Source organism: Dipodomys merriami, unplaced genomic scaffold (genome assembly GCF_024711535.1).
Source record: "Dipodomys merriami isolate MVZ:Mamm:240054 unplaced genomic scaffold, mDipMer1.0.p SCAF_3, whole genome shotgun sequence".
Taxonomy (NCBI): domain Eukaryota; kingdom Metazoa; phylum Chordata; class Mammalia; order Rodentia; family Heteromyidae; genus Dipodomys; species Dipodomys merriami.
The window spans coordinates 92,811,385-93,099,742 of record NW_027204492.1 but is presented as its reverse complement, the minus strand read 5'-3'; the positions used below and the strand labels follow the sequence as shown (position 1 = coordinate 93,099,742).

The window sequence follows — 288,358 nt, the reverse complement described above, 5'->3', positions numbered from 1 at the left end:
CCACTGGCGTCCAGCGTGATTTTGTTTTTTGCCACAGATTTGGCATAGACAGATGTGAAAGCATTCGTTTACAACTACTATTTATTTATTTTTGCCTCTCCAAAGGAAAATGCATAGGAAATTTACTTCTCACCTGTTCAAAAGCTCTGCCACTGAGCATTGTTGGCTTAGGCTATAATCCTAACAAAAAATAAATTACATGCAGGTGGCCATTTTGTGAGAAACGGGAACATCGTGGTTCAAAGACAGCCCAGGTAGGAAAGTGTGTGAGACTCTTACCTTCAGTTAACCATCAGAAAACTAGAATTGTCACTGTGGCTCCAAGTGGTAGAGCACTAGCCTTGAGTAGAAAGAGCTCAGGTCCTGAGTTCAAGCTCCACAACTGACGAAAGAAAGAGAAAAAGAAAGAGAGAAAGAGAAAGGAAGGAAGGAAGGAAGGAAGGAAGGAAGGAAGGAAGGAAAGAAGGAAGGAAGGAAGGAAGGAAGGAAAGAAGGAAGGAAGGAAAGAAGGAAGGAAGGAAGGAAGGAAGGAAGGAAGGAAAGAAGAAAAGAAGGAAGGAAGAAAGGAAAGAAGGAAGGAAGGAAGGAAGGAAGGAAGGAAGGAAGGAAGGAAGGAAGGAAGGAAGGAAGGAAAAAGCAAACTCTCACCAGAGTCTCTCAGAGACTTGACCTTGGCCTTTCCAGGCCGCCTGTGCCTAGAAAGCATCCACTTGATGTCATTTGTGCTCAAGCTCACCAGATCCAGTTCAGAGCATACCCGCAGCCACAGCAACTGAGGCTCATCAGCCCTGAGTTAGTTGATTCTAAATAATTTCCTGTGATCAAAGTTGAAGGTTTATTTTTAACATGACAGTAATAGACTTTCCATTTATAAGCCACTTTATAACTTTTAGAGTGCTTTCACATACATTAACTAATGTGATTTTCACACTAATCCTACAAGCCGGAAACGAGTTATTATTTTCATTAACTGCAGAAGCTGACGCTCAGAGGGGTTAAATGACATACATTTGGTGATACCATTAACTTTGAGACAGGACCAAGGCTACAATTGAAGTACTTGTTTTCTGCGGCTACCACAAAATACCTGAGGCTGCTTAGGTTTACAAAGAAGTCTATTTAGCTCACAGTTCTGAAGGTTCAAAGGCATGGCTCTGGTATCATCTCAACTCTGGGGAGGATCTCAAGGCAGACAGCATCACAGTGATGGGAGCAGAGATAGCCATGAGAGGTCAAGGAAAAACAGGAAAGAGGCAGGGGCAGGGGCAGGGCAGGCTAGGGAGGTGTGCAGCAAGCTTACCCTATTGTGAGAATTGACTCAAGATAAATAGTCTCTTCTGAGGATACCCGCCTAAGTGATGAAACCACCTCTGACATGGCCCCCTCTCTTTTTGCTCAAGGCTAGCACTCTACCACTTGAGCCACAGCGCCACTTCCGGTCTTTTTTGTGTATGTGGTACTGAGGAATCGAACCTAGGGATTCATGCATGTTAGGCAAGCACGCTACCACTAAGCCACATTCCCAGCCCTCATGCCCCCCTCTCTTAACATCATCACATTGAGGATTCAACTTCCAATAATCAAACCCTTGGGGGGACACACTTAAACTATCTGCAAATTATAGTTACAAATTTAGCACCTTAAAAGCACAGCTACTCCTCTAGCTCTGTGTGTGTGTGTGTGTGTGTGTGTGTGTGTGTGTGTATGTGTGTGTGTGTGTGTGTGTGTGCGCGCATGCGCACGCGCACCAGTTCTGGGCTTGAACTCAGGGCCATGCCCACACCTGGACCCATAGTTCTGTCAGGGGGATGGTGAGGCAGGATGCTCCGTTTGGGTTGTCCCAAGGCTGAAATTGAGGTGACAGCAAGGGCCACCAGCTAACCTGGAGATCAGAGTCACTTTTTTTTGCTTTTTCTTTTTTCCTTCCTTCTCCATTTTTCTTTCCCTCCTTCTCTTCCTTCCTTCCTTTCCTTCCTTCTCTCCCTCTTTCTTTCTTTTCTTTTCTTTTCTTTTCTCTTCTCTTCCCTTCTTTTCTCTTTTCTTTCTTTTTCATGCCAGTACTCAGGACCTAGGTGCTGTCCTTTGGCTTTCTCCACTCAAGGCTGGAGCTCTACAATGTGAGCCACAGCTCCACTTCCAGTTTTTAGTATTTGATTGGAGATAAGACTTTGATGGACTTTCCTGCCTGGGCTGGCTTTTAACTGTGATCCTCAGATCTCAGCCTCCTTTGTAGCTAGGATTACAAGTATGAGCCACCGCCACCAGGCTAAAATCCCCTTCCAAACCCACTTAGATTATGAATGGACTTTTGTTCCTTGCAGTGGTGGAACTGGTTACTCATCTGCTGGCTGGCTGTCAGCTAGGATTACAGGCAGGAGTCAGGAGCACTTGGACTTCTTGGTTTTTTGCCAGTCCTGGGGCTTGAACTCATGGCCTAGGCACTGTCTCCCAGCTCCTTTTGCTCAAGGCTAGCACTCTACCACTTGAGCCATGGCACCACTTCTGGCTTTTGCTGTTTATGTGGTACTGAGGAATCAAACCCAGGGCTTCATGCATGCTAGGCAAGCAGTCTACCACTTAGCCACATCGCCAGCACATGCTTGGACTTTTTGCTAGCTAAGCAGTAAAGGTCTTCACAGCTGAAGCCACTCTTTGTTGGGGTTGTGGTTACATGAAAAGATGTTGGCTTTATTCAACATGGTTCTGCTAACTTTGGGCATAGGCTCTTGCCTTTGACTTCACAGAGAAAATGGCTTTTTCTGACCCACAATCCTACCCCCTCCCCCTCCCTGGCAATGTGCAAGGGCTTGTTATCTGAAGCTAATAGGTGCTGTGTGCTCTGGACACCGCCATGTCTCTCTGCTGTAGGGACCCAGCCAGCAACCAGATCTTCTCTCTCTAGAATCTTTCACCCCACACACTCCCAATGGAGTCTTGAATCAGCACCCAGTGTTGTGTATATAGGGGTATCACATCTTCATAGCCCAGTATCTTCCTCTAAAGGGTCTTTTGCAAGCACCCTGGACATGAGTCCCCATGAGAAGAAAGAAGCAATCGGTTTTAGGGGTGAGCTTTTCCCAGTGCCCCCACTCCTATCCAAGTAAGGGACATGAGTGCTTGTGGCCAATGCCTGCTTTCCACTGAAAAGGTTATTATCCTTCTGCTTTGACTATTTCTTTTTTATGGAGGGGCATATTTTCTTTATCTTAAAGGCTTTATAGCTTTGTATCTCGGCGTCGTTTTTAGTACATTCTCTTGTTATGATTTATGCTGCTTTTACTGGCTCTTTACCCTTGGCAATAAACATGTTTAAGTTTTCTACATCTTAAAAAAATAAACTCAAAACCCTTCCTTGACCCTGTGTGCTCTTGTCTCATTTCTACAGTCTTCCTCTCTCCCGGCTCTCTGAAGCCATCTGTTCTCAAAATATTCTCTCACCCCACTCATTCCTTAACTGTGCTGGCCGGCTGCTCTCTCCCAGATCAGAAACCCAGACTTGTGCTTAAGCACAATTGAGGTTTTATTGGCAGGAGCCTTGGAATCTCTCCACTGTGGGAAGAAAGGAAAGGAAGGGATGCAGCTGTTCCACCAGGACCACCCTCTCTTCTCTCAGCTTCTCTCTTTGGACTGAAGCCGCTCTTTCTTTCCTCCACATGACGTCCAGCTGCTCCAAAGCCTTCTTATCCAACAGCTCCAACCTCTGTGGAAGATGTGTCATGCTTACTTCCCTTCGTTTCAGTTTGAAAATTCCAGGGAAAGATTCTGATTGGTCCAGCATCCAAGTTGCCCAATTCTGATTGGTCTGTGTCTCAGGCATCTTCCCATGGCTCAGTCAGCAGTGGCCATGGAAGTCAAAGTCTTTGTATCAGTCAGATTTCTAGTACTGTGACAAAGCACCTGAAATAACCGACTTATAAAGAAGGAAGATTTATATGGGCTCACAGTTTCAGAGGTTTTGGCCTAGTTTGTGGGCCCGTGGTAAGGCAGTACGTTATGGCAGGAAGCACATGACGAAGCAGACCATTCACCTCATGAGCAGGACATGAAAAGAGAGGAACAGACTGAGATCGCTCAATCTACTTTGAGAACACATCTCCCAGTAACCTAAAACCTCCAATGAAGCTCCTCCACTTGAATGTTCCACCACCTTCCAGTAGAATCAAACTAGAGACTAAGCTTTGGTGGTGTTATAAGTTATGGGGCTTGAACTCAGGGCCTGAGCACTGTCTCTGAGCTTTTTCACTTAAGTGCTCTACCACTTGGAGCCACAGCTCCACTTCTGGTCTTCTGGTGGCTAATTGGAGATAAGAGTCTCACAGGACTTTCCTGACCAGGCTGGTTTTGAACTGTGATCCTCAGATCTCAGCATCCTGGAGACTAAGCTTTTAACACACAGCCCTTTGGAGAACATTTAGGATCCAACTATCCTAGTCACATAAGAGACAGTAAAACATAGAAGAGGGAAGGGGAAGGCAGCCTCTCCCTGGGCTTCTTCCTTTCCACTGTGCTAATATGATAGACACAGTGCCATGCCCCCAGATGCCCTTTCCAAAAAAGACTTGTTGCTCTAGCCCTTAGCAGCACTACCTTGCCCAAGGGCATTTCCTTACCAGGGTAGCCCATATCCAATGACTAGTTGGCTTATCCCCTTGAATGCTTATCCCCTGACAAGCCATGGGGACAATCTAGCAGTCCTCATTGTGGCTTTTTGGGTCTGGTTCAGCAATTCCACCTCTCTCTGTCAACCCAATTCTGCTTCCTCCTGTCCATCCATAGTCATTGTTCCTGATAACTACCTAGCTCCATTGAAGTTTCAGCCTCTCAAGAACTTCCTGTGATGGATACTCAGTGCTACATGCAGCCGCCACAGGGGACGCTAGCTTGTTGATGCTCCTCTACCCCACTCCCAAATCTACCATCTCAGAATCTCCTAAAATTTTCTTGCTCTTGGGTCCTTGAGATCTGCTTCCTGTATTAACACAGACATGAGGATTATAGTGATTCTCACGGATGTTAAATCTAGACTTTATCTGCAATGTATACCACTGTGGCAGGCGCTCTTTTCCAAACAGCCTTCCTCCATCTTCTTCCACGATTTCCTGCTACCTCCGGTCCCTGGCTGCTACTTCTGATCTTTCTTCCTCTACCCAGTCCCTGTCTTTACAGCATCTAGTGCAAGTCAGGAGACTGTAGTCACTCCCTGAAGTCAGACACTCTGACATTAGGATGACTAACAGAACGTGTCTTCTGCCTGGATGCCTTGCTCAAGCTTCGCACACACATGCAACCATTCCCTGGCATGTCTTAGCCATTCCATAAGACGCTTCAAACAAGCACAGCAAAGTTGGGCATCAGTGGCTCCTGCCTATAATCCTAACTGTTCAGGAGGCTGAAATCTGAGGCTCACAGTTCAAAGTCAGCCCAGGCAGGAAAGGTCATGAGACTCCTATCTCCAATCAACCAGCAGAAAGCGAGAAGTGGTGCTGTGGCTCAAGTGGTAGAGTACTTGTCTTGAGCTGAACAGTGCAGGGACAGTGTCCAGGCCTAGAGTTCAAGACCCACAACCAACAAAATAACTAGATAGATAGATAGATAGATAGATAGATAGATAGATAGATAGATAGATAGATAGATAGATAGATAGATAGATAGTGGAGGTTTGAGAAGCCTAGAAATATCTGATTATTAGTGTTTCAGTCTATTTTGTGCTGCTACAGCAGAATGCCACAGACTGAGGAACTCATAAAGAACAAAAATGTATTTCTTCCAGTTCTGGGATCAGGGAAGTCCAAGATCAAGAGGCTGATCCATTTGGTTTCTGGGTCTAACATTGTGCTATGCTGCTGTGTTCTCTGAAAAGGAGGAATGTGTCCTCACACAGCAGAAGGCAGAAGGGCAAAACTGTGAGCTCTCACATGACAGAAGAGAGAGAAACCACTTTTTCTTTAAGTGCTTTTTTTTTTTTTTTGCCAGTCCTGAGGCTCGAACTTTGGGCCTGGGTACTGTCCCTGAGCTCTACCACTTGAGCCACATTGCCACTTCCAGTTTTTTCTGTGATTAATTAGAGATTAAGAGTCTTACAAACTTTCCTGCCCGGGCTGGCTTCAAACCATGATCCTTAGATTTCAGCCTCCTGAGTACCTAGGATTACAGGCGTGAGCCACCAGTGCTCAGCTTCAAAGTGCTTTTTATAACATCAAGCTAGCCATTTACAGGACCTAAACACCTCCCACAAGGCTCTGCCTCCCAGCACTTCTGCACTGGGGAGGAAGTTTCCAATACCTGAACATAGCATCTAGCACCAGTTGATGGTGCGCTTCTTATTTTTGTTCTTGCTGTTGCTCAATTTGACCCTTCTTTTGACCCTTACCACTTCCCATGTTGTACTTTCAGGCCATCTTCAAGTACTCTACTGCTCTGCTCAATTCTTGAAGGCAGGAAGAACTTGTCCATCTATCTGTCCATCTACTCATGATCAATGTCTCCTTCCATCTCCACTTCCAGATGGCCACTACTTCTCTTCAGAGCAGCAGCATTGGAGTAGCTAGGGGAATGTTCTTTTTTTCCCCTTCTTATTTTTTCCTCTCTCTGTCTTTTTTCCTTCTTTAGAATTTTTTGATATCCAGCGAGGGAGAAGTTAAGACTATATTTAATTTGGCTCTAACAGGATATTTCGTGTCTACTTATAAGACGTCATTAGCTATTCTGATTTAGGAATCTTTAACAACCCACTGGGTTGATGGCACATGGAGATGCAAGCCCGGAAGTTCTGTCTCAGTATAAACATGCCTGACAGTGCCCAGAACCAAAAGCATTATGGGTAATGGAAGTACAAGATTTGAAAGACATGCAGTCAGAAGCTATTCTGTAAACAGGATAAACTGTACACAGTGGCTCACACCTGTACTCCCAGCTACCTAGGAGGCTAAGATCTGAGGATCACAGTTCAAAGCCAGCCCAGGCAAGGAAAGTCTGTGGGACTCTTATGTCTAATAAACTATCAGAGAGCCAGAAGTAGAGTTGTGGCTCAAGAACATTAGCATTCGCCTTCAGGCAAAAAGCTCAAGGACAGCACCCAGGCCCTGAATTCAAACCGTAGGACTAGCACATGCGGGTGCAAGCATGAGTATGCGTGCATGTGCGCACCCCCCACACACAAACTGTAAACAGTTTGCAGTTATTTCTATATTTTTGTTTCAGTTTTCTGTACCCTATGTCTTGTATATATGTTTATCTGATCCCTGGAAGAGAAAGGGAATCATAGAAACAACAGGACAAAGAATGAACTAATGCAACAATGATGCTCACCAGACACTATGTTGGAAATGAACTTTACAACTTAGGGAGGAGAAGAGGGGGGAGGAGAAAGCAGGAGTAAGGAGGGAGGGGGTAACAGTGTTCAAAAGGAAATGTACTCATTACCTTTCTTATGTAACTGTAACCCCCCTGTTCATCACCTTTACAATAAACATATTTTAAAAAACTATAAACAGAGGATTCAGTTCTAGAAACACAGAAAATCTCTCTTTTGGGAATATATTTGGTGACACAGTATACAGAATTACAAATGTACCATATGCTTCTTTTACTTTCCTGATGGAATATATGTTGGACAGGCTGAATCAGAACTCCTGGGGGCCAGCTTATAGCAGCAAAGCGAACAGTGAGTAGGTCTACATTTGTGAAGTGGCATACTTTATCCATACTTTATCCCAGTGTACTGGAACACATCGTGGAGTACTTGAGATCACTGTCCTAACAGAATCTGGCAGTTTCCAGTGAAATCATTGGCAAAATTGGCCCTGACACAGCAAAATACCCTAAAGGAACATATTTATCAATGAGTCAATTTTTATCCCATAAAGTAATTCAATCACATAATTATGTAGCTCAGTACAATAAACTGGCAATTTAAGAAGGCATTTGAACTGTTCCTGTATGCCCTGATTTCAGATGAGTACGCACACTTTCTGTCTCTGTCTCTCTGTCTCTGTTTCTCTCTCTCTCTTACTCTCTCTCTATATATACATATATGTATATGCATATGTGTATATATATATATATATATATATTCAAAATTATCGATCCAACCAAAAATCAATCAACCACTATTTGGCCCAAAATGATGAGATAAAATGTACTACAGAGAAGCATTAAGACAGTAATTAGGGGCTACAGATGTGACTTAGTAGTAGAGTGCTTGCCTAGCAATGCATGAAGCCTTGGGTTCGATTCCTCTGTACCACATCAACAGAAAAAGCTGAAAGTGGTGCTGTGGCTCAGGTGGTAGAGTGCTAGCTTTGAGCAAAGGGAGCTCACAGACAGTGCCCAGGCCCTGAGTTCAAGCCCCAGGACTGGCAAAAAAAAAAAAAAAAGTTAATTAGGAAAAAGACTATGTTATATCTTCTGGACTTTGTGAGAGAATGGTCATGTCTGTAAAATTCAGAACTTCTGATTTTTGTCATACTTAAATTTGTCCCTGGAATCGTGTATTCTTTAATTTAGGGACCCTAAAATTGCCAACAATCTTTTCTCCCCCAAGCCAGGGTCTTTCTCGGGTGTGATCCCGCAAACCTCCACACATATGTTGTAACACACCACACATCATCCCACATCACACACGTGTGCACAGACAAAGAGGCGGCTGTGATTCTCCTATGTAATAGAGCTGGTATGTCCAGAAGTGAAAAAGCAGGGCAAATTCAATCAGTTGGTTCCTACTTTGGGGACCTGAAGCACACAAAACATTTGGCAAATAGAAAAAGAGGGGGCAGTGAGGAAGACCCACCCAAGGAAGCTGCAGTTCTCTCTGTGGCCACAAGATGGAGGTAGAAGAGTAGTCTGGCTGTTCTGTCAAAAACTCATTAAGAGCTAATGAAGGCAAAGCGGGTGTTTTTTGTTTTTGTTTTTCATGTTCCCTTCCCGGCACCTTCTCCCCTTTGCCAAGCCTCAGTGAACTTAGTATTGTTCCATTCTTTTTGGCTAAATTTGTCATAAATCTGCATTTTTGTTTGTTAACTCAGCTGTAGCCTGCAGTTCATCTTCTAGACAACTTTCCCTGCTTCCTACAGTTAAGGATTATGTTCTTATTAACTATTATTAGAAGAATTTTCTGAATCAGAAGTTTCAGGACGTAAAGCTGTAGTCTTAGTTCAATAATTGCTTGTTATTTGCTACTCTGCTTGGAACTTTCATTACCCGGCTTCTAGTTCGTTTATCTCCCCATAGCCCTCAGTCAAGGCTCAGTACAAAGCTTTATCTGAAGACTAGCCTGGCCCCCGCCTGTCTGGGAAAGATACGGTTCCATCTAGCTTTGCAGGGGCTCTGGCAAGGCTGATTCAGTCACCTGCTAACCATACAAAATCGAGGAACTTGCCTGAGAAAGACAGGGATAGAAATGGAGAGAGGAGGCCTTTCTCTAGCCAACCTCCCTTTTTCCATCCATACCCCAACATCTGGGATGCCTTTAAGCCAACATCATTATAATACACAGCACAGGCCAGATGTCAGTGTCTCTCAGGAGGCTGAGATCTGACGATCATAGTTCAAAGCCATCCCAGGCAGGAAAGTTTGTGAGTCTTATCTCTCATTAACTACCAAAAAGTTGGAAGTGGAGGTGTGGCTCAAGTGGTAGAGTGCCAGCCTTGCGTGAAAAAGTTAAGGGACAGCACTTAGACCCTGAGTTTAAGCCCCAGTACTGGTAGACACACACACACACACACACACACACACACACACACACACACACACACACACACACACACGCATGCACGCATGTACACCACAAAGCATAGAAAGCATGAGGTATCCACAGAGATGAGATTTGAACTCACGGCCTTGTGCTTGCTAATTTGGTGCTCAACCACTCCACCATGCTAGCAACCCTTTTTTGCTCTAGTTATTTTTCAACTAGGATCTTATGTTACTACCTAGGGCAGGCCTTAGACTGTGATTCTCCTACCTATGCTTTGAGCCAGAATCACAGAAAAGTATATCATCATACCATGCTTGTTTGTTGATATAGTGTCTTGCTGATTTTTTGCTTAGCTGGATCTCTGTCTCCTGAGTAGTTGTAATTACACACATGATTCACCCAAGCTTTCAGAAGCCCAAGATCCCCCATTCTCAAAGATGTGTTCATACCGCAAGTGGCTGATCGCTGCAGCAGGCTAGCAAGCAATGCAAGGACACTGTAACTTTCAATTCCAAAGAGTGCTGCTGAAGTGGAGGTGGTGATGCACCTGTAATCCCAGCTACTCAGGAGGCTGAGGCAAGAGAATCACAACCTCTAGGCCAACCTGGGTTACATAATAAGACTCTGGTTAAAAAAAAAAAGATGTACAGTTAAGTATCAGTTAACAATGTGGACAAATACCACATGGTCCTAGGGTATACTTACACAAAGTAAGATGGCTACTACAATGTCACTAGGCAAAAGGAACTTTTCAGCTCCATTATAGTGTTAGGGAACCACCACTGCATATGTGGCCCAGGTTCATGAAGTTGCATTAGTGCAGGTTTTTAAGCTTGCTAGATCAACATTAAGGAACTCTTTCCCCCTCCTTCCTTCCCCCATAGAAAGCCTGTCCAATAGAAATGAACCTTAAGTCACATGTGGACAGTCTTAAGCTTTCTTCTAGCTACACACACACACAAACACACACACACACACACACACACACACACATACACACACACACACAGAAAGTGAAAACAGCCGGGCACTGATGGCTCACATCTATAATCCTAGCTACTCAGATCTAAGACTCTATAGAGAAAAAATGGGGAGGTGCAGCCTGGAGTGGTAGTGCTCTCCTGTAATCCTAGATTGGAAGGCTAAGGTAGAAACACTCTAACTTTGAAGCTACCCTGGACTACATAGCCAGATCCTGCTTCCTCCCCACCCCGCCACCCCCAAAAGAAGGGAAAAAAGATGAGCATTAGGATAAAGTAGCCTAATGGGCTACCTCCTAAACCTTCTTTCAGATGTTAGTGTTTCAAACATACCAGCTTTCTCCAAAAGAATGAACAAATGGGATATAAAGTACTCCATTTTTCCGCTGCCTGTCCATTGAAATTATGCTGTTTTGAATATATTATGTTAAGTAAAGGCTACCAACCATTTCAATCTCACCAGTTTCTTTTACGTGTGTGTGTGTGTGTGTGTGTGTGTGTGCGCGCGCGCGCGTGCATGCATGCCAGGAATGGGGTTTGAACTCAGGGCCTTGCACTCTCTCTTGGCTTTTTCACACATGGCTGGCACTCTAGCACTTGAACCAAGCCTCCAGTCCAGCATTTTGCCAGTTCATGGGACATAGAGTCTAACTGACTTTTCTCCCTAGATGGGCTTTGAGCCATGATCCTTAGATCTTAGCCAGGCACTAGTTAGTGGCTAAGGGATAATACAATCCCTGCTTCTATACTGCAAACATTCTTAAGTGTTATCAAGAGAATATCCCAAGCTACCAGCCAGTGGCTCACACCTGTAATCCTAGCCACTCAGGAGGCTGAGATCTGAGGATGCTGGTTCAAAGCCAGCCTGGGCAGGAGTGTCCTTGAGACTGTTACCTCCTATTAGCCACCAGAAAACCGGAAGTGGGGCTGTGGCTCAAGTGATAGAGCACTAGCCTCAAGCTGAAGAGCTCAGGGACAGCGCCCAGACCCAGAGTTCAAACCCCACGACTGACCAAAGAGAAGGCAGAGATATCCCTAAGTGACTAGAATGTGGTGCATTACCCCCTAAACAATGACTTTAAAACTTTTTTTGTAGCACTAAGGATTGAACACAGGGCTCCTCACTTGAGCCATAACCGTAGTCCTTTTTTCTGGTTTTTCAGATAGGGTCTCACACTAACTTTAGCAGGGCTCATCTCAAATTGTGACTGTCCTTCCTTCACCTCTGTAGTAGCTGGGATTACAGGCATTCATCACCACATTAGGCCTCCATCAATGACATTCTTCACTATCAACACCCCTAAGCTCAGACCAAGGGTAGTTAATGCACAAAAACAATACCAAAGACACCTTTATTTCGAGTGGCATCTGTAGGCTGCTTCCAAAAGCTCGACCAATTTTCTAATCTCCATCAGGAAAGGAAGCATTCAGAGTGAGGTAGAATGCTACGTGTTTCTCTAGAATGTAAAATGTTTAATTAGATGCCAAGGATTGAAAATCTTGATTCAGAGCCCGAAATGGCTAATAAGGTTTTATTGTTGCTATTACTTAGAATTTTTTTATAGAACTTTAGTCTTGCAAAGTGCTTTTCAATCACTTGAGAGAATCTAAGTTTGTGAACAGTGAGATGAAAAAATGTTCTATTCATCAGGAGAGACAATATCCATAATATTTTAAGTATTTAAGAATTACAACCCCACTTGAGAACTACTGAAATGACTTCTGCATGGATGCGAGAGATTTTTAGCTCTGGGCACAGGACATTAACGCTGATACCAGCGTTTATTACCCTGCTGAGTCTGTAAGGGAAGAGCTTCTGCAAGCCAGGAAATCAGGAAGTTTCTAAAACAAACATTAGCTAGCTCTAGTTACACATATGGAGCTTTTTGTCCATATGTGATTTCTGAAGATTTTTCTAAAGGGGCTTTTAAGGTTTTATGGATGATCATGTTATGAAATCATATATCGTTCCAATATGGCATAATTTGCGACTGCTCTAGATCATTGAAATCTACCAAGATTCTATGTGGCTGCGGCATTGGGAAACAAATCTGCACCAATGCTTCTATGGACATTACCAGTGGGGTAACACTGGCTGGGAAGTATGTGAAAAGCCAATCCCTTTCTTGTATGTACCCAAGGTGAACTTGGCCCTCTGGTCTTCTGGATGTATCCCTTAGCTTCTGCTATAATAATGCTGCCTAAGCAACATCTTAAAGTGGAGAAGCACGCAAGCATGCCTATACATCTGGAAAGTGGGCTAAGTGGGTGGCTCTTCTCATCTCAGGTGAACTCACATATTTGGGGGGGGGGTCACCTGGCTGATTTAGGGATGACACACAGCTAAGTCTCCCATGTCCCTCACCATCCCACAAGCCCGCCAACACATACTAAAACAGAGATGGTAGAAACCCAGAAGAGCAAGCTCCAATACAGCAGCTACTTGGTTTCTCTGTCACGCCCACTAACAGCTTATTGGTCAAAGCCAGCCATGTGACTGAGCCAGAGGCTAGTCCAGCAGGGACCAAAGGAAAAAGGCATGGGTGGAAAGAGGGCTGAGATTTGTGGTCATCTGTGACACTGTCATCCTAGCTACTCAGGATCTAAGGATTGAGATCTGAGGACTGCAGTTCGCAGGGAGCCTGGGCAGGAAAGTCAATGAGACTCTTATCTCCAATTAACCACCAGAAATGGGAAGTGGTGCTGTGGCTCAAAGTGGTAGAGTGCTAGCCTTGAGGGAAAAAGCTCAGGGACAGTGCCCAGGCCCTGCCCCATGACTGACCAATAAAAAGGAAAGAAAAAAAAAGTCCTCGGTATAGACAACCATTTTACCTGAGAAATGATTTTTTCCACTGGCAACACCAAACAATGCCAACCCATCTCTTGGTGTTCGCCTGTTAGAACATTTCATAGGTCAAAGGTGATGGGAATTTTTTCTAGCTTTATTGAGGTATGCATAACACATAAACATTGTATATATTTTCAGCATAGAGCATGTTCTGATCATATGTTTAAGTTGTGACGGATCACTATGATGGTTAACTGACCTAAGTAAGGTCTTCTCAAATGCTTTCCTGGTTTGTGTGTGTGTGAATACTTAGCTCTACTCTCTTAGCAAATTTTGGATATTATATAAAATGTGCTAAGCCAGCCCAGGTAGGAAAGTCCATGAGACTTTTATCTCCAATTAACCAACTAAATGCCAGAAGTGGAGGTATGGCTCAAGTGGTAGAGTGCCCACCTTGAGCAAAAGTGCTAAATGAGAGTGAGGGATTCCTGAGTTCAAGCCCAAGTACCAGCACTAAATATATATATAAGCCAAGTTCTGGTGGCTCACGTCTGTAATCCTAGCTACTCAGGAAGCTGAGATCTGAGGATCACGGTTTAAAGCCAGCCCAGGCAGAAAAGTCCATAAGACTCTTATCTCCAATAAACCACCAGAAAACCGGAACTGGTGCTGTGGCTCAAGTGGTAGAGCGCTTGCCTTGAGCTGAAAAGCTGAGGGACAGTGCCCAGGCCCAGAGTTCAAGCACCATGGCCGATAAAAGAAAATGATATAAATAAAAATAAAACAACCCCTACTACCACGAAAAATTTAACTAATTAATTAAAATGTATCATAGACATGCATACATAGGGGTGAAAAACCCTTCAGTCTACGTAGACTCCAGGACTACCAATTGTTTCAGGCCTCCTCACAACACCTGCATCGCCCATAGATAAGAAGGAGCTGTTGCTAGGCACCAATGGCTCATACCTGTAAGTCCTAGCTACTCAAGTGGCTATGATTTGAGAATTGTGGTTCAAAGCCGGTTTGGGCAGGAAAGTCCATGAGACCTTCTATCTCCACTTGGCCACCCAAAAAGCCAAAGTAGAGCTGTGGCTCAAGTAGTAGAGTACTAGCCTTGAGCAGATAAAACTCACGAACAGGGACTGGGAATGTGGCTCAAGTGGTAGAGTGCTAGCCTTGAGCAAATGAAGCTCAGGGAGAGTGCCCAGGCGCTGAGTTCAAACCCAAGGACTGGTACAAAAATAAAGAGGCTGTTGTACATTATTATGATGTACAAGGAAATGTCATGGGAAACTTTAGTAGCATTGGCTCTACTGGACCATTTTGAGACATTGCAAAGTGTATCCGTTCCTAAAGAACGCGTGCATAGGCTGCAGCGTCAAGCTTCTCACCTCCCCATAGTGACACACCTAAGGCCCTAGGCAACCTGTAGAATTCAGAAAGCAGAATAGCCATGCCTTGGCCAGGTTTGGGTGGTGGCTACACAAGCTGAGGAGAAACTGCTGCCTTTTGGCAAAACCCTAGCTGGTCTGGTGCCAGGCTAGCATGGGTACTCAACTGTCAGAGTGGTACCTGGCCCTCTTGCACAAGCAGACGGTTTCCATTGATCTTTCTTTGCCAATATCCTGCACTCACATTCCAAGTCCACCCCATTTCATCCAGGAATGTAATAGGATTCTCACATGCTCCTTTCCTGCATCTTTTCCCAAGTAGCTAAATGGCTTTTCTTCTTTTTCTTCTATTTTTTTGTTTTGCCTTTTTTTTTTTATTAAAAAAAGAGTTATAAATGGATTTGTATATAGAGAAGGAAAAAATTTAGGGCAAAATATGATCTTGCTTGGCTGTGGCTCACATCTGTAATTCTAGCTACTCAGGAGGCTGAGATCTGAGGATCATAATTTGAAGCCACAATGGGCAGGAAAGTCCATGAGACTCTTTTCTCAAAGTGAAGCTGTGGCTCAAATGGTAGAGCACTAACCTTGAGCATAAAGGGTCAAGGACAGTATCCAGGCTCTGAGTTCAAGCCCCCAAGACCACATACACAAGTACACATACACACATACACACACACACACACACACACACACACACACACACACACACACACACACACACACACACACACACAGTCATCTCACAATGAAGCACTACAATTGTAACTTGGGAGTTTGAGGCTAGCCTGGACTGAAATCTTTTGTTTTTCCATGAAATAGATCTCAACATGTGGCTCACTTAACATTCCAAGACCAAAACAGAACTGGCTTCCCTGGATGCCTACAAGACACCTGACTAACAAAATCTCTCAAAGTAGGTTAGAGGTATGGCTCAAATGGCAGAGCACCTGTCTGCCTCACCCTGAGTTCAATCCCCGGTGCTGCTGAAAATAAAATTAAAAGAATAAAAATGAAACCTTCTCAAGTTAAGCCAGAAAACATGAAGGTCCTAGCCAGGCACTGATGGCTCATACCTGTCATCCTAGCTACTCAGGAGGCTGAGATCTGAGGATAGTGGTTCAAAGCCAGCCCAAGCAATAAAGTCTGTGAGATTCTTTTTTTTTTTTTTGGGGGGGGGTCCAGTCGTGGGGCCTGAACTCTGGGCCTGGGCGCTGTCCCTCCGCTCTTCAGCTCAAGGCTAGCGCTCTACCACTTGAGCCACAGCGCCACTTCCGGCTTTTTTCTTTTTGTTTATGTGGTGCTGAGGAATCGAACCCAGGACCTCGAGCATGCAAGGCAAGCGCTCTACCACTGAGCCACCTTCCCAGCCCAAGTCTGTGAGATTCTTATCTCCAATTAACCATCAGAAAACCAGAAGACGCTTGTGGCTCAAAGTTATAGAGTTCTAGCTTTGAGAAAAAGAGCTCTGGGACAGTGCCCAGGCCCTGAGTTCAAACAAAATACATGTAAATATTTATAGAAGCATCTTTTAACCCAATATTATCATTTCAGTGTATAATATATATGAACTATTAATAATGAGATGATCTACACTGTTTTTTCTACTGTCTTTGAAATTCAGTATGTATTTTATAGCTCAAATCAGAATAGTAACATTTCAAGTGCTCAATAACTGTATATGGCTAAGTGGTTCCTGAAGAGGCAAACCCATGCTGGGAGAGGGGTGATTCTGGAAAGGGTCTTAAAAACCAGCTAACAGTGGTTGCCTTTCAAGAGAACTTACTTGTAAGTATCAATACTTTTTTTTGTGCCAGTGCTAGGACTTGGACACTGTCCCTGAGCTTCTTTTTGCTCAAGGTTAGCACTCTACCACTTGAGCTACAGCACCACTTCCAGCTTTTTTTTGGGGGGGGTCTGGTCGTGGGGCATGAACTCTGGGCCTGTCCCTCAGCTCTTCAGCTAAAGGCTAGTGCTCTACACTTGAGCCATAGCACCACTTCCAGCGTTTTTTTTTGGGGGGGGGTCTGGTCGTGGGGCATGAACTCTGGGCCTGTCCCTCAGCTCTTCAGCTAAAGGCTAGCACTCTACCACTTGAGCCATAGCACCACTTCCGGCTTTTTTCTTTTTGCTTAATGTGATGCTGAGGAATCGAACCCAGGGCCTCATGCATGCAAGGCAAGCGCCCTACCACTAAGCCACCTTCCTAGCCCCCAGCTTTTTCTGTGTATGTGGTACTGAGGAATCGAACCCAGGGCTTCATGCATTCTAGGCAAGCACTCTACCACTAAGCCACTTTCCCAGCTCAGTATCAACACTTTGTATTACTTGGGGTATGTGAGAATTATATGGATTGCATTTTTTTTACCAGCACACGGGTCTAAACTCAGGGTCTTGTACTTGATCAGCTTTGCTTGCTCAGTTGGCACTCTACCACTTGGGCCATGCTTCCAGTCCTGCTCTTTGCTAGTTATTTTGGGGATGGAGTCTTTTGGACTTTTCTGCCTGGGGTGGTTTCAAACCTCAAGCCTTTGGACTTCCAGAGAAGCTAGAATTACAGGCAAGTGACACTGGTACCCTGTTGGATTGCATTTTTTTCCTAAAATTCCATGATGTTTTTTCATGACAACACTCGGTTGTCAAGGAAAAGCAGTGCACACATACACACACACACACACACACACACACACACACACACACACACACACACACACACACACACACCACACACTCAGCTAACACGAGTGTAAGCTGGCAGCCTACTGGGGGGAGGGTCCACTCTGCTTCTGTAGAAATGACCTGACCAGACAGACAATTCTGAATTCTCAGTGACATACATAGATCCTACTAGAACACCGAAACTCTCCAAAGCACTGCAAACAGATGCATGGTCAAACTGCACCCTCTGGAGGGCGTGGCTTTTAAACACAAGCCACTAGAGGAAATGACCAATAAATAAAATTGCCTTCAAAAATGTGGGACTGAGGAGGTCACTCAGTGGTACAGCACGTGTTTAACATGTGAGAAGTGCTGGATTCAACCCTCAAGATAAGCAAAAAGAAAAGAAAAGAATGTAGGAAAAGAGCACAGAAAAGAATAGAACACCTACCTGGGTTAGTGGCTCATACCTGTAATCCTAGCTACTCAGGAGGCTCAGATCTAAGGATCATATTTCAAAGCTAGCTCAGGCAGGAAAGTCTATCTCCAATTAACCACCAGAAAACCAGAAGTGAAGCTGTGGCTCCCAGTGGTAGAGCGCTAGCCTTGAGCAAAAGAGCTCAAAGACAGCACCCAGACCCTGAGTTCAAGCCCCCAAACTACAAATAGAATAAAAATACAGGATAGCAACATCTCAGGGCTCAACCTAAATCTTCAATGGCCTGAATGCTAATTCTCAGGGCAAGCCTCTGATGGAGTGGTTGACTCACAAAGAGAGCTATTATATGTGGGAAAATATGAACGTGACAGGCTAGTGTCTTTTAAAAGATTGGAAAGTCCCAACTGAATTGAAGGGAACTGTGGCAAGAGAAGATTGGTGACTTCTATCTCAGCTTGTTCTCTGAGTAAACTCATGGGCAGAATCACCCCACCATTTAAATGTTTTTCTCACCATGCAAAATGTGTATAGTTGAATTGATAAATTTTAATGGGGCATATGATGTGACCTCACATATAAAGGAAGAATGGGAACTGGGTGCTGGTGGCTTACACCTATAATCCTAGCTACTCAGGAGGCTGAGATCTGAAAGACTGAGGTTTGATGCCAGCTTGAGCTGACAAGTTTGCGAGATTCTCATCTCCAGTTAACCACCAAAAAAGACAGAAGTGTGGCTGCAGCTCAAGAGTGCTAGCCTTTGGCTGAGAATGTAGCTTCCTGGTAGAGTGCTTGCCTAGCATGCATGAAGCTCTGGGTTCGATACCTCAGTACCACATAAATAGAAAAGGCTGGAAATGATGCTGTGGCTCAAGTGGTAGAGTTCTAGCCTTGAGCAAAAAGCAGCTCAGGGACAGTGCCCTGGCTCTGAGTTCAAGATCCACGACTAGCAAAAAAAAAAAAAAAAAAAAAAAAAGTACTAGCCTTGAGCAAAAAAGCTCAGGAACAATGCATGGGCCATGAACCTGGGCCACAGGACAGGCACAGGCACATGTAGAAGGAGGAGGAGGAGGAGGAGGAGGAGGAGGAGGAGGAGGAGGAGGAGGAGGAGGAGGAAGAGGAGGAAGAAGAGAAGAAGGAGAAGGAGAAGGAGAAGGAGAAGGAGAAGGAGAAGAAGAAGAAGAAGAAGAAGAAGAAGGTGCAACATTTAGAGTGATATTTAGAATCACTATTTTCTCTCTACAAGACATGATAACCACACAAATCCCTTTTGCTTTTCCCTTCATATGTGTGTGTGTGTGTGTGTGCGTGTGCGTGCACGCATGCACACGCATACACATACAGTAGGGGGACATTTGTACCTTTTCCTCAATGGACAGCCTGAAAGCAAACTTTTTTTTTTGTCAGTCATAGGGCTTGAACTCAGGGCCTGGGTGCTCTTTTTGTTTAAGGCTAGCACTCTATCATTTTGAACCATAACCCAACTTCAGTTTTCTGGTGGTTAATTGCAGATAAGAGTTTCACAGACTTTCTTGTCTGGGCTGGATGCAAACTATAATCCTCAGATCTCAGCCCCCTGAGTAGCTAGGATTACAGGTGTGTGCCACCAGCACCCAGCTTGAAAATCAATTCTGTATTTCTTCTGTCATACAGAAATAATGGTATAAGCCACTATGAGGATGACCCACCTATACCCTCCGGCTCTCCTAAAGGGGGAAATGGAGGCTTCTTCACCAGGTACATTCTATTTGTATCCCATGCAAAAGAATAAGGAAGGCAGTAGTGATGGAGCTAGCTCATCCTGAGACCCCCTAGTCCTGTGGGTCCCCCAGAGGACAGCAGTTCACCACCCACACACACTCAATGCCACTACTCACTGGGTCTCAAAAAGCTAGATATGTCTCCTGCAGAAATGGTTCCCCAGGCCTTTCCCTTTACCCTTCAGGACTGTAGTATGGCGTCCATCTCTAGCCTGCGGTAGGTTACCATGCCATGCGGGCAGCTGGCCCAGCTCAACCACCTTCCTTGGCCAGCAGGAGGGGCTCCTGAACACACATAAGTCTTTCACATAGCCTCCATGAGGTCAGGCTAAAACCATCCAACAATTAGGTGCTGGTGGATGTAACCCTGGCTACTCAGGAGGCTGAGATCTGAGGATCATGGTTTGATCCCAGGCAGGAAAGTCCGTGAGATTCTTATCTCCAATTAACCACCAGAAAATTGAAAGTGGAGTTATGGCTCAAAGTGATAGAATGCTAGCCTTGAGCAGAAAAGCTCAGGGACAGCAAGCGCCCAGGACCTGAGTTCAAGCCCCAAAACCGACTAAGAAAAACAAAACAAAAAGCATACAACAATCCCTTGTGGCAGCCTCTGAACACGTCAGTGTGTATCACCACCTCCCTCTTTCCCTCCTGTTCCACACACTTGGAGAGACAAATGAACTTGCTTAAGGATTATAGGTTGGGTTCCCCAGGGAAGAGACCCTGAGGCAGAGATCTGTGTGCTTGTCTTTGTCAGTTTTCTGTTATTCTAACTGCATAGCAAGGCTGGGTGATTTACAAAGATTCCCAGGTTAGGTAGCTCACAGTTCTAGAGGCTAGAAATCCAAGAACACAGTGCCAGCATCTGCTGACTTCTTCACAGCACTGTGCCAGCATCTGCTGGGTGTATCCAGTAAGGGCCTCATAAGTGCATCATAATTCGACAGAAGTATCATAGCATGGCAAAGCATCTGGAGCAATATGTCTTCCCCTAAGGGTGATCACCAAGCCTACTTTACTGAAGTCACTCAGCTATTGAGGGACATAGGTGCTACTGAGAGCAAGCAATCCATTATGTGTGACTTGTACCTTATTCCTCCTGTTCTCCCTGCAGCCCTGGCCCTCCACCTCGACTGTGTCCTCTCAGATCTTCTAGGAAAAAATAAATAAGCCTTTTGCAATCCACAGCTGTTCCAACTACAACTTGAATTAAGTCACAGGAGCCACTATCTACGTAAAAAAAAAAAAAAAAAAAAAAAAAGAATATGTGGAAACAGCCCAGATTCCCTACTTTAGCTAAGTGGATCCAAAAATTGTGGTACCTATACACAAAGGAATTACACACTGCCATAATTTCACACAGAATAATGTTACGTCATTTGCAGGGAAATGGATGGACCTAGAACAAATCATGTTAAGTGAAGTAAGGGAAGCTCAGAAAGACAAACAGCACATTTCTTCTTCCATATGCAGAAGCTACTTCTAAAATACTGGGACATGATAAATTATATAGGTCTCTAAGCATTCACACACAGTGAGACCAAAGGAAGATATTCTTAGGAGAGGAACACAAAGGCACAATGCCTATGTGCATCTGATCATACAAAATAATATTTATCAAAATGAATTCCAGGAAATGGAAGGAAAAGGCTTTTTCTTTGCTGCTGTTTTTGTTTTCTTGTCTTTTGTCCTGTTTGTTCATTCCTCTGTCTTTGGGAGGGTGGGGGAGCACAGTAAATGGAGGGTCAAAAGATGAACAAACGTAGCAATGGTACTCACTGGACTCTATGTTGAAAAGGAGCTACATAACTTGTGGGTGGGATAGGAGGGAAAAACTGAGAGAGAACAAGGGAAGGGGTGACATTGTTCAAAAAGAAATGTACTCTTAGCCAGCCACCAGTGGCTCACACCTGTAATCCTAGCGACTCAAGAGGCTGAGATCAGAGGATCATGCTTCAAAGCCAGCCCAGGCAGGAAACTCCACGAGACTCTTATTTCCAATTAACCACTAGAAAACTAGAAGTGGCACTGAGGCTCAAGTGGTAGAGCGCTTGCCTTGAGTTGAAGAGCTCAGGGACAGCACCCAGGCCCAGTGTTCAAGCCCCATGACCGACAAAAGAAAAAGACAGAAAAGAAAAGAAAAAGAAATGTACTCTTTATATGACTTATGTAACTGTAACCTCTCTGTACATCAACTTTATAATAACAATAAAAACTTAAAAAGAATGTGAACTGGGCTGGGAAGGTGGCTCAGTGGTAGAGTGCTTGCCTTGCATGCTTGAGGCCCTGGGTTGGATTCCTCAGCACCACATAAGCAAAAAGAAAAAAGCCGGAAGTGGCTCAAGTGGTAGAGTGCTAGCCTTGCACTGAAGAGCTGAGGGACAGCGTCCAGGCCCAGAGTTCAGGCCCACGACTGGACCAAAAAAAAAAAAAAGAATGTGAACTAATGGAAACACATTGAGTGGATCCAGCCTAGCATGGCACATATGACTAGATTCTTCTGGGTGTTTCTTTTTTTTGGGGGGGGGGGCAGTCGTGGGGCCTGAACTCTGGGCCTGGGTGCTGTCCCTCAGCTCTTCAGCTCAAGGCTAGCGCTCTACCACTTGAGCCACAGTGCCACTTCCAGCTTTTTTCTTTTTTCTTATGTGGTGCTGAGGAATCGAACCCAGGGCCTCATGCATGCAAGGCAAGCGCTCTACCACTGAGCCACCTTCCCAGCCCTCTTCTGGGTGTTTCTATGCAATAGCATTCTCTATTCTCATAGATACACAGGCCAGGAACCCTCTGGAATGAAGGTCCTAAAACTATTATCCAAGGCAGGTTATAGGGTTTCTTTATGGTAAGTTCTTATCCAAAAAAGCAAGAAGAAGGACAAAGTTGCATTTCTAGGATTTATGGTTGGTTTGGGGGGAAAGATGGCCTAGTTCCTATAACCTTCCTTGGAGAAAAGGGAATTTCTTGGGGGATAAAGGAAAGCAGGAGAAAGGAGGGCAAAAGAAAATCAGAAAGATCTTGCTTTCCAAGCCCTTTTCTTCAGTTCCAAGTACAAACTATGCCAAGTACCATACTCTGGGGTGTCATTTTCTGAGCCACAATAAAAGCTTGTATTTGTAAAGAGGATTCTCATTAGTATAATATTGTGTGTGTGTGTGTGTGTGTGTGTGTGTGTGTGTGTGTGTGTGTGTGTGTGTGTGTTTACTTCTTACTGAAAAACTTAAAAGGGTGCCTGGTGCTAGTGGCTCACACCTATAATCCTAGCTACTCAGGAGGCTGAGATCTGAGGATCGCAGTTCAAAGCCAGCCTGGACAGGAAAGGCCATGAGACTCTTACCTCCAATTAACCACCAAAAAACAGAAGTGGCACTGTGGCTCAAGTGGTAGAGTGCTCACTTTGAGCTGAAGAGCTGAGGGATAGAGCCCAGGCCCAGAGTTCAAGACCCACGACTGACCAAAACAAAACTAAAACTAAAAAAACCAAAGAAATACCACAATGAAATTCCCTTGTACAACTAATGTACTCTAATTTTTTTAAGTTTTAACTAAAACTTAAAATGGACCTGTGGATCTATAGATAGAATGCTAGAATTGAGCACATATACAAAACAAGATATTTTCAACCTTACATGAAAGGAGAGAGAGAAAGGGAAGTCTGATGAACTCTTAAATCATCTAGAATACCTATTGTCAACCTGGTATCATCTATCACCTGCTTTTTCCTCCTCTACCTCCTCACTCCTAGAAATTTTGTGTGTGTGCTAGGATTAGGGCTTAAACCCAGGACTTTCCTTGTAACATTTGCTTGGCTTTTTCAAACTTAAGGCTGGCACTCTACTACTGGAGCCACAACTACTTTCTACTTCTTGCTGGTTCATTGGAGATAAGAGTCTCATGGACTTTCCTGCCTGGGCTGCCTTCCAACCTCAATCCTCAGATCTTAGCCTCCTGAGTAGCTAGGCTCACAGGCTTGAGCCACCAACACCCAGCTCCTACTAGAAATTAGGAAGCGCTTCCCAGACATTCTATTACTATATCCACAAACATTGTACTATATATCATTTGGAGAGAAGGAATCATTGCACACATAATCATAACATTAATATCCCCCCCCAATGAATATTCCAGGTCAATATCTTAACAGCATTCAGTGTCTACATTCAAATTAGCTGCTTGAGGAGCCACCTGCCCAGGTTCGTTTTTTTAAAGTCTAGTTTCTTCCTTGGGGCCCCTTCTCTGGTGAATTATGCAAAATATCAATCTGATTCCATTTCTGTCCGGCTCCCAAACAGCTGGAGGAGAAAAAGAAAACAAAAATGAGAGAATCAGCAGTCCATCACCATGGGAGTGTAATCTGATGCTACTGTAGACAAGAATTTTCCTGATAAAAGTCCATGGCCTTTTCCCATCCAACCATGGAATCTTCTGCTACTCTCACTCAGCTCAGGGCTAGCCCCCAGCAAAAGCTTACCAAGAAAGGTCAAGCCCTCTCTCTGGGAACTCTGGGACAAAACACCAAGCGGGGATCCTAAGCAGATGGCTCTGCAGCTTTCCCTGGAATGCTCAGCTCGATTCCACTATCTCCCGACTGCCCTTGAGGTCTTGTAAACCCAGCCACACCCCATAAAAATCTGCCTTTCCCAGCAGCAATCTATGGTGGTTTTTCTCAAGTGCTCCCACATCCCCACTCAGGCAATTGACGGACCTTCCCCCAAGGCCTTCTCAACCTATCAGAAAAGAGTGCTAGCTTTGGGCAAAAGAAAGTGAAGGGCTGAGGCTCCACCCTCTTTCTCAGGAATTTACATGGGTTCCACATACTTGCAAACTGAGGGCTAGTAGATTTCTGAATTTAAACAGAGTCACCTAGACAGACTGTATTGTTTTACCTTCCTTTTGGTTGTCATTTAATTTTAATTTTATTCATTATGTGGGGAAACAAGTAACATATTCACATGGTTCAAAATTCAAGACAAAAGCTGGGCGCTGGTGGCTCATGCCTGTAATCCTAGCTACTCAGGAGGCTGAGATCTGAGGATCCAGGTTCAAAGCCAGACTGGGCAGGAAAGTCCGTAAGACTCTTTTATTTATTTATTTTTTTGGTCAGTTGTGGGGCCTGAACTTGGCCTGGGCGCTGTCCCTCAACTCTTCAGCTCAAGGCTAGTTAGCACTCTATCACTTGAGCCACAGCGCCACTTCTGGCTTTTTCTGCTTATGTGGTGCTGAAGAATCGAACCCAGGGCCTCATGCATGCAAGGCAAGCACTCTACCACTGAGCCACCTTCCCAGTCCCGCCCCCCCCCCCATGACTCTTATCTCCAATAAACCACTCAGAAAACCAGACAGCATTCAGGCCCCATGACCAACAAAAAATTTCAAGATAACAAATGTTGTTCGTTCAGCTGCTCATATCTATGGGTTCTGTATCTGTGGATTGTGTGTGTGTGTCTGTGTGTGTCTGTGTGTCTGTGTGTGTGTCTGTGTGTGTGTGTGTGTGTGTGTGTGTGTGTGCTGTGTCCTTAGGGCCTGGGTTTTTTGTTGTTGTTGTTGTTTTGCTCAAGGACAGCACTCTACTACTTGAGCCATACCTCTACTTCCAGCTTTTTTAGTGATTAATTAGAAGTAAGTGTCTCATGAACTTCCCTGAGTCGCTGGCTTCAAACTGCAATTCTCTTAGCCTCCTGAGTTGCTAGGATTGCAGAAATAAGGCACTGGTGCTCAGCAGAAAAATATTTTTTTAAACAGTGGCAGTACTGAACATATACAAACTTTCTTTTTGCTCCTATTAAGGCTTGAACTCAGGGCCTCTCACTCCCACTTTTTTACTCACAGCTAGTGCTCTACCACTTGAGCAATGCCTCAAGTCTAGTTTTTTTTTTGCTGTTTAGAGATGAGTCAAGATATTTTCTGCCTAGGCTGAACTCAAACCTCAATCTTCAGATCAGAGTCTCCTGAGTAGCTAGGATTACAGGCATGAACCACAGTGCTGGCCAGACTTTTTCCTTATCGTTTTTTTTTTAAACAACAGTATAATAACTATTGGCAAAGTATTTACCTTGTTTAGGTATTACAAGTAAAGATAATTTAAGAGTCCTAAACTGGGTGCCGGTGGCTCACACCTGTAATCCTAGCTACTCAGGAGGCTCAGATCTGAGGATCACAGTTCAAAGCCAGCCTAGGCAAGACCCTGAGACTCTTTATCTCCAATGAACCACCAGAAAACTGGAAGTGGTGCTGTAGCTTAAAGTGGTGGAGCACTAACCTTGAGCAAAAGAGCTGGGATGATGCCAAGGCCCTGAGTTCAAGCTCCACTGCTGAGGGGAGAAAAATCCTAGAGGATATGCATAGATTATATGCAAATAGTACACCATTGTATACTGGGTATCTGTAGGCGTTCTGGAACCTTCCCCCATGAATCCAGAGGGAGGACTGAATAATGTCTCCTACCCTTGCCTTCAAGCCACCCAGGCCTCCAAGAGCAAGCAATTTTATCAGTTTCTATTTTATGCTCATACAAGTAGCTCAATATATTTCACAGCATGCAATACATAATAACCTATTCCTTGATTGTTTTCACTTAGTGATATCCTTTTGTAATTAATTTCTAGAGCCTTCTGTTCTTATTAGAGCCAAAGAATATCTCAAATTGTGACTGTACGGATCCTCTGGATCCACAGATTCTAAATATAAAGATTCAATCAACCACAGATCTAAAATATTCAGGAAGAAAATTGGGTCTCTAGTGACTTTCTTTTCTTGGCATTGTCCCTACAAACAATATAGTACCAAAAGTATTCACATAGCATCTAGTCTGTATGCCAAACCAGAAGTCATCTCAAGATGACTTACAAGTACACAGGAGGATGCATATAGGTTCTGTGCAAGTACTAAGCCATTTTGTATGAAACTTGAGCAGCCAGGAGTCTTGATACTCAAAGAGGATCCTGAAACCAATCTTCCTGCCCCCCACCCTCAGTCCCCAGCCCCAGATACCAAGGATGCTACAACGATTATTTCACTAAAAGTTTTCTCTTGGTAGAATTTCAGGTGGTTTGCAATCTAGCTCCTAATTAATAATGCTGTACTGAATAAACTTAGAAGCTGGACCCAGACAACTTTTAAGGTGTTATCTCTTGTTTAAGTACAAATTAAATGAAGTAATCCTGTTTCCTAAGATAAAGGATAAAACTGTAGCTCACACCTATAATCCCAGCACTCCAGAAGCAGAGGCAAAGGATTTGAGAGTTCTAAGCAAGCTTGGGCTACATAGACACCCTGTCAAAAAGCAAGCAATATAATACAATACAATGATGAAATATTTTTGGTTTATTTTTGGCCAGTCCTAGGACCTGAACTCAGGGCCTGGACACTGTCCCTGAGCTTCTTTTGCTCAAGGATAGCACTCTACCACTTGAGCCACAATGCCACTTCAGCTTTTTCTGTTTACATGGTACTGAGGAATTGAACCCAGGACTTCATGCATGCTAGGCAAGCACTCTACTAGGAAGCCACATTCCCAGCCCACATGATGAAATATTTTGGAGGACCAGAAAAGAGAAAACTTACTTTTGGTCAGGCACCAGTGGCTAATGCCTGTAATCCTAGCTACTCAGGAGGTTGAGATCTGAGGATAGCAGTTCAAAGCCAGCCTGAGCAGGAAAGTCCATGAGATTCTTATCTCCAATAAACCACCAAAAAAAACAGAAGTGGCGCTGTGGCTCAAGTGGTAGAGTGCTAGCCTTGAGCTGAAGAGCTAAGAGACATCACCCAGGCCAAGAGTTCAAGGCCTATGGACCAGCCAAAAAAAAAAAAAGACTCCAATATTAAAATGACATTATATACACACTTGATTATTAATGTAAGTATCAAGCTTTCCAAAATAATTTAAACATACTGCAAAATCTGGCCTAGTTTTTAGTAACACAGATTATGAAACACTATAATGAAGGTACAAATCCACATCAAAATCTCTTATCTCAAAAGGTTAGATTTGCCAGATATTAGTGGCTCACACCTGAATTCCTAGCTGCTCAGGAGACTGAAATCTGAGGGTTGTGGTTTGAAGCCAGCCCAATCAGAAAAGGATATGAGACTCTTATCTCCGAGAAGCTACTCAGAAAAAGCCAGAAGTGAAGCTGTGGCTCAAGTGGTAGAGTGCTAGCATTGAGCAAAAGACGTTCAGGGACAGCAACCAAGCCCTGAGTTCAAGCCCCCAGGATTGGAAAAAAACAAACAAACTATATATATATATATATATATATATATATAATTTAAAGATGTTTTGTTGTATTCAGTGGCACTATTCCTGGTAAATTAGAATAATAATATTCCTGCCCAGTGTCATTAACCTCTATTTGCCATTTCCTGGCAGGTTTGCCAGGTCTGTTTTTTTGGTTGGTGGGAACAAGAATACAATACAGTGAATGTAATACAGGCAGCACAGACACTGTAGCCTTCCACAGTGTATATGATACTTTGAATTATTAGTCAGGACCTTAAATATATCGCTTAGTGTTAGGTTACATTGAATTCCATATACCAACACTCTGAGCCTTGTACCATACTAGGTTTGAAAAATATTTTATAACAACAGAATTTCATCTATATTCTTTTGGAAAACCATGCCTGTAACAACGATGGTCAATCATTGAAGCCAACCCAAAGAGGTAAAAGGTCAATTGAGGTCTGGATGAGAATCTCAAAGAGGAACTGGGAAAACAGCACCATCTATCATTAGTTTCTAGCACTTTCTCTTCAGGTTCAATGTTTCAGAGAACTCTGTTTAGAAATATTGGGAGAGACTTGGACTTTGGCTATTAATCAAACCTGGATTCAAAGGGCAAATGTGGCCAAAGTATAAGATACGAAAATATTTTGTGCCAGGAGCTGGCTCACACCTGTAATCCTAGCTACTTAGCTCTGAGGACCATTGTTTGAAGCCAGCTTGGGCAGAAAAGTCCATGAGACTCTTATCTCCAATAAACTACTCAGAAAAAGCTGAAGTGGTGCTGTGGCTCAAGTGGTAGAGTGCTAGCCTTGAGCTGAAGAGCTGAGGGACATCGTCCAGGCCCTGAGTTCAAGCTCCACAACTGACTCTCTCTCTCTCTCTCTCTCTCTCTCTCTCTCTCTCTCTCTCTCTATATATATATATATATATATATATATATATATATATATATATATATGCATATTTTGCAATGATTAAAAATGATCCATGCAGAAATGGATGGCACTGTAAAGGCAAAATACTGGAAGCATTTTCAATGTCTGTTGAATCAGGTCTGGGAAAAACAAGATCTTGATACATTATGTTATGAAATGACTTCAACTCTTTGGGCCAGAAACACACGAGGCATTCTTGGAGTTACCATCAGTTTCAGGTAGCTGGGCATCCTTACCTTGCTCACAGGTGACAAGGGAAGTGGGTCTCCAGCACAAATAAACCACAGATATGTTCACAAGCAGGCACAGCTACAGCCACACAAAACTCTTCAGTGGATTCTGAGGGACTCCAGCTCTTGGTTCTCACATGCAGGGTTGGTTTGAGGCAACAGGTCAAGTTTTCTGCAAAAAGGGTTCTGTTAGCTTTGTAGGTGACATCTGAGAATCAGACTGTCTAAATTCATGGCTAGAAGAAGAATCCAATAGAGATTTAGCCACGGGCGCTACTGAGCACAAACTAGGTCTGTCTCAATACAACTATATCCCTTGAGTACTTCCTGATGCAGCAATAAGAGTTTTTTTTTATTTGTTTTGTCTGTCTGTCCTCTTTTCTGTCCTGGGACTACAACCCTGCATTTTGGGTATGCTTGCCAAGCTTTCTGCCAGTGAACCAACCCCCCCCCCCAATAAGAACTGATTGTGTTTTTCTACTTCTATTTTTCTTTATCCCTCTTCCTCTTTTGTGGCCCTTCCCTTTCTCTTCTCCCTTTTCTTTCTTTCTTGATTTTTTTTCTATCTGTCTCTGCATGGAACTCATGATCTTCTTGCTGCAATCCTCCTACCTCACTCAGCCTTCCCAGTGCTAAAATTACTGGTGTGCACCATAACCCAGCTAGCAGCCTGTTTCTAATAAGTAATTCTTTTCAGTTTATGGTCGCTAGCAAAACTTGGGGTATGGAAAGGAGCTAAAAATAGTGTAGATTAAATATATGGAAGGTGACTTCTGACTAAAACTATTCTTAGAGTATTATTAACTTCCCAAGAGGGTACCGTAAACTAAATAGCACCCATGTTTACACCTAACACACAACCTGTATTTAAAGTACATTACCCTTGCTGGGTGCCATTGTAATCCTAGCTATTCAGGAGGCTGAGATCTCAGGATCAAGGTTTGAAATAAACCAGGGCAGGAAAGTCTGTGAGATATTTTTTGTCAGTCATGGGGCTTGAACTCAGGGCCTGGGCGCTGTCTCTGAGCTTTTTTGTTCAAGGCTAGCACTCGACCACTTTGAGCCACAGCTCTATTTCCAATTTTTCTGTTGGTTAACTGGAGATAAGCGTCTCACAAGTTTCTTGCCAGGGATGGCAATGAACTATGATCCCCAGATCTCAACCTTCTGAGTAGCTAGATTACAGGCATGAGCAACCAGTAACCAGCTCCTGAGAATTTTTTTGCCAGTTCTGGGATTGAACTCAGGGCCTGGACACTGTCTCTGAGCTTCTTTTGCTCAGAGCTAGCACTGTACCACCTGAGCCACAGCACCACTTCCAGCTCTTTCTGTTTATGTGGTACTGAGGAATTGAACCCAGAGTTTCATGCATGTTAGGCAAGTACTCTACCAAGAAGCCACATTCCCAGCCCAACTCCTGAGATTCTTGTCTCTAATTAACTACCCAAAAGCCAGAAGTGGAGCTGTGACTCAGATGGTAGAGTGCTAGCCTTTAGTGCCCAGGTCCTGAGTCAAGCCCCAGAACCAGAAAGAAAGAAAGAGAGAAAGAGAGAGAAAGGAGGAGGGGGAAGGGAGGGAGGAAAGAAAGAGAGGAAGAAAGAAAGAAAGAAACAAAGAAAAGAGAAAGGGCAAAGAAAGAAGGAAGAGAGGGTTATGGAGGAAAGAAAGAGGAAGAAATAAAGAAAAAGGAAAGAAGGAAGGAAGGAAGGAAAGGAGGGAGGGAGAGAGAAAGAAACGAAAAAGAGAGAAAATGACCCCTTTCCGGCTTCATGGTGCTCTGGTTGTGACGTTGCACGAAGGGTGGGGGTGGGAGCAGAAAGCCCCGGATGACAAAGCGTCGTGAGATGTTCCACAGAGCATTATGAGGTGCTTCCGCAGTGCATTCTGGGAGGGAGCTTGTGGCTAAGGCCATGTGAGGGCCGGGGCCTTTGCCCTTGCTGGACCGGATGGAGAAGCAAGATTTTAAGCTGTTCCCTGACTCCTGGGCCCTACGGGGCCAACATGGAGACGGGCCGTTTTCATTTCTAAAATCCAAACTTACTAATGACGACTTGCGAAGACTTCGAGGGATCTCCCCCTGTAAGTCTCATTACCCTGAGATTTCAGAAGAATGTGAAGAAGATAAAGAATTGGCTCCATTAAGATGGAAGAAAAGTTCCACCAGGTACTATTATCAGGGATTGGAGAGAGGTAAGGAGCCAGGCGAGAAGTATGGGGATTATGCCAAGGAATGGAGAGAGAGAATGCGAAGGAAATACGAGGAAAGCCAGCCGATCTGTACCACCGGGATCTACCGTCGAGCTATGAGTGCCACCCTGGGTGTCACCAAATTAAACACAGAGAAGCAAAAGCAATTCATCCAGGGGGGTGACCTGGAACACACCCATTTGGGGAAAGGGAAGGATGTTGCTTTGCTTCAAAGAATTCGATCAGAAACCACTAACAAAGAAAGGAGGCTGATGGAAAAGGCTCAGAGTACATCTGATAACAACGAGGAGCCTGAATTGCAAACACCCTTGGGTCGTACTATCTACCAAGCACTATTCCAGAAGAACAAGCCTGATGCCGAGCCGAATAAATTGTTCCTTCCAGGCCGCATGGCCTACCTGGTAAACCTGAATGATGATGCTGAATCGGATATCCCTCTCACCGTGATCCGAGACAAGGCCGATTGTCCCAGCGTGGAGCCTCAAACTTTTGTGAACACAAGTGACACCATCATCAGCAAGCTCACCCAGGTGTTTTCACACTTAGGGCAGGATACCTACAGTAAGAAATACAGGAAGAAGGATCAAGGCGAGAAGAGACCTTTTGAAGCCAGCAGCACTTTTTACAATATTGAGGACCGTATGACTCCTATTCCCAAGACATCATGGGACAAGATGATGGCGAGATCCAGGGAACACCTTGCAGAGAGAAACAAGGAACTGAACCGAGAGTGGCTTCGAGATCAAGCCTTCAAGACAGCGAAGAGAAGAAGGTTTCGGTCCCTTGAGAAATCCAGAATAGCTCTCCAAAAAGAACTGGAGTCGACCACGAAACTGATGAAGTCCATGAACATCCAGTCCTCTCACCTGGAAGGCACTGAATCCCTAAAGAAGCTTGACCTCAAGAAACACCTGGGAGACCATTATACTACAGCCAACTCATATATGGAATGCTACCCTACCACAGTCAGTGACACCCTGGAGAATAGCTACAAGGAAAAGATGGAGTTTCTGGAGAATAAGAGGAGTTACAGCAAAGATCTCTTACATCGCAGGGATTTTGAAACTCAAGCTGAATACAAGGAGTATCTGAGAAACAAAATTTGCTCCCGGAATGTTATTGCAATGCTTGAAGGGTGGAAAACCTGGCGGTTCAGGGAGGATTATGACAAAGCTAAGCGTCATCGCCAGCGAAAGAAGAAAGAAGGTAGTAACCCTGAAGTCAAAAGACTAAAATACCCATCACCAGTTGCAGCTGATGAATATTCCCACGGCTTGCTTTCTGAAATTCCCAACAAAGATACAAGATACCCTGTGTGAAGATATACAAAATGTCATTGTGTGATCATTTGATCCCATTAAAATTGATTAACCTGCAAATAATAAATCTTTCACCATCACCCAAACGATGTCATAGTATGTAACTTGAAAAAAAAATCTGATTTATCACTACTTCATGTCATGGGAAGGTAGCTGAGATATTCTCAAGTAAAATAATTTAACTTTGTTAAAAGTAAGTATGGTTTATGGGGCTGGGAAGTTGGCTCAGTGGTGGAGTGCTTGCCTCGTATGCATGAGGCCCTGGGTTCGATTCCTCAGCACCACATAAGCAGAAAAAAGCCAGAAGTGGCGCTGTAGCTCGTGGTAGGGCGCTAGCCTTGAGCTGAAGAGCTGAGGGACAGCGTCCAGGCCCAGAGATCAAGTCCCATGACCAACCAAAAAAAAAGTATACATGGTTTAATTGTATGAAATAGGATTTGATTTTATTAAAGGTAGAATCATATGATTGAACAGATATAAAAACCTAGGTACAAAACTCACTGTTACTTCTGGGGTGTATGATGAAAGAGAAGGGATAAAAACATTTTTTCTTTATTCATTTGTGTATTTTGAAATGTTTTCTAAGTGTCTATTACTTTGGTAACATAAGTTAAAACTTTTCTAGCATGTACCAAGCCCTGAGTTCCACATAAAGTACCACAAAAAAACCTTATGTCATAAAAGAATGTGATGAAATGTTTATAGATACAATTGTTGGGTAAAATAGAATGATGTTAAGTAGTATTAGCTAGGAGAACAACTATCCATCTATATGCAGATTCTGTTTTCAAAAAACAGCCATAATAACACATCTCAACTTTTATCTTTTTTTTTTTTTTTTTCGGTGCCCATCCTAGGGCTTGGACTCAGGGCCTGGGTGCTGTCCCTGAGCTTCTTTTGCTCAAGGCTAGCGCTCTACCACTTGAGTCACAGCTCTACTTCTGATTTTTTTGTTAGTTTAGTGGAGATGAGTCTCACAGACTTTCCTGCCCAGGCTGACTTTGAACAGCAATCCTCAGATCTCAGCCTCTTGAATAGCTAGGATTACAGGCATGAGTCACTAGTGCCCAGCACTGGGCTCTTACAGTGTGACTTTAGCAGATGATCAATACTGAAATATCCATATGGAGACACCACATAGAAATAGAGGCGCAAGCTGGGCATTGGTGGCTCATGTCTGTAATTCTAACTATTCAGGAGGCTGAGATCTGAGCATACTGGTTCAAAGCTAGTCCGGGCATGAAAGTCTGTGAGACTTATTTCCACTAAACTACCAAAAAAGCCAGAAGTGGAGCTGTGACTCAAGTAGTAGAATGATATTCTTGAGCAAAAATGTTCAAGAACAGTACCCGGGCCCTGAGTTCACCCAGCCCCATGACTGGCACAATAAAATTAATAAGTAATAGATGCCTAGTAGGTCCCAGCTATTTCATGCATTCCTCCTTAGCCCACTCAACCCAGGTGTCAGACATGTGAATGAAGAAGCCACCAAAATGATACGACTTCTGGCCATCACCTGACTTCAAGGGCATAAGAGATGAGATACCCAAGCCAAATTCCTGAGCCACAGAAACCCTGAGAGAGAATCAATAGTAATTGTGGGGGCTGGGGAACATACTGCATGGTAGAGCATGATTTTAGTATGTGCATTGCTCTGAGCTAAACAAGACTTGTTCATGTGCAGCTATAACAAATACATCCCCTTTTGAGAGAGCCTGTTGCTTCATTAGCTGGGGAAGGGGAACACTAAGAGTCTATTGACATGGGCTCAAGCATGGTTTAAGTGGTGGAACCTCTGTCTATCAAGTGTGAAGCTCAAGATCAAACCCCAGTGCTACCAAAATTTTTTTTTCTAAACTATTGACTCCTCACATATGCTCATACATACCAACAGCTGTCAGGCTCACTGGAAGTTTCCTGACTCTGGTGGTGCTACTTCATTTCTCTTTCCCAGAAACTTGGAATGGGAACAGTGACACAGATATTTCCAGTTGTGGTGTTTCACATCTATAATCCCAGGTACTGCATGGTCCAAGGTCACCAAGGGTAAAAGCACCAGACCCTATCTGAAAACAAAACAAACAGCAAAAGGACTGGGAACATGGCTTAACTGAAAGAGTGCTTGTGAGGCCCTGGATTCAATCCTCAAAACCACAAGGAAGGAAGGACGGAAGGAAGGAAGGAAGGAAGGAAGGAAGGAGGGAGGGAGGGAGGGAGGGAGGGAGGGAGGGAGGGAAGGAAACACAGGGAAGGAGTAAATACAGAAAAGGAAGGAAAAAAAGAGGTATGGGGGAGAGACGGAGGGAGAGAAATGAAAGAAAGGAAGGAAAGAAAGAAAGGAAGGAAAGAGGAAAGAAGGAAGGAAGGAATAGAAGGAATGAGAGGGGAGAAGGAAAGGTGAAATAGAAAGGAAGAAACAGGAGAAAGGAAAGAAAGGAAGGGAGAAAGAAAAAAAGGGAGGTAGGAGAGAGGGAAAGAGAAGGAAGGGAAGGAAAGAAAAACAAAAAGATAAAAATGAAAGAAAGAAAAAAGGAAAGAAAGGAAGGAGAAAAGGGAGAAAAGAGGTATGGGGAGGGAGGGAAAGGAAAGAGGAAGAAAGAAAAAAGTGGGGGAGAGAGGGAGAGATAGAAAGGAAGAAAGGGAAGGAAAAAAGGAAAGGAAGGGAGAAAGAGAAAAAGAGGGAGGTGGGAGAGAAGGAAAAGGAAAAAAACAGAGAGGGAAGGAAGAAAGAAAGGAAGGGGGAAAAGAAAGAAAAATGAAGCCAGGCACTGGTGTCTTACGCCTGCAATCCTAGGTACTCAGGAGGCTGAGATCTGAGAATCTCAGTTCAAAGCCAGCCTGGGCAGTAATGTCCATAAGACTCTTATCTCCAATTAACCATCAGAAAAACTGGAAGTGGTGCTATGGCTCAAGTGGTAGAGTGCTCATCTTGAGCTGAAGAGCTGATTGACAGCTTCTAGGCCCAGAGTTCAAGCCCCACAACCAGCAAAAAAGAAAAAAAAATGAAAGAGAAAGAGAAAAAAAGAGAAAAGGAAAGAAAGAGGAAGGAAGGAGAAAAGGAAGAAAAAGAAGAGGTATAGGGAGAGCAGGAGGAAAGAAAGTAAAGAGGAGGAAAGAGAAAAAAGAAAAAAGAGAAAGAAAAAAAGAAAAAGAAAGAAAGGAAGGAAGGAAGGAAGGAAGGAAGGAAGGAAGGAAAGAAAAAGAAAAAGGAAGAAAGGAAGAGAGAGGGAGGTGAAAGTGAGAGGGAGAGGGGGAAAGATAGATGGAAGGAAACAGGGAAGGAAGGAAGAACATCAAGTCTCCTAGTTAACGGGCATTGGCTACTTAAATATTCTGCCCTGAGATCCAGCTAGAAGAGAGGAAAGAAGTCTGAATAGAACAGCAGAGAGAAGCAAGCAAGAAAGAGACCCCTATCACCTTCAAAGAGGAGGAGAGTAACCCCATCCCTATTTTTCTGTGCTCCTCTTCTTTTTTTCAGTTGGGGACCTGAACTCTGGGCCTGGGCGCTGTCCCTTAGCTCTTCAGCTCAAGGCTAGCACTCTACCACTGAGCCATCTTCCAGCCCCTACTCTGGTTCTTAAGATATCCTTAATGATAATGATCGTGATCATTTTGTAGCCAAGAATGACTAAATGCTCACTGGCCAAGACCTACAAAGTAGGTGCCTTTATCTTCCCTAAGTTCCAGATGAGAAAACTGAGCACCAAGCAAAAAAATAACCTGTCCCAGGCTACTTGAGCAGTCTATGTCTTACAAGCTCTTGGCCCAATTTGACAGATAGCATTGGATCCTGCCAATGAAGGACCTTTCTTTTTTTTTTTTTTATTAATGTCTTCAGGTAAACAAAAAAGCCACTTGCAACTAAATTTTGTCAGATTAAGCCAAGTATGAATGGCTGTTCTAGTTTGGTAAGATTTGATACAATTTTTTTTTAGTCATTTTTCCCCATCAGTCATTGGGCTTGAACTCAGGGTCTAGGTAATGTCTCTGAGCTTTTTCGCTAAAGGCTAGTGCTCTACCACTTGAGCCATGGCACCACTTCCAGCTTTTTTCTGTGTATGTGGTACTGGGGAATCAAACCCAGGGCTTCATGCATGCTAGGCAAGCACTCTACCACTAAGCCACGTTCCTAGTCCTCACTGGGGCATCTAAACTTGAAGCTCATCTACTGTGCTGTATTTGCCTGTGGAGAGGAAGAAGTGGAGGAGGGGTTGTGACTGTCAGGTTGAGAGTATCCAGGACCAAGCCATGGCAAGTGCAGAAGAGGAGGGAGAGAATGACTCAAAAGTCCAGCTGTAATCCTAGCTACTCAGGAGGCTGAGATTTGAGGATCATGGTTCAAAGCCAGCCCAGACAGGAAAGTCCATGAGACTCTTTTTTTTGGGGGGGGGAGTCCAGTCGTGGGGCCTGAACTCTGGGCCTGGGCACTGTCCCTCAGCTCTTCAGCTCAAGGCTAGCGCTCTACCACTTGAGCCACAGCGCCACTTCCGGCTTTTTTCCTTTTGCTTATGTGGTGCTGAGGAATTGAACCCAGGGCCTCATGCATGCAAGGCAAGTGCTCTACCACTGAGCCACCTTCCCAGCCCTCCATGAGACTCTTATCGCCAATTAATCACCAGAATCTTAGAAGTGGCATTGTAGCTCAAAGTTTTAGAAGACTAGTCTTGGGCAAAAAAGCTCAGGGAAGCTGGGTGCCGGTGACTCTCTCCTGTAATTCTATTTGGGATGCTGAGATCTGAGGATTGCAGTTCAAAGCCAGCCCAGGCAGAAAAAGTCCCCATGAGACTCTTATCTTCAATTACCCACTTAAAACCTGAAAGTAGTTCTGTGGCTCAAGTGGTAGAGTGAAAGCCTTGAGCACAAACAGGCTCACAAGGACAGTGCCCAGGCACAGAGTTCAAGTCCCATGACTGACAAAAAAAAAAAAGTCCAGCTCAGCAAGGCTGAGGCAGGAAACGTATGAATGTGAGGCCAATCTGGGCTCCATAGCATATCTCAAAAACCAAGCTGCCACGCACCCAGGTCTCACATCTTTAATCCTAGCTACTCAAGAGACTGAGATCCAAGAATGGTAGTTCAAAGCCAGCCTGGGCAGAAAGTCCATGAGACTTTTTTTTTTTTTTGGGTCCGGTCCTGGGGCCTGAACTCTGGGCCTGGGCGCTGTCCCTCAGCTCTTCAGCTCAAGGCTAGCGCTCTACCACTTAAGCCACAGCGCCACTTCTGGCTTTTTTTCTTTTTGCTTATGTGGTGCTGAGGAATCAAACCCAGGGCCTCAGGCATGCAAGGCAAGCACTCTACCACTGAGCCACCTTCCCAGCCCCTCCATGAGACTTTTATCTCCAGTTAAGCATAAAAAGCTGGAAGTGGTGCTGTGGTTCAAAGGGATAGAGTGCCAGCCTTGAGCAAAAAAGGTCAAATCCCTGAGATCAAACCCCATAACCTTCAAAGAAAAGGAAGAGGGACTGGAAATGTGGCTTAGTGGTAGAGTCCTTGTCTAGCATGCATGAGGCCCTGGGTTTGATTCCTCAGTACCACATAAACAGAAAAAGCCAGAAGTGTGCTATGGCTCAAGTGGTAGAATGCTAGCCCTGAACAAAAGAAGCTCAGGGACGGTGCCCAAGTCCTGAGTTCAAGGTCCAGGACTGGCAAAAAGAAGGCAATTCCAAGTACTGGTGGTTCATACCTATAATCCTAACTACTCAGGAGGCTGACATCTGTTTTGTTTTTTGTTTTTGTCTGTCAAGAGGCTTGAACTCTGGGCCTGGGCACTGTCCCTCAGCTCTTCATCTCAAGGTGAGTGCTCTACCACTTGAGCCACAGCACCACTTCCAGTTTTCTGGTGGTTAATTGGAGATAAGAGTGTCATGGAGTTTCCTTCCTAGGCTGGCTTTGAACTGCAATCTTCAGATCTCAGCCTCCAGAGTAGCTAGGATTGCAGGTGTGAGCCACCAGCACCCAGCAGGAGGCTGAGAGCTGGATGATGATGAGTGAAAGTCAGCCCAGGCAGAAAAGGCCACAAGACTCCTTATCCAGTTAAGCAGCAAAATGCCAGACTGGAAGCATGGTTCAAATGATAGGGTGCTAGCTGAGCAAAAACAGTCCTCACAAAAGCATAAGGCTCTGAGTTCAAAAACTAAAATAAATTAAATTTAAAAAAAGAAAAGGAAGCTTTTATTTCACCAGGCACTAGTGGCTCATGCCTGTAATCCTAGCTACTCAGGAGGCTTAGATTTGAGGATCACGGTTCATGGCCAGCCTAAGGAGGAACATTTGTAAGACTCTCATCTCCAAGGAAGCACCAAAAACTGCAGAACAGAAGCTGTGGCTCAAGTGGTAGAGTGCTAACCTTGAACACAAAAGTTCACTGACATGGCATCCAGGCCCTGAGTTCAAGCCCCAGGATTAGCACACTTGTGCATGTACAACCTACAATGTTGATTAAGGAGTCCTGTATTGCTTGTGTTTTTGGAGAGAATACACTTAGTAGGTTGCCACAAAAATGCAGACTATTACATACTTACAAGTCTCTCGTAAGTTAATAGTTCCCCACAACACTTCAGTCTTAGAAATTTATTATTTTGGGTCAATGTCACCCAGCTAGATTCACTGTGGAACTGAGATTACTGGCTTTTGTGTGGTGGTAAAATCCTCTAGTGAAAACTTTCTCTAGGCTGGGAATGTGGCTTAGTGGTAGAGTGCTTGCCTAGCATGCATCAAACCCTCAGTTCAATTCCTCAATACCACATAAACAGAAAAGCTAGAAGTAGTGCTGTGACCCAAGTGGTAGAGTGCTAGCCTTGAACAAAAGAAGCTCAGAGACAGTGACCAAGCCCTGAGTTCAAGCCCCAGGACTGGTAAAAAAAAAAAAAAAAAAAAAGACAAAAAAAAAAAAAAACCTCTAACGTATCTTGGAACACCATTGCTAGCATGGTAATTTCAGCTGGCCTTTCTTTGGAAACTTCCACATTCACCCAGGACATGGTTTGGTTTCATATTTGCTGGTACTGCGGCTTGAACTTAGGCTCCAGCACTCTAACTCAGCTTGCTTGCTAAGCTGGCACTCTACCATTTGGGCCATAACCTCTAGCTGCTTTTTTTGCTGGTTATTTTGGAGATAGAGCCTCATGTACTTTTCTGCTAAGCTGGCCCCAGCCCTTGATCTTCTGGATCTTAGCCTCCTTCTTAGCTTGGATTACAGGTATGAGCCACCAGTTTGATAACATTATTATTAACATTGTTATTAACTAAAAGCCTATATTTCATTCAGATTTCCTTTTTTTGTTTTTTTTCTTTTTGGTTCCCATCCAGGTCACCTGATTACTTTTACTTACTATATCTTGGCTGTGGCAGCTTCTCAGATTTACCTTACTTGTGATATTAGTTTTGTGTGTGCATGTGTTGGTCCTAGCGCCTGAACCTAGGGCCTGAGAGCTGTTTCTGAGCTTCTGTTTCTTGATCAAGGCTAGTGCTTTATCACTTGAGCCACAGATCTGCTTCTGGCTCCTCGGAGTTTATTAGAGATAAGAGACACAGACATTCCTACTGGGCTGGCTTTGAACAGCAATTCTCAGATCTCAGCCTCCTGTGTAGCTAAAATTACAGGCATAAGCCATTGGTGCCCAGCTAGTCTTGACATTTTTTTTTTTAGCCTTGATATTTTTGAGGAGTTGCGATCTGGTATTTTGTAGAATGCTGCTCTACTGGAATTTGTCTGCTGGTTTCTCATGATTAGTCTGGGGTTATGGGTTAGATAACAAAGGTGAAGTGCCATTCTCATCCCATCCAATCCAGAGTATATACCAGCAACAAGGCTTATCACTGCTAACATTGATCTTAATTCTGAACTTTGAGGGCTGGGGGTACAGTTCAGTGAGTCTGAGTACTTACCTAACAGGTACAAGACTCTGCATTCAATCCCAGAGTAAATAATAATGACTTATTATTGCTGGGCACTGATGGCTCACGCCTGTAATCTTAGCTACTCAGCAGGCTAAGATCTGAGGATCACAGTTCAAAGCCAGCTTGAGAAGAAAAGTCCCTGTGAGACTCTTATCTCTAACCACTCAAAAACTGGCTGTGGACTGTGGCTCAAAGTGGTAGAGCACTAGCCTTGAGCAAAAGAGTTCAGGGACAGCACCTAGGCCCTGAGTTCAAGCCCCACAACTGACAAAAAAGTAAGTTATTATTATTGTTATTATTATTATTATTGAGTGAAGGCTGCAAGGCCTAGGGGGTGGGGAGGAATAGCACAATCTTGATTTCTCCAGGGTTTCCAGATGGCTGCTTTGTAGAGATCAAACCACCCCAATCTCACTGTGAAAGTACTCAGGATTCGCTGTTAGAGTTGGAATCTTGGCTATTTGGTCAGGAGGGAGAGGGTATGTTCATAAGGAAGAAGGCTTCCTATAAGCTCCTGAGTAAGTCTTTAGTACAAGTATTATCCTGCCACACACACATTATCTATTGCTAAATGCTTCAGTGGAAAATTTAACCACATACCATTAGTTTACTGAACATTAAAAGTTGAATCAATAGAACTATGTTCAAAAAGCAGAACTGCTGATGGTTTCCCATGTGACTTGGCCATGATATAAACTTCCCTATTCTCTAGGTTTCAATATCTCAATCTATGTAACAAGGAAAAGGTTTCCTACCGTGTTTTATCTTGCCAAATTCCAGGGTCCAAAGAACAGCTGTGTGCCTTTGAGGCCTTGACTAAAAAAGGGTCTTACACATCAAGGCTAAACTACTTACTCTTAGCTCAAAATAGAGTATGGCTGGGTGCCAGTGACTCATGCCTGTAATCCTAGCTACTCAGGAGGCTGAGATCTGAAGATCTCAGTTCAAAGCCAGCCCGAGCAGAAAAGTCCCCATGAGACTTATCTCCAACTAACCACTCAAAAACTGAAAGTGGTGCTGTGGCTCAAAGTGGTAGAGCACTAGCCTTGCACAGAAGAGGTCAGGGACTGGGCCAAGACCCTGAGTTCAAGCCCTATGACCAACCAACAAATAGAAAAGATCAGTATGAATGATTGGGAAGGATATTTTATGCTATAGTTCACTTATAATAGGTAGGTTGTGGGTTTGTTTGTTTGTTTTTGCCAGTCCTGGGACTTAAACTCAGGGCCTGGGCACTGTCCCTGAGCTGCTTTTGCTTAAGGTTAGTGCTGTACCCACTTGAGCCACAGTGCCACTTCCAGCCTTTTCTGTTTATGTGGTACTGAGGAATCGAACCCAGGGCTTCATGTGTGCTACACAAGCATTCTGCCACTAAGCCACAGTCCCAGCCTGGGGGGGATGTTCTTTTGATTCCAGTTTTCCACTGGCTACTTTTTCTCCAGTGGGTCTGCTGCCTAAAAACTCCTGGGGTTACTGCTTTCACCCCACTCTCTCACTTTTCTTTTCTTTTCTTTTTTTGTTCCTGTGCTCATACTAGGGCTTGAACTCAGGGCCTGGGTGCTTTCCCTTAGCTTTTTCACTTAAGGCTGGAGCTCTACCATTTGAACCACACTTCAACTTCTGGCTTTTTGGTGGTTAATTGGAAATAAGAGTCTCACAGACTTTCTTGCTCAGGCTGGCTTCGAACCCAGTGCTCAGATCTCAATCTCTTGAGTAGCTAGGATTATAGATAGGCACGTGCCACTGACACCTGGTGTCACTCTCCTTTTGGCTCCCTCAGTTAATTCCAAGAAGAAAATGAAAGTGGGGAACTAAGGAAACAGACATTTCCCCCCCTTCTAACAAGTCTCTTAGATTTGCACATCAAACAATGCTCAGTCACTTTCAATGCTCCGTGTCCCACCCCCAATTTCCATAGACTGGGCTTTCAGGGAGTATTTCTATAGTTCATTTTAACGGCGCCTCATCTCATGCCAAATGAAAGTAGATCTTTTGTCAACTAAACAATTAATGCTCAACCTGAGGCTTTCTCCCAGATATATTTGACAAGTTTTTTTCGTTCTGGTCCTGGGGCTTGAACTCAGGGCCTGGGCACTGTTCCTTGAGCCACAGCTCCACTTGCAGCTTTTTCTGAGTAGTTTACTGGAGATAATAGTCTCATGACTTTTTTTGCTCAGGCTGACTTCAAACCGAGATCCTCAAATCTCAGCTTCCTGAGTGGTTAGGATTACAGGTGTGAGCCAGCAGCACCAGGGTATACTTTACAGTTTTGTCTACCTGAAACAATCTTCCCACCTCTTCCCCTTGCATAATGAAAACCTTTCCAGATCATCAGCTGGAGCATCATTCTCTCTCTCTCTCTCTCTCTCTCTCTCTCTCTCTCTCTCTCTCTCTCTCTCTCTCTCTCTCTCTGTCTCTCTGTCTCTCTGTCTCTGTCTCTGTCTCTGTCTCTGTCTCTGTCTCTGTCTCTCTCTCTCTCTCTCTCTCTCTCTCTCTCTCTCTCTCTCTCCATTTTGTTTCTGAGCTGCTACTGGGGCTTGAACTCAGTGCCTTATGCTCTCACTTGGCTTTTCCATTCAAGACTGGTGCTTTACCACTTGAGCCACATCTCCATTTCTGGCTTTTTACTGGTTAATTAGAAATGAAGCTCAGATTTCCTATCCAGGCTGGCTTAGAACCACAGTCCTCAGATGGCAGCCTCTTAAGTAGCTAGGATTACAGGAGGGGGGCGGGGAGACACATCCTCTTCCCATCAGAAATATTGCACCGGGTCACTTTTTGGCTCACATCGTAGGTGAGCATAACTGCAGGAAGGGAGGAACCTGATGGAAATAATATGTCTATCTTGCATCTACTCATGAACACCTTGTGCAGATTGGAAAATGAGGACTGGGTACAGTAATTCATGTTCTATCATTGCAGTGTTTGGAGGCAGGGTTGTTACATGTAGCAAATCAAACGTGCCGGGATGTTCAGTTATCATTTGAATTTCAGATCAACAATGAATACTTAACATAAATATGCCCAGACATAGTAAAAAAAAATCATTATTTCTCTGCAACTCAAATTTAAGTGGGAGTTGAGTATTTTATCTAGCTCCTCCTGTTTGGGGGGCAGTGTTTCCCCACCCCCACCCCCAACCCCCAGGTACCTGGCTTCCTGAACCCTGCAGTTTTCATAGCTAGCTTTTGGAGCAGAGCAGAGGCGCAAGACCCGAAAACCATCACTGCAGATTGAACAAAGGGTCTGCACCCAGCAGGCAGCCTCACTCTGGGGGTTCTCAGAACCCTGTGATCAGCCCCACCACAATCTCCCCCCGCAACCCCCGCTTCAGACCACTTGCCCTACCCTGCATCTCGTGACTCGCCACTCTAGGCTGCAGACCCAGGCAGAAGTGTTTGGCTCTGCAATACTTCACTGCCATTGGTAGGCAATTCCATCCATTATTTTACTTCCCGCCCCCAAGACTGACGTTTCCCAGATTACGTCTCTCCCGTAGCCGGTGGCGTACTTTCCGATTGGTTGTAAATGTCGCAGCGGTCTTCGCCCTAGCGTGACGAGGGAGGTGGTGGGGGAGGTAGGCGAACTCTGGGAGTAGAAACCAGCTGAAGCACGTCACCTCCTCCTCCTCCTCCCGCTGCAGTGGTCGCTGGTGTCCCGCCGGCCGTGTGTCACCTTGCACTGCTTGCAGCGGCTGGATCACAATGATGGCTGTGCTCCTCGTGCTCCTGTCCCTGTTGGTGGCAGGTGAGGATCCGGGATGGGAGGGACGAGTTCCAGAGGCCCTGCGCCGCGGGGATCGGGGGAGATGGAGGGGGAGGGGGGGAATCGGGGACTTTGGTGACCCTGGGTGGGCTGTTTCTGGGCTGGTCCTGCAATGTGGACCTCCCCAGCCTGCCTAGTCTCAGCTACCTTCCTCTGGGCTTGTTCCCGGGATCCGCCTATGACAGCGAGGCCTTGTGGGCTCGCCTTACCTTGGCCGGGGCCAGGCTATGGAGGGCTCTGCTCTTGAACCGAGCTCCGCCTTTTAGAGGAAGTGTCGTCCTCCCACCACTACAGTGCGGGCTCCAGAACCTGCTTCTACCTTTTAGAGGAAGATATGTTCTCCCCCTATCTGCTTGCCCTCTTCTTCCGCCCGTAGAGGCCCTTCGGGGGATGGGAAACATTGCTCAGTAGCTGTTCAATTACTGCTTTCTACCCAGAAGAGAAGGCTTAATTCTTAACTGCCAGTGGTGGCTGCCTTTAATTATTTTGCATTCGTAACATGTCATTGTTTCTAGTAGTTGTCATAGGCGACCGATCTTATCCTCATATACGATCAGGATGTGAACATTAAGATGGGGGTCCTTGATTTTATATGATTATTTCGTCAGGGGAATCACAAGAGCCCCTCTGGATAGTTTGTCTCAGTTCCCAATTTTAAGGATTTGGAAATCAGAATATGAATTGCGTCCTTTGGGTCACATGACAGATGGCAGGTTTTGAAATGGAACGTGTCTAAGCATGAAGCTAAGTGAGTGGAATTCAGCGCGTATTTGGCCTGTGGTGCAGCAATCCTGAGAAGTTTTCACTCTCCTTTTTGGAATGATCACCACCCAGTATCACCTGGGTACAAAGTAGCAACGTTGGAATTGAATTTAGATCAGCTGTGTTCAAAGCCCACTTCCTTTTCTGTGATGTGTTGTGGCCCAGTTAACACTGCAATATGGGAGTGATGGGGGCTCAGACTGGGCTGCAGGTAATAGGGAACAGGAAGTCAAGTTGAGAACAGTTTGAAGGAGTGGGTGCTCCAAGGTTCCACTTGCATCAGATTAAAAAATAATAGATCGACAGAATGCAGTTGCCAATTGACTGTTGTATGGACACATTTAAAGAAGCTAGTGGCTTTCACCTATAATCCTACCTACTCAGGAGGCTGAGATTGGAGAATTAGGGTTTGAAGCCATCTCAGGCATACTTTCCTTGAAATTCTTATCTCCAGTTAACCAGCGCAAAGCTGCAAGTGGGGCTGTGGCTCAAGTGGAAGAGCACCAGTCTTGAGCAAAAAAGCTAAGGAATAATACCCAGGCCTTGAGTTCAAGATCTAGTACTAGCACACACACACACACACACACACACAACCCACACACACACACAATCCACTGTGGGAGGGATGTGCTTGTGTTGTGTATCTAGGAGCTCCCACATTTGGAAGGCAGTTTAATTCTATATACAAGACCAGTGATGTTCTGAAATCTGTAGCACTCCATCCCTCAAGTATCCAGTCTGAAAGTTACCTTTGTTTTTAATGCCCCAAGTTTCAGAGTTCTTTGTTTTATTTCTGTTGCTGGCCTCTACAAACATCATTCTGATTTATTCTTTTTTTTTTTTTTTTTTTTTTTTTTTTTTTGGGTCCGGTTGTGGGGCCTGAACTCTGGGCCTGGGCGCTGTCCCTCAGCTCTTCAGCTCAAGGCTAGCGCTCTACCACTTGAGCCACAGTGCCACTTCCGGCTTTTTTCTTTTTGCTTATGTGGTGCTGAGGAATCGAACCCAGGGCCTCGAGCATGCAAGGCAAGCGCTCTACCACTGAGCCACCTTCCCAGCCCTCTGATTTATTCTTTGGGGGAATTATTTTTACTTTATTTCAATTTTAATGCCATTTTTAAATAAAATAAAGAACTTTTAATAATTTGACTAAATTGAACCTCTGTTGAAATCTCATGTTTTAATTTATGGCTGACATAATTTTGATCTAGTGAGGTTTTTTTTAGGGCGGGGGGGTGGGGAAGGCGGGGGTTGGTTTGGGTTTTGGTCTGAGATAAAGTAATTGTTTCTGTCCCCCCGTTGGAACATGCTCTCCTTGCTAGAATGGTCTGGTTCATACAGGCAGAAATCTGAGCTTCTGCATTGTTGGGTCTTGTCAGATGAAGTCAAATGATTATTTTCCATAATGACTAAGTGTGACTTAATGGAAAACATCTTTAAGGGCCCTGAGTTCACTATTTGAAGAAGAAGAGGAAGAAGAGGAGGAGGAGGAGGAGGAGGAGGAAGAAGAAAAATCCTTTAAAACTGTGCTATGAGGGTTGGGAAGGTGGCTCAGTGGTAGAGCGCTTGCCTTGCATGCCTGAGGCCCTGGGTTCGATACCTCAGCACCACATAAGCAAAAAGAAAAAAGCCAAAAGTGGTGCTGTGGCTCAAGTGGTAGAGCGCTAGCCTTGAGCTGAAGAGCTGAGGGACAGCGCCCAGGCCCAGAGTTCAGGCCCCATGACTGGACCCTCCCCAAAAAAACAAAAAACTGTGCTATGAAATTAGAAGGAACTAGGGTTATGAATACCACCTCCTGAAGCATATTTCAATTTTTTTTAAATGCAAGCAGTTTAGCCTGACATGAAAGGGCAAATGTGGAATTCAAAGGAATATTGGGGAGAAAGAGGAATTGGTTTTGGTTACTGATGTCTGGGAAGATGTTTTCTTTTAGTAGATTGGCTCTGTCCACCATTCCTAGAAGATCAGAGCTTGGTAGAGTTCTCAGAAAGGAGGACATTTTACCCAGACTGGGGAGGTTGAGAGAAATTTCCCCAGGGAAGGTGCATCATAGAGAAAGCTTGTGAAAGATTAGGGCAGGAAGAACAGGCATTTGTAGGTAAATCAATATGCATAAAAATACAAAGGGAGGGCTGGGAAGGTGGCTCAGTGGTAGAGTGCTTGCCTTGCATGCATGAGGCCCTGGGTTCCATTCCTCAGCACCACATAAGCAGAAAAAAAAAGCTGGAAAAAAGCCGGAAGTGGCGCTGTAGCTCAAGTGGTAGAGCGCTAGCCTTGAGCTGAAGAGCTGAGGACAGCACCCAAGCCCAGAGTTTAGGCCCCATGACTGGACCCCCCACCCAAAAAAACAAAAACAAAAACAAAAAACCCACAAAGGTAAGCTTGGTGGAGTGGCCCAGTGGTAGAGCATCTGACTGCCTAGCAAATGCGAGGCCCTGCTTTCAAATCCTTGGACTGTTAATAAAGCAATATAAATTTTAAGAAGCACAAAGGTATGAATGCAAAAGAGCAAATAGTTTGTAGAGGGACCTAAGTCAGAGAGATCCCAAAAATGAAGTTGGTGAGGTGCCTAAGGTGTTTGTTAAGTTTTGAATGTGCCTTGAAGGCTCCGGGCAGTAAGTGAAGGCATTTAATTGGAAAGGTGAGCAAACAAATCTGTATTTTGATGAGCAAGGAAAAGTGGGAGTGCTATGATTGTCCTAGGCAGCCAGTTCTAGCAAACCTGGTGAGGGATGTGGAGGAGGAGGATTTGGGGAGATAATTAGAGGGGTGGAGGGAAGACCCACAGAAAATAGTAGCGAATACAGAAGCATTTAAAGCCACTGGGTAGAAGATGACATCACCCTTGGGGCTAGAGAATGCAGGAGAAGCATGGGGAAATGATGGAGAATCCAGTTCTGAACCTGTTTGAAGGGTGGGTAGGACTTAGGACAGAAAGTGACCAGGTTGTTGTTGAATATGTAGGTCTAAAGCTCAAGGAAGATGAAATAGGAATCTGGGAACCCACAGTGTGGTTCTGTGTGTGTCTGTGTGTCTATGTGTCTGTGTGTCTGTGTGTGTTTGTGCTGGTCCTGGGGCTTAAACTCAGCCTGGGTAATGTCCTTGAGTCATCTTTGCTCAAGGCTAGCACTCTACTACTTGAGCCCCAGCTCTACTTCTGGTGTTTTTGGTGGTTATCTGGAGATGAGTCTCACTGACTTTCCTGCCTAGGTTGGCTTTCAACCAATATCCTCAGAGTGCCACCGCCGCCGGCACCCAGCTTATGTCTTTTTTGTTTTTAATCTCATCAAATATTTTTTTTAGTAGAATGTCTCTTGATTTGAGTTTTGTCTTCTCATGATTAGAGTGAGAAGAATATCACACAGGTATCTCATCCTTGTCAAAATACCTATTTTTTTTTTGGTTGGTCTTGGGGCTTGAACTCTGGGCCTGGGTGCTGTCCCTGAGCTCTTCAGCTCAAGGCTAGCACTCTACCACTTGAGCCACAGCGCCACTTCTGGCTTTTTCTGCTTATGTGTGCTGAGGAATCGAACCCAGGGCCTCATACATGTGAGGCAAGCACTCTACCGCTGAGCCACCTTTCCAGACCCTCTATGTATGTTTTATAATCCAGAACAAATGTAAAGCCTATGATTCTAGTACCAATGTATACCACATATGCTTGTATATCTACATGCGTACACCTATGCTGTATAGCTGTGAAAAGTAAATATCTGGGTTGCTTTGTCTAATATCCCAGGTATCCCTTCATCAACTTTACTTACATATCTCTGTATGTACATACATGTGCTAATTGACATTTTTGTGCCAAAAGAATTGACATCTAAGCAGTTGGGGCATTGCAGTTTTAAGAGACAGGAAGAGGAAAAAAATCAACAAGAAGAACTACCATAGGAATTTGAAGGAAAAGCAAGAGTCCTGGCATCAGTAATACCAGGGTAGGGGATTTATTTTGTGTGTGTACCAGTCCTGGAGTTTGAACTTGGGACCTAGGCTCTGTCCCTGAACTCTTTTTTTGTTGTCAGTTGTGGGGCTTGAACTTGGGGCCTGGGAGCTGTCCCTGAGCTCTTTTGTGCAAGGTTAGTGCTCTACCACTACCACTTTGAGCCACAGCACCATTTCTGGTTTTCTGGTGGTTAATTGGAGATAAGAGCCTCACAGACTTTCCTACCCAGGCTGGCTTTGAACCAGGATTCTCAAGATTTTTCAAGATTTACTCCTGAGTAGGTAGGATTACAGGCGTGAGCCACCAGCACCTGGTCAAGGCAGGGGATTTTTCAAGGAGGAAATTGCCAGTGTCAGATGCTTTGGAAACTTCCATAACTAAAAGGACTAAAAAGTGTGCTTGGGATTTGTTGAGCTGTTGCAGTGGAGCATTATGGGTAGATCTGTGGGTTAGGTAGGGAACAAGAAATGAAGAAGGAGAGAAAGAAATGGTGCTTGGCTCCAGTTCCAGGCTGCTTCCTGTGAAGGCAAGCAGGCACTGGTGAAGACTAGCTGATAGGACCAAAGGAGGTTGTTTGGTGGTTGGTTTTAATGTAACAACAGCAGCCCCCTCCACCCCCTCAGTATGCTTTTGTGTTCAAGTGAAAACAGTTGCGAAGGGAAAAACTGGTAGTTTCAGATGTGACTTCATTTGCTCATTAACTCAACCAGTGTTTATGGAGTATCCATGGGTCAGGGGCCATTTTCAGTCCCGTAGTTACTTATGAACAGGGCTGGTCAGTACTCTACCACTTAAGCCACAGCTCCACTTCCAGACTTTGCAGGGGGGTGGGGGAGGGGGAGGGGGTTGGTTTATTGGAGAGAAGACTCTCAAGGGCTTTCCTGCTTGGACTGGCTTCAAACTGTGATCCTCAGATCTCAGCCTCCCTAGAAGCTAGGATTACAGATGTAATCTCTGTCTCTCTGTCTCTCTCTGTCTCTCTCTGTCTCTCTCTGTCTCTCTCTGTCTCTCTCTGTCTCTCTCTGTCTCTCTCTCACACACACACACACACACACACAGCCAGCTTTTTTTGTGTGTGCGCTTATTACCTTATTTTGCACCTGGCTCTCCCCTATATCCTCCTCTCTCCTCCCCTCCCCTCCTTTTCTCCCCCCTCTCTTCTCCCCTCCCCCATCACCTTTCCTTGCTTTTCTCCTCTCCCCCCTCTGCTCTCTCCCCTCTTCCTCCTCTCCTTCCCCCTCCCCCCTCTGCTCTCTTCCCTCTCCCTCCTCTCCCCTCTCTTTTTCTCCCCTCTCTTTTTCCCCTCTCCTTTCACCCCTCTCTCTTCTCCCCCTCTCTCCTCTCCTTTTCTCCCTCTCTCCTTCCCCCCTCCCCTTTCCCCACCTCTCCTTTCCCCTCCTCTTCTTCTCTCCTGTCTGCTCTCTCCCCTCTTCCCCCTCCTCCCCCCTCTCCCTCCTCCCCTCTCCCTCCTTCCTCTTTCTCCCCCCCTCTTCTCTCCCCCACACTCTCCTCCCATCTCCCTCCTCTCCTCTCTCCCTCCTCTTTCTCCTCTGCCCTTCTCTCCCCCCTCTCTCCTCTCCCCTTTTCCCCTCTCTCTTCTCCCCTTGTCCCTCATCCCTCTGCCCCCTCACCCCCCCCATCCTCTTCTCTCTGTGCCAGTCCTGGGGCTTGAACTCAGGGCCTGAGCACTGACCCTGAACTATTTGCTCAAAGTTAGTCCGCTACCACTTGAGACACAACTCCACTGCTGACTTTGTGATGGTTAATTGGAGATAAGAGTCTTCTGGACTTTTCCTGCTTGGGCTGGTTTTGAACCTTGATCCTCAGAGCTCAGTCGTTTGAGTAGCTAGGATTACAGGTGCAAGCCCTGGGCGCCCAGCTCTCAATCTGTCTCTTGATAGATTATCTGAAGGAAGAATTTCAGAGGTGGATGCACCTAGCTCTCTAAGAAGGCTGATCACAAGATTGGCCTGTGTGGTGGAGGGGGTGGATCAGGAGAGGAAGCAGGCTGCTGAAGGAATCCTGGACGTTGTGAAAGTAGAGACTGGTGGTATGGGGAGATTGAAAAGGAAGTTCAAAGTAAGAAAGCCCATTGTAGTTTAGGATCAGGAGACACTTCAAAGAACTAGAAGTTGGAACCATGGAGCTAATTACTGGCAAATACCATGTTTGTAAATTGAGACCATGTCAATCCTTAGCAGTACCATTCAAGTAAAGGAGTGGCTCAAGCGGTAGAGTGCTCACCTTGAGCTGAAGAGCACAGAGACAGAGCTCAGGCCCAGAGTTCAAGCCCCATGACCAACCCAAAAAAAAAAAAAAAAGAACTTGGTCTCTTGTGCTTGTTTTCCTCAAGGTTGTAAATAAAACTACTAAGGTGCCTGGGTGTTAGATTTTGGATTTTTTTTTGGTTGATCATGGAGCTTGAACTTGGGGTCTGGGTGCCGTCCTTGAGCTTTTGTGCTCAAGGCTAGCACTCTGCCACGTTGAGCCACAGCACCACTTCCAGTTTTCTAGTGGTTTATTGGAGATAAGAGTCTCACGGACTTTCCTGCCCAGGCTGGCTTTCAGCCATGATCCTCAGATCTCAGCTTCCTGAATTAGCTAGGATTATATGTGTAAGCCACCAGGCACCCAGTGGTAGATTCTGGATTTTTCCTTGAAGGCCATGAGCAGTGTTACTACTACAGTAAGGCTGGATGTCTTGTTGGTTCCATTCTGGTCTTGGACTAGAACAAGTTGGAAACCCTTGCCCTGTTGCTGGGCTAGACTGAAATTCTGAACTGGTCTGGTTGCATCCACACCATTCTGAGACCTTTTATTTACTGTCAATATTACAACCGCCAAAACATTTACTGTTGTCCCCCGACTCTGTCCTCCTGTCTTGTTAAGTACTGCTTTCCTTACAGCAAGGAAAGAGCAGCTGATGCCTTAATAAAATGTTTGGCCAATAGTCTGCATGGCCAAGATTTGTTTTGGATTTGGTGCTAATCTTTTCATAGGAAGCCCAAAGTTTCTACTAGGTACTTGTTCCCAGGATAATATATATGGGTGGGCTGGGTATCAGCTCAGGGGAGCTCTTGCCTAACATTCTTTGGGTCCTGAGTTCCATCTTCATCACCCCCTCATCTCCCCATCCCTCCCCCCAAAAAAACCCTATAATGGACCAGGAAGCCAAATACCTATTCTTAGCCTTATAGGGGTTGTAAATTAATCCCTTTAGTCTCATCCTTCATCTTTTTTTCTAATTTTTTTTTGGTTAGTCATGGGGGCTTGAACTCTGGGCCTGGGCACTGTCCCTGAGCTCTTCAACTCAAGGCTAATGCTCTACCACTTGAGCCACAGTGCCACTTCTGGCTTTCTGGTGGTTAATTGGAGATAAGAATCTCATGGATGTTCCTGTCTAGGCTGGAACCACGATCCTCAGATCTCAGCCTCCTAAGTAGCTAGGATTACAGGCATCAGCCACCAGCACTTGGCTTTTTTTTTAAAATTTAAAAAATCAATATTATAAACATACAGAGAGGTTATAGTTATACAAGTCAAGTAAAGAGTACGTTTCTTTTTTTTCTTTCCTTTGTTTGTCATGGGGCTCGAACGTAGGGTCTGGGCATTGTCCCTGAGCTCTTTTGCTCAAGGCTAGTGCTGTACCACTTTGAGCCACAGTGCCACCTCCAGTTTTCTGGTGGTTAGAGTTAAGAGTCTCTTGGGGACTTTCTTGCTTAGGCTGGCTTCGAACAGTGATGATCCTCAGATTTCAGCCTCCTGAGTAGCTAGGATTATAGGCATGAGCCACTAGCATCTGGCTTTATCCTTCATCTTTTAATTCTAGATGGCATACTCTTAGACTAGTTGACATAATCATTAGAGAATACATTTTCTCATCCTCCGGATGTGAGAATACTATTTCCCAGACTTTGTCTCTGAAGTTTGAAGCATTCCATTCACCATCTAGTAACATGCACACACATTCCAGTTCCACCTTCCCTACCCCCAATGCCCACTGGACAACCATATTTTATTAGGTGTGCCTAAGCTACTTAAGGAAAGTTGGAGGTATCTATCTTAGGATGTACTAACCTGCTAACGTTTTATAGTGAAATCCTAGAATTTTACAAGTCTTATTTTTGTTGGTTGTGGTGGTCGTGGGGCTTGAACTCAGGGCCTGGCTGCTGTCCCTGAGCTTTTTCACTCAAGGATAGTACTCTACCACTTTGAGCCACATCCTTACTTCTGGTTTTCTGGTAGTTAATTGGAGATAAGGGACTCATGGACTTTCCTGTCCAGGCTATCTTCGAACTGTGATCCTCAGATCTCAACCTCCTGAATAGTTAGGATTATAGGCATGAGCCACCAGTGCCTGGCACACGTTTTCCTTTTTTTTTTTTTTTTTTTGTCGGTCGTGGGGCTTGAACTCTGGGCCTGGGCGCTGTCCCTCAGCTCTTCAGCTCAAGGCGTGCGCTCTACCACTTGAGCTACAGCGCCACTTCCGGTTTTCTGGTGGTTTATTGGAGATAGGAGTCTCACGGTTTCTCCTGCCCGGGCTGGCTTTGAACCGCGATCCTCAGATCTCAGCCTCCTGAGTAGCTAGGATTACAGGCGTGAGCCACCAGTGCCCGGCCTCCTTTTTTTTTTTTTTTTTTTTTTTGTCAGTCATGGGGCTTGAACTCTGGGCCTGGGCGTTGTCCCTCAGCTCTTCAGCTCAAGGCTAGTGCTCTACCACTTGAACCACAGCACCCACCACTTCTGGCTTTTTCTGCTTATGTGGTACTGAGGAATCGAACCCAGAGCCTCATGCATGCAAGGCAAGCACTCTATCACTGAGCCACCTTCCCAGCCCCACAAGTTTTCCTTTTGTAGATGGTAGAAATGATTCAGAGATCTAAAGTTCTTCCTTTTTAGTGTGTGCCAGGGTTTTGTGTTCTGTTTGTTTGCTTTGGAATCCTGGAGAAATGCCACTAATTTCTAATTCACCACAATTACCACACATCCTTGTTAAGGGCCATCTATAAGAAGGCTGTCTTAATCATTAGGAAAATCTTGTGTCATACCTGCTCCTTTTTTCCTGCTTCCGGGGTCTTGAATCCAGGGCTTTGCTTGGCTAGTGCTCTGCCACTTGAACCATGCCTCCAGTTTGGCTTTTTGATGACTATATTTGGAGACAGAGTCTCCAGACTTTTTTTTGCCTGGGCTGGCTTTGAACCTTGATTTTAGTTAGGATTACAGACATGAGCCACGGACACCCAACTTGAACTTAAAAAAAGAAGGGGGGGTGAGCAACACCTGTGGCTCATGCCTGTTAGCCTAGCTACTCAGGAGGGTGAGATCTGAGTTTGAAACCAGCTCAGGCAGGAAAGTCTGAGATTCATATCTTTAATTAATCACCCAAAATAGCTGGAAGGGGTGGTAAGGCACTCAAGTGGTAAAGCACTAGCTTTAAGCAAAAAAAAGTTCAGAGACAGCACCCAGGCCCTGAGTTCAAGCTCCAGGCCCACCCAGCACAAGAGAGAGGAGAGGGAGGAGAGAGACAGGGAGAGGGAAAGGAGGAGGGGGAAGAAGAGAGAGAAGAGAGAAGGAGGGAGGAGAAGAGGGAGAGAAGAGAGGAGAGAGAGAAGGGGAAATGGGAAGAAAGGAAAGAAAGAAAAGGAAAAAAAGAAAGAAAAGAATTGACAACCAAAAAGCCAGAAATGGAGCTGTGCCTTTAGTGGTAGAGCACCAGCCTTGAGTGGAAAAGCCAAGTGAGAGCATGACTAAGACTCTGAGTTTAAGCCCCAGCATCAACACACACCCACAATAAAGAATTTAACTATTGTACGTGTTATGAACCCATCCTTAAAATTGCTATTTTGATCCTTTGAAAAGAACCAATCATCAAAATTGGACTCAGATCCATGGAAAGACTTAATAGATTCAAATTGCTTTTTTGATCTGGACACCAGTAGCTTACACCTGTAATCCTAGCTACTCAGGAGGCTGAGACCCAAGGATCACGGTTCAAAGCTAGCCTGGGCAGTAAACTCCATGAGACTCTTATCTAACAAACTACTCAGAAAAGGCTATAAGTGGCGCCGTAGCTTAAGTGGTAGAGTGCTAGCCTTGAGCACAAGGAGGCTCAGGGACAGAGCTCAGGCCCTGAGTTCAAAAAAGAAAAAGAATTAATTGCTCAGGTTAAGTGTATAACTCAGACCTAGGGCTTGGGAGAGTTTCAGATCTGTGGTAGCATGTGGGTTTAAGCTCGAGGCTCTAGATTCTGTCCCTCGTCCTCCCTAAAGAATGTATTGTTCAGCAGTCTACATTTTGCCCAATCACAATTTAGTATGCTAAGGCAGTGATGAATGGCAGTACATGTATTCTGTCTAATCATCTTTATGGTGGATTCAAAACAGTTATATGCTGATAATTCATTTACTAATCTATTTTCTTTTCAGGTGTTTTGGGGAACGAGTTTAGTATATTACGATCTCCAGGATCTGTTGTTTTCCGAAATGGAAATTGGCCTATACCAGGAGATCGAATCCCAGACGTTGCTGCATTATCCATGGGCTTCTCTGTCAAAGAGGTACATGTACTTAAAAACAAAGTTTATAACTCCTTATAAAAACATGTTTATTGGAGTGAATTTGATAACACATCATATGCATGTGTAGACATATCACAGTAAAACTCCTTTGTATAATTAATCTGTCAATTAAAAAAAGCAAGCAGAAGCCAGGCGCTGGTGGCTCACGCCTGTAATCCTAGCTACTCAGGAGGCTGAGATCTGAGGATCGCGGTTCAAAGCCAGCCCCGGGCAGGAGAGACCGTGAGACTCCTATCTCCAATAAACCACCAGAAAACCGGAAGTGGCGCTGTAGCTCAAGTGGTAGAGCGCTCGCCTTGAGCTGAAGAGCTGAGGGACAGTGCCCAGGCCCAGAGTTCAAGCCCCACGACCGACAAAAACAAAAACAAACAAACAAAAAAAAGCAAGCAGAAACATTTTGTTGATTTCTTCTAATACCCAAAAAATCAATAGACAGTATTGGGTTTTGCTATAGAATACAAATGCTACTAAAAACAAACAAATTTGTAGCCTGGCGCTGGTGGCTCAAGCCTGTAATCTTAGCTACTGAGGAGGCTGAGATCTGAGGATAGTGTTTCAAAACCAGCCTGAGCAGGATAGGAATAGTCTTTGAGATTCTTATCTCCAATTAAGCACAAAAAGCAGTAGAGTGCTAACCTTGAGTACAAAAAAATCTCAGGGGGGTAGGAATGTGGCTTAGTGGTAGAGTGCTTGCCAAGTGTACCTGAAGCCCTGGGTTCAATTCCTCAGTACCACATAAACAGAAAAAGCCAGAAATAGTGCTGTGGCTCAAGTGGTAGAGTGCCAGCCTTGTGCAAAAGAAGCTCAGGGACAGTACCCAAGCCCTGAATTCAAGCCCCAGGACTGGCAAAACAACAACAAATTTGTAGTTTGGGTGAAATTTTGTATTAGTGCTTCAGGCTTAGCTTCTGAAACTAAATCAGACATTATTAACAGTGTAATTATTTATTCACTGTAGTGACATTCTTGTATATAAGAAAATATATCAAGCCAGGTGCCAGTGGCTCACGCCTGTACTAGCTACTCAGGAGGCTGAGATCTAAGAATTGTAGTACAAAGCCAGTCAGGCAAGAAAGTCCATGAGACTCTTGTCTACAATTAAGCACCAAAAAAGCTGGAAGTGGAGCTGTGATGCAAGTGGTAGAGCATTAACTTTGAGTACAAAAGCTCAGTAACAGTGTACAGACCCTGAGTTCAAGCCCTAGGACCTGTACAGGGCAGGGGAGGTGGGAGGGGGCGGTTGGGGAGTGATAATTATAAGAAGGGCATACCTGGGCCTGGGAAGGTGGCTCAGTGGTAGAGTGCTTGCCTTGCATGCATGAGGCCCTGGGTTTGAATCCTCAGTACCACATAAGCAGAAAAAAGCCAAAAGTGTTGTTATGGCTCAAATGGTAGAGTGCTAGCCTTGAGCTGAAGAGCTGAGGGACAGTGCCCAGGCCCAGAGTTCAGGCCCCACGACCAAACAAAAAAAATAGAAGGGCACACCCATGGCTATTGAAGAAGAGGGTGCTTTACAATCTGGAATTTGAAAAGTGCTATTATGTTTCATTTACTTGTCTACTCTTTTCCACAGATGTTTAGAGATGACTTTCAATTAGATTTTTTAATCTCCATAGAAGTTTAAGAAAATAAAGAAGCTAGAAATTGGTATTCGACATCCTAGGTTAGGAGATTGTATAACTGCTGCCTTAAATAAAATGTTACTTTTCCCTTTGAATGTTAAGGCCTGGAACTTCTTTTGCCTGTCCTGGGGCTTTTTTACAAGGGCCTGGGCTCTGTCCCTGAGCTCCTTTTGCTCAAGGCTAGGGCTCTACCACTTGAGCCACAGCTCCATTTCACAGTTTTTCTGTGATTAATTGGCCCTGGCTAGCTTCAAACCATGACCCTCGGCTCTCAGCCTCCTGAGTAGCTAGGAGTCAGTCACCTGTGCCAGGCCCCAGAATCTCTTAACTTTGCTTCCTAGGTATGACTAAAGGATTTGAGAGATGGTTTCTTTTGTGCTTCTCAACCTTTAGGACCTTTCCTGGCCTGGCCTAGCAGTGGGTAACCTATTCCACAGGCCCCGGGCTACCATTATGGTAATGGTGAAAGGAATAGACAAACTGGCCCTTCCCACAGCAAATGTCATCTCGTATCCTTTGGAAAATGTGAGTATTATTTCTAAACAATGAAATGGATACATTTTTCATTTTCTCTGACGGTGGACAATCATGAATTTCATTCTAAATACATTTCGTGTCTCTATTTTATTAATTTTATTATTATCATCATCATCATCATTGTTTTCCAGTTCTGAGGCTTGAGCTCAAGACTTGGGCACTCTCCCTGAGCCTCGTTGTGCTCAAAGCTAGCACTCTACCACTTGAGCTACAGTGCCACTTCTGGCTTTGCGTAGTTCAATGGAGATAAGAGTCTCACAGAGTTTTCTGCCTGGATTGGCTTCGAATCGTGATACTCAGATCTCAGCCTCCTGAGTAACTAGAATTACAAGTATACCCACCAGTGCCCAGACTTATCTCTGTTTTTTTTTTTTTTTTTGGTTCAGTTGTGGGGCCTGAACTCTAGGCCTGGGCGCTGTCCCTCAGCTCTTCAGCTCAAGGCTAGCACTCTACCACTTGAGCCACAGCGCCACTTCCGGTTTTTTCTTTTTTGCTTATGTGGTGCTGAGGAATCGAACCCAGGAACTCAGGCATGCAAGGCAAGCGCTCTACCACTGAGCCACCTTCCCAGCCCCTTATCTCTGTTTTTGATGTATAGTTTCACTAAAACACAATTTCTTTGGAATTCTTTGAAAATGCAATTTCTTTTTTAAAAAGGACATAGTGGTTATCAGTGTATTGAAACTTGGCCATTGTCTATGGATAAAGATACTATAAGACTCCAGAAGAGTTCCCCAAACAAAACCAGAAATACAGGCATGAAGAATTTATTGTAAACTCAGTTAACCTGTCCTGTAGAGCACCCCCTCCACCGCTATCTCCTTTGGTTAAAAATTGAACCAGTAGTTTAGGCCTATAATCCTAGCTACTCAGGAGGCTGTAGCCTGGACAATCTTATTTCCAATTAATCACAGAAAAAGCCGGAAGTGGAGTGGTGGCTCAAGTGGTAGAACACTGGCCTTGAGCAAAAGGAGCTCAGGGACAGGGCCCAGGCCCTGTGCTCAAGCACCCCTCTTCCCCCCAACTAGCAAAAAAAAATAAAAGCTCTGTGTGTGTGTGTGTGTGTGTGTGTGTGTGTGTGTGTGTGTGTGTGTGTATTATTAGCATATAATCACAAACTAAACATTTGAAAGCATGTAGTCTCACATGCTAAGCTGATCCTGATTGGCTAGGTGTACATTGCCTAGCCAAAGATGGCCAATGAGACAAAAGACTCAGAAGGCAAACCTCACAAATTGTAAACCCAGAATGTCATAGAATTACACTAAATTACTTAGAATTACACTGAATGAAACTTCTTTTGATTAGCTGTTTTAGTTTTTGTTTTGGTGCTGGTCCTGTGACTTGAACTCAGAGCCTAGGTGCCATTCCTGAGCTTTTTTGCTTAAGGCTAGAGCTTTACCACTTGAATCACAGCTCCACTTCTAGCTCTTTAGGTGCTTCAATCGAGATAAGAGTCTTAGGGACTTTCCTGCCCTGGCTGACTTCAAAGCACAGTCCCAGATCTCAGCCTCCTGAATAGCTAGAATTATAGACATGAGCCACCAATGTCTGGCTTAATTTAGTTTCAAGTCATTGTCACAGGAATTCCTGGACCCAACATACATAGTGGCCTTATTCCATGGGAGACAAGAGTCACTAGATTTTTTGGATTTTTTTTGTCCATCATAGGACTTGAACTCAGGGCCTAGGCACTCCCTGAGTCTCTGTGTTCAAGGCTAGCGCTCTACCACTTGAGCCACAGCACCACTTCTGGGTTTTGAGTGGTTAATTGGAGATAAAAGTCTCATGGACTTTTCTGCTGGGGATTGCTTCAAGCCATGATCCTTAGATCTCAGCTCGAGCAGCTATGATTACAGGTATGTACCACCAGCTAAGGAAAGCACAGAATCAAAATGGCTAAGCTTAATTTTGATGCTGGAATTTCATCAATAAGATTTATATAATCATATTGGCTTCTTCCAGAAGCACATTAGTATTAATTTGCTACTTATAAACATGAACCTTTAAGCAGTAAAAGGAGCTAATAAAAAAAAGAGATCTCCATTAAAGAAATCCCCATTAAAAGGAAAAAAACAGCCAGGCACCAGTGGCTCACACCACGGAGTAGCTAGTAATCCTAGCTACTCAGGAGGCTGAGATCTGAAGCTAATGGTTCAAAGTCAGCCCAGGCAGGAAAGTCTGTGAGACTCTTATCTCCAATAAACTACTCAGAAAAAGCTGGAAGTGATACTTTGGCTCAAGTGGTAGAGCACTAGCCTTGAGCACAGAGAGGCTCAGGGACAGTGCCCAGGCCCTGAATTCAAGCCCTAGATCTCGGCCTCCTGAATAGCTGGGATTATAGGCATGAACTACCAGTGCCTGCCTTACTCTCCTTTCTTAATAACATCTAAATGATTTCCTTACTTTGTTTCAGGAAATAATTGTACTTTTACTCTTTAATTTCAGGCAGTTCCTTTTAGTCTTGACAGTGTTGCAAATTCCATTCATTCTTTATTCTCTGAAGAAACTCCTGTAGTCTTGCAGTTGGCTCCCAGTGAGGAAGTAAGTGATAAACTTTGTATTTAAAAATTTTTTAATTATTCTATAAAAGTCATATACAAAGGGGTTACAGTTACATAAGATAAACTTTATATTTAAGGTGTCTTAGAAAAAATTAACTTTATGCCAGGCATTGGTATCTCATGCCTATAATCCTAGCTACTCAGGAGGCTGAGATCTGAGGATCAGGGTTCAAAGGCAGCCTGGGCTGAAAAGTCTCCGTGAGACGTTTATCTCCAATTAACCATCAAAAAATCCAGAAGTGGCTCTGTGGCTCAAAGTGATAGAGTTCTAGCCTTGAGCGAAAGAGCGCAGGGACAGTGCCCAGGCCCTGAGTTCAAGCCCCACGACCGACAAAAAATAATAAGCTTTCATTTTTTAACGAGAATTGAAAAATGTTGGGTGCTGCTTGTTCACGCCTATCATCCTAGCTACTCAGGAGACTGAGATCTGAGAATCACAGTTCAGGACCACCAGCAGCAAACAAATCTGTGAGACTCTTAGGCCCAATTATCCAGCAAAAAAGCTTAAAATAGAGCTGTGGCTCAAATAGTAGAGCACCAGCCATGAGCAAAAAAAAAAGCTAAGGGACAGCTGAGTTCAATCCCCAGGACTGGCACAAAAGAGTTGAAAACTAATATTATGAATATTGCTGTAAGGTATTTCTGTGTTGGTTGACAGTTCAGCTTACAACCTTGTATTCTTCTTGCAGAGGGTGTATATGGTGGGGAAGGCTAACTCCGTTTTTGAAGATCTTTCAGTCACTTTACGACAACTCCGGAATCGCCTGTTTCAAGAAAACTCTATTCTCAATTCACTTCCTCTCAATTCTCTGAGTAGGAACAATGAAGTAAGTCGGGGCATCAGTTGGGTGAAATGGATATCGTTCCTTTTTTAAAAAAAAATTGTATAAATTCTGAAGGTTGAGACAATAGAAAGTTGTACAGATTTCCCCTGCAGTAGATTCTTCCATTAGTATATTTTTCTTTTTTCTTTTTCTTTTTTGATAGTCCTGGAGCTTGAACTCTGGGCCTGGGTGCTGTCCCTGAGCTTCTTTTGCTCAAGGCAAGCACTCTACCACTTGAACCACAGCGCCACTTCTGACTTTTTTGAGTAGTTTATCAGTGATAAAAGTCTTACAGACTTTTCTGCCCAGGTTGGCTTCTAACTGCAATCCTCAGATCTCAGCCTACTGAGTAGCTAGGATTACAGGTGTGAGCCACCAGCACCCAGCTGGTTATCACCTTTTTATTAGGAAGCAATGCTTTGTTCATATGTATGTTTTTTCTGATGCTAGGGATGGAATCCAGGGCCTGGCATACACTATAGGCAAATGTCCCATACCAAACTGCACCCCTAGCCCAATAGTTCAAGTGCAGTGAAACCTACCAAAGGCAGAAAAATGGTTTAAATTCACTTAGGGGGTTAAGCATTATAATACATTGTGCTTTATTTGATTAATGGCAAATATAGATATCCCAGGCATATTTTTTTATGCCTGTCCCATAGCCTGGACACTCTCCCTGAGCTTTTTTTGCTCAATAGCCTGGACACTCTCCCTGAGCTTTTTTGGCTCAAGGCTAACGCTCTACCACTTGAGCCACAGTTCCACTTCTGGCTTTTTTTGTAGTGGTTTTGTGGCCTGTGTGGGTGTGGATGTGGGTGTGTGTGTTTAAGAGATAAGAGTCTCATGGACTTTTCTGCACAGATTAGCTTCAAATCATGATCCTCAGATCTCAATAGCTAGGATTACATCTAGCTCCTGAATATTTAAAAGAATGCTTAATTATTTGGTTATGTATTTAAGTTTTTGCCATTTAACAAAGCAGGTTTGTTTTTTTTGGGGGGGGGTGTTGTTTTGTTTTGTTTTTTTGTTGGTCATGGGGCTTGAACTCTGGGCCTGGGCTTTGTCCCTGAGCTCTTCAGCTCAAGACAAGAGCTCTGCCACTTGAGCCACAGCACCACTTCCGGTTTTCTGGTGGTTTATTGGAGATAAGAGTCTCTTGGACCTCCCTGCCCGGGCTGGCTTCAAACCTGGATCCTCAGAATTCAGCTTCCTGAGTAGCTAGGATTACAGGCGTGAGCCACCATTGCGTGGCTTTTTTTTTTTTTTTTTTTTGGTATACAATGCATCTTGATCTGAGTCATTTCTTCAATATCTTTGACCCCTTTGGCCCACCCCTTCTTTCCCTTACTTTTCTTGATTCTATGGCATACACAACGCATTCTGCTCATTTCCCCATTCATTCTTCTACCCCTCTCCCCTTGCCTCTCTTCTTGCAAAAATGTTAAAAGGGTGACAATGATCAAGAGGCACTGTATTCATAAATAGCTCTGTTGAATGGCAACTCCTTTGTACAACTACTTTATGTGTGTGTGTGTGTGTGTGTGTGTGTGTGTGTGTGTGTGTGTGTGTGTGTGTGTGTGTGTGTGTGTGTGTGTGTGTGTGTAGATGGAGAGAGAGAGAGAGAAGAATGCTTTTTTTCTTTTGTTTTTTTTTGTTTCGCTGAAGGTTGACCTGCTCTTTCTTTCTGAACTACAAGTGCTCCATGATATCTCAAGTTTGGTAAGTAAACTGCTCAGGTTGTTCAATTCCATTTATTTATTTGCTTGTTTATTTATGTATTTATTCAGTTAGTAAGTTAATGCCAGTACCAGGGCTTGAACCTAGAGCCTGTGTGCTACTCCTGAGGGTTTTTTTTTTTTGCTTGAGACTGGCACTGTACCACTTGAGCCACAGCTCCACTTCCAACTTTTTGTGGTTAATTGGAGATAAGAATCTCATGGACTTTCCTGCCTGGGCTGGCTTCAAACCACAATGCTCCAATTTCAGCCTTCTGAGTTACTAGGATTATAAGCATGAGCTACCAGTATCCAACTCCTTGTATTTTCCTATCTAGAGACTCTTTTATTGATAGTGCAGCCAGTTGAGATTCTTTACATTTATGATCCCATAGAAATGGAGAAAATAGTGGTGATGGTAGCAGTAGAAAAAATTGTGGGTTCTCAGGCTTGAAATCAGGATCTGGGTGTAGTCCCTGAGCTTTTCTGCTCAAAGCTAGCATTCTAGCACTTTAAGCCTCAGCTCTACTTCCAGTTTTCTAGTGGTTAATTGGAGATAAGAGGCTCACAGACTGCCCAAGCTGGCTTTGAACTGCAATCCTCAGATCTCAGCCTCTTGAGTAGCTAGGATTATAGGCATGACCACCAGCACATGGCTGGTGGCAGAAACTTTGAACACATCTCATGCTAGCATTTTGTTCTTTTGCACTTCTGCCCTTGGGAGAGACAGTTTAGCCTCCAAGAACACAAGCCTGATAGAAAGAGTGTCCTGGCTGTAATTCAAATTTAGCCACTGATTTCTTGGCAGACATGAAGGCTTAATTCCTATGTCTATAGCTTTGGATTGAACACAGAAATAACACCTTGAAATAATAAACTTGTCAACTAATTCAAGAAGGGAATAAAAACCATCTCAAAGCAATTTGGGTGGTGAATGTTCTTTTTTGTTCTGCTGGTCCTGGGGCTTGATCTCAGGGCCTGGGCACTGTGCCTGAGCCTCTCTGTGCTCAAAGCTAGCACTCTACCACTTGAGCCACAGAGTCACTTCCAACTTTTTGAGTAGTTTGTTGAGGGTATTAATCTCCTGCAGTTTCCTGCTGGGCTGGCTTTGAACCACGATCCTCAGATCTCAGCCTCCTGAGTAGCTAGGATTATAGGCATGAGCCACCAGTGCACAACTAACAGCTAAGTGAATTTTTTTTTTTTGCCAGCCCCGATGCTTGAACTCAGGGCCCCGGGCACTGTCCCTGAGCTCTTCAGTTCAAGGTGAGCTCTCTACTACTTGACCTACAGTGCCACTTCCAGTTTTCTGGTAGTTAATTGGAGATAAGAGTCTCACGGACTTTTCTGCCCCAGCTGGATTTGATCCTCAGAATGCAGCCTCCTGAGTAGCTAGGATTCTAGGTGTAAGCCACCGGTGCCTGGCTAAGCTTTTATTTAATAAATTCCTCAAGATGAGGTTTGTTAGATTAGAAACTCCCATTTTAGTCAGTTCTCTTTAGATTGCATACTTCTGTCTACTTGTGTGTTCTATGATAGCCTGTTTCTTCAGGCATAAACCTTTGACTGTGGGCAACTTACTTTACTTCCTATTTTTTTTGCCAGTCCTGGGGCTTGAACTCAGGGCCTGGGCACTGTCTCTGAGCTTCTTTTGCTCAAGGCTAGCCTCTCTACCACTTGAGCTACAGTACCACTTCTGGCTTTTTCTGTTCATATGGTACTGAGGAATTGAACCCAGGACTTCTTGCATGCTAGGCAAGCACTCTACCACTAAACCACATTCCTAGCCAACTTATTTTTTATTTGTTTGTTCTCCTAAGTTATCTCGTCACAAGCACTTAGCCAAGGATCATTCTCCTGATTTGTATTCACTGGAGCTAGCAGGTCTGGATGAGATTGGGAAACATTATGGAGAAAACTCAGAACAATTCAGAGAAGCTTCCAGGATCCTTGTTGATGCTCTACAAAAGGTAACTAACAGTGTGGTGAAAGAGATTGTAGGGTGGCCATTTCACTTTAGTGCCTCACTGGAGAAGCCTTGTATGCAAAACTATTGATTGAAGTCTCTTTCTTTCTTTCCTTCCTTCCTTCCTTCTTTCTTTCCCTCTTTTTCTTTCTCACTTTCTTTTCTTATTTTCTCTCTGTCTACTCTCCTTCCTTCCTTCCTCCCCCCACCCTCCCTCCTTCCCTCCTTTCTTTCTCTCTCTTTCTTTCTTTCTTTTTCTTTCTTGTGCTAGTACTGCAGCTTAAACTTATGGCATGGATGCTGTTCCTCAGCTTTTTTTCTCAAGGCTGGAGCTCTACTGCTTGAGACACAGCCCCACTTCCAGCTTTTTGGTGGTTAATTGGAGATTAGAGTCCCTCAGATTTTTCCCACTGAGCTAGCTTCAAACCACAATGCTTTCTTAGCCAACTGAGTAAAATTACAGGTGTGAGCCACCAGTGCCCAGGTTTCTTTTCTTTTCCCTCCCTCCTTCTCTTTCATTTTCTGTTTGTTTCTCTCCTTTCTCTTTCTCCCTCCCTCTTCCTTCCTTCCTTCCTTTTTTTTTCTTTTTCTTTTTTTTTGCTGATCCTAGGCTTGAACTAAGGCCCTGGACCCTGTCTCTGAGCCTTCCTGTGCTCAAGGCTGGAGCTCTACCACTTGAGCCACAGAACCACTTCCAGCTTTTTCTGTGTATGTGGTACTGAGGAATCAAACCCAGGGCTTCATGCATACTAGGCAAGCACTCTACCACTAAGCCACATTCCCAGCCCAACTCAGCATACTTCTTCAGTGAAGCTTCATGCATACATCTTTATAGATGTTTGTGATGAATCATACATTGCTTAGACAGAATTCTTCCTTCTGCCATCCCAGATCTCAGCCTCCTGAGTAGCTAGGATTATAGGCATGAGCACCCAGCACCCAGCTTGCAGTGTTGTCTAAAAGTAATTTTATTTTCAACCGTTGAATATATATGAAAGCTTAACATTTTTCTGAATATTGTAACATATTCAAAGTGTATAAGACTTCTCTATTTATTTATTTTTGGTCGGTCATGGGGCTTGAACTCTGGGCTTGGGTGCTGTCCCTGCGCTCTTCAGCTCAAGGCAAGCACTCTACCACTTGAGCCACAGCTCCACTTCCGGTTTTCTAGTGGTTTATTGGAGATAAGAGTGTCACGGACTTTCCTGCCCAGGCTGGCTTTGAACCGTGATCTTCAGATCTCAGTCTCCTGAGAAGCTAGGATTACAGGCTTGAGCCATCAGCGCCCGGCAAGACTTCTCTATTTTAGACTCAGCCATACATCAGGAACCAATAAGTGATTGCATGTTACTGTCATGGCTTCCCAGGAGCTTTCCAAGTAATTCTACAAAGTATGTATTTGACTTGCCACTGGGCATGTGTTAATTGCCTTGATTTATCCATTCCACAATGTATCCATATATATATATATGTATGTATATTGGTTGGTTGTTGGGCTTGAACTCAGGGCGTAGGCGCTGAGCTCTTTTTGCTCAAGGCCAGTGCTCTACCACTTTGAGCCACAGCTCACTTCCAGTTTTCTGATGATTAATTGGAGATAAGAGCCTATGGAACCAAGCGCCAGTGGCTCACGCCTGTAATCCTAGCTACTCAGGAGGCTGAGATCTGAGGATCATGGTTCAAAGCCAGCCCTGGCTGGAAAGTCCGGGAGACTCTAATCTCCAATAAAACCACTAGAAAGCCGGAAGTGGCACTGTGGCTCAATCATTAGAGCGTTCGCCTTGAGCTGAAGAGCTGAGGGACAGTGCCCAAGCCCAGAGTTCAAGCCCCACGACAGACAAAAAAAAAAAGAGTCTAAGAATTTTCCTGCCCAGGCTGGCTTTGAGCTATTATCCTCAGATCTCAAGCTCCAGATTCACTAGGATTACAGGATTCACTGGTACCTGCCTGTGTTCATATTTTAAAACAATATTTTGTGCATAACAAATACTTATATCTGGTATTTCTTGCCATTATTCCATAAACAATACAGTGTGGCAACTAATCTATATAGTATTTACAGTGGTTTAGCTAGCGTAAGTCCTCCAGAGGTGATTTCAAGTATATAGAATGCAATGCATAGGGGCTATGAAAGTCCTATATCATTTTATTAAGAGACTTAAGCCAGATTTCGGTGACTCATGTCTACAATCCTAGCTACTCAAGAGGCTGAGATATTGGGGCTGGGAATATGGCTTAGTGGTAGAATCCTTGCCTAGCATGTATGAAGCCCTGGGTTCAATTCCTCAGTCCCACATAAACAGAAAAAAAAAGCCAGAAGTGGCTTTGTGACTTAAGTGGTAGAGTGGCTAGCCTTGAGCAAAAGAAGCTTAGGGACAATGCCCAGTCCCCAAGCCCCTGGACTGGCAAAGCCAACCCGGGTAGAAAAGCCTGTGAAACTCTTATCCAATAAACTACTCAGAAAAAGCTGAAGGTGGCACTGTGGCTCAAGTGGTAGAGTGCTGGCCTTGAGTACAAAGAGGCTCAGGGACAGTGCCCAGGCCCTGAGTTCAAGCCCTATATAACCAGCCTCCCCCCCCCTCTCCCCCCCACCGCCCAAAAAAACAAGAGACAAGCATATGTTAGTTTTAGAATCTGGAGCGTGTGCTGGAAGCAATCCTGTATGGATACTGAGTGACAATTGTATGTGATTTTTTTCTTTGTCAGTTAAGAAATACAAGGGAAAGCAAAAAGCATGAATCTGAGATTCCTACTAATGTCACTGACTGACTTTCAGTTTGCAGATGACATGTACAATCTTTATGGAGGGAATGCAGTGGTAGAATTAGTAACAATCAAGTCATTTGACACGTCCCTGGTAAGGAAGACCAGGACTATCCTTGAGGCAAAAGCAGAGGTGAGTACATTTTCAACCCTCCTTTAAAACTGAAACAGGAGATGCAGAAGGCGCCCCATTCCTTACTGACAGCTCTCTAAGAGGACTTCATTGGACTCACTACCCCACCCCCACCCCACCCTATCCCCTCCACCCTGGCTTCGGAGAGTCTTTTGCTATTTCCACTTTACTTTGAAATAAACTTGCTTAAGCTGGGCACCAGTGGCTCATGCTAGTAATCCTAGCCACTCAGGTGGCTGATATCTGAGGATCACAGTTCAAAGCTAGCCCAGGTAGGAAAGGCGGTGAGACTCTTATCTCCAATTAACCACCAGAAAACCGAAGTGGTGCTGTGGCTCAAAGTGGTAGAGCACTAGCCTTGAGCAAAGCAAGCTCAGGGGCAGCGCCCAAGCCCTGAGCTCAAGCCCCAGGACTGACCCAAAAAAATAAAATCAACTTGCTCTGTCTGCTTAAAAAAACCTATGAAATGAACTTATTTCTTAATGCAATCCTATAAATGATGTGAATTAGCAGTCAGTGAGTTATTCCTTACCACCTATCTATGTGCTTTTGACAGTAATAACTTAGTTCTTTAGGGTTGTCAGCAGGTAATACAAGAATTTGGAGTTAGAAATAAAAGTAAATCTGTCAGATGCAGTAAGATAATTGAAATATTGGTGTACATAAGGAGACATCAAAACTTGATATGACTGGGTTCTGGTGGCTCATGTCTTATAATCCTAGTGGCTAGGATTGAAAGGATTGAAGTTCAAAGCCAACATGGACAGGAAAGTCCATGGGACTCTATCTCTAATTAACTACCAAAAATCCAGAAGTACCATTGTGGCTCAAGCAGTAGAGTGCTAGTGAAGAGCCAAAAAGCTCAAGGACAATGCCCAAGTCCTAAGTTCATGTCCCAGGATCACCACAAGTAAAAAGGTTGATGTGAGGGAGTGGGTCTTTCAATTTGTCACAGTGTCATGTGTGGTTCTTTCCATCTCTAAGCTCTGTTTTCCTAAGGAATTTTTTAAATCGTTCTAGGATTTGAACTCAGGACCTCATGATTGCTAGGAAATCTCTCTACTTTCTCTTTTCTGTGATTTTTGTTTTTCATTTGGTGCTGTTACTATTACTGGGACTTTGGTACTATATCTTAGGTTTTTCACTCAAGGCTAGCACTCTACCACTTGAGCCACAGTACCACTTCTGGCTTTTTCTTTCTTCTTTTTCTTTTCTTTTCTTTCTTTCTTTTTTTTTTTTTTTGGCCAGTCTTGGGGCTTGAACTCAGGGACTGGGCACTGTCCCTGAGCTTTTTGCTAAAGCCTAGCACTCTACACTTGAGCCACAGCGCCACTTCCAGCTTTTTCTGTATATGCTACTGAGGAATCGAACCCAGGGCTTCATGCATGCTAGGCAAGCACTCTACCTCTAAGCCACCTTCCCAGCCCACTTCTGGATTTTTCTGAGTAGTTTATTGGAGATAAGAGTCTCACGGGGGCTGGGAAGGTGGCTCAGTGGTAGAGTGCTTGCCTTGCATGCCTGAGGCCCTGGGTTCCATTCCTCAGCACCACAGAAGCAAAAAAGAAAAAATCCGCAAGTGGTGCTGTGGCTCAAGTGGTAGAGCACTAGCCTTGAGCTGAAGAGCTGAGGGACAGCACCCAGGCCCAGAGTTCAGGCCCCATGACCGGAACCCCCCCCCCAAAAAAAAAAGAGTCTCACGGACTTTCCTGCCCAGGCTGGCTTTGAACTGCAACCCTTATAGATCAGCTTCTTGAGGAGCTAGGATTATAGGTATGATCCACTGGCACCTTGCTTTAGGAAATTCTTAACCACAGGGCTCCCTTCATGTGGGTTGAAGCTCAAATTTTATATTATTTATATGTGTTACAAAACCCCCAGCCAACATAAGACATAAAAACCTGGTCCCACACTGGTTGCCATAGCTGTGGAATTTAGGAAAATAAAATCCTCCAGCAAGGCTCACCTTCAGTACAAGTCACAGGGGAAGGGCAATCATCAACTAAACTCACCAAACCTGTACTCAAAAACCTGTAAAACATCAACAGGACTAATTCACTATTAAGTGCAACTTAGCAAATGCAAACAAATAGAAAAATTAGATCCCCAAAACATTAAATAATAATACCAAGGGAAGTAAACCATCCAATAACAGTTTACTCAGAATTGAAACAAGGGAGGGGGTAACAATGTTCAAGAGGAAGTGTACTCATTACCCCACTCATGTAACTGTAACCCTCTGTATAGAATCTTTACAATAAAAAAATTTAAAAAAAAAAAAAAAAAAGAATTGAAACAAGAGCCAAACCAGAAAGTCAAACTTTTATTTAAAGACAGATTTTTTATTTTTATTTTTTTGTCGGTTGTGGGGCTTAAACTCAGAGCCTGGGCACTGTCCCTCAGCTCTTCAGCTCAAGGCGAGCGCTCTACCATTGAGCCACAGCGCCACTTCAGGCTTTTTCTGATTATGTGGTGCTGAGGAATCAAGCCCAGGGCCTCATGCATGCGAGGCAAGCACTCTACCACTGAGCCACCTTCCCAGCTCCTAAAGACAGATTTGAATTAAGTACTCGATTGTTTTTCCAAATTGCTATGCCAGGCCTACTCATTCTTTGACTGCAGCTGAGCACCCGTGGCTCACACCTGTAATCCTAGCTACTCAGTAGGCTGAGATCTGAGAATCATGGTTCAAGCCAGCCTGGACAGAAAAGCCTGTAATACTTTTTTTTGGGGGGTGGGGGGGTCCAGTCGTGGGCCCTGAACTCTGGGCCTGGGCGCTGTCCCTCAGCTCTTCAGCTCAAGGCTAGTGCTCTACCACTTGAGCCACAGCGCCACTTCCGGCTTTTTTCTTTTTTTGCTTATGTGGTGCTGAGGAATGGAACCCAGGGCCTCATACATGCAAGGCAAGCGCTCTACCACTGAGCCACCTTCCCAGCCCCCTTGTAATACTTTTATCTCCATTTAACCACCAGAAAACCAGAAGTGGCACTGTGGCTCAAGTGGTAGAACACTAGCCTTGAGTAAAGGAAGCTCAGAGATAGTGCCCAGGCCCTGAATTCAAGCCTCAGGACCAGCAAAAAAAAAAAAAAGTGACTGCAGAGAGGAGAGGTATACCAGCCCTAAGCACATGTCCTCTCTGAAATGCTAGCTAGACTTTATGAGTCTGCTGCCTTAATACAAAACTTGAGTTTGTGAGAAAGAAGTTTCTCAAGTTACTGTATGTTAGGTAATGTGAAGGTAGTAAGTTAACACTTCACATACACGATCTAAGCCCTTAAAAGATTTTTTGTTTTGGTTTTTGGTGCCAGTCCTGGAGCTCGAACTTGCGGCCTGGACACTGTCCCTGTGCTTTTTTGGTAATTTAGTGGAGATAAGAGTCTCATGGATGGGGCTGGGAAGGTGGCTCAGTGGTCGAGCGCTTGCCTTGCATGCATGAGGCCCTGGGTTTGATTCCTCAGCCACCACATAAGCAAAAAGAAAAAAAGCCAGAAGTGGCGTTGTAGCTCAAGTGGTAGAGCTGAAGAGCTGAGGGACAGCGCCCAGGCCCAGAGTTCAGGCCCCACGACCGGACCCCAAAAAAAAAAAAAAGTCTCATGGATTTTCCTACCTGGGCTGATTTTGAACTTTGGTTCTCAGATCTCAGCCTCCTGAGTAGTTAGGATTTTAGGCATGAGCCACCAGCACCTGGCTTGTTTTTAAGTTAAACATGATTGTCTTGCTCACTAATGCCTGAACTTTGCTGAGTGGTTGTCATCACTGTCCTGCTTCTCCGGCCAGAAGGAATGATTGACTTTCTCAGGCAGTGCCTTTGTACAGGCCTGGAATGGAGCTTCACCTCTGAGGCCTGGAGGATGGCGCTTCAACAGCAAGGAGGTGATTGAAAAGTCACCTGTTTTCCACTCTAAGAGAATTTTAAGTAGATCATAATATGTATTTAGGTCTATAACATTGAACAGAATTATCTAAAGAATATAAACTGTATTGACACCATATAGTTTTTAATTTTTTTCTTTTTTCCTGTATATGTGTGTGTGTGTGCCACTGATCCTGGGGCTAGAACTCTGGGCCTGGATGCTGTCCCTGAGTTTATTTAAGGTTAGCTTCTACCACTTTGAGCCATTGCTCCACTTCTGGCTTTTTGGTGGTTAATTGGAGATAAGAGTTTCACAGACTTTCCTTTCAGGGCTGGCTTCAAACCATGATCTTTAGATCTTAGCCTTCTGAGTAGCTAGGAGGTATGAGCCACTGGCACCTGGCAACACCATGTTGTTTTAAGATATTTGTTTTTGGTTTTGGTTTTTTTTTTTTTTGTCTGTTGTGGGGCTTGAACTCTGGGCCTGGGTGCTGTCCCTGCGCTCTTCAGCTTAAGGCAAGCGCTCTATCGCTTGAGCCACAGCGCCACTTCCAGTTTTCTAGTGGTTTATTGGAGATAAGAGTCTCACGAATGTTGCTTGCCTGGGCTGGCTTTGAACGGTGATCCTCAGATCTCAGCCTACTGAGTAGCTAGGATTACAGGTGTGAGCCACGGGCGCTCAGCTGCAGTCAAAGAATGAGTAGGCCTGGCATTACGCCTGTGATCCTAAGTACTCAGGAGGCTGAGATTTGAGGATTGCAGTTCAAAGCCAGCCTGGGCAGGAAAGTCTGTGAGATTCTTATCTCTAATTAATCACCATAAAACCAGAAGTGGCTCAAAGTGGTAGAGCACTAGCCTTGAGCCAAAGAGCTCAGGGACAGTGCCCAGTCCCTGGGTTCAAGTCCCATAACTGACAAAAAAAAAAGTGTTTGTTCTAAGGGACAGCCTTACTCGCTCACAAGCTTGGCATACCTTCACCTGCATTAGGTATCACCAGTATTCTCAAGCAGTTGGACTGGTTCTATACTCCACCAGTGCTGCTAGTGTCATCAGCAGGAAGCCCCTTTCCGGCTTCCCCCTCCCATAAGGTGTTCTTATGTCATTTATGAATGTGTTTATCAGAGAATGAGTCATAGTCACTAACACTAGAATAATGTTTTATCTGAAAATCCTTCCTTGATCTTCTTTCTCCTTCTTTTCGTTCTTATAGAAGGAAGTCGTTCCCTATAACCTGGCATACAAGTACAATTTTGAGTATTCAGTGATTTTCAACCTGGTACTTTGGTTGATGATTGTCTTGGCCCTGGCGGTCCTTATAACCTCCTACAACATTTGGAACATGGACCCTGGGTATGACAGCATCATTTATCGGATGACAAATCAGAAAATTCGAATGGACTGAACTTTCCTTACATCATACATACATACACAAGGAGTTTGGAAATGGGTCATTTTCTTCTAATACGTCTTGTAGTGTGGTCTAAAGTATAGATAATGTATCTTAAATTTATCAAAATGAAAAACAACAGCGAATTTTTGTTCTCTATTTTTTGTGTGTCTGTTGGGGCTTTTTTTTAGACTGAATTATGGTATTGCTGTGAGCTGAATTCTGTGATATAGACTCTATATTATGCTCAAATTTTATGATATAGCCATATAATAATGTAATGACATTCCGTTTAATAAATGTGGAGAATGCACTGAAAGAAACATAAACCACTTACAATAGCTTGTTATTTATGTTGGAAAATGCACTGAGTTTATTAGAGACCTTAGGAATGCTTCATTTTCTCACGTAGGCTAATGAAAATTATCTTTCACTGTCGTATTTTATGAGCTATTTGTAAATGTCTTAATTTGATGTAAATATCTCTGAGACAAGAGAAAAGCTTTTAAACTTAGAGCAGGCCTAAAATTACTGGATGTGTTCCTACAATCACTGGATTTTAGAACTGATTGACAAGATGGCTGTTTTTTTTTTCAACCATTTCTGCAAGTTTAGTGATCTGTATAGTTTAATAAAGGTATTAAAAATACTGTGCTGGGCTGGGTGAGATTCTTATCTCTAATGAACCAGCAAAAAACGTGAAAGTGGAGCTCTAACTCAAGTGGTAGAGCACTAGCTTTGAGCTCAAAAGCTAAGTAACAGTGCAAGACTCTGAATTAGTCTGTCACAAAAAGAAAAGTAAAGATATGTACTATGATGATTGAAGGAAAGACCAGCTTTGTGGAGTATGGATGGTTGTAATGAGCCTATATGAAGCCAGCTTTTTAAGGAATATCTTGAAGCATGAATATAAAATATTGTGATTTCAGTAACTTTCCCTCTGTGAAGTTTCTATGGTTTGTGGTACAACTACATTCTATGAAATATTAAGTGAAAATGGATGATTTGTACTTTTCATGTGAAAGTGGACCAATGTGTATAAAGAGTGACAAATAAAGCTAATGATTCCAAATTTGTGTTCATTGAATACTAAATGTGTATTTTGACATGTAATTAGTAGGCTGTGATTTCATCAGTCAGGCCTTGTTTTTCTGTCAAGGGTTTCATGGTAGTTTGTACATGTGTGTATCCTAACTGCCTCCTAGCAGTCAGTATTGGTATAAGGAAGGTAACTGAACTTACAGAAAACACATGGTGATATATTTGACAACCCAGCACTAGTTGCTCATGCCTGTAATCCTAGCTACTCAGGAGGCTGAAATCCCAAGGTTGTGGTTCAAAGCCAGTCCAGTCAGGGAAGTCTGTGAGATTCTTTTTTTTTTTTTTTTTTTTTTTTGGTCCCGGTCGTGGGGCCTGAACTCTGGGCCTGGGCGCTGTCCCTCAGCTCTTCATCTCAAGGCTAGCACTCTACCACTTGAGCCACAGCACCACTTCCGGCTTTTTTCTTTTTTTCTTTTTTTTTTTTTTTGCATATGTGGTGCTGAGGAATCGAACCTAGGGCCTCAGGCATGCAAGGCAAGCACGCTCTACCACTGAGCCACCTTCCCAGCCCATGTCTGTGAGATTCTTATCCCCAAGTAACCACCAAAAAAAGCTGGAAGTAGAACAATGGCTAGGGTAGTAGAGTACTAGCCTTTTGCAAAAAAGCTCAGGAACAACCCCCAGGTCCTGAGTTCAAGTTGTATTTGACTATATAGGAAAGACTTAAAGTTCTCTGTCCTGTTTGAAAAGACAAATAACTAATAATGGAATATGATGGACTATCAAAGGTAAAAGCTCACAATTACAGTTTTCTTTTTTTTTTTTCCTTTCTATTGGTTGTAGGGCTTGAACTCAGGGGCTGGATTCTCTCCCTGAGCTTTTTCACTCTATTACTTTGAGCCACAGCACCACTTCTGGTTTCCTGGTGATTAATTAGGGATGAGTTTCATGGACTTTCCTGCCTGGGATGGCTTTGAACTGCAATCCTCAGATCTCAGCCTCCTGAGGAGCGAGGATTACAGGCGTGAGCCACCAGAACCCAGCATACAGTTTTATTTCTAGTGACATATAGTATAATTTTTAATTTTTATGTTTATATAGTAAAAACATTTTAGTTATGGCTGTTTAGCCCTTCCCCTGGAAAGTTCCTTAAGTTTCATTTTTAGCTATTTCTGCCTCTTCTTTAGAAACATCATCAGACCACTTACAAATAATACTGAACTTGTTAATTTGGAAAAAAATTGAGTGTATTGTGTTTTCTACCACTTTTTGACAGATATTTTAGACAATTATTTCTCCACATGATGAAGAAAAATTGTTTCCTTATTGTCTCCATTGAAGTATAAATAATAAAGCTATAGTGGTAGAGTGCTTACCTAGGATGAATGAAGCCCTTGGTTTGATTCCTCAGTACAATATAAACAGAAAAGGCTGGAAGTAGTGTTGTGGCTCTCGTGATAGAGTGCTAGCATTGAGCAAAAAGAAGCTCAGGGACAGTGCCTAGGCCCTGAGTTCAAGCCCTAGGACTGGCAAAAAAAATAAAAAAAATAATAAAGCTAGCCCAGTGTCAGTGGCTCACATTTGCAAATCCTAACTACTCAGGAGGCTGAGATCTGAGAATTGTAATTTGAAGCCAGCCCAGGCAAGAAAGTCTGTGAGACACTTACCTCCAGTTAACCACCAGAAAGCTGAAAGTTGAGCTGTGGCTCAAGTGTTAGAGCATTAGTCTTGAGTGAAAAAGCTCAGGGACAGCCCCCAGGCCCTGAGTTCAAGCCTAGTATTAGCATGAAGACACACATCATCATCATCATCAGAATGAGCTAGGCACCATTGGCTCATACCTATAATCCTAGATACTCAGGAGGTTGAGATCCGAGGATTGTGGTTCAAAGCCAGCCTTAGCAGGAAAAGTCTGAGTCTCTTAGTTCCAATTAACCACCAAAAAAGCTGGAAGTGGTGCTGTGGCTCAAGTGGTAGAGTGGTAGCCTTGAGCACAAAGAAGCTCAAAGATAGTACAAGAACATATGTACACACACACACACACACACACACACACACACACACACACACACACACACACACACACACACACACACACACACACTAATAATGAAGCTGATCCCCTGTCCCTGCCAGGTCTATGGAGGGAGAATATAGCCTAGCCCAGACCAGTTCCTGCTTTGATCCCCATAAGCCCAGCTGGATCTATGTAAGGGAGCAGGTATCCATAACGACAGAGTAGTTGGACACCATTTCTCTTTCCCAAGAATCTTATGTAAACATTGCCACAGAAGTTAGATTGTTATGATTAAATAGGAAGTCAACCAGTGCCTTTGTAATTTAAAACTGATGAGACTTTTAAGTTCTAGGGGAAGAAAAAAAATTAATTACATGACAGCACTAATCCTTATAAGGGTAAATGGCACCAACATCCTTCTATCTATGTTAGGCAGAAAGCAATTAATTAAAATAAATGTTCTGCCAAGATTATTATACCTGTTGCTGATGATTTGCTCTTAAATTAAGTCTCATTTGTTCAGGAACATAAATCACAGTGTGGAGATAGATATGTGTGAGAGGCAGGAAAGGCGGATTCATGGCCAACTGTTCTGCTGACATTGGAAGAGAAAAATCCCAGGATCTGCATCGAGTTTGTGGCATCTCCCAGCTTTAGAACATAATTTGAGATCATGCGTGTTGTAGAGACTGTATTTTGTCACTTGTCCTGTTGAAGTCCTACCGGACTAGAATCCACTCCAGGACAACATGGCATACACAGTAGTTACATCTCCTTCATTTCCTCCAATTTGAGACGTAACCTTTTTTTTTGAAGAGGATTGGCTTTCCTTCCTTTCTTGTCGTTCCTTCTCTCCTTGTTTCCTCCTTCCTTACCTCCCTCCTTCCCAAATCTCCTCTCTCCTTTCTCTCCCTTCCTTCCCTCCTTCCTTCCTTCCTCCCTTCCTCCCTCCCTCCTCCCTCTCTCTCTCTCTCTCTCTCTTTCTTTCTTCTTTCTTTCTTCTTTCTTTCTTTCTTTCCTTTCTTTCTTTCTTTCTTTCTTTCTTTCTTTCCTTTCTTTCTTTCTTTCTTTCTTTCTTTCTTTCTTTCTTTCTTTCTTTCTTTCTTTCTTTCTTTCTTTCTTTCTTTCTTTCTTTCTTTCTTTCTTTCTTTCTTTCTTTCTTTCTTTCTTTCTTTCTTCTGCCAGTTCTGGGGCTTGAACTCAGGGCCTGAGCAGTGCCCCTGAGCTGCTTTTGCTCAAGGCTAGCACTCTACCACTTGAACCACAGCGCCACTTCTGGCTTTTTCTGCTTATGTGGTATTGAGGATCTAACCCAGGACTTCATGCATGCTGGGCAAGCACTCTACCACTAAACTATATTCACAACTCCTCTTACTTTCTCCCTCCCTCCCTCCCTCCCTCCCTCCCTCCCTCCCTCCCTCCCTCCCTCCCTCCCTCCTTCCCTCCCTCCCTCCCTCCCTCCCTCCCTCCCTCCCTTCCTTCCTTCCTTCCTGCCTTCCTTCCTGCCTTCCCTCCTTCCTCCAGTACTGGGCTAGAACCCCAAGGCTCACACTTCTGATTGGTGCTTTACCACTTGAATCTCGAGGATTTGTCTGCTAGTGTTGGCTTCTAACCTGGATCCTTAGATCTCAGCCTCCTGAATAGCTAGGATTCTAGGCATGAGCCACCAATGCTTAGCTTGCAAAGGGCATCCTAGAGCTGGAGAAATCAAGCTACAAGCACACACTGAACTAACATCCTGGATCTAGTAGCTCCTCGAAGATGTAGAACCATATAGCTGTTAGCCATCGTAGTCAAATGAGAAAACCTGTGGAACATGAAAGATTAGAATCGGGCCACAGATGGCTCTAAAATTACTTTCAGCAGTATCTGAAAATAGCGGAGCCAATATATCTGCCTTCTGTTTTATTCATCCAGTTTCTCTTGAGGCACAATTCTATTTATTCCTTTTGGTAGAAACAAAGAACGAATATTCCAAGAAACTCAGCACAAGATGTGGCAAAATAAATAAAAATTGCATAAAATAATGCTAAATGTCCTGTTTTCACAGCCATAATTCAGGAATAACGACATGGTTTTGTAAATGTTGGACAGCATTGCAAGCCAAATTTAATGAACTATGTGATTTTTTTTATTGTGAGAAACCACAAAATAGAAAATCATTGAAAAAAACTAAAATGTTGCTATCATTATAGTAATACTTGATTCTGGCAAGAATAATCAATCGATGTTAAAACCAGTTAAATATTTGATGAGGAAATAGATATTTATAGAGTCTCAAAGTATTTCTCCACAACTTACTTAATTGCAAAGGGGAACATTTTGACTTTACAGTAGAGAAATCTGGCAAAGACTACTTTGGTATCTTTAATAACCAGAGATTATCATGTGTCTCCTAAAGTGATGCCCTGGGGCTCAGCTCCATTTCTGTGGAACACCCTGAAGGTACCTGTTTTAGTCCATTGGAGGCAATATAATAACATATCTTAGGCGCTGATGGTTCATGCCTATAATCCTAGCTATTCAGAAGGCTAAGACTAGGTTTGAGCCTAGGTTTGAAGCCAACCTAGGCAGATAAATATGAGAGACTCTTTTTTTTTTTTTTTGGTCGGTCGTGGGGCCTGAACTCTGGGCCTGGGAGCTGTCCCTCAGCTCTTCAGCTCAAGGCTAGAGCTCTACCACTTGAGCCACAGCTCCACTTCCGGCTTTTTTCTTTTTGCTTATGTGGTGCTGGGGAATCGAACCCAGGGCCTCATGCATGCAAGGCAAGCGCTCTACCACTGAGCCACCTTCCCAGCCCCGTAAAGTTCATTTTTCAACAGTGTCTTGTACATCTCATTGTTACAATGGGTCACCCTGTATCCTTATTTCAGCATTCTGTTATTTCCCTTCCCCTTCCCAAATTAGAAAAATGTACATACAAGATGCAGGGCACCAGAATCAAATACAGTGAAGACAGGGGTTATACCATGGGGGAAGAACATACAAGAGAAACAAAAAAAATCACATAGTACATTATAAATATGGTAAAAACAATATCAAGAAAGAAAAAAAACCACTTGTGTCCCTATGTTGCAGTTCATTTTGCTTAACATCATCTTATATGGTCATATGTACATAGCTTTTGACCTTTTCCTAGAAGTAACATTTGAATGGAGACATGGTTCAAGTGCTAGAGTACCAGACAAGTGTGGAAAAAGCCGAATGAGAACATGAGGCCTTGAGTTCAAGGCCTAGTACACACACACACACACACACACACACACACACACACACACACACACACACACACACACACACACACACGAAAACTAGACATGAAGGAAAAACTAAATAAACCCAAATTTGAGAGACATTCTATCAAACTGCAAGCTTGAACTCTTCTAAATGTCAAGGTCACAGATCAAAGAAAAGAGGAACTATTCTATAGATGAGAGACGTTATGATTAAATGTCACACGTCGTCCTGATTTGAACCTTCAACTAGAAAAAGTGGTATATAGGACATTATTGAGACAATCGAAAACAATTGGACTGTAGATTGTATAGTATCAATGTTAAATATCTTGGTTTTGATAGCATCTGGAGGTAACAAAATAAGTCTGATCATTTATATGCTTAGGAAATACACACTGAGTCTTAAGAAATATTACAAAGGGTAGAGAGAAGAGCAAAGTGAATACAACAAAACACTAACAACTAGTGTATCTAGGGAAAGGGAATATGATGGAGTGGTTTTAGGACATTTTTTGCTTTATTGTTGCTGTTGTTATTATTGTTGTTTTTGCTGGCACTGTACTACTTGAGCCACAGTTCCACTTCCGGCTTTTTGTTGGTTAATTGGAGAGTCTCACAGACTTTCCTGCCTGGGCTGACTTCAAACCATGATCCTCAGATCTCAGCCTCCTGCGTAGCTAGGATTATAGGTATGAGTCACCAGCACCTGACTCTCTTGTTTTGTCCTCAGTATACAGATGGTTCTAACTTTTCCACAAGCTTGAAATGATTTCTGAGTAAAAAGCTGAAAAGGACCACTGAAATGTAGTCTCACTGGAGACCCATAGAGGCCCAAAGTTGTCCACGTTACATAGCACTTCATAGGGCCTGTGGCCAAGAATATGGACTAAAAGAAAGTGTTATGATAGGCCAGGTACTAGTGGCTCACGCCTGTAATCCTAGCTACTCAGGAAGCTGTGATCTGAGGATCACAGTTCAAAGCCCCAGGGCAGGAAAGTCTGTGATCTCCAATAAACCACCAGAAAACCAGAAGTGGTGCTGTGGCTCAAGTGGTCAAGCACTCACCTTGAGTTGAAGAGCTGAGGGACACGCCCAGGCCCAGAGTTCAAGCCCATGTCCAAAAAAAAAAAAATTATGTATGTGTGTATGTGCGTGTACACATGCTAGTCTTAGGTCTTGAACTCAGGGCCTGAGTGCTGTCCCTGAGCTATTTTGCTCAAGGCTAGCACTCTGCCACTTTGAGCCATAGCACCACTTTTGGTTTTCTGGTGGTTCGTTAGAGATGAGTCTTACGGACTTTTCTGCTTGGGCTGGCTTTGAACCACAATCCTCAAATTTCAGTTTCCTGAGTAGCTAGGATTACAGGCGTGAGCCAAAACCAGCAGTTGACACAAACATTTTGGTTTTATTTTTGCTGTTATTGTTGTTGTTTTGAGGTCATGAGGCTTGAACTCAGGGCCTGGGCACTGTCCCTGAGCTTTTTCAGCTCAAGGCTAGCTCTACCACTTTGAGCCACAGCTCCGCTGAAGTAAAAAATCTTTTTTTTTTTTTTTTTTACCACCACCCCCCTTTTTTTTTTGCCAGTCCTGAGGCTTGAACGCAGGGCCTGGGCACTGTCCCTGAGCTTTTTTTTCTTTTTGCTCAAGGCTAGCACTCTACCACTAGAGCCATAGCTTCACTTCCACTTGTTCTATTTATGTGGTACTGAGGAATCAAACCCAGGGTTTCATGCATGCTAGGCAAGCACTCTACCACTAAGCCACATTCCCAGGCTTGGAGTAGGAAATCTCAATCTTGATTTCCTTCTAATTCACTATGTCACAATGACAAATGTCATAATCTCTTAAAGACCTCATGCCTTCTTTGTCTTTTTTTTTTTTTTTTTTTTTTTTTGCCAGTTCTGGGGCTTGAACGCAGGGTCTGGGCATTGTCCCTGAGCTTCTTTTGCTCAAGGCTGGCACTCTACCACTTGAGCCACAGCGCCACTTCTGGCTTTTTGGTTTATGTGGTCCTGAAGAATCAAACCCAGGGTTTCATGCATACTAGGCAAGCGCTCTCCCACTAAGCCACATTCCCAGCCCTCATTATGCCTTCTTTGTCAAATGAGAGGATTTGATTGGATGATGACAAAGACAACAATGACATTTCACTGGGCATTTTGCATCCATGTGCTGGGCACATGACACTGCTTTAAGGGTGTAATACTTCCTTCCAAATCTGTGATATCCTTTCAACTCCAGTTCTGAAATTATGTGATTTCAAGTGATATGTATTTTCCAAAGATGGCTATACCAATAGTTTCCACCTCATATGCTCTTTGACCTGGAAAGTCTTCCCCTGGAGAGGTTAAGTCTATGTTCCCTCCCACTGAACTTGGGGGGATTTAGACCTGTGGAAAAACGTGATATTGTGTCAATTCTAAAGCTAAGTCATAAAAACCAATATTAGTTTTCTAGTGCACAATGAACTACCACAAACAGTGACTTAAAACAATATGCAGTTAGGAGTTTAGAAGTCTGTAGGTCAGCAGCCTGGACACAGCCTGAATGAAATGTGGGTATTAACTAGACTGAGTTCTCAGAGGGCTGGCAGAGGGGGAGATTTGCTTTCAAGTTTATTCGTGTTGTGAGTGGAATTTTCTTTATGGCCATCAGACTGAGGGCTCCAGATTGCCTGTTCTCATCATGTGACTACCCCCACCTTCAAAGCCAACTATACTTTTGGGTCCCGTTGTGGGGCCTGAACTCTGGGCCTGGGTGCTGTCCCTCAGCTCTTCAGCTCAAGGCTGGCGCTCTACCACTTGAGCCACAGTGCCACTTCCGGCTTTTTTTTTGCTTATGTGGTGCTGAGGAATCGAACCCAGAGCCTCAGGCATGCAAGGCAAGTGCTCTACCACTGAGCCACCTTCCCAGCCCCTTCAAAGCCAACTATAAACAATATCCTTCACAGCTGCGGGCTGGTGGCTCACATCTGTAATCCTATCTACTCATGGAGGCTGAGATCTGAGGATCTCAGTTCTAAGCCAGCCTGGGCAGGTAAAGTCTATTGAAACTCTGATCTCCAATTAACTACCCAAGAGCTGGAAGTGGAGATGTAGTTCAAGTGGTAGAATGCTAGCCTTGAGCAAAATTGCTCAGGGATAGTGTCAAGACCGAGTTCAAGCGCAGGATTGGGAGGTGTGTGTCTGTGCATGTGTGCATGTGTGCATGTATGCATCCGTGCGTGCATGAGAGCACACCTCCACACAGAGAATATCCCTCATATAAATCCATCTCTTCCTTTAGATCTCTGATTTCCTCTGCTTCTGACCTATAGACCTCAACTTAATGGTTCATGTAAATCAGGTCAGGTCCATTTGGACAATCTCCCCATCTTAAGTCGACCAATTTGAAGCCTCAGTTACATCAGCAGAATACCTTTGGCCATCATCAGAGTGATAGCTAATGATATTCATAGTTTCTGCTCACAGGCAAGGAAGGATTATACAAGGGCGAGGGTCATATTACAATTCTGACTCCCACAGAGCTTCTGCTTGATTCTTTTGTTCCATTTGCTCTTTTCTTTTTGTTGTTGGTCCTGGGGCTTAACCTCAGCTGTCCCTGAGCTCCTTTGCTTAAAGTGAGCCCTCCACCACTCAGAGCCACAGCTCCACTTTCTGTTTTCTGCTGGTTAATTGGGGGTGAGAGTCTTATGAACTTTGCTGCTCGGCCTGGTTTGGGACGGTCCTCATATCTCAGCCTTCGAGTAGCTAGGATTACAGATTTGAGCCACCAGCACCTAGCTTGTTACATTTGCTCTTGAGGCTCAGGTATCATGCCATGAGTAAGTTGGAGTAGCCTGTGGGACAACCCAATGGAGGGAAATAATACTAGCCCAGTTACCAGCCAACAACCAGCCTCAACTTGGCAGCCACATGAATGAGCCATTTTAAAGGCAGATCTTCCGGTTGCAAGCAGAACCACCCTGCTGGTGATTCGTGGAATGCATGAGTGATGCCATTAAGTCCTGCCCAATTGCAAATCGATGAGTACATAAAGGATTGTTGTTGTTCTAAGCCACTAGGTTTCTGGGTGATTTGTTACACAATCATGGGTAATCAAAACCAAGTAACAACCTATGAATTATGTACTGCGAGTACTGAAAGCTTCTTATACAAGGAGTAAAAGCTTATACTTTTTCTAGCATGGTGAGGTATCTGACATGTAGGCCTAAAATGTCATTCAATACATGCTTACTTAGTTCAAATTTATGCTGAATTGATTTACATTAATATATTAGCCATCCATATTTGGAATTTCAGTATTTTAAAAGGGTTATCTAAGTAATATGCCACTATCCTTTTGAGCAATGGCTTTCCTCTGTAAAACATTTAGGACAATGGACTTGGTTGTAAATCATTATGCAAAGTATTCCCATTTCAAGGCATATTCAATTACTTTTTTTTGGTCGTGGGGCTTGAACTCTGGGCCTGGGTGCTGTCCCTGAGCTCTTCAGCTCAAGGTGAGCACTCTACCACTTGAGCCACAGCGCTACTTCCGATTTTCTGGTAGTTTATTGGAGATAAGGATCTGGCAGACTTTCCTGCCTGGGCTGGCTTTGAACTGAGATCCTCAGATTTCAGCCTCCTGAATAGCTAGGATTACAGGTGTGAGCCACCAGCGCCCAGAGCATATTCAATTACTTTTCAACAATTACTACTTTTTTTGGAAAAAGTAGTGAAGTAGGAAAATAATCACTAATTTTGTCATTAAGGAATTTTCACTCTCAGATTGTTAGATCTATTTGATGAAAGTCCTGGAGAATAGAATACCTTTACCCTCTCAAAGTGCTCCCTCCTTCCATATCTGTATATTAGTGAGGGGGAAAAAAAACTACCTTTTGGCTAGGTGCCAGTGGCTCATACCCGTAATTCTAGCTACTCAAGAGGCTGAGATCTGAGGATCATAGTTCAAAGCCAGCCCAGGCAGGAAAGTCCAAGAAACTCTTATCTCCAATAAACCACCAGAAAACCGAAAATGGTGCTGTGATTAAAGTGGTAGAGTGCCTGCCTTGAGCTGAAGAGCTCAGGGACAGCGCCCAGGCCCAGAGGTCAAGCTCTACAACCACCACCACCACCAACAAACTACCTTTACGATGGACAAACCTGTTAGACAGCTCTTCAACCAAAATTACCAAATTTATGTATAATGGAGCAAAGTGATAGGGGGTACCTCCCACTGTAATGCACTAAAGTCTAAAGTCATAGTACCTAAGGCGATGTTTTGTCAAAAGAAAAGAAAAGAAATCTTTAAGCTGCTGGGTGCTGGTGGCTCATGCCTGTAATCCTAGCTATTCAGGAGTCTGAGATCTGAGGCTCGTGGTTTGAAGCCAGCCCAGACATGAAAGTCCATGAGACTTTTATTTCCAATTAACCACCTGAAAACCAGAAATGGAACTCTGGCTCAAAGTAGTACAGTACTAGCCTTGAGCAAAAAAGCTCAGGGACAGAGCCCAGGCCCTGAATTCAAGCCCTATGACAAAAACAAAAACACCAGTTAACCTGAATATAACTATGGCAAAACAGACAAATCCAAATGAAGGATACAATGAAAAGCTACTAGTTTGGATTTTTCAAAAATGTCATTATCAGAGAAAATCTTCTAGATGAAATGAAATTGACCCAAGAAGTTAAAGAAATTTAAATTTTAGATCTTGAATCTTCTGCCTCCAAGAAGACCAGAGACAAAGACCAAAACCAAAGACCAAAGTGTGTGTGTGTATGGGGAGGGGAGAGACGTCCCTCATAAAGCTATAAAATATGCAGTGCATATTAGATATGGTGCTGAACTTAATTGTTAATTATATGAGAAGATTATTATACTTTGATTAAGTAGGCAATTGTTCTCATTCTTAAGAGACAAATGCTAAAATCGTTTGGGAGTGAAATGTCACTAGGTCACCAAGTAACAGATGAATTGCGTAAGGACTACAATTGTGTATGTGGTTGAGGAATTATGAATCAACATCTAGTCAGAGACTGGGCAAAATCAGGAGTTTCTTCTGCACAGTTGGACTCTCACCTCTATGGGCAGTAAATGATGCCCTGAGTGCTTTATGATGGCCAATAGCCCGTGGGAAAGGAGAGGCTGTGGTTCCAACTCTGGCAGAGGGACAGTTACACAGGCATGCATGTATACAGGCTGTGGGTACTTTTTGCAAGGGTGAAACCCTGTCCTTCCATGCCAAAAGGCATACTGTGTGAGCTGATACACTTTACAGCAGCCATGAGAAGGCGAGAGGCCAGAAGCATGTCCTATACCACAGCAGCACGTGCGGCCTGATGTGCTTTACGGCAGACACGCGCAGGCGCCTGATGCCCCAGCACGTGAGGCCCGATGCACTTTTCGGCAGAGCTCCGTGAAGGTGCAAGGTTAAGGTACGTCATTGTCAGCTGTGGGCTCAAGGTTCTGCATTCTAGTCCCGAGGTAGCCAGCGGTTGGGCGGTGGCATTCCTACTAGCCGGCGACCATGGCGGCGATCGTAGCGCTATTTCGAAAGATGAAAGACTATGTGATGACCAAGGAGTTCCGGGAATACCTGACCAGCACGCACTTCTGGGGTCCTGTGGCCAACTGGGGCCTTCCACTGGCAGCCATTAAAGACACCAAGGCGCCTCCTGACATCATCAGCGGCCGAATGACCACAGCGCTCATCTTCTACTCGACAGCCTTCATGCGCTTCGCCTACCGTGTACAACCTCGAAACTACCTGCTGCTGGCGTGCCACGCCACCAACGTAGTGGCACAAAGTGTGCAGGCCACCCGCTACGTACGCTTCCACTACGGCGGTGGCCGCGGGGCCCATGGGTCTTCTGGAGCAGCCACCATCCCCAGTTTGAAGCTGTCCCCGAAACCACGTTAATGGGTGGATACCTGATCGCCAGTCTTCACAGTTTTGCAAGCACTGAACTCCATTCCATTGGAAGAAAGATCAAAGAAGACTTGGCTTTGATTCTCAAACAGTGCGACCTGACTTAAAAACCTGCAGTTTGGTTAATAATAATAAATTTAAAAAATCAAATTGAAATCTCTTTTGACTGTTGCCTGTTTCTTAAACTGGGGTGGGGTGGGGGGGCTGTGTTCTGGGTAGGGGGGAGGATTGATGGGTCTCTCATCACAAAACCTGTCAATTGAGGGTTACAGGAGGGAGGGTTCTTTGTTTTAATGAAAAATACTTGACATTATTCCCCAACCTCTAACCCTTTTGGTAGTCTTTCATAAGCTCTCCGAGGAACATGTTTTTGTTGCTTGTTTTAGGTGTCCAGGGCAAATAAGGGGATTTTTATGTTGCACATGACCTTTAAATTTTTGTACAATCACACATGTCCACACCAAAAGAGGCCCTGCAGCTGTTTGTGTGGAGGGGAAATGTTTCAAAGTGGGCTTAAATGAATACAGTGAAACCCAGTGTGGACCTTTTAAAAAAATAATTTACTTTGTTATTATAGATGTGATGTACAGAGGGATACAGTGTGGACTTTTAAGGAATACTTATTATGAGAATCCACGGTGACCACGAACAATTAAGAATCTTCCATGGTAGCTGTGATAACTCAGGATAGTTTGTCAACCCTGCGTTCTAGGTAAATAGAAAGTGAAAAAAATAAAATGACAACATTATCTTTCTTCCTTTCCTCCTGAAAAATGCTATAGCAGTTTATAAAAGTAAGGGCTGGGGAAGTGAGAGTCAATAGTAGTAGCTGAGTCTCCCCTTAGATATTGACTTTTCCTAAAGCTAGGCAGCATGAGAAGAGGGCAAACAGAAGGGTGGGGGTTGGCATGGGAGGCCTTACCTCCTCTAAAGTTTGACTCCCACATTTCCCCTGCCTTTCCCTCTGGAATATCTGGCCAGTACAGTGTGGTTATAGGAGGAACCCAGTGGATATGTTCAGAAGCACTTAAACATGTTTTTTGATCCTGATTTTAAACACAAAGTGAGAACAACTCTGAGAGGTACTGAAGACATCAGCTATTGGCTAAGGCGGACACATCAGTGGAACTCTGGAAGAATCTTCATCTTCTGTGACATCAAGGCATCGGTCCTCTTTGGAGGCAGTCTTATAAAGGGGGTGGGGCATAGGAACAAACTATGGCACAGTCTAGTCTACGTAGCTATTGCTGTGTAACTCCTCACCACCCGGCACAGCTTAAAATAAGAAAATACTGTCACACAATTTCTGAGGTTCAGGAATCTAGGGCTCCAGTCTCTGAAGATTTGGCTAGGGGTGAAAGATCCACTTCTGGGCTCACAATTGTTTCTAAGAGGCTTCAGCTCATCCTGCGGGCCTCTCCATAGAGCTACCTTGACTTGACATAACAACCTCCCCTACCCCCCCACCCAAGAGAGAACCTAAGATGGTAGTTCTAGGGTTTGGGTGGGGTTTTTTTTTTAAGCTTAATTGTGGAAATGACACACCTCCCTCATACTATGTCCAACCCTAGTGGAAGACAATATGAGGCAAGGATCAGGGGCCACCTTGGAAGCTGGCTACTTATTACACATAGTTCGGAAATAAGAACTGCCATGGCTTTCTAATAGTCAGTATAAAGTCATAAAACATGTAAGATCATTGTCCCCCTCCCTAAAAAGATGACGCAAAATGTGACATTAACCCAATGAGCTCCCTTCCCAGATTTTAGCCCTCTCCTTCCCCTCTGCACAGCTTGGCATACTCCCTTCCTAGGCAACACTAGGCCCATGTAATAAAAGCAGTAAATAATCAACTTCCAACCCCCTTTACCTTGGGATGGCACTTCTCTGGGGCAGCTACCACCATAGAAGGCAACAAGAGCCCCCCTTAGAGTGACCTTCAGGTCTGGGCAGCTGCAGGATCCCTTATCTACTATTTGCACAGCAGCCATAAATCCTAGTCAGCCATGATGAAGCCCCTGGACCTCACGTCCCCACCAGGGTCTCCATCTCCTAGCCTCTTCTAGCCCCTCCTAGACCTCCTAGGTTATATAGGTCACCTCAGACAATAGCCAGCGCTTCTTCTTACTTCTCCCTTGTGAGAAGGGGTCTTGCTGGCCCCTTTCCCAGCATTAAACCTTTCTTTGTTCTCTGTACCTGAATGTCTGCATGGTTTTCTGGCAAAGTCTACAATACTCTCACAGGGACAGTTGTATAGTCATTATAAACTTCTGCAAGCTAATAGCAGCTCTTAGTATCTTAGATAATTCACCCTATAATTCAACAATAAAAATCAATTTAGCCAGGTGCCAGTGGCTCATGCCTATAATCCTAGCTATTCAGGAGGCTGAGAACTGAGAATCAAGGTTTGAAGCCAGCCCAGACAGAAAAGTCTGTGAAACTCTTATCTCCAATGAACAATAAAAAAAAGCTGCAACTAGAGCAGTGGTTCAAATGATAGAGTATGAGCTTTGAGGGGAAAAAAACAACTCAGGGACAATGCCCAGACCCTGAATTCAAGCCCTAGGACCAGCAAACACTAAAAAACAAAAAAACCTATGGGCTGGGAAGGTGGCTCAGTGGTAGAGCATTTGCCTTGCATGCATGAGGACCTGGGTTTGATTCCTCAGCACCACATAAGAAAAAAGAAAAAAGCCGGAAGTGGCACTGTGGCTCAAGTGGTAGAGCGCTAGTCTTGAACTGAAGAGCTGAGGGACAGCGCCCAGGCCCAGCGTTCAGGCCCTACAACTGGACCCCCCCCCCAAAAAAAAACCTAAATTAGGAAATGAATCATAACAGAATAAGATTTTTAATTGATTTACTTTATTGTTATTATAGAGGTGATGTACAGAGGGATTACAATTTACATGTGTGTCTTCTAATCCCTCACTTTCTCCTAGTCCCTCCCTCCCATCTCCACCCACGAGTTGTATAGTACACTTTCACCAGTGTCCAGTGAGCTCCACTACTGAACTTTTCACCATTTTCCCCTGGAGTTCTGTACCCTTCCCCCAACCCTCCTGAAGATACACACTTGAATACACCATACATAAGGAAAAGAAGACAGAATCATCACAAAAATTAACATAAAAAGAGAGGTCTCTTGTTTCCATATCTTCAAGCATATATATTTTTTATGGAAATATGAAGAGGTACACAGGCATTGTACCTTTGTGTGTCTCTCTTAAGAGTATCCTCTTGGCTGGGGATGTAATGTAGTGGTAGAGTGCTTGCCTAACATGCATGAAGCCCTGGGTTGGATTCCTTAGTACCGTATCAACAGAAAAATAGCTGGCAGTGGTGTTGTGGCTCAAGAGGTAGAGTGCTAGCCTTGAGCAAAAGGAACTCAGGCACAGTGTCCAGGCCCCGAGTTCAAGCCCCAGGACTGGCAAAAAAAAAAAAAAAAAAAAAAAAAAAGAGTATCCTCTATTATTCTCACTGTGTGAGAGTTTTAAGAATCCTGTATAATTTATCATATCCCACTGTATTTTAAATCTGATTTCCACATATCAGAGAGAACATGAGAGCAGTCTGGAGGTTCCTCAAAAAACTAAACACAGACCTTCCCTATAAGCCAGCTATACTACTCCTGGGTATCTATCCTGAGCATCAAGAGCTAGGATATGATAAGGACACCTGCACACCCATGTTCATTGCTGCACTATTCATAATAGCCAAAACCTAGAAACAGCCTTGAGGTCCCACAATCGATGAGCGGATCCAAAAAATGTGGTACCTATACACAGAGCCATTAGAAAGAATAATTCATTTGTAGGGAAATGGATGGAACTAGAACAAATCATGTTAAGTGAGGTAAGATTTTTATTTTAAAAATTAAAATATTTTTTCACTTGGGTATTATATGAATTGACATTTTCCAGCATGTCTTACAAAATGTATTTTGTAATTTGAATATATTTCAGGAAAAGGCCAGCAGTGTCTGTTGAAGACATTTCAGAGCAGGCAGCTTTCTAATTAACCGGCAAGGTTAACCTGCTGATAATTTCCTATTGGTCTACATTTATAATTTAGAGATCAAAATGATTACAGAAAATCTCTAAGACTCCCAGCACCTCCAGTCTAACACAGTGCTGCACTTGCCCACTTCATTCCTATCATGTCCACTCAACTAGGAAAAGTAGCCCTGTGCTGCCTAGAATATTACTGTTTAAATCCACACTAGTAATTAACACTTTAACCAAAATGAGCCTTTTGAATAATTAAGGTAATAATCACTTCATAATCCCCCAAATTCTCAAACATAATCCTTTCAGACCAGGGTAATTTAAAGTTGTATACGGATTTTGGCTGCTATTTTTTTTTTTTTTTTTTTTTTTTGCCAGTCTTGGGGCTTAAACTCAGGGCTTGGGTGCTGTCCCTGAGCCTCTTTATCCTCAAGGCTAGTGCTCTAAGTCTTGAGCCACAGTGTCACTTTTGGCTTTTTTTTTTTTTTTTTTTTTTGGGTCCGGTCATGGGGCCTGAACTCTGGGCCTGGGTGCTGTCCCTCAACTCTTCAGCTAAAGGCTAGTACTCTACCACTTGAGCCATAGCTCCACTTCAGGCTTTTTTTTTTTTTGCTTATGTGGTGCTGGGGAATCGAACCCAGGGTCTCAGGCATGCAAGGCAAGCGCTCTACCACTGAGCCACCTTCCCAGCCCCACTTTTGGCTTTTTTGGTAATTTATTGGAGATAGGAGTCTGACAGAGTTTCCTGCCTGGGCTGGCTTTCAACGGTGATCCTCAGATCTCAGCCTTCTGAGTAGCTAGGATTACAGGTGTGAACCACTGGCACCTGACTTTTTTTTTTTTTTTTTATTTTTTTTTGCCAGTCCTGCAGCTTGAACTGGGTGCTGTCCTTGAGCTCCTTTTGTTCAAGGCTAGCACTTTACCACTTCAGCCACAGCACCTCTCCTGCTTGTTTTGTGATTTAATTGGCGATAAAAGTCTCACAGACTTTCCTGACTGGTCTGGCTATGAACTGTCATCCTCAGATCTCAGCCTCCTGAGAAGCTAGGATTACAGGGAAGAGCCACTGGCACCCAGCTTGGCTTCTACTTTATGATGCAGTTACATTTTCTGAGTTGGTAGAGCTAGTTTTTAGAAGTACTGGTCATAAACACTTATTTTCCAAAATTCAGGTAGGTGTGTGTGTGTGTGTGTGTGTTTGTGTGTTGAAGCTTGAACTCAAGGCCTAGGCATTGTCCCTTAGCTTTTTTTGTTCAGGGCCTGCACTCTACCACTTGAAACACAGTTACATTTTTGGTCTCATAGACTTTCCTGGCTGGCTGGCTTTGATCAGTGATCTTCAGATCTCAAGCCTCCTGAGTAGCTAGGATTACAGGCATGAGCCGCCCACACTGAGCTTCAGGTGGTTTTTTTTTTTTTTTTTTTTTTTTTGAGTTTAATAGGTCACATCTTCCTCTAGTTCTCTATGTCGCCTGGTAAATAGACTAAAGGCAAAAAGACCCACTTTATCTTTGCAACTTTAATGCTGAAGTCATTTTTCTCTTTGAATTCTTTCAAAACTATGAAGCACATGCTGTGTCTCCAGGAAAGGAAACTCTTCCTGGGCTCTTCCCATGACCCTGCAGACAGATAGGACACGGATGCCATGCCAGTTCTATTTTCATGGCTTAGTTCGCTTTTATTATTTTTCAAATTAGTATTCTTCATTAAAAAAATTCAAAATGCACCTGTGCATTTTTGTTGCACAAATTTCATTAAGTACACAAGAGTCAAAATCCTGCTACAAACTCAAGGACCCCAATTCCTTTCAGACACAACAAAGCAAACAAGCTTAGGAAAAGAAAAAAACTTTCCAGACCCGTTTTTATAAAATACACACTGACACTGTGCTATGCTTGGGTAAACATTTCATTCTTCTATTTATTTTTGGTGATAGTGCTATGGATTTCAATCTCCTGAGTTGCTTGGATTACAGATGTAAGCCACTAGTGCCCAGCCTCCCCAGCTTTAATGTAATTAAATGCTACTAGTATTGTTACCTTAGCAATACCTTTGGTTCATTATTAACAGTTAATAAATCTAGTAAGATGACAGCTCATATATTAGCATCTATATCATACAAATCCTTATATTTGCATCAATTTCATTGGCTGGCATATAGCTAACACTGATAAGTGCAAGTTGGGTAAAGAAAAACTACTTGTGCCTGGTGCTGGTGGCTCATGCCTGTAATCCTAGCTACCAGATAGGCTGAGGGCTAAGGATCATGGATCCTGAGGATCATGCCAGCCTGGGCAAGAAAGTCAGTGAGACTCTTATCTCCAATAAGCTACTCAGAAAAAGCTGGAAGTGGTGCTATGGCTCAAGGGGTAAAGTAACTAGCCTTGAATGCAAAGAGGTTCAGGGACAGTACTGAAGGAAGGAAGGAAGGAAGGAAGGAAGGAAGGAAGGAAGGAAGGAAGGAAGGAAGGAAGGAAGGAAGGAAGAAAGGAAGAAAGGAAGGAAGGAAGGAAGGAAGGAAGGAGGGAGGGAGGGAGGGAGGAAGGAGGGAGGGAGGGAGGGAGGGAGAGAGGAGAGAAAGAGAAAGGGAGAGAGGAGAGAAAGAAAGGGAGAAAAAGAAAGAATGAGAGAAAGGAAGGAAGGAAGGAAGGGAGAGGGAGGGGGAGAGAAAGGGGAGGGAGGAGAGAAAGAAAGATTATTTGTGAGGCAGAGATAGGGGGATTGAGTTTTGAGGCCAACCAGAGTATAAAAAGTCCGTGAGACCCTTCTGGGTGCTGGTGGCTCATGCCTGTAATCCTAGCTAATCAGGAGGCTGAGATCTGAAGGTCACGGTTCAAAGTCAGCCTGGGCAAAAACTTCACATGAGACTTTTTTTTTTTTTTTTTTTGTCGGTCATGGGTCTTGAACTCTGGGCCTGGGCGCTGTCCCTCAGCTCTTCAGCTCAAGGCGAGCGCTCTACCACTTGAGCTACAGCGCCACTTCCGGTTTTCTGGTGGTTTATTGGAGATAGGAGTCTCATGGTCTCTCCTGCCCGGGCTGGCTTTGAACCGCGATCCTCAGATCTCAGCCTCCTGAGTAGCTAGGATTACAGGCGTGAGCCACCAGCGCCCGGCTTCACATGAGACTTTTATCTCCAATTAACCCGCAAAAGACCAGAAGTGGAAGAGTGGCTCAAGTGGTAGAGTGCCAGCCTTGAGTGAAAAAGCCAAGTCAGAGCACAAGCCAAGTTCATGCCCTAGTATTGCCACACACACCAAAAAAGGTTGCAAGACTCCATCTCAGCCAATGGGCTGGGTGAGATGACACAATGGTTGGGCATAGTGGCATGTTCCTGTCATCTTCAGTGGCATAGGGAAGCACAAGTTAGGATCAAAGCCCAGGCTGGCCTGGACATAAAGTAAGCCCCTATGTTAAAGTAACCAACAGTAAAAGGGTCTGGAGGTATGGCTCAAATAGCTGAGGGCTTGCTTAACAAGTGCAAGTTCAATTTCCACTATCAAAAATAGTCACAAGGAGCCGGGCGCTGGTGGCTCATGCCTGTAATCCTAGCTACTCAGGAGGCTGAGATGTGAGGATCGCGGTTCAAAGCCAGCCCAGGCAGGAGAGACCGTGAGACTCCTATCTTCAATAAACCACCAGAAAACCGGAAGTGGCGCTGTAGCTCAAGTGGTAGAGCGCTCGCCTTGAGGTGAAGAGCTGAGGGACAGCGCCCAGGCCCAGAGTTCAAGCCCCACGACCGACCAAAAAAAAAAAAAAAAGTCACAAGGGGCTGGGAAGGTGGCTCAGTGGTAGAGCACTTGCCTAGCATGCAAGAAGCCCTGGGTTCAATTCCTTAGTACCACATGAACAAAAAAAGCCGGAAGTGGTGCTGTGGCTCAAAGTGATAGTCTTGAACAAAAGAAGCTCAGGGACAGTGCACAGGCCTTGAGTTCGAGTCCCAGGACTGGCAAAAAAAATAGTCACAAGCAGACTAAAGGAGCACAACCAAATGGGAAGACTAAACCACAAAGCTGTAGACTCATTTGCATCCGTCCTAGTTTCATAGAATTTTAAAAATACATTTTAATGTAAAAAATAGATGCCAGATACACCCCATCCCTCTTTCCAGACTGTCCAGAGTACGTCCTTGATAGGCAGTTGAACAGGTGAAAGAGCACATCCATCTTTGCTCAGGCTTGGCATGGGGCATTTCCTCCAGGCAGAGTTCTGGGCACAGAATGTCCAAAAGCAAGCTGAGTCCGTTTAGTCCACTGGCCTTGGGAAGGAGATGGCAGAGAAGGTGGAAGTAAGGCTGGCTCCACATACCACCACAAATAGTGTCTGCAAAGTTCAGGAACAAACAGGACAAAGTGAGGAGTAGAAGACTTTGGGGTCAAAGGAACAGAGGAAGTATGAAGGAATTTGTAAGGTTTGCTTTATGTGTTTTGCATTTCCCCTAAGAGAGCTGCAATTTCCTAGTTTTTGGGGGTCAGTCATGGGACTTGAGCTCTTTTGCGTAAGGCTACCATTCTAACACTCTGAGCCACACAGTGCCACTTCCAGTTTTTTAAGTAGTTACTTGGAGATAAGAGTTTGACAGACTTTTCTGCTAGGGCTGATTACAGATGTAAGCTACCAGCACCTGCCTAATTTCACCAATTTCATGAATGAAGGCCTAGGCTTTGTTGATAATAATGAATCAACCCCTTGACTAACAAATGAATCTTTAGTCAAACATTCACCTCAAGAGGGCCAGGCCTGCACTGGGAAAAAAGGGCACAAAACCAGCTGGGACAGTGGTGGAGTTTGCATCTTGTAAATGTGCTGGCACACCGCTGCCTGCTGAGCAGTGCCACAGCAGCTGCTGTGGTGGCCTGAGCCCTCGCCCCGCCTGCGTCAAGTCTCTGCTCTCCAGCCCCCCACTAACCAGGCTAGCAGTCCCCTCGCTCTACTGCCTCAGGCTACTCAACTCTAGTAGTCACAGTTCTGTCCTAAGTGGAAAGGGCTAGAAAATGGCCTTCTAGTCAAATTTCCCTCTTGCTTTCTTCCCAAAGGAAGAGTTTTTTTTTTGGATCCGGTCGTGGGCCTGAACTCTGGGCCTGGGTGCTGTCGCTCAGCTCTTCAGCTCAAGGCTAGCGCTCTACCACTTGAGCCACAGGGCCACTTCCGGCTTTTTTTTCTGCTTATGTGGTGCTGAGGAATGGAACCCAGGGCCTCATGCATGCAAGGCAAGCGCTCTACCACTGAGCCATCTTCCCAGCCCCCAAAGGAAGAGTTTCTATCTCAACATTTACATCCTAGCTCACCCTCGGGCATCCTCGTAAGAATGACTTTCAGGCTGAGGTTATGGAGTATGTGGGGGGGGGCGGGGGGGGGCTCAGAGCACTCCATGGGAGCCCTTAGCACAGGCCTGACGCAAAGGCCTTCATCATGGTAAGCAGTTACAGTTCAGGGCCAGAAAAGACTCATCTTCGAAGTAGGAAAAAATCCCTGGGTGGTAGCAAGGTGTGGTATGAGAATATTTAATACTTTCTGATTCATATACATATACAGCGTGTTTATGAATATGAAAAAAAAATCTCTGGAAAGCCAGAAGAATGTCAAGGACAATAAACACTCCTTTTTGCTTGGGCACAGTACTTTTTTTTTTCTTTCACATAGAAAAGGATGCCTGAGCTAGAAGCCAGGGTGACTATCACAGAACAGGTTTTTGCTAAAGGATAACCTAAAATGAAAGATGGCTGGACACCAACGGCTCGTGCCTGTAATCCTAGCTACTCAGGAGGCTGAGATCTGAGGATCATGGTTTGAAGCCAGCCCAGCAGGAAAGTCTATGAGACTCTTATCTCCAATAAATTACAAAAAAAAAAAAAAAAAACCAAAAAACCGGAAGTGATGCTGTGGCTCAAGTGGTAGACTGTTAGCCCTGAGCAAAAAGAAGCTCAGGTTCTGAGTTCAAGCCCCAGGACAAGAAGAAAGAAAAAGAAAGGAAGAAGGAAGGAAGGAAGGGAGGAAGGGAAGGAGGGAGGGAGGGAGGGAGGAAGGAAGGAAGGAAGGAAGGAAGGAAGGAAGGAAGAAAGAAAGAAAGAGAAGGGAGGAAGAGAGGGAGGGAGGGAGGGGGAGGAGGAAGGAAGGAAGGAAGGAAGGAAGGAAGGAAGAAAAGAGGGTGGGAGGGAGGGGGGAGGAGGAAGGGAAGGAAGGAAGAAAGAAAGGAGGGAAGGAGGGAGGGAGGAAGGATGGAAGGAAGGAAGGAAGAAAGAAAGAAAGGAAGGAAGGAAGAAAGAAAGAAAGAAAGAAAGAAAGAAAAAGAAAGAAAATGAAAGAAGGAAGGAAGGAAGGAAGAAAGGAAGGAAGGAAGAAAAGAGGGCGGGAGGGAGGGGGGAGGAGGAAGGGAAGGAAAGAAGGAAGGAAGAAAGAAAGGAAGGAAGGAGGGAGGGAGGAAGGATGGAAGGAAGAAAGGAAGGAAGAAAGAAAGAAAGAAAGAAAGAAAGAAAGAAAGAAAGAAAGAAAGAAAGAAAGAAAGAAAGAAAAAAAAATTAAAGAAGGAAGGAAGGAAGGAAGGAAAGAAGGAAAGAAGGAAGGAAGGAAGGAAGGAAGGGGGCTGGAAAGGTGGCTCAGTGGTAGAGTGCTTGCCTTGCATTCATGAGGCTCTCGGTTCAATTCCTCAGTACCACATATACAGATAAAGCCAGAAGTGGTGCTGTAGCTCAAGTGGTAGAGTGTTAGCCTTGAGATGAATTGGTGAGGGACAGTGCCCAGGCCCAGAGTTCAGGCCCCATGACTGGCAAAACAAAAAAGAAGGGGAGAGGGGGGAGAGGGGGGAGAGAAGGGGGAGGGAAGGAATGTACTCATTTTCTCTGAGAAAAGAACAAGTAAAATCTTGAAGATGGTTACTTGGGTTAACCAGTATTCCTTATGAAAATCACCCGAATGCTATTAATCCCACAGTAAGAGCTGGGCATAGCTGGCACTATTTGGTGGCAGAAATACTTCAGGTTTTATATTTTTAAAGTTGATTCACCTAAGGCCAGACTAGTGACTTCAGGTCCATCTAGCTAAGAAAGCTGGCAGAGTTGACGTTCAACGCCTTCACAAATGTAAGAGCCATTAATTAGAGAAAGAGCACAAAGCTCAGTGGCCTTCCTTTGAAATAATGAGGGCGTAGGGGAACCAGGTTAGACTGCTGTATTCAGTATGGCTTCACATAAGAGAACAGACATCAAAGAGGCAAGGCTATTGTGTCCTTATTTAAACATCCTATGCCTAAACCTCACCTCACGCCTTCCTTTCAGGTGTCTGGCTCTCAGCTTCCTTTGAATCTGGTTTTTGATGCTGTAGATAGAGGCTGTCTAGCTTCTCTATATCGTCTGTAAGACCCTTTCTAAGATCTTCATTGTTTCTCAGAAATTCCTTTACCATTTCCAGTTGAGTTGAGATCTGCAAGAGAAGATCATACAAAGCACAGCTTAGGATAATTTTTTTTATAGCAGACTTATAATTCAAATGACAAACTTTAGCAGCTTCAAGACTAGCATGTGGGGCTGGGGAACAACCAAGTGGCAGAGGGCATGCTGAGCATGCGTGAAGCATTAGGTTTCATCCCCAGCATGTGCCTGCCCTCTGCAACCTGAAGAACTATTGCTGCCCCTTTCCATCAAGAAACCTTGGCTACTAGAATTTCATGTATAGATAGCTGGACCCTGGGGGGTCACGTCTGTAATTCTAGCTACTCAGGAGGCTGACATCGGTGGATCACAGTTTGAAGTCAGCCTTGGCAGGAAAGTCTGTGAGACTCATCTCCAATAAACGTCTATATAAAAACAAAACAAAAAAGCCAGTAAGCGGAGCTTTGGGTCAAGTGGTAGACCACTAGCCTTGAGCAAAAGAAGCACAGAGATAGCACCCAGGCCCTAAGTTCAAGACCCAGGATCAGCATGGGCATGTACATACACATACACACAGAGAACCTGTCTACATAGAAAATCAGGAACAAAACACATTTTAAAAACAACACTACAACTGATGTGGTGTCGGCTTGTTTCCTTATGTGTTTCTGCTGTATTTACATGAAAAGGTTTTGTCTTACACACTCGTACCTGCAAACATGCATGTGTATATGATATAGAATGACGCCTTTTCCTTTTGAGTTTTTATGTGTATATTTAGTGGTTATATATACACAGAAAATTCACAGTAATAAATGTAAAAGTACAAAATTCAAAATCTACACAGTAGATGCTAAAAAGTCAGTTATCTTCCAAACTCTTTTCCCTAGTTATCTAGGTACCTCTCCCTAGAGGTAATGAACCACCTCTTCCTCAGACATCCCATGCATTTACACGGGAATGTGTGTGCGGACTTCATTCATTTTTTTTTGCTCTCTCAGCTTGCTTGTTCAGCTGCTAGCACTATTCCTTAAGTTAGCTTGGTTTTGTGTATGTGGTTGTATGTGTGCCCAAATTGTGGCTTGAACTCAGAGCCTGAGCACTGTACCTTAGGTTTTTTGCTCAAGGTTGGAGCTCTACCACTTGAGCCATAGCTCAAGTTAACTAGAGATAAAGGACTCTCATAGAAGCCGGGGGCCAGTGGCTCATGCCTGTAATCCTAGCTACTCAGGAGGCTGAGATCTGAGGATCACGGTTCAAAGCCAGCCCGGGCAGGAAAGTCCGTGAGACTCGTATCTCCAATAAACCACTAGAAAACCGGAAGTGGCGCTGTGGCTCAAGTCTTAGAGCACTTGCCTTGATCTGAAGAGTACAGGGATAGCACCCAAGCCCAGAGTTCATGCCCTATGACGGACAAAAAAAGGGAGGGGGGCTCTCATAGACTTTCTTGATGAGGCTGGCTTCAAACTAAGAACCTTAGACCTCAGCTTCCCAAGCAGCAGAGATTACAGTGTAAGCCACTGGCACTTGGCAGCCCAGAATTTTGCTAGTCATTTTGGAGATGGAGCTTTGTGGACTTTTCTGCCTTAAATTGTATTTTACCAGTCTCCATATCCCAAGTAACTGGGATTATACGCATGAAACACTCCGCCCAGCCAATCTCATTGTTTTGTGTCTTTTTATTTTTTTATTTTTATTTTTGGGTCCAGTTGTGGGGCCTGAACTCTGGGTCTGGGCGCTGTCCCTTAGCTCTTCAGCTCAAGGCTAGTGCTCTACCATTTGAGCCACAGCGCCACTTCCGGCTTTTTTCTTTTTTCTTATGTGGTGTTGGGAATCGAACCCAGGGCCTCAGGCATGCAAGGCAAGCACTCTACCACTGAGCCACCTTCCCAGCCCTGTTTTGTGTCTTTTTAAAAATTAGTATAAATTAATTGCACAAAGGGGTTTCGTTGTGATATTTATATACTTGCACATGTGTATGTATGTCAGCCTTGTTGTTTTTAGTAGTTTGAATAGTACTCCAACTATGGATGAGTTATATTCTTATGTATTTTGAACCTGTTCAGAAAAGTAATACTGCAATAATTAACTGATATATGTGTTATTTTGCATAAGTGACATGTCAGCTTGTAGGATCCAAGTCACATTGAGGTTTCTACTTTACTTTGTATTGATTTTGGTCAAAACTACCATGTGTAGAGGTTGTACCAATTTAAATTCCTCTGAGCAACCTACTTCTAAACACTACAGCTAGTACAAGAAGGTACTCATGTCTGGGACAATTATTTTAGCTTCAGAGCAATACAAAATCAAATGGAAGCTTAAAAAAAATTTCCGGGGGGCTGAGAAGGTGGCTCAGTGGTAGAGTGCTTGCCTTGCTTGCATGAGGCCCTTGGGTTCAACCACATAAGCAGCACATAAGCAGAAAAGCCAGAAGTGGCACTGTGGCTCAAGTGGTAGGGCACTAGCCTTGAGCTGAAGAGCTGAGGGAAAGTGCCCAGACCCAGAGTTCAGCCCCCATGACCAACAAAACAAACAAACAAATAAAATAAATAAAATTTACTGGGACTGGGGCTGTGGCACAGTACTGGGGAGCAGTTTAGCATGCACAAGGTCCTGATTTGATCCTTACACCACATAGTAAACTATAAATGATTAAGAATGGAGAAGGCCAGCATATGATAAATTATACAGGTCTTTAGGTATTCACACACAGTGAGACCAAAGGAGGATACTCAAGCAGCAGTGGTACTCACTGGACACTATGTTGAAAATGAACTATACAATTTGTGGGTGGGAATGGGAGGGCAAAACTGGGAGAGAATGAGGGAAGGGGTGACACTCTCCAAAAAGAAATGACTCTACCTGACTTATATAACTCTAACCCCTCTGTACGTCACCTTTATAATAACAATAAAAAATAGAAATAAAAAATAAACCAGCAGCATTTGTCCTCTTTCTTAGAAGCAACTGAAACAATGGTACGTTTTGCAATTGACAGTCTTTTACATTCACCGAAATGTGGCCTTATTGAGTCCTCTGACTTTGAAGACTAACTCCAAAGAACCTAGATAATCTATGGTACTGACCTCCCAGAATATATCATGTCCCAAACATGTGGAAAATCAGCCTTCAACTTATTTGAGATAACACGCTAATCAATCCCAATACATATTATTTTAGTACCAGTACTGGTACTTGAACTTAGGGCCTTGTGTTCTCACTCAGCTTCTTTTCATTCATGGCTGTTATTCTATCACTTGAGTAACTCCTCTAGTCTAGCATTTTGATGGTTAATTGGACTTTGCAGGCTTTTCTGCCCAGCTGTCTTGAAGTCACAATTCTCCAGGTTTTAGTCTCCTGAGTAGCTAGGACTATAGGTGTGAGCTACTGGTGACAGGCTCTAACATACATTCTGATTAATGGCAATAAGAGGAGAAATACTGTGGTCTGCTGAAGAAAAAGCATGAAAAGCGGGAATTTATCAACTCTAGACAGATTCTGTGATCTGGAGGACAGCCATTTAACCCCTTTGTCTCCCCTGTAAACCAGATCCTGAGGTTGGAAATGTAGTTGCCAGTGCCTCAGAGAGTCTAGATCTATAGCATAGCACAGGCAAAGCCACAGGACCAGAACAAGGAGCCTGAGCCAACCGAACACCCCAGTGCCAATTTCTTGGGGCTCTGGTTTCACCTGTACAGCAGGGGAGATGTTCAGATGATTGTAAGACTCCCTTCCAGCTATCAAAGGAAAGACTTCTGGCTTAGATTGGTTGCTGTACGTATTTTGCTCCTTATCACAGAGAGAAGTGAAACTCACTTGAGAGAAAAAAGCAAGCAGTTAATGACATGGGGGAACTTAGTCTTGTTCCTCACTTGTCTTCCCTTTCTCTACCATGCTTCTAAAAGAAGTAGGAGGAAGGAAGGGTCTAATGATATTTTAAAACAAAGTACATGTAGACTTAGAAAAGAGATGATTTAATATGCTAAGGCCATTATTTAAATTAAAAAAAAAAAAACGAACAGTAGAAGCTGGGCATTGGTAGTTCATGCCTGTAATCATAACTACTCAAGAGGCTGAGATCTAAGGATCATGGTTTGAAGCTAGCCTGGACAAGAAAGTCTGTGAGACTCCTATCTCCAATTAACTACCAAAATAAAGCTGAAAGTGGAGCTATGGTTTAGTGGCAGAGCACTAGTATCGAGCAAAAAAGCTCAGTGGCAGTTACCCAGGCCCTGAGTTCAAACCCCAGGACCAGCACATAATGAAACAAAATTAACAACAAAAAACTGGGTAGGTGCCAGGTGCTGGTGGCTCAAGCCTGTAGTCCTAGCTATTCAGGAGGCTGAGATCTGAGGATCCCGGTTCAAAGCCAGCCTGGGCAGGAAAGTCCATGAAACTCTTTTTTTTTTTTTTGTCGGTCGTGGGGCTTGAACTCTGGGCCTGGACGCTGTCCCTCAGCTCTTCAGCTCAAGGCGAGAGCTCTACCACTTGAGTTACAGCGCCACTTCCGGTTTTCTGGTGGTTTATTGGAGATAGGAGTCTCACGGTCTCTCCTGCTCGGGCTGGCTTTGAACCGAGATCCTCAGATCTCAGCTTCCTGAGTAGCTAGGATTACAGGCGTGAGCCACCAGCGCCCGGCTGTGAAACTCTTATCTCCAATAAACCACCAGAAAACTGGAAGTGGCACTGTGGCTAAAGAGGTAGAGCGCTTGCCTTGAAGAGCCAAGGGACAGCACCCAGGCCCAGAGTTCAAGCCCCACGACCAACAAAAAAAAAAACAAAAACAAAAACAAATTGGGTAGGCATACCCAAACACATGAAGACTGAAGCATCAGATTAAAGCCAAAATGGTTAATATTAGGCTTATTTACCAGGAAGGAGCGGGATGTAATGAATAAAACATACACTTTGTATTAAATACTCTGTGTTAAACAAGGAAATAGGCAAATCTACTTGCTTTAGACAAGTAGATGGTAAAGGATAAGTCCTGGATGTCCTGGCGACTGAAAATTCTAACTCAGCCAGGTCTGGAATCTACAACTGTCCATTTTTTTTTTCTTTTTTTGTTTTTTGTGCTGGTCTTAGGGCTTGAACTCAGGGCCTGGGTGCTATTCCTGAGTTTTGTGCTTAAAGCTAGTGCTCTACCACTTGAACCACAGCTCCATTTCTGGAGCTAAATGGAGTTCACTGGAGATAAAAGAATCTCCTGAGTAGCCAGGATTACATGCATGAGTAACGGGCGCCTGGCAACTGTCAGTTTAATGCCTTGCTTGTAATAAAGAGGACTTAAGCCTTCACTATTCCTTTTCAGGTCTGAGACCATTACTAGCTTGCAGGTCCTAAGAGAGAAACCTTAATGATCTTCTAGTCCCTCTCTCCTCCTTCCAGTCTCATGCCACATCCAAGTTTTGTATCAGGCCACTAAGATCCATCAGGCTCTACAAAGTCTCTAGAATGTGGCTCTGCCTCCATAACCCACCTTCCCTTACACAACCACAAGAGCCTTGTCCCTTGGCTATTCATCTAACTCCCAATTGTGACAAAAGTTTACTTCCTAAAAGCTACATGTGATGTAATGGATCTTTCTTGCTTAAGAACATATGGGTCCCTCCTGCTTTTAGGAATAAGCTTTTGGTGTGGTGTAGAAAACCTTCCTACTTAACCATATGTCCTGAACTCACCTGGTTATTGTCCAGGGCAACACTGGTCTTCATACTATTCCAAGGGTTGTTTCCCTCTGTCAAAAGTGCCCTTTTCCCCTGCTAATTTGCCGAACCCTTACTGAATATGAGTTTCAGATCATATTCTCCTTTTTTTTTTTATTCAGCCCTTCTCCTTTTTTTTTTTGGCAATTCCTCTGAGATACCCAGGATCCTCCTCCTTGTTCAGAATCTTGTAAAAGTCGTTACCTCATTATTCTACTTTACACACACTTTAGACCCTCAAGGGCTAAAGTGAAAATGTCTGTCACAATACCCACCTGTGTCAAAAGCATATTCACTTTTGGAAACAACTTCACTTTTAGATCAGAAACCTAATTGGCTCTGGGTCTAAACTGGCTCCTCCTCCTCCTCCTGGTACCTTTCTTTCCGCAATCCACACCCTTACCTCTGTGGGCCACACCTCTTGTTCTTCTGCTTGAAGACGCATCTCTTGCAGTTTTTCCTTTAGTAATTCCATTTCGATTTCATTGATTTGGCTCACACTCAGGTAACTTCCTAGTTCACATTCACACCCGTCTCGCTGGTCTTCCTCAGGAATGTAAACAGCCCAGTCTGATGTCAACAGCTATGGGAGGATCAGAGATACATGTACGGATATATTCATTCTTTAAATGTATTACTATTTTTATTGCTGAGGATGGCACACAAGACCTTGCACATGCTGGGCAAGTGCTCTACCACTGAGCTACATCCTCAGCCCACTGAACTGCCTTCAAAGTCAAGACATTCCAGTTGATTACTCATCGCATTGTTAAACTAAACACTATCAACTGGATCTATGTTAGCCATTACTACAGAAAAGCTCATTAGCTCAGCAGAATTCCAGACCTCCTTTGGCATTCTTTCCCTTGCTTATGTCCTAAACTTTGGTGTAGACTTGGGGAATGTGGCTCAGTGAAATATCATGTACCTAGCATGTGTGAAACCCTGGGTTTCATCCCCAACACCACAAGATAATAATACAGTCTTTCATGTGGCTCAGTGGTAGAGTGGTTGCCTAGACTGGGTTCTAGACATGGGTTCCACCTCAATATTGTGACATAAATAATAATTTAGTTTAAGCTGGGTGCTGGTGACTCACACTTGTAATCCTAGTTACTTAGGAGGCTGAGATTTGAGGATCACGGTTTGAAGCCAGTCGGTTTGAAGCCAGTCGGAGCAGAAAAGTCCTTGTGAGACTCTTATCTCCAATTAACCACTCAAAAACTAGAAGTGGCACTGTGGCCCAAGTGGTAGAGAGATAGCTTTGATGACAAAGAATTCAAGCCCCATAACTGAACTTTTAAGTTTAAATCTAGTATCACATTTTAAACCAGTGACTGCCTGTTTATGATCCCTAGTTCTGAATGCCAGGACTGTTAAATATGATTTTTTCACCTGTTCTATTCTGGAGTATACTGCCACAATCTCCGGGATAGTCTTAAATTCACTCAGAAAATTTTGAATCTTCATCTGAAAATCTGTAAGCCACATAGATGACACTTTCATCTCTGAAGAGTGCATGATCTCATTACGACATTTAATCACCTATAGAAAGACAAAAAGATAAAGCCTTCAAAATGGAGATCTTGCGACTTCAAAGAAAAACCACAAAGCCAGGCTCTGGCTGATCCTAACTACACAGGAGGCTGTGATCTGAGGATCACAGTTCAAAATCAGCCTAGGCAGGAAAATCTATGAGACTCTTATCTCAAATTAAACACCAAAGAAACTGGAAGTGGGGCTGTGGCTCAAAGTGATAGAGCGCTTGCCTTGAGCAAAAAAGCTGAGGGACCACTGTCCCTGAGTTCAATCCCAATGACCAACAACACAAAAAGAAAAATACAGAAGGGCTTTGGTAAATATAAAGCCGCCAAGCATGGTCTCCAGGTGAGAAGGGCTGCCCTTTTCTTGAGTCCACTGTATAATCTGGCATAGAGAACAGTACAGCTTATAGAATCCAGCCCCCAAGTCACACTTCTATTTCATTTCATCCTGTCCACAAAAGTAAAGTCCTCCCTGGGTCACAAACCAAAATGCTTTCAAGAGAAATTTGACACTGGCCACAAGCAACAGCCTGGACAAAAGAAGAGATGGAATAGAGACAACTGGAGACTCTCTCTGTTAAAGGGGCAGCTTTTTATTTAACTTGTGACCTGTTACTGTGGGAGCTATGTGAGTCTAGAGTGTTCTGCTATGTGTTACAGAGCCTTCAGATTTCTCAAGAAAAGTTAGAAATTCTGATTTTTATGACAATTAAAAAAAAAAAGAAACACCAGGCAGTACAAATAAAACATGACTGTAAGTCGGATTTTGTCCATAGAATAAAGTACCATAAAGGCTTTGAAGGTATGTTTAATCCAGTGCCATATGAATAAGAAATTAACCAGGGTAGGAAATGTCAATAAATCAGCTGGATGTTGTGGCACCCACCTGTAATCCTAGCACTTGACAAGCTGAGGCAAGAGAATTATGAGTTTTACACCAGCCTGGGCAACATTTTTTTTGTCTGTTTCAAAAAAAAAACATTAAAAAGAAAGAAAACAAACTCAAAATAAGTTTACAACTACCCTTTATCCTTGAAATGTCATATCTGGTTAGATATTTTACATTCCCCCAAATCTCTTAACTTAAAACAGGCTGCCAAAGATGACATATTTTGGCTCCGGATATACTATCTATAGACTGAAGTAGACAAAGTGAAAAAAATTATTTACTGTGTGTGTGTGCACATGCACATGTGGCTTCTGCCAGTTCTGGAGCTTTGAACTCAAGGCCTGAGCATTGTCCCTGAGCTTTTTTTGCTCAAGGCTAGGACTCTACCACTTGAGCCCTGGTTCCACTAGTCCTTTTCGGTAGTTAATTAGAGATAAGAGTCTTGTGGATTTTACTGGCTCCAAATTGTGATCCTTAAATCTCAGCCTTCAGGCTAGATACCAATGACTCACACCTGTAATCCTAGCTAATCAGGAGGCTGAGATCTGAGGATCATAGTTCAAAACTAGCCCAGAGACTCTTATCTTCAACTAACCACCAAAAAATCAGAAGTGGTGCTGTGGCTCAAGTGGTAGAGCGCTTGCCGTAAGCTAAAGAGCTCAAGGACAGCGTCCAGGCCCAGAGTTCAAGCCCCATGACCAAGAAAAAAAAATCTCAGCCTCCTGAGTAGCTAGGATAACAGGCATGAGTCACTGGTGCCTGGCAAAAATATAATTTTTTAAAAAATAAATATTTATAAACAAATAACATGGAGTTCCAAGAAATCAAATCAAAGAAGTTTCCTGGTATGGAAAACAGTGACAAAAAAAATCAACTTTTGCTTATATTTTATGAAAAATAGTGCTAAAGCACAACTCACATAGTCTTCCACATTCAAAGGGGAAAGCACTGTTATAAGTCTGCCTCTGTGAGGTCACAAAAGATCTTCAATCTTTCCACCTGCTGTCATGCTGGCAAAATATGTCATTTTCTCTACATATTATAAATAATCCAAGGATTCCATAGGTGCTTTTTAGTGCTTCTCAGAGTAATAAATGTGGTAAATTTTCCTATGGTGAACTAGTGAAAAATCTCACTCTCCCAGAGGCAAGCTGAGAAGCATAGTGATCTATTCTGACAGTGTTCTGCATTCCTGCCCATATTTTCTTCAGTTCTACATCATTTGGTCTTGTAACTTTGTAGCCAATGAAATTCTGAAGGGCAGGATTCAAATGCTGGCATACACACAACAGAATGATGCTCTGGCTGTCTGGTTATTAGTAGTACTGGGGATGGAAGCCAGGGCCTTTTCTTTTAATACAGAACATTACTTTGTTTCTGTTTGTGGAAGAACCAGCAAGTGGCCCAATAACAAGCTGCCAGGAAACCTGCATTATGAAGCGTAGGTTCTTCCTTAGTTCTTGGCTGAATTCATACTGTGTTTCTTGGGCATCACAGCAGGTGCACACAATATGAGCCCCATGAGCCTGCTTAGTAATGCCAACTTTGGACTGAGATCTCTCTGTCTGACTCTGTCTCTGTCTCTTTCTCTCTCTGCATACCACCATTCTGGGGGGAAACTGTGCTAGGCCTGCAGGGCTGGCTTAACTCACAGGGTATCTCACCACTGGCCCTCCCTGTAACCAACCTAACTGACTCAGTGCATGGCTTTCCATCTGACAGCTCTTACCTCTGTGACTTTCTTCCGATCAACCACAAAGTGATCGCAGGAATTGATGAGACTCAAAAGAGCAACAGCATCACACTCCTCAGGTCCTCGTTTGTCTGCCAGTCCTCGGGGCATGAAGGCCTATAGAAAGGGAGGCATGAGGGGCACCTCATTCTCCTCCAACTCTAGGAGCTGGAGAGGCAGTGACTCATCCATTCCCCAAAGGATGATGGAAAGTCACTTACCCACCAAAGGCTACATGGTAGAGTAGCATGTGTTCAAAATGTAAGTGGGGAAAATAGAGTCATGGTTAAGCTTTGTCCAAGAGCTATTAGATACAGCCACTGTAACTTTTCTTATCCTGTCTTAGGGGCATAGAAGCTCAAAAGTAGAACTTATCTTATTTGTTCCTGACTGAAATCTCAGGAGCCAAATTGTTAACGGAAGACTTGCAAATTACTAATCCTCAGATGTATTAATGTCAATAAATGAGGGATGACTGCCATCATCTATCTCAAAGGATGCAGTGAGAATGAACTAAGGTATTGGCAGGTAGAGCACTAGCAGTAACTGGCACATGGTAATGAAGGGACCAGCTGGGTGCTAGTGGCTCATACTTATAATACTGGCTACTCAAGAGGTTGGGATCTGGAGGACTGCTGATTGAAGCCAACCTGGGCAGTAAAGTCCTAGAGACTCTATCCAAAACAAAACAAAAGCAAACAGCAAACAGGCAGGGCTGGAGGTATGGTTCAAGTGGTAGAGCAACAGCCAAGCAAGTTCAAAGTTCTGAGCTGTAACTCTAGTATCATTAAACACACACATATAATGGCAATCATCATGTTGGCAATGCAAAGTGAGTAGGACCTACACAAGTATTACAAAGGGAATCCTAGGATCTGTGATGCCAGAGACACCAGAAGGCTTCATTTCATAAATGAAATGAAATCTGTACCAAGATTTTATGACAAGGACTACAACAATGATGTGGTATAGCAAAGCTTGGTGCTCTTCCACCTGATCCATGCTTTCAACCCTCATTTCTCTTGAGTATTTGTCAGTCATATGGTAACTGTTTAATCTTTTCTTTTTAATTAAATAAGGGCTGGGAAGGTGGCTTAGTGGTAGAGCGCTGGCCTTGCATGCATGAAGTCCTGGGTTTGATTCCTCAGTATCACATAAACAGAAAAAGTCAGAAGTGGTGCTGTGGCTCACATGGTAGAGTGCTAGCCTTGAGCAAAAAGCAGCTCAGGGACAGTGCCTAAGCCCTGAGTTCAAGCCCCAGGACTGGCTAAAAAAATTATATAAACTGAAATAATAGTAAAGTTATTTGAGTAGTGATGGTAATAGCTGGGAAGAATATGGACAGCTGAAGACTCAGAGTCCTTGGACAACTAGAAGAGAATAACACCAGCACACATGTGGAGGGGATAGGGCATAGGAAAAGTGAGCTAGTACATTTGACAAAAACATGAGGACGTTTGTGTTTGGGGGTAAGAGTAGGGGGAACAGGAGGAAGGGCTTGGTGAGGATAGCTTCAGGAACAGTTGGCTTCAGGAACCTGAAGGCAGAGGCAGGGATGTGGATCAAGAATGAAAGTGCACCCAGTCAGCTTCCTCAGCAGAAGCAAAGGACGGTGTCTTTAAGGTTGGTGGTCATAGGCCAGGCAAGTTCAAAGAAAGGAGAGAAGAATGTAAGATAGCTGTACCTTTGCAGCTAATTGCTAATGGATGGTAGAAATTCAGCCAGCTGAAATGTGAAAGGCAGGCAGGAAGGCAGGGGTTGCTGGGTATTGAGAAGCAGCGGGAGCATCACAGAGGTAACAGTAAATGGACAATGGGTCAAGGAGAGGAGTGTTTGAATAAGTGTGGCAAAGTCAAGCAGGGATGTTGGACACCAACTACCTGTGTCAACAAGGCTGGAGTGTGAATATGCAAGGGGGAGGTGATGATCAAGGATGCTAGAATAGGAAGTTCAAGAAAGAAGAGGATAAGATTGAAAGGAGAATGTAAACCTGGTTTGGGACTAACTTTACATGTGACCAGCAACAAGAGAAGGAAAGATTGGCAGAATCAGGTAGCATGGGTTGTTAAGAGGATTGGGAGAAGCAAGGGAGACCAACTAAGAGAAGCCATAGTCAATGAGGAACGAACACAAGTGGGGAGGAGGGTATAATTGTGGTCCGTGAGTCTGGGAACTATAGACAGTCCAATTCCCTCATTTTCCAGGTTAGGAAAGAGGAGCTGGCTTGTTACACCAGCAGCTGAGCTGAGCCTCATCCACACTGACTCCCCAAGTTGATTTGCTTTAGGAAGCCACTTTTGGCTGCCATCTCCATGCACTACTGGGCTTCTGACAAACATAAAAAAGTCCAGAGACTGGGAATCTGGCTTAGTGGTAGAGTGTGTGCCTAACATTCATGAAGCCCTGGGTTCGATTCCTCAGTGCCACATAAACAGAAAAAGCCAGAAGTGGTGCTGTGGTTCAAGTGGTAGCATGCCTAGCGTTCAGCACAGAGAGGCTCAGGGACAGCTCCCAGGCCCTAAGTTCAAGCCCCCAGGAATGACAAAAGAAAAAAGAAAAAAAGAAAAAAAAAGAAAATTCCTAAATCAGCCTAGGTGTATGTCAACCACCTGGTCAAGACCTGAGGACAGGCCTAATTAGTAAGTTTTTATCTAGCTACTTACCTCATTTACACCTTCCAAAGTTTTATTCCATAGCCGGGGGGAGGAGGGGGAGGAGGTTACTTAGGGTCCTTTCTATTTTATCTAAACTTCCCTTAACTTGCTCTGCCATCTTCATGGCAGCTGTATTGTCCAAATGAGCCATTCAGTAAAGCCTATTCTCCAACACTCCTTCCCCTGGTTCCTTGCTTGTGCTCAAGATGTTCGGGTCTGCATCTTCCCTAAAGCTCAGCTAGCACGGGCAGCGCAGACTGGTAGAAGAAACTTTCTACCTCACTGAACTGTGTCGGGTGCACTAGATGCTATGTAACCAACCAATCAACTTGCATTATGGCTCTAGAAGGCGCAGAGACCCACCCACCAGTTGCCCCCTCACATCCCAGTCGCAGCCCCCTTACCTTGGCTACTTCCCAAGCGTCGAGGGGCCAGCGGCCCGGCCGGCAGTTTCCCCAGTACACGTCTCCATTTCTGTGAACGTGATGTCTCAGAATCTCCTGTTTCCACTCGGCACACACCTGACACTGAGGCTGAAACTACAGAGGGCGGTGGTGAGGAGGGGCACAGGAAGAGGGGGCGGCTCCTGGATCGCAGTCTGCCCCGCCTCAGGGAGGGAAGGGAACGCTGCACCTCCGGAACTGGGACGGGGAAGGGGAATGGGGGGGGGGGGGTTGGAGTCGTGGTCAAGGCTCACCTGGCGAGCGCGGGGGTGGCACCGGGAGCCGCCGCTGCAAGTGGAACGTCCCAGGCCGGAGGCTGTGGCGAGTAGGTCGCGATGAAAGGAGAGCATCTCGCGACCGACGAAGCCCTGCAGGCAGCCCCGCAGCAGCAGCAGGCAGTGTCCTGCCTTCACCCAGTTCTTGTACTCCGTGCAGTTAAGACGCGCGGACAGCTCCGACAGCACCATGTTTCGCCCAGAGCCCCAGGGGATGTGGGGGCGGGGAGGCTAGTGGGTTGAGGGCAACAGTGCGCATGCGCTAGCCCCTAGGCAGTGTCTAAGGCGCAGGCGCGATCCCACTAGGGACCGCCCCCACGTGCTGTGGCCGTGGAGCTGGCGTCATTGGTCTCGGGCGGGGACTTTCCGTTTTCCTGGAAGGGCCAACTCCACCCCTTAAGTGAGCCACTGACGTTTGCCCTGGCAAACATTAACACGCCATCAAAACCCCTGGTTGCCTTGCCACCTCTAGTTGAAACTCACAGGCTATCTTTTCCCCCTACTGAATCCTGCCAGGCCCCTCCCCTGATGTGCAGCTCCTGTTTTCACTCCTTTATTGTAGAGATGTAAAGTGCTCAGGGGATCTTTCTTGAATTCTTTGTATTCCTTGCATTGTGCAATTCTATTAAATTAGCTCGTTCGTAGGCCCACAGACTAACTCAACCACTGGCTGCCCACACTGCACACCTACTGTGCTCCACCTGTGTGCCAGGCTGACACAAAGCTCCACGACTAGGCTACCTGGCAGGAACGAACAGGATACCATATTGATCGGATTCTCAAGGGTAGCACAGCCCCAAGCATCCTGAAGCATTGGCAAAGGCCAATGATTAGTTAAAAGACTTTTCAGTTTTAAGTCAGTCTGATTTAAGTTCCAAGTAAATGCCACAGAGGTCAGAAATCATTATCCTGTCAACTTCAACTGACCAATCATGTTTTGGTTTCTTTCTTTTCTTTTTTTGCAGTTGGTCCTGGGACTCAAATTCTGGGCTTGGGCACTGTCCCCGACACTTTTTTGCTCAAGGTTAGTGCCCTAGCACTTGAGCCACAGGTCCACTTACAGCTTTCTCTGATATTATTCGTGAGAAGAGTGTTAGGGACCTTCCTGCCCTGGCTGGCTTCAAACTTGTGATCATCAGATCTTAGCCTCTGGACTAGCTAGGATTACAGGCGTGAACCACTGACTCTCCGCTATGTTTTGGTTTCTTTCTTTCCTTTTCCTTCTTTTCTATTCTTTCTTTCTCTTTTTTCTTTTTTTGTCAGTCCTGGGACTTGTCAGGGGCTGGGTGCTGTCCCTGAGCCTCTTTGTGCTCAAGGCTAGCGCTCTACTAATTGAGCCACAGAGCCACTTCTGGCTTTTTTAAGTAGTTTATTGGAGATAAGTCTCACAGGGACTTTTCTGCCTGGGGTGGCTTCGAACCTTGATCTTCAGATCTTAGCCTCCTCAGATCTTGGCCTCCTGAGTAGCCAGGATTACAGGCGTGAGCCACCAGCGCCCAGCTTGTTTTTTGTTTCTTTTAGTGCATTTCTTGAGCTTGGTAAATGTGTCAAAATTGTATGTATTCAAGTTTCCCCTTACTGCCAGGCTCCTATGTAGAGGCATAGGGTTTAGGAACACTAGCTCTGGACCCAAATAGCCTCTTCTTAGTGGTTTGCCCTTTAGGGATAATTTCATCACAAGAAAATTACTTCATTTTTTGTGGTCTCTTTATCATCTGTAAAAGGAGGATACTGACACCTCATAGGGTAACTGGGAAATTAAATAGACATGCCAGGGACAAATATTAGCTACCATTTGTTCTTGATCTAAATATACACATTAAACAGTCAGTTACATTCTTAGATAAGGTAAATAAACAACTCACTGGCCACTTGGATGTGAAGGCTAGAAAACTAAGCAGGTCATAGCTTTCCCGGAGATAAAACTGCACAGTGTGGGCTGGCCTCCTCCTAAGGGAACTTATATACCTTCCATCACCCTGGCCATTCCCACCAAGCCAAATGAAAAAGAAAACCCCACTAGAAACACTGAAACCTACATTAACATTTGTTCTTTGTGTTCCTTGAGTGTAAGTGCTCTTAAAATGTTCTAGGAGTGAAGAATATTTGAAAGTGTAGTGGTGCATACCTTTAATCCCAGCACTCTGGAGGCAGAGGCAAGAGGACTGCTTAAAGCCTAGGAATTGGAGGCAACCTGGGCAACATAGAGAGACCCTGTCTCTTTAGAAAACAAAAAGTGATCGTGTATTTCTTTTAGAGAAAGAAAACACAAAAGAACTTTTATGTTGAAAATCAACTACAGTCCAAAGAATGACTTAGAATCCTGTAACTGGACAAGTTACTGTGTTAACTGCAACAAAGTGAAGTTATTAGTGGCATTCAGATTCAAAATTATGTATGCTTTCTTTCATGTTTTCACTTAGCTCACTCGATTTTCAAATATAAGGTCAGCTTTTACTATTAAGAACTGTGTATTCTGTCGAAGGCTTCGCTGTCCTCTTAATTCTCAAAGTACTTCTGGACATTTTGAAATGGAGGGAAAAAAGGCAGGGGGCAAATCAGAACCAATTTCTTTAAAGGTTAAACTGATTCTAAACCAGGCTACAATCCAAAACATCTTCACCAAAATTAACTAGAGAGAGTTGAAAGTTCTCTGAAACTTGTATAAATTTTATTTATTACTGCAAATACTAAAGTTACATGGAATACACCTTAAAATTAAGTCCTAAACCATCTACTAAGGGAAATCACTATGAATATCAAGTCCCTTTGATCAAACCTGGGTAACAAAAGAGGCAAAAGACATGGTTCGAGATGAAACTTATGATTCCAATGCTAAATGTTTTCCAAGCTTTAATAAAGCATATACCAATTCCAAGTACCAAGCATATTATCAAAATTCAATTTCATTGATTTAATAAGCATCAAAAGAAAATTGTTTGCTGATTCCTATTCTTACTTTTGATTTGCACAATGCATTCATAATTAAGAAAAGTTCATTGAATGCATCATGTATAAAATGCAATTAACATTTCGAAATCACACTCAAAAAGGAAAATACCTGAAAAGTTAATTCTATTAATAAAATGTGACACAATATCATCCTGCAGATAAAAATACATTTCTCATATATACATGTAGATTTCTACATGAAAGAAAGAATTCAGCTCCAAATAGAAAAGGGCTGACGCTTGATAAAAGACATCTTAGATTGCCAAACTGATGTGATAATCACTATAAGGAGAACTGAAAACAGAAGGATAAAAAGGTAAGTTAAAGGAAGGATAAAAGTTTAGTCACCTACTCTGGAACAGTGGCAGAGTTGGGTGAGAAGCAGGAGATGAAAGCAGAAATAAGACACAGAAGACAAAGGTCTCACCGTTGACCGGAAATGAATGGAAAATTAAGCAAAGTTAAGAACAGATATGATACAGTTGGCAGTGAGATGCTTGAAACTAGAAGTTGGAGATTACAGTTATAAAAGCGCAATTAAATCATCTTAAAGTGGAATTAGACAAAGCATCTAAAATTTAATCAAGAACCAGTATTACAGTGACTAAATAACTTAGCATGGTATTATCTTAAAATTTTTCCCCAAACAACATTAAGTCACTAGAACACAGTCACTTCAGATTATGTTCTTTGAAGCTTAAAAAGTCCCTGACTAGGAGAGACAGTTCAGCATTCCAAAAAGAAACTCTGCTGAGATATGCATCAGAAACTTCACTGGACCCTGCCTGCATAGGCCCTGAGTCTTGAGGACTCTTACAATGTCTAGACTAAGTTTCTTGCAAGTAAAACATCTATTATTTTGTTGACAATGAATTCATATGAGATTGTTCAGAACAACACCAATTTTGGTGGGGAAGGCAAGAAGTGAAGGTAAAGAAATATCACAGAAAATTCACGCAAAGGTCGAGCATTAAATTTCCTTGTTTCCTAATTAATGCTGTATGCATAAGTATCCTGTAAATAAAACTTGCCTAACAAAAAAAGCTCCCACATCCTCAACAGATGAGAAAGACTGTCTAAGGATAAAGCACTGTCTCTTCTCAAAAAACTCAGTTCTTTCTTAATTAATTTCTACACTGAAAGGTAACTGAGGGGCTAAATGTTACCACTACTCAACTTAGGAATGTCTGAAGAAAAAAAATTAACCTTGAAACTCATGTTCTGGGTCAAATCTCAGACATTATTAGAAAATCACTTGCCCCACCAGGTTAAGGATGAAGTGAGGCCCTATAAAAATCCTAGAGAAGCCGGGTGCTGGTAGCTCACTCCTGTAATCCTAGCTACCCAGGAGGCTGAGATCTGAGGATCGAGGTTCAAAGCCAGCCCGGACAGGAAATTCCCCATGATACTCTTATCTATCATTAACCACCGGAAAACCGGAAGTGGCACTGTGGCTCAAGTAGTAGAGCTCTAGCCTTGAGCTGAAGAGCTCAGGGACAGTGCCCAGGCCCAGAGTTCAATCCCCACGACCGACCAAAAAAAAAAAAAATCCTACAGAGCTTATTATACACACACAAGTGAGTGTCACTTTTTTCACCTAGCTTTATTAAATATTGCTTCTTTGGGATGTGTTTATAATGACTCCCAGAACATTTTTGTGTAAGGATTCAAAGCGGTCATATTAAAATACAGCTCCAATATAAAGTTTGTCACAGTTTTACAGTATTCAAAAATGACAGACCTGCCTTAAAAAACAAAAATAAAAATAAAAAAGGACTATTACACCCAAAACATAAGGAGACAATTAAATAAACAAGTTTGGCATTTTCATATCTTTATAGTATAAAACAGAATATTAAATCTATTACTGGCAAGCGGACACCCTAGTTTGAAATGTGTCCCATTTAACCACACTATACAAGTTCACTATACAAAAAAATTGATGATCTTTTTTGATGAAAGAAGTGCACCCTGAAAAATTTTGCCAGTTTAGAATATTTAGCTCTTAAAGTTAAAAAAAAAAAAGTCCTTTTCCTTTTTAAAAGTGAAGGCTGAATTCATTTTTTTTTTTGTTGTTTTGTCACATTTGTCAGCCTTCTGGGTTTAAAAACAATAGTGTCTACGGACGCCCACCAGGGGGCAGTGTAAGATTAGCCATTAAATCACGAACAGCTGCAAATATTGTGCATTCACCTGCAACAGAGAAAAATGGTCATTAGCTATTCGCAATACAGGAAAGATGATGTTAACACACCGGTGGAGGGAAGGGGAAATTAAATCTGAAATTAGTTAGAACTTTAAAGATTATAGAAGATTAAATTCTGGTGTGATATAAAAAGGTTATATTTGATTTGGGTTGTTTTTCCTCAGAAGGACATATTGGTTAAGTTCCAGTTGGGTTCAAATTTGGATATGCCTACAGTTATATAGAAATAATGTTGTAGTGGTTAAGCTTTAAAAGTTGCTCATCCCCCATTCCTGAGGCTTGAACTCTGGGCCTGGGCTCTGTCGTTAAGCTTCTTTGTGCTCGAGGCTAGCAGTCTACCACTTGAGCCACAACACCACTTACGGCTTTTTTCTGAGTAATTTATTGGGGATAAGAGTCTCACAGATTTTCCTGCCCAGGCTGGCTTTGAACCATGATCCTCAGATCTCAGCCTCCTGAGTAGCTAGGATTACAGGTGTGAGCCACCAGCGCCCTGCAAAAGTTGGACTTTATGTTAAACGTTTAAGGTTACTTATATATTTTGAATCTAACGAAAAGATCTAATTTATCTTCATGTATTATTAATTACAACTTTGTGTGGTATCCTTCTAATATTGCATTACCAACCAGATTAAAATGTTTCATATAGCACCATCCAGTAGAATTCTCTGTGATGATGGAGATGTGTATATATGTATACTGTGGCTATTGAGCACTTGTAACACAGCTAGTCTAACTATGAAATGGAATTTAAAATTAAATTTAAAAATTGTGTTTTACTTTAATTGACTTAAATAGCCACATGTGGCTACTGGCAGTTAGTTATACAAGACAGTATATACTGACATCTACTGGAGATTTCTTCTAAATTTTAAGGAAATGGTCAAATTCTGTAATTCAACATTAAAACTAAATTAAAATCAACTGAGTACAAAATTAGAACTCGAGCCAGGTGCTGGTAGGTAGCTCATGCCTGTAATCCTAGCTACTGAGAAGGCTGGGATCTGAGGACTGCTGTTCAAAGCCAGAATGGACAGGGATATTCGTGAGACTCTTATCTCTAATTAGCCACCCAAAAACAAAGTGGTAGAGTGCTAGCCTTGAGCGAAAAAGCTCAGGGACAGCACCCAGGCCTGGAGTTCAAGTCCCAGGATTGGCGCACTCTCTCTCTTCTCTCTCTCTCTCTCTCTCTCTCTCTCTCTCTCTCTCTCTCTCTCTCTCTCACACACACACACACACACTCGAGATTCTCCTATCTCAGCCTCCCAAGTGCTGGGATTACAGGTGTGTGATAACATGCCTGTGTTGGTTTTTGCTCCTTAAAAGTACTTTACTGGGGGAGAAGTGACAGGTGTGGGGGGGGGGGGAAGTTGAAGTATGACATTATCAACAACCCCAAAATACAATGTGTTGAGGGGACTGATGATTCATCCTTCTCAACTTCCCCTTTGCTTTGTAAATACTACAAATATTTCAATATTATAAACCAAAAGCTGGATCTCTTGTACTAGAGCATAGACAGTATAGTAGCTAAAAGTGGGAGAACTAAAGACCTCATGTGTCTCATGGCTTACTAGAAAAGGGCAGGATGTGCAGGGATGCTGTACAAATTACTGACAAACTTCTCTCCAACCACTAGAAAAATAAGGCACAGAATGGAAAGGAATTCCAAAGGTTTGCCCAGCCAAAGGGGGTGGGGGTGAGGATAAAGGAAAAAGAAAACACTCCCAAAATATTTCACCAATTTCTTAAACGAAAGATATATATATGTATATAACACATATACATACATATATATTTAACACTTTCACTGATAAGTAGAAAAGCTTGCTTGATCCCAATAGGATCAAAACATTTTTCTTTTAATTTTAAATTCCACAAGACATAATACATAAAAACACATAAGATAATGATAAGTCACTTGTTTGTGAAGGAATGGTCATTTATTATCAAAGTTCTACTGGACTGCTACCTTGAGAATTGTGATAGCTTTAGACTTTGATTCTTGAGGACCTATTTTTAGCTGAAAGAAGAGAAAAGTCAAAGGATGAAAGCAGGAAATTGTAAGAAGTAGAAGTATTACAACAAAAGATGCATACTCTTCTCTACTGCCCAGTGGATTCCTTAGACACTGAGAACTCCTCTACATACAATACAGGGGAACAAACAGCTAAAAAGATCATTCTCTCATGATTATTCTCCTAACACTTTATAACACTGTGGTACCTACAAATGTTTCAGAGAACAACTTTCCATCATTAACCATAATTCTGTTATCAAGCTATTCTATAGAGGTAAAGAGGACTTTCTTAGCATTAGAAATAAGCAACATTAAAAATTTAAATGGCTTCAATTAGAAACAAGCAAAATGGAAGAAAAGTTCTCTTTGCCAAGCCTTACTGTGTTGTAACCCCAAATTTAGCACTGCCGGGAGTTACGTTTCATGTAGCAAGTACAGCATGGAAAGGACTTTGTTGTTCTACCTAGAAACACACTGGTTTCCTTATGTGTTCAGTTTGAGAGCTTCCTTGTGCACTTGGTGAAAAGGTTCACTTGCACCCGCCTGATACTTATATAAGAAGCCCAAAAAGCAGTGGTGCCATTTGTATCAGCTTTTATTCTTCACAAAACATTTAGAAGATACAGAACTTTTCATGACAATATTTTAGTCATGATTGAACCATGAAATATGAGAAACCAACATGCATTTCAAGTTTGTGATGTACAGAGTGGCAGGTATTGATGGCAGGGCAGGAATTCACAGCCATGGAAAAGTCTATCATCCTAACCTAGGGCTTTTGTGGCAATGTGTGCTATAAATACAAGCTTCTGGCATTAGCAACTGGGTCAGTCCCAATAATAAATCACCAAGGAAAATAAAAAGTCCAGGCAGCAGAGAAATGGACAAAAATTAAAAAAAAAAAACCAGTGAGAAAGGAAGAAAGCGACAGGCAGACATTAGGAGGGCCACAGCAACAAGCTAGTACTGGGGTCGAGGGGTAGAGTGGCTGGAAAGGGGAAGTAGGAGAGGAGGAGAGAAGGAGGTGTCTCTCGAAAGAATTTTTTAATAACATATGCAATAAAATACCATCTACTGGTCATGTACCTTGTCGTGGTGGGTTCATCTCTGCAAACCTCTTTAGAATGTTGCTGACCATCATGGGAGCAGCAACAGAAGAGTTCTGCTGTCTGGGAATGTCTGCCTGCTGGGTTGTACCTGAAGCCATGTCATAAATGATTGGAACTATAATACTAACAGGTTCTTGGGGAGGGACTGATGTTTTCTGAGTTAGTTGAAGCTGCAGACACACAAAGAGAATAAAAAAAAAACAGAAAATAAAACATTTGTCTAAATTTGTCAAAGGTACTATATCATTTACTATAAGACATATCAAGCAAAAGGAAATGAAATGTGACAAACAACTGAATATGATGGTTAGTTATTTACTAGGTCAATACACTTCTATGAATACTTTGGAAAGCAATGAAGACTCCATAAAGTCTCAACTGCTACTTCAGAAGCCTGGGTCTATCATGGCAGCAATAGGCAATGTATCCAGTTATCCAAAGTGGCTCCATTACCCCTACATGGCTTCTTCCTTGGAAGCTCTGCACACACACAGATGGCTGGTGATACTTACAAAGAACAGCATTTTGGATTTCAGCACTACAGCAGGTGTCCCAGGAGGTGCAATTGGCGGTGCGCTGGGAGGGATCGTCAGGCAAAACTGAACATTCCATTTTAGCTGTGTTGCCTGGTCAGGAAACTGTTTTGGAAAAAGAAAAGAGAAAGAAAAATCACAACAAGGTCATATATCAACGTTTCAAATCATATTCTAGTAGAGGAGTTTAAAAAAGTTAGCATTTCATTTTAGGTCCAATTTTTCATAGAACATAGAGTTGGTAACCTGGATTTAGTCAAAAGAAATATTTTTGTGAGTAAATATATATATTTTTGTGAGTAAATATATATATTTTTGTGAGTATATATATATATATATATATATATATATATATATATATATATATATATATATAGTATTTACAGGGTAAAGTAATAAATAATTTATGAAAATGCCCTCATAGCAACTGAAAAATTCAAACATTGATCCTCTGACCAACTTCTTCCATTTTATTTTAGAAAAGGGCAGGCCATTTCTCGCTCTTCTTAATTCCATTAATACTGGAAATTATACATGGGAGCCAAATTGAAATTCTCACTGTTTTTACCTTTATAAAATTTAAAACAGCACTAGCTTTTGTTTTAGGTGTGCATACACATTCAAAGTCAGCTCTGTAACCAGGATGAAAATGTGCTAGAAAATACTTTATATCAGTTATAGAAAGTAATATTCATTTCATGTACCCCAAATGAACTTTCTGCTGCAGACAGGAAGAGTTGAGTGATGTCTACCTATTTCTAAAGCTGCCAGATTTTTAAAAAAATAAGTTAATTTATCTTTAAAGTCAGAACCTAAACAAAACTTTTGCTGTTGTTGTTAAAAATGCATGTATAAAATACCTCACCTACAACTCTATTACAGCCTGAAAAATCTCTGTTGGGAGGTTCAGTAGTAACTACAGGCATTTATCCTCAAAACAATCTTTCTTATGTTTCAGGTTTGGAAACAGTATCATGACAAGCATGGAAAAAAAAAAACAAACTTTCCCTACTTTAAGAATACATGACTTCACTTGGGACGTGTGTCCTCGAATTCAGTGAATCGCTTATCTTCAGCAACTTTGTCAGGTCTCCATGTCAATCTCAATCACTATATTCTTGCCTAAAAATGTCTTCCTTTATATCTTCAACATCTACCAGATTTGGTAGATGATTCCTCCAGTAGCAGTATATATTATGCTGCCAAATTCTTCATTGTGCTGCATTGCCACCATCCCCCACCTACTCCTCCTCCAGCCCACAGAACAGTTTAACTTCAAGGGCTCCCCTAAGTCCAGGCCTTGACCCTCATACTCCTTGCTGTCTAAGTATCTGCCTTGTTGCATTTGCTGGATAAAGGTGAAGGCTCTCCCAGGGCCTCTGTCATTTGTGGGCTGGCCTGAGGTGCTTGGCCCAGACAGCAGGATCCAGAGTGGCAATAGCTCCTCCATGAAGTCACACAGCAGAAGCTGCTTTCAAGGCACATAGAATGACAGTGCCTGTCTTCATGGCTCTTGGCCATGGGCTGGGAGGATGGAGGCTGGCTGCAAATCAAGGCCCTTCTTGACTGGTTATCCATTTAAAGTTTTACTTCTAACTCATTCCCTAAACAAACTAGCCCAAACAACGTTTATGATTTTTAACTATAGTCACTGGTATGTTTTTATAGGAGTACTTCTATTTTTTCCTTTTTTTCTTTTTTCTTTTTTTTCTTTTTTTCTTTTGGGTCCGGTCGTGGGGCCTGAACTCTGGGCCTGGGCGCTGTCCCTCAGCTCTTCAGCTCAAGGCTAGTGCTCTACCACTTGAGCCACAGCGTCACTTCCAGCTTTTTTCTTTTTTGCTTATACGGTGCTGAGGAATTGAACCCAGGGCCTCATGCATGCAAGGCAAGCGCTCTACCACTGAGCCACCTTCCCAGCCCCTATTTTTTTCTTAAAAAAGAAGAACAGGGGGCTGGGAAGGTGGCTCAGTTTTAGAGTGCTTGCCTTGCATGCATGAGGCCCTAGGTTTGATTCCTCAGCACCACATAAGCAGAAAAAGTCGGAAGTGGCACTGTGGCTCAAGTGGCTCAAGTGGTAGAGCGCTAGCCTTGAGCTGAAGAGCTCAGGGACAACGTCCAGGCCCAGAGTTCATGCTCCACAACCGACCAAAAACTAAAGAAAGAAAAACAGGCCAGGCACCAGTGGCTCGTGTCTGTAATCCCAACTACTCAGGAGGCTGAGATCTGAGGATCACTGTTCAAAGCCAGCCCGAGCAGGAAAGTCCATGAGACTCTTATCTCCAATTAATCACCAAAAACGGGAAGTGGCACTGTGGCTCAAGTGGTAGAGCGCTCACCTTGAGCTGAAGAGCTCAGGGACAGCACCCAGGCCCAGAGTTCAAGTCCAATGACCAACAAAAAAAAAGAAACAAAGAAATTTGTGAACTGGAATCCTCAGATCTCAGCCTGAGTATCTAGGATTATAGGTGTGAGCCACTGGTACCCAGCTAAAACCAGATTTCTTTCAGACATAAGTGTTTGCTAATAGCTTATCAGATCAAAAGCCAAATGTTGGGATAATTAGCAAAAAAACACTGCTTCCCAATACTAGTAGTAAAGCACCAATGAAAAGATTGAGCAATCCCAATTAATAGAAATATTATTAAAGTGAAAGGACTATTGTCAGATTGAAAATAATTCAATCAGCTATTATCTGGATTATTTCTATATAATTATAAGGAATATCTAGTGCAGTAAAAATGTACAACTAGGAAAAAATAGTTCAAAAGTGGGCTTGGAATATAACTTGGTGGTAGAGCACTTGCCTAGCATGCACAAGGCCCTGGGTTCCATTCCCAGAACTGCCAATAAATAAATAAACTTCTAACGGGCTTACTTCTCTAGTATACAGAGTACTTATAAATTAGTAAAAGAGGGGCTGGGAAGGTGGCTCAGTGGTAGAGCACTTGCCTTGCATGCTCGAGGCCTTGGGTTCGATTCCTCAGCACCACATAAGCAAAAAGAAAAAAACTGGAAGTGGCGCTGTGGCTTAAGTGGTAGAGCACTAGCCTTGAGCTGAAGAGCTGAGGGACAGCGCCCAGGCCCAGAGTTCAGGCCCCACGACTGGACCCAAAAAAAAAAAAAATTAGTAAAAGAAAGACTGATAAAGCTATTGACAAGGGCTGGGAAGGTGGCTTAGTGGTAGAGTGCTTTCCTAGCATGCATGAAGCCTTCAGTTTGATTCTTCAGTACCACATAAACAGAAAAGGCCAGAAGTGGTGCTGTGGCTCAAGTGGTAGAACGCTAGCCTTGAGCAAAAGAAGCTCAGGGACAGTGCCCAGGCCCTGAGTTTAAGCCCCAGGAATGACAGATACTGTCACAAATTGTGCTAATGGGATACAAACCAGAGTCTATGGAGAACAATATATCTATTGAATAACTATATCTACATATCTATATCTATATATCCATATAGCTGTATCTTTGGATGGTGTTTTGATATATCAAGTCATTCTAGAATTGGATCCCACAGATAAATTGGCACATCCATAAAAGGCTCTTTCCTATGGCTCTTTATAATATCAAATATGGCTACTGACCTATGTAAGAGGAAAAGACTGGGAGGCACAGATTGGAATGACGGGCATACATGCCAAGAGACACCAAGGATTGTTGGCACTATCAGCAGAGAAGATAAAGACATTGAACATACTGTCCCCACTAGATCCTTCAGAGAGGCCATGACCCTACCAACACCTTGACTTAGAACTACTATCCTCCAGAGTGCTGGGAGAAGAAACTACTATTGTTTTAAACCACTTTGTGTTCATTTGTTCTGGCACTAGAAAACAAATGCAAATACAGATGGAGCTCTAGAAAAAAGAACAAAAATCCTTGAAAAACAAATTTAAGAGGAAGTATAGCTATGGTAAGTATTACAGCACCAGCCTTGAGCAAAAAAGCTAGGCCCTGAGTTCAAGCCCTAGTACTGGCACAAAAATATCAAATCTTTTTAAAAGATGCTTTAAAAAATAAAGCCCATCGAGAGGAGGTATCTAGTGTACTAAAGGCAGCATCTGTGGTGTCTCAACACTTTAGTCTTCACAGCTCTTAGGAGATATGGCTTCATGAACCATGAAGGTGGGGAACCAGAAAAACTTTTGTAACACACAAATTTGTACAGATGCACAGGCAAATTTCAAAACAGAAACAGGAGGAATAAAGTACAAAATACGATGCTTAGTGTTATTATTTCACTTAAAGACTGTAGGAGAGAGATGAATTGGCTTTTTTAAGTAGACTACCTCTGCAAAGACAGGCAAACCACTGTGGACTCAGCTTACAGTATGGCTGGACAGGAATGTATGGTGAATTCCTCACTGTATTGTCTTGTTTCGATATGTCGACACAACAACTTAATGCGTCAAATGTGTCAAAACTAAATACAATTTAAGTTAACTAAGAATTTTGAAAAATGAACTATACAACTTGTGGGTGGGACAGGAGGGAAAAACTGGGAGAGTAAAAGAAAGGGTGACATTGTCCAAAAATAAATGTTCTCTTTACCTGACTTATGTCTGTAACCCCTCTGTATATCACCTTTATAACAATAAAAAAGGAAACTAAAAAACAATCAAGAATTTTAGGGCTGGGAAGTTGGCTCAGTGGTAGAGTGCTTGCCTCGCATGCATGCATGGGTTCGATTCCTCAGCACCACATAAGCAGAAAAAAGCCGGAAGTGGTGCTGTGGCTCAAGTGGTAAAGCGCTAGCCTTGAGCTGAAGAGCTGAGGGACAGCGCCCAGGCCCAGAGTTCAGCCCACACGACCGGATCCAAAAAAAAAAAATTAAGAATTTTAAAGAAAAATGAAAGAATGTATATAAATAAATGAAAACTAACAAACACTGCCCCCTTCTTAAATAGACCTCGCTAGACAAGTTCTGTCACTTACCAGTTCTAGCTTCATAATATGTACACAGTCTCTGAGGATGTGTGTAGGTGCTCCTAATAGCTTGGTGAAGGCTATTAATGTATTGGCTTTAAATGGTGGTCCGGCAACCTATGGGGATAAATAAAGCAAGTTACTTTTCATTCTATCTTGACTTTGTTGCCAAATTAATCATAGTAAAATTGTGCATTATTTAAACACATACTCTTGTTTCGAAGAATTTCTCTAAAACTTGAAGTTCATCAGGTTTCCACTGGCCTGCATTTTCAGGTGTCACTTTTAGCTGAAGGGTCTGGTTGGTTTTGGGACTAAGGGCTACTCTGCATTTCAGCGCATCAGTCTTAAACATAATTACTCCAGGTTCATTGGAATTTATCAACTGCAGCTGCAAATTAAGAAGGATGCCTCAAATTAGCGTTTTAGACAGAAAGAAAATGAAATACTAATGAGAAAACAAAAACAACTAAGCGTATACAGATGACAAAATGAGGTCCAAAGGGCTAAACACATACATGGACTGAGTAGCAGAGCTCAAACTACATCATAGGTCTGACGATTTACCAAGTTTGAATGCTAATTTATTCAACTTATTTTAAAACTTAATTTTTTTCAGGGGGGCAAAAGAGGGTAAAGAAGAAGTAATGTGATCAAATTATATATAATATACCATAATGAAACACATTACTTTGTATAACACATGCTAAGACAATTTTTAAAAACTTTTATATATTTTTTCACATCTGGATATAAAGGTTGCAAAATGGCTTCAGGCCAATGATGAAATGGATATCATAAACATTCACCATTTTGATCACCTCATTAATATAGAGAGAGATACTAATAATAACAATAGTTTTTTTTGTCTTATAATACTTTATTTCTCTAAGGTTGAAAGAAGTTTTCACTAGGAATGACTTCTGGGTTAACAGTTTACTTCTTTTTTTTTTTAAATTTTTTATTGTAAAGATACTATACAGAGGGTTACAGTTACATGAGTAAGGTAATGAGTACACTTCCTAATAACTATAGTTTTAAGTAATGAACATGTATTGAATGCCAAAACATTATGGTAAAGACTTTACATAAAATATTTCAAATTCCCACAATTGTTATCAGTTGGGTAGATATTATTACTACTATATCAAAATATTATTACTACTATAATCAAAAAGGTACAGAGCCAGGCACCCGTGGCTCACTCCTATAATCCTAGCTACTCAGGAGGCTGAGATCTGAGAATCATGGTTCAAAGCCAGCCCGGGCAGGAAAGTCCGTGAGACTCTCTTTTTTTTTTAATTTTAATTTTTATTTATTTATTTTTTATTTATTTTATTTTTTATTGTGAAAATACTGTACAGAGGGGTTACAATTACATGGGCAAGATAATGAGTACATTTCTTATGGAGCATTATAGCCTCCTCCTTTGTTTCCCCTTCCCATCCTCCCCCCGCCCCCCCGCACCCAATCCTCCCCGCCTCCCCCCGCCACCAAAGTTGTAAAGTTCGTTAGGAAAGTCTGTAAGACTCTTATCTCCAATAAGCCACCAGAAAACCGGCAGTGGCACTGTAGCTCAAGTGGTAGAGCGCTTGCCTTGAGCTGAAGAGCTGAGGGACAGCACCCAGGCCCAGAGTTTAAGCCCCAGCACTGACAAAAAAAAAAAAAAAAGGAAGGTGCAGAAATTTGCCCAAGCACATAGATTACTGGGAAGTATGGGCTGGAACAAACATAGGCAGCCAGACTCTGGAACTGGGTACTTTCAATGATCAACTATCTCCTAAAACTATCACCACTAGAGTGGTAGATGTATTTTTCTTTTTTTTTTTTTTTGGGGGGGGGGGGGCGGTCCGGTCGTGGGCCTGAACTCTGGGCCTGGGCGCTGTCCCTCAGCTCTTCAGCTCAAGGCTAGTGCTCTACCACTTGAGCCACAATGCCACTTTCGGCTTTTTTTTTCTGCTTATGTGGTGCTGAGGAATCGAACCCAGGGCCTCAGGCATGCAAGGCAAGTGCTCTACCACTGAGCCACCTTCCTAGCCCCTTTTCTTCTTTTTTTTTTAAAAAAAATTATTTGTAAGCAGTTGAACATAAGAGTTTTAAATAAAATCAGTTGTTCATGTATTTTAGAAGGATCATTTAAATCATCAACAATTTTATTGCAATGGAAACTCAGCTACAAAGTTGACCTGCCCACCAGGGTACATTAGAAAGCAAAGAGCAGAGGGGGGGGACCAAGATGGCGACGGGGCAGTAGGGAAACGCCACAGCTCTCTCCAACCAAAAAGAGAGTTCGAGTTCCAACGCTTAATCTCCCCAAGAGACCGACAACAACAAAAAGACGAACACTCAGAGAAAAACCAGAGGCGGAGAATAACAAAAAAGAAAGAGGAAAAGAATTTCAAAACAGAGAAAAGCGAAGACCCCTCCCCCAACCTTTACTGGCCGCGCAGCAGCGCGCCAAGCCGCCGGCCAGCCGGCCCGGCCCGGCGGGGGCTGTGGGAGCCCCAGAGAAACAGCAGAGACACAGGGGGCCACTTTCAGAACATCAGGTACTGGTTTGCAGAACAGCAGATCGCCAGGAACAGAGAAACCTACCAGACGGAAGTCTCCACGAGGATCCCACCCCCACCCCTCATTCTCCACCCGAGCAGAGAGGCTCCATCCCGCCAAAGACGCTCGGCATCAGCAGAGTGACAAAAGGACCTGCGGCAGACCACCCGGCCCGGCTGATCGCGATCGCAACGATCCAGCACTCTTCACCCGAGCAGAGAGGTTCCATCCCGCCAAAGCGGCTCGGCGCGACAAAGGGTCCTGTCTGCAGACCACCCGCCCGCCCGATCACGATCGCAACAACCCGGCGGGGTCACTTGGGCCCCAGAGGTACCGAGAAGAAGCTGCCTGAGCGTGGACACTCTTGACCCAACAGCTTCGACAGAGGCAGAGACAGAAAAGAATCACACAGAGCCACCACCGCCCAACCCAGCCCGGATTGCAACAACAACTGACGACCTACACCACACAGAAACAACCAGCTCCAGGGTGAGTACCCCACAGGGGAAGTGTATCCCTCAAGGGAGACCAGAGCTGGAGGGAATCCCCAGACCCTGACCTAGACTCCCTACCCCAGCACCCGGACCACAGGACCCACTAAAACTGGGAACTGTTTGAGAGCTCCACCAGCCCGTGGAGCACACTCAGCTGGCCAGGCTAGAGCAAGAGCACCCCTGGAAGGGAGCTTAAATGCCCAAGCCAGGAACAGCGCCCCTGGGTCAAGACTACCAACAGTAGAAGAAATTTGAACTGTGTCCCCCAGGCTGTATAACCTAGGTGGTATACACATCAGCACAGGCCTAACGAGTGCGCTCCAGGCTGCATAACCTAGGTGGTATACACATCAGCACAGGCCTAACAAGCGCGCTCCAGGCTGGGGCCGGAACCAGGCCCGGGGATCCGGCGCCTGAACAACACAACCAACTCCTCCCAATTGAAGTAAAAAGCTGAGCATACGCCTCAACAGAGGGGAGAAAACCAGGAAACAACACTCCCCCGGGAAGCACGCCTGTGACAACAAAAGACCTGGAGGCCCAGGACAAGAGAAGCCCAAACCCCACCAAAACTCCACCCATATACCCTAGACTGGGAATTGGGCAACACAGGCTGCCAGCACCTGATAGTAAGCAGGAGCTCAGACTGTTAAGGCGGCTCAGCAATAGAGTGATAGTCTTGGATGTATGAGGCCCTGCATCTGATTCCTCAGCATCACAAAAGCAAAAAGGGTCAGAAGTGGTGCTGTGGCTCAAACGGTAGGGTGCCAGCCTTGAGCTGAAAAGCTGAGGGACAGCACCTAAACCTAGAGTTCAAGCCCACAACCAGCCCAAAACAAATAAACAAAAACACATCAGGAGCCCATAGCAGACTCCAGCATTTGGGAGAGTGCATCCAGAGCATCTGTTCTTCACAAGAGCACCCGTAGGAGCAAACACAAGCAGTCTAGGCTGCTCAACCCTTCCAAAGGCGGGAACTGTCAGCAATCTACAGCAGAGAGCTGAGAATCCTAAGTAAGTCAGAATAGCAGCTGGAAATAGGCTCCCAACAGAACCCAGATCAGGCACAGACTCTCTCTACCAATACAGAATCAGCAACCAAGCAAAGACAGACACACCAAAACAAAATTGAAGAGCAGTCTCCTGAACCTCCATGCGAAAATCACAGAGAAAAATCACAAGGTTTACTACCACCCAGGACAGCAAGCTCACCTCAAAAGCCAGCAGCCACACAGGGGAGAGCCCCAGTGGGAGCAAAGCAGGAATGGAAGACAAAGGCTACTTCCAAGGGTTGCTGGGGGCAATGACTCAAGAAATAAAGCGAGAAATTTATCAGAAATTGAAAGAGCACAAGGATGAACTATCCAAAGAGATACAGGGTATCAAACAAGAGATGCATGCAAAAATAGAAGCTGCACAAACCTCAATAAGAAGTGAGATAAACGCCAAATTAGAGGTAATGCATACCTCATTGAGAGGTGAGATCAGTACTCTGAGAACCAACATTGAATCCATAAAGGGATCCATTTCCTCCATGCAAACCACAATAGAAGCCACTGTCAACAGAGTGAATGAAATGGAAGGTCGAGTGTCAGATACAGAAGACAGAATACACCAACTGGACCAAAAAGTGACAGATATGGAAAAATTACTCAAATTAAACCAAAGGGATATTCAAGAGCAAGCAGATAATGCTAAAAAATTTAACCTTCGCATAATTGGAGTGGACGAAGGTGAGGAATTCCAGAGCAAGGGAATGCAACACCTATTTAACAAGATAATCAATGAAAATTTTCCCCACCTCAAAAACGACCATCTTAACTACATCACAAAAGCTTATCGAACACCCAACAAGCAAGACCCCAGGAGAAACACTTCTAGACACATTATAGTAAAAATGATAGATCTGAATAATAAGGAAACAATCCTGCATGCAGCAAAAATGAAGAAGGAGCTATACTACAATGGGAAAAAAATAAGAATTACTGCAGATCTCTCCACACAAACAATGAATGCAAGAAAAGCCTGGGAAAGCACCATACGAGCCCTGAGAGCCAATAACTGCCAACCCAGACTGATCTACCCGGCAAAGCTAGCATTCACATTTGATGGAGAACTGAAAACTTTTAATAGCAAAGAAAAACTAAATGAATACATAAACATTAAGCCAGCATTACAAAGAATTCTAAGAGGGGGGACACAACCTGAAGAAAGCAGCCAGGAACTGGGGCCTGCCCCAAACAGGCATTACTCAAAGTCTAACTGAGCAAGCACAGGAGGAAAGGAAAAAAGAAAAACTTAGGAAAACGGAATGGCAGGGACAACAATGCATCTCTCTATACTTTCTCTTAATATAAATGGGCTGAATTCGCCAATTAAAAGAAAACGAACTGAGGACTGGATAAGAAAACAAGACCCATCCATCTGTTGCCTTCAGGAGACCCACCTCTCAGCCAAACATACAAACAAACTCAGAGTGAAGGGGTGGAAAAGGATCTACCAATCAAACGCCCCCAGTAAGAAAGCAGGTGTAGCTATCCTGATATCTGACAAAATAAACTTTTCATTAAAATCAGTACAGAAAGACAAGGACGGACACTACATATTAATAAAGGGAACAATCCAAGAGGAGGATATAACCATCATCAACTTATATGCCCCAAATATTGGTGCACCCAGATATGTCAAACAAATGCTCTCAAACTTACAGAATAAAATAGATCCCAATACGATAATACTAGGAGACTTTAACACACCACTCTCACCAAAGGACAGGTCTACCAACCAGAGGATTGGCAAAGAAGCTACCGAATTAAGAGAGGCCATACTGCAAGCGGAATTAACTGACATCTACCGAGTATTTCACCCTAAAACAACACAGTACACATTCTTCTCAGCAGCTCATGGAACTTTCTCCAAAATAGACCATATCATAGTTCATGCAAGGAACTTAAGCAAATACAAAGGGATCGACATAATCCCCTGTATCCTATCTGACCACAGTGGAATCAAGCTAGCTCTCAATAACAAAGCATACCGCAGAAATTTCTCCAATACATGGAAATTGAACAGCACACTCCTTAACAATGCCTGGATAACAGAAGAGATCAGAGAAGAAATAAAGCATTTCCTACAACTCAATGAAAATGAAAACACCTCACAAAGAAACTTGTGGGACACAGCAAAAGCAGTCCTGAGGGGCAAATTTATTGCCCTCAGTGCCCACATCAAGAGAATGGAGACAGACCAAGTAAATAATCTCATGTTGCAATTAAAACAGCTAGAAAAACAGGAAAAAATGGAACCTAAAGCTACTAGAAGAAGCCAGATAACCAAATTAAAAGCAGAGATTAACCAATTAGAAAATCAGAAAACCATAACCAAAATAAACCAAACAAAAAGCTGGTTCTTTGAAAAAATAAACAAAATTGATGGCCCATTGGCTAGATTAATTAAAAAAAGAAGAGAGGAAACCCATATTAATAGGATTAGGGATGCCACGGGAAACATCACCACACGTACCCAAGATATCCAAACAATTCTAACAGACTACTTTCAAAAGCTATACTCTCTAAAGGAAGAAAATCGGGCAGAAATGGATGCATTTTTAGAGAAATACAAGTTGCCCAAACTGAGCAAAGAAGAAGTTAACCAATTAAATAAGCCAATATCCTATAATGAGATACAGGAAGCTATCAAAAGTCTTCCAACAAAAAAAAGCCCAGGACCAGATGGATTCACAGCAGAATTCTATAAGACCTTTAAACAAGAACTAATACCCATACTCCTCAAGCTCTTCAGAGAAACAGAGAAGGAAGGAGCTATCCCAAACTCATTCTACGAAGCCAATATCACACTCATCCCCAAACCAGGCAAAGACCCAACCAAAAAGGAGAATTACAGGCCAATCTCCTTGATGAACACAGATGCAAAGATCCTTAACAAGATTCTAGCTAACAGAATCCAGAAACACATAAAAAAAATAATTCACTATGACCAGGTAGGCTTCATCCCAGAGACACAGGGATGGTTTAACATACGTAAGTCAATAAATGTAATCCAACATATCAACAGAGCCAAGGTCAAGAATCACATGATTATCGCTACAGATGCAGAAAAGGCCTTTGACAAAATTCAACATTCATTCATGCTAAAAGCTCTGGAGAAAATAGGAATAGAAGGAACATTTCTAAAAACAATAAAAGCCATTTATGACAGACCAATAGCCAATATTATACTTAATGGGGAAAAGCTACAACCAATTCTCCTAAAATCAGGAACAAGGCAAGGATGCCCACTGTCTCCACTCCTCTTCAATATAGTCCTAGAACCCTTAGCCAGGGCAATAAGGCAAGAAAAAGACATTAAAGGGATCCGCATAGGGAAAGAAGAAGTTAAACTATCCCTTTTTGCAGACGACATGATACTATACCTCCACGATCCCAAAAACTCCATCCCCAAACTCTTAGAAATCATAAATCACTTCGGCAAAATAGCAGGATACAAAATAAACCCACAAAAATCAGTTGCCTTCCTATACACTGATAATGTACAGGAAGAGAGGGAAATAAAGGGAGCAACCCCATTCACAATAACCTCCCGAAAAATAAAATATTTAGGAATTAACCTAACCAAAGATGTAAAAGAACTATTTAATGAGAACTATAAAAAGTTAAAGAAAGAAATTGCAGAAGACACTAGGAAATGGAAAGACCTCCCATGCTCCTGGATAGGCCGACTTAATATAGTAAAGATGGTAATACTTCCAAAACTAATATACAAATTCAACGCAATTCCTATTAAAATCCCAATGACGTACATCACTGAAATACAGAAAACAGTCCAAAAATTCATATGGAACAACAAAAGACCTAGAATAGCCAAAACAATTCTAGGGGATAAAGACAATATGGGAGGGCTATCCATGCCGAACTTCAAACTCTACTACAGAGCTATAATAACAAAGACAGCATGGTACTGGCACAAAAACAGACCCGAAGACCAATGGAACAGAATAGAAGATCCAGAAATAAATCCACAGGCCTACAGCCAGCTGATATTCGACAAAGGAGCCAAAGACATACAATGGAAGAAACACAGCCTCTTCAACCGCTGGTGCTGGGAAAACTGGGCAGCCACATGCAGAAAACTAAAAGTGGACCCCAGCCTATCACCATGCACCAACATCAACTCAAAATGGATTAAAGACCTTAACATTAAACCTGAATCTCTGAAACTACTGCAGGACAGAGTAGGAGAGACACTTGAACTAATAGGCACAGGAAGGAACTTCCTGAACAGAGTCCCAGGGTCACAACAAATTGGAGAGAGACTCGACAAATGGGACTACCTTAAAATAAAAAGCTTCTGCACAGATAAAGCTATCGCAACCAAGCTAGAAAGACAACCAACTAATTGGGAAAAAATATTTACCAGCAATATATCAGACAAGGGGTTAACATCCTGTATATACAGGGAACTCAAGAAACTAATCCCTCCCAAACCCAACAAACCAATTACTAAATGGGCAAGGGAACTAAAGAGGGACTTCTCAAATGAAGAAATAAAAATGGCAAAGAAACACATGAGGAAATGTTCATCATCCCTGGTGGTGAAGGAAATGCAAATAAAGACAACCCTGAGATACCACCTTACCCCAGTCAGAATGTCCCACATCCACAAATCAGCCAACGACAAATGCTGGAGGGGATGTGGAGAACGAGGAACGCTATTACACTGCTGGTGGGAATGTACACTCATACAACCACTTTGGAAAGCAGTCTGGAGGGTCCTTAGAAAGCTAAAGATTGACCTCCCTTACGACCCAGTCATACCACTTCTAGGCATCTACCCTGAACAACAGGAACCAATATACAAGGACACGTGCACCTCCATGTTTATTGCAGCACTGTTCGCAATAGCTAGGATATGGAAACAACCTAGATGCCCCACCACAGATGAATGGATCCAAAAATTGTGGTATCTATACACAATGGAATATTATGCAGCCATTAGAAATGACAAAATAATGGCATTTGCAGGGAAATGGATGGAGCTAGAAGGAATCATGTTGAGCGAGGTAAGCCAAGAACGAAGAGACAAACAGTACATGGTCTCCCTGATAAGTGGATGATGAATCCAAAATGTTAGGTGATATGACAAAACTAACAGGACTTAAGAAACAAAGAACTCCCACTCATCTGGTTGAACCACTACTAAATATCCCCATGCTGCTGATCACATATAGGGTATATAACATATGAGCACCGTTATATATTACAGACTGTGATAGACAATTTGCTCCAGGAAAGTTAGAATGAACTTGTGACTTTAAATGAGCATCATTATTCCACAATACTGTGAATTTCCGGAAATTAAGTAATCACTTAATCACGATAAAAAAAAAAAAAAAAAAAAGAACCTTGGGGAAGGGAGGGAGGGAGGGGATGGTAGGGGGAAAACAATGGAGGGGGTAACAATGTTCAAGAGGAAGTGGAAGTGTACTCATTACCTCACTCATGTAACTGTAACCCTCTGTATAGTATCTCTACAATAAAAAAAATTAAAAAAAAAAAAAAAAAAAAAAAAAAAAAAAGAAAGCAAAGAGCAAAGTATTCTCTGCAAGGTCAGATCTTATGATTCCAGTCCCATAAAATGAGACACATTTCTGGGTCCATGTTAGCTATAAGACATAGAAATCACAGCACAGAAACTACAAAATACAGAAGTGTGCTAACAAGAATGGGGAAAAAATAGTGAAGTTCCATTTTAATGCTAAGGCAGGATGAAAAGCTGCTTAAGAAGGTAGGACATGAGCTAAAATCAAACTCAGTGTTCTGCTTTTGACCATTGCCACTTAGAAGGTTGCTAAGTACCCATACCGTTTCCTGTTGAATAATTCTTTGAAGGTGTCTTCTCATGATGACGGATCCAAGAAACCTCTCAAGTGGAGAACAAAGGTAACTACCTGCCAGGCCAGGAACGAGGCCTGGTGTTGGAGAGGGCAGTAGTAAAATGTTCAAGGCACTGTGAGTGAGGATGGTAGGTATGGATGCTGCCCAAGAGCGCTGAGGTAGTTTACGAGGTGGAGGCATGTTTGTTGGCATTGTTTGGGAACCTTTGGGGAAGAAAAACGTACCATTTCATTTACAAATACATACTATCTCATTGTTTACTCTTTTGTTTTCATCCTAAATCACTGCTATTCTAATTCAGTCTATACTATATTAATTACAATAATACATGAATTCCTTATTAGCAAGAATAGCTATAATTACTCTCCTTTCTGTAGCCAGGCCCTTTTGCAATGTAACTCTGCAGGAATTCCTTCAAGGCATGAGGTCCATTTCCCTATTCTGGTCAAATGGGGAAGTGACACTGGGCTACTTGCAATAGGCTTCTAACTCCTGGGAACCTGGTCCAGCCACCATGTGAACAAGGTCATATTCAACCATCAGACCACAAACAGCGGAGAAGCCATGCCAGTGGAGGCTACCTAGGCCAGTCAGTCCCTGGTCAACCTAGTAACAAACTAGACATATTCATGTGCTCAAGTAGGGTCTACCAAACTGCAGAACTGTGAGCCAATGTTTGATTCTTGTTTTACACACTGAACATGCAAAAAAACCTAACAAATACATTCAAACAGTTCTTCTCTGGTGTTAATTTGCATAACTTTGTCAGTTAATTAAGGTATTTCTTATTAATGTGACAGCTAAAAGTCATAAGCAGGGCTCATGCCTACAATCCTTACTACTCAGGAGGCTAATAGTTGAGGATCAAGGTTCAAAGCCAGCCTGGCAGGATAGTCCATGAGATTATTATCTCCAATTAACTACCAAAAAGCTAGAAGTGGAGCTGTGGCTCAAGTGGTAAGAGCAAAAAAGCTCAAGGATGGCATGCCCTAAAATCAAGCCCCAGGACCAGCACACACACACACCAAGTTATGCCAGCAAGACTGGGACTCCATAAGACTTCTGGAGGAAATGACACATTTCTTCTTGTCCATTCCACTTTGCAAATTAGTTATTGTGTAGTGACTTGACAAATGGATAAAAGTTTGTTTTTAGAAAACCCTATGTAAGAAAATTTTCAAATATGAAAATAGAATGAAATAGGCCACTTCTTGGTGATACTAGAAAAGAATATAAAAATGTTGATGACTGCCAGGCACCAGAGGCCCATGCCTATAATCTCAGCTTCTCAGGAGCCTGGGATTTGAGGATTGCAGTTCAAAGCCAGCCCAGGCAAAAAAGTCTGTGCAACTTTTGCCTCCAAAAAATCACCAAAAAAGCCAGAAGTAGAGCGGTGGCTCAAGTGGTAGAGCACTAACCTTGATGACAAAAGCTCAAGGACAGCACCCAGGCCCCAAATTCAAGCTCCAGAACCAGCATCTCCCCTCCCCGCCCCTGCAAATGTTGATGATACTCACTTGTTCCAGCTCGAGGAGAGTGAGAAGCATCTGTAACTGGAGAATGTAGTGATGGGTTGGCTGGTGACATTCCAGGTAAACGGGTAGCTGGTGAGGGGCCAGACACTTGAGGAGATCCTGGCCAGTTCCCTGCTCGACTACTTGGTGACACCATAGTATATGGGGAACTAGGGTCAAGAGTTCCTGAGAAAAGTAAACAACAGTCCTCAAAAATCTGCATTTTAATAAGCAAAAATTATTTGGTAGCATTCAAATCCTTAAATGATGATTAATATTTTTCTTTCAAGAAGATATTTCACTTAAGATTGATGTCTCAACATTATCATCTTAGTATATAAACTTAAAAATATTTTTATTAAAAACAAATTAATTTTATATAATATGTAAATATATAAACGACATCAATTTTTATTTTGTGTCATTGATGTACTTTGTAACTAGATACAAGAAGTAGGAAGATAAAAGGACTAACAAAGGATAAAATCTATACAAGCTTCCACATATCTAATATGTAACAATTTATGCTATCATCCATCTGAAAGTATTTAATAATCTCAAAGCTCCTTTTAGGGGTAGAGGTAGAAATATTATTTATTTAGTTAGTTAGTTATTTTTGCCAATCCTGGGCTTGAACTCAAGGCCCCGGTGCTGTCCCTGAGCTTCTTTTGCTCAAGGCAAGTGCTCTACCACTTGAGCCACACAGTGCCACTTCCAGCTTTTTTGAGTAGTTTTTGGAGATAGGAGTCTCATGGAATTTTCTGCCTGGGCTGGCTTCAAACCGCGGTCCTCAGATCTCAGCCTCCTGAGTAGTTAGAACTACAGGTGTGAGCCACAAGTGTCCAATGAACTATTATATTACAACTACTTCTGATAAGTTATGATTCATTCTACCGAGAGACATGTTAAAAGAGGAAAGAGTTTATTTTCTTTATTTAATAAAAGTTATATTGACTAAAAAAATGGAAGCGCCCGGCAAGAATTAAGTTTTAAAGTTCGTTTTTGACATAACAACTTGTACTTCAACTTTGGTGGGGGAGGGGGGGAGGGATTGGGGGGAGGGGCAGAGGGAGGCTGGGAAGGGATGGGAAGGGTAAACAAAGGAGGAGGCTGCAATGCTTGATGAGAAATGTACTCATTATCTTGCCCATGTAATTGTAACCCCTCTGTACAGTATGTTCACAAAAAATTAAAATTAAAATTAAAAAAAGAATTAAGTTTTAAAGCAGCAACTTCATTAACAAGTTGATATTTAAATTTCATCCTGCAAATATTTTTTTTTCCCTTGGTCAGTCATGGGTCTTGGTCTTGAACTCTGGGTCTGGGCACTGTCCCTGAGCTCTTCAGCTCAAGGCTAGTGCTCTACCACTTGAGCCATAGCAGCACTTCCAGTTTTCTAGTGGTTAATTGAGGTAAGAGTCTCACAGATGTTCCTGCCCGGGCTGGCTTTGAACTGCAATCCTCAGATCTCGGCCTCCTGAGTAGCTAGGATTACAGGCTTGAGCCACCAGCACCTGGCCTGCAAATACCTTTGACATATTATTTATAGCCCTTTGTCACCGAATTACAGTGAGGGAATATTTCTACCATATATATCAGAAAGTAAATGGTCTTTACTTATAAAAATAAGTCAAACAAATTAATAAGAAAAGGGCACCACAAGAAAGTAGACAAAGTATACAAACTGTCAGACACCAAATAAGAATTACTAAAATCAATGAACATTTAAATAGATTCAACTTCACTACTAATCAAAGAAACACATTAAACAATATGATACCATTTTCATCTATTAAGATAGACAAGATTTTTTTGAAGTTATAACACCCCAACATAAGCAATGATGAAGGATACCAGACATTTCCCTGTGCTGCTATAAGAAATTGGTACAGATTTTCAGGTGAGCAATTTGCAATATGTTTTAAAAGCTTCAGAATTTCTTAAGCTCCATTGAGACTATAATTCTACTTTTAGCGACTTATCTAATGATCATGGATATGAGCGCAGATGGCACAATTTTTATTTTTTATCTTTTTTTTGTTGGCTGTGGAGCTTCAAACTCAGGGCGTAGGCGCTGTCCCTGAGCCTCTTTGTGCTCAAAGCTAGAGCTCTACCACTTGAGCCACAGCACCACTTCTAGTTTAGGGATAAGAATCTCACAGGAACTTTTCTGCCCAGGCTGATTTTGAACTGTGATCCTCAGCTCTCATTCTCCTGAGTAGCTAGGATTACAGGTGTGAACCACCGGTGCCTGGCTGGCACAATAACTGTAAAGCAAAGGTAACATTTTAAATGTATAATACAGGACAAGTGTTAAATTATGGTATGCCCATACAAGGCAATACTAGAAAGCCATATACTGTGATGATGTACAGTTTTTAAATGACAAATATTCCCACAAATATTAATAAAAATTAATCATAGATATAAACAGTTGAGGAAACCATATTCTGATGTAACATTATTCATAATATATTAAGTGAACTCTGTGTACAGTATGCTGCTATGTGTATGGGGGGGTACATACATTTGCTCTGCAAGAGTAATATCATGTATTACTAATGTAATATCACATGCCTCTGGAAAGAGGAATTAGGTGAATAGGAAAAGGAACACAATTCACTGACTGCCACCTTTATTCTTTTATCTATCTGAATTCATTTAAAACAGAAAATTTGAGTAAAAAATTTCAAGTTGCAAAATAATTCATGTGGTAAGGTGAACCCATCCTGGAGGATGTTATCTTGGGGTACAGACAAGCCAAGGCATAGAGAGGCAGTAGAGCAAGGGAGATGTGAGAGAGTGGGCAAGCAGAGAGCAAAGGGAAGAGTGAGGATGACAGGAAAGGGATATAATAGAGGGAGAGAGAGTTAAAGTAGACAGACCAACTGGTCATTAACCTGTGTGGTACGATTAGGAGAAAATAATTTTCTTTCTATTCGAGATTTTTTTTTTCACTTTTTTTCTTTCACTATTTCTCAATAAACAAGTGATAATTTTCATAACAATCTAATACATTTATTGAACAAAAATTACTTTCATGTCAAGCTCTTCAACTATAGCAACTTCCATGTATGGACTCACCATGTGGACTAGCAAAACTGGCCCCTGGTCCTATTGAGATTCCATGCGAGGATGGGGGAGGAGTTGGAACAAATGACGCTGGTGATGGGGCTCTCAAAGCCCCACTGGGGGAGCTGGCAGCATGCAGATTTCCTAATAAAGGAAAATAATTATAGATGATCTTGCAGGACACTTATTATGTCCTGCCCAAGTTAAAAATCTCACTAGAGACTACAGAAATCGGTAGTAAAGCTCCCATAAACTGCACAATGGAAAACTGGAAAGATTTCATTAGTGAAAAAGACAGCATTCAACTCCATGGGCCCAATTCTATCTCGCACACTGACCAATAGGGAAAAAAAAATATCTGGGTGCTGGTGGCTCAAGCCTAGCTATTCAGGAGGTTGAGATCTTAAGATCATGGTTCAGAACCAGCCCAGGCTGGAAAATCCAGTGAAACTCTTATCTCCAATTAACCACCAAAAAAACGTAGTAGTGCTGTGCTCAAAGTGGCAAAACACTAGCCTTGAGCGAAAGAGCTCAGGGACAGCGCCAAGGCTCTGAGTTCAAGCCCCACAACCGACAAAACAAAAAATCCAGTTTATTTTTGTATTCTTATTCACTCATTCAACAAGTAGGCATGATTACCAGTTTCCAGACATTGAGGATGAAGCAATTAACAAAAGAAAATTTCTGTACTCATGGAGCTTATATTTTCATAAAGTAAGAAAAGGCTATGCAAGCCAGGCAGGAAAAAAAAAAAAGTTCTGGCTGGCCACAGCTGAAGGTATCTAGGGGATACAATACTCCAGGCAAACCAGAGAAACCAGTCAGAAGTAACTACAACTATTCAAGTGAGAGAGGACCAGTGGCTTGGACAAGGGAGACTGAAGGCTGAGGCAGTACAAGGTAGATAGATTCTGGGTAAAAAGGTATAGCTGACAGTGTCTGATAAATGACTGGATGTATAGGTAACAAAGAAAATGGAGTCTAGCATAACTCTAATAGCCATGAAGCCAGGTAGCAGGAAGGAAGGGACTCCAATTACTGGAGTGTCTGTGGGAACAGCAGGACTAAGAAGGGGATACAGTGCTTAATATCAACCATGCCAAGTTTCAGAGAGCTACTAGACACATAGAAATGCTGAATGGATAGGTAGAAAATATAGGCCTAGCATTTTAAGGCAAACTCTAGAATAGATTTTTTTTTTTTTAATAGAAGACATTAACAATGATGGCACTTAAAGCCATTGGTCTAGTTCTAAGATTATGAAAGGGGAAACTCTTTACTACACTATCTATGAATGAATGCAACATTAAAGCACTTACTACATTTCCATTACTATCTTCAATAATAGCGGGTTGTATATTTTATACTAGTTTGTAGGATAATTTCCTATTTTTGTGTTCTGTAATAACCTGATTAATATACCAATAAGTATGTTGATCAACTTTTAACCTTTAAGTGTTATATGTACTTATTTAGCTGTATGGCTCGACAAGTGACTTAGCTTTTTATGCCTCAATTTCTCTCCATAAAATGGGGCTAATAGCAGAACCTACACCATAAGTTTGCTATGAGGATTTAAATGAGTGAAGTACAGAGAATAAGGGTTGGTATATTCATAGCAAGCACTAAATAACTGTCTGCTACTATAATCATTTCAAAATTGTTGTTCTCCCTTCTTCAATGTAACAACAATCTCAATTCACATCAGAGAATCACTCTCTTGGAGTTCCATTTCTCTGAGTGTCCTCCTATTCCCCAGTTGGTCCTAGTAGCTGAACTGGCCCAGTTATGTGGACTTACACATGCTTTAGCATCTTGTGAACGACAGGCCTTAAAAACAGCCAATTGCATGTCTTAATGTAGAAATCTCTGACGACTGTTAGGCACTGGTGGCTCATGCCTATAATCTTAGCTACTCAGGAAACTTGACATCTGAGGATCATGGTTTGAAGCCAGGCTCTTATCTGTAATTAACCACTAAAAAGCTGAAAGTAGAGCTGTGGCTCAAGTGGTAGAGTGCTAGCCTTGAGCAAAAATGCTCAGGGACCGCTCCCAGGCCCTGAGTTCAGGCCAGGACTGGCACAAAACAAAAAAGAAATTTCTAAGGACTATACAACCAAAAAGGTGAAGAGAATACCCTCCTTAGCTGTGCTTGCATCCCATAGTGAGGCCAATAAAGCCCCACTGGGACACTATTAAAATCCAACAATGGCTCACCTCCACAATAAAAGTTGAAATCTCTAACTGGCCCTTAAATCTCTAACAGGACCAGGTCTACTATCCTCTGGGATCACTGGTGCCACATACCGCATGTGCTCTGTCTGGAATACCTTCTTTATCTGTGCCTTCTTTATACCTAGTCATCTATCTATGACCTGTCCTTCAAGTCTGGGCTTAACCAGTGTCAGAGACAACAAGAAAGGCAAAACATCTCCACCAAAGAAATGGTCAAGCCCTACCAAATAGGGCTGATCTGGATGATCTCTTTATAACATTCATCACTCCTGGCATTATAGATGGAAGCTCTTTCACAATCTAAATGGAGAAACCATATTCTATCTCCAAACAATAAGAATTGAAAGATTTTTTTTTTGGGGGGGGGGTCCGGTTGTGGGGCCTGAACTCTGGGCCTGGGCGCTGTCCCTCAGCTCTTCAGCTCAAGGCTAGCGCTCTACCATTTGAGCCACAGCGCCACTTCTGACTAAAAAGAAAAACTTTTTGCTTATGTGGTGCTGAGGAATCGAACCCAGGGCCTCAGGCATGCAAGGCAAGCGCTTTACCACTGAGCCACCTTCCCAGCCCCAAGAATTGAAAGATTTTTTAAATGAGGATATTTCTTTCTTTTTTGAAAACTCTGCTGCTATATAGTAAGAGCAATCTGAATGACTGAGAGCCATGCTCTGGGGGTGGGATCTACAGATCATCTGAAGTGCCTGACTAATGCTGGAAACCCATCTGGGCAACAAGGCTGGTCAAAGAGGCATGTGCCATGGGCCATATGCCAGGTCCCCAGACTAAACACTTAATGTGATTTATTTCATTGAATTCATCTATCTCTAAGCAAAGGATTTTATATTATTCTCATTTTACAAACAAAATAAGTAGCTGACAAGTGATATCCCTAACACCTCTCATCTGTAGACTACTAGGTTCTGCTGACTCATATAAATCTCTCTTTCTTTCACACACAGACACTTATACATACAATCTAAAAGGATTTTTTTGTATTTTACAAAATAAAAAAGTACATACTTCAAATTTTGCTTTACAATGTGAAAACGTAAATGAGTTTGTTGGGTTCATTACTAAAAAAATAATCAGGGTTTGGGCTGGGTAAATATAGTTCAGTGAAAGAAGATTTGCCTAGCACAGCTCAAGTTCCCAGGTTTCTTTCCCAGAACTGTACAAAAAGAAGAAAAAGGTTATTATGCATGTTTTTTCCTAATAAGCTAGAATATCCTCCAATGATGATAATACATTCTTCAGTTGCTGAACTGATAAATTTTTTCTTGTGATGGTCCTAGGACTTGAATTTAGGGCCTGGTGGCTGTACTTGAGCTTTTCCTTGCTTAAGACTAGTGTTTTACCATGTGAGCCACAGCTCTACTTCTAGCTTTTTGGTGGTTAATTGGAGATATGAGTCTCATGGACTCTCTTGATGAGCTGGCTTTGAACTGTGATCTTCAAATCTCAGCATCCTGAGTAGCTAGGATTGTTTATATTAGGCTATATTAGTTATACAAGTGGGAGGAGTTGTAACATTAACACACATGTATACAATGTATACTGATGAACCCACATTCCATATGTAGCCATATGCTAGAAAGAGAATTCTCTCTGAAGCAGGAGGCTGCATAGTGCTTCTTAATGAGCGTGTGAGCCATAGTGTGAGGGAGTATGCACTGAAGATGAAAGCTGAATACGACAAGAGAATAAGTAAAACATTACCTGGAGACTGTGTGTGCATCATAGAGGGAGACTGATTGACTGTGCTATGATAAGACGTAGGAGGGGAAGTAAGAGGATAAGCGCTTGATGTTCCTGGTTGCTTTGGAAATGGCTGAGAAAAAAAAAAAAAGATAATTAAATGTTGGTAAATAGACAGCCACAGACAGTGTATCGTTTTCCCTGGTTATAGCTACAATATTAATTTGCACACTTCATTGGTCACCAAATAGGAAATGTGAAACATGAAAAAATTCAAAAGTACACACTAAGTGCTTGAAAATTCTGATTCTCAAAAATGTTCTTTAAGCTGGGCACCAATGGCTCACACCTGTAATCCTAACTACTAAGGAGGCTGAGATCTGAGGACCTCGGTTCAAAGCCAGCCTGGGCAGGAAAGTCCGTGAGACTCTTATCTCCAATAACCACCAGAAAACCAGAAGTGGCACTGTAGCTCAAGGGGTAGAGTGCTAGGCCTTACGCTGAAGAGCTGAGGGACAGCGCCCAGGCCCAGAGTTCAAGCCTCACCACTGGCAAAAAAAAAAAAAGTTTTTAGACACTAAGAACATCCTCATTTCTTACTTTGCAACATCATAGCTTCTATGCCTCAGGGTATACTTTGCTCATTTTATCTAACATCTCAGGAATTATCTGTATTGTTTAGCTACCATTTCACTGATCCTAAGGCATTTACCCACACACTTTCACATCTCTGAAACCAGTGAATCTTTGATTCCTGGCATGTTAATTTAAATAACTTGAATCGTTTTGTTTTGCTAGTGCTGAGGCTTAACCTCAGGACCTGGGTACAGTCCCTGAGCCTCTTTGTACTCAAGGCTTACGTTCTACCACTTGAACCACAGTGCCACTTTTGGCTTTTTCTTGTTGGAGATAAGAGTCTCCTGGACTTTCCTGCCCAGGCTGGCTTTCAAATCTTGATCCTCAAATCTCAGCCTCCTGAGTAGCTAGGATTACAGGCATGGTACCCGGCTTTTGTTTGGTTTTTGGAGCAGGATATAAAACAAAAGTGGTGCATCTTACACTTGGTGCACTATAAAACCATTTGACCTCTGTTCATTCACTTTGATCTTTACCTCTAGTACCTTTTTTTTTTGTCGGTCATGGGGCGTGAACTCTGGGCTTGGGTGTTGTCCCTGTGCTCTTCAGTTTAAGGCGAGCGCTCTACCACTTGAGCCACAGCACTAGTTCCGGTTTTCTAGTGGTTTATTGGAGATAAGAGTCTCACAGACTTTCCTGCCCCGGCTGGCTTTGAACCGTAATCCTCAGATCTCAGCCTCCTGAGTAGCTAGGATTACAGGCGTGAGCCACCAGCGCCCAGCACCTCTAGTACTTTTTAATCTGCATGAGCCACCAGTGCTTGGCTGGACATCTTCTTTTATGAAATGTTTTAAATCTTTTGTCCCTTATCTGTTTGAGACAAGATCTTCTCTATGTATCCCAAGCCAGCCCTAAACTTGTAACCCTTTTGCCTTAGCCTCCAGAGTGCTGGGATTACAGGTGTGCCCCATCATATTTGGCTTCTTTTGCCCCTCTTAAAAACAAAGTTGTAGCTGGGGAATGGTGGGCTCACACCTGTAATCCTAGCTACTAGGAAGGCTGAGATCTGAAGATAAAATTTGAAACTAGCCCAGGTAGGAAAATCTGTGAGGCTCTTATCTCCTTAACTGGAGATCAAAAAAGCCAGAAGTGGAGCTGTGGCTCAAGTGGTAGAGCGCTAGTCTTGGGCAAATAAAGCTCAGGGACAGTGCCCAGGCCCTCAGTTCAAGCCCCAAGACCAACACACACACACACACACACACACACACACACACACACACACACACACACACACACACACACACACACACACACACACACACACACACACACACACACACACACACACACACACACACACACACACACACACACACACACACACACACACACACACACACACACACACACACACACACACACACACTCAAAGTTGTCTATCTTGTTTCTTATTCTTCTTAAGCCATTTTAGATTTCATTCTAAATCACAAATTACAAAACCATGCATTTTACTTTGTTTTATCCAAGAATGTAGATTTTTAAAATATTTAAAGGTGTGGTACCAAAACTACGATATCCTTAAGACTCTGTATATTCTTCCTTTCCCATAGGTTACCAGACACCAGTGGTTCCTGCCTGTAATCCTAGCTACTCAGGAGGTAGAGATTTGAAAACTAATGTTTGAAGCCAGCTCCAGCAGAAAAGTCTGACTTTTATCTCTCTACTAACCAGCAAAAAGCCAGACGTAGAGGTGTGGGTCAAGTGTCAGCTCTGAGTGAAAAAGCTAAGAAAGGGCACCCAGGCCCTGAGTTCAATAATGCCGATACAAAAAATAACAACAAAACTGTGCATTCTATATAAAATAGTTAGTAAGGAAATTTTTTTTTTTTGGGTCCGATCGTGGGGCATGAACTCTGGGCCTGGGCGCTGTCCCTTAGCTCTTCAGCTCAAGGCTAGCGCTCTACCACTTGAGCCACAGCTCAAAGCCACTTCCGGCTTTTTTTGTTTTTGCTTATGTGGTGCTGAGGAATCGAACCCAGGGCCTCATGCATGCAAGGCAAGCACTCTACCACTGAGCCACTTTCCCAGCCCTTAGTAAGGAAATTTTACCAAGGACTTCTTCAGATCCTGTAGATGTTTCCATCCTTGGAATTACATTACTTTAAGCACTGATGTGATGTGTCTGAGGTTAATTTTTTTCCCCCAAACTATCACTTCCCATCATGTCCCATCCTCCTCATATCCCTGTCAATATTTTTTCTTAAGGATTTCCTGGGCATCTTGGGCTCATGATGGATCTGACACCTATACAATTTGTGGAAGTTATAAAAATCAACCAACCCTGATAAGAAATGTACTCATTATCTTGCCCATGTAATTGTAACCCCTCTGTACAGTATTTTCACAATAAAAAAAATAACACTAAAAAAAAAAAAATCAACCAACCCTGTTTGGAATTTTATTGAGACATTACCTGTTGCTGGGGTGGCGGCTGGAGTTGTGATATTAAGGAGTCCATCATATCTCCTCCTATAGGAGAAGGAGGATTATCATCCTCATTCACAGACCTTCTTCGAGCATCCTGATTGCTGTCAACAAACATATTCAGGAATGTCTACGGATATAAACAGGCAAAATTTAGATTACCTAATTTTAGTAGGATATTTCAGTAATTTAGAATGTTTTAGTAGAAATGAAGTTTACATCCACTGGTGAAAATTAGTAGGACAATCTAAAGGAGATATTACTAATTTTGAAGAAAGGGGTAGGACTGAGCAAAGTGATTAGCAAAACTGAATATCAAAACAACTTTTGGCTTTACAATTATGACCATTAATCATAATTGGCTGTCAATCACAGCCATGGAGATGGCCATAAAATATATATTTACTAATGATTTAATCTTAAACCATCAAGAGTAAGACAATCTGTTTTATAGGATGTGTCATCAAAAAATTGAGCAAGGCTATTAAGAGTTTGTCTCAAGCATAATTTCCTACTTTTATACACCCACTTTCCCATTCTTCAAAAATATGTAATCACAAGCTTCTCAGAAGCATTAAAGGGTTATTAAAAACATATAGTCTGACTTTTAAAGATAATGGATTTACAACACATATTTTATCTTCTCTCAATATCTTACTAAAACTACTAGGAAAAAAATAGTAAGTCATAAAGACCAAAAAAAAAAGAAGAGAAAAAATAGCCATACATTCTGAAAGCTGTGAAGCTGTGAAGCAGATGGTTGAACCACACTAGATGTGATAGTCATACCCTAAGCAAGCCATAGGGAAAGCCAAGAAACAAGGCTATTTCTATCCAAATCCCCAAGACATTTTAGAACTGGCAGAACCAGATACCTCTGGAAATGAGGGTGGAGGTGGGACTAAAAACTGAATACTGGGTGAAAGTCTCTTTCTCTCTCTCTCTCTCTAAAATCTCTTTAAAAGACATTTAAACTCTCCTAGATTCTCAGTTGCTTTCACCTGAGCTCAGCTGACTTCCACCCCTTGAAGGAAGAGCTGGCTTGGGTTGGGGGGAGACTCCAAGATATAATGGAGAGAAAATGGAAGATTAAAGTCTATATAGTTCAAGTTGAGAATATTGACCTCCTCTCATTTGACTTCCCTCAAATTGGAAGTCAGTTGCATACTATTTATTTAGGATACTTGGATCTTCGTCTCTTGGTACTCACAGCAGACCAAGAATTAAAGACCTAAAGCTACTGACATTGAAAGTATGGCCCAAGCAGATCCTCCTGCAATAAAAACCATAGTCAATACATCTGTAAGGTAAGTAACTCTTAGCTTTACATAAAAGAAGACATCAAAGAATTGCTTGATATTTGAAGAAAGACACTAACATAAAAGAAATCAATGCACCCCACAATGAACAAGAATGGAGGAAGAATGTAGGAAGAAAAGAGGTAAGAGATGCTAATGTAGCCATATAAGAACATGATGTCATAAAATGAACATTTATAGATACAAAAAAAAAAGTTTTTGAAAATTAAAAAAAATCCTGGGAGGAAAAATAAAGAAGGGGGGAGGATAAGGAGAAAGAGGGGGAAAAAGAAGAGGAGAAGGAGGAAGGAAGAAGAAACCTTCCAGAAGTAATGAGACAAAAACAAAACATAGAAAAAAAGGTGAACAAATGTAGCCATGGTGGCTCACTAGATACTGTTGAAAATGAACTACACAACTTTATGGATAGGATGGGAGGGAAAAACAGAGCGAGGGAAGGGGTGATACTGTCAAAAAAAGAAATGTCCAATTAACTACCAGAAGAACAGAAGTGGCAGTATGGCTCAACATGGTAGAGTGCCAGCTTTGAGCAAAAATGCTCAGGGAGTTGCCCAGGCCCTGAGTTCAAACCATAGAATCAAAAACAACTACAACAAACAGAAAAGATAAAGCCAGATGTCAGTGGCTTACATCTCCAATCCTAGCTACTCAGAAGGCTGAGATCTAAGGATCATGGTTCAAATCAAGCCCAGGCAGGAAAGTCAATGAGACTCTTATTTATCTCCAATTAACCACCAGAAAACCAGAAGTGGTGCTGTGGCTCAAAGTAGTAGAGTGCTAGCCTTGAGCAGAAAGGCTCAGGGACAGCACCCAGGCACTGAGTTCAAGCCTCATGATCACCACCAACAACAAAAGAGACAAAAAGAAAGAAGTACAAATGGCCAAAAAATACATAAAGAAATGCTTAATATCTCTGGCATGTCAGAAATATAAATCAAAATGACATTGAGATTTCATCTCACCCCAGTCAAAATGGCTATCATTGAGAATACTGGCAAGGATATGGGGAAAAAGGAACTCTAACATACTGTTGGGACTGTAAATCTATGGAAATCAATATGGAGTTTCCTCAAAAAACTAAACATATGATCCAATGAACCACTCTTGGCCACATAGCCAAGGGAATCTAAGTTAGGCTACAACAGAGATGTTTGCACATTCAAGTTCATTGTAGCACTATTCATAATAGCCAAGCTATGAAACAGTCCAGATGATCCACAACTGATGAGTGAATCCAGAAAAGGTGGAGTCTGTGTGTGTGTGTGTGTGTGTGTGTGTGTATACCATAGAGTATTGTTTAATCATAAAGAATTAAATTGTTACTTCCAGGGAAATGGATGAACAGAACATCATGTTAAGGGGAAGTCAGGTTCAGAAGAACAAAAGTCAAATGTTTTCCCTCATATGTGGATGTTAGACATAAAATATAGAAAGACACATATATAAAATTGTGGGACCATTTGAGGAGACTGGGGGTGTGGAAGGGGAGTGAAGGAGGGTAAATTCATTGCCTCTGAAAAGGAAATTGGTGGAAACTATTAAATAAGAGGATAGTAGAGATGAGGAAAGTGAGAGTAAACAAGGGGATCAATCTGATTAAAATATTGTGTCATGCACATGTCAAATACCATGGTGAGGATGGTAGGGGGAAAACAATGGAGGGGGTAACAATGTTCAAGAGGAAGTGTACTCATTACCTCACTCATGTAACTGTAACCCTCTGTATAGTATCTTTACAATAAAAAAAAATACCATGGTGAAATCTCTTTGAGCAATTAGCATACATTTAAAGAAAAGAACAGAAATGCAGAACAGGTCTGGTTTGGGAAGGGAGAAGGCTAATGGGGAGAGAGGAGAGTGAATATGGTAAAAATATTTTATGTACATGTGTGAAAATGGAACAATTAAGCTTGTTGAGATTGATCTGGGAAGAGAGAGGGATGAGAGAGACTGACAGATGAGTAGTGAGACTGATCATTGTACTATGTTCATATATGGACATGTCAAAATGAATCCCCCCCCTACACACACACTCTGTAAAACTAATTGATGCCAACAAAAAATGTAAAAGAGGTATGGATGGAATAGGAAAAGAGGGAGAGAATGATGGGAGGAGTGTACTCATAATCTGACTTGTTTAAAACCTCTTTGTATAACTATTTCAAGATAATAGCTAGGAGTGGAGCTGTAGCTCAAGTAGCACAGCATTAGCCTTTAGCAAAAAGGCTCAGGGACAGTACCCAGGCCCTGAATTCAAATCCCAGGACCAATGGCTGTGTGTGCACGCACATGCCTGTGCGTGTGTGCGTGTGCGCGCGCGCACACACACGCACACACACACACACACACACACAAAGCTAAAAGTTGCCAGGCCCTGCTTGCTCATACCTACATTCCTAGCTACTCAGAAGGATTGAGGTTCAAAGCAAGCCAAGCATCAAAGTCTGTGAGACTCTTATGTCCAATTAACCACCAAAAAGCTGAAAGTGGAGCTGTGGTCAAGTGGTAGAGCACAAGCCTTGAGCAAAAAAGCTCAGGGACAGTGCTCAGGTCCTCAGCACACCAAGCCCAGCCCAAAACAACCTAGCTAAAACCAAAGAGGACTGAAGGTATGGCTCAAGAGGTACAGTGCTTGCCTAACAAACACAAGGCTCTGAATTGAAACAGATAAGAAACCAATAAGCCATCAGGTATTTTTCAATGTATTGAAAAGAGAACTATATAATGAATTTTTTTGGCCAGTCCTGGGCTTTTCCTGGGCACTGTCCCTGTGCTTCTTTTGCTCAAGGCTAGCACTCTACCACTTGAGCCACAGTGCCACTTCCAGTTTTTTTTTTGTATGTGGTGCTGAGGAATCCAACCCAGGATTTCATGCATGTGAGACAAGCACTCTACCACTAAGCCACATTCCCAGCCCCACATAATAGATTTTTTAAGATGGAATTAGTGGTAAGTACAGTGAAAAGCTAATCCCTCTCCACAAACAAAGAGCCAATTAATAATTTCAGGAAATAAGAATTACAATTCCAGGAAAATAAATGGTGAATAAGAAAGGAAAAGCAATCATAGTAAGCTTGGTGAAATAATGTTTACACGTTTATGTTAACACCAAAACAATTCATCTAACCATATTACAAAGACAGGAAGAAAGAACAACATGCTGACATCATAGGAACAGGCTAGAAGGGAGAAAGAGTATATAAAGAAGAATTTAAAAAGTTAAATCCCTCCATTTTCACAGTGAGTATCAGATAATGTCTTAAGCAAAAGGCCAACAAATAACGCTAAGCATGCTCTTTAGTGATATGGATATAAACATCAAAAGAATCAACCATAGAAGAACTGAAACTCGGTGTCTCTGAGGGGCAGGAAAATGGCAGGAGTGGGTTGCAGTTTTTTTTTTTTCAAAACAAGTCTTTTAGAACTATCTAACGCTACACTGGAGACACAAATAACTGAGCCATACATAGGTGGCTCAGTGGTAGAGCGCTTGCCTTGCATGCCTGAGGCCCTGGGTTCGATTCCTCAGCACCACATAGCAAAAAGAAAAAAGCCGGAAGTGGCGCTGTGGCTCAAGTGGTAGAGCGCTAGCCTTGAGTTAAAGAGCTAAGGGACAGCGCCGAGGCCTCACGACTGGACCCAAAAAAAAAAAAAAAAGAAGAAGTTGTAGTTATAATACAGGTCATCACATTTTTAGAAAGCATCATAGTTGAACTGATAAACATTCTAAATAATTAATGTTAAACACTACACTTAAAGTTTTAAAAAGCAAATACAATGTTCTTTAGTATATTCTATCTTATTCATCACAGGGTAAGGAAATAAAGGACTTACTATAATCTGGTTCACACAGGCACAGCACTTCATCAGAACTTCTAGCTCCTTCAGAATTAAGTTGTAGAGATGAGTTATTAACTCATTATCTGATTAATTGCTACTTACTCAATTTCAAACAAGACTTGTGTTATTTTGGCCCATTTCTCCCTCAGAGGAATTGTTTGAGAGATCATGGTTATGTTTACTGTGTCATGCTATAGTAAAGTCTGTTACCTTCAATCCTGGTGCAGGATAAAAACCTTCAACTAACTTGCTGTTATCAAAAAGACTATAGGCACCATCCCGTATAGCCACAACGCCTCGACTCCGGCAGTATATGTCAATGCAGTACATGTTCCTGAAGGCCAGTCTGATGTGCGTGGATGATTGTGGCAGAATAGAGAAGCACTGGTAGGCGGTGTTGGTTCTCTGGGTTAAGCCCAACATCGGCACAGTGGGGAGTTTGTTGATGGCATTTAATGGCGCCTGAGTATCGAACAGTACCTATAAAGAACAAGCACGATGAAGGTAGCCAGTTTCTGCACAAATGCCAATTCCTCAGAATTTTCAATGTATAAATTTCACAAATGAAATAATTATCATTCTGGAACATTCTCTAAAACATTCCCTTGCGGAAAATGCAAAGATCGCTGAGGTCTGATAAAATTATCAATGCAACATTCAAGATATAAAAGACAAAGGTACCTACTTACCTTGTCATTAAAGAAAGGTGTTTACATGATTTGTTTGAATTTTGCATGGTGCACAACTACCAATAAGATCTTAGTTTTAGATGGAAAATAAAGTTCATTACCTGTAATAACTGAACCACATTTGGTGTCTTGTTGAACATTTCTTGAAGTTGATGGAGAATGGTATTGTGACAGTTACTGCAACCTGAGTTAGGACCAACTGTTCCCAAAGAAATGTGAAATTTCTGATGGATAGAATTCCACTGGATACTAATCTAAATTGAACAGATTGTACATTTTAGAAACCAAGAAAGTAACATCCAAGCAGAAGAAAAAAACTGTTAAAAGGCAAAATGTAGAAGATTAAGGAGGTCTTTTTTTCTTTTTGGCTGGTCCTGGAGTTTGAACTCAGGACCTGAGCACTATTCTGAGCTTCTTTGGCTCAAGGCTAGCACTCTACCACTTGAGCCACAGCACCACTTCTAGCTTTTGCTGTTTATGTGGTGCTGAAGTATCGAACCCGGGGCTTCATGCATGCTAGGCAAGCACTCTACCACTAAGCCACATTTTTTAATTCTCTCAATAAAGTAAAAGCCACATCTGGTTCCTCACAACTGTAATCCTAGCTACTCAGGAGGCTGAGATCTGAGGATCACAGTTGAAAGCAGTAAAGTCCATATAATTCTTATTTTCAATCAACAGCAAAAAAGTCAGAAGTAAAACTGTTGCTCAAGTGGTAGAGAGCCTTAGTGGAAAAAGCTAAGGGGCAGCATCCAGATTCTGAGTTTAAGCACTTGTACTGACACAGAAAAACAAACAAAACAAAAACATAAAACTGTGGATAGGGCTGGGAATGTGGCTTAGTGGTAGAATGCTTACCTAACATATATGAAGCCCTGGGTTTGCTTCCTCAGTACCATACAAACAGAAAATGTCAGAAGTGGTGCTGTAGCTCAAGTGGTAGAGTGCTAGTCTTGAGCAAAAGAAGCTCAGGGACAGCTCTCAGGCCCTGAGTTCAAGCCCCAGGACTGACAAAATAACAAAACAAAACAAAACAAAAACCTGTGGATAAACTCTTTTAAAACTGTAAACTCTAAAGTTTTCAATTTTAGAGAGTTGAGCATTATAATACTCAAGCATTTTAAATATGTTATTTTATCCCTAGGTTTCACTTGATCCCTTATTTTAAAGTAATTTTAATATTTTTTGAGTTCTTGATTTTTTTTGGGGGGGTCCGGTGGTGGGGCCTGAACTCTGGGCCTGGGTGCTGTCTCTCAGCTCTTCAGCTCAAGGCCAGCGCTCTGCCACCTGAGCCACAGTGCCACTTCCGGCTTATGTGGTGCTGGGGAATTGAACCCAGGGCCTCATGCATGCAAGGCAAGCACTGAGCCACCTTCCCAGCCCAAGTTCTTGATTTTTAAAACATTTATAGAAAAGGAACTTTTAAGTTTTAATTCATAGACCTACCGAGCTTCCCTTGGTGGTTCCATAACATAGAATAAGTTTTCGGTAATTATAAACACGAACTTCTGAGAAAATATTTAGGTGAGCAGGTATGTCTAAGAGAAAGAAAACAAAAAGATTACTGGTACAAAATCTGAGGACTGGAGGTATAGCTCAAGTGGTAGAGCTCCTCTTTAGCAAATGTGAAGCTCTGAGTTTAAACCCAACTACTGCAAAAAAAAATTAGGGATTAAAATATAAATTTAAAAAGGATGCCACTTTACCAAAACTATATAAACAGAGTGTCAAATAATTTAGTTTAAAAAACCACCATAGGTAGTATGCTCCCATTACTACAAAAGGGGCTAAATGGAAAGACTTGGAAAAAATTATATTAAGTGAAGTAAGCCAGGCCCAAAGAAACATAGGTCCCATGGTTTCCCTTATTTGCAATACCTAGTATATGTCTGAGTCAAGCAGAAAAAGTCAGATAAATTGATGTTAGGGAAATGAACCCTAAGATACATATTCAAATGTTTTTTTCTTTCATGCGATTGTTTCTAACACATTTTTAAGATTATTTCTTTGTTGTTCTGTATGTCCCTCCCCTACGGTATAACCCCTGCTTTCACTGTATTTGATGTTGGTATGATTTGTGGAGAGGAAGGGAAAAAACAAATTGTCTAAATAGGGATACAGGTGGACCCACTGCAACAATGAGATGTACAAGTCATTATGTTGAAAACAAACTTTACAACTTTAGTGGGGGGGAGGGGGGAGGAGAATTTGGTACGGGGGTTGGGGGGAGGATGGGAAGGGATGGGAAGGGGAAACAAAGGAGGAGGCAACAATGCTTGATAAGAAATGTACTCATTATCTTGCCATGTAATTGTAACCCCTCTGTACAGTATTTTCACAATAAAAAAAGGGGGCTAGAAGAAGGAAGCATATGGCTAAAGGATTTCAGTAACTTCTTAATGGTGTGACTTGTTTTCTTTTATAAAATGAAGATTGTCTACTTCTAGCTGATTGTCAATTGAGTTTACATGAACAAAATGTTTATTATAGTTTATAGCATATAGTGAATAAGTACTACATTATTATAACAAACACACCAATGTATTATTCACAGGTATGCTTGTGGAAACTTAACAGTGGTTGTCTTGGAGGGAGGGGAGAAAATTGACCTGAGATGAAAAAAAAAACACAATTTTCATTAGACATACTTTTGATTTTCTAAAACAAAGTATATGTTTTACTTTTACAGGTAAAAATGGGGGATTACTGTTTTAATTTAGCAAAAAAAGATTATACAAGCACAAGAAAGAATTCAATCCCCCTTAACACCAAGAGCACAAACACAAAAAGAAAATTATTACGTGTACCTGGTAAAGAACGTGCAAATTCCAACACGCACTCATATAATCGTGCAATGCTATTCCAGTCATTAAGGAACATTTCAACCACTTTTCTACCACCAACAGGTTCAGACAACAGATTTTCATATGTCAGGTAAACATGCCGGGATGGTCCTACAGGATTAAAAGAGATTATCAGTAATCAGCAATTTTAAAAATCCAGAAATATGCAAAGACTAAGGGTGTGAAAGATCTCACCTTGTTCCCTGGTAGAAGTGCCATTAAGTGGACAATTTGCAAACACTAACTCTGCCACCCATGTGCGATTATTTCGACCCTGTAATCGGAAAGTGCAATCGAGAAGACAGCGGTCCAGAGCCTTTTGGGTTTCTTCATTTACACCCTTACAAGGAGGGATTCTGGTGATAAAAGAGAGTATATGAAGCAGATTTTACACAGCATGACAAAGCACAATGTAAATAATATCAGTCAGGGCACGACAGAGCTTCACAATCTGCTTCGAGATATCTTCTGGAAAGGAAGGAAGCAATTAACCCACAGCAAGTTGCAATTTGGGGTTTTTGTTTTGTTTTTTGTTTTTTTTGTCAGTCATGGGGCTTGAACTCGGCCTGGGTGCTGTCCCTCAGCTCTTCAGCTCAAGGCTAGCACACTACCACTTGAGCCACAGCGTAACTTCCAGTTTTCTGGGAAGGTGGCTCAGTGGTAGAGCGCTTGCCTTGCATGCATGAGGCCCTGGGTTCGATTCCCCAGCACCACATAAGCAAAAAGAAAAAAAGCCGGAAGTGGCTCAAATGGTAGAGCTCTAGCCTTGAGCTGAAGAGCTGAGGGACAGCGCCCAGGGCCAGAGTTCAGGCCCCACGACCGGGACACCCCCCCCCGACCCCCCCCCCCAAAAAAAGTGTCTCGTGGACTTTTGTGCCTGGGCTGGCTTTGAACCGCTATCCTCAGATCTCAGCCTCCTGAGTAGCTAGGATCCAGGCATGAGCCACCAGTGGCCCAGCTTAAGTGGCAGTTTTTAAACCCATTTTCATTATCACCAACCTACATTAGAACTCTTGCTTTACCTAAGTGACATCTGTTGTTATCCATAATCTTATTCAAAAAGATCACAATTCTACAGGATGAAAAATTAAGAATACTGATTCTACGAAATCTATCTAGAACACATTCAAGAAAAACTAACAGGCTAGCTGGGCTCACACCTGTAATCTTACCTACTGAGGAGGCTGAGATCTGAGAATGATGGCTCAATGCCAGCCGAGGCAAAAAAGTGAGACTCTTCAAATAACTACCAAAACAAGCCAGAAGTGGAGCTGTAGGTCAAGTGGTAGGGTGCTAGCCTTGAGCAAAAATGCTCAGCAACAGTGCCCAGGCCTAGATTTCAAGCTCTAGGACTGGCATGCGCACACATACAACATGAGAAACAAAACATATGTAAAACTATTCTTCGAATACAGGACCATTTAGTATATAAAGAATAAAGGCTCTGGAGTCAGAGCCCTAAGTCTACTTCTTAGTCACGTTTAACCTCTCTGAATTTCAGTTTCCCAGCATAAAGAATTATTTTATAAGGCACTGAGGAGAACAAGACAAAACAAGAGAGAAAATACTTATTGTTAATTATCCCAGGAAAACCAAATACCTCCCTAAATATTTTTCTTCTACAGCTTTATGGACTATTCATTTTATCAACAACCATTATGACATTAAGATATATTAGCTGTTAGTGAGTTATTTCAACAATGGATGAAATGATGGAGTAATATGTTAATTATGCATTATCCCTTAATTCAGAGGGTTGTAAATTCTCAGACTAGGTATAGTGATTATCTATAACAAGGCAAAGAAAACAAATATTTAATTGGAAATACGGGAATCTCTTATTCAAGATGTAACACCTAGAACAGGGTTTCTCAGTCTTGGCAAAACTATCATTTGGGGTTGGGGAATTCTTTGGTGTGGGAGCTGCCCTGTGCCACCCTCCTCTCGACCTACTAGATGCCAATAGCATCTCCCACACCTCTTCCAGTTAATGACAATCAAAAATATGTCTACACATTGCCAAATGTCCCTTGAAGGGTAAAATGGCCTGGGGAGCAAGAACCACTAAGCTAGAATAAACAATTTAAAAAACAAGAGTTAGGTATGCCAAAAACATTTATGGGCAGTAAGATTTATGAAATCTAGATAGCATAAAAATAAAATTTAGTACCAAATCTTTCTCAATTGAAACTATCATATTGCCTGCCCCTCAGTATTTAGCTTTTTAAAGTTTTTCAAAAGTTAGACACTGAAATCCTACTTGGAAGACTAAGGCAAGATGATCTTGCATTCAAAGGCAACCTAGGCCACAAAGTAAGACTTCATCTCAAAAATTAATTTTTTACACTACATTCTTTTTATCACTACCAGAAAAATACTGTCCGACTATATTCTCAGTTGTTATAGAAACTGTGTATGTTGTATGTTCATTCTTGAACTTGATAGGTAGATCATGGGTTTGTCTGCCTTACCCTTACATTTTATGAATCTTGTCAAAGAAGTTATAAAGCAGAGCCAATTTAAATAGATATCTCATCTTGAGCTGGCTTTGAACCGCGATTCAGATCTCAGCCTCCTGAGTAGCTAGGATTACAGGCGTGAGCCACTGGTGCCCAGCAAATTTTTATTTTTAAATAGTTATTTTTAAATAGCTGCTCGGATTTTCTTCCATAACTTCAGAGAGAACAAACTGAGGGACAAGGCTACAGTCTTTTAAGGCAGATGAGTCAGTTGTTTGGAGGAGCCTTACAAACATCAGAAAGTACATGATGGCCTGGTAGTGCAAAAGCAGAGAGGTCACTGCAAGTGCTAGTTAAAGGAGTATAAGTGTGCCTAAAAGCAGAGAGGAATGGGCTTTATAAAGGTCATAGAGACACACACACACACACACACACACACACACACACACAAAATGGGCTTTATAAAGGTCATAGACACACACACACACACACACACACACACACACACACACACGGATTAGCAGAGTTCTGTGACTTGCAAAAAAAGATCTGTGCTTGTATGTTAGTGGTATAGGTTACAGGAAGTAAAGAAACAATAAAGACAAAAACAAAACAATAAACAATGAAGGGTGGCCAGAGTATAGGGACAATGCCTGGAACTGTAATGTGAGTTTAGAAGATGGAAAGACTGCCCAAGAGCTCAAAGCTAGTCACCACAAGCACGTGGCTCTCAGGGTAGTAGACCATAGCAATTAGAATTTACCAAGATACATCTGATACATTGATTTAAGAGATGCATGATATGAGGTCTGCTCAGCTGATATTTGGAAAAGGTCAATAAGAACATATTTTCAGCAAGAAAGGAGCAAAATGTGTAAAAGAATAACTTATACTCCTAGTTAATATTAACATACTTAGAACTAAAAGTTTAACAGGAGAGTTTCTCAAGGTTAAATGCATTAGAACAATTGGTACTAGTTATATCTGTACAGGATTTTTATTTTAAAAAATCAGATATTTATCATTTATGCTTTCTTTCTTCACTTGCATACCTGACCATGATAATGGGCATTTGCTAGACAAACATATCTTTAATTTATCCATTTCTGTATTTTTCCTTTAAATTCTAAATAAAGAAACAAAAGCTAAAATTAAAGACTTTTTTTTTTAAATTATGGTGTAGGACTGGAGACATGGTTTAAATGGTAGAATTTGTCTAGAAAGCATGAGAAGCTATTATGAAATGAACTTAAAAATATGAAGTGCTGGCTGGGAAGGTGGCTCAGTGGTAGAGTGCTTGCCTTATACACATGAGGCCCTGGGTTCAATTCCTCAGCACTGCATAAGCAGAAAAAGCTGGAAGTAGCGCTGTGTCTCAAGTGGTAGAGAGCTAGCCTTGAGCTGAAGAGCTGAGGGACAGCACCCAGGCCCAGAGTTCAGGCCCCACTACTGACCAAAAAAAAAAAAAAGAAGTGCTTCCCTCCTAGGCAGGACTCTGAAGGAGTTTTCTTGGTGTCTCGAGTTCATAAAGGGGACTGAAACTTCTCTTGTAAAAATGCTGAGAACAAGGTATTTTCAAAATCTTACAAACCATGAAAAATATATCTAAAAAGAATAGAACACAAGTGTTAACATCTTCTTATCTGTGGTTGCCAAGAATAGTTATTGTTGTTGTTTTTGTCAGTTGTGGGGCCTGAACTCTGGGCCTGGGCACTGTCCTCAGCTCTTCAGCTCAAGGCTAGTGCTCTACCACTTGAGCCACAGCACCACTTCTGGTTTTCTGGTGGGTTACTGGAGATAACTTTCCTGCCCTGGCTGGCTTTGAACTATGATCCTCAGATCTCAGCCTCCTGAGTAGCTAGGATTACAGGCATGAGCCACCTGTATCTGCTTGGCTGCACTTTTTTTTTTTTTTTTGGTAGTTAATTGGCAATAAAAGTTCACAAACTTTCCTGCCCAGGCTGGCTTTGAATTGTGATCCTCATATCTCAAACTCCTAAGTATATAGGATTACAGGTATAAGCCAACACCACGAGGCTAACAATCATCCTTAACTACTTGTAGAACCCACTTTAGACTAAGCTACTAACAAATCTATCATGAACCAGTTCAGCAACTGGTTTTGCTACTTTGGTCTTGTTATCCTCCAATTTATTCTCTATACTGCAATCAGGTTGAACTTTCAGAAGCACCTAATGATGTCAGTGTCTGTTGAAAATAATCTATGGTTTTTTCATTGTGGTTTTTATTTATTTTATTTTTTAATTTAGATGAAATCTACATTGCCTAGGCTGTTCTACTTGTGGGCTCAAGTGACCCTCTGGCTTTGGCCTTCTAGTAAGCTTAGGCTACAAGCACATGCACCTGGCTTGTAAGGGCTTCTTAGTGTTATTAACACTAAGTCTAAATTGTTGGAAGACATTTAGAAAAACCCTGCAGGATCTAATCCATCCTGCTTACATCTATAGTCCTTCCCTTTAACGTCCAGTTACAATAAACTCCTTTTAGATCCCTCTAAGACACTACACTTTTGCATTAACAGCTACTCACTGGCTAGGACACTGAACTAACCCCACTTCCCTTCCCTCTGGCTAATTCTTACTTTCAGCCTGACTACAACTGGTACTTCCTCAGGGATACCCTTCCTGACTTCTTAAGGAGCCCACATCCCTCTGCTATGTGAACCCAAACACTCTGAAGGGCTTTATGAGTATTCAAGTCCAACACCCAGTTGTATTCAGAAAATACCTGTTGAATGAATGAGAAGCAGAGGAAAGACATCCTAAAAAACAGTGGTGCCAGACTGCCACTCTTTAAGTTTAGGGGACTGGACCCATTTCCACCTGGGACATTGGTAATTCTGTGCAGAAATCTGTCACATTCATAGGTTTTGGTTTTTCGCTGTTGTATGGAAAGAGAGGAACAACTCTGGGAGTATAACAGTAATCTGTGATAACAAGTGAGACACGTGAAAAGGGCTTACTTTAATAAGCGAATTGCATGGCTGAAGCCATCACCTTCTACTTGCACCCCTTGATGTGGAATCTCCAGATTGGATAACTAGAAAGAGAAAAGCACAGTAATACCAGACCATTAAGTTTACAGAAAAAAATATTTTTTCTATGTACTACTGTCTTGATTTTCATGACATCTATTCTAGAACCAGTAATTTCCCAAAGTTACAACATTATCAGTTATGAACATTATCTTTGCCATTAAGATTTTCTAGGAAGCTACTGAGTCAACTGAAACTCAAAGTATCCCAGAATCTCTAAATATCTTCACAGGTGGCAAATCTTCAAAATTTATGAGATTCACCTAATTTTATCAGTGAGCAAAAAGCAATCCAGAATCAATTCTAGTGGCTTCCAAAGAGGTACCTGAAAAAATAAGGTGTATTCTTGTATAATTCTATTGTTGCCTCAAAACAAGGTTTGACTCATAGTCATATCTCTTTATTTATCATAAACAGTATTTTTAAAGTTTGTAACTGCTGAAATACATTTTTTTGGGGGGTCCGGTTGTGGGGCCTGAACTCTGGGCCTGGGCACTGTCCCTCAGCTCTTCAGCTCAAGACTAGCACTCTACCACTTGAGCCACAGCGCCACTTCCGGCTTTTTTCTTTTTGCTTATATGGTGCTGAGGAATCGAACCCAGGGCCTCAGGCACGCAAGGCAAGTGCTCTACCACTGAGCCACCTTCCCAGCCCCTGAAATACATTTTTGTATTTAATGAGTTATTTCTTGTATGAGGCAAATGATTATCCAGTGAGAACGTCTTCCAATTGGAGGACTCAGAAAGTGAGTTAAGAAGAAACATAGGTCCCATGGTTTCCCTTATTTGTAATATCTAGTATATGTATGAGTCAAGCGGAAAAGGTCAGATAATGTGATGTCAGGAAAATGAACCCTTAGATGTGTATTTTAATGTTTTTTTCTTTCATGCATGTGTTTCTAACGCATTTATAAGATTATCTCTTTGTTGCTTTGTATATCCCTCCCCCACAGTATAACCCCTGCTTTCACTATATTTGATGTCAGTATAACTTGTGGAGGAGATGGGGAAAAACCAGTTGTTTAAGGATACAGGTGGACCTGTTGCAACAATGAGAAGTACAAGTTGTCATGTCCAAAACTAGCTTTACAACGTCAGTGCGGGGGGGGGGGGGAAGGGGGGGGAAGGAGAAGGATTGGGATTGGGGGGGAGGCTGGGAAGGGATGTGAAGGGTAAACAAAGGAGGAGGCTGCAATGATTGGTAAGAAATGTACGCATTATCCTGCCCACGTAATTGTAACTCCTCTGTACAGTATGTTCACAAATAAAATTAAATTAAATTTAAAAAAAAAAGAAAAAAAAAAGAAGAAAGTAGAGTAATACTTGAAATACTTCCCATGAAACTACAAGTTATTGAAGAATGGCAGAAAGTCTTCTGATCTTTTGAAGATATTCTTGTCTTTGGCAGGTCTTCTATTACAGGTATCTATACATACCTTCTTCCAAAAAGGAAACTCTAATTATTTGAATGAGTCCTTCTCTGTGGCCTGGGGAGGGCAGAGGTTTAGAAAACTAACTGCTAACCAAGTAGGGAGTAGGGGTTCAAATTCAAAAGGAAGTAAAGGCTGGGATGGTTGAAAACATGCTGCCACTGTATTATTTACCATAGCTAAGAGATGGAACCAACCCAGATGCCCCTCATTAGATGAATGGATCAAGAAAATGTGGTATATATACACAATGGAATTCTATGCCTCCATCAGAAAGAATGACATTGCCCCATTTGTTAGGAAATGGAAAGACTTGGAAAAAAATTATATTAAGTGAAGTAAGCCAGACCCAAAGAAACATAGGTCCCATGATTTCCCTTATTTGCAATAACTAGTATATGTCTAGGACAAGCAGAAAAGGTCAAAAGCTATGTACATATGACCATATAAGATGATGCTAAGTGAAATGAACCCCAAGATAAGGACACAAGTGGTTTTATCTTTCTTGCTATTGTTTTTAATGTATTTATAAGGTACTATGTAATTTTTTTGTTTCTTTTGTGTGTTCTTCCCCCATGGTATAACCCTTGTTTTCACTATATTTGATTCCGGTGCCCTGTATCTTGTATATAGAATTTTCTAATTTGGGGAGGGGAAGGGAAATAATAAAATGCTGAAACAAGGATACAGATTGACCCATTGTAACAATGAGATGTACACGACACTATGTTGAAAACGAACTTTACAACTTCGGGGTGGTGGGGAGAAAGGAGTTGGGGAGGTAGGGAGGGAAGGGATGGTAGGGGAAAAACAAAGGTGGAGGTAACAATGCTCAATAAGAAATGTACTCATTACCTTACTCATGTAACTGTAACCCCTCTGTACAGTATTTTTACAATAAAAATATGTATCTTTTAAAATGCTACCACTATTCTATCAATCAGAGAGATAAACATCTATGGTACAGTTGGGTCTGGTTAGTCACATCAGTGTAAATTATTTTAAGCAGAGAATTTGCTTCCTTTCATTCTTAACTTGGCTACAAGTTTCTACCAGATTAGAATATGTAGGTAAGGTTTTTTTTTTTTTTTGTTTTTGGTCTGTAGTGGGACTTGAACTCAGGGCCTGGGTGCTGTCCCTGAGCTCTTTTGCACAAGGCTAGTGCTCTACCACTTTAAGTCACAGTGTCATTGCTGGTTTTCTGGTGATTAAAGACAACAGTCTCACCAACTTTCCTGCCCAAGCTGGATTTGAATTGTGATCTTCAGTTTTCCACCTCCTGAGCAGCTAGGATTACAGGCATGAGCCACCAGTGACCGACTTGTAGGTAAGTCTTTAAGAGCTTGACTGAGTTCAAATACTGGAAAATGTTCTCACATATCATAAGCATGCAACAGTGTGGGAATACAGAGAAGATATTTCGACAGTTGAAATAGACATAATTATATATCACTGTCTCAACACCATGTATCATTCTTCTCCACTGTAAAAGAAGTAACTGAATGACACTCAAGACAATTAATGCAAATGACAAGATGAAAGAATCCAAAAACACAGTAAGTAGAAAGAAAACACAGATACTCCCTGTTCAGTTTAGGAGCTTTAGCACTGACCTCACTCAGAGTTCTAGAAATGGGTATATCAAGGACATGAGCATCTATTTTAGCTGTCTATTATTTCTGGGCTTGGGTTTCTCTCTATTACTATTCTTCACAATTTCATACCTTATCTTCTGCCTACATATTCCACAAAATTCTAAAGGACAGGTCAGTAAACTACACATGATTCGCAGGTTGAATCTGGCCCACTTCCTGCTTTATTTTGTAAAATAAAGTTTTACTGGGAAACACCAATGCTTATTTGTTTAAAGGCAACTCTGGCTGGTTTGCACTACTTGAGTAGTTGTAACAGAGACCATACAAACCACAAACCCTGAAATGTTTACTATCTGACCCTTTACAGTAACGGCTTGCCAACTCATAAGCCATCTTCATCAGCCCAACTGAGAAGGTTCACCTTCCCACTTTCACTTCCCTCCTTTATTTATAACTTACCACGATCTGAGGATCGCGGTTCAAAGCCAGCCTGGGCAGGAAAGTCCATAAAACTCTTATCTCCAATAACCACTAGAAGACCGGAAGTGCACTGTGACTCAATGTGGTAGAGCACTTACTTGCCTTGAGTGAAAAAAAGCTCAGAGACAGCAGCCAGGCCTTGAGTTCCAACCCCACAACTGACAAAAAAAAAGACCCTTGGAACTAGAGGGAAATAATTTAGTTTTAATATATCAGTATTGAAAGGTTATCAATCTTTGGCCAACTTTTGGAAATATAAAAATTACAGGCCATTACCTTCCTTTTCCTCTATGTTTGAGGACCATGCTGGACCATTATTCTTGAAAGTCACTGATTCTGCATTAGTCTATTGCTTCTTCCATATGACAAAAGTAAATTTTTTATTTAATATGCCTTTCTGACTGACTTCTCAGAGAGGAGTCCAGTTTTATTATGCATGGCTTCACTAACTCAAAAGAACTACCCCTTTATGAATTAACCATCTCAGTTAGGCTTAAACAATATTCCTACTAGGGCTGGGAAGGTGGCTCAGTGGTAGAGTGCTTGCCTTGCATGCATGAGGCCCTGGGTTTGATTCCTCAGCACCACAGAAGCAGAAAAAGCCGCAAGTAGCATTGTGGCTCAAGTGGTAGAGCACTAGCCTTGAGCTGAAGAGCTGAGGGACAGTGCCTGGGCCCAGAGTTCAAGCTCCACGACCAAAAAAGAAAACAAACAAACAAGAAAACAATATTCCTACTAGAAGATTTAAAAAATGTTAATTCTCAAAAGTTGTTCATTTTTAATTCAGAAGAATTTAACTTCCCTTTATATATATAGAAGGCCAGAAGCTAGAACAAGAGGTGAAGTAATTTAAGTCATGTTTTACATATATACCATTAGATGCTATTATTACAGCCCACCCTTCCCCAAATGAATAGGTTCTCCTAGTTGAACCTGTATAGCTTGAGCAACACATGCTAAAATGACTCTTATTTACAGTAGCCAGAAGTGTTCTAAAAGTTACCTCTAACCGAAGTCCAACAAATGGCATGTTTGTGTCACACATAGCGACAAAGTGAGCTAGAACTTTATTGAAGGCACACATTTCTCCTGATCGTTTGGTCTTCTTGGATTCCACTGGGCATGAATCATCAGACAACTACAAAACAAGTAAAAAAAAAAAACACAAGTAGGTAAAAAAAGTGTGATATAAATCATTAAGAGTGTTTAACTACTGTAATGAAGCTCAAGGTTAACCAAAACAAAGGTGGCCTTCTTGCCACAAATATTTATTGAGTAAAGAACTAACTAAAACACTGGTAATTTAATTGTAAATACTGTGTGTTTAACAAATTCTCTTGTGGAAAATAACATGTAATTATCAATTAAAATAGGAGGATTTACCAGGTATGGCAGTATACACCTGCAATCTCAGCATTTAGAGGGCTGAGGTAAGAAGATCTCGAGTTCAAAGCCAGGCTGGGCTACACAGCAAAACCCTGTCTCAAAAATCCAAGGGCTGGATTCTAAATACATGTACACAATGAAACCAAAAGAGGATATTCTTAACATGGAAACATGTAAGCACAATGCCTATGTGCTTCTTAATGTTAATGTAAAACATGTTAACATAAAATATCAGAATGAACTCCAAGATATGGAAACAAGAGACCTCTCTTTGGGGCTGGGAAGGTTGCTCAGTGGTAGAGCGCTTGCCTTGCATGCACGAGGCCCTGAGTTCGATTTCTTAGCACCACATAACCAGAAAAAAAAAGCCAGAAGTGGCACTATAGCTCAAGTGTTAGAGCGCTAACCTTGAGCTGAAGAGCTGAGGGACAGTACCCAGGCCCAGAGTTCAGGCCCATGACCGGACCCAAAAAAAAGAGAGAGACCTCTCTTTTTAATTTTTTATATTTTTAAATTTTGATAAGTCTTTCTTCTTTTCCTTATGTGTATTCAAATGTATATCTTCAGGAGGGTTAGAGGGAGGGTATAGAACTTGAGGGAAAAAGGGTGAAAAGTGCAGCAGTGGAGCTGACTGGACACTGGTAAAAGGAAATGTATTCATTACCTGACTCATGCAATTGTAATCCCTCTGTACATCACCTCTATAATAACAATAAATTAGGGGGGAAAATCCAAGGGCTAAGAATGTAGCTCTGTGAAGCACTCGTCTAGCATAAGCAAGCCATTAGAAAAAGAAAAAAGAAAAGCAAGCAAGCAAGCACTATTATCAAGAAAAAGCAAAGCCAGGTGCTGGTGGCCCATGCCTGTAATCCTAGCTACTCAGGAGGCTGAGAGCTGAGGATTGCAGTTCAAAGCCAGCCCTGGCATGAAAGTCTATGAGATTCTTATCTCCAATTAACCACCAGAAAACCAGAAGTGGTGCTGTGGTTGAAGTGGTAGAGTACTTGCCTTGAGCTAAAGCATTCAAGGACAGAGCCCAGGCCCAGAGTTCAAGCCCCACCACCGACCCCCCCCCCAAAAAAAAAGAAAGAAAAAAAGAAAAAGAAAAAGAAAAGGTAGACAAGTGTTATTTAAGCTTCATTGCTGCTTTATCTCTTTAAACCCCTATCTAAAGCTGAGTGCAGTGGCTCAAGCCTACAATCCTAGTTACTTGGGTGGTAAAAATTAGAGGATCACAATTTAAGGTGCAAAAAGACATTCACAAGACTCATTCAACCAATGACTGGGCACAGTAGTACATGCCTGTCGTCTCATCTATATAAGGGAAAACACAATGGCTGGGCATAGAGGTACATGTTTATCATCCTCAGCAACACAGAAAAGCATAAGCAATGTTAGCCAGAACATAAAGTGAGATCCCACTTTGAAAATAAATAAGGAAAAATAAGTACTGGAAGTATAGCTCAAGTGACAGAATGCCTGTCTAGAAAGTGTAAGGCCTTGTTTTCATCTCTAGTACTTTTGGAAAACCAAAAACAAAACCCCAGCTCTTTCCCATACTAAAAATACAATAACTGTACTCATTCCTATAGGTGAACATACCTTGCGCTTGGTACCAGTTTTGGTTGGTTTCCCGGGTTTTGTACGCAAAACCAAGTCCTGGACATTTTCCTTGAACTGCTGCAGGAGCAGTGCCATAACAGGACCATCTTCACGATCTGCAGTATTCACAGACATGAAGTAGTACTTGTATGACAGCTGCGTAGGTTCATTTGGAACCTCTAGTAGCTCCACCACCTAAAAAGACCCAAATCAGAAAAGAATCTCAGAGAATTAAAAAGCACCAGATATTCTCCTTGTATTAAGTGGTACTTAGAATTATAAGTCTGGTGTACATCTTTAAAAAAAAAAAAAAAAGAAAGAAAACTTCGACCCATTGCAACAATGAGATGTACAAGTCATTATGTTGAAAAATGAACTTTACAACTTTGACAGGGGCAGTGGGGGGGCAGGGGGGGAGATGGGAAGGGATGGGAAGGGGAAACAAAGGAGGAGGAAACAATGCTTGATAAGAAATGTACTCATTATCTTGCCCATGTAATTATAACCCCTCTGTACGGTATTTTTACAATAAAAAAGAAAAGAAAACTTCAATTATGCTATCAAAAAAGTGGGATTGGAAGTATGGCTTAAGCGTCAATTAATGAGCAAAAGTGTCAGATACTGAGTTCAAGTCCCAGTTTCACACAAAAGCAGCATTCTTGGGGCAGGGGGAAGGGGAGAATACATTTAGCTGCGGGTTTATGGGATGGTGCCCCCGGCTCTTACTGGGCCCAAGCATGTAACTGAAATAAATGGTACTTGTACTTTTGGTGGGGGGGGAGGGGTAAGGCTTCCTTATTTACCTCAAAATTCAAGATAAGTCCCCAGGTGACAAAAATTAATGACATTAGAGAAGGTTTCTAACTGACACAGTTTCCTGTTTATCATCCTACCTCCCTTTCTACTCTTCTCCATTCTTTCTTCAAGAAATTATCACACTGCTAGGGCTGGGAAGGTGGCTCAGTGGTAGAGCGCTTGCCTCGCATGCCTGAGGCCCTGGGTTCGATTCCTCAGCACCACATAAGCAAAAAGAAAAAAGCCGGAAGTGGTGCTGTGGTTCAAGAGGGAAGCAAGGAGTAGGATGCAGCATAAGTGGGAAACAGAACAACACACAACAAAGGGGCCCATCAGCTGCACTGAACATAGAAGAAAAAGACCTAAGCAACCCAAAGACAGCGATGGGAAGGGAGGAATGAGAGGGAAAGAGGGAACAGCCTACACTAAGCTAAAAGAAAGAAATGTAAACATCACCTGATATAGAAGAAATAATTGTATTGTTTATAGACCATAAAATGACAATTTGCCTTGTGAAGGTTAAAATGTGTTTGTGACTTTAACTGAGTATCACTATTTCACAATACTGTAAAATATGTGAAATTTATGTAATCACTTCATCTCAATTAAAAAGAAAAAAGAAAAGAAACGTGAGAGAAGGGATGGGTTAGGAGCGATGGGTGACATGTTGTCAGACACCTTGTATTCATATACTGTTTTGTAGAATGGGAACTTCTTTGTACAACTACTTAAAAATAATAATAATAAAGTTAAAAAATGGGGCTGTAGGCATGACTTAAATGGTAGAGTGCCAGCTAAGCAATCATAATTCCTTGAGTTCAACACCACCACTCAAAAAGAAAAGGAAAATAGACATTTAGCTAATGAATGCATATCAACTCAGCTTTTGGGAGGCTGAGGCAGGAAGATCTCAAGTTCAAAGCCAATCTGGACTGCACAGAAAGTTGCAGGCAAGCCTAGGCTACACAATAAAACCTAGTTTCAAAAAAAACAAGCAAGATAACAAAAAAAAAACCTTAAACAAGTAACAAATCAGGGTTGTGGATATAGTTCAGTATTTGTCCAAAATGCTCAAGGGCCTGGGTTCAAACCCCAGCATCATTCCCTAAAAAGATCTCAACATGGTCAATCATTACAACACTGTAAATTAGTAAAAACATGATTAACTACCACTATCAGAATGGCTTTCTAAAAATTACAATATAAATTACAGGCAAGAGGAACAACTTGAACGATCAAGATAGTGCTGATGGGAGTATACCCACTTTGAAATCCTGTTTTGACAATTACTTATAAAGTACAACATACAAAGTGGGCACCAAAGACTCACGCATGTATTATTAGCTACCCAGGAGGCTGAGATCTGAAGAGCTCAGTTCAAAGCCAGCCTGGGCAGTAGAGTTAATGTGACTCTTATCTCCAATTAACTACCAAAAAGCTGAAAGTGGGGCTGTGACTTAAGTAGTAGAGTGCCAATTTTGAACAAAAAAAAAACAACTATGGAACAGCTCCCAGGTCCTGAGTTAAAGCCCTAGTACCTGCAACAAAAGAAAAAAAGAGAGAACAACACGTATCATGTAACAACCCAACTATTCCTCTCTCAAACTCATCCAAAGAATTGAAAATTTATGTTTATGTCCACACAAAAGTGCATGTAAATATTTCTGACAGCTTAATCACAAGTACCCCAAATGGAAACCACCTAGATGTCTTTCAGTTGGTGACTATCCTGGCTCATCTACATCATGGAATACTAAGTGCTGTAATAAAAGAACTATTATATCTACAACAGCATAGATAAACATCAGGGACATTGTAAGAGTCTCACAGATTTTTCTGCCCAGGCTGGCTTTGAACCATGACCCTCAGATCTCAGAATCCGAAGTAGCTAGGATTACAGGAGTGAGCCACCAGCACCCAGCCTGGGAGGCTGATTGTTATAAAGGATTAACATGGGAAATTTGGGAGTGAATTCTGGTGAGCCTATGGCTCAGACCTATAATCCTAGCTACTCCAAAAGTATTGCATTTCAGTCAGAAACTAGGCTTCACTATAGGAATAAAGATTTTAGGGTGACAGATGGAGGCTATCCTCTTTCCCTCATCCATACCATCTGGCTTGACATTGCTATATGAAGGTCAAATATTCAATCACAAATTAAATCATTTAAGACACCAACAGAATCACTAAACTTATCCACCCCATCATCCCTTTGTATACTTACGATGTAATATTGTGGAAGACGGGTAAGTTTAATAAACAGCTTATTCTTAGAAAGTTTTCCAATAGGATGAGTTGAGTAATTGGAAAGCTGCAATGTTTCAGTGCTTATTGTGGGTAAATGTTTTATAGATTGTTTACAACGTTGTTTTCCAAGCCAAAACCTAAATTTAAAAGATAATCCATATCAAATAGTCATATATTTTGTTACTGATTTATAAACACAATCAAGGCCACTAAAATTCAATTAATTGTAATATAACGAACTAACAAATACACAAATGACTATATCAATGAATCATTTCTGCCCAGTTTTATATTGGATTCTTAGTTCTAGGTGACTTTAACAAGTTTAAAATGGGAGCAGTGGTGCATACCTGTAATGCCATCTAAGAGGAAGGCAAAAATTTGGAGGATTGTAGTTAGAGTATAGCCCTATCTCAACAAGTAAACTGAGTATGGTGATTGTTTTATAATCCCAGCCATGCAAGATTACACAGTAAGTGTAAGATCCTGAGTTCAAATCCCAGTCAAAAATAAAAAGTTTAATCTGTAATGTGAATGATTTTGATTATTTGTAAAACAAAATTAACTCTAAGACTGGTTTAGTTTATGACAGGGAATGGTATATTTCCTATCTTTCAAAGACAGTACAAATTAGTCTCACCATCCTTTATAAAATGCCTAAAGTGGCCAGGTTCTGGTGGTACCTATAATCCTAGCTACTTTTAGGAAGCTGAGATCACAGTTCAAAGCCAGCTTAGACAGGAAAAGTCTGTAAAGTTCTTACCTCCAATTAACACCCCAAAAAGCTGACAGTAGAGCTGTGGTTCAAGTGAAAGAGCACTAGCCTCTAACTGAAAAAGCTCAGGGTGTTAGCACCCAGGCCCCGAACTGAAGCCCAGATCCAGCCAAAAAAAAAAGAAAAAGAAAATAGAAAAGACACTCTCCAAATATTGCCAGTCATTGTGGTTCATATCTGTGATCCTAACTACTTAGGAAAGAGGTAGGGAGAGTCTTGATTTGAGGCAAGTGTGACCAAGGGTATGAGATGCCATCTGAACCAATAAAAGCTGGCCATGGTAGTAGCTGCCTGTTATCCTAGCTTCATGAGTAGCATAAATAGAAGCATCAAAGTTCAAGTTGGCCCCAGCATAAATGCCAGATCCTATTCAAAAAGTAACTGAAGTTAAAAACGGTTGGGGGCACGGTCCACATGGCAAAGCACCTATGTGCAAGTGCAAGGCACTAAGTTCAAACCCTGATACCACCAAAAAAGTAAAAAACAAAACCCAAAGCCTCTGGATATATGGGGTGGTCTTTTCAAAGTATATATGGAATAGCTATTTTGCACTGGAATTTTTGTTTTGTTAAGATTTTGTGGAATAATAAATAGTGCCAGGCACCGGTGGCTCATGCTTATAATCTTAGCTACACAGAAGGCTGAGATCGGAGGATCATGGTTCAAAGCCAGCCCAGGCAGGAAAGTCCGTGAGACTCTTATCTCCAATTAACCACCAGAAAACTGGAAGTGGAGCTGTGGCTCAAAGTGGTAGAGTGCTAGCCTTGAACTGAAGAGCTCAGGGAAATTGGCCAGTCCCAGAATTCAAGCCCCATGACCGACAAAAAAAAATAATGTAAATAATTTTTCTTTTAAAAAGTAATTTGGGGCTGGGAAGTTGGCTCTGTGGTAGAGTGCTTGCCTCGTGTGCACGAGGCCCTGGGTTTGATTCCTCAGCACCACATAAGCAGAAAAGGCTGGAAGTGGCGCTGTGGCTCAAGTGGTAAGGTGCTAGCCTTGAGCTGAAGAGCTGAGGGACAGCACCCAGGCCCAGAGTTCAAACCCCATGACCGACAAAAAAAAAAAAAAAAAAAGCAATTTTCTGGCCAGTCTGGTGTCTCAGTCTGTAATCCTACCTACTCTGAGGACTGCAGTTTGAAGCCAGCCAAGACAAGAAAGTCTATGAGTCGCCACTCTACATAAGCACCCAAAAAAACCCCGAAAATGAATCTATGGCTCAAGTACTAGCCTTGAGCAAAAAAGCTCAGGAAGAACATGCAGACCCTGAGTTCAAGCCCCAGAACTAGCACAAGAAAAAAAGTAATTGTCTCTCTTAATTGCTATATATGCACTTTTAGTGAAACATAGTTTTTGTTATTTTTCCCTGTATTATTATGTTCATTCTGATTTATTGAAGTGTATGTAGTATTATGTGTGTTGATCAATAATAATGAAGTTAGGGTTTAAATTTGTATGCTTTTCTCTAGAATTCATTTTTTGCATAACATAAAATATCACATGAATAGAAGCTCATTATCACTAGTCAGTAAGGAAATGTAAATCAAAATCACAGTGAGCTGGGTGCTGGTGGCTCATGCCTATAATTCTAGCTACTCAGAAAGCTAAGATCTAAGGATTGTGGTTCAAAAAGAGTCTCAGTCTGGACAGGCAAATCCAAGACACTTTTCTTCCCAATTAAGGAGCAAAAAGCCAGATGTTGATGTGTGGCTCAAGTAGAAGAGTGCTAGCCTTGAGTAGAAAAGTCAACTCAAGTCTTCACTTAAGACGTGAGGCTCTGAGTTCAAATCTTAGTACCAGCAAAATAAAATAAAATCACAATAAGATACTTCTTTTTTTTTTTTTTGGATCCAGTCGTGGGGCCTGAACTCTGGGCCTGAGTGCTCTCCCTCAGCTCTTCAGCTCATGGCTAGCTCTCTACCACTTGAGCCACAGTGCCACTTCTGGCTTTTTTTTTCTTTTTTTTTTTTTTTGCATATGTGGTGCTGGGGAATCGAACCCAGGGCCTCATGCATGCAAGGCAAGAGCTCTACCACAGAGCCACCTTCCCAGACCAATAAGATACTTCTTTATACTAATGTGTCAACATTAAAGATATTGACAGGGTTAACAAGGAGAGAAAACCAGAAACTTTCATATATCAAATACTTGGCAGTTTCTTTAAAAAAAAAAAAAAATCAAACGTAAATTTACTTCATGCTTCAGCAATTTTACTGCTAGGTATCACCTAAGAGGAATATGAGCATATAAATTCACATATAGACTTTCATGAAAGTATCCATAGAGTATCATCCACAATAAGCTAAAAGTGAAAACAATTCAACTACTTAACTGATGCATACATAAAACGCTATATATCCTTCGGTGGACTATTATTCAGCCACAATAATGAAGTATTTATACATGTTCCAACATGAATTTTGAAAATATGCTAAGTGGGAACTGGAGCCATGGCTCAACTGACAAAGCACCAGCCATGAAAGCATGGATCTCCAATGCTAGCACAAGAAAAAAGAAAAAGGTATACGAAGCCAATCACAAAAAGGCTATATGTCTTATGTTTCCATTTACACAAAATGTCCAGAATAGCCAATTTTCAGAAAGACAATGCAGATTTGTAGAGCTGCATAGGGCTGGGAATGGGGACTGACAATATATAGGCATCTCTTTGGTGTGGCAAAATCTTCTACAACTGGATTGTAGTAATTTGTAATGATTATTGAAAAACTTTGTAAATTTACTACAAATTATATGTTTAAATACACAGATTTATGATATGTAAATTATATATCAATAAGTTTGTTTTTTAAAAAAAAGTGCTGGGCACTGCTGGCCCACACCTATAATCCTAGCTACTCAGGAGGCTGAGATCTGAGGATCTTGGTTCAAAGCCAGCCCAGGCAGAAAAGTCCATGAGATTCATCTCCAATTAACCACCAGAAAGCCAGAAGTGGTGCTGTTGCTCAAGTAGTAGAGTGCTCGCCTTGAGCTGAAGAGCTCAAGGACAGTGCCTAGTCCAGAGTTCAAGCCCCACAACTAACTAAAAAAAAAAAAAAAAAAGCAACATCCCATGAAATATTAATGATAAACTGGCATCTACCAGATATCCCTTGAGAGGCATTATTATAAGTAACAACACTAGGACTTTCTTTTCAAGTAAATTATATGGGTTAATGTAAAGATGTATATTTGATAATTAATTTAGCAAATTTATCAAGGCTTTCAGGATTTGGCTTTCTGGGCTTAGGTTGTATTTCTGTGAACTAAAACTAAAAGATAAAGACAAGACAATATGTTAGGCAAGAAGGGAATTATTAAACTTTATTCAGTTAAAATGTAAAAAACTGCTGAAGCATGAAAAAATTTAGAAATTATTATTCAGATTAAAGACTATTTTTTTTTTTTTTTTTTTTTTTTTTTTTTTTTGTCGGTTGTAGGGCTTGAACTCTGGGCCTGGGCGCTGTCCCTCAGCTCTTCAGCTCAAGGCAAGCGCTCTACCACTTGAGCTACAGCGCCACTTCCGGTTTTCTGGTGGTTTATTGGAGATAGGAGTCTCACGGTCTTTCCTGCCCGGGCTGGCTTTGAACCGCGATCCTCAGATCTCAGCCTCCTGAGTAGCTAGGATTACAGGCGTGAGCCACCAGCGCCCGGCTAAAGACTATTATTTATTTTATATACAGGTAAACCAAATAGCCACTCACCTCCCAAAAATTTCACATATTATATACACTGGCATTAAAATTCATGACTTGTTAATGAAAATATTACCTACTTATATTGAATTTGAATCTTCAAATATTTATGAAACCAAAGTTTGCAAAAGAAGAAGAGAGGCTAGAAGAACACAAAAACTACAGATGCCACTGACAAGTCCTTTGAAGGGGAGCTGCTGGTTCTTGGACTTTAACACTTGGCCTTGAGCTCTCAATTGGCTTTTTCGATCAAGGCTGGTACACTACTACTACCACTTGAGTCATACCTCCATTTCTGGCTTTTGTGGGGTGGTTAATTGAGATAGGAGTCCCACAGACTTTCCTGCCTGGGCTGGCTTCAAATCATGACCCTCAGAGTTCAGTCTCGTGAGTAGCTAGGATTATAGGTACAAGCCACTGTTGCCAGGCTGCTGGTTTTTCATTTTTATTTTTTGTCTTTCAGTCACTGACTCCCTTTCACATTTGCCAGTTTTGGTTTTAATCTCTCCCCCCCCCACCCCCATGGGGCTTGAACTCTGGGCCTGGACGCTGTCCCTTAGCTCTTCAGCACAAGGCTAGTGCTCTACCACTTGAGCCACAGTGCCATTTCCAGTTTTCTGGTGGTTTATTGGAGATAAGTGTCTCATGGACTTTCCTGCCCAGGCTGGCTTTGAATCATGATCCTCAGATCTCAGCTTCCTGAGTATCTAGGATTACAGGCGTGAGCTTGATTTTAATCACTTAAATTACATTTTTATTCCTTGGATTTTTTTCTATTTTTTTCTATTATGCCAATACTAGGGCTTGAACTCAGGACTTCACACTCTCACTCTGCTTTTTGCTCAGTTGGTACTCTACCACTTGACACACCTCTACCTCTTTTTGTTGTTTAAAAAGAGATGAAGCTCTTCAGATTTGTCTACCCAGGCTGGTTTTGTAACACAAGTCTCAGATTTCAGCCTCCTGAGTAGCTAGATTACTGGCATGAGACACTGGTGTCTGGCTTGGAATTTTTTTCATTCATTTTAAAAAAACCAGTATATTAGAGTTGCCATAATTGTGCCTTTGTGAACAACAGTGATAATGAAATTATCTCTAGCTTGATTTTCAATTTTATTTAATATGAGGCCTTCAGTGGATTTTGAGACTAAATAAATGATGGTATTAAAGCACCAGAAATGATTGCTCTTGACAGTGTCAGCTGGTGAAATTTATACTATGAAGATAATGCTGGATAAGGACAAATAAGACTTTATTACAGAGAACTCCTGATATAAAAAATTTATTGTGTAATTGATTTGTAAAGTGCTTGAACAGGAGAAATTATGGTGAGGAATAAAAACTGAGTGTCATGCCCTTCATGCCTACATTTGAGCTGCAGGAGAATTTGATATGACACACTACCATTTTGGCTCTATTCCAAGAGAATTTAGAGACTAAAGGTACCAAAAGGTACTCAAGTTTCATGTCATAAACCTTAAGAAGAGTGACTCTCAAGAGCAATGATGGAGAAGAAAACATATCCAGTCAAGAGAGTCTTCCATTTTTAGCACTGAGCTAAATAAATAAGCTTACTTCAGTTGCTGGATCCAGGGAATAATCCGTTTGATGTCATCATTTACAGATTTCTCCATATCATCCAGTGTGGCCTGGTCTAAATAAAGCACTTCATTAGTTAATTACTTACATGAGAAATAAAATTTTCATCTAATTAGCCTAAAACCTAAAAGAAAATTACTATTTTAGACACAAAAAAACGTGTAATTTTTTGAGTCAGAGAAATACTAAATGTACCATTAGTTATAAACATAATGTTTTTCCTCTTTTTAATATCTCAGGAATCATAGGTAATAACTAATAGCAAATACAAATTAGCAAATAGCAAAATTTTTTATTGTCAAGGTGATATACAGAGGGGTTACAGTTACATAAGTAAGGCAGTGAGTACATGTCTTGTCTAACTTGTTACCCCTCCCTCATTTTTCTCCCTCTTTCTTTCTCCCCCAACTCCCCCACAAGTTGTACCGCTGTTCCATAGGTGCAAATAGCAAATTCTAATTGGTATTTTCAACTTGTAACTATTTAAAGCTCATAGTTATTATTATAGTTAGAACCTTAAAAATTATTTTTTAAAAAATCTCACTGAACCAAGTACCAGTGACCTATATCTGGAATCCCAGCTACTGGGGAGGCTGAGATCTGAGGATCGTGATTCCTATTTCCAATTAACCACCAAAAAAAGACAATAGAGCTGTGGCTAAAGTGACAGAGCACTAGACTTGAGTAAAAAAAAACTCAGGCAAACCATGCCATGGTAGCTAATGCCTGTAATCCTAGCTACTCAGGAGGCTAAACTCTGAGGATTATGGTTCCAAGCCAGCCCAGGGAAGGAAAGACCATGAGACTTTTATGTCAAATTGATTACAGAAAAAGCCGGAAGTAGAGCTGTGACTCAAGTGGTAGAGTGAGCACTAGCCTTGAACAAAAGGAACCCAGAGACAGTACCTAGGCCCAGAGTTCAAGCCCCAGGACTGGGGGAAAGTGGCAGGAGGGAGGAGGGGGGAAGCACATGTGTAGTGCCCAGGCCCTGAGTTCAAATCCCAGGACCAGCACATAGATAAAAAAAAAAAATTCCACTGAAATGTTTATTTACCAAACATATCATTTCAGGAATAAGAGCTACTGGCTGAAAACTGTCTTATTAAATAAATATGCCACATTAAATTTATTTTATTTATTTAGCCAATCCTGGGACTTTAACTCAGGGCCTGGACTCTGTCCCTGAGTCTCTTTGTACTCAAGGCTAGTACTCTACCAATTGAGCCACAGCATCACTTCTGGCCTTTGTGAGTAGTTTATTGGAAATAGGAGTCTCATGGACTTTCCTGCCTGAGCTAGTTTTTTGGTTGTTTTTTGTTTTTTTGTGGTCCAGTTGTGGGGACTGAACTCTGGGCCTGGCCACTGTCCCTCAGCTCTTCAGCTCAAGGCTAGCGCTCTACCACTTGAGCCACAGCGCCACTTCCGGCTTTTTTCTTTTTGCTTATGTGGTGCTGAGGAATCGAACCCAGGGCCTTATACATGCAAGGCAAGCGCTCTACCACTGAGCCACCTTCCCAGCCCTGCCTGAGCTAGTTTTGAACCTCGATCCTCTGATCTCACCTTCCTGAAGTTAGGATTATAGGTATGAGCCACTAGTACCTGGCCCAGAATAAATTTTTAATTACATTAGATAATAAATAAAACCACTGAAAAGATAAAAAAAATTTCAACAAATAGGAAAAAGTATAGAAAAATTAGAAAATTAAAATACAAAAAGATTGCTATATAATGAATTACTTTCCCCCCTATCCCCTAGCCTTGTAAATTCTTACATTGAAGTCCTAATCTCTAACATGATATGTGGAGAGGGGTCTTTGTGAGGTAATTACATATAGAAGAGGTGATAAATACAGGGCCATCGTGGTGGGCTTAGAACACTTATAAGAAGGAACAAGGGAGGGAGGAACACTGTTCAAACAGAAATGTACTCATTATCTGACTCATGTAACTGTAACCCCTCTCTGTACATCATCTTTACAATAAAATTTAAATTAAAAAAAAACACTTATAAGAAAGGATATGTGTGTATGTGAGAAAGAGAGACAGACAGACAGAGAAAGAGAGAGAGAGAGAGAGAGAGACAGAGACAGAGACAGAGACAGAGACAGAGACAGAGACAGAGAGAGCACCCCTCTTGTGAAAACAGCCAGAAAAGGCAGTGGGGAGAACCCACCACACTGGCATCATGATTGTGAATTTCTAGCCTCCAGAACTATGAGAAAATAAATTTTATTTTATTTTTTGTTGGTCCTGGGGCTTGAACTCAGGGCCTGGGAGCTGTCCCTGAGCTTTTGCTCAATGCTGGTGTTCTACCACTTTGAGGCACAGCACAACTTCCAGTTTTCTAGTGGTTAATTGGACACTACTGCCCAGGCTGGCTTCTAACCACAATCCTCAGATCTCAGCCTCCTGAGTACCTAGGATTACAGGCATGAGCCACCAGTACCTAGCTAAAATTTTATTTTTTATAAAATAAATTTATTTTTATTTCTTTAATAGTAGCCTGACCTAAAACAAGCACATATCCATAGAGATTTTGCTGCTGTTTCTCTCATTTTTTATTTTTTTATTATCTTAAGTAGTTATACAAGGGTGTTTGAAGTCTTCATGTTTCACCCATTTTTATATGTTTGGGGTTTTTATTTATGAGGAAATTATCAGGAAAACAAAGGAAAAGCTTTAGGAAGTAGGGCTGCAGTGGAATCCAGAGCTGGCCTCCTGCCTCAGGTAAGCAGGATAGAGGCCTCCAGACTAGCTGGCTTCTCACTATTTCTCTCCCAAGACTACTTAGGGGGAGATCCTTTGTCACTGCTTCAGTCCAAGGAACCTTACAAGTCACATCTATGTGAAAAACATGAATGAGTGCAACTCCATCCACATGGGCCAGACTAATGTTCAGATTACAAAGCCTGCCAGGAGCTCTACTGCTTACAATATGGTATTCCTCAGGAGAGATGATGCCTTCAACACCTTCTTTAGTGTGAGGGATGTCCAGGACAGTGTTTATAGATTTGGATCCTACAATCATTGATGGAGTTTGTAATGGCATCTGCCACCAGGTCTTCTATACTGAACAGCTCATCACAGCAAGGAAAAAGCTTCCAATAACTATGCCAGTGAATACTACAACACTGGCAAATTCATTCACCTTGTTAAGAGACTAAATTTGCAAGCTGTCTAAGCAGTACACAGGTCTTCAGGGTTTCCTGGATTTCCATAGCTTTTATGAGGGAACTGGCTCAGTATTCACCTCCCCAATGATGGAACATCTTTCTACAGATTTACAGCAAGATTTTCAAGTTGCAGTTCTCCATTTACCAGCCCTCTCCACATTTCTGTGGCTGTCATTGAGTCTTACAACTACATCCTCATCACCCCACCACCCTTGAGTACATCATGGTAGACAATGAGGCCATCTACAGTATCTGCAGTTAATAATAATATTGAATACCCAACCTATATTAAACTAATCACATTAGCCAAATTGTATCTTTGATTACCCTCTCTCAGATTAGGTGAAGGTCTGAATGTTGATTAGACAGTATTCCAGAACTGGTACCTATTCCTAAATCCACTTCCCTATGGCCACATATATCCCTGTCATCTCTGCTGGGAAAGTCTCCCACGAGCAGCTTACTGTAGCAGGAGTCACCAGTGCTAGCTTTGGGCCAGCCAATCAGATGGTGAAATGTGACCCTTGCTATAGTAAATACATGACTTGCTACCTATTTTACCATGGTGATATGGTCCCCCACAGCTACCATCAAGACCAATTATATCATCTACTTTATGGATTGGTACTCTCCTTATTGGCATAATTACCAGTCTCCTACAATAGTACTAGGTAGAGAACTGGCTAATACAGTAAGCTACGTGCATTCTGAGACACACCATACTCACTGCTGCACTCTAGCTCCCATGCACCTCAAGTATCACCTGATGTATGCCAAGTATGCCACTGTCAATGGTGTGGGTGAAGGGACTGAAGGAAGATTTTTCTGAGGCTTGGGAGGGCATGGCCACCCTAGAGAAGGATTCTTAGCAGCAGATAGAGTCCAAGGAGAAGACATGGATAAAGAATATTAGCCAGTCTAATACAAGTTTACACTTTTCTTGAGATTGTCATACTGCTGCTTTGTAGAACTGTTGTAACCTTGATCTGTCAATAAAGGTGGTATTGATATTTTAAATGAAAAGGAAAGAAAGGAAGAGAGCAAAGGAGGAAAAGGAAGAAAAGAATTTTAAAGAATAATCACAGCCGGGTGCTGGTGGCTCATGCCTGTAATCCTAGCTACTCAGGAGGCTGAGATCTGAGGATCACGGTTCAAAGCCAGCTGGGGCAGGAAAGCCTGTGAGACTCTTATCTCCAATTAACCACCAGAAAACCAGAAGTGGCGCTGTGGCTCAAGTGGTAGAGCACTAGCCTTGAGCTGAAGAACTAAGGAACAGCACTCAGGCCCAGAGTTCAAGGCCCATGACCAACAAAAAAAAAAAAAAAAAAAAAAAGAATAATCATCATTTTGATTTAATACTAGTTAAAAGAATTCACTTTGCACAACTATGTGATAACAATAAAAAACTCATAAATAGGTCAGTCACTCATTTGTCATTTAGCCATCATAAATGTGATATGACTCAAGTTATGAATCCAGTTTTTATGTGAGGAGCTCACATAAAAATCATCTTCAGAGCTATATAACAAGAAGGTTCTTTATTTTCATCAATTTAGCTTGCCTAATATTAATTTCAAATGGCAAAGGTGCTAATATATTCAAGAACACTGTTCCAGCAATAAAAAAACACTAAGTTCCCAGTATTTCATCATTTCAGAACACTACGTCATTGACAGAACAGCTACAAATCAAACTTTAATTTCTACCATGTTTAAGCCAGAGAAAAATACTTTTCTCCATGACTCTGAAACCAAAATCATCATAGATATTTATACTGTCATAAACTCACTCTCTTCCCATGAATGACATTAGGATCCTTTGTCATTTCCATGTCACTTAACTACTAGGAGTTTAACAGAAAATGAACTATTAAAGATGGATAATTAGCTATTACCATTATTACTTTAATATAATAAATGGTATGAATACACTTTATTTTAGCAGTTTAATTAAAAATAATCCAAGCCACTACTCAGGAGGCTGAGATCTGAGGATCACAGTTCAAAGCCAGCCTGGGCAGGAAAGTCCGTTAGACTCTTATCTCCAATTAACCACCAAAAAATTGGAAGTGGTAAGCCGGGCGCTGGTGGCTCATGCCTGTACTCCTAGCTACTCAGGAGGCTGAGATCTGAGGATCACGGTTCAAAGCCAGCCCGGGCAGGAGAGACTGTGAGACTCCTATCTACAATAAACCACCAGAAAACCGGAAGTGGTGCTGTAGCTCAAGTGGTAGAGCGCTTGCCTTGAGCTGAAGAGCTGAGGGACAGCGCTCAGGCCCAGAGTTCAAGTCCCACGACCGACCAAAAAAAAAAAAATTGGAAGTGGTACTGTGGCTCAAGTGGTAGAGTGCTCACCTTGAGGCTGAGAAGCTCAGGGACAGTGCCCAGGCCCAGCGTTCAAGCCCCATGGTCCAACCAAAATAATAATAATAATAATAAAAATAATAATAATCCAAGCCAGGCATTGGTGGCTCATATCTGTAATCGTAGCTACTCAAGAGGCTGAAATCTGAGGATCACGGTTCAAAGCCATCCTGGGTAGAAAAGTACGTGATCACTACTCTTATCTCCAATAAACTACTCAGAAAAAGCAGAAAGTAGCATTGTGGCTCAAATGGTAGTGTGTTAGCCTTAAGGCTGAGAAACTCAGAGACAGTGCCCAGGCTCTGAGGTCAAGCCCCAGGACCTGCCAAAAAAAAAAAATTTCAAAATTCAGTTAAAATAGGGCTCTAAAAAACAGATGCCAGTTAATTATTTCTTCCATACCTACTTTAAATGCTAGATATACCATCCTTCCCAATACTAATGGCAGAAAAAATATATTTTTTGTTTTTATTAAAAACATTTTTCTTACATTGAGTGACGAAATTGTTCAGTAACTTACCAAGTCCATAAAGCATAAATTGGAACATTCCAGAATGCAAATCTACAAAAATGTGTAGGCACTCCGAATTACTACAGGGCTCCAGGATGGGAACAACAATAGCTGGAAGTGCAGTCTCTATGGAAGCTGAACAGTTAAAAATCAAAAATTATTTTTGTATCTGAAAATTATCCAATAAATATACATATATCTCTCATGAATAGAAACAACTATTGGAAGAGCCTGAATGGTAGAGGAAAAATAAGATTTTGCAAAATTTGGCAAAAAATAATGAATTAATAGTAACTCAAAAGATACAATGTAATTTAAAGTTGATTTTTAACAGACTCATCTCAAATACTACAGAAAACAATTTCCTCAGAAAGGATTAAAATAGCTAAGGGAAAGTCAATCTCATCAGTTGAATTCTAACTATTTTCATCCAGTGGTTGTTTTAATTTTTAGGGATTTTCTTCTTGATATTAGTTATTTGGTAAATAGAATAAGTTTCATCTATAGCCTAAAGATTTTCAACTTCATTCTTCATTTCATTTTTTAAAAATGTCCCCGGGGCAATTTGGGGCAGACGTTTTAAGAAATACTTAAAAACTAATAATCATTATTGAGTCTATAAAGAAAAAAAATATTTAAATCATTTTGTACCTCATTTTCAAGACAGTCGAAACAAGGCTATAGGCAGTTGCTAAACACAAACCAATAATGCTAACAATATACTTGATCTAGAAAGTCATAGTATTTTCATCATGCTCAATTAAGTCTTGCCTGAATCCCAAAAGTTTGCAAAATGAAGTTCTGTAAATGAGCAAAGCACTGAAAGCACAGTAAGTGCAGATCAGATTGAGGGGTGAAAAAAATGTCTTCTTTTTGTTATCAAGTTCCTCTAACATTACAGCAAAGAAAGGCCTTTTACCAGGCATGACTGCTGTGTTACCTAGTTAAACTAGGACAATAATATTTGCCTCTTCACGAAAAAGATACCTAGTAAAAAGAATAACAAACTTGTGAAGTACTTTTAAAAAGAAAGCAAAAGCTGGAGGTATAGCTCAGTGGCAGAGCACATGCTTAGCAAGTTTAAGACACTGGAGTTAATGCCCAGGACCAAATAAAGAGCAATGTTCAATGAATGTTAACCAGGCACCAACGGCTCCAACTTGTAATCCTAGCAACTCAGGAGGCTGAGATCTGAGCCAGCCTGGGCAAAAAAGTATGTGAGACACTTATCTCCAATAAACTAACAAAAAAAAAAAGGCCTGTGGTGGAGATGTGGCTCAAGTGGTTGCACTAACTTTGAACAAAAGAATATTAGGAACAGTGCCCAGGCCCCGAGTTCAAGCCCCAGTACTGGCACACACAAAAACATGCATTGTCTGTATTCCTTTATGAAATCAAAGAAGTATCATTATATCTTATGAATTTGTAGTATTTCAAATGAGTGAAGTTATCACTGGTACTAGCTATACAAACAAATTATCAAATTAATAAGGTAAAGATTGCAGGAGACATTTACTTAGATGAACATAAATTGCTTTCAAGTATATCTAATATATATTTGTATATGAATATTTAACATTCAGGTCCAGTAGAAGTTTCACCTGAAAAATAAAAACATCCAACAGAACAAAAAAAGCACAATTTCTTTTATACTATTTTGTAATTCAAGATCAGTATGACAAATTAGATAAAAATCAATGTTTTACTAAGCTCACTACATTAAATAATAAAATAAAAAGTACTTACAGATTTGAAGTAGGGGTGCTGATTTTTGAAACATTTCTATACACCAAAAATTCCTACCTGTGTACAAATGTATTCTTTAAAGCAAAGAAATGTAGCAATAGGGTAGTAATTATAATTAGTTATTACAATTCCAATCTAAAGCAAGGCATCAGAAGATAATGTCCTACGAAAATATTTTTATTTCTTTTTCTATGAATATATATTATGACAGTCAATGTCTCTTTTTCTTTACAGAAATGGAGAGGCAACTAAGCCCAATTAGTGATTGTTGTATGGGTCAGAACTTCCAAATTGACCTTTTCCAGATTCTGGTGCTAGCAGGTGGAATTCAATATTAAGGAGCACACCCTGGCTCCTCTAAGAATTAGACAACATGGTGAATTGAGCCATATCGATATGTTACCTCTAGTGCCTTGCACTGTCTATTTTGATCTCTCCAAAATGCTGTGCTTCCTCTCCCCTGAGCCATTTCCACCCACATAAAACCATACTGCTATCTAGGCTTCCAAAACCTGCAGCTATGCATTCTCCTAGCCAGCTCTTGAAATGCTCCAACCCCTAAGTTACTCATTCCTCGGGTTATTCTGGTTATGAGGTAGGAGAAATACCCCTCGTTTAGGGGCAATCACATTAAGGGATTCTACAAACAAACTATATATAGTCCCTGGTCTCAGGAAAAGATGTTTTGGGGGTTTTGGGTTTTTGTTTGTTTGCTTGTTTGTTTGCTGGTACCAGGACTTGAACTGAGGACCTTGAGCTATTGCTCAGCTTTTGTGCTCAAGGCTGGTATTCTACCACTTAAGCCCTATCTCCAATCCAGCTTAATTGGAGATACTCTTAGACTTTTCTGCCCCCTCTGGCTTTTGAACTTTGACTCTCAGGTCTCAGCCCCCTGAGTAGCTAAGATTACAGGTGTGAGACACCAGTGCCTAGCTTCAGGAAAGGATCTTACTAAAGCATACTTTGCCACCACAAAAGGCTTCAAATACGACTACCTGAAGAGTAAAGATTCACAAATATAAAATTTAAGAACAAACAATACCGTAAAATGGTGAATAACAGACTATTTTATCAGTCCTTATTTTCTGGAATGCTTCAATTAAGGCAGGACTGGAGACCAACTCTACATGAAAGCTTCTCCTTTACTTCCTAATTAATCAAAGTCCCCCAAACACATTGCTCAACAACCCAAGGCTTGATACCATTGCTATAGCACACTGGTATAGAATTAAGAGATGAAGGGGCTCAAAGCATGTAAATAAGTTTTACATGCATTGAAAAGTACATAGCTGAACTCAGGATTCTCTGGCCACTCAGGCAACAATATCACTACAAAATGCTGCTAAAGCTGGGCGCCAGTAGCTCACGCCTATAATCCTAGCTACTCAGGAGGCTGAGATCTAAGGCTTGTGATTCAAAGCCAGCCCAGGAAGGAAAGTCCAGTAAGACTCAAGTAAACTAGAACCTATCAAAAGATCATAAACCTCTTTTTGTCTGGAATCTCAACAAACGAAGTTTTAGAATTTTGATATTTGAAGAATTAAAAATACAAAACATCAAGCTAGGCACCGGTGGCTCAGGCCTGTAATCCTAGCTACTCAGAAGGCTGAGATCTAAGGATCATGGTTCAAAGCCAGCCCGGGCAGGAAAGTCCTTGAAGACTCATCTCCAAGTAACCAACAGAAAACCAGAAGTGGCGCTGTGGCTCAAGTGCTAGAGCACTTGCCTTGAGCTGAAGAGCTCATGGACAGCACCCAAACCAAGAGTTCAAGCCCCACAACTGACCCCCCCACAAAAAAAAAAAAATCAGAAAAATTGGGGCTGGGAAGGTGGCTCAGTGGTACAGTGTTTGCCTTGCATGCATGAGGCCCTGGGTTCGATTCCTCAGCACCACATAAGCAAAAAGAAAAAAAGCTGGATGTGGCGCTGTGGCTCAAGTGGTAGAGTGCTAGCCTTGAGCTGAAGAGCTGAGGGACAGCGCCCAGGCCCAGAGTTCAGGCCCCACGACCGTACCCAAAAAAATAAAATAAAATAAAAATCAGAAAAATTAAGACTGAAAAATGTTTCAAGGCTTTAGAACAAAAGGGGAGTTTTGCAACAAGAGTGACAAAATAAAAATGGGGGAAATGATCTTTCACAAATGTTCCTGGGACAACTCCATATTTCCTTCAAAAGAATGCTGTTGGACTCTTATCTCATATCATACACAAAAATTAATTCCAAAACTGAGCTAAATGAAACTCCTAAGACATAGGTCTGCATGACCTCAGGTTTAGTATATAATTTTTAATAGTATGTATTAGCTGTACAAGGGTTTCATTGTGACATTTCCATACATATACAAATGTATTAAATCAATCTCCTGCCCTCAACATCTTTTCTTACTTTCTTCCTCCTTTCTTGAAACAGTTTCAACAAGTTTCATTGTTCTATTTTCATACATGGGAACACAAACTACCTCAACCAAATTCATTCTCATTTGTATCCTTTGTTAGTGCAACAGAGTCTGATTCCTTATTAATTTTCTTTTAAATGTGTGGCAAAATTGCACCAAGGATGAGGAAAATGATGCAACTTGTGGGCAAGGATAAGAAGGGGAATCTGGAGAAAAGTGAAAGAAGGGGCATCATTGTCCCTAAAGAATTGTACTCATTACCTGACTTATGAAGTGGTAACCCCTTTGTACACATTAATAACAGCAATAAGATTATATTTTTTTAAGTTGCACTAAGAGCCGGCACTGGTGGCTCATGCCAGTAATTCTACCTATACAGGAGACTGAGATCTGAAGATTGCAGTTTGAAGCCAGCCCAGGCAGAAAAGTCCCCTTGAGACTCTTAATCTTCAATAAACTACTCAAAAAAGCTGGAAGTGGTGCTATGGCTCAAGTGGTAGAGTGCTAGCTTTGAGCACAAAGAGGCTCAGGGACAGCACCCAAGCCAACTTCAAGCTCCAGGACAGGCCAAAAAAAAGTTGCACTATGGGCCTAGGAAATAAATTCTAAAATATGCTACCAAATGTACATGCAACAATAAAAAATAGATTAAGCTGATCAACATTATAACAAAAAAATGTCTATCTGCAAATGATACCATAAAATGAAAAGACAATTGAAAAGAAAGAAAGGAAAGCAAGCAAGCAAGCAAGCAAGCAAGCAAGCTAGCTAGCTCGGTGCCAGTAGCTCACAGCAGAGTGTGATCTGAGGATCAAGGTTCCAAGCTGGCAGGGGCAGGAATGTCTGTGAGACTTCTCTCCACTAAACTACCAAAAATGCCCAAAGTGGAGCTTTGGTCAAGTAGTAGAATGCTAGCCTTGAGCAAAGAAAGCTCAGGGACAGCACCCAGGCTCTGAGTTCAAGCCCCAGGACCAGCACCAAAAAAAAAGGGAGGGTGGAATTCTTGCAAATCATGACATATCGAGAGATTTTTATCCAGAACACATAAAGAACTCTTACAATTCACACACAAAAAAACAAAAAACAATTAAGTCAGGCACTGGTGGTTCATGCCTGTAATCCTATCTTTGCAGGAAGCTGAGATCTAGGATCCAGGTTCAGAGCCAGCCTAGGTAGGAAAGTCTGTGAGACTCTTATCTCCAGTTAACTACCAAAAAGCTAGAAGTGTAGCTGTGGCTAAAGTGGTAGAGTGCTAGTCTTTGGCAAAAAAGCCCAGAGACAGTGCCCAGGCCCTGAGTTCAAGCCCCAGGATCTGCACCAATAAATAAATAAATAAACAAATAAATAAGATTACTAAATGCTGACAATTAGTGGAAATTTCTCCACCAAAAAATAGATTTACACAATAATACATTCACCGTATTTCTAGCAAAAATTTATTTTAAGGCTCAAGACTCATATTTGCATTTTTGTTTAACTATTCTCCTTTTAATCTCTTTAAAACTTCAGTTAATCCTCTGGCTTGTCTTAGACCCTCTTTTTCATCTCTTTTTCACTTTCCTTGAATGAACATGTAGTTTTTGACACAAAATAATGTATGATGTGACATTTTGATACACTGTATAATGAGCAAGTCAGGATCAAACTTTTTACCTTCTTCATGATAAGAACATTCAAAAACCTCTTAGCTTTTTTTTGCTTTAGCTGACTAGAGGTAACTACAATGTATCAGTTCCTGAGGTATAATACGTCTACAATGTATCATAGTTAGAAATGTATAATACATTGTAGTTAACTCTAGTTGGTTTACTTTGTAACAGAACAGAACTTATCTGAATGAAAATACATTGTAAATTTTTCTGAATTCCTGTCTTTTCTTCAGTGTTTTTATCTACTTTTCTCAAAGTGGCTTTAATCCAGGGTTACTAGTATATACCTAAGAAGCTGCTTTTCTTTAAGAATAATGGAGTGGGGGGTATGTAATGATGACAAGCAGTATATTATGCTACTAGCATCCTATTTTTAAGGCACTTCACCTACTGCATCTCTATTAAACTCTGCACTTTGGATACCAGGTATGGTCAAAAGCAAGTGTAAGAACTGACTGTGTTGATACACAATGTGTATTCCTAGCACAGGAGTGGCTGAGGTAGGAGAATCACAAGTTTGAGTCCAACCCCCATATTCAAGAGGGAAAAAAAAGAAATTAGAGATAGTAAATATACTTGTCACATAGAATTAAAGGGTTTGCTTTTAAATGAGTCTTAAAGCTCTTTGACTGGGTAATTATACTTGGAAGAATTTTCACTATGTATTGATATCTATGTATCTTATTTTAAAACTTGTTAATACATTAACATTCCAAATTTCATTTTTAAAGACAAGAAATGAATTTTGCTTTGCTCAGTCTTATTTTATAAACATAAATATTTGCAATGTTGCTTTATCACTACAAAAAGGTTAAAAGAATATGACTCATGTTAAAATATTTCCATTTCGATAGGAACAAAGTTTTAAGGAGAGATGATAGGCAAACATTTAAAAAATGAGGCAAAACTAAATAAAAAATAATAATGGAAATATTAACACAAATGTGGTAGATTACAAATTAAAATTCAGAAATGTTCATCCTCCACAATAAGTATATCAAGAACAAAAAGTGATATTAAAAAAGACCCTTGAAGAAATGTCAATTTGAAACACCTACAGTTTTCATTCCCATTGAAGCCTCTAAGAATAGTCTTCAGTTCTTGGAGTTTCTGGTGAGCTCTTGCATGGACACTGTCAATCAGAAGTTTTTCTATTGATAAGTGGTCAATCTGCAAAAACAAAAACAACAAAATCATATGTATAACTGAAATGTTTCTTTAAAAGCCTGAGAGCAGGTAGTACTATTCTTTCAGAATTTCCTCTCCGAATCACACTGGTTAGCATAAGTAAATTTAGATAAAGTTAAAATTGAACTTATACTTAGTTTAAAAGTACTTTGTATGATGCTAAAAGCTCAACACACACACACACATATATACATACAAATATTTTCAGTCATGATGGGATTTTTCTTGTTGTTTTTTGTTTTTTAACTCAGGGCAGTCAACCTACCACTGAGCCATGCCTCCAGCCCTTTTCTACACTGGTTCTTTTTGAGATAAGATTCTAGCTTCCTGCCTAGGCCTATACCTAGTCCATGACTTATTTTAAGCCTCCCCTCTGTATCTGGACTGACAGATACATGTTACCTGACCAGCTTTTTCTGTTGAGAAAGTCTCATGGACTTTTCTGCCCAGGCTGGCCTTGAACCATGATCTTCCTATTCTCAGCCTTGGGGCTGGGAAGGTGGCTCAGTGGTAGAGCGCTTGCCTTACATGCTTGAGGCCCTGGGTTCGATTCCTCAGCACCACATAAGCAGAAAAAAAAAAAAAGCCAGAAGTGGCGCTGTGGCTCAAGTGGTAGAGTGCTAGCCTTGAGCTCAAGAGCTCAGGAACAGCGCCCAGGCCCAGAGTTCAGGCCCCACAACCAGACCCCCCCCCCCAAAAAAAAGCCTATTCTCAGCCTTCTAAGTAGCTCCAATTACAGTTGTAAGGCACTGGAACCAAGCTTATTATTTTCATAATTGTAATTAATGTATTAGGTATTACAGTATTCAAATTCCAGACCTTAAGAATGAAATGGGGGGGGGGGGCTGGGAAGGTGGCTCAGTGGTATAGCACTTGCCTTGCATGCATGAGGCTCTGGGTTCAATTCCTCAGCACAACATAAGCAAAAAGAAAAAAGCCAGAAGTGGCGCTGTGGCTCAAGTGGAAGAGCACTAGCCTTGAGCTAAAGAGCTGAGGGACAACACCCAGGCCCAGAGTTCAGGCCCCACTATCGGACCCCCCAAAAAAAAAAAAAAGAATGAGGGGCTGGGAAGGTGGCTCAGTGGTAGAATGCTTGCCTTGCATGCATGAGGCCCTAGGTTCGATTCCTCAGCACCACATAAGCAAAAAGAAAAAAGCCAGAAGTGGCGCTGTGGCTCAAGTGGTAGAGTGCTAGCCTTGAGCTGAAGAGCTCAGGGACAGCGCCCAGGCCCAGAGTTCAGGCCCCACGACCAGATCCAAAAAAAAAACAAAAACAAAAAAACAAAAAAAGAATGTGACGGTAGCTATGTGCCAGTGGTTCATGCCGGTAATCCTAGCAACTCAGGATGCTGAGATCTAAGGATAGCAGTTCGAAGCCAGCCCAGTCAGGAAATTCTTTCAGACTCTTATCTCCAATTAACCACCAAAAAAAAAGCCAGAAGTGGAGCTGTGGCTCAAATAGTAGAAACTTAGGAATAAAAGCTCAGGGACAGTGCCTAGGCCCTGAATTCAAGACCTAGGATTGGCACAAAAAAAATCAACAACATAGCAGTCTGAAATAAACTACAAACTATGAAATGAGTTTGGGGCATAGCTCAGTGGAAGAGTACATGCTGAGCATGCACAAGAACTTAAATTCAATTCCCAGTACCACTCCACTCTAACTGAAGAACACCTTAGGAACTGGAGGCATGGTTCAAGTGGTAGAGCATCAGCAGAGTAAAAAGGCCTAAAGAGAGTGTAAAGCCCTCCAGTTCAAGCCCCTTTACTGGCATTTTAAAAAAGAAAAAGAGCTACACACCAGTGGCTCATAGCTGTAATCCTAGCTACTCAGAAGTATGAGATCGGAGAGTTTCAGTTTGAAGCCAGCCTGCGCAGAAAAGTCTGTAAGACTTTTTTTTTTTGAAAATCCACAATTAAAATTTATTAACTGAACCAAATTAATTAGTTCAAGAATTTTTGCTACATTTTTAGTAAATTATTGATCCTTTTTTTTTTTGTCAGTTATGGGGCTTGAATTCAGGGCCTAGGTGATGTCACTGGAATTTTTTAAATATGTTTTTTATTGTAAAAATAGTGAACAGAGGGGTTATAGTTACATGTGTAAAGTAATAAGTACATTTCCTATCAAAGTAATTAGTACATTTCCTATCGAGCATTGTTAGCTCCTCCTTTGTTTATCCCCTACCATCCCTTCCTGCCCTACCTCCCCAACTCCTCCCTCCCTGCCAAGTTGTAAAGATCATTTTCAACTCATATGACCATATAAGATGATGTTAAGTGAAATGAACCCCAAGATAGGGACACAACTGTTTGTTTTCTTTCTTGCTATTGTTTTTAATGTATTTAAAATGTACTATGTGATTTTTTTTTGTTTCTTTTGTATGTTCTTCCCCCACAGTATAACCCCTGTTTTCACTGTATTTGATGTCAGTGCCCTGCATCTTGTATATATACATTTCTCTAATTTGGGGAGGGGAAGGGAAATAACAAAATGCTGAAATAAGGATATAGGTTTACCCATTGTAACAAGATGTACAAGACACTATGTTGAAAAAGTCTGTAAGACTCTTATCTCCAATTAACTAACAAAAGAAATTCCACAAGTGCAGCTGTTGTTCAAGTGGTAGAGCAAGGAAACTCAGAGACAGCTCCCAGGCCCAGAGGTTAAGCTCTGGGACCTACGCACACATACACACATGCACGCGCGTGCACATACACACATACACAATATCTTAAAAATTATGTGACAGTATTTTAGGTGTTAAAAAATTAGAAGTAGCCAGGTGCTGGTGGCTCACACCTATAAGTAATCCTAGGTATTCAGGAGGCTGAGATCTGAGGATCACAGTTCTAAGGCAGCCCAGGCAAGAAAGTTTCACATGAGACTCTTATTTCCAATTAACCACCAGAAAATCAGAAGTGGCACAGTGGCTCAGGTAGTAGAATGCTCACCTTGAGCTGAAGAGCTCAGGGACAGCACCCAGGCCCAGAGTTCAAGCTCCACAACTGACCAAAAACAAAAACAAACAAACAAACAAAAAACCAGAAGCATAACAGTGACTTAAAACAAGTTTCACAAAGAGTTTCAGAAATTATGTATTTTAAGAAAGATGTTAGCCAGATGCTGGTGGCTCATGCCTATAGTCCTAGCTACTCAAGAGGCTGAGATCTAAGGATAGTGGTTCAAAGCCAGCCAGGACAGGAAAGTCCATGAGACTCTTATTTCCAATAAACCACCAGAAAACTGGAAGTGGCACTGTAGCTCAAGTGGTAGAGTGCTTGCCTTTAGCTGAAGAGCTAAGGGACAGGTCCAGGCCCAGAGCTCAAGCCCCACAACCAACAACAATAACAAAAAGAAAGAAACCTGCTAAGTTTAAATATAAATGTTAAGTTATATTCATTTAATCAAACCAAAATTAAAAAATATTGAGATCTTTTACCTTCATGGCTCTTTCTACTAATTTGGAATCCGAAGCTGGCAAAGGAGGATCATGAAAAATCTGTAAAGGCTTGGAGACATCATTCTCATCAATTTTAATTATAACTTTGTGAACGGATGCTATTCCTATTTTTTTCCCAAGAACCTGTTGACTAAAGAGAAAAAGATCTATTAGCAATGTTTTTCAATACAACCTGTTAACTTTTGCAATAAAGACAATCTATTGTGATTTTTAGCTGAAGTCTGGAGCATGGCAGGCTTTCAATGTTCTGTAATCCAATTATTCTGTAATCCAATACGAAACGTGATTTATATATATTTAAAGATGCAATTTAAAGAACACTTAGGGCTGAGAAGGTGGCTCAGTGGTAGAGTGCTTGCCTTGCATGCATGAGGCCCTGGGTTCAATTCTTCAGCACCACATAAGCAGAAAAAGCCAGAAGTGGCGCTGTGGCTCAAGTGGTCAAGTGCTAGCCTTGAGCTGAAGAGCTGAGGGACAGCGCCCAGGCCCAGAGTTCAAGCCCCATGACCGGACTCCCCCCCCCAAAAAAAAAATTAGCAATCAAGATAAGTTCAAACATTCAAGCATTCTCTAATGCAGAGTCTGATTTTGATTTTCTTAAAAACAAAGTTTTGTTTATAATGGAACTAGGATTTGAATTTGGGACCTCAATATTTCTGGGCTGGCCTTCTACCACTTGAGCCTCACTTCCAGCTTTGCTTTTTGCTGTTGTGGTTTTTTTTTTTTGGGGGGGGGGGTCTGTTGTAGGGCCTGAACTCTGGGTCTGGGCGCTGTCCCTCAGCTCTTCAGCTCAAAGCTAGCGCTCTACCACTTGAGCCATAGCGCCACTTCTGGTTTTCTGGTGTTTTTGTTTTGTTTTGTTTTTTTCTGAAGATAGAGTCTCAAGGACTTTCCTGCCCAGGCTGGCTTTGAACCATGATCCTTAGATCTCAGCCTCCTGAGTAGCTAGGATTATAGGTGTGAGCCACCAGTGCCAGCCAACACTAAGTTTTAAAAGGTATAATTCACTCCTGTAATCCTAGCTACTCAGGGGGTTGAGATCTGTGGATTGCCAGTTCAAAGCCAGCCCGGGCAGGAAAAGTCCATGAGACTCTTATTACCAATAAACTACCAAAAAAGCTGGAAATGGAATTGTAGCTCAAGTGGTAGAAAGCTAGCCTTTAGCAAAAGAAGCTCAGGGATAGCACCTAGGCCATGAGTTCAAACCTCTGGACTACCACAAAAGAAAAAAGTATAATTCAAAATGGAAAACTATCATTGTTAGTCCAATGAGCTCCCTTCCCATAACTTAGCACTCTCCTTCCCCTTTCCACAGCTTGGCATGCTCTCTTCCTCTCAGGGATAGCACCTAGGCCATGAGTTCAAACCCCTGTATTACCACAAAAGAAAAAAGTATAATTCAAAATGGAAAACTATCATTGTTAGCCCAATGAGCTCCCTTCCCACAACTTAGCACTCTCCTTCCCCTTTCCACAGCTTGGCATGCTCCCTTCCTAGACAACACTAGGCCCATGTAATAAAGGCAGTTGCAATCAGCCTCCAACCCCCTTTACCTTGGGATGGCACCTCTCTCAGGCAGCTGCCACCAAATAAGGCAGCAAGAACCCCTTAGAGTGACTTTCAGGTCTGGGCAGCTGCAGGCCCCTTATCTACTGTTTGCAAGCAGCCATAAATCCTAGTCCATCATGATGAGGCCCCTGGCCCTCACGTCCATACCAGGGTCTCCATCTCCTAGTCCCTTCTAGCCCCTCCTAAACCTCCTAGGTTATAAAGATCATCTCAGACAATAGCTGGCACTTATTCTCCCTTCTCCCTTGTGAAAAGGGGTCTTGTCAGCCCCTTTCCTGGCAAAAAGCCCTTCTTTGTTCTCTGTACTTGGATGCCTGTATGGTTTCCTAGAGAAGTCTAACAATCATAAACAAGCATATTTTAAATATAATACTCTAAAATATGATACTAAAATGATACTCTAAAATACTACCCTGAATACACTCAGTCTCATCTGATCTTGGAAGCTAAATAGAATCCAGTCCAGTCTGATTAGTACTTGGATGGGAGACCACCTGGAAGTACTAGATACTATAGGGTTTTGGCCCAATTTCCTCCTTCACTGCCTGTTCGTTGCTCCATGCCAACCTCTAGCCCTGCCCTCTTGAACTCTGAGCAACATCTCTCCTTTCCTCTCACCCCTTCCACCATTCCTTCAGTCTTCCACAAGATGGTGGAGCAAGACTTTAAAAACAATCAGTACAAACAGATTAAATATCTACAAAAGTAAAACACATAACACACTAAGAAGCACGTTAATTATGGATGTTCTATGTAGTTGGTTACATATAAGTATATTACCACAGGCATGTAGCTACTGATATATATTAAATCAGATGTATAAGAAAACAAAGACAGGAAGTGGCGCTATGGCTCAAGTGGTAGAGCGATAGCCTTGAGCTGAAAAGCTCAGGGACAGCACCCAGGCCCACAGTTCAAGCCCCACGTCCAAAGGGGAAAAAAAGAAAACAAAGACATAATGTGAACCTACCAGAACCAATTTTACTTACTTCCAAACTGAGAGGGAAAGGCATTTTCCAGCATGATACCTTTCTACCTGTACAAGGTCTCCCCATCGTTCTCGGATTAACATTAGACTCTGAGAATGTAACACTTCTAACTGAAGTGACAAGCAGAAAGAATCTAATTGATCTTGTTAAGCAAATCTAATAAAATATGTTGTTTCAACAGCCAAACAAGTATAGGCAAACTTCACTTAACAAAGGATATATTTGCAAAATGCTGGCTATAAGGGAATTTTCTCAAATACTACTCTAATGACCCATCCTAAAAAAGGTAAATTTTGTGGTTTTATTGAATCATATTTCTCCAATGACTCACCATAAAAAGTTGTAACGCTTGTGGTATAATTTCAGAGAAAAAGGTTTATATTTAATCTTGAACCAATGTAAACAAAACATAAGGCCTAAGTCGGTAGTTTAGAAAACATATTTTGACCACCTAGTATTTTTCCCAAAATAGTAGTTTATGGGGAAGACAGGGTCTCACTATGTAGCCCAAGCTGACCTGAAATTCATGATCCTTCCCCTCAGCTTCCTGAGTTTTGGAATTATAGGTATGTGCCACTTCACCCGGCAAACCATTTCTAACTAATATTTTGGGGGTGTGCCTACAAAGTCAATGGGAAAATTGTAAATATTTCTTATTACAAATCTATCACTGCTCATCACTCTGGTAGTTCCCCAAACCTATTTCTACTGAAAATTGAGTAGAGATCACCACAAAGGATAAATGGAAAATAAAGTGAGAGGAAGATAAAATCCGTACAAAACACATGTCAAATTTCAGAAGGATACGTAGGCAATTGTACATGTCCTGAAGAGGTTTCTCATCAGCAAAGAGCCGAGACTGCACTAGCTGATGGATAAAGTTGATTTGCATACTATGAACCAGAGCTCGCCCATCTTCCATTGGCAGGAGAAAAGAAGACAATTAATTAGAAAGGTGTACAGGTTGTGCCAACTAGGCAAGTATAGATTAATAAAGAACTTAAAATAAGAACTAAAATTACATACAAAGCCTAGAGAAACACATGCTGAGGAAAATAAGACTTTTATAGTGAGTAGATGGTTATCATTATAAAAATTTGGATGCATTTATAATAAATAGGTGCACAAATTTATTATTTGAAGAATGTTTCAGTATCAAACATTCCATCAATACTGCTGATTTAAATCAGTATTTATGATTTACCTCCTGTTTCCTTATCTTCAACTAGAATTTCTAGCTTGAGAAGACGCCATGGTACATCTGGATCATCTCCCATCACTGTCAAGGTAGCTTCAAATTCTCCTTCAACTCGAAATTTCACACGGCCATTTGCTTTTAGAAAAAGAAGAAATATGTTTACTTTGCTAAAAATTAAGCAGTTTCCTGCTAATCTAGGACCCTGAGACTTGCTTATAAGAAATTTTAAATAGACTTAAAGTTCTTTCAGAAGTATCCAAACAAGGCAGTGGCTCCTGAATAAATAGTAACCAGCATCCAGGTTATTAAGAAACCAAAGGTAACTCTTATAACACAAACAGTATTTTCATCAGTCTCTACTCCAAGACACCTTTTCTCCTCCACCCTCAGCTGAACCCACCTACTCTCCAGCTTCAAATACAAGTATTGTATTTTTTAGGTACTGAAAAGAGGCTAATTAAGTCACAAATTCAAGCAATGCCAAAATGGGGGAAGAGAGGGTCAAAATTTTCATGTTTCTTTGAATAAAATCCCAAAACATTCTTTTTTTTCTTTTTTCTTTTTTTCTTTGCCAGTCCTGGAGCTTGAACTCAGGCCTGAGTGCTTTTCTTGAGCTTTTGTGCTCAAAGCTAGCACGCTACCACTGCAGCCACAACTCCACTTCTGGCTTTTTTTGGTCGAGTATTGGAGCTAAGAGTCTCATGGACTTTCCTGCTTGAACTGGCTTTGAACTGTGATCCTCAGATCTCAACCTCCTGTATAGCTAGGATTGCATGCATCAGCCACTGGCTGTCAGCTTTAAGAAAATATTCTTTTTCTGTATGTTTTTTATTGTAAAAATACTGTACAAAGGAGTTACAGTTACATGAGTAAGGTAATGAGTACATTTCTTATCAAGCATTGTTACCTCCTCCTTTGTTTTTCCCTACCATGCCTCCCCGCCTAAGTTGTAAAGTTCATTTTCAACATAGTATCTTGTACATCTCATTGTTACAATAGGTCAACCTGTATCCTTATTTCAGCATTTTGTTATTTCCCCTCCCTTCCCCAAATTAGAAAAAATGTATATACAAGATGCAAGGCACTGACATCAAATACAGTGAAAACAGGGGTTATATGGTAGGGGAAAAAAATACAAGAGAAACAAAAAAAAAAATCACATAGTACATTTTAAATATGTTAAAAAACAATTGCAAGAAAGAAAAAACCACATGTGTCCCTATGCAAATCAAAACAACATTGAGATTCCACCTCACCCCAGTTAGAATAGCTATAATCAAGAAATCTAATAACAGGCTGGGGGCTGGGAAGGTGGCTCAGTGGTAGAGCGCTTGCCTTGCATGCATGAGGCCCTGAGTTCAATTCCTCAGCACCACATAAGCAAAAAGAAAAAAGCTGGAAGTGGTGCTGTGGCTCAAGTGGTAGAGCGCTAGCTTTGAGCTGAAGAGCTGAGGGACAGTGCCCAGGCCCAGAGTTCAGGCCCCACGACCAGACCCAAAAAAAAAAAAAAAAAAAAAAAGAAATCTAATAACAGGCTGGGAAGGTGGCTCAGTGGTAGAGCACTTGCCTTGCATGAATGAGGCCCTGGGTTCGATTCCTCAGCACCACATAAGCAAAAAGAAAAAAAAAAGCCAGAAGTGGCGCTGTGGCTCAAGTGGTAGAGTGCTAACCTTGGAGCTGAAGAGCTGAGGGACAGCGCCCAGGCCCAAAGTTCAGACCTCACGACTGGACCCGAAACAAAAACAAAAACAAAAACAAAAACAAAAACAAAAACAAACAAACAAAAGAAATCTAATAACAACAGATCCTGGAGGGGATGTGGCCAAAAGGGAATCCTACTGCATTGTTGGTAGGAGTGTAAACTTGTTCAACCACTTTGGAAAGTAGTATGGAGGTTCCTCAAAAGACTCCACATAGATCTCCCCTATGGCCCAGCAATCCCACTTTTGGGTATTTACCCAAATGATCACAAACAAGGCTATACTAAAGCTACCAGCACAACTATGTTAACACAGCATTGTTTACCATAGCTAAGATATAGAACCAACCCAGATGCCCCTCAGTAGATAAATGGATCAAGAAAATGTAGTATATATACACAATGGAATTCTATGCCTCCATCAGAAAGAATGACATTGTTAGAAAAATGGAAAGAATGACATTTGTTAGAAAATGGAAAGACTTGGAAAAAATTATATTAAGTGAAGTAAACCAGACCCAAAGAAACATAAGTCCCATGGTTTCCCTTATTTGCAATAAGTAGTATATGTCTAGGACAAGCAGAAAAGGTCAAATGCTATGTACATATGACCATATAAGATGATGTTAAGTGAAATGAACCCCAAGATAAGAAAATATTCTTTTAAAAAAACTAGCGTTAGGTACATACCCACAGTAAGATTTGCTAGCTGAGGAGGAAGATCTGTAGTTACAAGTCGATGTCTAAGAATCTGATTAAGCTGATGAAGTGTGGCTTGTTTCTCAATTTTGGTAATTGGGTCGGGAGGAATAATTTTATCCTACAGGAAAATTTAAGTGATGTTTAAATAATGTACAAAGAAGCCTAATTGTCTGTGTTTGTCTTTATATAACATGTTCTTACTCTACCCAACAGTGTCTCAACATTAGAGTGTTTTACAGATTACATCCAACAGTGAGCATGCATTATAGTGTCAATAATTCTCTAGTCACCTAGCTCAGACCATAAAACTACTCACTATCTACAACACCATTTCCTTCATGCTCCACTTATAAAATCAATTTAATATCACTAGATGACTTCCCTACTTCTCTTTTTTTTTTAAGTGCTGGTCCTGGGGTCTGAACGCAGGGCCTGGGCACTGTCCCTGAACTTTTTTGCTCAAGGCTAGTGTTCTACCACTTGAGCCATGATCCAAGTCCAGCTTTTTTTTTTTTTTTGGTAGTTAATTGGAGGTAAGAGTCTCATGGTCTTTCCTGCCTGGGCTGACTTAAAACTGTGATCTTTAGATCTCAGCCTCTTATGTAACTAGAATTATTTCCCTATTTCTTAAAAACATAAAATACAATAGTACCTATAATAATTTTGTGAATGTGTGCTAGTATGAACTCAGGACCTGAGCACTAGCTCAACTTTTTTACTCATGGCTAGCACTCTACCACTTGAACCACACCTTCATTTCTGGTTTTTCTGGTGTTTAATTGGAGAAAACAGTCTCATGCACTTTCCTGCCTGAGCTGGCTTCAAACCTCAATCCTCAGATCTCAGCCTCCTGAGTAGCTAATATTACAGACATGAGCCACTGGCACCTGGCCCCAATAAATTTTTAAACACTTCCAAAAAGTAGCTAGTGTGTAAGTAGTTATTTTCACCCTTGAAATGTTAAATTACATTTGTACATGTGCTTCTTCCTACAAAATGGAAAAAAAATTCATCCATCTTCATACCTATTCACATCTGGTCCCAATTTATTTCAAAGAATCATAAATTTATTTGTAGAGAAAAAAGTTAATTACATGAAGTGTTTGTTTTAAAAATACATTTTTCACTAGGTTCCTTAATCCATACCCAAAGTCTTCAAATTTTATGAACACAGGGACAAAGTACTTACCCTAATGCAGGTTGGTAGGCGTGGATAAGAACCAGTAGTAAGTACATCAATGGCATATGGGATGGCAAAACTAGGCAGACGTGCATGGACCAGAGCATCTCTAGCTAATGATGCCAGGCGATCAGCCGTGTCCACAAACAAGATGGCTTGCTGATCTAAAAAGCTTGAGATCATCTTTAAAGCAAAAGATAAATGTATTAAATTACTTGAAAACCATCTTCTTTCTGCATTAAATATCGTTCACTCCATAGTAAATTAATAAATAAAGGTTTTACACAATCATTTAAAAAAAACTACAACAAATGCAGCAATGGTACTCACTGGACACTATGTGGAAAATTAATTATACAACTTGTGGGTGGGGTGGGAGGGAAAAACTGGGACAGAGTGAGGGAAGGGGTGACACTGTCCAAAAGCAAATGTACTCTTTACCTGACTTACATAAGTATAATCCCTCTGTATATCACTTTTATAATAACTATTAAAAATAAAAATTAAATTTTAAAAAAGGAAAAAAAACTTTACAGTAACTTGAGGAAATATACTTAATGCATGTATATTTGACATTAAAATAACAATTTTCTTCCACTTTAATGAAAAGTTTTTCAAGTCATTTCTCTATCCTTAACATTACATACATACTCCAGGAAATGGAAACAAGGGTTTTTTTTTTTGTTGCTGTTTTTGTTTTCTTTTCTTTTTGTCTTGTTTGTTCGTTTATCTGTCTTTGGGAAGGTAAGAGGAAGCACAGAAATGGAGGGACAAAGTGTGAACAAATGCAGCAGTGGTACTCACTAGAAAAATGAATGATACAACTTGTGGGTGGGGAAAAACTGGGAGTGAAGGAAGGGATGACATTGTCCAAAAAGAAATTCACTCATTACCTGACTCATGTAACTGTAACCCCTCTGTATATCATCTTTATAATGACAATAAAAATTGCAAAAAAAATTACATACATAATATCAAAGGTTTCCAACTATAAAAGAGACAACTCCCAATCTCATAAAGTTGTTCTAAATATTAGGAATTGCATATAAAATGTTTAGAACAATGCCTAGAACCTAAGAAACAAACACTGCCCACTATGAAATACAAGTGAACATGTTCAATACAAAATTCTTCTGATCCTGTAGTCAATGTGCAAACTAGCCCTCTGAACCTTTATCTTCTTTTTTAACTGTATTTTCATTATCTTTAAATGTTTTACAAAGAAGTTGCCATTCAAAAAAGCAGTTTATGAATACAATGCATCTTGATCAATGTTACCCTTTCTAACATTCTTGGCTTCCCCCTCAACCTCCTCAACCCTCCCTTTTCTTAAGAAACAGTTATCTTCTAATCCTATTCTAAGATAATAGGTATTTTCCTCTCCCACGTCCTACAATTAGGCTGTTAGTGTCCAACTTAGTGAACACCATATTGCTCTACATTTTCTTTGTACTTCTAGTTATTTTTTATCTGATTTTCACAACTCTAGTAACTGGATAATTACTATCATCTTAGAGATGGCATAGGTGAAGATACTTGTCTGAAGAAAAACAGCCAATTATATTTTTTCTCTTAGAGCCAGTATGCAGCTTAGATCAGGAGAAATATTACTACTTATCATAAGTACACTGGATCTCTACCCACACTACCAACACTTAATCTCATTAGTAACCATGACACTGCTAACATTCTCAACTTCTAAACTGTTGTTACTCAAATTCAAGCCATTCTAAGACTTTCATCACTTATGTCACTGAGAAAATGTCAGACCAAAAATCAAGCTCAAAGAGTATCAGGGACCTCCCACCAGTAGGAGGGATATCAAGTCAATTGGAGAGCCAGTTTACTCAATCTTTATTGCTCCACCTTAAACAAGGGTAATTAAATGAGACACTTGCTAAACCTGAAAAACAGTAGCTTCAGCTACATTCCTCTTATTCAGAAGTCTAAAGGATATTTTCTTTTTGAGATGATAAAAATATTCTAAAATTGATGGTACTGATGAATGTACAAATTTGTGAATATAATAAAAACACTAAGACATTTTAAATAGATGACTTGTATGGTATGTGAATTGTATCAAACTAAAGGTCAGATGAGAGACTATGATCAGACAGTGACCTGTTAAAAAAATGTTTTTTTTTAATGTAGCAGGTGTGGTGGCTCACACCTATAATCCTAGCTATTCAGGAGACTGAGTTCTGAGGATCACAGTTGAAAGCCAGTCCAGGCAGGAAAGTCTATGAGATTCTTATCTCCAATTTATTACCAGAAAAACTGGAAGTAGACCTGTGACTCAAAGTGGTAGAGCACTAGCCTTGAGCAGAAAAGCTCAGGGACAGTGGCCAGGCCCTGAGCATAAGCCCTAAAAACAACAACAACAAAAATATTTTTTAGTGTGAGCATTACTGTCAAACTTAGACAATGTCTTCACTTCCTGAATTCAACTGACATTTGTTAGAAGTTTTACTTGGCCTTATAGAGTTTAGCCTGGAAAGCTGACCTTAATCCAAGTGGGTAAATAAATGCTTTCATGATTTCAGGACTTTGTTCTTGTTATGATAATTATTCTTTCCAACAGGAATTCCATTCTCATTAGGAATGACTGAACTAAAAGAAGAACCACTCTCTGTGTCTCATGTGTTCATACTATATCACCCTTCCAAAGTTGTGAACTCAGTGAGTTGACACAAGTTGCCTATTCATGGTCCAGAGGCACATACATCCTTCATCCTAGCTACCTGAGAGGCTGTGATTGGAAAGATCATAGTTCCAGCCCAGCCCAGGCATTGAAATCCAAGAGACTCCCATCTCCATGAAGTAAAGCTGAAGGAGATGGCAAGAACCTCTCATTCCAGCAAAGTAAAGTCTATAAAGTAGGCAGATGGCAGCTCAGACACAGCTAGGAAGAAAATGGATCTCTACCCTAAAATAACCTGTGAAAAACGGGGCTAGAAGCATACATCAAGTGGTTGAATACCAGCCTATCAAATGTGAGGCCCTGAAATCAAAATTCCAGTACTTCCCCACACCAAAATAAAGAATATGCAAAATTTAAGTGAGTCTCACAAATTTTAAACAATACAGTTTTAAAGACAAACATTTCCTTCCTTTAGTTTCAATCCCATATTTGAAGTATTCTCATGTAATGTCTCCAGATGCTGCCTAATCTCCCTTTTGATCAAACATTCATAAATAAATACTAGGTTTCCACAAAAATAAGCTATAGATTATCATTCAGAAATATAGTTACTACATGTCATAACTTAAATTGGTCAATAAATGTTAAAGCTAAAATTAATAACTAGCATTCAAAAAGTTATTTTATATAAATTAAAATAAAAAATTAACTCACCGCACATTTTTCCACTTTGCCAGCATCATTAGCCCATTTTACTAAAGCTAATAATCGAACGAAGAGTTGGCGTGTTCGACTAGCAAACTGTACTATTTCTATTTTCCTATAAAATAAAACAATTCTTATTGAACCACTGTATTAGAAAGAATAATTCATAATTTATTCCATGTGAGCTAGAAAAATCAATCTTTACAACTAGAAAAAAATAATCTAAAATATCAAGTATAACATTTTGTAAGTCATCTGCATATGCCTTATATTTTATTTCAGACTAATAAATTCAATAGGATGGTTTAGCAATGAATCACATTTTTAAATTAAGTTTGTACTGTAGTAAAAATTGTTCTTAATAAAATACACTAAATTCATGGATATATGGCACTAGAGGTTAATGAGTCATAGAGGGGACCATGTGAGGAGGTATAAAATAAAACTGCAGCCTTGCACTGGTGGCTCACACCTGTAATCCTAGCTACTCAGGAGGCTGAGATCTGAGGATCTCAGCCAAGGCAGCCAAGGCAGGAAAGTCCATGAGACTCTTATCTCCAATTAACCACCAGAAAACCAGAAATGGTGCTGTGGCTCAAGTGTAGAGGGCTTGCCTTGAGCTGAAGAGCCCAGGGACAGCACCCAGGCCCAGAGTTCAAGACCCACAAACAGCAAAAACAAATACCTTCTTTTCTTTTGAGACATGTTCTCACTGTATAGCCCAGACTAGCCTTGACAATCCTCCTACCTCAGCTTCTCAAGGACTGAGATTATAGGCATGCAGTACCATGCCTCACTAAAGTATGAATTTCATAGCTGGCATAGTAACTAATAACTCTTTCAATAAGAGGAATTGAAATATACCTTTACCAAAGCTTGAAACTATGTTCTTTCCACAAAAGCACCCATTTCCCATCTTGCAAAACAGCAAATTTTTAAAAAGTGAATAAGTAACTTAACTGTGCAATACTTTTTCATTTAAGCCACAAGGGTCATGGCTCAAGTAGTGTACTTGTCTAGAAAGCATGAAGCACTGGGTTCAATCCCCAGTATGGCAAAAAAATAAATAAACGATGTAAGTTAGGCTGAAGAGAGCATGTTGAATACCAAAAATAAAAGGTAAAGTAATCTGGGAGATGGTGGCTCACGCCTGTAATCCTAACTACTCAGGAGGTTGAGATGTAAAGATCTCAGTTCAAAGCCAGCCAGGCAGGGCAGGAAAGTTCATTCCTATAATCCTAGCTACTCAGGAGGCTAAGACCTGAGAATCACGATTCAAAGCCAGCCCAGGCAGGAAAGTCCAGGAGACTCTTACCTCCAGTTAACCACCAGAAAACCAGAAGTGGCACTGGGCTCAAGTAGTAGAGCACTAACCTTGATCAAAAAAGCTCAGGGACAGGGTGCTGAGTTCAAGCCCCATGACCACCAAAAAACAAAAACAAAAAAAGGTAACACAAAGAGACTGAAGCAGTAGGATTGGTAGTTCAATCTTGTCCCCCAAAATTCAAAAAGATCGTAAGATAAAACAATTAAAATGCAAGGTAGAAAATCTATCCAATTCCATGCTATACCCACTTCTATGCTTTTTCTTTCAATACTCATCAGTTGTTTTTTGTTTGTTTGTTTTAGTCTCCTCATAAAGCTTTCAAAATTTGGCTAAAAGAACTCTCAACTTCCTGGTAGCTACCAACTGATAATTTTATCTTTCAGTGTTTACTTCAAGACACTAGAAAAAAATATAGATAGAACCATGATAGAACTAATAACAAGACTTGGCAGAATACCAATGTCCCTCCAAGTGGAACCTAATCCAATAATTTCAATATGACTTGTCAATGACCCACAGATCCAACCCATATCTCTGCATCTGGCTAATATCACCATGATGCAATACACCAAAGTAAGTTTTTTGCTAAAGTGCATCCTAACTGAAGCCTGCAAACTTAAGCTGCTATCAAGAAAATATGAGGCTCACACACAAACAAAAAGATTTCCTTAAGATTAGCCAACAACATGATTAGTGATACTATAAAGAGAAAAATCAAGGGTACAATTACGATTCTTTGCCAATGTCTGTAAATGGTTATGAGAAAACATGCAAAGCATTAAGACTAGACACAGTAGAAATGTTTCATGTATATTAAGATCTGGCAAGCTGGGGTTATAGCTTAGTAGTACAACACTACCAACACCACCCCACACACAAAGGGCAGCCAACTCAGGACTACTACTGAGCCTCAGCACTGTTGCACTAACTCAACAATAGATGACCAAGGTGAGAAGTCTCCAGTCTTCCACCAAAGCAAGTAAGTCTGTATACGGTTACTTTTGTTTTACAAAATAACTCTACTAAATGAATGGTCTTCTCTGCAAACTATTGCATAACATTGTTTTCAGACATCATATTGTTTGATACAGAAGTCCTAATGTTCCTACCTACCACAGAGAGGACAAAACAAACCTGACTTACATTTCCTTATTTTAAAACCAGCCAGTCAAACCATAACAAGTAAGTTTCAAATGTCTTTTCTACCTCTATCTTTTTGATCTATGTCTAATTCTATCAAAAAGGGAATTTGGGGGTTGGCAGTGGAATATAGTCACTAATGAATGCTATAAACCTCCTTAGTAACTTGGTATTTAAACAAAAAAAAGCAACCACAAAGTGTGTGGTCAAAGATATAGTTAAGGGCTGGGATGTAGCTCAGTGGCAAAGCGCTTGCCTAGCAAGTGCAACGTCCTGGGTTCGATCCCCAGTACCAAAAAAAAAAAAAAAATTACAGTTAAAGATATAGTTAAGTAGCTATACTCTCATCACAATTTAAATTTAAACCTCCATCACATGATGTTTGAAATCTAAATTTATCTTATTCCTTTTGTCTATAAAAATATATTGGTGTGTTAAGTGTTAAGCCCCAAATTCCAACTAAATCAAAATTTCCTCAACTATAAAAACAACAATAGTTAGCTGGGTGCTGATGGCTCACACCTGTAATCCTAGCTACTCAGGAGGCTGAACTCTGAGGATCGCAGTTCAAAGCAAGCCTCAGCAGGATAGTCCTTGAAGATAGTCTTATCTACCAAAGAGCCAGAAGTGAGGCTGTAATCTATAGAGCTCTAGCCCTGAGCAAAAAAACTGAGGACAATGCCCTGACTTTTGAGTTCAAACCTCAGAACATGCATCATAAATAAATAAATAAATAGCAGGAGGCAAGTTTCTATTCTCTAAAGATATTAAATAGCATCATTATAACAAGGTAATCAGGCAGCCAATTTTCTAAAGCCAGTCTGTCCTCAATTTCATCCATTATGGGCTTTCCTTTCTACATCTTCCTATCCCTCTCCCAGACTTGACCTGGTCAAGTCTCAATAAAGATTTGTAAAATAAAACATCTAGAACTGGTATCATACTCAATTATTGTCAAGGAGAAGACTACATTTCTCTACACTCCTTAAGCACATAATCCTAGTTATTTTTTGGTGGCTGGGGCTAGGCTCCAAACTCAAAGACATACTATTAGTATCCACACCCCCATTGTCATAGATGGATCTATAAAGAGACAAATTAAGATTCTGTCTGTCATACTCACCTTTCCACATCAGATTTCCTTGGCAATCTAAGAAGATAAAAAAATTGATTAAACACATATATACGTTCATCAAACTATGATGTCTTTACTTTGACTCTATAATAACTTTAATGTTTCAGAAAAACTGAGTTAACAGCTAATACAGATTCATGTTGCTACCAAGTCTTTGTACTAACAAATGATCAGAAATATGGCTGCAAAGGAAAAACCAAAAAGCATTTCTTTCCATTCAAAATGCTTCAAAAGGTATTACATGAACCTCAAACCTTTAAAAAGCCCCAATCTTACATCAGCATGCTATATCATAGAGTAAAAAAAACATTCTTTAAGATCAAATTGGCCACAGACATCAGAGTAGTACTTAGGTGCCAGTTTCCCAGTATCTAATGGATACTCTGGTTCTAGGCAATAATCCCTCCATGTTTTGTTATGGTGGGTGAAACTGGAAGCTAAGCATACACTCAAGGGTTTTATAGTAATTATAATGAGGTTGCATAGTAGCTAAATGAAAGACCTGCATCACTTTAAAGCATTTTGGTTTTTAATTAAACCAGCAAGGTATTGATTTTTTTTGTTAGTTCTGTAGTACTGATCTCAGACAACCAATCTCAGCTTCTTTGATAATTACCCCACCTAACACTCTTGCATGTACTGATGCTCAGAAAGAGCCTAAACTGGGGCTGGGAAGGTGGCTCAGTGGTAGAGCACTTGACTTGCATGCCTGAGGCCCTGGGTTCGATTCCCAAGCACCACATAAGCAAAAAGAAAGAAAGCCAGAAGTGGTGCTGTGGCTCAAGTGATAGAGTGCTAGCCTTGAGCTGAAGAGCTGAGGGACAGCACCCAGCTCCAGAGTTCAAGCCCCATGACTGAAAAAAATAAAGGTATAAGGAGGGGAAACTATTAAAATGGGTCTCATAGTTACTTGCTATTCTCAGAGAAGACAATAGATGGAAATAGATAAAGGCTGGAAGGACCAGCAGACCACAGGGATAAAGCAGAAATTAAGGCCCTATTTTTTTTTTCAATCACAAATAAGGCTGAGCAACAGTGGCTCACAACTCTAATTGTTGCTCCTCAGGAGGCTGAGATCAGAGGCTCATGGTTCAAAGCCAGCCCGGGGAGGAGAGTCCATGAGATTCCATTCTCTAATTAACTACTAAAAAGCTAGAAATAAAGCTGTGGCTCAAAGTGGTATAGCACTATATTAACCTTGAGCACAAAAGCTCCAGGACAGTGCCCAGGCTCTGAGTTCAAGACCCAGGACCAGCATAAAAAACAAAAATCACACAAAAAATAGCCACTTGTACATTCCTCTACATGTAAACCTCCTGAGAATACTTAAAAAGGCACATCTTTTGTCCTCCAAGGGAAAGAGGAGAGGTGCAGGGATCCTAGCTAGTCACAAAGCTGAGATCTGAGGATGTAGTTCAAAGCCAGCCAAGGTAGGAAAGTCCATGAGACGCTTATTTCCAATTAGCTACCAGAATAGCCAGAAATAGAGCTGTGGCTCAAATGGCAGAGCACGAGTTTTGAACACAAAAGGTCAGGACAGCCCTCAAGTCCTGTGTTCAAGCCCCAGGATCCACACAAATAATAATAATAATAAAGTTCCTAAAATGTTCTAAGATGTGAGCATAGCATAAGGGGGGGAAAAGTCCAAAAGTCTGGGGCCAAAACCAAACCCTGAAATTACCAAAGCTGTCCTTTCTACCTTCAGTTGTTTGGGGAAAACATCAAATGATGCAGAAATAAGTACCATGTATCTAAAAACTCTTATAAAGCATACCTAAAACACTGACTAGTTTCTGCCTACAGCAAGAAAAAACATAGTAGCCAGGTGCATTGATACTGTGTAATCCCAGCATTTGGGAGATGGAAGGAAGTTGCAGGCTACCTGGCACTATAAAGGAAGAACTTGTCTCATAAAAAAGAGCAGAGAAGGGGCTGGGAAGGTAGCTCAGTGGTAGAGCACTTGCCCTGCATGCATGAGGCCCTGGGTTCGATTCCTCAGCACCACATAAGCAAAAAGAAAAAAGCCAGAAGTGGCATAGTGGCTCAAGTGGTAGAGCGCTAGCCTTGAGCTGAAGAGCTGAGGGACAGTGCCCAGGCCAAGAGTTCAGGCCCCACGACCGGACCCAAAAAAAAAAAAAGAGCAGAGAAGCCAGGCCCAGGTTGATCTCGGTTCAAAGCCAGCCCAGGCAGGAAAGTCCATGAAACTTTTATGTCCAATTAACCACCAAAAAACCAGAAGTGGAACTGTGGTTCAAGGGGTAGAGCACTCATCTTGAGCTGAAAAGCTGAGGGACAGCACCCAGGCCCAGAGTTCAAACCTCATGGCCAACCAAAAACCAAAAAAAAAAAAAAAAAAAAGCAGAAACAAGTGACTTTTCTCCTCAAATTATCCATGGTTGGCTCAGTGGTAGAGTGCTTGCCTTGCATGCATGAGGCCCTGGGTTCAATTCCTCAGTACCACATAAGCAGAAAAAGCCGGAAATGGAGCTGTGGCTCAAGTCGTAGAGCACTAGCCTTGAGCTGAAGAGCTGAGGGACAGCACTCAGCTGTTCAGGCTCACAACCGACAGAAACAATATTATTCATGGTTTAGGCTGGAAGTGTGTGTCAAGTGGCTATGGTGTTTGCCTAGAAAGTATATGGTTCAAGGGCTGGGAAGTTGGCTCAGTGGTAGAGCGCTTGCCTTGCATGCCTGAGGCCCTGGGTTCGATTCCTCAGCACCACATAAGCAAAAAGAAAAAAGCCAGAAGTGGCACTGTGGCTCAAGTGGTAGGGCACTAGCCTTGAGCTGAAGAGCTGAGGGACAGTGCGCAGGCCCAGAGTTCAGGCCCCACAACTGGACCAAAAAAAAAAAAAAAAGTATATGGTTCAGAGTTCAAACTCCAGTACCATCAAATTATCTGTGGCCTCCTCATGTCTGTAATCCTAGCTACTCAAGAGGCTGAGATCTGAGGATCGTGGTTCCAAGCCAGCCTGGGCAGGAAAGTCCATGAGACTTTTTTTTTTTTTTTTTTTTTGGTCAGTCATGGGGTTGAACTCTGGGCTTGGGCGCTGTCCCTTAGCTCTTCAGCTCAAAGCAAGCGCTCTACCTCTTGAGCCACAGTGCCACTTCCAGTTTTCTAGTGGTTTATTGGAGATAAGAGTCTCAGGGACTTTCCTGCCCAGGCTGGGCTGCCTTTGAACTTCAATCCTCAGATCTCAGCTTTCCGAGTAGCTAGGATTATAGGTGTGAGCAACTGGTGCCCATGAGATTCTTATCTCCAATAAATTACTCAAAAAAGCCAGAAGTAGCACTGTGGCTGAAGTGATAGAGTGCTTGCCTTGAGCAAAATATGCTCAGGGACAGCACCCAGGCCCAGAGTTCAAGCCCCAGGACTGGCATGGTTTATTATGAGAATTTTCAAAATTCACTCACCTGTGTAGTAAATTCACTAAATACTTAGTTAAGCCCTGAGTATGTGCCAGGCACTGTTTCAAGCCATGGGGAAAGCAGCAAACAAATCAAATTCCCTGTCCTTATGGAGCTAATATCAGGTAAATGTTACAGAGAAAAACAAAGCACTAAGAAGAAGCATAAAGGGGCAGAGTGCTATTATACAGGTGGTTAGGGAAAGTCTTTCTGCTAAGTTTTATATGGATTAAGACCTAAAAGAAGTGAGATTTCTGGGGTAAGAGCAAAGGCTCCAATTTGGGAGTGTATGGGGAAATATTAAGATGGCTAGTTTAGCTGGAACAAAACAAGCAAGAAACAAGCATTAATTAGGACATCAGTTAAACAGGCAATGGTGAGAAAACAGCCCATATAAGCCCTTGAAAGTAAAAGTGCCCACATCCTGGTTTGCACAAAATAGTACTGTTTTATCCTTGTTGTTCTGACTTCTTTTTTTTTGGGGGGGGGGTCCGGTCGTGGGGCCTGAACTCTGGGCCTGGACGCTGTCCCTCAGCTCTTCAGCTCAAGGCTAGTGCTCTACCACTTGAGCCACAGCGCCACTTCCGGCTTTTTTCTTTTTGCTTATGTGGTGCTGAGAAATCGAACCCAGGGCCTTATGCATGCAAGGCAAGTGCTCTACCACTGAGCCACCTTCCCAGCCTATGTTCTGACGTGTGTGTGTGTGTGTGTGTGTGTGTGTGTATGTGTGTAGTTGAGGGTGGATTGTGTGTGTGTGTGTGTGTGTGTGTGTGTGTGTGTAGTTGAGGGTGGAGTGTGTGTGTGTGTGTGTGTGTGTGTGTGTGTGTGTGTGTGTGTGTGTGTGTGTGTGTGTGTGTGTGTGTGTGTGTGTGTGTGTGTGTGTGTGTGTGTGTGTGTGTGTGTGGAGTTGAGGATGGATGCACCCACCCAGGTACGTGCTAGACAATTGCTTTACTACTGAGCTACATCCCCAGTTCACTGGTCATTATTATTAATAGCAAGAGTCCTGGGTTGGATGATAAATTTTATGGTCATTCTATATATAGGTGATTATAAAGACTAAATGCCAGACATCAGTGGCTCAAGCCTGTAATTCTAAGCTACTCAGGTCTGAGGATCAAGATTCGAAGCCAACTCCAGCAGGAAAGACTAGGAATCTCTTATCTCCAATTAAGCACCAAAAAGCTGGAATTGGAGCTGTTGCTCAAGTAGTAAGCACTGAGAAAAAAAAAAGCTCAGGGACAGGGCCCCAACCCTCAGTTCAAGCTCCAGGACTGGCACTAAAATAAAAACTTTAAGTAAGATAGAGAATGACTGAAAAGTTCTGAGCAGAGAAGTTTTAAAAGGCTCACCCTGGTTCTTTCATGGACAAGAAAGCGTAGTGGAGCAACAAGCAAGGTCAGTAAAAATACAGATCAGCAGAATATTCCAAAACACAGGTTAAGGACAAAGTGGCTTGGACCAACACTTGATAGAAATGTTGACAAGTGGTAATAATCTAAAGTCAGATATGACAGGACTTGTAAGAATCTAAAGTCAGATATGACAGGACTTGTGGTAAGAATCTAAAGTCAGATATGACAGGACTTGCTGAAGTACACTGGTTGTAGAATTTGAAGAAAGAGGAGCCAGGAATTACTCTGAAATTTTTGGCCTGAACAACAAGAATGAAGATAGTTAGTATTCAGTGATAGAAAAGGGGCTTTGTTTTTGTTTTTTTTTTTTTTGGTGGGGGGAGGGAGATAGAAGGAGTCAAACAGAATTAGGAGTTTGGGCTGGACTTGATATTATTGAAATATCCATTTAATGTTTGCTGTCTTTTGAGACAAGATCTTACTATGTAGCTCCAGCTGGGCTTGAACTTGCTATGTAGGCCATGCTGGCATCATGATATTCCTGCCTCAATTGAGTGCTAAGATTGTGTCACCATACCAGGTTACCTTTTTACTGAAATTGGAGAATATATTTATGAATTTTCATCTTACAAGGGTGTGGGACTCTAACTATATACTTATTCTACAGCAATAAAAGATAAACCAAGCCCTTAAAATAGTAAAACACAATTCAAGAATTTCTACAATCCTATATGGAAAAACAAATCCAGGAACTATACATTAGGCCAGGACCTTCCCCTACGTGAAACTTCCTCAAGAATGCTTTTTTAAAAAATAAAATCTTCCAATAAGCAGTGCAGACAAATATATTAGTAAAATAACATCTAAGCATGAAACCTATTTTAAACACCTTTAACTCTACCTCTATCCTTTTCAACGAAGTCACAGGACAACAAAACTAAGTGGCAAGGTTTTACAAATGGAACCTACTGTAATTCTTTTAGTCATGTGCAAGCACGTATTTTAAGTCTCTAGGAACAAATTACCACGCAGTATTTCAGCTTACTATGTGAATACTGATGTTCTTCATTTGAAAGCTATGACCTGAAATCTTACAACAAAGAAAAACTAACCTAGACAAAAACTAATAATGACTTTTTGTAAATCTGGGCTAAAAGACTGAAAACAGAGCTCCAAAATTTTCTTGTACCTATCCTTTGGGCACCCAGTCATTAGTGTATTCTAAGTCTATTCCGTAGGGATTAACACCATAATGGTGCCCTAAGGCATTTCTAGATAACTATGTGCTTGAAATAACAACAGCAGACTAGATAAAAAAAAAATTTACTTTCACTAAATCCGTGAGAACTTCACTTTCAAACGTTTCAGGAAAAATATATATATACTTGGCATCTAAACCGTTGGATTATTTTAAACAATCTCCTGCGTTCGAATCATGAGAAACCATTAGAACCTATCTTTAAACTGTATCGTCAAGAGACTGTTAAATTTCCCGTCTTTGGGATTTTTCCCCCGCAGTTCCATATTATGTCTTCCCAAATTCTGAGCTCTATTCTTGAACTCAGCCAAGAGTCAATAGAGTTGTGTGGGAACTCGGGACAAAAATCCGAAAGACAATCTTCAATGAAAGTGTATTAAGAAGCAAATTAGCGGGTCTGTCAGATAGACCCACCCTCAATACAAAGCTTCCCTTCCATGTCCCCTGAACCCCATCTCAAATGCTAGGCTTAGCAGCGGAGCGGAGAAAACGACGGGCGAGGGAGGAGCAAGCACCCGTCTTACCCGGTTGGGCGGGAAGGTGGGGGAGGCTGGGGACCAGGCATGGGTTCGCGGCACTTACAAGTCTGTCAACACCATGAGCTCCGAGTAGGCCCGGTGCAGCAGAAATTCGATCAGAGTGCTCAGTCGGTAGCCAGGGCTAGCCGCAGCCGCAGCTGCCGCCGCCACAGCAGCTCCCGGAGGAGGTGGTGCTGGGGCAGAAGCGGGGCCGCCACTGCCACCGCCGCCGCCTCCAGGCGGGACCAGCTGGTGGTTCTCCAGTTGCACAGGGGCCATGGCAGGGCAGGGCCAGGCTTGGCGCAACGACCCACGATGCGGCCCTGGAGCCTCTGGGGTACTCGGTCACCGCGCCGGAGCGGGCGCGGGCAACGGTGGCCTCTGCCTACCGCCGAGCCACCGGCGAACAGGAAACAGTACTCGGACCGTGGAGGCCCGCCCCCATGTAGTGAGAAGCCCGCCGGCCCTAGGGACGCGAGCGGGAGGGGTGAGGGGGATGGGGGAGGGGATGAGGGGCGGGGGAAAGGCAAAGAGGGCGGGGTGGCAGGGCGGCCACTGCAGACAATCTGCAACTCCGGAGACTGCTCAGTAACAATTTCACCAGGCAGCTGCAGCATCCATGTTGACGGCTCAAAACGGAAGTTGTCAGGAAAGAACGGAAGAGGAACGTGCGAGCAGCCTGCCGAAAGTAACCGGCAATGGCTACCCCCGCAGCCCTGCGTCGAAGCCTTTACAAGGAAGGCGGGCGCGTGGGAGTAGGGCGGAGCTGGAACGTGGGCGGGAAAACGGAAAAGGGGAGCCGGTAGAGCCGGAAGCGGGGGTGACGGCAGAACAGGCCGCGTCTTGACGGACGTAAGCATTTGCCTGGCGCCTTAAGCTCGCCCCCCCTCCCTCTAACCTCTAACGTCTCAAAGACCACCAATATCCTGTGGAGAGACAGTCTTCGCTTCCTAAGTGAGTCCCTTAGACGGCTGAAGAGGCTCTCCCTAGAAGTTCGTGAGTTGTGTTTCTAGTAGCGTGAAGAAATTGCACCGGCCTCGCGCTCGTACTGGCCACGCCCCGGTCACGCCCCTTGGCCCGCCCACCGGCGTTCGTGGCGTGCTGCGTCTCGAATGTGGCCTTGCCCTTTCTTTATCTTTTTTTTTTTTGCAGCTGTGGGAAAATGTATGAGCTTCTAAGACTGGGGTTGGGGACGGCGCCGCTTAGCAAAATAATGTAATTTTCACAGAGTAGAACCTACGCTGAGCTCGTTAATGTCACTCAAATCCTATCTGGCCAGCCCTTAAATCCTCTGCCACGAGCTCTAGGGTTTTGTCCATGCCCTGCCTTTCAAAGCCAGGGCTTTCAGTTCAGCTATTGCCACTCCCTTCCCACTCCCTCCTCCCTTCCCTTGCTTCAAAATTCACGCTTAGTATTTTGCGGCTGTTTTTCAGCCTTGGCTGCGCTTTGGAATCACCTAGTGGCCTTTTTTTTTTTTTTAACAAAAAAATACTTCAGCCTGATGGGTAGCATCCCCTGAACATCCTGATGTAATCATCGGTCTGGTGTGAGGTCTGGGCTTGGGGATTTTTGAAAGTTTCCCAAGTGATTCTAACGTGCAACTCACGTAAAAAATTACTGTTAAGTGCAATCGCGACCCTTTCTCTTTTTTAGCATCAACGATTTGTACAAAGGATTTCGCTTTGACATATCTAGATTTTGCATATTGATCACTCTCCTCGGTCTGCCACTGGCCTTTATTCTCTCCCACCTCTTCTCAAACCAACCCAAACAAGCTTCATTGTTACAATTTTAATCATCTCTTTGAAGTCTCATCTAAAGTGGAAGATCTATTCTATTTTACCCTTAATGTTGCAAAATACTACTCTGGTTCACTTAGAGCCAAGGTTAGGAATGTCCTGCCAACGAAATCTTTTGATACATGACAGACAGACAGATATGACTGTTTTTCCTGGGCTGCCTTCAGCCATCTGGCTGTATTGGTAATTTTTTATAGGCAGGAAATAATGTTATAAATATCCAAATGTTCGTTAACAGAAAAAGAAACTTCCCCCAGCCAGGCGCCAGTGGCTCACGCCTGTAATCCTAGCTACTCAGGAGCCTCACGTCTGAGGAAAGCGGTTCAAAGCCAGCCCGGGCAGCAAAGTCCCCTTGAGACTCTTATCTCCAATTAACCACCAGAAAACCGGAAGTGTTGCTGTGGCTCAAAGTGGTAGAGTGCTAGCCTTGAGTGGAAAAAGCTCAGGGACAAGGCCCAGACCCTGAGTTCAAGCCCCACAAAAAAATTCCACTGACCAGAATAATAACTCACGGTTACCGATGTATCAAACCTGTAATCCTAGCTACTGAAGAAACTGAGATCTGAGGACCACAGTTTGAAGCCAGCCTAGGCAGGAAAGTAAATCTATGAGAGTCTTAATCTCCAATTAACCACCAAAAAGCCAATGGAGAGCCCTGCCTCTAGTAGTAGAGCATTAAGTCTTTAGGGGGTGGGGGGAAGCTCAGGGATGGCACCCAGGCCGGCGTGCATGCACACGCACTAACAATAATAATGATAATAATAATAATAATAGCAGCTTTTACTTGTTTCTTTTCAACACAAGGTGTTCTCCTTATGTTGGAACATAAGGTCTGGAACTTATGTTCCAGAGAAACATGTATGTGCCATGTCTGGCCAAGGAACTTACACTGTTTCAGTATCCTGGCAATTGTCAATATTGTTACAAATAGGAGTGCAGACATCTCTGGCATACTGATTTCTTTTCCATACATATCCAGATGTCCCTTTAGAGACCTCCATTTCTGTTTTGCCAAAGTTGTACTAATCTACATTGTCACCATCCATGCTTGAGAGTTTGTTTTATCCTACATCTTCATCAATATTTATTTTCTTTTTCCCTTCTGAAATACCCATTTGAACAGTTATATATGATATCTACTAGTACTGCTTCTATTATCATCATCATTATCATTATTTTAGTGTTGGTTTTTGAGACAGGATATTAATGTGTAGCCTAGGCTCATGTAGAACTTGCTGTGTAACCTGGGATGGCCTCAAATTTCAGTCTTCCAGCCTCTCTGAATGATAGAGATACAGGCATGAGTCACCACACCTGATTTCATTGTAACTTTAATTTACATAGAGATCAAAATTTTTATATTAGGTGGAATTGGGCTATTTCTTTTGTATTTGTGATGTGTTTCATTGAAGTTTATTTCCATTCTGAGTCTATCACATCTCAGTTTCAGCAAAAGTGCTGTAATATTACATTAGCTCTTAAATTGACCTAAATACCTCCAATCTTTCATTAAGTCAGTCATACTTTAACAAAAGTAACAGCAAATTGCAAAACATGAATGAGGAGGGGGAAAGGAGGCATTTCCTTTTTTATGGAAAATGAAACTGGGCTACGTATTATTTTCATTTTGAATATATTACTGCTGCTCAGACATAAAAAGGTAAAAAAGGAATTGAAAAGTGTTCTTTTTTTCTTTTTGTAACATATTACGATCATTTCCTCCAAAATGGGGTAAGAAGTAACTACATTATATTCATACTGAAGTTTTGAGGGAAAGAACTCACAATATTGTGGGCACAGTCTGACCATCCTAGAAAAAAAAACACTTTAATAGCTTTGCATTTGGAATGAAATCCATACTTTCTACTGTGGTCTCTAAAGCAATAAGCAGAATGGCCTTTATCTACTTTTCCATTTACCCCAGTCTCCTGACATTTCCCCCTCACTACACTGGATCTAATATGTGTCATTCTCTCTCCCCTGTCCTTTGTGTCAGATGAGACAGAGTTGGTGACTCTCTCCCTAGTTCACTGAAGCATAAGTGGAGTACAGTTAAGCATTGCTAAATACTATTAAGTACTGTTAAATACTATTAGAATTATTGATTCTGTATTGAACTCTTCTTAAATCTTTAATGTATATAATCCTTTTAATGTTTTCTGGGAATGATTTAAACTATCAAGAACAAGCCTTTTGCCTGTCTTTCCCTTATGGTGGGCTGCCTTGAGAAGAAGACTGTCAGCCAAGCAGCCCCCCCTTTTTGGCAGCCCCCATACTGTTCTCATTGCGGTTGCTTTGAATATTCTATGAGTGCCTTGAGGAAACTGCACTGCTACTGCAGTTACTTGCTGCTGAAGCACAACTCTGGCTCCAGAAGGCACTATTTCAGCTGAGACTATTTCAATTCTTTTTGTTTTTGTTGTTGTTGTTGTTGTTGTTGTGGGGGCCTGAATTCTGGGCCTGGGCACTGTTCTTCAGCTCTTCAGCTCAAGGATAGCGCCCTACCAGTTGAGCTAAAGCACCACTTCTGGCGTTTTCTGCCTATGTGGTGCTGAAGAATTGAACCCAGGGCTTCATGCATGTGAGGCAAGCACTCTACCACTGAGCCACCTTCCCAGCCCCAGAGAATCTCACAGACTTTTTTTTTTTGCCAGTCATGGGAATTTCAGCTATAACTAATTTAAACATCTTGTGCAGGTCTTTTTACCATCACAAGCCTCGGTGAACGCTAGTGCTCATTTTTACTCAGGCCTGGCTATGGGGACAACTTCTGGTAGCCAAGCAGAATCCTTTGCGTTAAGGCCTATGCCATGATTGGTACAAACACGTTTCTTCATTTGTATGGAGAGCTGAGCCTTGATTAATGAAAATATCCCTTATTTGCATGGAGAACTACACCATGATTGGTCCAAGCATTACGCCTCATTTGCATGAAGGACTGGGCCATGATTGACACATTTTCTCATTTGCACAAAGGGCTGTGTCATAATTGGTACCAACAAAATCCCTCATTTGCAGGAAGGTGTCTTTATGAAGTATAAGTAGGATGGGATTTTGTCTAAGTCAGGTTATTCCTGATGGAATCTTGTGTTTTATGAATAAACGGTGAATTATTTCTAAAGCTATGACAGTGAACGAGAGGATAAGATGAAAGGCACTCCAAATTAATTCTCCTAAATTTGAACCAATATAGGGGAGAAACGAGAGATTAGTAATAACCCTAGCACCTCAGAATGAGGTTTTTTCCTCATGCAAATGCATAGCCTATGAAGGCAAGATAGATAGACAGGCAGATAGATAGATAGATAGATAGATAGATAGATAGATAGATAGATAGATAGATAGATAGATAGATAGATAGATATTCCATTAGCTAGAATTAGTCATACAACTGGAAAAAAAAGTATTTCTTTTGTGCTTAGAAAGGAAATGAAATAATTTGAGCATATTACATTATTACCACCATATTAAACTTTTTTCCTTAGAGCACAGACTATGAAATCAGAATGCTTACATTCAAATCTTTCCTCTACCACCTACTGTTGCTCTCCAGCAAATTACTTCACTTCTCTGGGTCTCAGTTTCCTCAAGTGTTACAGCTATGGATTATTACAGATTTACTTCAGAGAATAATCATGAAGAATAAAAGAACTAGCGTTTGAGAAAGACTTAAGACTATAATTTGTAAATGTTAACTCTTTTATGTGTGTATGCCGTTCCTGGAGCTTGAACTCAAGACTTTGGTACTGTCCTTGAACTTTTTTTTTTTTTTTTTTTATTCCTGATTAGGGTGAGGGTTAGGGTGAGTGTGAGGGTGAGGGTTAGGGTTATCCTTAGGGTTAGGGTGTGGGGTAGGGTTAGTGTTAGGCTTAGGGTGAGGTCTGTCCTTGAACTTTTGTGCTCAAGGCTAGTACTTTACCACTTGAACCACAGCTCCATTTCTGGCTTTTTGGTGGTTAATTGGATATGAGTCCCACAGACTTTCCTGCATAGGCTGGCTTCAAACCTTGAACCTCAGATCTCAGCTTCCTCAGAAGGAAGGATTACAAGGCTGAGCTACCAGTGCCTAGCTATTAACTTTTACTATCATGATCAATGTAGGAACAATAAATCTTGTATTTATCCATCTAATAAGTTATTAGCTTTCTATCTTCTCATACCTTTGTGTGACTACCTTTGATATCCCTAGCACCTAGCATAGTATCTAGCCATTGGCTGTGATGAGTGAATGAGACAAGTTTACTCTTTCATTTATGTGCTTTAATTCTACTTATACTACATTAACTTTTATAGGATTAAGATTGACTTGTGGTGGGCTCTGGTGGCTCGTTTCTGTAATCCTAGCTACTCCACAAGCTGAGGTTTCCAATTTGAAGCCAGCCCAGGCAGGAAAGTCCATGAGACTCTTATTGCCAACTAACCACTAAAAAGCCAGAAGTGGATCTGTAGCTCAAGTGATAGGAGGACCAGCCTTAAGCAGAATAGCTATGGGACAGCATCCAGACCCCAATACTGGCAAAAAAAAAAAGAAAGAAAGAAAGAAAGAAAGAAAGAAAGAAAGAAAGAAAGAAAGAAAGAAAGAAAGAAAGAAAGAAAGAAAAGATTGATTTGCAGGGCTGGGAAGGTGGCTCAGTGGTAAAGCACTTGCCTTGCACGCATGAGGCCCTGGGTTCGATTCCTCAGCACCACATAAGCAAAAAGAAAAAAAGCCGGAAGTAGTGATGTGGCTCAAGTGGTAGAGCACTAGCCTTGAGCTGAAGAGCTGAGGGACAGTGCCCAGGCCCAGAGTTCAGGTCCCATGACCAGACCCCCCCCCAAAAAAAAGATTGATTTGCATTTGTCTGCAAAAACAAGGGACTGGGAATGTGGCTTCGTGGTAGAGTGCTTGTCTCACATTCATGAAGCCCTGGGTTCCATTCCTCAGTACCACATACATAGAAAAAAGCCAGGAGTGACACTGCGGCTCAAGTGGTAGAGTGCTATCCTTGAGCAAAAGAAGCTCAAGGACAGTGCCCAGGCCCAGAGTTCAAGCCCTGGGACTGGCAAAAAAAAAAAAAAAAAAAATAGAGGTTCTTTTTTTTTTTTTTTAAGCCAGTCAAATTTATAGAGGTTCTTTTAAAGTAATTCAGGAGGGCTGGGAAGGTGGCTCAGTGGTAGAGCGCTTGCCTTGCATGCCTGAGGCCCTGGGTTCAATTCCTCAGCACCACATAAGAAAAAAGCCGGAAGTGGTGTTGTGGCTCAAGTGGTAGAGTGCTAGCCTTGAGCTGAAGAGCTGAGGGACAGCGCCCAGGCCGAGAGTTCAGGCCCCACGACCGGACCCCAAAAAAAAAAAAAAAGAGTAAAGTAATTCAGGAAAAAAGTGTTGGAGAAGTTAAGTGAAACAATATTGTCAGAATATTGACAATTATTAAGCCCATCATGAGAATAGACTGTGTCTATTCTGTGTTTGAGAATATAATAAAAAATTAAAAGAAAAAGTGGAGCCAGGCACTGGTGGCCACACCTGTAATCTTAGCTACTTAGGAGGCTGAGATTTGAGGATTGCAGTTTGAAGTCAGCATAGGCAGGAAAGTCCATGAGACTCTTATCTCCAACTATCCACCAAAAAAGCCATAAGTAGAGCTGTGATTCAAGTAGTCAGGCACTATCCTTGAGCAAAAAAAGCTCAAGGATAGAACTCAGACCTGAGTTCAAGCTCCAGGGCTGGCACAAAAAAATTAAATTAATAATAATAATAATGATCAGGACCTGAACTGGTGGCTTATACCTTAATGGTAAACTATTCAGGAAGCTCAGATACAGAGGATAGCAATTCACAGCCTGCCTGGGCAGAAAAGTCTGAGATTCTATTAAAAATATGCAGGGAAAAAAAAACAGAGCTGGAGATGTAGCTTAAATGGTAGAGCACCAGCCAAGCAACCAAGCAAGCTACAGTGCCCTGTGTTCATATCCTAAACCCCTCACACAGAAAAATTGTCATCTTGAAATTTTTATAGCTATGCTAAAATTCAATATCTTGTAAATAAGTGATGCTCAGTGAGTAAGTAATGGAAGAAGAAAAGGGGGAAGGGGTGCAATTAGAAACCAAACAGAGAAGGATCTATTTAGAAGCCAACTACTGAATTCTCCCTTAGGAGATGAAAATCTCACCCTACCTTGTTCTGTCTTTTTTAGGGAAACCCCCAACCTCTGGAGGGCAAGGAGTAAACCTACCATCCACTGGCTTTGAAAGGAGACAAGATCAGAACAAGTCTCAACTCAGCTAACAACAGAGGTGTCTGCATGATAGCTCACTCCATGCACAGTGAGTTGCACTCAGCTGAAAAACCCAGAGCCCAGAGCTTTCGGCTTTTAATTCTGTTAGGTAGATTGAAATAAGTTTAGCTTGGTGCCTACAGGAGGAAGAGGATGAGAGGGGATGTCCAGTAAGCAGTCCTGCTATTGTGAGGGTGTCAGACTTGGCTGACTAGTGCTGCTGTTCTCAGGGTATTTCAGCCATAGCAAATTAGTTGAGCTCTGGCCATGTTCATCAGGTGAGGGTGGATATGATAAATCCTGCAGCATGGCCATATTGCCCATTGCACTGGCTGCCTGACTCAGGTGGGTGAACAAGACATTTTGCTACGCCACATGAGTCTAGCATGGGCTGTGTCTAGCAAACAAAAAAAATATTAAATGGGCCTTGTAATTCCCCCTCACTTCCCCTAATGTCAGGGTTATTTCTTTCTCCACCACCACCATTTCTGCCTTTACTCAGCCATCCCCCACCTCTACTCAGATAGGTGAATGTTCTTGGGGATGGGGCAGTATGGTAGAACTCTCTATAACTAATGTCCTTCCTCTAACATTAATCAAGAAGGGACTATAAGGGTGTGCTAGTGTTCCTGCATTTCACCAACTCAGCAGCAGCAGTCATTATTATCATTATGTGCCTGTCTTGGGGCTTGGACTCCACCTGAGTGCTGTCCCTGAGCTTTTTTGCTCAAGGCTAGCACTCTTCCACTTGAGCCACAGCACCACTTCTGACTTTTGGGGGGTTAACTGGAGATAAGAGTCTCACAGACTTTCCTGTCCAGCCCAGCTTTGAACCGCAATCTTCAGATCTCAGTCTTCTGAGTAACTAGGATTACAGATGTGAGCCACCAGTACCTGGCTCACCAACTCCTTATTAGCCTTGTGCCATTGACCTTCCAAACCCAACAATTAGCAACTGGCAACAAAAGCCAAAGGCTGCCGTCACCTACCTCTGTTGCCTAACTGCTACCTTACAATAGAGCCACATTAAAATACATTGCATTTATGTATGCAGATGGCCTAAGAGATCTCCCTAAAAACTTAAACAATAGGGGGTGGAAGGTGGAGAGAGAGAGCAATAGAGCAGGTTATTCTGATTATAATATGAGCATGTATGAAATACCATGGTGGAAAACCCTTGATATGTTTAATATACACTAAATAAAAAGAATGACTGGAAAGTAAAACAGGTTCTGTAGGGGGAAAGTACCAGCCAGAGGAAGGGGAATAGAGACTGTGATTGATGATGAATATGTTTAAAGTACCTTATGTTCATGTGCAAGTAGAACAATGGAACCAGTTGAAATGTTTTAAGAATAAGAAAGGATAAATTGGGCATTGAGGAGTCATGCCTATAATCCTATCTACTTAGGAGGCTGAGATCTCGGGATTGTGGCTCAAGACCAGACCAAGCATGAGACTCTTATTTCCAATTAAACACCAAAAAGCCTGAAGTGGAGCCTTGAGCAAAAATGCTCAGAGACAGCACCCAGACCCTGAGTCCAAGCCCCAGGACACACAGACACACAGACACACAGACACACAGACACACACACACACACACACACACACACACACACACACACACACACACACAAAATAAGGGAAAGTAAGAGAAGAGAGAATGTTTGATTAGGATACATTATATAAATGTGTGGAAATGCCATAATAAAACCCTCCTTGAACAAATATTTGCTAATAAAAAAAATCTTAAAAAAAAAAAAGAAAAAGCATATTAGGGTTTCCAGGAACCACAATCAGCACATACACAAAAAGAACAGAAGTGACTGGAGATTGTCAGAGCAGAATGGCAGATGTGAAGTGCCAGTCTATTCTGTCAAGTACATAGTATTCTTAGAATACTCAATACTGATAATTCTGAATGTTTGAGGGAAAGAGAAAAAATGTTTCCATCTTTTATTAGCACCAGTCTTTTACAAAGAAGTTTCTTTCTGGCATATCCATTTATGTATACAATGTATCTTATCAAACTTTTCACTTTCTCATCATCCTCCCCTTCCTAAACCAATCCCAGCAGGCTTCTTGTTCCATTTTCATACATGTAATAAGGTATTGTATTTATAATAAAGTATTCATGTTCACCCTCCTTTACCCTCTATATTTATCTCTCCCCCCACACACACTAGTTCCCTCCCTCCAGGACCTATTTTAATTCCTGCCATTTTTTTTGTAGTGTAATGCTCATTTTTCAAAGGGGTTTCAGCATGGTATTTCACACAAATATATATACTACTTTAATCAAATTTACTCAACCCTCCCCCCTTACTTATTCTCACATGCTCCATCACCTCCACTCCTATTATTCAACAGCAAGAAAGGAAAAATTTAATAAGCTTTGGAAAATATAAACAAGTTTAAATAATAGCCTTCATTATTATAGTTAAAAGATAAGAATGCCTACTACTGATTTTAATCTATAAAATTAATGTAAGCCAGTATTCTGGTTTATAGGTAGCTAAGGCCAAACTGCAATATTTCAACTTTCTAAGTTTCCTAGATTAATTTTACAGGTCCAATAAGTTGTATTTCCATAAAATATTGAAGATTGCAAAATGTAAAATAATATTTCACCATTCAGTTTCCATGATAGCTATCTTTAAAAAGGGTTTAAGCCAGGCATTAATGGTTCATATCTGTAATCCTAGTTACTCAGGAAGCTGAGATCTGAGAATCACAATTCAAAGCCAGCCCAGGCAGGTGAGTCCATCAGACTTGTGTCCAATTAACCACCAAAAAGCCAGATATGGAGCTGTGGCTTGAGCAAAACAAAACAAATCCCTCAAGAAAAGTACCCAGGCTCTGAGCTTAAGCCCCCCAGGACTGTTCCCCCCGCCCCAATGGGGAGGGGGTTTAAACTTATTTCTTCTGTCTTTGGATTATAAGGGCCTAATATATTAGCAGAAATTCAAATTATAATTTCCAGATCTAAAGCTAAGGCTTTAAACATTAGCCTGAATTCATTGACAATGTTTGATTACTTTACCACACACTTTTGGCCACTAAAAGTGCTTTTGTTTTCTTTGTGTCTGGAGAAAATAACAATTGGATACTTAAAAGAGATAAAAAGTACTAAGGCTCTCCATGGTACAATAATTACATAAAATACAACATGTATCAAGAAAACAGATAATGTATCTGTTAAAGAAGTTGCTTGGTGGCTCACGCCTGTAATCCTAGCTACTCAGGAGGCTGAGATCTGAGGATCACGGTTCAAAGCCAGCCCGGGCAGGAGAGACCGTGAGACTCCTATCTCCAATAAACCACCAGAAAACCGGAAGTGGCGCTGTAGCTCAAGTGGTAGAGCGCTCGCTCGCTTTGAGCTGAAGAGCTGAGGGACAGCGCCCAGGCTCAGAGTTCAAGCCCCACGACCGACAAAAAAAAAAAAAGAAGTTGCTCTTGTTAGATATTTCAGTGCAGCATATACATTGTTCACTCTAATATGTTGACTAGTTATAAAGTTAAGGCCATTTCATTTTATTCTTTTTTGTCCAAACACACTCAAGTCAAAATATATTAAGGAGTGATGTGGTCAAAAATTGCCGACTAAGATACTCCTTCCACTGAAGCAGCTAATGAGCCAACAAAAACCATCACAGTCACAGTTTCAAATCTAGTCAAACAGAAAGAAAGAAGAGCAGGCAGTTACAATCCCCCACACATCACATTTGTGGCAGCCAAAAGGGCAGAAGCCCCCACTACTGTTGCAGGTTGTTAACACCAATAGGAACAACACACAGACCACCTTCTCAACCCACCTTTGTTGACGGGTTTATATGGGTCTGGTGGTTTCTGAAGGACTGGTATAGACCCTATCTTTGTTCATGCAAATTAGAGCATTCTCAAGCCCAGAGTAGCTTCCTGAGCAACTTTTGCCCAAGCATTATTCAAAGGTACAAGTATTACCTCTAGCAGTCTGAGGCAAGCAACAATGATAGAGAAAATAAATAGACCAAAAGATCTAGAAAAGGGTTAACCTACCTTTCTTTCTTTCCTTCCTTCTTTCTCTTTCCTTCTTTCCTTCTTTTTCTTTCTTTTCTTTCTTTCTTCCTTTCTTTTCTTCCTTCCTTCCTTCCCTTTCTTTCTTTCTTTCTTTCTTTCTTTCTTTCTTTCTTTCTTTCTTTCTTTCCTTCCTTCTTTCTTTCTTTCCTTTCTTTTTCTTTTCTTTTCTTTCTTTCTTTTTGCCACTCCTGGGCCTTGAAGACTAGGCCTGGGTGCTGTTCCTAAACTCCTTTTGCTCAAGGCTAGCACTTTACCACTTGAGCTACAGCACCACTTCTGGAGGGGGGGGGGGAGTTGGTGATTAATTGGGTGATAAGAGTTTCATGGACTTTCCTGCCAGGGCTGGCTTTGACTCAGAATAATCATGAGAACTCTTGTTTCTACAGGACTTATTCCTTCCAAAAACTTTAGTCCAGGTGCTGGGAAGGTGGCTCAGTGGTAGAGTGCTTGCCTTGCATGCATGAGGCCCTGGGTTCGATTCCTCAGCACCACATAAGCAAAAAGAAAAAAGCTGGAAGTGGCATTGTGGCTCAATTGGTAGAGCACTAGCCTTGAGCTGAAGAGCTGAGTGACAGTGCCCAGGCCCAGAGTTCAGGCCCATGACCGGACCCAAAAAAAAAAAAAACAAAAAACAACTTTAGTCCATTGTTTCTAGAGACTTTTTTTATGGTACTGAGAATTGAGCCCAGGGCTTTCTGCATTTTATGCAGACACCCTACCTCTGAGCCTATATCAGAGCTCTTATTTGTAGAGCTTGTGTGTATCTGTGCTCACCACCTGTGTGTGCCAATACTGGGGCTTGCACTCAGGGCCTGAGCACTGTCGCTTAGCTTTTTTTGTTTAAGGCCTACTCTACCACTTGAGCCACACCTCCACTTGTGGCTTTTTGGTGGTTAATGGGAGATAAGAGTTTCACAGACTTTCCTGCCTAGACTGGCTTCAAACAATGATCCTCAAATCTCCACCTTCGTAGTAGCTAGGATTATAAGTATGAATCCTGAGCACCTAGGAGATTTTTTTTTTAATAGGATAGAATGAATCAGAAGAAGGAAATTGTAGTTTCTAAATTAAAAGTAAAGCTTTGACAAAAACAATATTCTCAAGGAAATATGAATTATAACTTGAGTTTTGCTTTAATATTTATGAAGAATGAAAAATTATTTCCTCTGAATATTATCAAAAGATTATTGAGACAGGCTCCAGTGGCTCATTCCTATAATCCTACTGAAAGCTTAAAAAAAAAGATTATTAGACTTTGCCAGAAAACCACACAGACATCCAGGTACAGAGAACAAAGAAAGGTTTATTGCCAGGAAAGGGGGCAAGCAAGACCCCTTCTCACAAGGGAGAAGTGAGAAGAAGCACCAACTGTTGTCTGGTGTGACCTATATAGCCTAGAAGGTTTAGGAGGGGCTAGGAGGCAGAGATCCTGGTGTGAACATGAGGGCCAAGGGCTTTATCATGGCAGACTAGGATTTATGGTTGCTGTGCAAATAGTAGATAAGGGATCCTGCAGCTGCCCAGACCTGAAGGTCACTCTGAGGGGCTCTTGTTGCCTTATATGGTGGTAGCTGCCCCAGAGAAGTGCCATACCAAGGTAAAGGGGGTTGGAAGTTGATTATTTACTGCCTTTACTGTGTGTTGCCTAGGAAGGGAGCATGCTAAGCTGTGGAGAAGGGAAGGAGTGGACTAAGCTATGGGAAGGGAGCTCATTTTGCTAACACCTACCTACTCAAGAAGCTGAGATCGGAGGACTGTGGTTCAAAGCCAGCCCAGGCAGAAAAGTCCCATTGAGACTCTTATCTCCAATTAACCATTCAAAATCCAGAAGTGGAGCTGTGACTCAAAGTGGTAGAGACTTGAGCAAAAGAGCTCCAGGACAGCACCCAAGCCCTGAGTTCAAGTCCCACAACTGACTAAAACAAACAAAAGATTATTATGTTTAGTGCTGTTGTTATAACAATGTGTTCATTAATCCAAAGGTCTACAATAAGAGTACCAAACACCTTGAGGTGATTTCTTCAGCATTATTTGCAAGTTTACTTAAATTTTCAGAGTTTTATCTTTTTTCTTTCTTTTTTTTTTTTTTTGTTGTTGGTTGTGGAGCTTGAACTCTGAACCTGGGCACTGTCCCTAAGCTCTTCAGCTCAAGGGGAGCACTCTACCACTTGAGCCACAGTGCCACTTCTGGTTTTCTGGTGGTTAATTGGCAATGTCTCACAGTTTCCTGCCTGTGCTGGCTTTGAAACACATTCCTCAGATCTCAGCCTCTTCGCCCTCCTAGCAGCAAAGTCTCCGCCCAGTATCTGCGTTACCTAGGCAACTGGCACATCTGGAAGAGGTCACATCTGGATTTGACGTGGCCACACCTTTCCTGCCCCCTACCCTAGATAAGGCCGAGCCCAGGGCCAGACACTCTCTTTCCCAGGTCTATCCCAGCCCTGTGAAGTGTCAACATGGCCTTGTGCCAGCAAGAACGATGAATAAACCTACCCCTTACCTGAATACCATGTGTGAACGATGAATAAACCTACCCCTTACCTGAATACCACATGTGTAGTGTGGTTCTTACTTGGCCACATCTCTTTAAAAGCCTAACACTAAGTAGTTAGCGGCCACTGGCACCCGGCTTATCTTTTTTTTTCATCAAACCAAATAACCAGAAATGCATTGATTGTATTAGAGACCCTAGACTATATTGAATCCAAGCTATTCAACTTTTTTTTTTTTTTGGTCGGTCATGGGGCTTGAACTCTGGGCCTGAGCCCTGTCCCTCAGCTCTTCAGCTCAAGGCTAGCTCTCTACCGCGTGAGCCACAGCGCCACTTCCGATTTTCTGATGGTTTATTGGAGATAAGAGTTTCATGAACTTTCCTGGCCAGGCTGGCTTTGAACTGTGATCCTCAGATCTCAGCCTCCTGAGTAGCTAGGATTACAGGTGTGAGCCACCGGCACCCAGCTACTATTCAACTTTTGAGGGCTGCCAAGATATAAAAATACATGTGGATGAATCTGTACCTTGAAATCTGATACAGGACTAAGCATTTATCTTTTCCAAGAATTAAATATAAACATTTTTTCCACTGTGGAAAAGTACAGTAACATTGCTTTATATTTAGTAGCAAAGTAAGAATTCTGTCACATTGAATTTCCCTGTCTGCAGTTTTTTCCCTCTTTGTGGGAGTCATATTTCATTATTCTGCCATTGTAGGTCATGATTTAATGTCAAAGCATTTTTTTTTTTTGGGTCCAGTCGTGGGGCCTGAACTCTGGGCCTGGGCACTGTCCCTCAGCTCTTCAGCTCAAGGCTAGTGCTCTACCACTTGAGCCACAGCGCCACTTCCGGCTTTTTTCTTTTTGCTTATGTGGTGCTAAGGAATCGAACCCAGGGCCTCAGGCATGCATGGCAAGCGCTCTACCACTGAGCCACCTTCCCAGCCCCTCCCTAAGCTTCTTTTGCTCAAGACTACCACTCTACCACTTGAGCCAAAGTGCCACTTCTGGCTTTTTCTGTTTATGTAGTACTGAGGAATTGAATCTAGGGTTTCATGCATGCTAGGCCAGAAGTCTACCACTAAGCCACATTCCCAGCCCATAGTTACTGAATTTCTCACAACCCAAACATCCCCAATTTTATCAATTAGGAATGACTTTGAGCACAAGAAAGTCTGACAAACTGGACTAGGGATTCATTTCACATATCAACGTATCTGGTAGAACAAGGTGCTGGTGGCTCATACCTGTAGTCCTAGCTACTCAGGAGGCTGAGATCTGAGGATGACAATTTGAAGCCAGCTCAGGCAGGAAAGTCCCTTGAGACTCCCATATCTAACAACCAAAAGGCTAGAAATGAAGTTTTCAAGTGGTCGAGTACCAGTTTTAAGTGGAAAGTCTCAGGAACAGTGGGAACAGTGCCCAGGCCCCAAGTTCAAGCCCCAGCAAGCATGCACCCCCCCCCCGGCTCTCCCCCCCACTCGTCTAGAAAGCCAGGCACTGGTAGCTCACAGCTATAATTCTAGATACTCAAGAGGCTGAGATCTGGGCTGGGAAGATGGCTCAGTGGTAGAGCGCTTGCCTTGCATGCATGAGGCCTTGGGTTCGATTCCTCGGCACCATATAAGCAGGAAAAAAAAAAAAAGGCCAGAAGTGGCGCTGTGGCTCAAGTGGTAGAGCACTCGCCTTGAGCTGAAGAGCTGAGGGACAGTGCCTAGGCCCAGAGTTCAGGCCCCACAACCGGACCAAAAAAAAACCAAAACAACAACAACAAAAAAAAGAGGCTGAGATCTGAGGATCATGGTTTAAAGCCAGCCTGGGCAGGAAAGGAAATCTGTGAGACTCATCTCCAGTTAACCATCAGAAAACTGGAAGTGGGGCTGGGAAGGTGGCTCAGTGGTAGAGCACTTGCCTTGCATGCTTGAGGCCCTGGGTTCGATTCCTCAGCACCACATAAGCAGGAAAAAAAAGCCGGAAGTGGCGCTGTGGCTCAAGTAGTAGAGTGCTAGTCTTGAGCTAGTCTTGAGCTGAAGAGCTGAGGGACAGTGCCCAGGCCCAGAGTTCAGGCCCCACGACTGGACAAAAAAAAAAAAGAAAAAAAAAAAGAAAACTGGAAGTGGAGCTGTAGCTCAAAGTGGTAGAGCACTGACCTTGAGCAAAGGAGCTCAGAGACAGTACCCAGGCACTGAGTTCAAGCCCTGCAACTGACAAAAAAGAAAAAAAAAATGGCTCTAGAGATGGGTGGGGAATTGTTTCGGAGTCTGAAGTATCTCAGGGTGCCCTTCTCCATTAATATCCTAACTACAAGATGGCTGCAACCCTAATGACATAGGGGGAAGGAAATGGTTTCAGGGTGCCATACTTTTCCATCCCTCCTCTTCCCCACCCTCATACTAGACTTCTGCTTGGAATCCAGTGAGGTTTTACCACTACTGAAGAGGAGCTGGGAAATGAAGCCCAAGTGATCGTGGAAACAGGAACAAACCTTAGATTAGCCTATCCACACATGGAACATGCATGCAGCTATTTAGTAATTCAGAGGGGACTGGACAGTAACATGTAGTAGAAGTTCCAAGTTGTTCTGTCCATGGGAAATTCTAAATCTTCTATTCATTTTGCTAAAATACAAACCAAAGCTCCCATTCAAGCTTTACTCTCTGGTCCTTTTGGATACCATTATGATCTGACCCAATTCCATCTGATTAGCTCTTGTCCTTATTTTTACACTGGAAGCATTTTAGTTGTTCTTCCCTACCCAGCTCAAATGTTATCTCTTCCAGAAATGCTCCCTAATCTCACCCAGATAGAGATGATCAATGAGCTCCAAGGCCTTAGATATTGTGTGTGTGTGTGTGTGTGTGTGTGTGTGTGTGTGTGTGTGTGTGTGTGTGTATGCATTTGTTTATGTGTGTATGCATGCAGGTACTGGAGCTTGAACTCAGGGCCTGAGCACCGTCCCTTAGCTTTTTCACTCAAGGTTGATGCTCTAGTATTTGAGCCATAACTCCTCTTCCAGCTTTTTGGTGGTAAATTGGAGAGAAGAGTTTAACAGATTTTCCTGCCTGGGCTGGCTTCAAACTGTAATCCTCAGACCTCAGCCTCCTGAGTAGCTAGGATTACAGGTGTGAGCCATCGGCGCTCTACTGGCCTGGATGCTTTACATGAGATAGCTCCATCTTCTCAACCACCCAATGAGGTAGGAACTAGTGTTATTGTGGTAAACTTGCTGAAACCAAAGTTTAGAAAGCCTGACATGTTCAAGAGCACACAGCTGGAAAGTACTAGTAAAGATTTAGCTTGGCTTTTTTTAAGGCCCAAATCCATTCTTTACCATGGGCATACTATCCCCCAAACACCCACAGGCCGCAATTGGGCCAATTAAAGTAGGAACAGCCTTCTAGTCACCTCTAACTAGTCTTTCCACACCTATTTTAATCACCCCTGTTTAAAAATAGCTATAATTAAATGACTAAATCAAAAGCCCTGTCATTTGGCAACAAAGCAATACACAAGGAGGGGTACTCGTGGCTCCCACTTGTAATCCTAACCACTTAGGAGGCTGAGATCTGAGGATTGCAATTTGAAGCCAGCCTGGGCAGTAAAGTCTGTGAGACTCTTATCTGCAATCAACCACTAGAAAACCAGAAGTGGCTCTGTGGCTCAAAGTCGTAGAGTACTAGCCTTGAGCAAAAGAGCTGAGGGACAGTGTCCAGGCCCTAAGTTAAAGCCCCACAATCACCACTACCAACAACAAAAACCAATATACAATAAAGAGATCAGCAATCAGATTGTTGGAGTTCAAATCCAGACCTAAAACTACACTTGGGTTTTCATTTCCAAGATAACTGAAGAAGAAATGATGGTGGCCCTCTCTCTGCTCTTTTCTAGCTCTTTCTCAGCTCTTTCCTTCTCTTCTCTTTCCCAGCTTTCTTCTCTTTCCTAGCTCTCTCTTTCCCACCTCTCTTTCCCACCTCTCTCTTCTCTTTTCTAGCTCTTTTCTCTCTTTCCCAGCTCTCTTCCTTTCCCAGCTCTCTCCCTTTCTCAGCTCTCTCTCTTTCCCAGGCCTTTCCCAGCCGCTTGGGCCAACCTGGCATGGTCCCAGCAGGTGTACTGAATAAACCTACCCCTTACCTGAATATCACGTGCGTGCTGCTGTTCTTACTTGGCTACCTCTTTTTAAAAAAACCTAACATAGGGGCTGGGAAGTTGGCTCAGTGGTAGAGCGCTTGCCTTGCATGCCTGAGGCCCTGGGTTCAATTCCTCAACACCACATAAGAAAAAAGCTGGAAGTGACGCTGTGGCTCAAGTGGTAGAGCACTAGCCTTGAGCTGAAGAGCTGAGGGACAGTGCCCAGGCCCAGAGTTCAGGCCCCACGACCAGACAAAAAAAAAAAAAATCTAACATAAATGGTGCCATGACTCGGATAAAGGGCTTAAAGTCAGGATAGCTGGGATTCCTCTCTGTTTTTTTTTTTCCTCTTTTTTCTTTTTCTGTTTGTTTTTCGCTTTTTTTCTCTGAGGAATACCCACAGTTCTGATGGCCTTTTGCGAACCCATCTGTCTGCTGCGGACACAGCGCATCGATACCATTGCTGCCTTCACATCCACGTCCACACCACTTCTCTACCCTGGTGAGTGAAACTACTCTCTACGGTTCTCTGTCACTCAGTCTGTCCAAACGTGGCGCCACGCCAGAGAGCTCCTACGGCCTTTAGCTGAAAGACCGGTCACCTCTGAAGCCCAGGACGCTTGGTTTTGGGGGCTTGGCCATTTCTCCCTAAAGGGCTCTGGGGGAAGTTGGGACACCGGTTCTGTGTGGTTAGCTCTCCTTCACTCACCATATTGACTCTCCTCCACTTTTATTTTAACTGTATTTTTTTTGTCTTTTCTTTTTTGGTACTGGGGATCCAACCCAGGACGTTGCACTTGCTAGGCAAGCGCTTTGCCACTGAGCTACACCCCAGCCCGTCCTCCACTTTTATTTTGTTTTGTTTTGTTTTTTGGGTTCGGTAGTGGGGCCTGAACTCTGGGCCTGGGCGCTGTCCCTCAGCTCTTCAGCTCAAGGCTAGCACTCTACCACTTGAGCCACAGCGCCACTTCCGGCTTTTTTCTTTTTGCTTTATGTGGTGCTGAGGAATCGAACCCAGGGCCTCGAGCATGCAAGCCAAGCGCTCTACCACTGAGCCACCTTCCCAGCCCTCTCCTCCACTTTTAATGGGGTGCTACGAGTCATGTCCCAGCGGTGAAACCCCTTTGAAATGCCTCCTGCACTCCCTGCAAAGCCAGAGCGCCTAATTTTATGCCATTCTCAGATGTACACAGTTTTTGCCACTGCAATGGTAAATGGTCAGAAGTCTGCTTACTTTCAGGTTCACTTTGCTCTCTCTCTCTGCCATTCATGTCCAACTTTCCCTGTCTCTCCCTTTCTCTTTTCTACATTTTGGCTTGTGCCCTGAAGAGTGCAATGCAGACTGGGTCCCGGGGACCCCCCCTCTAGGTTCCCTCTCAAAGGCTAGCCAATGTAGGCTTGATCTATTTGTTCAGGGTTTCTTTGCATTTTTTTTCAGAAATTCGCCAACTTGAGTTTGCCATCTTGGCCACATGGTGGGTTAAGAGTTTGGCCCCATCTGACCCTTAACCTTCCACCAAGCTTACTACTCCATCTATTCTAAGGTGCCTTGCTAACAAGTTGCTCTTTTCACAGGCCCTGGTAACTGAGGCCCACCCATCTGATGTGCTTTGTTAGCAAAGATGTCTAAACGTTGTCGAAATTTTAGGTTTTGAGTTCTGCCTTTTTTGTTTTGTGTTGTGAATTCTGGTACTGACTACATGACTCTAAACTATTGGACATATCTGTGCTAAGAATCTCAGATCTAAGAAGTTTTGTCATTCCAGAATATTTGTCGGTCAATTCTTGATAAGAACCAGGTAAGCTCTACTTATTCTACTTGATCTCCTTGTTGCTTTAATTGGAAATAATAAAGGGCTTTTGTGGCAAAGATTGCAGTTCAAAGCCAGCCTGGGCCGAAAAATCCCTAAGACTCCATCTCCCAACTAACCTGCAAAGAGCCAGGCTGGAAGCATGGCTCAAGACTCTTTTTTTTTTTTTTTGTCCGGTTGTGGGGCCTGAACTCTGGGCCTGGGCGCTGTCCCTCAGCTCTTCAGCTCAAGGCTAGCGCTCTACCACTTGAGCCACAGCGCCACTTCCGGCTTTTTGCTTATGTGGTGCTGAGGAATCGAACCCAGGGCCTCATGCATGCAAGGCAAGCACTCTACCACTGGGCCACCTTCCCAGCCCCTGGCTCAAGACTCTTATCTCTAACCAGCCCAACTCTGCAAGTGGTACTATAACTCAAAGTGGTTCAGTGCTAGCCTTGAGCAGAAGTGCTCAGGGACAGTGCCCAGGTTTGAGTTCAAACCTCCTTGAATACCAACTGGGACAAGCCATCCCAGCAACGAGCACCTAGACTTAGCCAGTCTGGGGAGCAAGGGACCATGGAGAGGAGTAAGAGGAGATAATGTCATATCAGCCACTTTGTGCCTGCCCTTTCACAATTAACCAGAACCGGGAGGTCAGTAGAAGTAAGAAGCCTGCCCATCTAATGTCCATATCTGTCTACTATTAACTGGACAAGAATTCATATTCTTGCCTTTGTTACCTGACTTGTCCTCTACCTAGTCGCCAGATGTCAGAAGTAGCTAGGGATATTTCTTTTTTTTTGGGGGGGGGTCCGGTCGTGGGGCCTGAACTCTGGGCCTGGGCGCTGTCCCTCAGCTCTTCAGCTCAAGGCTAGCGCTCTACCACTTGAGCCACAACACCACTTCCGGCTTTTTTTTCTGCTTATGTGGTGCTGAGGAATCGAACCCAGGGCCTCATTCATGCAAGGCAAGCGCTCTACCGCTGAGCCACCTTCCCAGCCCCAGCTAGGGACATTTCTACCAACATTTTCAGCTCCAAGTCCTTCCTCTTGCCATTTATTTGCTCTCTAGTATTTTTTTTCCAACCCTTCAATACCTCATGAAACTTCTCTAGACTTCATCTAAGGACTCATGCCACCAAGGGACAGCTGCTGCTTGCTGCCTTCTCTGGGAGGGGACCAAATTCCAGCCTTTCACCCCTATTGTCGATGCCCCTTGTCAGCAGAAAGTAGCCAGAGAGAATCTGCGCCCCATTTCATGATTATTAAAAGGCTGGAATGTAAGGTCCGCTCCTGGATGGTGAGCAGACTCTACCCTCCTCGCAGCAAAGTCTCCACCCAGTACCTGCGTTACCTAGGCAACTGGGACACCTGGAAGAGGTCACATCTGTATCTGCTGAGGTCACATCTGAATTTGATGTGGCCACACCTTTCTCCTCCCATACCCTAGATAAGGCCTAGCCCAGGCCCAGACACCCTCTCTCGGCTCTTTTCTAGCTCTTTTCTTTCCTCTCTCTTTCCCAGCTCTCTCTCTTTCCCAGGCATTTCCCAGCCACGTGGAGTGCCAACCTTGCCTGGTCCCAGCAGGTCTACTGAATAAACCTACCCCTTACCTGAAAAAAAAAAGAAAGAAAGAAATGATGGTCATGGCCCCAAAGGGCTTAGAGCCACATGCAGCCTGTTCACTACACAAATTGAGCCCAACATATACCCAAGGACAAGACCATTAGGAAGTTTATTGCTGGGTGCCAGTGGCTCATGCCTGTAATTCTAGCTACTCAGCAGGCTGAGATCTGATGATTGCAGTTCAAAACCAGCCCAGGCAAGAAAGTCCATGAGACTCCTATCTCCAATAAACACCAGAAAACTGGAAGTGGCACTGTGGTTCAAGTGGTAGAGCACTAGCCTAGAGCTGAAGAGCTGAGGGACAGCGCCCAGGCCCAGAGTTCAAGCCCCACAACCAAAAAAAAAAAAAAAAGAGGGGGGCGCTGGGAAGGTGGCTCAGTGGTAGAGCACTTGCCTTGCATACATGAGGCCCTGGGTTTGATTCCTCAGCACCACATAAGCAGAAAAAGCCGGAAGTGGTGCTGTGGCTCAAGTGGTAGAGCACTAGTCTTGAGCTGAAGAGCTGAGGGACAGCGCCCAGGCCCAGAGTTCAGGCCCCACAACTGGCAGAAAAAGAAAAGAAAAGAAAAAAAGAGGGTCTGGGAAGGTGGCTCAGTGGTAGAGCGCTTACCTTGCATGCATGAGGCCCTGGGTTCGATTCCTCAGCACCACATAAGCAAAAAGAAAAAAGCTGGAAGTGGTGCTGTGGCTCAAGTGGTAGAGAGCTAGCCTTGAGCTGAAGAGCTGAGGGACAGCGCCCAGGCCCATAGTTCAGGCCCCACGACCGGACCAAAAAAAGAAAAGAAAAAAAAGAAAAAAAAAGTGGGGCTGGGAAGGTGGCTCAGTGGTAGAGTGCTTGTCTTGCATGCATGAGGCCCTGGGTTTGATTCCTCAGCACCACATAAACAAAATGAAAAAAGCCGGAAGTGGTGCTGTGGCTCAAGTGGTAGAGCGCTAGCCTTGAGCTGAAGAGCTGAGGGACAGCACCCAGGCCCAGAATTCAGGCCCCTCGACCAGACCCCCCCCCCAAAAAAAAAAAAATTATCGTTGGATTTGTTTATCATTGGATTTTTTGGGGGGGGGGGCGGGTCGGTTGTGGGGCCTGAACTCTGGGCCTGGGCGCTGTCCCTCAGCTACTCAGCTCTAGGCTAGCGCTCTACCACTTGAGCCACAGTGCCATTTCCGGCTTTTTCTGCTTATGTGGTGCTGAGAAATCGAACCCAGATCTTTATGCATGCAAGGCAAGCGCTCTACCACTGAGCCACCTTCCCAGTCCTGGATTTTTTAAATTAACTTTATTTTTTGGTTATGTGGTACCAAGGAACTGAACCTAGGGCCTCATGCATGCTAGGGAAGCACTCTTATCACTGAGCCAAATTTCCAACCCTGATTTTTTTTTTCTTATGCTGGTATAAGGACTTCAACTCTGGGTCTGGGTGCTGTCCCTGAGGTTGAGCCACAGCTCCACTTCTTAAAAATAAGATACTCAAGGACTTTCCTGCCAGGGTTAGCTTTGAATTGTGATCCTCAGATCTCATCCTCCTAAGTAGGTAGGATTATACATGTGAGCCACTGGCTTCTGGCTTAATGATGTCTTTTTTTTTTTTGGTCGGTCGTGGGACTTGAACTCTGGGCCTGAGTGCTGTCCCTCAGCTCTTCAGCTCAAGGCAAGTGCTCTACCACTTGAGATACAGTGCCATTTCCGGTTTTCTGGTGGTTTATTGGAGATAAGAGTCTCAGTCTTTCCTGCCTGGGCTGGCTTTGAACTGTGATCCTCAGATCTCAGCCTCCAGAGTAGCTAGGATTATAGGCGTGAGCCACCAGTGCCTGGCTTAATGATGTCTTTTTTTTTTTTTTTTTGGGTCCGGTCGTGGGGCCTGAAACTCTGGGCCTGGGCGCTGTCCCTCAGCTCTTCAGCTCAAGGCTAGCGCTCTACCACTTGAGCCACAGCGCCATTTCCAGCTTTTTTTCTTTTTGCTTATGTGGTGCTGAGGAACCGAACCCAGGGCCTCAGGCATGCAAGGCAAGCACTCTACCACTGAGCCACCTTCCCAGCCCTTAATGATGTCTTTTAAGGAAGAGGAAAAAAAAATCTTCCTTTTAATGGCTCCCAGCAAGTATGCTTGTTTCTTTTAGATACTCTATTGTTTGTTTCTTTAAGATACTCTATTCTGTTTGGATCCATATAGTCAACTTGATTTTGTTATCAGAGATTCTAGTTATCTTAGTCTGACTTAATGCAGTTATCTGAATTAATCTGCAGCATAGCTCTTTCAGTTTCTAAACATTTAAGTTTTGCATATCATCATTCTGGCTATGTTCTTAACCGTGCCCCCTAGAAGTGGGGGTCTCCATTCCGACTAGGCTATGGTATGTGGGAAGTTTGCAGGAGAAAGAATCATTTTCGAAAAGTGAAGCAAAATAAAAAACCCTCAGGGATTAGCCTTTTCTGGGTAAAGTCCTAATTTATACTAGACATGTCATTTCATAATTTCCAAGCTATCAAATCAACATGAAAAACAATGGTCCAGGTCTAGTGATCCCTCTTTAAGGACCTGATATCTTTAAGGACCTGATACAGTAACTACCATATCCATCCATTTTCCTGCACACACCACATTGGTCCTCCTTTGCCCTGCACTGTGAATGGACCTTGTCAACATGGCTCCTTTGGCAGACAGCGCAATGTCGAACTCTGTCAGGTGAGGGTGCTGGAGGAACAGTGCAAAGCACAGAGCAGTAGGAGCTTGTCTTTCTGGTCTGGTGTTTCCTTTTCCTGAAATCTATGGTGCAAGTGCTGATGGTATGCAAGAAATGGAGTGGCAGCCAGGCTACAGTAGCTATCACCAGAATCTCAGCAGTGTGCAGGACACCCGCTGACACACACCTCAGCCCTAGTTCACTAGCACCAGCTCCCTCCCGGGCTTCCCTGGCAAGCAAGCAGTTCCTTTGATCTCCAGCCTCTAGCAACCAGCAGGCTGTTCTGAATCTTACCCCAGGTTGGGGGAAGGGATAATGCTTAGATGCTTGACATTCTTTCAACTCAGCTGCTAACTAGCTGCTCCTAGCAATGCTAGTCCTCTCTTTTTGTTTGCTTGTGCACGCGCACACACAGGCTCACAAGTCCTGGGGCTAGAACAAAAGCCGGGGCACTGTTCCTGAGCTTTAGTGCTCAAAGCTAATGTTCTAGCCCTTTGAGCCACAGCACCATTTCTGGCTTTTAGGTAGTTAATTGATAAGAGTCTCACGGATTTTCCTGCTGTGGATGGCTTTGAATCTTGATCCTTAGATCTCAGCCTCCCAAATAGCTAGGATTACAGCTACCGGGTGAGCCATTAGTATCTGGTTTTTGTTTGCTTATTTATTGCTTTATTCATTGTTTTTGCTTGATTTTTTTTTGTCGGTCATGGGGTTTGAACTCAGGGCCTGGGCTCTGTCCCTGAGCCTCTCTGTGTTCAAGGCTAGTGCTCTACCACGTAAACCATAGTGCCACTTCTAGCTTTTTCTGTTTATGTGGTAGGTACTGAGGAATCGAACCCAGGGCTTCATGCATGCTAGGCAAGCATTCTACCACTAAGCCACATTCTGAACCCCTCAGTCTAAAGTAAGGAGGCTGAGCCTAAATAATTTCTTGAAGCCATCCTGGCACCTCTTGCTAGGGGGAAGGAATTCTCCAAGTGCTGAAGGGCCTGCAGGTGAGTGAGGCCATTCACTGACTGCAAATGCCTAGCTCAAGGTAAGCTAGTAGGGTTTTCTGCTTCAGAGAAATGCAGATGTTATAACCTTAGGAGAGCTTTGCGTATAGAAAATGCTCGGATTCTGCATTCATTTAATAACTGACATCTTGTCTTCATAGTGGGGAAGGGTAATCCCCCCCCCTCCTCAGGTGATAGGTATACCCGGATCCCTGGAGACAGATGGGCACTTGACTGATAGGCTGCTGGACCTGTCAGTCCAGTGCCTGGGACTAGGAATTTCCTGTGACCCTGCCCAGACCTTATTTAGGCCCAGAGGAGCATTAGGCACCAGGACCCCATACCACATGTCTCCATGGTAGTGTCCTGTGTCCAGTTTCCTGGCTTGTCTCTGGTCATCATGGTGTCCCAATTCAGCTTTCCATCAGAGCTGAATTGGTTTGTTAGTATTGTTTTTGTTCTTTCTTTCCTCTCTGGCCTGTTTCCTGGCTGTGCTAAGTGTATTTGCCAGCTGTAGACCATTGTTACAATGGGCTGCTTGCAGGCTGCTAGGTAATAAAGACAAGATTCAACCTCTCAAAATGTGGCTTCTCTGAATTCTCTGATAACTTATCTTACAAAAATTTATTTCTTTGGCTGGGCACCAGTGGCTCACACCTGTGGCTCATGCCTGTAATCCTAGCTACTCAGGAGGCTGAGATCTGAGGATCGCAGTTCAAAGCCAGCCCAGGCAGGAAAGTCCATGAGACTCTTATCTCCACTAAACCACTAGAAAACCGGAAGTGGTGCTGTGGCTCAAGCAGTAGAGCACTAGCCTTGAGCTGAAGAGCGCAGGGACATCACCCAAGCCCAGAGTTCAAGCCCCAGGACTGACCAAAAAAAAAAATTCATTTCTTTTTGTGGTACTAGGGATCAAACTCAGGCCCTCCCATTGCTAGGCAAGTGTTCATCTTAGCCATGTTCCCAATTCTTTTCCTTTTAGTCCCCCCCACCCCCAATAGTCTTATACTAACTTGCCTGAGGCTGGCTTTACCATGATCCTCCTGTCTGCACTTCCTAGGAGGCTGGAATTACAGATGTGTGCCACTCAGCATGCCCAACTTTTATTCTTCTTGTTCTTTTTTCCTCTTTGTGACACTCCTGGGGCTTGAATTTAGGGCCTGGGCATTGTCCTTGAGCATTTTCACTCAAGGTTAGCACCCTAACACTTGATCTACAGCTCTACTTTTGACTTTTTGCTGATTCATTGAAGATAAGAGTCTCATGGACTTGCCTGCCTAGGCTGGCTTTGAACCACAATCCTCAGATCTCAGCCTTCTGAGTAGAGGATTATAAGTGTGAACCACACATGCCTGGCTTTTTTTTTCTTTTTTTTTTTTTTGTCAGTTGTGGGGCTTGAACTCTGGGCGCTGTCCTCAGCTCTTCAGCCAAGGCGAGTACTCTACCACTTGAGCCACAGCGCCACTTCCAGTTTTCTGGTGGTTAACTGGAGATAAGAGTCTCACAGACAGCCGGGCACTGGTGGCTCACGCCTGTAATCCTAGCTACACAGGAGGCTGAGATCTGAGGATCGCAGTTCAAAGCCAGCCCGGGCAGGAGAGACCGTGAGACTCCTATCTCCAATAAACCACCAGAAAACCGGAAGTGGCGCTGTAGCTCAAGTGGTAGAGCGCTCGCCTTGAGCTGAAGAGCTGAGGGACAGCGCCCAGGCCCAGAGTTCAAGCCCCACGACCGACCAAAAAAAAAAAAAAAGAGTCTCACAGACTTTCTTGCCTGGGATTGCTTTGATCTCAGCCTGCTGAGTAGCTAGGATTACAGGCATGAGCCACCGGCACCCAGCTGATCTATTCTTTTTAAGTCTTTTATTTTATTTATCACCTTTCTTTTTTCTTTTTTTTTTTTTTTGGTGGGTCCTGGGTCTTGAACTCTGGGCCTGGGCACTGTGCATCAGCTCTTCAACTCAAGGCTAGCGCTCTACCACTTGAGGCACAGTGCCACTTCCAGTTCTTTCTGCCTATGGGGTGCTAAGGAATCGAATCCAGGGCCTCATGCATACAAGGCAAGCACTCTACCACTGAGCCACCTTCCCAGCCCTTTATCACCTTTCACTAGTTAATAATTCTTCATATTAATTATGTTTAAATTACTAGTATGGTTTCTGACTAGACCCTGAGACACGCCCAGCAAACGTAAATGCAAAGAGCTCAGGCTGCACTGAATTCACATAGGAAAATAAAATCTTATTCGAATCATTTTTTAAATTGTCAAAGAAACAATCCATCACAAACAGAAATCAGACCTAAGTAGAAGAATAAGAATCCCCCCCCCCCAGGCTGGGAAGGTGGCTCAGTGGTAGAGTGCTCGCATTGCATGCAAGAGGCCCTGGGTTCGATTCCTCAGCACCACATAAACAAAAAGAAAAAAGCCGGAAGTGGTGCTGTGACTCAAGTGGTAGAGTGCTAGCCTTGAGCTGAAGAGCTGAGGGACAGCGCCCAGGCCCAGAGTTCAGGCCCCACAACCGGACCCCCCCCAAAAAAAGAGTTCCCCCCCCACAGAGATAATAGATTAATTTGAAAGACAATATAAAAATGGGAATGTGGCTTAGTGGTAGTGTTTGCCTTGCATGTATAATGCCCTGGGTTCGATTCCTCAGTACAACATAAACAGAAAAAGCCAAAAGCGATGCTGTGGCTCAAGTGGTAGAATACTAGTCTTGAGCACAGAGAGGCTCAGAGACAGAGCCCAGGCCCTTAGTTCAAGCCCCAGGACCACAAAAAAAATTTTTTAAATCACTATAGTGTAGACAATTAGAAGTCTGAAAGAATAAGACATAGTGATAAAAGATAAATTAGGAAGAAAAACATAGCATTAGAACTATAGAAAGCAAAAGAAGAAGGGCACTGAAATCTAATTTAGTGACTAAATTGGAAAGCAGATTCCACTTAAAAACAAAAGAAGTATGGGGGGGGAAGGCTGGGAAGTGATGTGAAGGGTAAACAAAGGAGGAGGTTGCAGTGCTTGGTAAGAAATGTACGCATTATCCTGCCCATGCAATTGTAACCCCTCTGTACAGTATGTTCACAAATAAAATAAAATTAAATTAAAAAAAAAAAAGAAGTAGGGCTGGGAAGATGGCTCATTGGTAGAGTGCTTGCCTTGCATGCATGAGGCCCTGGGTTCTACTCCTCAGCATCATATAAGCAGAAAAAGCCAGAAGTGGCAGTGCTGTGGCTCAAGTGGTAGAGCGCTAGCCTTGAGCTGAAGAGCTGAGGGATAGCACTCAGGCCCAGAATTCAGGCCCCATAACCGGCAAAAATGAAAAGAAAAAGAAATAGCTGGGCATCAATGGCTCAAGCCTGTAATACTTGCTATTTAGAAGGCTGAAATATAAGGATCATGGTTCAAACCCAGCCTGGGCAGAAAAGTTTGTGAGACTCTTCAGTTAACCACCAGAAAAAGCTGGAAGTGAAACTGTGGCTCAGTCAGGGACAGGGACAGTGCCTAGGACTGGCACGCGCGCACACACACACACACACACACACACACACACACACACACACACACAATGTAAGGGGGAGGCAAACAAGCTCAGAGATTTTCCTGACTACTGTGACACTAAGATTGAAAATATGCCGGGCACCGGTGGCTCACACCTGTAATCCTAGCTACTGAGGAGGCTGAGATATGAGGATTGCTGTTCAAAGCCAGCCCTGGCAGGAAAGTCCGTGAAACTCTTGTCTCCAATAAACCACCAGAAAACCGGAAGTGGCGCTGTAGCTCAAGTGGTAGAGCGCTCGCCTTGAGCTGAAGAGCTGAGGGACAGCACTCAGGCCCAGAGTTCAAGCCCCATGACCGCCAAAAAAAAAGATTGAAAATATGTAACAAGGGCTGGGAATGTGGCTTAGTGGTAGAGTTCTTGTCTACCATGCATGAAGCCCTCGATTCCTCAGTACCATATAAACAGAAAAAGCCAGAAGTGGTGGTGTGGCTCCATTGGTAGAGTGCTAGCCTTGACCAAAAGAAGCTCAGGGCCAGTGCCCATGTCCTGATTTCAAGCCCCAGGACTGGCAAAAAAAAAAAAAAAGTACCAAGTGAGCTTTACACTTGGTAGTATTGCTGCAGGGTCCAGGTGAGGGTTAGTACCTCTAAAAGTAGGTACTCTTCATGTAGGGACATTGAGTTTGATCACAGAATAAGAATTTCTGGACAAGTCATAAGCATAAGAAAACTTGGGGGGGGGGAGATGGGAAGGGATGGGAAGAGGAAACAAAGGAGGAGGCAACAATGCTTGATAAGAAATGTACTCATTACCTTGCCCATGTAATTCCTCTGTATGGTATTTTCACAATACATAAATAAATAAATAATAAAACTTGGCAGAGTTTTATTGAGTAAGAAAGCAAACAGACAAGCAGAAAAGTAGAGGCACACTCCTACAGAGTGTGGGTGCTCTCAGAGAGACACACTGAGCTCTGTTTATATGATAAAAGCAGGGTCTAACTGAAAGTTATGCAAAGATAGGCATTTACCTTTGCTCCTAATCACTCTTGGTGTTACACTTTTACTACTTGTGCTCAAGGTCTCTGAGACTGACCAGTAATTTAAATATGAACATTATGTTTGAACAACCCTTTTAAGAAAGAATGCATTCTGCCATACATTTTTAAACCGGTGTCTAGGGGCTGGGAAGGTAGCTCAGCAGTAGAGTGCATGCCTTGCAAGCATGAGGCCCTGGGTTCGATTCCTCAGCACCACATAAACAGAAAAAGCCGGAAGTGGCGCTGTGGCTCCAGTGGTAGAGCACTAGCCTTGAGCTGAAGAGCTGAGGGACAGCGCCCAGACCCAGAGTTCAGGCCCCATGACCGGCAAAAAAAAAAAAAAAAAACGGTGTCTATCCTTGAGATAGAATGTATCCTGCCACAAATGTTTATCCTTTTAGATAAGCACTTTGTGCCAGGAGGAGCCATTTTTCAAAGTATTTGCATCTGGAGGATACCTGTGTTTTTTATGATGTCCGTTCTCAGTTTTCAGAGCATACTAATGGTTTGGGGCCAGCAGGCAAAGTTAGATGGAGAAAGCTCTTCTTGCTCTTTTTTTTCTCTTTGTGCTAATACTTCTGCTTATAAAAGAGTACAAGGGTTACAACAAAGAAGATAGTGCTTCTATATTTCTAAATATACTGTTTCTAAATTCCTGGCTGTTGTTTACCATGCCTTATTTTCCCTAGTCTACCCTGCCTCATTTTCCCCTAAAACTGCTTTAGTCTTTTAATCTTTTTTTTTTTTTTAGTCTTTTAATCTTAAGAGAAGTTGATGGGTAATGATCAATCTCCTGTATTTGCTTTAAGCTGAGTTTTTGAATTCCTGGCTGTTGTTTACCATGCCTCATTTTCCCTAATCTATCCTGCCTTAGTATCATAGCCAATGAGGTTTATCTACCACTTGGGCTCAGGCTTTCTGAGACTGACCAGTAATTTAAATATATGACCATCTATTTAGATAGTTAAATATAGATATGCATACACACACACACACACACACAGTGAGTCTAAGACTTAGAAAATAAAATGGGTAAAGCTCAGAGCAGTGTTTATAATATGCTACCTTTGTGTAAGGAAAATGAAGCCTAGTGCACCCCCTATAATCCCAGATTTTATTTATTTTTTTTGGGGGGGTCCGGTCGTGGGGCCTGAACTCTGGCCTAGGCACTGTCCCTCAGCTCTTCAGCACAAGGCTAGCGCTCTACCACTTGAGCCACAATGCCACTTCTGGCTTTTTTCTTTTTGCTTAGGTGGTGCTGAGGAATCGAACCCAGGGCCTCATGCATGCAAGGCAAGCACTTTACCACTGAGCCACCTTCCCAGCCCTAATCCCAGAATTTAGAGAGCTGAGAAAGGAAGATGGTTGAGTTTGAGGCTACATAGTGAGGTCTGGCTTTTTTTTTTTTTTGCCAGTCATGGGGCCTGAACTCTGGGCCTGGGCACTGTCCCTCAGCTCTTCAGCTCAAGGCTAGCGCTCTACCACTGAGCCACCTTCCCAGCCCAGGTCTGGCTTTTTTTAAGAAGGGAGGGGGAGGGGAAAAGACTATGGTACTCATATTTTATTGTAGTTCTATAACAAAGTCAAAGGATACACAAAAACAAATTGATAGGAAGCAATACATGTCTTTGTGCTTAAGTTGGTGAAAACAGTAGATGGGGAGAGGGTGAGGCTGAAGCTTTTATTACTAAATGTATTTTGTATAGGTTTAATTTACCAATCGTGAGTTAGCAGAAGACAGAATAGGGGTACAGTGCAGGCTGAGGAGGTGTTCTCAAGCCCGAGGAGTCCATCGCAGGATCACGTGGCCTGCAGGAACTCGGGTCTGTCAGCGGAACCTGCGGTGCTTAGTCACTGACTGAGAGCAGCCTTTGTGAGGCAAGCTCCGTGCTCACGCCGTCCTGCAGCAGCTGAGGCCATCGGCCAATTACATTCCCCGTAGCAAAAGATCTGAGTGGCATATTTTCATAGCCGCCACACCATAGGACCAAATTCTGTATTCAAAGAAGGGCAACCTAGAGTCTTTTTTTTCCTCCGGACAAAGACAAGGAGCTTACACTAGTCACTCTAAAGACCTCTATAGGATTATTTGCTTTAGAAAGAAATATTTTGAATCCTGAAGGACAGTGTAGGAGGTAAAAAAACAATAGTGGGGGGAAAAAAGAAGAAAAAAGAAAGAAAGAAAGAAAGAAAGAAAGAAAGAAAGAAAGAAAGAAAGAAAGAAAGAAAGAAAGAAAGAAAGAAAGAAAAGAAAGAAAGAAAGAAAGAAAGAAAGAAAGAAAGAAAAGAAAGAAAGAAAGAATAGAGCCAGGTGTGATAGTACAAGCCTGTAATACCAGCATGTGGAAGGGTAAGGCAAGAAAATCCTAAAGTTTCAGGCCAGCCTTGGCTATGTAATGAGACCCTGTCTCAAAAAATAAAATAAATAAAAAGACAATGGTGATTAATTTCAGCATATTAAAAACAAAGTAAAAAAACATTAACAATAACATGTACAGCTGGAGGTGTGGCTTGAGCAGTAGAGCACCTGCTTAGCAAACATGAGGCCCTGAGTTCAAATCCCACACTACCCCAAACAAAATAAAAATAAATAAAAAATAAATAAAAAATAAATAAAAAAATAAATAAAAAAAAAATAAAACCAGTAACATATTAAATTGAAAGGAGAAATTGAAATATGTGAAGGTCTATGAATTTGTCTGGAGGATGGTGAAGATGCAGATTTACTTCAAACCAAGCATGATACCATTTAAGAGAAATGACTAGAAGAAAAAAATGATAACTGACTACAAATGGATTATATGATTTTTAAGCCAAAAGAAGGAGTGGAGGGAAAACAGTGAAACACAAGTGGTTGACATGAAGAAAAGAGAGAGGATGAAGAAAAAGAACAAGGCACAACTGAAGATAATAAAAATGAATACTAATATATCATTAATTATTATGGCTGGACATTATTTTCTTTCTACCAAAGATATCTCCCTTGTAAAGGGATCAAATGAATTATACATTAGTTCCTTTAACTTTTTCTTCTTTTAAATGTGTTTCACATTCATGCACATTTACAAATATATTTCTATATCTATCTCTTATGCATATTAAAAATCATGAGTCCATTCTCATGCCCCAAATCCCAACCCAGCTCTACAATTTTATCCTACTCTTTCCCCTTTCCATATCCGTCCCTTCCTTTTCAGACTGAAAAGGCTGCCCCAGTATATTTATTTGCTATATCCTAGAGTATATGAAATTGGTCATTTGTGCCATTGTGGAAATCTAGTCTTCTGGATTTAGAGGACAGTGGCAATACTAATCATTCTGAGTCACATACACACCTTTTCCTCCCAAATAAACCTCACAAAATAAGACCCATACCTTCAGCAGTACTTGGTTAAAAATTAAAAGATAGCATGATGTTCAAATTACCTGTAAGTTGAAAAATACATCAAATTTCAATAGAGCTCCTGTCATCTGCGTGTGGCTGCAAACATGGGCACAGAGTGGAGAAGTGGAGAGACTTAAGAAGCTTCAGGGGAAAAAAAAAAAAGCATCTAGGGGCCTAGGAGACTTTAGATGGGGCACACCCAAAATAACCCTCAGGAGGAGAAAGCCACAGGAGATCAAAGCTGGAATACAGAACTGAGGTCAGGATGTGGCTTGCAGTTTGTTATGCAACAATAGAAACCCTGTGGGGGTTTAGTACCTGGAAGTAAGGTGTTGCTGTCACAAACCCATCAAAGTTGGAATGATCAACTGGGTTTGGTAGCACATACCAGTAGTTCAGGAGTCCGAGGATGGAAGATCAGCTTGGAGTTCCACGCTAGCCTGGGCTACGTGACTGGACTCTCCCTCAAAAAAAGGAAAGGAGCTGAGCACTGGTGGCTCACGCCTGTAATCCTAGCTACTCAGGAGGCTGAGATCTGAGGATCGCGGTTCAAAGCCAGCCCAGGCAGGAGAGACCGTGAGACTCCTATCTCCAATAAACCACCAGAAAACTGGAAGTGGTGCTGTAGCTCAAGTGGTAGAGCACTCACCTTGAGCTGAAAAGCTGAGGGATAGCGCCCAGGCCCAGAGTTCAAGCCCCATGGCCCACCAAAAAAAAAAGGAAAGAAAGAAAAGAAAAAAGCTGGGTGCTGGTGGCTCACACCTGTAATCCTAGCTACTCAGGAGGCCGAGATCTGAGGATTATAGTTCAAAGCCAGCCATGGCACAAAAGTCTGTGAGACTCATACCTCTAGTTAATTACCAGAAAACCGGAAGTGGCACTGTGGCTCCATGTGATAGAGCACTAGCCTTGAGCAAAAGAGCTCAGGGACAGCACCCAAGCCCCAGGTTCAAGCCCCCATGATGGACCAAAAAAAGTCTCTTTGGAACTAAGTTTAAAGAGAAGATGGGGGCAGGAGGCATGACCCAGCAAGCCTAAATTACCTTGAACATAATGATAGAAATGTGAATGTTGGGAATGCTGATGGTAGGGCTCAGAGGAAGTAAGGCGCATGTCTGAAAACCCTTGTTAGATATGCAGACAGCTTAGCAGAATTGTGTCCTGCAGTTATGTAAGAAGACAGAATTTGAAAGCAATGAACTTGGTTATTTAGCTGAAGAAAGATTTTCATGCGAAGTGTTCAAGGTGCAATCTGGCTTCTTTTTGCCAATTATAATAAAAAAATCCATGAAGACCAATTGAGAAAGGAACTTGAAACCCAAAGCAATTGTTTCATTCTTTGTATAACCAGATGGCCCAGGACACTAACTTTGAGAGACTGCTTCCAAAAGCATGGCAAAGGAAGAAACTGATGTATCTGTTCAACTCTTTTTAACATCTTCATAAGATCCAAGTATTTGATCGTAGAGGCTGAAGATGTGCCTAGAGATAACTAAACCAGTGGCTTCCAGGAAACTTAATGGTGTCTCTTCAGCCAGAACCAATGGGAGAGAAAAGATTATTTCAACCACGTTTGTGGGCATGGCTTCTATCGAATATGTGGTGTCCACTTAAAGCATACGAGGTTCATGAGAAACTTGGATCAGCAGAAATACTGCCAGCTAGGTCTGAAAGTAAAGGATCCAAAATGAGAGGCTAAACTTCCTCCTACTCCAAAAATACCTCTAGAAAGCAAAATATTTGTAAAATGACTCAGCTAGCCTGAGTCAGTAGATCATATTATAATCCCAGCTACTCAGGAGGCTGAGATCTGAGGATCGTGGTTTGAAGCCAGCCAGGGTAGGGAAACCCATAAGACTCTTGTCTCCAATTAATCCCAGAAAAAGCCAGAAGTGACATAGCTCAAGTAGTAGAGTGCTAGCTTTGAGCAAAAGAGCCTAGGGACAGTGCCTAGGCCCAGAGTTCAAGGGGCGCTGGTGGCTCACGCCTGTAATCCTAGCTACTCAGGAGGCTGAGATCTGAGGATCGCGGTTCAAAGCCAGCCCGGGCAAGAAAGACCGTGAGACTCCTATCTCCAATAAACCACCAGAAAACCGGAAGTGGCGCTGTAGCTCAAGTGGTAGAGCGCTCGCCTTGAGCTGAAGAGCTGAGGGACAGCGCCCAGGCCCAGAGTTCAAGCCCCACGACCGACAAAAAAAAAAAAAAAGCTGGCATATGCTTATCACCTCTGAAGTATTGACCACCCCCCTCCCCCTATTGTCCCAGGCCCATACAGACACCAGGCAAAATCGCAGCTATGTGTGAACTCCTTTGAAGTGCAGGGAGGGAAATCCACCTAAGCCCAGCTGTACACATCCCTTTTTTTTTTTTTTTTTTGCCAGTCGTGGGGCCTGAACTCTGGGCTTGGGCGCTGTCCCTCAGCTCTTCACTTCAAGGCTAGCGCTCTACCACTTGAGCTGCAGCACCACTTCTGGCTTTTTCTGCTTATGTGGTGCTGAGGAATCGAACCCAGGACCTCATGCATGCAAGGCAAGCACTCTACCACTGAGCCACCTTCCCAGCTCCGCACATCCCATTTTTTTGTGGGCCCAACTGAAAGGCCCCCACCTTCCTTGACCTAGTGGCTTTTTCATTAACCTCTACCTCCTTGCTTGGACCTCCTATAAAACCCAGCTCCTGTCCTAACTGTCCAAACCCGCACAACCTCCAAACCCGTGGGAAGGTCTATGTCCCTTGCTGTTCCTCAGTAAACAGTCCTCATCTGTTGATGAGAGTCCAGCCTATTCCTTTTCCGTTTTCCTCCATTTTCCTAACAACCACAGCTGTGGAGACCACTGCAATGGATAAGATCATAATTCCAGGCCTGCCTGGGCAAAGAAAAGCCTAAGACTCCATCTCAATGGAAGAAATTGAGTATGGTGGTGCACAATTGTCATTCCAGCCATGACAATAAGCGTATGCTATAGGAGAGTTACAGTCTTTGCGTGTGGAAAGGAAGCAAGACCCCTATCTCAAAATAACTAGTGTGAAAAATGGATAGAGTTACATGGCTTAGTGGTAGAGTGACTTCCTAGCAGTCATGGGGCTCTGAGTTCAAATTCTGATATTGTAGTAAGAAGACCCCTACTCAGGCAGGCAAGCCCACCTAGTCGTCCGGAGTGACAGAGTCCACCGCAACAAAGTTGATATTAAAGAAGCAACTTTATTGAGAAGGTTCCTACACTGACCAGCCAGGGCTGCAGCACAGGCTGGGGAGCTGATACTGCGACCCCACATGCTTAGGTTTTTAAAGGCAAAAATCACAAGGTGAAGCCTGGTCACGTAGACGACCAATGAGATTGTCACACACCCAAAAGATTGCACAGTCATACCAGACCACACGCAGGTGGCCAGTGAGGTTACACTTTGTCACATAATGTCTTGTTTAAACCAGCCTATCATTTTGGGTTCAAATGACTCACAAATTCAACGATAAAGCGGGCTTCAGGTAAACATACACAAAGGAGTTTAGTGGAGTTTAACATATACACGTGAAAAGGCATAGTTTATAGTAAACTCAGGATGTGGCCAGCAGGCCAGCATGAGCTGGATTACTGGCTACCTGTTTAGTTGGTCAGTCTTTAACAGAACAATGAAGGTGGGTCAAGTCTTTAAGGAGAGGGGGACCTAGAGGCATTCTTTTCATTCCAAGAACTGGGCTGGTTGGAGCCAAGGTTCTTGTTTTTTCTATAATCCCTAAAACAGAAACAAGACCTGTAAGGAAGCAGTCCCAGCTCCAGTCTCCTCTCAGGGCCTAGTTCAATATTACCCAAAAAAAAGTGACTCAGCTATAAATACATTGTATCTTTCAGGAGAAAAGAAAGATGACTTAAAGGAAGGAACTAGAAGCTAGAGGGCAGAGTCAGGGGCCCAAAGGGCCTAACTGAAAGCTTAATAGGATTATGCCCAGATCTTAACACTGATGGCTCCTTTTTACTCTTCATTTCCTCCATTTTATTTATTTTTCTTGTACCCTTTCTGGGTCTTGACTTCAGTGAGTAGGCACTATTCTTGAGCCTTTTTTGTTCATGGCTAGTGCTCCACCACTTGAGCCCCAGCTCCATTTCTGGCTTTCTGGTGGTTAATCGGAGATGAGTCTCACAGACTTTCCTGCTTAGACTGGCTTGGAATGTGATCCTCAGATCTCATAGACTTTCCTGTTAAGGCTGAGTATTTTTTGTTTGTTTCTAGTTTTTGTTTTGTTTTGTTTGTCGGTCTTAGGGCTTAAACTCTGGGCCTGGGCACTGTCCCTCAGCACTTCAGCTCAAGGAAAGCACTGTACCTCTTAAATCGCACTGCTACTTCTGGTTTTCTGGTAGTTAATTGGAGATAAGAGTCTCACGGATTTTCCTGCCCAAGCTGGTTTTGAACTGTGATCCTCAGATCTCAGCCTCCTGTGTAGCTAGGATTACAGGAGTAGGCCACCAACGCTTAGCTTGTTTGTTTTTTGTCACTTGTGGGCTTGAACTCAGGACCTGAGCACTGTCTCTGAACTCTTTTACTCAAGGCTAATATTCTACCACTTTGTTTTTTTTTTTTTTTTTTTTGTCGGTCGTGGGGCTTGAACTCTGGGCCTGGGCGTTGTCCCTCAGCTCTTCAGCTCAAGGCGAGCGCTCTACCACTTGAGCTACAGCGCCACTTCCGGTTTTCTGGTGGTTTATTGGAGATAGGAGTCTCATGGTCTCTCCTGCCCGGGCTGGCTTTGAACCGCGATCCTCAGATCTCAGCCTCCTGAGTAGCTAGGATTACAGGCGTGAGCCACCAGCGCCCGGCTTATTCTACCACTTTGAGTCACAGCTCCACTGCTGGTTTTCTGGTGATTAATTGGAGATAAGAGTCTCACAGATTTTCCTGCTCCAGCTAGCTTGGAACGTGTTTTTCAGATCTCAGCCTCCCGATTAACTAGGATCACAAGAGTGAACCACCAGTGCCTGGCTTCAGGCTGGCTTTGAACAGCAATCCTCAGATCTCAGCTTTCTGAGTAACTAGGATTACAGGCATAAACCACTAGCGCCTGGATTTTTTTTTCATTTTAATAAGTTCCCTTTCTAGCCTAAGGTTATTGAGAGTTTTATAAGTATCAAGTTCCTTCTAATTGAAATGCTCAAATAGCTTTTCTTATTATTCTGTTATGTTTTTCATTTTCAGCTGCCTTTAATTTTCCTAAAGTTTTAGAAGGTAGATAGGGATTTTTAAAATATAACTTTATGGCTAAAACTTTCTCCTATTGTTTTGGTCAACTGTCTAAAATTATGGTAGCTTATTTCCTTGTTTCTTTTTTTTTTTATTTTTTTTTGGGGTCCGGTTGTGGGGCCTGAACTCTGGGCCTGGGCGCTGTCCCTGAGCTCTTCAGCTCAAGGCTAGCGCTCTACCACTTGAGCCACTGCGCCACTTCCAACTTTTTTCTTTTTGCTTATGTGGTGCTGAGGAATCGAACCCAGGGCCTCGAGCGTGCAAGGAAAGCGCTCTACCACTGAGCCACCTTCCCAGCCCTATTTCCTTGTTTCTGAAGTAGGCCCATTTTGCTAGCACGCAGTACACCAACCAACGAAATCATGACTTTTTCAAAAGGGGGATTTTATCTGAAAGGTAGCCAAACATAGAGGTGGAAGACCCTTCTGCTTGAGGCTAGTTAGATAATGAGGAGACAGAATGATTCTGTATGTGGAGAAAGGTGATTGTTTAAGGTGAAGTAATCAGTGCTCTGCGCACACGCACATATAAACTCATCATCACTCTTCATAGGATGCATATTCAGAAAAAGGCTATAGTGGCATGATCTGAGGGTAGTTTCTAGCCTCCGGATGTCTGAAGGCCACTCACTAAACACCTGCACAAGAGCCAGTGGTTTCAACACTAAAACAGCTTTCAAGACCTTGAAAAGTAATTCAATGCTGGTTCCTCCTAACTGTAAATCTAGCTACTCAGGACTCTAAGATCTGAGGATTGCAGTTCAAAGTCAGCCCAGGAAAGGAAAGTCCATGAAATTCTTATCTTCAATATACTACCCCCCAAACCGGAAGTGGAGCTGTGGTTTAAATGGTAGAGTGCTAGCCTTGAGCAAAAGAAGCTCAGAGATAGCACTTTGGAACCAGCCCTAGGACTGGTACCAAATTAAAAACAAAAACAAAAACAAAAAACAGAACCTAGACAACCATCGTTAGCATGATCCATATGGCAAAGGTGGTACCTATAGCCAAGCTAGTGGGAGATTGATCATATGAAGCTCAGATATGTAGCCTCCAGAATTTTTTTAAGCCAACTGGAAAGCAAATGACTTAGAGAAGGCACAGGGCTCAGCATTAGAAGTAAAAAGTAAAAGGGGTTGGTTAGTAATACAAATGAGGCTTTGCTATGTTTGCTGGCTAGTATTTATCAAACTTAGAATTGTGGCTGCGCGCTGGTGGCTCTTGCCTGTAATCCTATCTACTCAGGAGGCTGAGATCTGAGGATCATGGTTCAAAGCCAGTCCTGGAAGGAAAGTCCATGGGACTCTTATCTCCAATTAAACACTAGAAAACCAGAAGTGGCGCTGTGGCTCAAGTGGTAGAGCACTCACCTTGAGCTGAAGAGCTCAGGGTTCAGTGCCAATGCCCAGATTCAAGCCCCACAACCAAAGGGAAAAAAAAAAAATCCACCCTTCCATGGAGTTTTGGAGAATGAAATTTTGTTCTTTTTCATCTGTCTGTTTATTTATTTTTGTGCTGGTCTACAGGGCTTGACTCAGGGCCTGGGCTCTGTCCTTGAACTTCTTTTTTGCTTAAGACTAGCATTCTAGCACTTGAACCACAGCTCCACTTCCAACATTTTTGATGATTTACTAGAGATAAGAGTTTCACAGACTTTGTGGCCTGGGTTGGCTTCAAACTGCTCTCCTTTAGATCTCAGCCTCCTGAGTAGCTAGGATTACAGGTGTGAGCCACCAGCGCCCGGCCATGCTCTACTTCTTAAGCCACAGCTCCACTTCCAGATTTTCAAAGTAGTTTATTGGAGATAAGAGTCTCATGGACTTTCTTGCCCAGGCTGTCTTTGAACCACGATCATCTGGCCTCAGCCTCTTGAGTAGCTAGGATTATAGGTATGAACCACTGGCACGTGGCTCTCAGATCCTTGAGAGATGCTTCAGTACTGTGAAAAACAAAAACAAGAACAAAAAACAAATGTAAGCCTTTCTTTTAGTAAATGACTGGCAGATGGTTTATGGTTCATGGTGCAAGGGTTCTATTTTATTTTGAGAGCGCTAGATTGTTCCACTTCCCTACATTTTCTGGACCTGTTTCTCCTTTTATCTAGCAGTCACTGTCCTGTTCAATTTAGATTAGTTAGCAGATCTCACTGTGGATATTTAGCTCTATAAAGTGCTTTGACTGAGTGGTTCTAAGAGCCCATATGACCCAGACTGGTTTAGCCCTCTTATGCTTCTTTACAGATCATTGCTTTGGAGTGTTAAGACCCTTAAAGTCTTAATGCCCGTTCTCATTTGGCTTTCTGTAAGTACATGGTGGTTATTTTGTTGTTCTTAGGTCAGTGTGATACTCTGTTGCTTCTGTAAGCTTTTGTGTATGTGTCAGTATGGTCAATTTTTCTTTTTTTTTTTTTTTGTTTGTTTCTTTCTCTTTTTTTTCCCTTTTCTTTTTTTTTTTTTTTTTCTTTTTTCTTTTTTGCTGGTCCTGGGGCTTGAACTCAGGGCCTGGACACTGTCCCTGAGCCTCTTTGTGCTTAAGGCTATCGCCCTACCTACCAGTTGAGCCACAGTGCCACTTCTGCCATTTTCTGAGTAGTTTATTGGAGATAAGAGGGACTTTTCTGCCCAGGCTTGCTTCCAGCTGGCTTTGAACCTTGATCCTCAAATCTCAGCCTCCTGAGTAGCTAGGGTTACAGTGGCTTGAACCACTGGTGCCTGGCCGAATTATTCTTATCACCAGCTTGTCCCTACATACTTTGTTTCTTTTCTTTTTCTTTCTTTCCGTTTTTTTTTTTTTTTTTTTTTTTTTTAATCCTAGTGCGGTTCCTAGGGTTTTAACTCAAGGCCTAGGTGCTGTCTTAGAGCTTTTGTTTTCAAGGCTAGTGCTCTACCACTTGAACCATAGTTAATTGGAGATGAGTCTCACAGACTTTCCTAGTTGGGCTGGCTTTGAAGAGCAATCCTCAATTCTCAGCCTTCTGAGTAGCTAGGATTACAGGTATGAGCCACTAGTGTCAAGTTTCATACCCCCCCCTTTTTTTTTTTTTTTTTGCTGGTCATGAGGCCTGAACTCTGGGCCTGGGCGCTGTCCCTCAGCTCTTTTGCTCAAGGTTAGCACTCTACCACTTGAGCCACAGTGCCACTTCCGGCTTTTTCTGCTTCTGTGGTGCTGAGGAATCGAACCCAGGGCCTCATGAATGCTAGGCAAGCACTTTACCACTGAGCCACCTTCCCAGCCCCTTTTGTCTCCTTTTAAAAAATATTTTTGTTTTGTTTTCTTTCTGCCTGTCATGGGGCAGGCTGTGCCTGGGCACTGTCTCTGAGCTTTTTTTGCTCAAAGTTAGCACTGTACCACTTGAGCCACAGTGCCACTTCAGGCTTTTTTCTGTTCATGTGGTACTGAGGAATCAAACCCAGGGCAAACCCTAGACAAGCACTCTACTACTGAGCCACATTCCCAGCACAGGGATATATTTTTTAATTGTTATATTTTATTCAGGAGCCATTAAAAGAAAAAAAAATACACACTTAAAAGATATTTCAGATGTACATACAAGAGAAAGCAAAGCTTAATATTTAAAATCAACCTACCTTCAACTAAGATTGGTGGTGCAGGTCTGTAATCTCAGCACAGGAGAGTCTGAGGTTACAAGATGCAATCCTGGACTACTGTAGGGAGACCAAGACCCTGTTTCAAACAAAACAAAAACAACAATAAAACTACCATAACAAGGAAGTGGTGCTGTGACTCAAGTGGTAAAGCACTAGCCTTGAGCTGAAGAGCTGAGGGACAGTGCCCAGGCCCAGAGTTCAAACCCCACGACCAACAACAGCAACAACCCCCCCCCCCAAAAAAAAAAACTACTATGGCAAGACCTAGTTTCAAATATCTTTCTCGCTGTCAAGTATATACCAATTATATTTATCAAAGTTTTTGGTACTCTAACCAAGTAACTGACAGTAACAACGGAAGAGAGGAGGTATTAATTTGGCACATTGTCTCAGAAGGTTTAGCCAATGGTTACTTAGCCCTTTGTCCTTGAGCAGAATGTCATGGCAATGGCAGAGTGTGTAGCAAAGGGCTTCTTCAGTCCTTGATGGCCAGGGAGCAGAGAAAGAGAGGCAAGAAGGGCTCAAGGACATGATTGCTCTCAAGCACTCAACCCCATTGATCTACCTTCTCCAGCTAGCCCCAACTTCCTCGTTACTAGAACCTTTGGAAATAGTGCCACCAGCTGGACACCAAGTCACCAACACGTGAGCCTTTTGAAGAGACATTTCCTAGCCAAACCATAACACTAATTAAATATCATAATATATGGATGTACTTTTAAATTATGGGAAATTAGCCAGTACCCGATGGTTCACACCTGTAATCCTAGCTACTCAGAAGGCTGAGATTGGAGAATCCCAGTTCAAAGCCAGCTCAGGCAGGAAAAGTCCACAAGGCTATTATCTCCAAATTAACTAATATATATATATATATATATATATATAAACTAATATATATACATATATATGTATATATATTAACTAATATATATACATATATATGTATATATATTAACTAATATATATACATATACATACACATACACACACACACACACACACACACACACACACACACACACACATATGGTAGAGCACTAGCCTTGAGAAAAATAAAATCTCAGGAGCAGTGCCTAGGCCCTGAGTTCAAACCACAGGACTGGCTCACACAAAAAAATTATGGGAAATTGTGTGTGTGTGTGTGTGTGTACTAAAGAGAACAAAAAGGAAGCAGGAATGGGAGAGGATGATAGGATTTTGGGGGACAGAAGTGGTAGTGATGTAAAGTTGGAAGGAAGTTGAGAGAATCTGGAGAAAAAGCACTTCAGGCAGAGGGAAGAGAAAATGTCCAAATCATGAGACAAGAGCTTGGCTGAAGTGGTGGAGGAAGTGAAGCAGGCTGGTATGGCTGGAGCAATGAGATCAGAAAAACACTGGAGGGCAGCTCCTGTCAGCACATTATGAGGTCCAGCTTGCCTCTGAGTAAGATGGAGAGCTACTAGAAGGTTTCAAGTTGCTTCACCCTCTGATTTCGGATTTTAACAGGTCACTCTGACTGCTATGATGAGAACAGAATGAATGTAAAGAGGGCTTCCTTTTGTCTTGGCAGAAATAATAGCCTTTTTTGCAGGTATACTGACGGACTAGTCCAGTAGAGAAGGAGAAATTGATGTGGGAAAAGAAAGGGAAATTCATCACTTAGCAGCAAGATCAAAAGATAGCTAAGCAGTAATACAAATGTATCTAATCATATGTCATTGAATTTATTTGTTGTTTTTTTATTTTTTGTTGGTATTATAAAAGTGATATAAAGAAGGGTTCCAGTTAAATAAGTTTGATAATGAGTACATTTTTTTGGTCGGTCGTGGGACTTGAACTCTGGGCCTGGGCGCTGTCCCTCAGCTCTTCAGCTCAAGGCGAACGCTCTACCACTTGAGCTACAGCACCACTTCCGGTTTTCTGGTGGTTTATTGGAGATAGGCGTCTCATGGTCTCTCCTGCCCGGGCTGGTTTTGAACCCCAATCCTCAGATCTCAGCCTCCTGAGTAGCTAGGATTACAGGCATGAGCCACCAACGCCCGGCAATGAGTACATTTTTTCTTTTCCTTTCTTTCTGTCCTTCCTTTTTTTTTTTTTCCTGTCCATTGTGGGGCCTGAACTTTGGGCCTGGGCTCTGTCCTTCAGCTCTTCAGCTCAAAGCTAGTGCTCTACCACTTGATCCACAGTGCCACTTCTGGCTTTTTCTGCTTATGTGGTGCTGAGGAATTGAACCCAGGGCTTCATTCATGGTAGGCAAGCACTCTACCACTAAGCCACATTCCTAGCCTGCCCCACCCTGTTTTTTACAAGCACACTTTTGTTTCATTTGCTGTGTCCCACACACTATGACCTTGCATATAGCAAATGTTCAGTGAACATTTGCTGCATAAACATATTTTGATGGTCACAAAGGGAAGAAAGGTCCTTTACAGTTATATGGCACTTGCTTTCTAATTTGTGGCAGCACTTGGGGATGATGAGAAGATACTTGCAAAAAGAAATACAGAGAAATGCCAAATTGTACAATTGGTACATCACCACCCTATAGGTACACAGGAATACATTGTCCTTTTATGCTTCATTTTTGTTTGTTTGTTTGTGGTACTGGGAGTTTAAACTCAAAGCTTTCTGTTTGCTAGGCAGGTACTTAACCATTTGAGCCATGACTCTATCCTTGTTTGCTTTAGTTATTTGGGGGATAGGATATCACATTATTTCTTTCTGGGCCAGCAGATTGTGATCCTCCTATTTATGCATCCCAAAGGCACATACTACCATACTCAGTTATTGCTTGAGATAGAATCTTGGTCACTTATTGCCCAGGCTGGCTGCAAACTGTGATCCTCCTGAATGAATGAGATTACAGATGTGAGCTACCATGCCTGGCAATGCTTATATTTGAAACGTCTTTGTACCCATAGACCAGTTTTCATTATGTATCCTTCCTAGAAGCATATACATGAGAAATATAATTTGAAGAACTGCTAGATCAAAGTTTTTGGGGTTTTTTTTGTTTGTTTGTCAGTCATAGGGCCTGAACTCTGGGTCTGGGCGCCATCCCTAAGCTCTTCAGCTCAAGGTTAGTGTTCTACTACTTGAGACACAGTGCCACTTCCGGTTTTTTCTGCTTATGTGGTGCTGAGGAATCGAACCCAGGGCCTCATGCATGCAAGGCAAGCATTCTTACCACTGAGCCACCTTCCCAGTCCCTAGATCAAAGTTTGACACTGGTGGGCTGGGAAGGTGGCTCAGTGGTAGAGCGCTTGCCTTGCATGCATAACACCCTGGGTTCGATTCCTCAACACCATATAAGCAAAAAAAAAAAAAAAAAAAAAAGCCAGAAATGGTGCTGTGGCTCAAGTGGTAGAGTGCTAGCCTTGAGCTGAAGAGCTGAGGGACAGCGCCCAGGCCCAGAGTTCAGGCCTCACGACAGGACCCCCCCCCAAAAAAAGTTTGACACTGGGGGCTGGGAATGTGGCTTAGTGGTAGTGTGCTTGCCCAGGCCCTGAGTTCAAGCAGAGGACTGGCAAAAAAAAAAAAAAAAAAAAAAAAAAAAAAGTGTGACACTGTTTTTGCAGGGGTCGCAGGGCTGTGATTCCAAAATTAAGCCACATAATTGCCTAAAGCATCCCTAACCTCAACATATACATGTTCCTCATCATGAGAATCACTACTAAAGATTAAATATTGGAAGCTGGGCGCTGGTGGCTCACGCCTGTAATCCTAGCTATTCAGGAGGCTGAGATCTGATGATCACAGTTCAAAGCCAGCCCGGGCAGGAAAGTCTGTTAGACTCTTTTTTTTTTTCTGCTTATGTGGTGCTGAGGAATCAAACCCAGGTCCTCATGCATGAGGGGCAAGCACTCTACCACTGAGCTACCTTCCCAGCCCAAGTAATTTTTTTTTTGGGGGGGGGGTCCAGTCGTGGGGCCTCAGCTCTGGGCCTGGGTGCTGTTCCACAGCAGTTCAGCTCAAGGCTAGTGCTCTACCACTTGAGCCACAGTGCCACTTCTTGCTTTTTCTGCTTATGTGGTGTTGAAGAATGGAACCCAGGGCCTCATGCATGCAAGGCAAGCACTCTACCACTGAGCCACCTTCCCAGACCCTTGTTAGACTCTTATCTCCAATAAACCACCAGAAAACTGGAAGTGGCGCTGTGGCTCAAATGGTAGAGCAATTGCCTTGAGCTGAAGAGCTCAAGGACAGCACTTAGGCCTAGAGTTCAAGCCCCACAATGACAAACAAAACAAAAGAAAACAAAACAAAAATGATTAAATATTGGGCTGGGAATGTAGCTTAGTGGTAGAGTGCTTACCTACCAGTGCATGAAGCTCTGGGTTCAATTCCTCAGTACCACATAAGCAGAAAAAGCCAGAATGCTGCTGTGGCTCAAATGTAGACTGTTAGCCTTGAGCAAAAGAAACTCAGGGACAGTGCTCAGGCCCTGAGTTCAGGCCTGAGGACTGATGCGCAAGCATGTGTGCACATGTGCACGTGCGCGCTGCACGCACATGCACACACACACAAAGATATTTTAGGGCTGACTCCGATCAAGATGCATTGTATGCATAAATGAATATATTGAAATGAAACTTCCTGTACAACTAATTGGATATTTTAGGAAGCATTAAATTTGTAGTCATTTGGCCAAATGTCCAAAATGGACATTTTCTTTTCTGTGTCAGTTCTGGGTTTGAACTGTCCCTGAGGGTTTTTTTTGTTTTGTTATGTTTGTTTGTTTTTATGAAATGCTAGCATTTTACCACTTGAGCCACAGATCCACTTCTAGCTTTTTGGTGGCTCATTGGAGATAAAAGTCTCAACAGAGCCGGGCGCTGGTGGCTCACGCCTGTAATCCTAGATACTCAGGAGGCTGAGATCTGAGGATCGCGGTTCAAAGCCAGCCCGGGCAGGAGAGACCGTGAGACTCCTATCTCCAATAAACCACCAGAAAACCGGAAGTGGCGCTGTAGCTCAAGTGGTAGAGTGCTAGCCTTGAGCTGAAGAGCTGAGGGACAGCGCCCAGGCCCAGAGTTCAAGCCCCACAACCGACAAAAAAAAAAAAAGTCTCAACAGACTTTCCTGCCCAGGCTGGCTTGTTCAACTTAGCCTCCCTGAGTAGGTAGGATTACCAGTGAGAGCTACTGGTGCCCAGCCATGTGTCCATTTTCTTGATGTTTTTCATGCAATTTACTGGGTATTTTCTCTAACAATTGCCAAGAACCAGAGAAAGTGAAGCTCCTGTGGCACAGTGACCCTTTTCTCTAGAACATTCAACTAAATGTCAGATTCTTTTCTGTACTTTGGAAAACTTAAGAAAGAGCATATTCTCTGCAATACAAGTTACAATTTCTGATGTTTACAAGGCTGATTTGTTCAACAACAATGCAGATTGAATTTCTACTCAGAGGCTGAAGCTCACATACTGCTTTGAGATTAGATGTCCACTGCTCAGCTAATAAATTGGACATTATTTAAAGGAATAAATATATATTTTTCTCTTTTAACAAAACAATTCACACATGCCTTTCATGCCCTCAAAGATATAGATGTCACAGTCATAAGCTTATAAGAATTTACAAATGATTTCATTCTTTCATTCACACAAAGATGCCATTTTAACTAAAGGGATTACTGCAGGAAACAATTTATCCATAGAATAGATAGATACCATATCTTTTTTTTTATTGTGAAAATACCGTACAGAGGGGTTACAATTACATGAGCAAGGTAATGAGTACATTTCTTATCAAGCATTGTTGCCTCCTCCTTTGTTTCCCCTTCCCATCCCTTCCCATCTCCCACCCCAACCCCACCCCTGGCCAAAGTTGTAAAGTTCGTTTTTCGACATAACGACTTGTACATCTCATTGTTGCAATGGGTCCACCTGTATCCCTATTTAAACAATTTGTTTTTTCCCTTCCCCTCCACAAATTATATCAACATCAAATACAGTGAAAGCAGGGGTTATACTGTGGGGGAGGGACATACAAAGCAACAAAGAAATCATCTTAAAAATATGTTAGAAACAATGGCAAGAAAGAAAAAAACATTTGAATCCTTATCTTGGGGTTCATTTCACCTAACATCAACTTATCTGACCTTTTCTGCTTGTCTCAGACATATACTAGTTATTGCAAATAAGGGAAACCATGGGACCTATGTTTTTTTGGGCCTGGCTTACTTCACTTCATATAATTTTTTCCAAGTCTTTCCATTTCCTAACAAATAGGGCAATGTCATTCTTTCTGATGGAGGCATAGAATTCCATTGTGTATATATACCACATTTTCTTGATCCATTCATCTACTGACGGGCATCTGGGTTGGTTCCATATCTTAGCTATGGTGAATATTGCTGCAATAAACATAGTTGTGCTGGTAGCTTTAGTATGGTCTTGTTTGTGATCATTTGGGTAAATTTTACACCCAAAAGTAGGAACCATATCTTTTTCTAATTACTTATTTTAACTAGATTTGGGGCTTGAAATCTGAGCCTGAGCGCTGTCCCTGAGCTCCTTTTGCTCAAGGCTAGCATTTTACCACTTGAGCCACAGCCCCACTTCTGGCTTTTTCTATGTCTGGGCTGGCTTAGAACTGCAATCCTCAGATCTTAGCCTCCTGAGTAGCTAGGAGTAAAGGTATGAGCCACCAGCATGGGGCTAGATGCCATATCTTTTCAAAGATTTCTCAATTTCTATATCTTAGAGAAAAGGCAATATTTGATCTTGATGTGACAGATCAACTGATCTAATAGATCGCTCACTGACTTTTCTTCTCATCTACAATTCTTTTGTGTGTCCTGGTTTTGGGGCTTGGACTCAGGGCCTGGGTGCTATACCTAAGCTTCTTTTGCTCAAGGCTAGCACTCTACCACTTGAGCCAGAGCTTTATTTCCAGCTTTTTTTCTTTTATTGTGAAAATACCATACAGAGAAGTTACAATTACATGGGCATGGCTTTTTTTCTTTTTCTTTTGTAATTTTTTTGTAGATAAGCATCTCATGGACTTTCCTACCTGGGCTGGCTTTGAATTTCAAATCTCTGAGTAGCTAGGATTACAGGTATGAGCAACCAGTGCCCAGTTTCTTAATCTTAAGTATTATTGCCATGTTTGTGTACATACAATTTTGTAAATTTTAATACATTCATAGATGTCTATAATTCATCACAGTCAGCATACAAAACAATTGTGGATTTTTTAGTATGCAAATGATCTCATCTTCATTTTGTGTGGATAATTGTCATTAATATGTCAGGAACTGAACTAATTATACAAAAGATACCTGTTGCTAACTGCAACCCAATGCAGTGTGACAGGATTCTGGAGCCAAAAAAATGAGAAAAACACATAGAAAGAGAGAAGCAGTGGGGACCAGGGGGCCCAAGACTCACCAGCTCTTGAACCCTGAGTTCCTGTACACAAGTTTATTTATTAGGTTTAGTACAGGGAAAGTTACCATGGGTACATGCAGAAAACAAGACATCTATACAGTTATTCCAATCACAGAGACAAAACAGAGTTAGTGTGAATAACTGGCTCCCTTATTGTTTTGAGAGTGAAGACTGCAACCCAGGCATAATTCAAGCATGTATTACCCTGTATCTAGCTTTCAAGGTCTACCTCTCAGCCCTTCCAGCATTAAGGAAGTGGGGGGGGGGGGGGAGCGGGGTAATTCCAGCCTCTTAACACTCTTCAGTGCTGGCTGTTTTAACCCTTCCATGGCCAGATCTCAACATTCTTAGTATGGTTGAGGCAGCGTTTCAACCTCTCAAACCTTTTCCAGGTCTCACAGCTCAGCTTCAGCAATCCCTACAATACCAAAGAAATCAGAATGTTAAAAGCATCCACAGTAATTACCACCTGATCAGACATGTACGACACTTGGCACAGATTCTGCATTCTTGGGGGTGCTAGGAACTGAACACTAGCATCGCATTGGCTAGGCAAGCTGCTCTACCACACCCCACTCAGTCCTTTTGCTTTGTAGTTTGTTTTCCAGGTAGGATTTTTGCCTGGGCCAGCTGCAAACTACCATCCTCCTATCTCTGCCCTCTATCCAACAGCTGGGGATTATAGGCATGAGCCACACACCTAGTCCCTTAGCACAATTCTTTTTTTTTTTTTTGGGGGGGGGGTCCAGTCATGGGGCCTGAACTCTGGGCCTGGGCGCTGTAACTCAGCTCTTCAGCTCAAGGCTAGCACTCTACCATTTGAGCCACAGCGCCACTTCCAGCTTTTTCTTTTTGCTTATGTGGTGCTGAGGAATCGAACCCAGGGCCTCATGCATGCAAGGCAAGCGCTCTACCACTGAGCCACCTTCCCAGCCCCCTTAGCACAATTCTGACAGAAAAAAAAGGTTGCTATCTGCTAGCCTTCTTCAACAATTCACCCAATATCGAAGAAGCTGCTTTGTAAAGAAGCTACCATGAATTTATGAGCCCATTAAATGATTTTTGCAGCTGAAGTGTCTAAGATAACCAATGTTGTCAAGTCGTCGTCGTCTTCTTCTTCCTCCTCCTCCTCCTCCTCCTCCTCCTCCTCCTCCTCCTCCTCCTCCTCCTCCTCCTCCTCCTCGTCCTCCTCCTTCTCCTGCCAGTCCTGGGGCTTGAACTCAGGGCCTGGGTGCTGTCCCTGCTCAAGGCTAGTACTCTATCACTTGAACCACAGTGCCACTTCCTGCTTTTTCTGAGTAGTTTATTAGAGATAAGAGTCTCATGGACTTTTCTGCCCAGGATGGCTTCAAATGGCGATCCTTAGATCTCAGCCTCCTGAGTAGGTAGGATTATAAGTGTTCAGTTTTAAAGGTAAATTGTAGGTGTTTTCTTTCATTCTTTTCTTTCTTCTTTCTCTTTTTCCCTTTCTTTTCTTTTCTTTTTTTCTTTTTTGCCAGAAGCAGAAACTCTGTTGGTAAAATAGGGGTTATTCATGTGTAAAAGGCTGGCTTGGTTTGTTAAGAGACTAAGGAAATGCCAAAAGAGGCAATGGGCAAACTCAACATGCATCCATTTCAAACTTCAGAAAGCAAGGGAGGTGGCTGCAACACTGTTGCAAAGGATGCTGTCTGAGGAAACAGGAGCCTTCATCCTCACTGGTTCTTTAGGATTGTTTCTTAAAAATATGATGAAGCCGGGCGCCAATGGCTCACGCCTGTAATCCTAGCTACTCAGGAAGCTGAGATCTGAGGATCGCAGTTCAAAGCCAGCCACGGCAGGAAAGTCTGTGAGACTCTTATCTCCAATACCCTACTCAGAAAAAGCCAGAAGTGACACTCTGGCTCAAGTGGTAGAGCACTAGTCTTGAACACAAAGAGGCTCAGGGACAGCACTCAGGCCCTGAGTTCAAGCCCAAGGACTGGCAAAAAAAAAAAAAAAAAAAAAAAAAAAGATGAAAATCAGGGACATTCCTCTTCCTTTCAGGAAAGAAACAAAAATAACAGAGATGAACATTGCTGAGTAAAAAAATAAATGCGGGCGGGGCGCTGGTGGCTCACGCCTGTAATCCTAGCTACTCAGGAGGCTGAGATCTGAGGATCGCGGTTCAAAGCCAGCCCGGGCAGGAGAGACCGTGAGACTCCTATCTCCAATAAACCACCAGAAAACCGGAAGTGGTGCTGTAGCTCAAGTGGTAGAGCGCTCGCCTTGAGCTGAAGAGCTGAGGGACAGCGCCCAGGCCCAGAGTTCAAGCCCCACGGCCGACAAAAAAAAAAAAAAAGAAAAAAAATAAATGCGAATTTGAGCACATTTTACAAGGTCCAACATTGAGTCACTTATAAACTAAGGGAAAATGATATGAACAAAATCACCTAATTCTGAAATGAATTTTCTTCCTTTTACCTAATTACTCCTTCCATGCAAAGTCCTAAACTGAGTAATCCCTGGTATGGCCAGACTTCACAAGCGAGTCATGAAAATACGATGCTCCTTCATCAGGATGATGCAGGAAGCCATGTTACTGTGGTCAACACCTATTTGCAGTACTTTCTGCTCTGAGTCACATCGAACAACAGATGTGTGTAGGGCAGTGCTGGGTAATTTGGCTGGGTAATTGCAGCACAGCAAGCTCATGGAATTCCACAAGGGCTCCATGCTAGGGAAGGGCCTGCTCTACTATAAAGCATCTCTAGGTTTTAAAAGGGAGAGCCTTTTCTTTTTATCTTTTTTTTTTTGTCAGGCCTGGGCACTGTCCCTGAGCCTCTTTATGCTCAAGGCTAGCACTCTACCAATTGAGCCACAGAACTACTTCTGACCTTTTCTGAGTGGTCTATTAGAGATAGTCTCATGGACTTTCCTGCCCCAGCTGGCTTTGTACTGTAATCCTCAGATCTCAGCCTCCTGAGTAGGTAGGATTACAGGCGTGAGCCACTGCACCCAGCTTGACTTATTTTATTTTTTGTATATGGCTATCCACTTGTTCTAATGCTATCCTTTTAAAGTTATTATTTTTGTACTGGTACTGGGGCTTGAACGCAGAGCCTGGGAGCTTATCCTGAGTTTTATCGCTCAAGGCTGGAACTACTACTTGAGCCACAGCTCCATTTCCAGCTTTTCTTTTCTTTTTTTTTTTTTTTAATTTGTGTTCTTTTTTAAGAAATAATTTGTTCTCTTTTGATTTTATTTATTATTTCTGTTTCTGTGGTACTGAGGAATTGAACCCAGAGCCACATGCATGCCAGGTAAGCACTTAACCACTAAGCCACATTTCCAGCCCCAACTTCCAGCTTTTCAATGGTTAATTAGCGATAAGCGTCTCATGGACTTTTCTGCATAGGTTAGGTTGACTTGGAACTACAATCTAGTAAGGATTGCAGGTGTGGGCCACTGATGCTTGGTGTAATGCCATCATTTGAATAGTCTATTCTTTCTCCATTGAATTGTCAAACATGGCATATAATACAATAGAATGTTGTTTGACATTTAAAATGAAATACTAATACATAGCAATAACATGGGCGAACCTTGAAAAATTATACTAAGTGAACTAAGTAGATCATGTACTGTTATTGATTCTTCTTATATGAAATGTTCAGAATAGGCAAATCTATAGAGACAGAAAGTAGACTCATGGTTACTCAGAGCTTATGTGTTTGGGGTGAAAATGTGTAACTATTAGTACGAAGTTTCTTTTTGCTGTCATAGGAATGTTCAAAATTGGTTGTTGTCATGGTTGCAGAACTTTGTTAATATCTGGAAAAGTAATTAAATCATACACCTGAGATGGATAAATTCTATAATAGGTGACTTATAATTCACTAAAGGTACTATAAGGTTTTTTTTTTCTTTTGCTGGTACTTGGCCTTGAACTCAGGACCTGGGCACTGTCCCTTAGCTTTTTTTACTCAAGGCTGGCACTCTACCATTTGAACCATACCTCTACCTCCTACTTTTGGATTAATTGGAAATAAGAGACTCATGGATTTTCCTGCAGGGGCTGGCTTTGAACCTCACTCCTCAGTACTCAATCTCCTGTGTAGCTAAGATCACAGGCATTAGCTACTGGAGTCTGGCTTAAAGTGCTCTAAATTTTCTTAAAGCTGGGTGCAATAGGTTAAGTCTGTAATCCTAGATAGTCAGGAGGCTGAGATCTGAAGACCATGGTGCAAAGCCAGCCTGGACAAAAAAGTCCATAAGTCTATCTCCAGCAAAAAGCTGGGCTGGAAGCATGGCTCAAGTAGTAGAGCACTAACTGGGTTCAAACTTAGTACCAGAAAAAAAAATTTAAAGAAAGAAGAATGTGAAATTAGGCAATGGCAGCATTGTGACGAGCAAAAATTGAGACTAATTGAGCAATTACTGTATCCATTTGTGTATATATATATTAAGATAAACATAGTTCATATTGATGTTTCTCACTCTAATCTAGCACCACAGGGCTCATTCTAGTTTCCTTTTCTTCCTTATCTGTAACTTTGTCTCTGACAGAGAAACCTGAACACTTCATCCATCATACACTTACATATTTATTGAGCTCCAATATACATATAGAGTGATTTGAAAAGATAGGCCCACACACAATCCTATATGTAATATATCTAGAAATCTATTATTATTATTTTTGTCAGTCCTGGGGGCTGAACTCTAGGCCTGGGCGCTGTCCCTCTGCTCTTCAGCTCAAGGATAGTACCCTATCACTTGAGCCATAGGTGCTACTTCTGGCTTTTTTCTGCTTATGTGGTGCTGAGGAATCAACCTAGGACCTCATGCATGCAAGGCAAGCACTCTACCACTGAGCCAACTTCCCAGCCCTAGAAGCTTATTTATAATAGCAAGTAAAAGCAGTGAAGGTACTTTATTGTTATTGTTGTTTGTTGTGGAGCTTGAACTCAAGGTATTGGTGCGTCCCTGAGCTCTTTTTGCTCAAGAGGCTAACCCCTACCACTTTGAGCCACAGCTCCACTTCTGGTTAATTGGAGATAAGAATTTCATGGGGACTTTTCTGCCCAGGCTGTCTTCGAACCATGATCCTCAGGTCTCAGCCTCCTGAGTAGCTGGGATTACAGGCCTGAGCCATCAGTGCCCTGCTGAAGGTACTTTTTATTAGATGAGTGGGTAAACAAACCATGGGTATGTCCATATAATGGAATACTTGAACAAACACATGTTACTAAGCAAAAAGAGCTAGAAAAAAGAAATATATTTTATCACTCTGCTTATATGACACTGAAAAAGACCAAACTATAAAAACACCAACAAAAACCCAATGTTAGTGGTTGCTAGGGAATGAGTGAGATAGGAATTGTTGGATACAAAGGGGATGTACTTTAGAGGGTACAGGAATTGTTCTGTCCTGGGGTGATGGACATACAACTATGCATTTGAGCCAAGCACTGGTGACTCAGGCCTGTAATCCTAGCTACTCAGGAGGCTGAGACCTGAGGATCATGGTTTGAAGGCAACCTGGGCAGAAAAGTCCCCATGAAACTTATCTCCAGTTAACCAGAAGTGGAGTTGTGGCTCAAAGTGGTAGAGTGATAGCCTTGAGCACAAAAGCTCAGGTGCCTAGGCCCTGAGTTCAAGCCCCAAAACAGATAAAAGAAAAGAAAAAAAGAAAAGGGAAAGCTTAGCAGCTAAATTAATGTCAAAGTAGGTTTGAGGGGCTGGGAAGGTGGCTCAGTGGTAGAGCGCTTGCCTTGCATGCATGAGGCCCTGGGTTCGATTCCTCAGCACCACATAAGCAGAAAAAGCTGGAAGTGGTGCTGTGGCTCAAGTGCTAGAGCACTAACCTTGAGATGAAGAGCTGAGGGACAGCGCCCAGGCCCAGAGTTCAGGCCCTACACCGGCCAAAAAAAAAAAAAAAGTAGGTTTGAGAGTGCGGGTCATTTCAGTGATAAAGCAATCAACCAATTAGGAGGAAATCATCCAGCACATTTATACATCTAATAATGATACTTCAAAATATATACAGCAGAATCTCAGAGAACTACAAAGAGGAATAGATAACAATTATAATTGATTTCAATCTCTCTCTAGTCAATACAGTAAGTAAAATTACTATTTTCTTTTTTACAGAAAATCAGCAAAGCTATGAAAGCCCTGAAAACACAATCAAAACCTTTTGCTCAGTTACAGAATACAACTTAACAACAGCAAAATATATATTCTTCTTGATTGCATGGGGATATTTGCCAAGGTCGACCATTATTTGAACCATAAAACAAGTCCCAGCTGGGCCCTGGTGGCTCACTCCTATAATCCTAGCTACTCAGGAGGTTGAGATCTGAGGATTGTGATTCAAAGTCAGCCCAGGCAGGAAAAGTCCGTGAGATGCTTATCTCCAATAAACCACCAGAAAACTGGAAGTGGTACTGTGGCTCAAGTGGTAGAGTCCTTGCCTTGAGCTGAAGAGCTGAAGGACAGCGCTCAGGCCCAGAGTTCAAGCCCTGTGACTGACCAAAAAAAAAAAAAAAAGAGTCTCAATTTAGTAGTATCTAAGTCATATATAATATGGCATCTGAGCCCAATGGAATGAAATGAAAAAAATAATAGAAACATCAATAAAATCCACAAATATTTGAAAATTAACACTCGTGTAAATGACTCATGGGCTAAAGAGAACAAAAGGAAAATAGGAAAATATCTTGAATTGAATAAAAATGGAAACACAACATGGCAAAATTTGTGGCTGTCACTAAAGCAGTAGTACCTCAGGAAAACTTTATACTAACAAGCCTTCTTGGAACTTAGACCTTGTTTCTAAATAATATTCCCCAATGAAAGGAATCAAGAAGTCTTAAGGAGATGGATGATTTTAGGACCAGAGCACAGAGAATTTTTATACTATTAGAAAATAAAGAGGTGTTCTGAAAGATAAATGAATTACAAGTATGTCATGGTGACACAGGAACCAACCTGGACAAAGCCAGAACAAATTGAGTGCTTTTCATGATTTCCTTTTCTCTCCTTGCCATATTAACTATAACTGTTTTGTTATTTTAGTGATGGCTTTTGAGTTTATAGTATATATCTTATTTATTTATTTATTTATTTTTGGTGCCTGTGCTGAGGCTTGAACTCAGGGCCTGGGCACTCTTCCTGAACTCTTTTGCTCAAGGCTACCACTCTACCTCTTTTTTTAATTAATTAATTAACTAACTAACTAATTAATTAATTTATTTTTGGGGGCCGGTCGTGGGGCCTGAACTCTGGGCCTGGGTGATGTCCCTCAGCTCTTCAGCTCAAGGCTAGCGCTCTACCACTTGAGCCACAGTACCACTTCCGGCTTTTTTCTTTTTTCTTATGTGGTGCTGAGGAATCGAACCCAGGGCTTCATGCATGCAAGGCAAGCACTCTACCACTGAGCCACCTTCCCAGCCCTCTTTGCTTTTTCTATTCTCAGAAAGTTTTTGTAATCAAAATGTTTTTATTGGGTATGATTTTTTTTTTTTTTTTGGTCGGTCGTGGGGCTTGAACTCTGGGCTTGGGCGCTGTCCCTCAGCTCTTCAGCTCAAGGCGAGCGCTCTACCACTTGAGCTACAGCGCCACTTCCGGTTTTCTGGTGGTTTATTGGAGATAGGAGTCTCACGGTCTCTCTTGCCCGGGCTGGCTTTGAACCACGATCCTCAGATCTCAGCCTCCTGAGTAGCTAGGATTACAGGCGTGAGCCACCAGCGCTCAGCTGGGTATGAAATTTTTATTTGACTTTTTTCCCGTTCTCTACTTTAAAGATATTTTCTGTTATTCACTTTCTTGAGTTGTTTCTGATGAGACATATGCTTTGTTCCAGAGATACTCACTCAGGAAGTTTCGATCATAGAGTAAAGCCACAACTTTGGTCTACAGGTAAAATTTCTTCTTTGTTTGAGAGAAGCCTCACTCATTCTTATAAGATATTATAAGATTTATTATAAGATATGAATTACAATATACTGTAAAATATAAGATTTCCAATATATTAAATTCAAACTCACCCAGATTGTTCAAGATAATCCCTCTTACTTGAAATCTACATTTGCAGTCAGGTGCCAGTGGCTCATGCCTGTAATCCTAGCTACTCATGAGGCTGAGATCTGAGGATCACAGTTCAAAGCTAGCCAGGGCAGGAAAGTCTGTGTGCCTCTTATCTCCAACAAAGCCAGAATTGGAGCTGTGGTTCCAGTGGTAAAGTATTAGCCTTAAACAAAAAGAAGTTCAGGGACAATACCCAGGCACAGAGTTCAAGCCCCAGGACTGGCACAAAAACAAACAAAAACAAAAACAAAAAAATCCTACATTTGCAACATCCCTTCACAGCAACTTTTAGACTTAAGAGTTGACTAACTGGAGGCTGCAGCCCAGGAGATTGATGCATCCAAAAAAGTCATTCCCTACTCAGAAGGCTGAGATCTGAGAATCCTGGTTCAAAGCCAGCCAGTGGAGGTAAATCTGAGACTGTTATCTCAGTAAAAAAAATAGGGAAAAGAAAAGGAGAAGGAGAAGAAAAAGAAGAAGGAAACGAAGAAGAAGAAGAAGAAGAAGAAGAAGAAGAAGAAGAAGAAGAAGAAGAAGAAGAAGAAGAAGAAGAAGAAGAAGAAGAAAAAGAAGAAGAAGAAGAGGAGAAGAGGAGGAGGAGGAGGAGGAAGGAGAAGAAGAAAAGGAAAGAAAGAAAGAAAAAAAGAAAGAAAGAAAGAAAGAAAGATGATGAGGAGGAGGAGGAGGAAGAGAAGGAAGAGGAGGAAGAGGAGGAGCATCTATGGCTCAAGCAGTGGAGTGCTAGCCTTTAACGAAAAAGTTAAGGGACAACACCCAGGCCTTGAGTTTAAGCCCCAGGACTGGCACAAAAACAAAATAAAATAAAAACAAGTGATGAGTAGCTATTGACTCATTAAAAAACAAAACAAAACAAAAAAAACCATGTGATAACTGGACACTAGTGGCTCATGCCTATAATCTTTGCTTCTCAGGAGGCTGAAATTTGAGGATCGCAGTTCAAAGCCAGCCTGGGCAGGAAAGTCCGTGAGACTCCTATCTCCAATTAATCACCAGAAAACTGGAAGTGGCTCTGTAGCTCAATTGGTAGAGTGCTAGCCTTGAGCTGAAGAGCTGAGGGGCAGCACCTAGGCCCAGAGTTCAAGTCCCACAACCGACCAAAACAAACAAACAAACAAAAAAGGGAAATCAAATAATAGCAAATATTCCTAAAAGTCAATAATGCTTATCTTTTTCTTTTTCTTTTTTTTTTCTGGGCTGGTCTTGGGGTTTGAACTCTGCCTGAGCACTCTCTGAGCTCCTTTTGCTCAAAGCTAGCACTCTACCACTTGAGTCACAGCACACTTTCGTCTTTTTCTGTGATTAATTGAAGACAAGAGTCTCAAAGGCTTTCCTGCCCAGGCTGGCCTGGAACCACAATCCTCAGATCTCAGACTCCTGAGTAGCTAGGATTATAGGTGTGAGCCACCAACACCCAGTTGCTTATGCTTATTAAGAGAGCATTGGTAACCATGTGTAGCCTGATGATGCAAGGTGGGTATTTCAATATGTGGTGCCACCAAATGAAGGATTATTGCCCTATCTTTCAGTAGTAGATGGATGCATTTCATATGCATCCTTCAGGAGGGCAGCCATCTCAATTCAGAGACAGGGTAGCTCTAGAGCTCCCCCTGGAGGCTGGCCAAAATGGTCATGAGGCCTACCTTTATTGCCTGGTATTTCTCTGTCCACCCCTTCTTGTTTCTGAAGATATTAATCCCTAGGGCACACCTTAATAAACAGCCTACACAAGAAATTCTATTTCAAAAGTTTCTCCCTAAGGAACCTAACTTAGCAATACAACACTTTTCATGAGTTAAGTGTAGAGATTTTTGGGTAGCTTAATGTTTACTTGGCTTGAAACTGCTATCAGTCTTATTATTGCTTTTCCTGGTATTGCAGATTTTTATCCTCAAATAATTAATCACCACTGAGAAAAGCAATTTGGTAGATTAGATATAATGGTAACCAAATGCCACAATCTGCCAATATCTATTCATCTAGATTGTTGATTTAAACAAGCAGCCTTATAAACTCATAATGTTTGTCAATTACTCCATTTTCTGCCTTGCGTCACTTTATCCAGCACCCATGTAGATAGGCAGAGACATGTAATTGGTTTTGGCCAATGGACTTAGAATAAATTGCTTGTTCCTGGGCTGAGCTGTGAAAAATCCAGTGATCCTCCAGTTTATCGTCCTCTGCTGGTAGGCAAGGAGATTGCATGTTCTGGATCGTGTAGTTAAAAGATGCTGCACCTCTGACAGCCTCTGTACCTGGTGACTGTGAGAATCAGGCATTCATGGGGGCTGTTGATACACTCCTGACTAATATACTTCATAAAATATATTACTATATCTGGGTGCTGCTGGCTCACACCTGTAATCCTACTCAGAAAACTGAGATCTGAGGATCATGGTTTGAAGCCAGCCGGGGCAGGAAAGTCCATGAGGCTCTTATCTCTGATTAACCATCAGAAATGGAGAAATAGAGCTGTGGCTCAAGTGATAGAGCACTAGCCTAGAGCAAAAACAAAAAAGCTCAAGGACAACACCCAGGACCTGAGTTCAAGCCCCAGGACTTTGCGCACGCGCACACGAACGCACACACGCACACACACACACACACACACACACACACACACACACACACACACACACACACAACTATTTTCCTCTTAAAGGGTCTGTATTTGGTCATTTAACAAGCATTTAGTGTCTCAATGAGTTCTTACTCTCAGGCATGATGCTAAGCACTGGATATCATGTTGAAAGTATTCAAATGTTTGTATATGTAGTCCATAACTGTGATATGTGAACTTATAAATTTTTCTTTATATGTATTGGAAAAGAAGCAGGCTCTTGGTTAGACAGATCCTGCAAGTTGTTTCACTACACTCCAGTTAATTGTGAGTAGTGTTTCAATGGGAACCTTCTCATGGGATGGCTGTGGGTTTCAACTGACTCCATTTCCCTGGCTGCATTATTTATTTCTGCCTGAGTTGCATGTTCTCCCTTTCTCATTAAACTAGCTCGAATGAACATGTATTCACAACCATCAAGATACCAATGTGTTTGTGGCTCCAGTGCAAGGCTCTGAGTTCAAGCCTTGATATAGGCACAAAACAAACAATAAAATACTAAAAAAAAAAAGTCTGAGGGATGTGGCACAAATGGTAGAGTGCTTGCTTGCTGAGCAAGCACAAGGCCTGAGTTCAAACCCAGTATTGGGGCTTAAACCCAAGTGAGAAATGGTTAGAATGATCCAGGTGCCCATGGCTCATGCCTGTAATCCTAGCTACTCAGGAGGCTGAGATCTGAGGATCATGGTTCAAAGCCAGCCCGAGCAGGAAAGTCTGTGAGACTCTTAGCTCCAATTAAGCACAGAAAAAGCCAGAAGTGTCACTGTAGGTCAAGTGGTAGAGTGCTAGCCTTGAGCAAAAAGGAGCTCAGGGACAGCGCCCAGGCTGAGTTCAAGCCCCAGGTCTGGCAAAAAAAAAAAAAAAGGTTAGAATGATCAACTTTGTTTTATATCTGCTCTTAGTGGAAAACTTTCTACTATTCACCGTTTACCATTATATATATATAGGTCAGTCGTGGGGCTTGAACTCTGGTGCTGTCCCTGAGCTCTTCAGCTTAAGGCAAGTGCTCTACCACTTGAGCCACAGCACCACTTTTGGCTTTTTAGTGATTACTTGGAGATAAGAGTCTCAGAGACTTTCTGTCTGGGCTGGCTTTGAACCACAATCCTCAGATCTAAGCCTCTTGAGTAGCTAGGATTACAGGCATGAGCTTAGAATGTGATTTTTTCAAAAATTAAATATTTTGTCTGCTTCCTCTTCAGTACTTGATGACTATTTATTACTGTAATTTGTTCAGAAAAAAAAAGTACTACATGCCACAGCTATCATTTCATTCCATTCTCTGTGGGTTCTGAGCTATTTCAGAGTCATTTCAATGAATATGTTATTTGGGAATTAAATGAAAGAAAAGAAAGGTGGTGAGGAGTGAGCAAAGCAGTGGTGCAGTTTTACTGGGAAGTGGGGAAAGCGTCCTTTGCATTACAAAGCCTCAGACTTTCCCTTTTCCTTCCAGGTCCTTCATGCCCCCGGGTCATGTGTCTAGTGAAAGCTTACGTTGCTCTGTTTTCTGAACTGGGGTTGGGAGTATGGAGGGAAAGCAAGCTTCTGTAGAGCATATTGTCTTACCTAAACTGAGGTGTATTTTTGGATCATATTTATATGAAAGGAATACATTTTTTTTTTTGTCGGTCGTGGGGCCTGAACTCTGGGCCTGGGCGCTGTCCCTCAGCTCTTCAGCTCAAGGCTAGCGCTCTACCACTTGAGCCACAGCACCACTTCTGGCTTTTTCTGCTTATGTGGTGCTGAGGAATTGAGCCCAGGGCCTCAAGCATGCAAGGCAAGCGCTCTACCACTGAGCCACCTTCCCAGCCCCAAGGAATCCATTTTGATGAGAGGCTTCCATATGATTTCATGCCAAAAGGTACTATTCATGTTTTTTTGTGTGTGTGAACATGTTGTAGAGTATAATATACAAAGATGCAACCTCCCCCCCCCCACTCTGTGTCATTGAAAAATATGGTAATCTTATACTTCAGAAGGATTCCCTATTAAGCTCTCCACCTTGGGTGTGTCCTGAAATTTGTTGCCAGTCCCCTACATTCCTTGAGTCAAAGGAGTCAGAGAATTGAGTAATATTCAGCTGGGTGCTGGTGTTTCACGCCTGTAAACCTAGCTGCTCAGGATGTTGAGATAAGAGGAACGCAGTTCAAAGCCAGCTTGGGCAGGAAACTCGCTGAGACTCTTATCTCCAATAAACCACCAGAAAGCTAGAAATGGAGCTATGGTTCAAGAAGTAATGCACTAGCCTTGAGCAAAAAGAAGCTCAAGGACAGTGCCCAGGCCCTTTGTTCAAGCCCAATACTGACAAAAACAAAAAAGAATTGAATGATGTTACTATTCCGTTACTCTTTACTTATTTATGGATCATTTTTCTTCAATGCCTGTATCCATAGAACTGAGAAGTAAGGAGCCGGGCATTGGTGGCTCACACCTATAAAACTAGCCACTTAGGAAGCTAAGATATGAGGATTATGATTTGAAGCTTGATTAACTATCAATTAACTACCCAATTAACTACCAAAAAGACAGAAGTAGAGCTGTGGGTCAAGTGGTATGGCACCAGCTTTGAGTGAAAAAGCTCAGGGACAGCACCTAGGCCCTGAGTTCAAGCTCCAGGATTGACACTAAAATAAAGACGAAAAAGAAAAGTGGACTCTGAAAATTATTATAATGATAACAACATAAAAGAATAGTTATTTAGCACTTAGAGCCCTTTGGTCATAGAAAATTAAACATTCCTTTTCATTTAACATATATACATAGTATATGCCTATATGCATATTTTGTTTCACTTCAGAGAAACATGATAGGATGATTAATAAAAGGTTTTCAAGCCTAAAAATATATTACATTAGCATAGCATTTTGTGGGGGAAGTGAAATGAAGAGAAAAAGAACAATGCAATATATTCAGCTACTGAAGAAAGGTATATTCAAGGTTTTAAAATAATGGATAATGGTGTTAACCCTGCTATCACTGTATTTGATGTTGGTATAATTTGTGGAGGGGAAGGGGAAAAACAAATCGTTTAAATAGGGATACAGGTGGACCCATTGCAACAATGAGATGTACAACTCGTTATGTCAAAAACAAACTTCACAACTTTGGTGCAGGGAGGGGGGTGCGGGGGGGATTGCATGGGGGGCGGGGGGGAGGAGGATGGGAAGGGATGGGAAGGGGAAACAAACGAGGAGACTACAATGCTTGATAAGAAATGTACTCATTATCTTGCCCATGTAATTGTAACCCCTCTGTACAGTATTTTCACAATATTTAAAAAAATGGATAATGGTGGATATTAAATAACAAAACAAATTAGCATGCATTGGATAAACTGATGAGCTTTTCATTTTGAAGTATCAATTTTAACAATATATTGAAAATTATATGCTGTGATGGAAGCCACCAGTTGTCCTCCAAAATCTATTCTCTCCATTATTTTAATTGAGATATGACTACACAACTAAGAGACCCAATTTTCTCACTCTCGTCAGACTTTGAGCACATGTAACAAGAGCGAGCTGGGTCCTGGATCATCCTTCCTCTTGATGTCCTCCTTGCTAGAATGCAAAAGACTTGGGAAGTTTCATATTAAAGATGTCAAATCTGTCTTGTGGAGCGTTTAGAACCAACCTATAAAGACTTAGAATTCAACCAGGTGCCAGTAGCTCACACCTGTAATCCTAGCTACTGAGGAGGCTGAAATCTGAGGATCTTGGTTTGAAGCCAGCCTGAGAAGGAAAATCCATGAGACTCTTATTTCCAATTAAGCACCAAAAAAGCCAGAAGTTGAGTTATGGCTTAAGTAGTATCGAGCTAGCCTGAGTGAAGTAGCTAAGGGACAGTGCCCAGGCCCTGAGTTTAAGCCCCAGGACCAGCAAACAGAGAGAGAGAGAGAGAGAGAGAGAGAGAGAGAGAGAGAGAGAGAGAGAGAGAGAGAGAGAGAGAGAGAGAGAGAGAGAGAGAGAGAGAGAGAGAGAGAGAGAGAGAGAGAGAGTGCACCTAGAGAGAGAGAGCACACCTAAAACTGCCAGCTCAGAATGTAACATGACAAAAATAGACTTTTTTGTTTTTTGTTTTTAATGCTCTAATTCTTTCCCCAGTCCTGGGGCTTGAACTCTGGGCCTGGCACTGTCCCTGAGCTTCTTTTTCTCAAGGCTAGTGCTCTACCACTTAAACCACAGCACCACTTCTGGCTTTTTCGGAGTAGTTTATTAGCGATCATAGTCTCATGGACTTTCCAGCCAGGACTGGCTTTGAACTTCGACAGGTGTTTGGGGGGTGAAAATTGGTCAGCCTGATCCCTCATCTTCTGTTTTCTTTTCTATTTTTCTTCTTTCTTTCCCTTCCTTTCCTTTCCCTTCCCTTCCCTTCTCTCTCTCTTGCTTTCTTTCATTCTTTCTTCCTTGTTTCCATCATGTGGGCACTGTCTTTGAGCTTCTTTTTGCTCAAGGCTAGTGCTTTGCCACTTGAACCATAGCTCTACTTCTAGCTTTTCAGTAGTTTATTGGAGATAAGAGTCTCACAGGCTTTCCTGCCCTGGCTGGCTTCAAACTGAGATCTTCAGTTCTCAGCCTCCTTAGTAGCTAGAATTACAGGTGTGAGCCTGGTTTTGTCTGCTGCTTCTGATAGACTTCTCAATAAGATTAAAAGACAATGGTGATCAAACTGTGGTCAGAGCTGGCTGGCACAGGATAGACTCAGAAGCCAGTTTAGTTTAAAGTGACAAGAGAGGCCAGAGGTATGACTGAGCAGTAAAGCACCTGCCTAGCAAGTGTGACGCCCTTACTTCAAACCTCACTACAGCCGGGCGCTGGTGGCTCACGCCTGTAATCCTAGCTACTTAGGAGGCTGAGATCTGAGGATTGCGGTTCAAAACCAGCCCGGGCAGGAGAGACTGTGAGACTCCTATCTCCAATAAACCACCAGAAAACCGGAAGTGGTGCTGTAGCTCAAGTGGTAGAGCGCTCGCCTTGAGCTGAAGAGCTGAGGGACGGCGCCCAGGCCCAGAGTTCAAGCCCCACGGCCGACAAAAACAAAAAAACAAAAAAAAACAAACCTCACTACATCCAAAATAAGTGAATGAGCACTGAGATCAAAGATCATTTATTTTCCTCCTCCTCTGTTCATCTTGACGACTGAGATATTCTCTGGGACTGGGTGTCTCTCTGTCCCTTAGCTTTTTTGCTCAAGGCTAGTATTCTACCATTTGAGCCACAGTGCCATGTCTGGCTTTGGTTTTTGGTGGTTAATAGAGATAAGAATCTCACAGACTTTCCTGCCTAGGCTGGCTTTAAACCATGATGCTTAGATCTCAGCCTCCTGCATTGCAGGATTACAGGCTCTCGCCTGTAATTGACAGGCTACACATGTAATTCAGTGGCAGAACACTTGTCTAGCAAGCATGAGGCCCTGGGATCAATCCCTAGCATTAGGTGGGAGAAAGATTTTTTTTTTTGTCGGTTGTGGGGCTTGAACTCTGGGCCTGAGCGCTGTCCCTCAGCTCTTCAGCTCAAGGCGAGCGCTCTACCACTTGAGCTACAGCGCCACTTCCAGTTTTCTGGTGGTTTATTGGAGATAGGTGTCTCACAGTCTCTCCTGCCCGGGCTGGCTTTGAACCGCGATCCTCAGATCTCAGCCTCCTGAGTAGCTAGGATTACAGGCGTGAGCCACCAGCGCCCGGCTTAGGTGGGAGAAAGATTTTTGAGGAGACTGCTCAAACTCCATAATGCCAGATGCCTGTGGATGGTAGGGATCAAGGTAGGTCTATTGAATACCTTGACAATGAGCCTGTTGAGTGTGTGTGGCTTTTGGGAGAAAAGAGGCATTATTGTCAGCCTGCATTCAGAATCTGATTACATGACACAGACTAGGCTCAAGGGTCACAATGATTTGTTTGGACTCAGCTGATCAAACCGCTACAGCAGGACCATAGCCTAAAAAAAAATGTCAGCTGTGGTAACAGATAGGCCCAAGATTGGATCACAGTCCCACTGTGGCCAGTCTTTTAGGAACAGGTGGAGTCAATGCCCTTGGAGTGTGGCCTCTGTCGCTGTGAGACAAATTCTGTGTGTGCGCATGCGTGCACACATGTGCATGCGTGTTTGCATACTGGGGCTTGAACTCAAGGCTTCAAGGTCTCCTTGGCTTTTCACTCAGTGCTGGTGTTCTACTGCTGGAGCCACATCTCCACTTCTGTTTGTTTGCTGGTTCATCAGAAATAAGAGTCTCATGGACTTTTCTGCTTGGGCTGGACTTAAACCTTGATCCTTAGATCTCAGCTTCCTGACTAACTAGGATGACAAGCCTGAGCTCTCAGGACCTGGCTAGATAAACTTTTTAAACAGAAATCCCAAGTCTGGTGGTATTAGTCTTGCCATGTCTGATCCAGGCAGCAGTGGTTGTAATGTGGACCATACAGGACGTGATGATTCTCCACAGAGAATGGCTTATTCCATGGGCATCTACATGAGTGATTCAAAGGTCTGATCGGCAGTCATGATTTGTTTCCACAGTACAATGGTCCCAGAGAGAGACGTCTTTCATTGGTCAGTCTATAGTTTCTGGTGTGGCAAACCACATGACTAAACCACTGGGAACAGCTGAGAAGTCAATAACCATAACAAGGTTCATCAAGGAGAATATGTCTAGCACAATGAAAATGGCTTTGAGTTCTACCCACTAAGTACAGAGGCCATGCTCATTTTGGGTTCCTCACTGCTGGTGGTGTGCTTGAGTAGCTATAGTACCATTGGCTTTCTGTTTCCTATAACCATCAGTGAACGAGGCCTAAGCATTAGAGGAGCATCTGTAACTCTGGAGTGCTATCAAATAGTAACTTCTTTTTTTTTTTTTTTGGGTCCGGTCATGGGGCCTGAACTCTGGGCCTGGGTGCTGTCCCTCAGCTCTTCAGCTCAAGGCTAGCGCTCTACCACTTGAGCCACAGCACCACTTCCGGCTTTTTTTCTTTTTGCTTATGTGGTGCTGGGGTTTCGAACCCAGGGCCTCATGCATGCAAGGCAAGCGCTCTACCACTGAGCCACCTTTCCAGCCCCTCAAATAGTAACTTCTGAAAGGAAGTTACTTTTTCATCTCAAGTCCAAATTTGGCTTGGATCACATCAGCTGCTTTCTTGGATATATTTCCTCCTCCTCCTCTTCTTCCTTCTCCTCCTCGTCCTCCTCCTTCTTCTGTTACTGAGGTTTGAACTCAGGTCCTTTCACTTGCTAGACCTGTGTTCTATCACTTGAGCCACGCCCCCAGTACTCTTGTGCTTTAGTTATTTTTCACGGAAAGTCTCAAACTTTTTGTCAGGGTTGGGCCTTAGACTGTGATCCTCCTACCTGTGGCCTCTAAAGTACCCAGGACCACAGACATGTAAAACACACCATACTCAGCTTATTGGTTGAGATGGGTGTCATTAATGTTGCACCCAGGCTGATCTTGAAATTGTAATCTTCTCAATATATGTCTCCTGAAGAGCTAGTATTATAGGCATGAGCCACCATGGCCAAGCTGATATATTTCCTTTTGTTTGTTTGATTGTCCTGGGCTTGAACTCGGCCTGGGCACTGTCCCTGAGCTCTTCAGCTCTCAGCTCAAGGCAAGTGCTCTACTACTTGAGCCACAGTGCCACTTCCTGTTTTCTAGTGGTTAATTGGAGATGAGTCTCACCGAATTTCCTGCCTCATCTGGCTTTGAACTACAATCCACAGATCTCAGCCTCCTGAGTAGCTAGGATTACAGGAGTGAGTTATTGGCACCCAGCTGATGTATTTCCTTTTGAATAGTGAAACTTACTGTACTCATCCCATCCATTGATATTTATTTATTTATTTATTTGGGAGGGCAGTCTTAGGGATTGAGCTCAAGGCATTGTGCTTGCTAGCCAAGTGTTTTACCACTTAAACCATACTCCCAGTTCTTGTGCCTTTTGTTTGTTTTTCGAATAGGGCCAGCTTCTGACCAAAATCCTCCTACCTCTCTTCCAGAGGAGCTGGGATTATAGGCATTTCCACCATAACCTGGCCTACCCATTGACTATCAGCTGCCCACTCCCAAATAGTACATCCAGTTGAAGAGTCCCAAGACTTCCATGAGTCAGGTGTTCTGTTTGTTGTTATTTTATAGTGATGGGAAAGATATTCTACTTTGTCAGCAGTCAAGTAGCAAGCTAATAGCTGCTTTGCAAAGGGTTTGTTTCTACTAGCCATTGTCTGGGAGGCAACTAGTCCCAACATTTCCTTCCTTCCTTCCTTCCTTCCTCCCTCCCTCCTCCCTCACTCTTTCCTTCCTTCCTTTCTCTTTTACTATGCTTCCTTCCTTCATTTCTTTTACTCTTTTCTTCCTTCCTTCTTTCCTCCTCCATCCCTCCTTTCTTCTTTCTTTCTTTCTCTTCCTTCCTTCCTTCCTTCCTTTTTCTTTCTTTCTCTCTTCTGTCTTTCTTTTCTTCCTTCCTTCCTTTCTTTTTCTTTCTTTCTCTCTTCTTTCTGTCTTTCTTTTCTTCCTTCCTTCCTTTCTTTTTCTTTCTTTCTTTTTTTTCCTTCTTCCTTTCTCTTTCTTCTTTCTTTCTTTGCCACAACCAAGACTTGAATTCAAGCCCTCATGCTCTCACTGTTGCTTTCCCACTTGATCCATGCCTCTAATGTGACTTCTTTTGTGGAGATGGAGTCTTTCCTACTTTTCTGCCTGGGCTGGCTTCAAAAGAATCCTCCAGATCTCAACCCTCTGAGTAACTAGGATTATAGGTGCAAGCTACTAGATGTTTGACTTTCCAGGGGGCATTTCTAGGGGGCAAGCTGCCTCCATTTGCCAGTCATGGAAACCATCCACTGTGATCACCATGTTTATAGAACGCTGACAGGAAGTGTTTGCCACAGCTTTCAGGATGACTTCAAAGCCACCACTTCAAAGTCACTCAAAGGATGCTAAGTCAGCAGGGTAATTGACACAGTAGCATGCCTGAGCAAGGCATATTATCCCTAATACCTTAACAATCCTATAAGGTGTTGGCCATCTGGTTTGGTGAACCAAAAAGATAACTTTTCTGTGATTACCAGAGGGAATGAGTATTGTAAATCTATTTAAGTAATCCCAAGAAAGTTTGTTCGGTGAGCAGGCTCCTGCCATTTATCAGGGTTTATTACCCACTCCTGCTGGGGCTTACCCCTGCAGTATGGACAGTCCCACTGAAACTGGTGGTGGTTTTATTTCTTTGTTTTTTTGCTTTTGTTTGTTTGTTTTTGTTGGTTGTGGGGCTTGAATTCAGGGCCTGGGCACTGTCTCTGAGCTTTTTTGCTCCAGGATGGTGGTCTACCACTTGAGCCAGAGCTTCATTTCCAGCTTTTTGGTGGTTAAAGCCAGCCTTGCGCTGGGCACCAGTAGCTCATGCCTGTAATCCTAGCTACTCAGGAGGCTGACATCTGAGGGTCACAGTTCAAAGCCACCCTGGGGCAGGAAAGTCCTGAGACTCTTATCTCCAATAAAACCACTCAGAAAACTGGAAGTGGCACAGTGGCTCAAGTGATAGAGTGCTCGCCTTGAGCTGAAGAGCTGAGGGACAGCGCCCAGGCCTAGAATTCAAGCCCCACGACTGACCAAAAATAAAAATAAAAAAGTCAGTCAGCGTTAGCTTTGAACCATGATCCTCAGATCTCAGCCTCTTGAGTGGCTAGGATTACAGGTGTGAGCCACTAAAACCAGGCCTTTAATGCTCCCCCCCCTCCGCCCCGTCCCCCTCCACCCCACCCCCCTGCCAGGTAAGTGCTATTCCACTGAACTACAATCCCCAACCCCTTCTGATGATTTTTAAAAAGACGTCTTCTATCATTGTGTCTTGACTTATGGCCAAAAAGTTCCTTACTCTATTCTAAGCATAATTTAAATCTTCTATGTAGCAGCTTGACTTTGTCAGGCCATACCCCCGTCCGCCCCCCTCCCCCTATCTCTCTCTTTTGTTTTGTGGGCCACAGGGCATGGACTCTGGGCCTGGGTGCTATCCCTGAGCTTTTTCGCTCAAGGTAGTGCTCTACCATTTTTAGACACTGCTCCACTTCTGGCTTTTTTTTTTTTAGTAGTTTGTTGGAGATGAGTCTCATGGACTTTCCCACCTGGACTGGCTTTGAATCACAATCCTCAGATCTCAACCTCCTGAATAGCTAGGATTACAGGCGTGAGCCACTGGTGCCCAGCTTATACCACCTCTTCTTTTTCAATTAATTTACTCTATTGTTTTTTTAGAGGTGAGGTGCAGAGAGATTACAATTACATGAGTCAGGTAATAAGTACATTTCCTTTTGTACCATGTCTTCTGTTCCCTTATTCTCTAATCCTTCCCTCCCATCTCCACCCACAAGTTGTATAGTTCACTTTCATCAATATCCAGTGAGCTCCACTGCTATACTTTCTCATCCCTTTTCCCTCAAGTTTTGTGCCCTCTTCCCTATCCTTATGAAGATATACACATGAGTACACCATACATAAGGAAAAGAAGACAGACTCATCAAAAACCAAAAACAAGAAAGAAAGAAAGAAAGAAGAAAGAAAGAAAGAGAGAAATAAAGAAAGAAAGAAAGAAAGAAAGAAAGAAAGAAAGAAAGAGAAGTCTTGTTTCCGAATCTTGGAGTTCATTTTAGTATGTATATTATTTTATATATTATATGAAGAGGCACTTAGGCATTGGGCCTTTGTGTTTCTCTCTTAAAACGAGTATCCTCTTTGAGTCTCCCAATGTGTGTGTATCTAGAATCCTGTGTAATCTGTCATATCCCAGTGTGTTTTAGATCTAACTTTTGCATATCAGAGAAAACATGCACCATTTGTCTCTCTGAGCTTGGCTTCCCTCACTTAACATGATTTGTTTGTGCTCCATCCATTCCCCTGCAAATGACATTATTTTATTCTTTGTAATGGCTCTGTAAAATTCCATTGTGTATAGGTACCACATTTTTTTGGATCTACTCATCTATTGTGGGACATCTGGGCTGTCTCCATATCTTGGCTATTGTGAATAGTGCAGCAATGAACATGGATGTGCAGGTGTCCTTATCATATCCTGGTTCATGATGTTTATGCTACCTCTTTGAAGAACTGGAAAGGTCATGAGGCCTCATTGCCTTGTTTTCCATAGATTTCAGAACTCCCAAGGACCGATTACTAGCCCTGACCCTATAGTTCCACCCCCACTATAGAAAAAAAAAAGCTACCCAGGAAAAGTAGCTAATGTAAGGGTTCAATAAATGTCTCTAATATGGAAAAGTCCTCGGCTGTTGAGAAAAACACTCCTACACAAGGTCACAATGCCATTGTAGAAACTGAGTTGTCAAAACATGATCAAATATCATGCCTTACTCTCTAAACAAAGGCCCTGGATGTAGATGGAAAACATCCCAAAGAAAATATAGCCCTAATGCCCTCCCAGCCTTGCACTTTGGAAATGAGAACGGTGGTTTCCCAACTCGACTGTGCAATCCATTAAAGGATTGTGAAATCAATTGAACAGGTGGCACCTCTGCTGGGTTTTTTTGGTTTGATTTTTTACAATGTTCAACAAGAAATGGACTCATTACCTTCCTCACATAACTGTAACCCCTCTGTACAACATCTTTACAATAAAATAACATTTTAAAAAGGAGAAGTACATTTTATTATACATGAAGTGGTACAATATTATTTGAAGGGGCTATATAAAAGTCAAAGATGAGTGTTGTAAAGTTATACTAACAATTAAAAAGGAAGCGGTTTAGCTAATAAGACATAGTGATGATAAAAATGGAGTGCTTGAAAAGCACTTAAAAAGCTTAAAAAGCTGCCATGTGGGAGCTAACCTGGCAACAGAAGGCAGTCAGCATTGGGTGAGCAGGGCTGGCTGGTTTTCAGTGGGGTCATCCAGCACTTCACAGTCCATCCTAGTCACCACCTCCCAAAGTTGCTGGTGGCTCATCTCTGTAATCCTAGTTACTGGTGAGGCAGAGATCTAAGGATTGCAGTTGGAAGCCAGCTTGGACACGAACATCCATGAAACTCTTATCTCCAATTACTTACCAAAAAAGCTAGAAGTGGAGTCCTGTGGCTTAAGTGGTAGAGCACTAACCTTGACAGGATCAACACAGCGCCACTTCCAGTTTTCTGGTGATTCATTGGAGATAAAAGTCTCCTAGACTTTTCTGCCCAGGCTGGCTTTGAACTGTGATCCTCAGATCTCAGCCTCCTAAGTAGGTAGAATTATAGGCATGAGCTACCAGTGCCTAGTGCCCAGCCCACTATACCTACACCTGGCTGTTTACGTGTGTGTGTGTGTGTGTGTGTGTGTGTGTGTGTGTGTGTGTGTGTTGAATTTTGGTCCTTAGCTTATGGTTCTTTTGGGAGACTAAGGGACCTCTAGGAAGTGGAATCTACTGGGAGAAAGTTAGGTCATTGATGGTCTGCGCTTGAAAAGTATGGTGGAGCCCTGACCCCTTCTCCTCTGATTTTGCTTCCTGGCTGCCATAAGGTGATCAGTTCTTTCTGCCACATGCTTCTACCACAAAGTACTGCCTTTCCACAAGCACAAAAGCAGCAGTCCAAGTGGCATGGACTGAGGCTTCTGAAACTGTGAGCCAAAATACTTCTTTTTTAAGTTGATTATTTTAGGAACTTTGTCACAGTGACCAAAAGCTTATTAGTACTATCTTATTTTCTTTTTTGTCATAGGGCTTAAATCAGAGCCTGGGTGCTGTCCCTGAGCTCTTTTGCTCAAGGCCAGAACTCTACTACTTTGAGCGACAGTGCCACTTCCAGTTTTCTTGTGGTTAATTGGAGCGAAGAGTCTCATCAGGGCTGGGAAGGTGGCTCAGTGGTAGAGCGCTTGCCTTGCATGCTTGAGGCCCTGGGTTCGATTCCTCAGCACCACATAAGCAGAAAAAAAAGCCAGAAGTGGTGCTGTGGCTCAAGTGGTAGAGTGCTAGCCTTGAGCTGAATTGCTGAGGGACAGTGCCCAGGCCCAGAGTTCAGGCCCCATGACCGGACTCCCCTCCCCCCCAAAAAGAGTTTCATCAACTTTCCTGCCTGGGCTGGTTCAAACCACAGTCTTCAGTTCTCAGCCTCCTGAATAGCCAGGATTACAGGCATGAGCCACTGGTGCCCAGCTTTACAATTTTCTTCTCTAGGATCTAGTCTACTGTTAAGTCTATCCAGTAAATATTTCATTTTGGTGGCTGGAACTAGAACACATTATGTTAAGTGAGGTAAGCCAAGATCACAGAGACAAACAGTACATGTTCTCTCTGATATGTGGAAGTTATATCTAAAACACACTGGGATATGACAAATTATACAGGATTCTAGATACTTACATACAGTGAGACCAAAAAAGGATAGTCTTAGCAGAGAATCACAAAGGTGCAATACTTAGGAGCCTGCCTCTTCCTATGTATATAAAATAATATACATACTGAAACAAACGCCAAAGATATGGAAACAAAGGACTTGTTAAAATTTGTTTTTTCTTTTTCTGCTGATTCTGTATTCTTTACCTTATATACAGTGTATTCATGTGCATATCTGTGGGAGCATGAGGGAAGGCACAGAATTCAAGGGAAAAGGATGAAAAAGTACAGCATTGGATATTGATGAAAGTTAACTATATAACCCATGGATGGAGATGGGAGGGAGGTAATGGAAGAGAATGAGGAAACAGATGATACTGTATGAAAGGAAATATACTCATTATCTGATGTATGTAAATGTAACCCTTCTGTATATCACCTCTATAATAACAAAGCAAATTAAAAAATTCATTTTGGATATTATATCTATTTTGCCTCTAAAAATTCCACTTAGTTATTTTTATTTAAATTGTGGTAGAATATACATAATATTCATTTTATAGCTTTTTATCATGTTTAAGTGTATAGTTCAATGGCATTAAGTACATGCATATTATTTTGTTTGTTTGTTTGTTTTGGGTCCAGTTGTGGGACCTGAACTCTGGGCCTGGGCACTGTCCCTCAGCTCTTTAGCTCAAGGCTAGCACTCTACCACTTGAGCCAAAATGCCACTTCTGGCTTTTTTCTTTTTGCTTATGTGGTGCTGAGGAATCGAACCCAGGGCCTCAGGCATGCAAGGCAAGCACTCTACCACTGAGCCACCTTCCCAGCCCCATGCATATTATTGTTTGATCATCCCCACTATTATTCTCCAGGACTTTTCATCTTTCCAAATCAAAACTTTGTCTCCATTAAATAATAGCTTCCAGTGAAATGCCTCTGAAGGATAAGGGGCAGAGGGAGGAGGATTGGGAATATACCAAATATTTAGAAATTGCTTTTGTTAAAAATCACTGACTCACTTGGGCCTGCAAATGTCCAAAGGGGAACTGAAGGCTGAATAAAAGCCTGGCTTCTCTTGGGACTGGGAAGATGGCTCAGCGGTAGAGTGCATGCCTTGCAAGCATGAGGCCCTGGGTTCGATTCCTCAGCACCACATAAACAGAAAAAGTTGGAAGTGGTGCTGTGGCTACAGTGGTAGAGTGCTAGCCTTGAGCTGAAGAGCTGAGGGACAGCACCCAGGCCCAGAGTTCAGGCCCCATGACCGGCAAAAAAAAAAAAA

The 288,358-nt window shown here is 42.4% G+C and overlaps 5 protein-coding genes across 11 annotated transcripts; 3 read left to right on the top strand and 2 right to left on the bottom strand.

The window, feature by feature from the left end:
* The first annotated feature begins 31,039 nt into the window (after positions 1–31,039).
* On the top strand, positions 31,040–32,620 carry LOC138839908 (protein Red-like). Its single transcript, XM_070039387.1, has one exon. The coding sequence runs from the start codon at positions 31,040–31,042 to the stop codon at positions 32,618–32,620; it is 1,581 nt and encodes a 526-aa protein (XP_069895488.1).
* An 11,456-nt stretch (positions 32,621–44,076) lies between these two features.
* Atp6ap2 (ATPase H+ transporting accessory protein 2) lies at positions 44,077–73,999 on the top strand. Its single transcript, XM_070040624.1, has 9 exons — positions 44,077–44,266; positions 55,415–55,545; positions 57,582–57,713; positions 60,174–60,269; positions 60,979–61,116; positions 62,779–62,832; positions 64,649–64,798; positions 67,571–67,690; positions 72,751–73,999. Exons 1-9 carry the CDS (start codon positions 44,224–44,226, stop codon positions 72,940–72,942), a joined length of 1,056 nt encoding a protein of 351 aa, XP_069896725.1. The 5' UTR covers positions 44,077–44,223; the 3' UTR covers positions 72,943–73,999.
* Positions 74,000–85,663: 11,664 nt separating this feature from the next.
* Mpc1l (mitochondrial pyruvate carrier 1 like) lies at positions 85,664–86,286 on the top strand. Its single transcript, XM_070039228.1, has one exon. It carries the CDS (start codon positions 85,729–85,731, stop codon positions 86,119–86,121), a length of 393 nt encoding a protein of 130 aa, XP_069895329.1. The 5' UTR covers positions 85,664–85,728; the 3' UTR covers positions 86,122–86,286.
* Positions 86,287–93,870: 7,584 nt separating this feature from the next.
* On the bottom strand, positions 93,871–110,974 carry CUNHXorf38 (chromosome unknown CXorf38 homolog). Of its 2 annotated transcripts, XM_070039229.1 has the most exons (7): positions 110,723–110,974; positions 110,430–110,564; positions 107,369–107,488; positions 104,602–104,751; positions 103,610–103,789; positions 97,388–97,550; positions 93,871–94,454 (listed from the first exon to the last, which is right to left on the bottom strand). In XM_070039229.1, exons 1-6 carry the CDS (start codon positions 110,933–110,935, stop codon positions 97,389–97,391), a joined length of 960 nt encoding a protein of 319 aa, XP_069895330.1. In that variant the 5' UTR covers positions 110,936–110,974; the 3' UTR covers positions 93,871–94,454; position 97,388. The 2 variants fall into 2 exon arrangements, with proteins under 2 accessions (XP_069895330.1, XP_069895331.1); XM_070039230.1 differs by lacking the exon at positions 104,602–104,751.
* A 4,305-nt stretch (positions 110,975–115,279) lies between these two features.
* On the bottom strand, positions 115,280–213,871 carry Med14 (mediator complex subunit 14). 6 transcript variants are annotated; one of them, XM_070040617.1, is made up of 33 exons: positions 213,194–213,871; positions 206,579–206,605; positions 202,998–203,103; positions 199,652–199,825; positions 198,451–198,580; positions 196,068–196,196; positions 195,671–195,778; positions 194,864–194,996; positions 192,285–192,435; positions 188,712–188,823; positions 183,610–183,666; positions 181,873–181,998; positions 175,793–175,871; positions 169,731–169,890; positions 166,712–166,906; positions 164,727–164,861; positions 160,148–160,224; positions 154,901–155,061; positions 154,670–154,816; positions 153,309–153,400; positions 151,964–152,116; positions 151,384–151,653; positions 151,168–151,215; positions 146,004–146,144; positions 142,976–143,087; positions 139,040–139,171; positions 135,959–136,141; positions 134,409–134,644; positions 124,695–124,874; positions 124,493–124,600; positions 119,543–119,668; positions 119,008–119,200; positions 115,280–115,888 (listed from the first exon to the last, which is right to left on the bottom strand). In XM_070040617.1, the coding sequence occupies exons 1-33, from the start codon at positions 213,406–213,408 to the stop codon at positions 115,815–115,817; spliced, it is 4,470 nt and encodes a 1,489-aa protein (XP_069896718.1). In that variant the 5' UTR covers positions 213,409–213,871; the 3' UTR covers positions 115,280–115,814. The 6 variants fall into 6 exon arrangements, with proteins under 6 accessions (XP_069896718.1, XP_069896723.1, XP_069896719.1 ...); XM_070040622.1 differs by lacking the exon at positions 139,040–139,171; XM_070040618.1 differs by lacking the exon at positions 151,168–151,215 and having other exon boundaries at positions 213,194–213,870.
* Positions 213,872–288,358: the final 74,487 nt, after the last annotated feature.

Coding starts and splice junctions, on each gene's coding strand:
- LOC138839908 (XM_070039387.1), top strand. CDS start 31,040: ATGGAGAAGCAAGATTTTAAGCTGTTCCCTGACTCCTGGGCCCTACGG.
- Atp6ap2 (XM_070040624.1), top strand. CDS start 44,224: ATGATGGCTGTGCTCCTCGTGCTCCTGTCCCTGTTGGTGGCAG. Junction 61,117..62,778: donor CTCTGAGTAGGAACAATGAA/GTAAGTCGGGGC, acceptor GTTTCGCTGAAG/GTTGACCTGCTCTTTCTTTC. Junction 64,799..67,570: donor TTGTTGATGCTCTACAAAAG/GTAACTAACAGT, acceptor ACTGACTTTCAG/TTTGCAGATGACATGTACAA.
- Mpc1l (XM_070039228.1), top strand. CDS start 85,729: ATGGCGGCGATCGTAGCGCTATTTCGAAAGATGAAAGACTATGTGATG.
- CUNHXorf38 (XM_070039229.1), bottom strand. CDS start 110,935: ATGGTGCTGTCGGAGCTGTCCGCGCGTCTTAACTGCACGGAGTACAAG. Junction 110,565..110,722: donor GCCACCCCCGCGCTCGCCAG/GTGAGCCTTGAC, acceptor CGCCCTCTGTAG/TTTCAGCCTCAGTGTCAGGT. Junction 104,752..107,368: donor ATCGGAAGAAAGTCACAGAG/GTAAGAGCTGTC, acceptor GTCTTTCTATAG/GTGATTAAATGTCGTAATGA.
- Med14 (XM_070040617.1), bottom strand. CDS start 213,408: ATGGCCCCTGTGCAACTGGAGAACCACCAGCTGGTCCCGCCTGGAGGC. Junction 199,826..202,997: donor GCAAAGTGGAAAAATGTGCG/GTGAGTTAATTT, acceptor TTTGCTTTAAAG/ATGATCTCAAGCTTTTTAGA. Junction 139,172..142,975: donor GATGCACACACAGTCTCCAG/GTAATGTTTTAC, acceptor TTCCTTTATTAG/GAAATCTGCATGCTGCCAGC.